Raw genomic sequence first — 244,879 nt, 5'->3', positions numbered from 1 at the left:
GAGCCCGTGCTCCGCAACAAGGGAAGCCACAGCAATGAGAAGCCCGCGCACCACAATGAAGAGCAGCCCCCGCTCGCCGCAACTAGAAAACGCCCGTGCGCAGCAACGAAGACCCAACGCAGACAAAAATAAATAAATAAATAAAATTTATTTTAAAAAAAGGGAAGAGAGTGTATACCAAATATTTAGTGATAGCGGAAAAGATCCTCACCCCAGACACGAAATAGTTTAAATATCAGAATGTGGTCCCTCTCTTATTGTCATTGGTAATGAAAGAAGTTCCTGAAATTGCATATTTATTTTGTAAAGTCTAGGGCTAAAACACAATGAATTTTTAAGTTGCATCCATAGCAATTGATCCTAAGATAGCATCTTGTCAATCAGAGTAAGGGCTAACACAGAGTATATGCTATTCAGAAATCTTATCTTTTTCTCCAAAAGAGACGTGGCATTGTGTTGTGTTTCCAAGTATTTTAGTTGGGTTTCTTCACACTAAGCAAGTAGGTGATTCTGGGAGTAAGATATTATTTTTATTTAAATGTTTTGTTTGTTTGTTTTTGGATGGATGGTTCAGTGTTTATTTAACCAATCAGCTGTTGTTACACATTTACATTTGCTTTTCCCTGAGGTTAATCCTTCCCCTGCCCCCCATAGCTTTATTGAGATATAATTGATATATAACATTGGGTAGGTTTAAGGTGTACAACGTGTTGATTTGATACACTTACATATTGCAAAATGATGACCACCATGGTGTTAGCTAACCCCGCCGTCCTGTCACACAGTTACCATTTCTTTTTTGTGGTGAGAACATTGAAGATTTACTCTCTGAGCAAATTCCAAATATATAATACCGTATTGTTAACTATAGTCCCCATGCTGTCCAATCGACCTCCAGAACGCGTTCATCTTCTAACTGGAAGTTTGTACCCTCTGACCAACGACACACAAATGATATTTAAAACCATGGGGTGGGTGAAATCAACTGTAATTTTCCCATTTTGTTTTTCTCCTTAGCACTCATCACCGGCTCATGTAAGACATATAATTTCCATATTTATCTTGTTTATTTCCCATCCCATCTTCGAGGGCAGAGATTTTTGCCTTTTTTTTTTTTATTGTTTGTGTTCCCAGCTTTCAAGACAGTGCCTGCACCCATTCTGTCCTCCCTGGCTGGGGGGTGATAGAGGAAGACCCGGGGAAGATAGATCTTCTCAGACTTTCACAGGCTGTGTAGACCTGGTCCCATGCTGGTATCTTGGGGTCCCTACGGAGCTGGAGCGGGGGTGTTGCATATGTTGAGGAAGCCCCTTCCTCTGGCCACTGAAGGAAGAAGACTCCAGGAGTTCCCAGGCAGCAAGTCCTAAATAGCCAAAGTAAACTCAGCCTCTCTTTTTTCTGCACTGCTTCATCTGTCCCTGGGGCAGGGGGCTGAGGGTGGGAGCTGGGAAAGGGTGTGTGGGTCACTCGGGGGCGGGGGGTGTCGATGGAAGAAATGTCCAAAAATGATCCCTGGGAGGGTGAGGCTGGTTTCCCCACGTCTTTGCTCTGTAATCAACTTGATGTAGCACTTGGGGGCTAGGGGCAGTGTGGGGAAGCTGAGGCAAGGTGGTGATTCTCTGCATCCAGCACAGAACCCAACAGTCCAGGCGAAGTGGGGTTAGGACCCTGCATTTCTTTTCTGACCATATGCTCCCCCATCATCATCTGTGACTGGCTCTAGCCCCAGCTCCCAACCACTACCTCATCTTTTTGGGTACAGCGATTGTCTCAGGAGTGGGCATGTAGCCCACTTAGAGCCAATGAGAGGCAGGGAGACTTGGTGGGGATTCTGGGGAGGCATATCTTCCTTCCATTGGGGCAACCGGAAGAGACCCCCAATCTGGCCCTAGGTGGTGTGGTTTGAGGATGGGAGAAACTGCGGTAGCAGTTTTGTGGACCACCGGGTTGGGACTGGGGCTTTAGCTGCTATGTGGAGCCATCATATAAAGCCCAGGCAGCCTGTGATGGTAGAAGGAAGACTTGGTGATACCATGTGAGCACCTGGATCAAACCTCACCTGAAGCTGTCAGGCTCTCAGTTATGTGAGCCCATATTTATTGTGACAAGGAATATAATGATATGTGACCTTATGTAGCCCTTACTACCTGCCAGACCCTTATTCTAACCACTTGTTTTGTATTAACCTATTTAATTCTCCTTCTGTGGTAGGTATTATTATTATCCCCTTTGCACAGTTGAGGAAACTGAGACACAGAGAGGTGAAGCAATTTGTCAATGGTCACACTGCTGGGGTGGGCAGACCCAGGAAGCCTAGACCCCTCATCCTGTGTAAGATCCTGCCTCCTGCTTCTGTTGTTTACACCCAAAAGAGCCCTAATTCCTCGTGGTGCCAGATGTTGCACAACAGAAGGGAGGAAATTAGAGTCACTCCTCCTTTGCCTAGAACGTTTAGTGGTCCCCTAAGGCCCTTCATGATGCAGCCCCTGCTGTCATCTCCCACTACAGTCCCCACCTCACTCGGCTCCAGTCCCACGGACCTCCTCTCTATTCCTCCAACTCATCAAACTTATTTCTGCCTCAGCGTCTTTGCCACTGTCATTCCCTTTTACTAAAATGCCCTTCCTCTACTCCTCCTGGTTAACCTTCCATGTTCCCAGGGAAGTGGTCCTTGACCACCCTCCTATTGACCCCAGTCCACTCTGGTACATCAAGAACACACATCCTACAGGGAGTCGGCCTGGGTTCAAATCCCGTTCCATTACTTCCTTGCTGTGTGACTTTGGGCCATGACCTTGATCCCTGTGCCTTAGTCTCCTCATCTGTAAAATGGGGTAATAATAGTGCCTGCTTCACAGGCTTGGGGAAGGATTAAAAGAGGTTATGATGTGTAAAGCGATTAGAACAGTGCTGGACACTTAGTAGTCACTCAGATAATAATAATAACTTTCTATGACTGTTTGATTTTGTTATGATTATTAAAACAGCAGAGTATTGCAAATCATGAGTTACAATATTTTTTTTGTTGGCAAGTGTAAATGTTAGCTCATCCATGAACTGTAGTGCTGAATTTGAATAATATCTTTTTAAAACTTTTTTCTACTTATTTAAATTTATTTTTTCAGCTTTATTGAGGTATAACTGACAAATAAAATTGTAAGATTTAAAGCGTATGAAACCTGGGAATTCCCTGGTGGTCCAGTGGTTAGGACTCCAAACTTCCTTCGCGGGGGGCACGGGTTCGATCCCTGGTGGGAGAGCTAAGATCCTACAAGCCATGCGGCGCGGCAAACAAACAAACAAAAAAAGTGTATAAAACCTTTTAATATTGTTCCTTGTGTTTTTTTTGTTTTTTGTGTTTGTGGTACGCGGGCCTCTCACTGTTGTGGCCTCTCCCGTTGCGGAGCACAGGCTCCGGACGCGCAGGCTCAGCAGCCATGGCTCACGGGCCCAGCCGCTCCGCGGCATGTGGGATCTTCCCGGACCGGGGCACGAACCCATGTCCCCTGCATCGACAGGCGGACTCTCAACCACTGCGCCACCAGGGAAACCCTGTTCGTTGTTTTAACACTAAAGAATGCATCAAGAAAATAAAATGGTACATCAATGGAACGATTTTGTGGCTTCCCAAATTGTAGTGTTTGCAGATATTCCAGTTTTATTAAAATTCATGTAGTTACCGGACAGTTATTTACATAAAATATTAATTAAATTTTCACTGCCTGCATTTCTTTTACGGCCATTATTATTTGGTTCATTACATGATTATTGCTTAAAGTGAATTTATTGTATAGGAAGGAGGAATTTAAAAATATTTTAAATTAAATAGATAAACAACAAGGACCTACTGTATAGCACAGGGAACTCTAGTCAATATTTTGTAATAACCTATATGGGAAAAGAATCTGAAAAAGAATATATATATGTATGTAAGTATAACTGGATTACTTTGCTGTACACCTGAAACAAACACAACTTTGTAAATCAACTATACTTCAATAAAAATAAATAAATAAATAAAAACCCAAATCATCAGGTATGTATATGGCTTATAAAATTATAACAATATTCATAACTTTGAAAAAAAATATTTTAATACACCGGGAAGGCCGCTGGGCTTGCAATAAATGTCTGTTGAAGGAACCCATGAAGGAGGGTGCAGTTCTACACGGCGACCACCAGGGGCCGCTGTTTCCAAATCAAGGCCCGCTCAATCCCACCTCGGAGTGATTCTTCGTCAAAGCAGGCCAGGTTTTGGGCACCGACAGAGGATGCGCAGCGTGCCTCAGGCTCTTCCCCACCTCCAGGTCCCCGTCCCGCCCCTGCAGTCTGTTCATCCGCCTCCCGGGGTTATGTGTGGGATTTTTCCTGCAAGGAGCTCTGCCCACGTCCCTCCTCCTTCCAGAGTTCCCTGAATGTATAAATGCTGATCCTTACCTTTGAGCCTTTGCATTGCTGTTTCCTCTGCCTGGAATGCCTTCCTTTCCCGTTTACCGATGTCCACTCAAAAAACCCGTACTGTAAAGATTTAGACCCACTTTCTCCTGATGTTCTGTGCCTCAGTTTCCTCTTATGGGAAGGCTGTGCAGAGAAGGTATGTTCAGAGTGAGGGGTCAGAAGACCTGCAAGGCAGTGGGGAACCACAGAAGGTGTTTGAGCGGGAGAGAAAAGGCCCTCTTCCTTTTGCCCCTGGATCTATCTAGAAGAGTCTTGAGGGGCTGGAATGAGACGCTGTAGCTTTGGCCAGCCCTGACCCTCTCCTCCTTGGGTCCCCAGTGGCTAGATCAGTGGGTCCCCCTCCCCGTGTGCCCTCCTGGTGGGGCTGTTTGCTCTCCCGTGACCCCCTGAGCCTGAGCCAGCCCACAGCACCTACTCCCTGGGTAGACACAAGGTGGGAGGTGGGAGATGCAGCCCTGCAGGGAAAGCCACGAACTACAGGCGGGGGCCAGGGTGTCACCTCTACAGAAGTGCTGGTGACTCCACCACGGAGGAGTTTGAGGCCTCACGTGGCTGATGTGAATCACGCAGGACTCGCTGGGGGTACAGCCACCCGGAGGTGAGCCTTGCAGGCAGGTAGAGGTCCAGCCAGGCTGGTCAACATCCAGGGGGCGGGGGGCCTCGGGAACCCCACACCCAGTCCACCTCCCCCAGCCCATCTCAGCCCCTCTCCTGACAATGTCCCTTCCCTCTCGCACTGTCTCTGAGTCTTTTCTGCCTCTTACAGTTCTCCCACCCTGGTGCTAGCACTTTCTGTGTCTCTCTCCCTGTCTTAGATCTCTGTCTCTGGGACTCTGGCTCTGAGGGTCCGCGGCTCTTGGGGTTTCTCTCTGTGTGACCCCGACCTGCGTGTCTCTCTGTTTGCCACCGTCCCTGCTGCCCCATCCGATCCCCACGCACTGGCCGGTGGGGGAGGGGAAGAACAGGCTTCTCCACCTTCCAAGGGTCCCCTTCCTCTCCCTTCTTAGTTTCTGCCTCCTTTGACAATGTTGCCCTGAGGGGGAGCAAAGGGGAGGGTATTGCCCTAGGGAAGGGGCCAGGAGGGCTGCCTGGTGGAGGTGGCATCCAGGGCCAGGCCCCATGCAGTCGGGTGTGGGAGCATCAGCCTTCAGATCCCGATACTGACATTCATTTCGGGGGCCCTCCTGCGGCTGCCTTCTCCCCGAGCCCACTCTTCTCCTCACTTCTTGCCCTTTCTGCCATCACGGGGCTCCCGACCTCCTGCCGTGTGTCTCTGCTCCTTCCGTGGGTGTTGCCCCATGTGGGGGACAGGGACCCGGCCCCTGTCCCCCACGTGGAGCAGCTGCTGGTGGCTGACGTCCGGCTAGTTGTCACCTGGTTGGCACTAATGGGATGAAAAAGCACAGGCTCCGTGCACATCCGGAAAGGATGCAAGAGCACCGGTCCTTAAGGGAGATGGCAGCCCCTGTGGATGTTGGGGGGACTGGGAACTGGATGGGAGGTTGAGGCCTCAGAAGAGGCTGTTTCAGGGACCAGGGAGGGCCTGCTGTTGGGTGGTCTTCTAGGGGTCTGGTGTAGGGGAGGGTCAGGTTTGTTCCTCAGGAGTCCAACTGTGTTCTGGAATCTGGTGGTGAAGCAGTTCCAGCGGCTGTGTAGACCTGTCTGTGTTTGTGCAGGGTCGGTATCTTGTGGGGTCTGACTAGATAATTACTGTGGGGAGCCAGTTATTGTAAGGGTTTGGGGGTCGCTGGGGTCTGGCATGTTGGTGGTGAAGTTCCAGCGGCCATGGAGGATGAGCAGGACTTGTAGATCTGGGATGCCGTTTGCTGGAGTCTGTTGAGTGCGGGGTTGTAGTTTGTGGGGTGGTGGCCATCAGCTCTCTCTCTCTCTCTCTCTCTCTGCCTGCCTCTATCCTTCCCTCTCTGCCCTTCATGCTTCCTCTGTCCATCTCTTTCTCTCCCTCTCCTCCTCTTTCTTTGTCCCACTAGAGTCCATGCCCATCCACACGTTTATTGAGCAATTACTTTGTGGCTGCCATCCGGCTGCAGCAGGTGCCTGGGGGCTTATGGTGGGTGCTGAGGGTGCCACCTCAGGTGAGCAAGCCTCAGTTTCCTCACCTGTAGAATGGGAGTCTGGGGGAGAGGCCAGGATGCAGTACACTCATTCATTCAACGAGTATTTATCAAGTACCTACTGTGTGCTAGGCCCCGGGATGGGGGAAACACTGGGGAGAAGAAACACAGGCCCTGGCCTCATGGGAGAAAGAGAGATATGAGTCAGTTAATTACACGAGTGAATGTAAAATGACTTCCATAATAAACGTTAAGAGGCAGAAACACCCTGTGCTCAGGAGAGATGCAGAGTAGGGGCACTTGATCTATCTTGGGAGGTCAGGAAGGGCTTCTCGGAGAAGCTGCAATCAAAGGATGAGAAAAAGGAATCTAGGGGAACGGAGGAAGAGCATTGCAGGCAGCAGGACTGCACCTGCAGAGGCCCTGTGGTGAGTCTGAGTGGTCGGAAGGCCAGAGTGGTTGGGGCTTGGAGGGGACCAGCTCCACCTGGACTGTGCTGGGTCCTATGGGTGGGGCAAGGGAGTGTGGTGTTGATCTGTTGAGGATTTTAAGCTGGAACGTGGCATAATCTGGTTTGTGTGGCGAGCAAGATCTCTCCAGCAGTTAATGGCTATAAAGTGCTTAGCACAGGCAGGGCTGGGCTCCCAGATAGGGCCCGGATGACGCCAGTGGGGGTTTTGGGGACCCAGAGAAGTCACAAGGTCCAGTCCCTACCCTTTGGAGGTCCCCAGAGACAGCTCTGGCCTGTCTCCAGGAACCATCGTGTCTCTGGGCTCTGGGAGTTGCAGGGGCTGGGAAAGTGGGATGTTCCTGCTTTAAGTGTAGCTGTAGAGACAGGGGAGGGATAGCACCCTTGGGGGTGGCGGGCAGGGCTCCCAAAGCCGGAAGCTGCTACTCCCAGTAAGCTCCTGGGCCCGGCTCAGAAGGGAGACTGAGGCCCTGGGGCTCCATAGACACTGAGCCCTGAGCCAGGAGCTGCGTCCTGGCCTCAGAGTGTCTTTGGGACCTGCCGCACCTCCGGCTGTATCTCAGGACTCCAGAGAGTGGGCTCTGGGGTCCAGCTGCCCAGGTTCCAAACTCACCCGTGACCGGCTGTGTGACTCTGGGCAAGACGCTGTACCTCTCTGAGCCTCTGTAGCAAAAATGGGACAACCTGACTTCTAGGGAAATTGTGAGAATTCAACAAGATTGTTCATGCTGGTTCATTCACTCAACAAATAGTTAGTTATATGAATAGTTATTAAGCAATGGGACTTCCCTGGTGGTGCAGTGGTTAAGAATCTGCCTGCCAGTGCAGGGGACACGGGTTTGAACCCTGGTCCGAGAAGATCCCACATGCCACGGAGCAACTAAGCCCGTGTGCCACAACTACTGAGCCCGCATGCTACAACTACTGAAACCCGTGTGCCTAGAGCCCGTGCTCCACAACAGGAGATGCCACTGCAACGAGAAGCCCGCGCACCGCAGCGAAGAGTAGCCCCTGCTCACCACAACTAGAGAAAGCCCATTGTGCAGCAACGAAGACCCAACACAGCCAAAAAAATAAATAAATAAGCACCTACTGTGTGCCAGGTGCTATTGTAGGCACTGGGGACACAGAGGGGTGATGTGCCTGCCCTCAGGGGCTGGTGTTCTAGTGGCAGAGACAGACACTAAGCAAATCAGTCAGTAATTAAAAAGTAAGGGAGTGTTAAGTTCACTGAATAAACACAAAACAGGATAAGGAGAGGAAATGAATGGGGTTGTGGGTGACAATTTAGCCTAGGGGTCAGGGCAGGTCTTGCTGAGGAAGTGAGACCTGAAGGAGGTGAGGGAGGGGCCATGTGAGTGTCTGGCAGGAACAGCATTCCAGGCAGTGGGAACAGCCTGTGCAAAGGGCCTGAGGCAGGACCGTACCTGGTGTGTTAGGGGAACAGTGAGGAGGCCCATGTGTCTGGAGCAGAGTGAGCCAGTGGAGTCATAGCTGTTAGGCTGTTTGTAGGGCCCAGGGGAACTGGATGGGGTCCAGCCACCTGCAGGGCATTTGGGGACTCAGGTGCCTGGAAGAGAGATCTTCCTGGCAGGGGCCTGAGTGGGAGCAGAGGCTGGCTGGGTCCTGGCGTTGGCTGGACATGGGTCACCTCTGAGCTTCCTTCTCTAGAGTCTGAGTGATGACTGGGGCCAGGTGCCCTCAAGCCCTTCCTGGTGACACCACCTCGGGGCTGGGTAGGGGGCCTGCGCTTCTGCCAGGCAACTGGACCCCAGCCTGCCAGGAGGATCAGAGCCTCCTCTCGTTTTCAGGGTTGTTCTGGTTTGGACTGGAGAGAAGGCAAGGTAGAGCCTGAGCGACTCGTCTTGCCAGGGGTGGAGAGCTTAAGGTCCTGGAGATGAATTTTTTCCATGGGAGTTGCAGGAGGTGAATTTCCATTGAGCTGACACTCATGGGCAGGCGACATGAGCCTGCCATTGTATCAGACCCCGTGAGCCCTGGAGGCCTCCCTGAAGTTCTTGGAGTTGATGAACAACACCCATAACCTTTTGTGACTAAGCATGTACCTGGGTTACTTACCAATCCAGGCACCAACCTTGTACCCATTTGACAGGTGAAAAGACTGAGGCTTGGAGAAGACCAGGCATTTGTCTAAGGTCACGTAATATGTCCTTGGCACAGCAGGGATTGAACCCCTGGCCTGGCTCCTGACACCCCTTGCCTGCCCACCCTGCCCCTTTCCTGCCCATCAAGCCTGTTCCTGGCTCTGGGAACTCCAACTGGGCTTGCGGGCTGGGCACAGAGGTACCAATGGCTTCCAGCCACTCTCTGTGCTCCGGGATGGGGGGAAGGGAAGGGCCGGCGGCAGACCCAGAGCGCCTTGCATTTTTCCCCTCGAAATCTGAGTTCCCGAACAGGGTTCTCAGTTTTAGAGGTCGGTTTCACTGGGGTTTTATGAAGTAGGGGTTCGCTCAGAGTGAGAATGCAGGGCCCTGAGGCTCACTTGGGCGCCTTGAACCGGATGAGAGTGTAGCCTCTTGTGCCTCTGAGGCTCTTCGGTGGAATGGGCTGGGCTGCGCTAGACAGCCTCTGTGGGTCCCCTGTTTTCCCTGGGCTTGGGTTGCCTTCTGAGTCAGAGGAGAACCACGTGGAACAGCTCGGGGAGGAAGGCACCACCTTCACCCCGGGCCCCCTGAGTCTGGGCAGGGAAGGATGGAGAAGTCAGAGAGAGAGACTGGAAGAAGTGGTTTTTGACCGCCCACCACCACTTGCATACCTCCTGTGATGGGTAGCTCATTAACTATCAAGGTAGCCTCTGCTGGGTTAGTGAACTGGAATTTTTATAAAATTCTTTCAGATGCTGGCCCCCAGCTGCACCTCCATCCCCCTCTCTGTGGTCCTTGCTCCGCCTTCTGGGACCACACAGAGCACACCCCTTCTCCAAATATTTCACTCCTCCTGTATTTATTGAGCACTTATTCTGGAGACCTGTGGACATGGGGAGGCAGACCCAGAGTGATCACTGTGGTGGTGATGGTGAAAACCCCTGGGCACAGGGAGCCCAGAAGAGGCCTCTGGCCTAGCTAAGAGGGGTCAGTCTGGTGGGCTTCCTGTAAGAGGTAACATTTATGCTAATTTCTGAAGGATGAATAAGATTTGGCTGGGTAATTGGTGTGGGAAGAGGAAGAATGTTTCAGGCAGAAGGAACAGTATATGGAGGTGAGAGAATATCTTTTCAGTAAATGAAAGAGGTTCTAAGTGGCTGGAATTGTGTGTCTGAGGAAGGATATCGGGGCTGCTGAGGACAGGTGCTTGAAGCAGTGATCTAGATGGGAAGGACGGGACACCTTTACTCCTCAAACAGGTATGAGTCCAACTTTGTTTCATATTGTCTAATTGTTTTGCCAGGAAGCAATTTACGCCTCCACCTTCTAGATCTAAAACTGCCCATCTCACCACATCCTTTTTAGTACTGGGTTTTATCATTTTTTAAATCTTTGCCAATTTCAGCTAGAAAAAACCAGTATCTCACTGTGTAAATGAAAACAAGTGAGTATTTCTCTTATAACGGATGGGGGCAAACAATTTTTCCACATGTCCATGGCCCATATGAATGCCACCTCTTGTCTGTGACTGTTAAGAAGTCTCACACCCACTGAAGAGTCTGTGTTCATTTTTAGCTCCCCACTCAGCACGGAGCAAAGGGAAAGCTTGTGGGCTCACACATGGGTGGGGAATTCGTGAGGCAGCCTACCCTCTCTTCTTTGGTTCATCTTTTTGTTTTCCTCACCTTTTTTTTTCCTTTCAAAGTTTTAAATTTCTTTCTCCTTTGTTGGTGGCTGAGACTCCATTGACTGTAGTTTGTCCTCATCTGGGGTATCTTTGGGCTCAAAGAAGGGGCTTGCTAAACCCCAGGAAGGTGTTCTGTGTGAGACCACCTGGACATGCCAGGTGTCTTGTACACACAACTTACTATTTAATTCTCAAAACATCTGCATTTGATGGGGACCCTTGAAACCATTTTATAGATGAGGAATCTGAGGCTCAGAGACCACCGTCAGCATCCCATGGCCAATATTGGCTAGTCCTCTTAGTTTCACTCAGTCATTTCCTCTCCTGACATTAAGATCCTGTTTAATTAAATTCTAATTTCGGAGGAGAGGGCTGTCCATTTCTCCATACCTCTTGTCCAAGACTGCCCAGTCAGGGGACAGTCTTCTCATTAGGGAGGAGCTTTGGAGTCCAGCTCAGCAGCAACCTTATTATACAGGGAAAGGAAAGAAAAACAGAAAAGAGAGAGGGGGAAGCCACAGAACACCCTTGGAGAGCCACAGATGGCTTCAAGGCTCAGGTCCTAAGCTAGATTTTACTTCTGGGCTTTTAAAAACTGAGCTTGGCATACTAGTTCCATCTCAGCCACTAAAATTCCATGTGAACTTGGTAAGTCTGTCCCCAGACCTGGATCTCAGTTTCTGCTTCTACTAGTCAACCCATCTCTTGAGCTTTCTCTTAGTAACTATCTTTTTCATATCTGAGCAATCAGTTCTTTTTTTAATATCTATGTGTTTTTGTTTCATAACCTCCTGTTCTTGTCTTATGGCTGCTATCCCTTCCTTTATCTTTTTGAATCACTTAATCTATTCATTGTAAACCTCTTTGAAGATTGTACTAATTATCTCTATTTCCACAGATGTAAATTCTTCCATTTGGGAAGTTTGTGGCAACTTCATGAAGTGATTGTAAATTCCTCATCTCTTTAGGTTATTTTCCCCTGTCTTCTGAGTCTTCTGAGAATGTGTCCTTGATGATATATATTAAGGGGCCCTACATTTCCATGGGTGGGGGCATCCTTGTCACTGGGCACCTCTGCTTTGGTCTCTGGTTCAAGTTGGCACTTCCCTGTCATTTCCAAGTGTTTGGGGGTGGAACGGGGGAGGTCTCAGCATGTCCTTCATTTGCCATCTTGAACGGAAGTCCAATCTCATCACCTGTAAACTGATACCATTGTGTTGGGTGGTCTCTGAGGGTTCTATGGGTATTTTAAACACAGTTAACCACTGGGTTCTGGCAGCAGAAACCTAGTGGGAGAGGGTTCTAGCACCACCACCAGATAAAAAGTAGCCATGTGGCTCATTTTATACTATTATTGTGTACTGGGTCTTTCTATTTATTTAGGTTGCGTTGGGTCTTTGTTGCTTGCGTTGGGTCTTTGTTGCTGAGCCCAGGTTTTCTCTAGTTGCAGCGAGTGGGGGCTACTCTTCGTTGTGGTGCGCGGGCTTCTTATTGCGGCGGCTTCTCTTGTTGTGGATCACGGGCTCTAGGCGCGAGGGCTTCAGTAGTTGCAGTACGTGGGCCCTAGAGTGCACAGGCTTCAGTAGTTGTGGCTCATGGGCTCTAGAGAGCAGGCTCAGTAGTCGTGGCGCAGGGACTTAGTTGCTCTGCGGCATGTGGGATCTTCCTGGACCAGTGATCCGACCCGTGTCCCCTGCATTGGCAGGCAGATTCTTAACCACTGCACCACCAGGGAAGTCCTGTACTGGCTCTTAACACATATGATCTCATTCTTTACAGAACCAGTGAAGTAGGTACTGCTATTACCCTCATTTTAGATGAGGGATTGGAGGCTCAGAGGAGTGATGGGACTCGTCCCCACACACTCATTTGGGAAGGAGAATCTGAGCCCAGTTAGAGGTGGCTTACCTCTTCACTCTGTCCATCCTGTACATCATCCTGACAGCCAAGGTGTTCATCTCAGCCCTGCCCCATTGTTAGCTATTCGGCTTCTGGACCCCCTTTCCCTCTGTGGACACTGACGTCTATTCTTCAGAGGTGCTAAATGAACTCAAAACTGTGTTCTCAGTGGAAGAAGTGGGGAAAAGCCAGGAAGGTTTAGCTGGTGTGTTAAAGTGTGGGCTCTAGGGTCTGTTGCACTTGGACTCTGGCTGTGTTGGCTTAGGCAGGTCACTTGACCTTTCATCTGTTTTTTTCATCTGTCAAATGAGGATAATGACTGAACATTTCTCTTTGAGTGGTGGTGAGTACAGAGTGAGACTTTGCATGTGCCTGGAACATAGCAGGTGCTCAGTAAACATTACCGCTGTCCTTAGAGACTGGAATAGGAATGGAGGGATATGATCATTGAGCTGTCAAATCCTCAAAGCGTCTTAGGGGCCAGAGAGAGGAGAAGTTTTTCATGGACTCACAGAGAGAATGCATTCTAACAGGGAAAAGTCTAGTGAAGGTGGATTTTGCTCCATTCCAGGAAGACCTTCTTCTCCTTCTCCTTCTCCTTCTCCTTCTCCTTCTCCTTCTCCTTCTCCTTCCTTCTCCTTCTTCTTCTTCTTCTCCTCCTCCTCCTCCTTCTTCTTCTCCTTTTCCTTCAACATTTTACTGAAGTATAGTTGATTTATAATGTTGTGTTTAATTTCTGCTGTACAGCAAAATGACTTACATATATATATACATATATATATTCTTTTTCATATTCTTTTCCATATGGTTTATCACAGGATATTGAACATAGTTCCCTGTGCTATACAGTAGGACCTTGTTGTTTATCCATCCTATATATATAATAGTTTGCATCTGTTCATCCCGAACTCCCAAATCTTCCCTCCCCCACCCCCCTTGGCAACTACAAGTCTGTTCTCTATGTCTGTGAGTATGTTTCTTTTTCATAGATAGGTTCATTTGTGTCATATCTTAGATTCCACATATAAGTGATAGCATATGGTATTTTTCAGGAAGACCTTCTTGACCATGAGAGGTCACCCAGCCTCATAGCTGCTGGCTTTAGTGAATGAGTTTCACATCACTCAGGGGAACCAAGATAGAGCTTTGATTAGCACCAGTCAGTGAGGCAGCAGAGGCTGATGGGGTGGAGTTGTGCTGGGCCATCTCTGAGGGAGACCCTTTTCCGGTTTCCTCATACCCCACCAGCCGCTTCACAAGGAGAGTCCCCTGTCTTGCCCACCCTCCACTGGTGCCACGACCACAGGAAGGCCCAGCCCAGCACTTGCTGCATCTTCTCTAAATAAACTCGGGCAGCTGAGCTATCTACCTCCCCATCTCCCTCTGGGTTTCTGTGGAGGTGTTGGGATGGTGGTTAGGGGTGGCTCAGGCTGAGCCACAGAGAGGAGGGACTTGGGCAGGGAGCTGCACAGTGAGGCTGAGCCCTTGTCTGCTTCATGGGCTTGGCATGAAAGCCTACTGTTCCTGCTCTAGCTGACCTCTAGCCCATGCACTGCCTTCCTCCCTGGACATCTGCTGGCTTTGACTCAGCCTTAGAGGACCCCTGGGCTGTGTCCTCCTCCCTTTCCAGTCCAGCTGGTCCTTGGGATGTGCCTTTGACACCCATCAACTCTTGGCTTTGTGAGGGCAGGGATGTTGTTTAATTTTCCTCTGCTGTCCCAGTAACCACCTTAGAACCTGACACAGTGTTGTGTGCGTGAATGAATAAATATGCATCCCAAGGTGTTTTGTGAAGTCGATATTTTGTGGCCAAATACATTTGAGAACTTCCAAGTCAAACACAAGTTAAACTTTTTTGGCAGGACTTCTCAGAGCCTTTAATGATTCTCATATCTTTGTGATTTTCATATAAGGAACAAGGAATGCAATATTTCTCAAATGTATTTGTATCTTTTTTGGGGCGGCGGGGCAGAACACTGTTGCTACCAGGGTTCTTGAGAATATACTTTGGGAAATGTGGACCTAGGATCACGGTCAGAATTCCTAGGAGTGTTGTTATTTGACCGTCTATGCCTCTACCCTTTTTCAAACATGACCTGCATTAGCTTATGCAGACACAGACACTAAAGCCAAGAGCTGTTAGCACAAAATAAGACTAAATTCAAACAATAGTATTGGAGAAGAAAAACTGCACTCCCAATTCAAGAAAGCTACCAGAGTTCATCTCAAAACAGAGTGCCGAGTTTCCTGGTGGCCAAAGCAAACAGGGTGATGAGGTGGGTTTCATAGTTTTAGGAGGAGAAGGGCCAAACATTCTCTATGTACGAACAAGGTTCGGTTTTCATTCGTCTATGTGTCTACTCACTCATTCAACAAATGTTTATTTACCAACTACTATCTATGAGCCCAATGCCAGGCACAGGGATACAATGGTAGACAAAAAAAGGCACATACGTGTCCTCATGGAGGTTAGTCAATGGTTTTTCAGAACAAAGATGCCAGCCCTCAATGTCCACTTTTCTCTGGATCCCATTCTGAGTTCTCAGGCAGAAGCCTCCCACCTTACTCTAGGTTTTCTTTTTTCTTTATTTAAAAAAATATTTATTTACTTATTTGGTTGCACTGGATCTTAGTTGCGGCAGGCGGGCTCTTTAGTTGTGGCATTCGAACTCTTAGTTGCGGTATGCATGTGGGATCTAGTTCCCTGACCAGGGATCGAACCCAGGCCCCCTGCATTGGGAGCGCAGAGTCTTATCCACTGTGCCACCAGGGAAGTCCTGCTCTGGTGTTTCTCTCCACCTGTTTTGCATCAGAATCACAGAAGGTGATGACATCCTAGGTGCAGGGAACCCAGGTGGTCAGTAGAATCAGACCATTGTGTGAGGATTTTCAGGAAAACCAATGTGGGAAAATGGGCCATGGCAAAGGAGGTGGTCCCCCATCCTTGGGGGATGGGTATCCCTGGGTCCCTGGGCATCTTTTCTGAGCTCCAGCCTAGGAGTTGAGAATCTAATGACTCTGCTTCTTTTATCTGCTCCTATTCTTAATATTCTGGTTCTTCAACACTTTGCATGTGGGAAGTTCTTGTCAATTGCTTTTTGTTGGTTGAATGGATGGATGGACTCATGGAGGGATATATAGTTGAATGAATGGATTTGTGGAAGGTTGATTGGCACATAGGAAGGAACTGTTGGTTGAATGGAAGAATAGAAGGTGGATGAGTGAAGGGACCAATGAATGAATATGTGGATGGAAAGATGCCTGGCACTTAGTAAAGGTACAGTATTATTATCATTAAAATATTCTTAGTGTGGTAAAATACACATAATGTAAAATTTACCATCTTAACCATTTTTAAGTATACAGTTCAGTGGTATTAAATACATTCACATGACATGTATTGTGCAACCATCACCACCATCCATCTTCAGAACTCTTCTCATCTTCTAAAACTGAAATTCTGTATCCATTAAATGCTAACTCCCCATTCCCCTCCCCAGTCCCTGGCAACCACCATTATACTTTCTGTCTTTATGGCTTTGACTACTCTAAGTACCTCCTATAAATGAAATCATACAGTATTTGTCCTTTTGTCACTGGCTTATTTCATTGCTCAATGAAATAATGTCCTTAAGTTTCATCCACATTGTAACATGTGTCAGAATTTCCTTCCTTTTTAAGGCTGAGTAATATTCTACTCTATGGATGGACCACATTTTGCCTATCCATTCATCTGTTGATGGACACTTGGGTTGCTTCCACCTTTTGGCTACTGTGAATGATGCTGCTACGAACATGGGTGTACAAATATATCTTTGAGACCATGCTTTCAATTCTGTTGGGTATATATCCAGAAGTGGAATTGCTGGATCATATGCTAATCCTATTTTTAATTTTTTTTGAGGAACCATCATACTGTTTTCCACAATGGCTACACCATTCTTTACATTCCCACAAACAGTTCATAAAGGTTCCAGTTTCTCCACATCTTGGCCAACCCTTGCTATTTTCTGTTGTTTTGATAGTAGCCATCCAAAGAGGTGTGAGGAGGTATCTCATTGTGGTTTTGATTTATATTTCCCTAATTATTAGTGACACTGAACATCTTTTCATGTGCTTTTTGGCCATTTATATAGCTTCTTTGGAGAAATGTCTACTCAGGTCTTTTGCTCATTCTTGAATTGGGTTGTTTGGTTTTTGTTGTTGTTGAGTTTTAAGAGATTTCTATGTATTCTGGATATTAATCCCTATGTAATCTGGGTATTATATCAGATATGTAATTTGCAAATATTTTCTCCCATTCTGTGGGTTGCCTTTTTACTCTGTAGATAGTTTCTTTTGGTGCACAAAATTAAAAAATTTTCATAAGGTTCAATTTGTCTATTTTTTCTTTCTTTTCTTCTTTTAGGCCACGCTGCGTGGCTTGCGGGATCTTAGTTCCCTGACCAGGGATTGAACCCAGGTCCACAGCAGTGAAAGCACCAAGTCCTAACCACTGGACCGCCAGGGAATAATTCCCTGTCTATTTTTTCTTTTACCTGTAGGCACAATATTATTTTTAAAATGAAGCTATCAGTTAATGAATGGACAGTTAGATGGATGAGTGAGTGGGTGGGAGATGGACAGAGGATTGTACAATCGGGTGGGGGATGGATGGGTGTTTGAAGGAGTGGATGGATGGATAAATAGATGGTGGATGGGTGGATCAATGGATAAATGGATGGAATGTGAGTTGGTTAGGTAGGTGGGTAGAGGGACGGAGAGATGAGTGAGTGGGTGGGCGAATAGAAGACCTTATGAATATATAGGTAGGGTGGCTGGGCAGGTGCAAAATTCTGGCCACAGATGGAGGACATCTTGGTGCACAACCTTGGCTCTTTTCAGATGAGTAGTAGCTTATCTTCTGACCCCACCTTGGCTCAGTTTAACTCCATGGGCACACATTCTCTTTTTCTAGGTTCAGCTTTCCTCCTATGTCTCTCTGGTTCTCCAAGAATCTTACCCTGGAGCTCAGATTGAACTGAGCCCTTGGCTTGTCTGCTGACCTTCTCAGTGGTAAGAACTCCTGGAAAAGAGCCTGCATCCTCCTGAGGATATGGTACACAAGCAGCTCTCCATGACGACTGTGGTCTGCTTTTAAGCCTTATCCCAGTCAACCAACCTCTCTCTGCAGCCTCACCCACTTCTCCATCAGGCACTAAAGCATCCCACCAGGTCCTCCCTCTCCCTGCTACACCTCTTTCTGCTTCCACCCTGGTCTCCAGCCCAATTCCCACTCCACCCGCGCCCCTCCCCCTGGGGATGGCGGAGACACAGGATAAATTAGAGGAAGGAGTCACCCAGGTCAGCCTCCTACCTCCAGTCCAAGAACTTTTTTCTCCTCCCCAGGGTCCCCAGGCAGCCATGGATGTGGGTCTCTTGGTCCCGCCAGATGTACCCCAGGGTTGCGGCAAAACCCTGAGGCGACCGTGGGGCCGGCGTACGGCCGTGCGTCGGCAGCGGGAGTTCATGCCAGAAGAGAAGAAGGATACGGTTTACTGGGAGAAGCGGAGGAAGAACAACGAAGCGGCCAAGAGATCCCGGGAGAAGCGACGTCTCAATGACGCGGCCCTAGAGGGCAGGCTGGACGCATTGCTTGAGGAGAACGCTCTGCTCAGGGCTGAGCTACGGGCTCTCAAACATCGCTTTGGTCTCCTGCCCCCCACTGGTGGTACCTGGACCCTGCCCACTCTGCTATGGGAGTCGCCCTGGGCTGGAGACCCCCACCCTAGGGCTGAACAGCTTCCCTCTCTTCCCGCTTCCCATGGCTGCCTCTTGAGACCGTGTTCCTTGGACGCTGGTGTTCCAGGATGCTGGGGCTGCCTGGTGGCTCCCAGCTGGACTGGCCTGGCCACTTCCCCCAGGTCCCTCCAGGACCCTGCACCCCCTACCCCCAAGAGAATGGACATGGCCTTGCAGAGTTCTCTTCCAGCCACCTTCTTCAGCTGTCACCCCCTGGATAGACATGAGGGGCCCAGACCAGAGCTCAGGCCCTGCTGGGGGCTGTGGTCACTCATACCCACTGGTTGCCGGGCCTCAGGGTGCTCAGATGTGTTGCTGACGCCCAGTGTTGATCCCGTGGGGTTGCCTCCTGGGGTGGCCTTCCCGGTCCCTGGGAATGATCCAGAGGATCTGGCTCAGCCCTCCCTGCCCCACAAATTGCGCATCAAGTCCCAAGCCTCAGGCAGAGTACCTTGCGACTGGGGGGGTGGCTGAGCCCCCATCTGAAAGCTTCTCCTGGGCAAGGCCAGGCCTGCCAGGGTGCAGTGGGGATTGATCGTGGGTTTGTCTGGGGGTATGAGTGGCTTGGCCTTGACCCAGCTCCCAAGACTGGGAAAGGCCTGTGGGAGGCGGTGGGTGCCCTGGCTGGGGGGAGGGTCCACTTCTTAGTGTCCAGACCAGACCTTTAAGAGGAGAGGCTGGGGTACCTTGGATCGTACCATGGCTCCTATCCTGCCTAAAATATTTGTTTTGGGTAGTCACTTTTTTTTCCTTCTTCCATTCATCCATTCATCTACCCACTCATCCATCCATCCACCCACCCATCTACTCATTTGTCCATCCATCCATCCATCCACCCATCCATCCTTCCATCAGTCCATCCATCCATCCATCCATCCATCATCCATCCTTCCTTCCATCCATCCATCCATCCATCCTCCATCCGTCCTTCCATCCATCCACCCATCCATCCTTCCATCAGTCCATTTATCCATCTACCCATCCACCCACCCATCCATCCTCCATCCGTCCTTCCATCCGTCCATCTATCCATCCATCCATCCTTCCTTCCATCTATCTATTCATCCATCTAACCACTCAGCCATCTAACCACATCAACTCACCCAACCATTCTCCCTTCCTTCCTCCCTCCCTTCCTTCGTTCCTTCATTCATTTGTTCGTTTGTTCATTCATTCGTTCCTTCCTTCCCTCAATCTATCGATCCATCCTCCCAACCACTTTGCTATGAATCTACACACCTATCCATTCATCCATTTATCTATCTACCCATATGTCTATCCATTTGTCGATTCTTTTATTCATTTAATCACTCATTCATGTGCTCATTTGGTTATTCATTCATTCATTCTCTCACTCATTTATTTACAATTCATAGTGCCCAACTTAGTAACAAGCATGAGGACACCTTCCTGGTTTTGGGGTTCCTGTTCTAGGGGGGATGATGGGGGGCTGGGAACAGACATACTGAGGGCCATACTTGAAGGAGGATGTACTGTCTCAAGATGTCTGACCCCTCATTTCTTAGGGTCCCCTTGGGGTGCTTGCTTACCACCCAGTTTGGGGATCAGACTTATCCAGTTCAGATGGCTTTCTCTGTGTGTTGGGTCAGGGCCTTGAGCCACTGGAACAGGCCAGCAATATCTGAAGGGGGGTCAGTTTTCTCTCTGTCCCCAGCTGCTTGTGCCCCTGAAGACCTCTCAGCCCCAGCATACACAGTCCCAGCTGGATGGGAGAAAAGACCACTCTCCAGGTACCCTGGAGCCCCCAGAGCTCACCAAAATCCCTTCCCTCATCAGTCCTCACTCAGAACCCTCCTTTTTTTTTTTTTTTTTTTTAAATAAAAATCATTTCAGAGCATTTGTTAGATTCTGGTTAAAAAAAGATCCCAGCTCCAATTGTGGGGAGAGCTGGGGTGGGGTGGGGTATGCCTCTGGGCTGGTGCAGCCGCTGAGCACTGGATGCCCCTGGTCAGCCAAGTCATTGGGCCACGGGTGCACCCTCCCCTCTCCGCCCTTACCAGGTTTGGAGGCTGGGCTAGTTCTCAACCAGCCCAGGTTTATCATGGTCACAGCACAGGGCACCCTGCATATCACAGCCTGGCCCTCCTCTGCCTGTTCACTCCTTGTTCTGGTCCCTCACCCATTCTCGGCCCTCCAGTGGGAGAAAACAAGTACCCAGCCAGGTCTCCCATCCTGCTTGTCACAGCTGCAGCAATCAGCCATGGGGGCCTTGGTGGGCACCTGCCCTTCTGAGGACCTGCACTGCCAGTTCAGCTGCACCCCTGAGCGAGGGTGGGGGGGCGCCCAATGTCCTGCCTTCTCCCCCACCTTTGGGCTGGGATTGGAGACTTACATCTCCCAAGAATGTCCTGGGGAGGCAGGAAGGAGGGCTGCCTGGAGGAGGCAACTCTGGCCTGTCCCTCCTCAGCCAGCACCCACAGCTGGGAGGGGGTAGACTGGGGGTGCAGAGGAGCCAGTTCTCAACACAAAGATGCCACACAGGGACTTCTCTGGTGGTCCAGTGGTAAAGAATGCACCTTCTAATGCAGGGGACGCAGGTTCGATCCTTGGTCGGGGAACTAAGATCCCACATGCTGCGGGGTAACCAAGCCCAGGCGCCACAACTACTGAGCCCGCCCGCCTCAACTAGAGATCCTGCGTGCCACAAAACTACAGAGCACACGTGCTCTGGAGCCTGCGTGCCACAACTACAGAGAGAAAAACCTGCACACCACAACTAGAGAGAAGAATGTGCGTCGCAATGAAAGATCCCGCGTGCCGCAACTAAGACCCCCCCCCCCGCAAAAAAAAAGATGCCACACAGTTGTGGCTGATCCTGCATAGAGGATTTTAATGCAGCCCTGGCCCTGGAAATATTAAAAAATGCTAACAAGGAGAGGGAAGGACAAAGTGGGGGCATAGCATCCTGCTGCTGGGAGATGTGGGTAGCTTAGTGCTTCCTCTTGGTGATTCCACCCACCAGGTGTGTCTAAAGTGTCTGGGCCCAGCTTACTCACACCCCGTGGACTCGGGGGTGGGGATTGGCTGCCTTGGGTGACTCAGGCCCCTTTTAACCTTCCTGCTCCAGTTGGAAAAGGCTGGAGAAGGATCTGCCTAAAACAGATCATAGAATTTTGACATCAGGAGGGGCTCCAAGAATCTAGTGATGAGTGGTCATCCAGTCTCTACTTGAATTCCTCTAAGGATGGAGAATTCACTTCCTCCAAAACCCCATCACCATTCCTTCTCTAGAGCCAGAACCCACTTCTTGCAAACTTCTACTTCTGATCCTATTCTTACCAAGGGGGAGCCACTCAGACCCCCTACTCTCTACCTGGAGGTGGCTGGTGGAGCCTCCTGCTCCTCTTCTCCAAAGTAGAGACCATCACACCTACCTCAGATGGTTTGAGAAGTTTAAAGCTCATTTACTGTGTGCATAGCATTTCATACACAAGTGCCCAACAAATATTAACTCCTCCCTCCTTTTCCTTTTTAGAAAGCACTCATGCTCCCAGCCCCAGAGTAGTGCTGTCTTCAGGGGAAATGAAACAATCAAAATTGTTTCCCTTCACTCTGGCCTGGCTCTTATTATTTTTTTGTCAATGCTGTTTATATATGATTGCTCTTGGAACTGAGTGTGAATCATTTCTGCATTCATCACATACATATATTTTTTCAACAAATATTTTTGGAGCTCCTACTGTGTGTAAAACAGGAACTGGATAAGGGAAAAAGTACTCCACACTGAGGAATTTGCAAGTGGAAACTTGCACAAATGTCTAGAATGTTCACCCAAGACATGTTGATTACTGTCCTCCTGTGCTGGGCTCTGGGACCACAGGTGTGTCTTCTGCCCTCTGAGAGCCAGTGGGCATCTGGCAAGCTTGTGTGTGGCTGCCTGGGAGCTGCTGCTATAAGAACTATCCGGTGCCACGTTCCACCCTGGGGCATCCATGGGTCCCTTGGGTCATGTCTGTCACACCAGGATTGACTCGGGGACTGGATTTTAGGACCCTGTGTAACTACATGTTATGTTTCCTCTTCCACCCATCCTTGAAGGCTGGGGAGACTTCTTTGGCTATCAATGCACGAAATTCCCTTCCTGCTCCAGGTGTGTCTGGCTCAGGTTGAGATTGTAACAGACGTTGAATGAATGAAAGTTTCTGCCCACCGAGTTGGTGATTGCTGGGGGCAGAGATAAAATGAGTTGAAGATGCTGATCAGGCCATGTTTATCTGTCTTGTCTGCAAAGATTCACAGGCACATCCTGGCTGAACCCTGTGCTACCTGGATCTTTGACACTCAAGTCATGATCCACGGACTAGCAGCATCAGCATCATCTGGGAGCTTGTTAAAACGCAGACTCTTAGGCCCCTCCCAGAATAGGTAAATCAGAACCTGCATTTTAATAAGATGCCCAGAAGATCCACATGCACATTGAAATTTGAAAAGCATGGATCCAGAGTAGGGGGTTGGCAAACTCTTCCTGTACAGAGGGGCCACAGAGTTAATATTTTTGACCTTGTGGGATGGCCACTGTTGCAGCTACTCCATCTTTTCATTGTAGCATGAAAGCAGCCGTAGACAATATGTAAATAAGTGGGCATAGCTGTGTTCCGATAAAACTTTATTTCTCAAAACAGGTATAGCCAGATTTGGCCCATGGGCCATAGTTGGCTGTTGGTGTACAACTAGGAGGGAAACTGCAGATCCTCAGAGTGTTTGTCTTCAACCTGGATATTGCCAAAGTGTTCCACCGAGTGGTATTACCAACCTACAATTTCTTGCATGTAAAGGAAGTTCATGTTCTGCCAAAACATGGTTTTTATGGACTGTTTGATTTTTGCCAATCTGGTGAGTGTAAAATGAACTTAACCTGCATTTCTCTGTTGAACATTTTTGCCAAAATCTGTTGGCCACTTGGGTTTCCTCTTCTATGAATTGCCTGTTCTGCTGGGATATTTACTTTTTTCTTGTTGATTTCTCAGAGCTCTTTATATATTCCAGATATGCATCCTTTGTCACATATGAACATCTCAGCATTCTCACCTAGCTTGTCTTTTCACTTTGTTTCTGCTGTGTTTTGTTGAACAACAGTTTTTAAATCAGATGTTGCCAAATGTATCCATCTTTTGTATTATGGTTTGTACATTTTTTTCTTAAGAATCCTTCCATGCCTCAAGGTCATAAAGATAATCTCCTAAATGTTCTCATAACTGTTTTAGGGTTTTGCTTAGTCCATGTCTTTGTGTGTATCTCTCTCTCTCACCTTGTAGCATGAAGTGCCATTACTCAAACTTCTTTGATCAAAAGAATCACCCACAGGTGCTTGTTTAATTACAGACCTTTTGAATTCAAACTTTCCAGGAGACAGGCCTTGGAATCTTTTTTACTAGCACCTAGGTGACTCTTATAATCAGACCAGTTTGGGAAAAGCTGGCTTAGTGGTTAACAGATGGGTTTGGGAGCTGGGCAGGACCAGCTGTAATCTGTAAATGGGTATTCTGAACAGCTCATCCTGCAGGGATGTCTTGTGAAGATTAATTGAGAAGTATATAAATGGCTGGGCACGCACCTTTCCCTGGGAACTGGATTGTTTCATCCTCATAGAGAATATAACTAATCCTGTTTCCATTTTTGTTTTGGCCACTGTGGGGCTTGGGGCTAAACTTATGGCTCAGTCGTAATAACTGTTCATTCACTCATTTAAAAAATTCCTTTACTCATTTAGAAAATGTTTATTGATCACATACCATGTTCCAGGCACTGGAGAAAGAGCAATGAACAGAACAGATATGGTTCCTGCCTCTGTGGTGCTGGCAGCCTAGTGAGGGAGGCAGATAAAAAAATAAACAAGAAAAACGTATAGTAGGATCACTGGTGATAAGTGTCATGGAGAACAAATACACATGTGTTTATTTTTTTATCTGCCTCCATGACACTTATCTCCATGATAAGTGTCATGGAGGCAGATAAAAAAATAAACAAGAAAAACGTATAGTAGGATCACTGGTGATAAGTGTCATGGAGAACAAAGAAGTAGGGGGCTTGGGAGAGGTAGTTTTGGGTGAGTTATAAAAATTGAAATCGAGAGGTCAGGTAGGTCCTTGTTGAGAAGGTAACACTTGAGCAGAGACTTGAGGGAGCTATACATGTGCTGGGGGAAGAGCCCTCCTTAGGCAAAAAGAACTCTCTGTGCCAAAGTCCTGAGAAAGGACCATGCCTGCTGAGTTGGAGAAACATAGAGGAAGCTCATGTGACTGAGGCCATGAGGGAGGGGGGAGAGTGGGAGGAGGTGGGGACAGGGAGGTGATGGGGGGCAGGTCACGCAGGGCCTGTGGGTCGAGGTGAGGACTCTGGCTTCCTCTCTGAGTGAGACGGGGGTGCCGGGGAGTTTCTGAGCATATTTCTGCAGTAACTGTCCTTCCTCCCCACCCCACTCCATCCTGTGGTGTGTGAGGCTGAGTGAAAATAAATAAAGCCACCACACAAGCACAAGAGAGCTGGCTCATTGTCTTGAGAAAGGGGGTGACTAACCACAGTGTTGCTGTGACTAATCTTCCCACAGGTGGCCACACGTCCCCTGCCCTTAGAGCCAGGGTGCTTATCCTATCCCTGTTTTTAACCCTTTCTGTGATATGAGGGGTGAAGCAGGTAAAGCTGCTCCATGAGGCAGATTCATGGAAGGTAAATGCACATGTTTTTCTTTTCTTCTTTATAAAACTGCCTTCCAGAAAAACCCATTTTGGACAAGTGTGGGATGGAGGGCTGTCAGGTATGTGTGTATTCGGCCTGAAAGTTGCAGGGCATGCCAAGGCTGGGGGGAGGTGAGCAAGTTTGTGAGCAGGAGAAGGTGAGGTTGAGTGGGCTCAGATAAACTGGAAGAGTTGGAGATAAGCTGGAGATAGTTGACTCCACCTGGCAACAGTGGGAGGACGGCTATGCAAGACCATGGGGTGAAAATGAGGTAGAGGTTTACATCTGCTCTACAATTACTGTGACCCCTGAGGGTCTGTCACCCAGGACAAGTGGGCTCATTTCCCAGCTGCCTGGTTTGAGCCAGTCCCTCTGCCTTGGATTTTGTTTCACCTTCTGCAAAGGCTTCGTTATTATTATCCTCATTAACAGACAGGGAAACTGAGGTTTGGAGCAGTTATACACGTTGCCTAACATCAAACAACCAACACCAAATGGGCCATTTCACCCCCTCATCGCTGCACTGGTGTCATGGCCAAATTTCTCTTCCTTGAAATCCTTTTCTGCCTCAGGTTTCTGTCCTTGCTGTTCCCTCTGCCTATAATGCTTTTCCCTCAGTCTTTAAATGCCTCTCCTGGGGACTTCCCTGGAAGTCCAGTGGTTAAGACTCCGTGCTTCCACTGCAGTGGGCATGGGTTCAATCCCTGGTCGGGGAACTAAGATCCCACATGCCATGCAGCATGGCCAAAAAAACAACAGCAATAACAACAAAAAAGAATCCCCCCAAAACCAAAAAGCTCTCCTTTTCCATTTTTAGGTCTTGGTTCAAGCACTACTTTCTTAGGGAAGGCTTTCCCTGAACACCCACTCTAAAATGCCTCTGCTTCTTTACGTCTATCCTACACACAGTAGGTATTCCATAAATATTTGTTGAATGAATAAACGAATTGGATAAGAACAGTTGATCCTCCTAGTAACAACTTCAACTGCAGTTAAATCCTGTGTCACCAGTTTTGTCTGCCTCCACCTCGAGGATGAAGGTGCCATGGGAATAGGGGGCCCATCTGTTGTGTTCCCTGAAGGAGCCCGAGTATCTGGGACAGGATCTGTCAAAGAGCATGTGCGTGATAAATACTGTCGAATTGAATCTGAGGATTGACAAGGAAATTGAGGCCACGTTATGGGGCAGAGAGAGACAAGGAAGGACAGTGTCACGTGGGTCATTCATTCAGTCACTGACAACTTTTCAGAGAGGATGAAACCAATCCTTGCCCTTTGGAGCCTGTGTCTTTGAGGAGAGGGACAGCCTTTGAGTGAACAAATAGATGGTCAAGATTATGTCAGATGCTGCTGAGGGCTGTGGGCTGAGGCACTTGGGGGGGGGGAGGTCAGGGAAGGTCCCTCGGAAGAGGTGACATTTGAACCGAGATCTGGAAAACATGAGTGAGAGAAGCCAGTCACCAAAGGCCACGTGTTGTATGATTCCATTTATACAAAATATTCAAAATAGACAAACCCACAGAGACAGAAAGCAGGTTGGTGGCTGGTTGCCGGGGGCTGGGGGGAGTCAGGAGTGACTACTTAATGGGCACAGGGATTCCTTTTGGGGAGATGAAAATATTTTGGAACTAGAGAGAGGTGGTGGTTGCATAACCTTGTGAATGCACTAAATACTCCTGAACTGTTCACTTTAAAATGTAAATTTTCACCACCTAGAGCGGTAGGATAGGGAGGGTGCGAGGGAGACGCAAGAGGGAGGAGATATGGGGATATATGTATACGTATAGCTGATTCACTTTGTTATAAAGCAGAAACGGACACACCATTGTAAAGCAACTATACTCCAATAAAGATGTTGAAAAAAAAGAATAAAATGGAATAATCCTGACACACACAAAAAATGTTAATTTTCACCTCAATTAAAAAAAAATGCCATTGAGTCTGCCATGCACAGAGGACAGATGGGCCCCTGAGAGATGGAAAAGAAGAGATTGACCAGGGAACTGGGCACAGAGTGCAGAGGGGATGTGGAAGGACACGGCCCCCTGTTGGGTCCCAGCCTGGGCACACCCCCTCAGGGAGATGGGGGAGGGGCTGATCTAGGGTGGCTTTGGCCTGCAGCAGCTTGAAGCATGATTTCGGTCCCCCGGCCAGAGATTGATGTCAGGCCGAGGCAGTGAGAGGGCTGAATCCTAACCACTAGACCACCAGGGACCAGTGGCCAGTGACAAGGCCCTGGCCTCTCAGCGCTGTAGAAGCAAATTTCCACAAAGGGACAGAAAGTGGTGAAACAAGTAAAGTGTTTATTAGGAGGAAAAAGGGTATGTGTGGATAGACACGTGGGCGGACTCAGAGAAAGAGCTGCGCCCTCATGGTAGTTTGAGTCACTCACATGGGGCATTTCTTCTGGGTCTCCTCTGGCCCGTCCTCTTGCTTTGCCTGGTTCGGAGTCCGAATTTGGTTTATCTCAGGGTCCTCCCATGTGTGAGAGCGCATCTCTTAGCCAAGATGGATTCTAGAGAAGAGGCCTATGGGTACGTTGACATCAGTCCCTTTTTGATCTCCAAGGAACCTTTCTGCACATGTACAGTCAGGAAGGTCCCCCTGACCTCAAGACTGAGACATATGTGGTCTCTGTCTGTTATCTGGGCAGGACCCAGCCTCCTCTCTGGCTCCTGCTATTTTGTCTGCTCCTGCTATTTTGGAGTATCTGTCCACAGGGGACAAACTCCAGCTGCTCAGTCTGGGGCCCATCTATCTCCTGCTTCCGGGGAACTCCACCAGCCCCCCACTTTGTGGTATGCCTGGGTGACTGGGGGTGAAACGCCTGGGTCTGCCTGAGTTGACTTGTGTGTGCGCGCGCACACGTGCGCACACACACACACACACACACACACACTGGCCTGGGTGTGCACGTGTGATGTGACAAATGCATGCACATGTGTGTGCTAGGGTCTGTGTAGGGACATGAAGCACACACTTGCACACATATGCTAGAGCCTGGTGTGCAGGGAGTCCCTCGAGTCTCCGCATACGTGGCCCCCTAAGCCCTCTTGCGGGGGCTGAGGCTCAAAGAGGTGGGGGGATGGAGGAGAGCGGAGCCCTCTCCCATAAGGCGCGAGCTGGGCCCCCTCGCCACCCACTCTCTCCCGCCGCCTCTCCGCCTGTGGCTCCGCAGGTTCTGGGGGCGTCCCCAACCTCCCCTCCCCCCATCATACTGTAAATTCTGAGAAATCCTGTCCGCGGTTTGGCCCGGCCCCTCCCCCGCCCTCTAACAGGGCTGTCCTGGCCACTGTCTTCCTGTCTTGGGGCCTGGGTGTGCGGCTCGAAGCGAAGGAGGGCTCTGCACTGCTTCTGGGGCCTTTGCATCACCTCCCTGGGCCTCAGTTTCCCCTTCTGTGGAGTGGAGATAATAATAGTTCTAACCTCAGAGGGAGAAGAGGAGGAGGTAACGCGCCCTGGGCGGTTAGCGCAGCAGCGTCTGGTAGGTAGGAAGGGCTGATACTTGCTAGTGGTTATTATTCTCCACTTCCTGCACCTTGCTTTCCCGTGGCTTCCACACCGCTACCTTTGCTGTTCCCCTACCCAGCATGCCCTCCCTCCTGTCCCCCTAGTCAAACCCAGGAATCATTCAAATTTCAGATCCTCAGGAAATAGGGGAGAGCAGTGAGGCCAGCTGGATTCGGGAAACAGGGAACCTGGGTGAATCCGGGCTCTGCCAGGGGCACGCTAGATGGCCTCAGGTTCCCTTGTCGGGTTCTGATGCTCTGTGGTTCTAAGCCTTCCTGATGAATGATCTTCGTGGGGACCCTCACCTTGTACCCTGCCCCGCCCCAAGCTTATCTGTCCTCTCCCGATGCTGAGCCATCTTCCCGGGCTCTTCTTGCCACAAACAATGAAATTTTTGGAATATATCATATTGGAATATCACGACCTGCCCTCACCCCCTCCCTCTTTCTCCCCACTCACTCCACTGTGTTCTCCAAACACACCAAGTGGGCCCTGCCTCCAGGCCTTTACCCTTGCAGTTCCCTCGGCCTGGAATGCTCTTCCCTCATCTTCTTGGGTCCTTCCTGTCTGATCACCCATCACATCACCCTGTTTAATTTTCTTCAGGGCATATTGTTTTTATTGGAGTATAGTTGATTTACAATGTTGTGTTAGTTTCAGGTGTACAGAAAAGTGAATCAGTTATACATATACATATATCCACCATTTTTCAGATTCTTTTCCCATGTAGGTGATTACAGAATATTGGGTAGAGTTCCCTGTGCTATACAGTAGGTTCTTATTAGTTATCTGTTTAATATATAGTATTGTGTATTTTTACCATCTAAAATTCTTATTTCTTTTCGTGTTTATTATGTGTTCCTTCTACTGGGCAGAAAGCAATCAAACTGTCAAGTAAGTGTTGGTTGAGGACCTACTATGTGCCATTTTCCAGACCTCCTGGAAGTCACAGTTCACTGGGGGAGGCTGACCTGGGCTGAGTCACATGCACAGACATAATGTACAATCCTGATAAATGTTAGGTTGGACTGATGCCTGGTGCTGGTGGACCTGACCCACCTGGGCAGTCATAAAGGGCTTCCCAGAGCGGAGATTTGAAGCAGGGATATAGGCATTAACTAGGGAAAGACGGGAGAAAAGAAAATGTTCCAGGTGGAGGGAACAGCTTGTGCAAAGTCTCTGAGGCGGGAGGGAAAGTGCTGAGTTCCAGGGAATGAAAGAAGCATTTGGGAATGGAGTGCAGAATGCAATGGGGAGCCATGGGGGGTTAGCAGGGCTTTGGTCCAGGCTTCATTGGGGTTCTGGGAAAATTATTTAGCCCCAGGGCCATGGGGAGCCATGGAGGGATATTGAGCAGGAGAGGAGATTTGCTTCTTGCAAAAGAGATTCATGGGTTTCTAAGGGGGGTGGCAGTCAGAATGGAGGAGAAGGAAGGGATGCTGGGTGCCCATCGTGAGGAAGGGGGTGGCAACCCGGGTTGGGGGAGGCGTGGACTGGTGAGAAGTGGGTGGAAGGTAGTGAGACCCTGGAGCTGACTTGCCCCCTGAGAGGTGATTGCCAACCAGATGGGCTGGGCTTTTCCACCCATTGCTTGGTGACTTGATCAACTGTGAGTGGGGTTCCTGGAAAATCTATTAGCCCCTGATCTGGAACCCTGTCCCCTGGCCCAGTACCCCCTCCTCCACCTTTCTTCCGCACATCTGACAGCCTTATCTGTCCATACAAAGTTTCAAGAGGCCCCAGGCGATAGCTGGGGTAAGGGTGTGTGTGTGTGTGTGTGTGTATGTGTGTGTGTGTGTGTGTGTGTGTGTGTGTGTGTGATTGTGTGAACAATCCTGCTAAAACCAGAATTCCCTGTCTGTCGGGAGTTAAACTTCCCTGTTGGGTTTAACTTCACTGTGCTGGGATGGGGTGGGGTGTTGGCTGAGTCCTTCATTGCTCCTGGGGCAGTGACCTGGCTGGGGGGTGCAACCAGCAGCTGCAGGTACCCAACTGGGGGTGGTAGGTGGCGGTGGCGGTGATTTCCTGGAAGGAAGCAGGCCCTGCGGCCAAGGTCTAGAGGAGTCTGATCTTCGTGTGTCTCTTCCTGGGCCAGTCTCACGAAAACCATCTGAGATCCTCACCACCTCCTAGTGTCCACGCAGCTGGGATTAGGGTGAGGTGAGTGAGGCATTCTCATGAGCAAATTTAAGGGGGCTCCCAACATCTCAGTAATCAAAGTGAATAAACTTTGAAATATATTTCACATATAACATTGTGTAAGTTTAAGGTGTGCAACACGCTAATCTGATACATGTACGTATTGTAACATGATTGCCACTGTAGCAATAGTTACGCCTCTGTCGCGGTCCATTATTATCATTTGTCTTTAGTGGTCGGAATAATTACGTTCCAGTCTCAGCAAACCTGATGATGACAATACAATATTGTTATCTATATTCACTATAACGTGCATGAGGTCTCTAGGGCTTATAAAATACAGAATATTTCAGTGCAATGCTTTTAATCGAGATTATCTCCCATACCATACAATTCACCCTTTGAAAGTGTACAATTCCGAGGTAGTTAGTACATTCACAGGGTTGTGTAACCATCACCCCTGTCTACTACAGAACAGTTTCATCACCCCAGAAAGAAACCCTATACCCATAGGCATCACGCTGCGCTCCCCCCTACCCCCAGCTCCTGGCATCAATGCAATATGTAAAAAAATAAAAATTAATGCAAAAAAATTCCATGATACACAAGCGGTCAAATTTTAAAAGGAAGCCAAGCTCTGATGCTGTACTTTTCGGCCGTGCAATATTCACTCCACCTTAATCTCCAATTGGTCTGTGATTTACCTGGTGGGATGACCCCACCTCCTCCAAAGACTTCCTCTGCTGGGTTCCCCAAAGGACAGGCAGTCTGGACTAAGGTCACTTGGTGGATTCTCTCTCTGGTCAAACTCTTGGAGGAGGGTCTCCAGACTCTTGGTGGCCAGTGGGCTGGCTGGCCGACATGGAATCTGTCTTTGGCACACTCTAGTTGAAACAGCAGCCTCATCACCACGTATTAAGCACTTGCTGTGTACTGAGTGTGTTAAGTCCATTTTATGCATTACTCAAAATGGTTTGAAGGAATTATCTCTATGGAGGCATTTGCATTTAAAACATTCAAACAATGCATTGATATACAGAGTAAATGCAAAAACTAAACGTTTATTGGGCATGACTGTGCGCTGGGTACATGATACACATGGGGCCTCTGCCCTCCCAAAACTCAAGGCTGAGGCGGGAGACACCATCCATTGACAAGGAATCAAACAAATCAGAGGATCACAGCTAGGGAGAGAGAAAGAAAACAGAGCTACCTGGGTGGACACCAGAGGAACCTAAAATAAATCTCCATATTAAAAAATATATATTCATAGGGACACACGGTTTTGAGAACATTAGCCCCCTGTGGCCCCCTTCACCTGGCAAAGCAATAAAGCTGTTCTTTTCTACTTCACCCCCCCAAAAACAGATTTACATGTTTCAAAATTTTAATACAGTAAGTCCCCTACGTACAAAGGAACTTTCAAAGATGCAAACGTGCGTTCTCATGTCCGATCACGTAAGTTAGTTCACGTGTCTGGCGTACATTGTCATGTGTGTTCATTCATGTGTGTTCATTCTCTACAAGTGCTTTGTGTGCTTTACTGTACAGTACTGTATCTTTATTTCAAGCCCAGGATGTCCGGAAGCAAGCGTAAATGTAGTGGTGATGTAGCTGGTACTATTGTACTTTTCAAGGGACTGTACTGTAAGATTAAAAATGTTTCCTTTATTTTGTGTGTGTGTGTTTGTTTTTTATGTATTATTTGTGTGAAAAGTATTATAAACCTTTTACAGTATGGTACTATACAGCCGATTGTGTTAGTTGGGTACTTAGGCTAACTTTGTTGGACTTACAAAAGAATTTGACTTACGAACGTGCTCTTGGAACGGAACTTGTCTGTATGTAGGGGACTTACTGTACTTCACAAGGGCAGGCAGTGAGCAGTCTCCTCCCCACTTTGCAAAGGCTCCCTGGTCACCTCCCCAAGAGCATCAATCCTCAGTGGAGATGATATTGTCCCCAAAGGAGTGAAAATTGGTTTAGGGGTGTGTGCAAAAGAACCTGTTTATGTATAAAGCACAGGTATACACAGACCAAATATGTATAGATATAGTATAGATACATAGTATCTCTGTTGTGTTAAACTTTTGTACGGGACAATTAAGAAAAAAAATGTCTAAAAATGATTGTTCCTTGAAGCGTAATAATGAAATAAAACTTGAAAAAATCTGGTCTAGCAGCAGCCATCACTCAGGTTTCTTGTGAGACCATCTAGAGATATTCTAGGCATTTCCAAGCAAATATCTACATATCCCTTTAATCCTTTTTTTTTTTTTTTTTTACATAAATGATAACATACCATTCTGGGCCTTCTTTTTTTTCACTTAAAATATATGTTGGCTTGCAGTCCATGTCAGTGAACAGAGCTTGCTGGTTCCTTTTTAAGAGCTGTGTAGTATTACTCTATGTTTGAATGACATTTATGTAACCAGTTGCCATGGATGGTCACATAACGTTGGCAACACATAACGTTTTTTCCTATGTTTTGCCACAATAAAGTGCTGCACCGTACAGTGGATAACGGCACTGATGTCATTTCACATACGAGTGAGTGTATCTGAAGGAGAAATTCCTGGAAGTGTGATAGCTGGCTTGGAAGGTGTGTGCATGTGTCATTTAGGTAGATATTACCATTTGTTCTGCGTAAGGGTTGGTACCAGTTTCCTTCTGCATCATCAGAATAAGAGAGCGCCAGTTTCCCCAGAGCCTCACCAACCTGGGGAGTTATCAAACCTTTTGATCTCTGCCAATCTGATGGATTAAACATGGTCTTGCAGTGTAGTTTTAATGTTCATTTCCCTTATGAGATTGAGAATCTTCTCTTGTGACTAAGAACCATTTGTGTTTCTTTCTCTGTGAGCTCAAAGTTAATATCCTTTTTTAACTTTTCCATGGACTGTTGTAATATTTTACTTATTGATTTTTTCCAAGAGCTCTTTATATATTATGGACACTGTCCCTTTGTGTTATGAACTGTAGTTTACTCCATTTGTCATTTAAAAATTATTTATAATTTATTTAATTTATTTTTTGAATGGTCATTTGTCTTAACATTGTTTAGGGCGAGGAGATCAAGTAATTGAGTTACGTCTACCCTTCTCTTTGATACCCTAATTTAAATACTATGATGTAAAGTGAACAATATTTAAATACTATGCTATAAAGTCAATACATCTTATGTTACATGATATGGAGATAAAAGAGGGAAGAAAGCAAAGACATTTGGTTTATATATATATATATATATACATATACATACATATGTGTGTATATATGTAATATACACACATATTCATAAAAAACAAGAGAGAAGTACTCATGAGTTATAGTCCTCATTTCTGTAATTGGCCACATGGTTGTAGCTGGCATTATAACTACCTTCCGAACCACACTTGGTAAAATCTCTCTTAGTCTACTGGGGTTGCCATAACAAAATAGATTACAGACTAGATGGCTTATACAACAGACATTTATTTTCTCACAATTATGGAGGCTAGAAATTCAAGATCAAGATGTTGGCAGGGCTGGTTTCTTCTGAGGCCTCTCTCCTCGGCTTGTAGATGGCTGTCTTCTTGTTGTGTCCTCACATGGCCTTTCCTTTGTGTGTGTTGTCATAATTTCCCCTTTTTATAAGGACACTTGTCATATTGGATTAGGGCCCAATCTCCAGCATAGGAATTCTGGGGGGGACACATGCAGCCCGTAACAGTATGTTTGAGGAAAAGAAAGGCAACTGGTGTGTTGGGGGTGAAGGTGGTGGGAGGGAAAGTCAAGGAGAAGTCTGGAGAGGTTGGCAGAGGATTCAGAGCTATCATAAGAACTTGGGTTTTGTTTTCCACCAGAGGGTTGTAAGTTATGCTTTGCAGAAATCCTCTGAAAGGGCCTTCCAGAGGGTGAGAGAGGTGACCAGGGCACCAGGGAGGAGGCTCCCACGATCCTCCAGGTGAGCAATGAAGAGGCCTGGGCTGGGGTGGGAAGGAAGTGGGTGCTTTTGAGACCATAAGAAGGAAAGGACTTGTGGGTCAGTGTGTGGAACAGATATCAGGCCGTTGGAAGTTGATGGAAGAAGTGACCTGGTCAGACCTTCCGAGGAGGGTCTGGGAGGCTGAGACCCCATTTCTTGTTCACTGTGGTTTCCTGAGACCCCATTTCTTGATCACTGTGGTTTCCTTAGATTTGAGCACGGTGCCGGGCATGTAGTGGGTGGCCAATGAATGTTTGTGGAATGGGTGCGTGAGTGACTTAAAGCCAGAAATGGAAAAACTTGAGGATGTTGGGTTTGGGAGAGAGTAGAGTCCAGGGGTGTGTGTGGGCTTGAGTGGGGGGCTCAGGGTCTCTGGTGCTCTCAGTGCTCTGGATGGGGGGTGGCAAGCAGACTGCAGAGGTTTACCTAAGACTCCTGGGATGACTTGAGATTTTTAAAAAATTAATTAATTAATTTATATTTGGCTGTGTTGGGTCTTCGTTGTTGTGCGCAGGCTTTCTCTAGTTGCAGTGAGGGGGGGGCTACTCTTTATTGCGGTGCACGGGCTTCTTATTGCAGTAGCTTCTTTTGTTGCGGAACATGGGCTCTAGGTGCGCGGGCTCAGTAGTGTGGCGCACGGGCTTAGTTGCTCCATGGCATGTGGGATCTTCCTGGACCAGGGCTCAAACCCGTGTCCCCTGCATTGGCAGGCAGATTCTTAACCACTGCGTCCCCAGGGAAGTCCATGAGTTGGGGTTTCTAACACAGACTTGAAGTAGTGAGCTCCCCATCCCTGGGAGTGTGCAAATGGGGGGGGCACATTTCCAGAGGGTTGCAGAGGAAATCTGTATCCCAGGGAAAGTTTGGAGCTGGGGGAAACTTAGTCTGGTCTAAGTGAGTGTCCTTTGGGTTTCCCAGCAGCCCAAGGGTGGCAGGGGTTTCTGCACCCTCCTCACTTCCTGTGACTTCTGAGACTCAACCTGTCCCACATCCCTTCTCTGTGTGTGTATGGCTGGCAGTGCCCTGACATCATGGTTTGGGGTGGGTCTGGGATGCCAAGTTTGCTGCAGCCATCGTGGTTCTAAATTCGGCTCTGCCCTTAAGGCCTTGTGCTTGGAGGTGCTGCCCCCTGGTGGGAAGAATGAGCAGTTCCCCTCACCACTTCATAACCTCCTGGGAGATCTTGCTGATTCTACAGGTTGAGGCTGCCTGCAGGAGGGAAGGCAAGGGAGGGGGTCCAACCTTGCATGCTTGTGATATGGGGATCTGAGCCTGTCTGTGAGGCTGTCCTCTCAGCTGAGGACCACCCACTGGCCTGTGAGGGGGCTGGAGCCACTGCCCAGGACACAGTGGTACAGGGTGGGTGGGGATGACCAGGGCCTTCACTCCCTCCCATTGCCTGATGGCAGATGAGGGAGTGGGGTGGGCTCACACGCTCCATGAATATAGGAGTTTCCACGCTGGAAAATTCCTGCATAAGAACTAGTGCTGGCAGGTGAGTCAGAGAGAAAAACACATCAAGTGAACAAATAAAAACCAAAACCAAAGAGACACACAGAAAGACTCAGGGAGAGACAAAGCCTGTGAGTGAAGCTCAGTAAGCATTGACTGTTTGAATGAATGAATGAATGAATGATCCCTTGGACCCAGCATGAACGTGGATAAGCTCTGGCAGCTCAGGCTTATTTTGTTGCTACATTGGGAGGATGTGTCCGGGCTGCTGGCCAGGGGTCCTGACATTAACTGGGCTGGGCTAGACGGCATAAAGGCAAAGGGTCCTGCCTCCAGCAGGGGCCTTGGTGGCTGAGGATAAGGGCAGAGCAGGGAGAGGGGACTGAGGATACCCTGCGGGGAGAATGTCCAGCCCCTCCACCCTGCAGGTGGGGTAGTAGAGGCTTCATAGGACATCCTCAGGGCAGGTCCCAGAGAAAGCCCCTGGGGTGGCATAGTAAGAATATGCCGAGAGAGGTCTGGGGAGATGGGGTGAACTTGGAATGAAACACTAGTGGAATGGAAGGTGGTGGGGATGGACAGCCCAGGACAACTAGCCCTGGAGACTTGTGTGGGGTTGGCAGGAGGGAGCCAGTGTCCAGGGGGACTCCCCCACCTGGGGTATCTGCCTCAGGGTCACATTGCGCTGGGCAGTCCTTGTAAATGTCACTGGCTGTTGGTGTCTCAACTAATGGGATGGGACCTTGTGGCTGGTCCTGGGGGTGAGCTCCGGGAGCCTGAGAACACCAGAATGGGGTGTCCTGGGGTTCACCAGAGGGCAACCCTGGGAAAATGTCTTTGGGGAGGGAGTTGGGGGATTCAGAACACAGGTGCATTACTGGGGTCATCACATGATGGTCCTGGGCGCCGTAGCCTTCCTGGGAGGATATTGCAGGAGCTGAGGAATGGGGTCAGGAGATGCACTGAGAAATCACGTGGGAGTATTTCTGGGGGAGTTACAGAGCGGGGGTGGGGTGGGGTGGGCTGAGAGCAGAGGGGGCCATCCTGGGGGCTTTGGGGGTCTCAGAACTTGGTGTTCTTTGGGGGTAAAGATGGGGGATGGGTTGTGGGAGCATCTGGATGGAAGGAGTTTGGGGAAACAAATCATGTGGGGAGGTCAGAGCTTTGGAGGAGGGTGGAACTTGGGGGATGGACTTTGAACACTGGGGGATCCTTTAGTGTGCTGTTGTAGGGGAGACCCTTGAGGGTCAGATTCTGGATCTTTGTGGTGGTGTGGGGATGCAGCACCTGTGGGGGGATGTTCAGAACATCAGGGTGTCAGAGAACTTTGGATAATCAGACCCGGGAAACCAAAGAGTGGGTGGATTTGGGGTGCTGAGAACCAGGGATAGTTTTGGAGTGGGCTTGGGAAGGAGATCCCAACCCGAGTGTGGTGGGAGACTAGGATTGTGGGAGATGGGTTTGACAGGGTTAGCACATGGTGGTGTGTGTGTGTGTGTGTGTGTAGGGGGGTTGATCGTGGGGGACGGACGGTCAGGGCGTCAGAACTGGGGTGTCTCAGGGGATGGCTCCTGGGAGGTGAGTCAAAGCAGGGCAGAACCAGGGATGTCTTGGGAGGTAGCCCACCAGGGCGGGTGTGTCTGTGGGGTCACAGCCAGGCGCATCTGGGTGGGTCCAGCAGTGGACTGGGCCCGGCCTTGGCGGAAGGCAGGACGGAGCCGTCTGGGTAGCAGAAACTTTACTGCCCATAACTCGCCCCAACCCCGCACCGCCCACACCCACCCCTGGCCGTGTCAGCAGCATTTGCGGTACACGACGTGGGGCCCCTGCTCTTCGTACTGCTCCCGCAAGACCCAGCAGAACTTGAAGGCGCTCAGCGAGGCGAGGATGGAGCCGCCGATCCACACGGAGAAATTCCTGGTGGGCTGGGCCGCCACTACCACGTGGGCCTCTGGGGGCAGACCGCGCAGCAGCTCAGCGCGGAAGCGATCCTCAAACCCGGTGAAGAGTGAAGAGCCCCCGCAGAGCAGCACGTTCTGGGCCACATCGGTCCGCAACTCCAGCGGCACCTTCTGAAGACTCTGTATCGCCATGGTGGGGACGCCCACGGGCGACAGCCCTGGGATCTCCGGGGGGCTGAACAGCAGTTCAGGGCACCGGAACAGCTCTTTGCCCAGCGTGACCATCCGCCCGTCAGGCAGCTTCAAGGTCTGGCGGCATTCCCCCTCGGGCCGGGCCTGTGCCTTCAGGAAGTCGGAGGCCACATAGCAGTAGCGGCGCTTGATGTTCTCCACCGTGTCCAGGTCCTGCTGCCCCAGGGGCAAGCCGGAGCCGAGCAGCATCTCCGCCAGGAAGGCGGTCAGGTGGGTGCCCGCCAGGTCCAGGCGCTCTGTGGCGTGAGGCAGGTTGTAGCCCTGGAAGACGGGCACCGTGTAAGTGACCCCGTGGCCTGTGTCCACCACCAGCCCGCTGACCCGCCCGTGCGCGTAGGCGGACAGCACTGACTGGGAAGCCACATACATGGCGGGGGAGCTCAGCGACTCGAAAGCCACCTCCACCAGCTTCTCGCGGTTGGTGGTGGGGCTGAAGGGCGGATCGGAGAACAGCAGCGGGTGGTCCCGGGGGTTCACGAGGAGGTCGTGTTCCAGCATGTGGCGCCAGATCAGCTCGGCTGCGTCCCAGTCCACCACGATGCCGTTCCGCACGGTCTGCACCAGCATCAGCTCAGGGCGAGTGCGGGCTGCTTCGCCGATGAACGCCTCCAGCACCGGCGGCCCGGTGGTGGTCGACTTCTTGGGTTGGCAGCCGACGACGGTGGCCACGGTGTAGGTGGGCCGGGCCTGCCCCGCGAAGCCCACCTTACAGGTGCCTGTGCCCATGTCGATGACCACCGCCCGGGTCTTTGGGGGCAACCCGTCGCCCACCATGCTGGGGGGTTCTTGCGGCATGGTATTGTTCGCCAGGATTGAGCAGGGGTTCAGGCTAGGCTTGGGGGCCTCTGGGGAGGTCTGGGGCCCCGGGGGGTTGCCCCGATTTGGATCCATGGCTGTAAGTGGTCGCGTGGGTTGCTTGGCAAGGCAGACCACTTTCCTCTGGGGTGAGGGGGGTGTGGAGAGAAAAGGCTGAGGCCAGGCCTGGGGCAAGCACAGGCGGAGAGAGGGAGAGGGGGCGGGGCCGCTGGTCTATGACGTCATTTTGCTGCTCACAATGCAGGAGTGGGGTGGTGGGGTGTAAGGGTGGGCCCTTCCTTGCTCCAGAAAGCTCCCAAAGTATTTAATCTGGGTTCCCCTCTCCCCTCTCTTTTTAAAAAAATTAATTAATTAATTTTTGGCTGCGTTGGGTCTTCGTTGCTGCATGCGGACTTTCTCTAGTTGCGGCTAGCGGGGGCTATTCTTTTGTTGTGGTGTGCAGGCTTCTCATTGCCGTGGCTTCTCTTGTTGTGGAGCATGGACTCTAGGCGCATGGGCTTCAGTACTTGTGGCACGTGGGCTCAGTAGTTGTGGCGCATGGGCTTAGTTGCTCTGTGGCATGTGGGATCTTCCTGGACCAGGGCTCGAACCCATGTCCCCTGCATTGGCAGGTGGATTCTTAACCACTGAGCCACCAGCGAATTCCCTGTTATCTCTTTTCGATGCTAGTCATTCTAACAGGTATGAGGTGATGTCTTGTGGCTTTGATCTGCATTTCTCTGATAATTAGTAATGTCGAGCACATTTTCATATACCTGTTGGCCACTTGTATATCTTTTTTGGAAAAATGTCTATTCAATTCCTCTGCTCCCATTTTTTTTTTTTTTTTTTTTTTTTGCGGTACGCTTGCCTCTCACTGTTGTGGCCTCTCCCGTTGCAGAGCACAGGCTCTGGATGTGCAGGCTCAGTGGCCATGGCTCACGGGCCTAGCTGCTCCGCGGCATGTGGGATCTTCCTGGACTGGGGCACGAACCCGTGTCCCCTGCATCGGCAGGCGGACTCTCAACCACTGCGCCACCAGGGAAGCCCCCCTCTGCTCCCATTTTTAAATTGGATTGTTTGTTTTTTGTTATTAAGTTGTATGAGTTCTTTATTTTGGATCCAGCCAGTTTTTGGACTGTTCACAACAACCAGAAATATACTAAAGGACAGCACCTTATTTATTGTTTTCAAACTTGGTTTTTAGTTTCACGTCTTAAATCTAAAAAGGCAGAAAAACACAGCCTGAGAAGGTGAAATCACCCCTAATTTCATCACTTAAAACTTATGTAAAGAAAAAAGTTAAGGATTCTGCCTCTGATCTTTCGATGCCTCTGCTCAGAGGTGCCCCAGGTAACATATCGGTGCAGAGCCTTTGTTTTCAAGTGTTTTTAAACTAAAGGATAAAAATAGGCATTTTGGCTGGAAGAGTTTTCCCCCCTCATGTTTATAAAAAGAGCCATAGTACTATGTAATCAATTTTTTTTCTTTATCCTTCAGAGGGTTTATTGAAATCACACTTTAAAAAATATTTTAAAGAAAAGTTTAACCCAGCAATCCCACTACTGGGCATATACCCTGAGAAAACCATAATTCAAAAAGAGTCATGTACCACAATGTTCATTGCAGCTCTATTCACAATAGCCAGGACATGGAAGCAGCCTAAGTATCCATCGACAGATGAATGGATAAAGCAGATGTGGCACATATATATACAATGGAATATTACTCATCTATATAAAGAAACGAAATTGAGTTATTTGTAGTATGGTGGATGGACCTAGAGTCTGTCATACAGAGTGAAGTAAGTCAGAAAGAGAAAAAAAAAATACCGTATGCTAACACAAATATATGGAATCTAAAAAAAAAAAAAAAAGGTTGTGAATAACCTAGCGGCAGGACAGGAATAAAGACGCAGACGTAGAGAATGGACTTGAGGACACAGGGAGGGGGAAGGGTAAGCTGGGACGAAGTGAGAGTAGCATTGACATGTATACACTACGAAATGTAAAATAGATAGCTAGTGGGAAGCAGCCGCATAGCACAGGGAGATCAGCTTGGTGCTTTGTGACCACCTAGAGAGGTGGGATAGGGAGGGTGGGAGGGAGACACAAGAGGGAGGGGATATGGGGCTATATGTAAACGTATAGCTGATTCACTTTGTTATACAGCAGAAACTAACACACTATTGTAAAGCAATTATGCTCCAATAAAGATGTTAAAAAAAGAAAAGTTTAATAGTGGTAAAATAAACGTAACATAAAATTTACCACCTTAGGGACTTCCCTGGTTGTGCAGTGGTTAAGAGTCTTCCTGCCAATGCAGGGGACAGGGTTTCAAACCCTGGTCTGGGAAGATCCCACATGCCGCGGAGCAGCTAAGCCCGTGGGCCACAACTACTGAGCCTGGGCTCTAGAGCCTGTGAGCCACAACTACTGAGCCCACGTGCCACAACTGAAGCCCACGTGCCTAGAGCCCATGCTCTGCAACGAGAAGCCACTGCAATGAGAAGCCCGCGCACCGCAACGAAGAGTAGCCCCCGCTCACTGCAACTAGAGAAAGCCCGTGCGCAGCAACGAAGACCCAATGCAGCCAAAAAATAAATAAAATAAATAAAATTTAAAAAATTTACCACTTTAGCCATTTTTTAGTGTACAATTCAGTAGTGTTAAGTACATTCACATCCTTATGCATCTGATCTCCTAAACTCTTTTCTATCTTGCAAAAGTGAAACTCTAAACCCATTAAACAACAACTTCCCCTTCCCCCTCCCTCTAGCCCCTGGCACCCACCCTTCTACTTTTTGTCTGTATGAATGTGACTCCTCTAGGGACCTTATATGAGTGGAATCATACAGTATTTGTCTTTTTGTGTCTCATTTATTTCATTTAGCATGTTTTCAAGGTTCATCCATGTTGTAGTGTGTGTCAGAATTTCCTTCCTTTTAAAGGTTGATTAATAGTTTGTTATATGTATATACTTCGTTTTGTCTTTCCATTCATCCATCCATGGACACTTGGGTTGCTTCCACCTCTTGGATAACGTGAATAATGCTGCTGTGAACGTGGGTTATGAGTCTGTGATGCCAAATCTCGGCTCCCTGTGCACCGATGCCGAATAAAAATACGGAGACAGAGATTTGGAAGATAAGAAATAGAGAGGCATTTTATTTTCTTTGCCAGGCAAAGGGAAGACACGGTAGGCTAGCGCCTCAAGAACTGTGTCCCCCTGTCCTGGGGAATTACAGGGGATCTTATCGGTGGAACTCACAGTCCAGGGTAAGTGATGAGGATAAAAGTGGTGAAGGTCTTGCATTCTTTTTATTTTTGCAATATTTTAAAACAGTCACTGCTGCTGTCAGGGGTCCTGGTAATGGGGTTCAGCAGCCTGGTAGTTGGGTCCGTTCATCTCTGGGTTATCGGTCTGTGACCTCCTTTCTGAAATGCAAACAGCTACAAGGGGTAATTTGCACCAGAGATTATAGGGAGAGTAAAGAGTAAATTCCAGGAAGAGTCACTGAGATGGACAGTCGGGTGTAGAAAGTTTATTAGGAATAATCCCAAGATGCACCTGTGTGGATGTGGGAAGGCTGGATTGGGCGGAAGGAGAGGATAAATTCAATATAGTTATAACTGAGTCTCAGCAGATCCTTCAGTGTGGTCCCAGATTGAGAGCACATATCCAGGCCTTTGTATCCCCATATCTGCCAATCATTGGTCTCTAGCTGTCCCCTGAGATAGGTGGCATCTGGAATGGGGCAGTTCCCCTGGCTGTGGATATGTCTTAAGAAGCACACAGCTGTCAGATGTCAGCAGTCAATATTCCCAGCAGCTGGGGAATGGAAACAATGGCCCTAGGCAGGAATCTGGATTGAGGCTCACAGCATCCCCTGCACTACCCCTTTCCCTCTTCCTCCTCCTGTCACAGTTCATCATCTCACAACCTGAGGATTTCCCTGGGATACATTTTAAACTTTCATGGGGTACGTAAACCTAGCTTCTACATTTCCTTTTGATCAGATTAAGGAAAATGGCACTGATGAAAATCCAGACTTTTCTCCTCAGAATTAAAAACCCACTCACCTGTGGGCTTCTGTAGAGCTCCAGAACTGTTCCAATCTCGGCTGAAAATGCCAACGTGGTTCCTGTAACAATGGCCACAGATTTTCTCTGTGTCTGGCAGTTGTAGTTAGGGAGAGTCTGATTTCCTCCAGAGAGCCCAAACAGGGCACTCTCCAAGGTCCTCTGGTCACTGGGAAAGGCATTGTAGAGGTTGAAACCCAAGGACAGATTGGGGAGCAGATGGGAGTCCTTATTGATTTCCTCAATGGCAAAGAGAAATGTCAGGACGTATTGGTAGTTCTTCCAAAGCCACCTAAACAGGGGGCACAGCATTAGGGAGAATGGCCCAGTCATGTCATTTAGGGGCAACTGTCTCTGATGTACTACTCAAATCCCCAAAATTATTGCCACAAAATGTTTTATTCCATATTTTGGCTAAATGATAGAGAAAGAGACAAAAGAGGGAAGGACACTTGAGATGCAACAGCTAGAAAGGATACATACTGGGCAGGCAGAAGTCCTCACACAAAGGAGAGAAAACAACGCTGAAATTCCATCACAAAGATCACCAGCCCTGCTATCACCTTTCTCCATGGCAAGGGTACCTGCTGACATGACCAGAGTTAACCACAAACGTAACTGCTAAGGATAGACACGCCCCATGGAAACAAATCGCATGTTGCCTAACCCTCTTCTGAGGATGTGGGCATGGTGGTCAATTTAATGCCTTGGAAGCATAGTCTCCCTTGCAAAGTACGCACAGAGCATTAATGCAGTTTCTGTATGTCACCTGGAGAAGTTAGGGATCAGGGTAAGAGAAAAGGGCATTAATTCCCTCTGAAAGATGATCTCCTTTTCTTTTTTGACTTTCCAGACCTTGGACCAGAATGCCTCATGGCCCATAGGATATAATTACTGGCGTTTACTGGGATATGTTCTGTTCAAGGTAGTAGATCTCAAAGACCCATGGTGTCTCCAGGAGGCTCATGTCACAAAGCCCCTGTGGGCACAGGACACCCAGACTGAGCCCCTGGCCCCTGATGCAGACTTCAGGCCAAGAAGGTCAACATTTCAGGATGCTTCTGTGCCCTAATCTATGGGACCTGGCAGGAGGAGGGCGTGGTGTCTCAACAGTCTCACTCATTCTAAGCCATCCAGGTACGGATCAGGGTGATCAGACTAATGGAATAGACAGTAAAAGTTGTTAAGTTCTCTATTCTCTCATGAAGGTACTGAGGGAAAAAGGAAGAAGAACAGACAGACCCTCATTAACCACTCGTCTGCATTTCTGCCATCTCTGTGCACACTTTACATAATTATCAAGGAGATTAAACACCCCCCACCCCCAACACACACTCAAACACAGACACACAGACACACAGACACAGACACACACACACACACACACACACACGAACTTACACATTAGGTGTTACTTGCTGTTTTGGTCTGAGTGCAAAAGACACCCGCATCTGTCTGGTTCCTGTTCCAAGGAATAAAGGGGGAAAAATACATCCATCACCAGGTCCCCATCTCTATAGACACTTGGTTTCATGTTTCTAAAACATGTCCAATTAGGCATCTCACATGGAATATGTAAAGCCTGCAGGAGCAGAAAGTGACTAATCAGAGAGAACAGGGGCTTCCCTGGTGGTGCAAGTGGCTGAGAATCCACCTGCCATGCAGAGGACACGGGTTCAAGCCCTGGTCTGGGAAGATCCCACATGCCACGGAGCAACTAAGCCTGTGTGCCACAACTACTGAGACTGCACGCTAGAGCCCACGAGCCATAACTACTGAGCCCGCGAGCCGTAACTACTGAGCCTTAGTGCCACAACTACTGAAGCCCACGCGCCTAGAGCTCGTGCTCTGCAACAAGAGAAGCCACCGCAACGAGAAGCCCGCACACCTCAGCGAAGAGTAGCCCGGCTCACCGCAACTAAAGAAAGCCCATGCCCAGCAGCAAAGACCCAGTGCAGCCAAAAATAAATAAATAAATATATATAAAGAGAGAGAACAACATGACAGGGTCTGTCCAACAGGGGTTAAAAATACCCTGTGTCTAAGTTGAACTGAGGAGAATTTGGAGCTGGAGCAAGCCTGCCCAGCTGCCCTCTGAAGGGAAAAGTGATCTCTGTGTAGGGCTCAGCAGACTCCCACCGCCAGTGTAAGCCTTCAGCCTGGAGCCTGTGCCAGGGCACAGCTAGAGCCGCAAAAGGCATGTATAAGGGAGTCGTGGTGTTGAGACCTCGCCCTTAGCATCCCTGTGATGAGAGCAGCCTGGCTTCCCCTTCTTTTCCCTGCTTCACTTCAGTCCCATCGTGGAGCTCTGGGGATGCCCTGCCTTGGGGCTCTGCACCTGTCCCTCTCCATCCTGCTGAAAAACAATGAGGAAAAACATGTTTAGAACTCTCCTCTCCTGGAATCTATGATTTCATTATAGTCCAGGTAGGCTTTGGGGACCACTGTATCCTGGGACAAGAGGGCTCTGCAATCCTGTGCCCAGAGGGGGTTGTGGGTAGTTATGACAGAAGACTGCTCTGAGGGCTCAGGCAGAGTTCAAAAGAGCTGGTGTTGAAATCAACAAAAAAGCCTAGAAACATATCCCATATGATGCTTTAGCAAAAGGAAAACACCAGCATCAGTTGTTGATGACCACCTGTACCATCAACAGAGGGCACTTCATCACCCTGACCTAACATTGCTTCCAATTCTGTAAAAGCATCCTGGAAGAAAAGGGGCTCATGATTTACAGACCAGTAGTCTACAATCCAGAGACCATTAGGTCATTTCCTCCCCACAATTAAACTACTTATCCCTCAGCCTGATGTTCTGTGCTCTGCCTATTTATAATTCTGGCACCAAACACTCAGCATTAAATGGTTTAATGTGTCATAACTGAAAAGAACTGTGTTCTTCACCCAACATGTTCCTCCTGCTGTCATAGCATTTTTCTACCATGTTTCACAGAAAATGTTCTCGAAAAATTTTTTTCTAAGAACACACTTTCCACCTTCCATTCTCTCATGAACGTCTTAAATCAGGCTTGTATTACCCCCTAACCACTGGAGTCCAAAATGCTCTTTTCAAGGTTATCAAGCTTCTCTTGTATTCAGTAGCCTTTGCTGTGTAAGAAACCACTACATGATTTGGTGATTAAAACAGTTATTAACACAAGTTTCTAGAGTTCAGTCATGTGATCTGGGCTCAGCTCTGTGGTTCTTCTGTAGGTCTTTTCTCGCGCACTCTTGAGTCTGCCACCAGTGGGTGGATGAACTGGGGCTGCCGGGTCTAGGATGGCATCACTCACAAGTCTGGTGACTCATAGGCTAGCAGCATGGGTGTCTTGGTTTTCTTCCCCGGGTCCTCTACAGCAGGATAACTCAGACTTGTTCATGTGGCAGTAGCATTCAAGAAGACAGGAGAGGAACATGCAAGTTCTCTTGAGAACTGGGCTCAGAAATTGTACAATGTGCCACATTTTGTTGGCCAAGCCAAGATCATCCCAGATTCAAGGGGTTTGGAAGAAGATTCCAGCTCTTAATGGAAAGTAGCTCTTTGTAAGGTACCTCAACTCTATGTGTCCAGATCCTCTTCTTACTTGATCAGTTAGCATGATTTGACCCCATCAGCCACTGAACACTCTTCCTCCTTTAATACAGCTTTATTGATGTATAACTGAAATATAATAAATTGCATCTCTTTAATGTGCACACTCTCATATGTTTCATCTGCAAACAGTGACAGATTTACTTCTCCTTTCCAGTTTTGGATGCCTGTAGTTTCTTTTACTTGTCTGCCTGCTGTGGCTAGGACTTGTAACACTATGTGAAGCAGAAGTGGGGAGAGTGGGCATCCTTGTCTTGTTCCTGATTTTAAGGAAGAGCTTTGAGCTTTTTGCCATTGACTATGATGTGAGCTGTGGGTTTGGCATAAATGGTTTTTATTACTTGGAGATATGTTCCCTCTATACAAACTTTGATATTTTATTATTTTTTATTTAAAAAACTTAAATTGAAGTATAGTTGATTTATAATATTATATTAGTTTTAGGCAAACGGCATAACGATTCAGTAGTTTTGCAGGTTATACTCAATTATAAGTTATTAAAAGATAATGGCCATAATTCTCTATGCTATACAATAAATCCTTGTTTCTTATCTATTTTATACATAGTAGTTTGGACCTCTTAATCCCAAACTCCTAATTTGCCCTTCCCTTTTCCCCCTCCCCTAGTTTGTTTTCTATATCTGTGAGTCTGTTTTTGTTTTGCATACATACTCATTTGTATTATTTTTTAGATTCCACCTCTAAGTGATATCATACAGTATTTGCCTTTCTCTACCTGATATTTAACTAAGCATAATATTCTATAGGTCCATCCACGTTGCTGCAAATGGCAAAATTTCATTCTTTTATATGGCTGAACAATATTCCATTGTATGTATATACCACATCTCCTTTATCCATTCTTCTGTAAATGAGCATTTGGGTTGCTTCCATATCTTGGCTGTCGTAAATAGTGTTGCTATGAACATTGGGGTGCATGTATCTTTTTGAATTAGTGTTTCATTTTTTTCTGTATATACCCAGGAGTAGAATTGCTGAACATGTGGTGGTCCTATTTTTAGTTTTTTTGGAACCTCCATACTGTTTTTCATTGTGGCTGCACCAATTTACATTCCTACCGACAGTGTTCAAAGGTTCTCTTTTCTCCACATCCTCTCCAACATTTGTTATTTGTAGATTTTTTGATGATAGACATTTTGACAGGTGTGAGATGATAGCTCATTATTTTGATTTGCATTTCTCTAATAATTAGCTATATTAAACATCTTTTCATGTGTCTGTTGGCCATCTGTATGTCTTCTTTGGGAAAACGTCTATTCAGGTCTTCTGCCCATTAAAAAATTTTATTTTTGATATTGAGTTGTAAGAGCTGTTTACATATGTTGGATATTAACCCCTTGTTGGTCATATCATTTGCAAATATTTTCTCCTATCTCGTGGGTTGTCTTTTCATTTTGTTAATGGTTTCCTTTCCTGTGCAAAAGCTTTTAAGTTTAATTAGGTCCCATTTGTTTATTTTTGCTTTTATTTATTTTGCCTTAGGATACTAATAAAAAAATATTGCCATGATTTAGGTCAAGTGTTCTGTCTTTGTTTTCTTCTGGGAATTTTATGGCTTCAGGTCTTATATTTAGGTCTTTAAACAATTTTGAGTTTATTTTTGTATATGGTGTGAAGGAGTGTTCTAATCTCATTGTTTTATGTGTAGCTGTCCAGTTTTCCACTAGTTGAAGAGACTGTCTTTTCTCCATTGTATATTCTTGCATCCTTTGTCATACATTAATTAACCATAGGTGTATGGGTTTATTTCTGGGCTCTATATTGTGTTCCATTGATCTCTGTGTCTGTTTTTGTGCCAGTGCCATGCTGTCTTGATTGCTGTAGCTTTGTAGTATAGTCTGGAGTTTGGGAAGGTGATACTTCCAGCTTTGTTCTTTTCTCCCAAGATTGCTTTGGCAGTTCAGAGTCTTCTGTGGTTCCATATAAATTTTAGGGTCATTCTAGTTCTCTGAAAAATGTCATGGGTATTTTGATTGGGATTGCATTAAATCTGTAGATTGCTTTGGGTAATATGGCCACTTTAACAATATTAATTCTTCCAATCCTAGTGTATGGTATATCTTTCCATTTCTTTGTATCATCTTGAATTACCTTCACCAATATTTTATCATTTCCACAGTATAGGTCTTTCACCTCCTATGTTAAGTTTATTCCTACGTATTTTATTCTTTTGATACAATTTAAATGGGATTAAAAATTTTTCTTTTTCTCATAGTTCATTATTAGTGTATAGAAATGCAACAGATATTTGTATATTATTCTTGTATCCTTCAACTTTGTTGAATTCATTTGTTAGTTCTAATAGTTTTTTTCTGTGTGGAGAGTTTACGGTTCTCTAAAGTATCGTGCCATCTGCAAATGGGCAGTTTTCCCTCTTCCTTTCCATTTGGATGCCTTTTGTTTCTTTTTGTTGTTGGATTGCTGTGGTTAGGACTTCCAATACTATGATAAATAGAATTGGTGAGAGTGGGCATCATTGTCTTTTCCTGAATTTAGAGGAAAGGCTCTCATTTTTTCACTGCTGAGTATGATGTTGGCTGTATGTTTTTCATAAAAGCCTTTATTATGTTGAGATATGTTCCTTCTATACCAACACTGATGAGAATTTTTAATCATGAATGGACATTGAATTTCATCACTTGCTTTTCCTGCATCTATTGGGATAGCATGTGATTTTTATCCTTTGTTTTGTTAATGTGGTGTATCATATTGATTGATTTGCAGATATAGAACCATCCTTGCATCCCTGGAGTAAATCCTTCTTTCTATTTTTTCTTTCTTAAGGACTTCTTTAATAGTTGTTTAAAATTTAAAAAATTTTATTTACTTATTTTTGGTCGCATTGGGTCTTTGTTGCTGCATGCAGGCTTTCTCTAGTTGCAGCGAGGGGGGTTACTCTTTGTTACGGTGCGTGGGCTTCTCATTGGGGTGGCTTCTCTTGTTGTGGAGCATGGGCTCTGGGTGCATGGGCTTCAGTAGTTGTGGCTCGCAGGCTCTAGAGCTCAGGCTCAGTAGTTGTGGCACACGGGCTTAGTTGCTCAGCAGCATGTGGGATCTTCCCGGACAAGGGCTCAAACCCGTGTCCCCTGCTTTGGCAGGTGGATTCTTAACAACTGTGTCAAGAGGGAAGTACAGTAAATCCTTCTTGATCATGGTGTATGATCCTTTTTATATAATGGTGAATTCGGTTTGCTAACATTTTGTTGAGGATTTTTGCGTCTATATTCATCAGAGTTATTAGTCTGTAATTTTCTTTTTTGTAGTGTCTTTCTGGTTTAGGTATCAGGCTAATGGTGGCCTCATAGAATGAATTTGTGAATGCTCCTCTCATCTTTAATTTTTTAGAATAGTTTAAGAATGATAGCCATTAGCTCTTCTTTATATATTTGGCAGAATTCCCCTGTGAAGCCATTCAGTCCTGGACTTTGTTTGTTTGGAGTATTTTGATTACTAATTCAATTTTAGTACTCGTAATTGGTCTGTTCACATTATCTATTTCTTACTGATTCAGTTTTGGATGATTATATATTTACAGAAATTTATTTTTTTCTTCTAGGTTGTTCATTTTGCTGGCATATAACTGTTTGTAGTATTCTCTTATAATTTTTTGTATCTCTATGGTATCAGTTGTTATTTCTCCTCTTTCATTACTTTCCCCCCCAGACATTTTCAGCTTTTTAATAGTGGTAGTCTTACTGTTACAAGAAGAATACAAAATATGGCCTTGGGAGTGCTTTAGGCTATAGCATCACCACCCGTTTCTGATTTTCTAGTCCTGTGGTTTTGCTGTGATACCCAAAGCATTTTCAGCTTTTCTATGTAATCACTCTTCGGATTTGTGAGGGATTTCTCCATGCACATTCTACAAAGTGATGATTTTATGGGGATGACAGGATACACGCGGTGGCTTTTAGTGTTGGACAGATTTTGTATTATACACTTTGCTCTAAATTAAGCCTCTATCCAACTGAAAAGAATGAGGTTACAAGCATTGGTGCAATTACCATGGGATGTGTGTGTGTGTGTGTGTGTGTGTGTGTGTGTGTATTGGAGAGAGGGGTGAAGAGATTGAGAGAGAAAGAAAGAGTAAGAGAGAGAAAGAGAGATGAGAGAGAGAGAGAGAGAGAGATGAGAGAGAGAGAGAGAGAGAGAGGAATATGAGCAACAGGCTGCCTCAGGCACATGTAATCAAAAAGACTATAGATAACAGACCCAAGAGGCTGGATTAGAGCTTTCTTTAGTGGACAAGAGGACAAGGCTTAATTGAAAATCTTAACTGGAGGATTAAGTCTCTCTGCTCATCAAGTTCAAAACTGCTAGGGTGAAGGAAAGGTCTATGTCAAGCCCTAGCCAAACTAAATCCAACGCAAGCTTTATGGAATGGAGGCATATGCCCAATTCTTTTTTCTCTTGCAAATACCCTTCACAGGGAGGAAAACCTAAGAGCCACCTGCCACAGGCACACACCAAAGGTAGGAGAGAGCATTGAGGGAGGGTGTTGGGTTTCAGTTGGAGAAGTTGGAAAGCAGGCAAAAGAGTGTAGGACAGGGACTTCCCTTGTGGTGCAGTGGTTAAGAATCTGCCTGCCAATGCAGGGGACATGGGTTCGAGCCCTGGTCTGGGAAGATCCCACATGCCACAGAGCAACTAAGTCCGTGCACCACAACTACTGAGCCTGCGCTCTAGATCCCCCGAGCCACAACTACTGAGCCCACATGCCTAGAGCCCATGCTCCGCAACAAGAGAAGCCACTGCAATGAGAAGCCTGAGCACCGCAGTGAAGAGTAACCCCTGCTCGCTGCAACTAGAGAAAGCCTGTGCATGGCAACGAAGACCCAACTTAGCCAAAAAAAAAAAAAAAAAAAAGACAGTAGGACCGTCTTTAACACTGAGAGCATAAGCTACAGCTCTACAAATGAACAGAGCCACACGCACTCCATGGTGTGCGACACAAGGCACCACATTCTCCACGGCTCCAACGTTTCCCAAGCCCTCCGCTTACCTCAGCCTTAGTACAAACCCAGAACCAGCTCTCCCCTCAGGACACACCTGACTTCTCTAGCAGCCCCTGATACTCATTCTCCCATACCTGACATACCAAGAGGCAAGGAGACCCACCAGTATTGCACAGTTCCCCACTTCCCCTTCCAGGGTGTCATACCCTCCAATTCCCTTCAGAAGCCCTTCCTGGCCAGGGCTCATCATCCTGCCCCACAGACCTGCTCTCATTTATCATATCTCCTCCCAGGGAGTGACACCTTCCAAGCTAGGGACATGAGAGACATGTTAGAGGCCACCCTGGTCTATTACAGCCCATATCCAGGTGGTCACATGGTCCTTTGAAGTCTACCCCTACAACTCTGGAATACTTAGCTCTCTTCCCAACTGTTACAGACCATGTCCTTCGGGTCTTAGGCTTAGGTCACAGTGGGAAGAGCCTTGGATCCTCTTCCAGGCCATGACTACCTTCTAACTTCCAAGGCTTCGTTTGATCAAGGCTCCAGCACATGAAACGTGGTGAAAAAGAGCTGTGGACATTGTCTTGTCAGCCAATAAGCCCTAAAGACCCACAATCAACTGGATCAGTGTTTTATATTGTCCTAATGTGTGCAACTAAATCAACCATGGTGGACAGATATGGCCAAGAGAACAAAGAAATATCAGGTTATTGAAAATGTTCAAAGTTCCATACCCAACAAGCAAACCATTTATAGAAAAAGCACAGACTTCATAAATATTCAAATACTCTGGCCTCACCTCATCCCAACGAAAACAAGACTTAGCCTTGCTAGGAGCTTCCCATGAACTAGTGCCAGTAATATATGATGAAACGATATTTTAAATGTGCCAATTTCTAGAAATATAATATCGACCAACTTCGAGCAAAACTGTAAAGCAAGCTTCCTGGACCAGGTCAAAGCTTCAAAATGAGAATGCTAATTTCCGAAAAGATGTTTTCCTGGGCCAGATCTAAGGAAGACAACATGCAACTTGACATGCCAGGAAATGACCTAACCATCCTCTGAAGGCAAACAGGGGCAAGTCGATTCAGCTCTGAGGTATAAAAGCCAGCCCCAAGAATGCGATTTTAATGGCACCAAAGATAGAACATCCGGGCCAGCACTGAGAAACACGCCAGGAAAAGAGAAGTGACCAAGAGAAGGATTCTGACCAGTCCCTGTTTCTATGTAGCATCTGCAGCTCAGAAAAGAACTAGTCTCGGGCTAAAATAGTCATCAATTAATCAAAAGCTCAGACTTAAAAAAAGTGATAAAAAAAACCCATAATTATTGAGCATTTTCTATGAAAAAGGCAGTAATACCAAAGGAATGCCATCAGACTGTCCTCTAAAGGTGAAATGGTTAGTCAACCAACCAGCTGTTTAATTAGCACAGTGCCAAGCAAAAAGGGCTGACAAATCATTTCTCTGAATCAGCTTTGTTAACATTCTGGCTCTGCTCATGTATGAACAAAGTTCAGGATGAATTTCACAGACACAGGTTTACACCAAAAACTCGACTTAATGAAACTTAAATGAAAAAGATATTATCTTCCCTTATTTAGAAAACAAAAATTTAAGAAACATCTCAAAGAAAAAAGTCAAATATAAGAACTCAGGTATTGGGCTTCCCTGGTGGCGCGGTGGTTGAGAGCCCGCCTGCTGATGCAGGGGACACGGGTTCGTGCCCTGGTCCGGGAAGATCCCACATGCCGCGGAGCGGCTGGGCCCGTGAGCCATGGCCGCTGAGCCTGCGCGTCCGGAGCCTGTGCTCCGCAACGGGAGGGGCCGCGACAGTGAGAGGCCCGCGTACCGAAAAAAAAAAAAAAAAGAAACTCAGGTATAAAGCAGTCAACTTAAAAGGAAGTCATCAAAGAACCCAGTCCTGGACTTCAAATAAAAGGAAAATCAAATCTAATGGATCAAAAGTCAGGACATCAAGAAAAAAGATCAATTATTAACCAAATCTCCAAATCCAAAGAGAAGAGAATTTTTTACCATTTGATTACCTAAACCACTAAAGTGGTTTCTAAAATCTGTTTCCTGACAAGATCATGTGAGCCCTGGATTGATCACATGTCAATCAACACCAAATAGTTACTGACCTGTTTCCACACATATGACAAAGTTTTTGTGGTACACCGAAAAAAACCCCTCTTACTTGAAATTTTACCATTTTTAAAGTAATTCATACTCTATTTGGTTTATCACAATATTTGCTCAGCAGCTACAAAGGCACTTAGGCTACTAATGGTACCTGGCTCTTCTGGAATGAAAAAGATGGGCAAATACACATGTTTTAATTATTTACTTCATTTTAACTCCCAGGTAGAAAGGAATAGAAGTCGTCACAAAGATTGTGTCTGGAAATGACCTAAGGGGTCTACCTTGCCAACTTGATACTTCTTGCACCTTTGAAGACCTGACCTTCTTTCTACAGTGAGTCAATCTGCATTAGTCCTAAGTCTGGAGCAAAACCCTCAGACAGAGACACTGAGCGCAAAGACAGCTGAACAGTTTGCCTGAATCATGATGTTGGCAAGCTGCCCCGGGGCCCCCCTTGGAAAGCAGCATTTGGTCAGCAACCCTGTGCATCGCAGAGAAATATTTTGTAGGGGAGGAAAGAAAAGGAACTGAAATCTTTTACAAATAACATCTACTCTAAATGCTGCCCTGACAGTAACCCATTTTCAGTTTTGAATTAGAGGAAGAGAAAAAAAAATAGAAGAGGGAAAGACTGAAGAGAAAAAGAGACAATAACAAAGAGCAGTACAATATAAAACATTGGTTAACCGATTCACGTTGCTGTACACCTGAAACCACAACACTGTAAATCAACTATACTCCAATAAAATTGAAAAAAAAAGTTCTGGAGTCAGAGAGACCCGGGATTGAGTCCTGGCTCTGACGTTTAACAAATTTATGTTACACCTTGGCCAATCTGCTTAATCATCATGAACCTTTGTTTTCTCATCTGTAAAATGGAGTTAATAATACCCTACTGGGTAGTTGTGAGGAATAAAAAACAAATTATGTAAAGCACTTAGCATGCTGCCCGCCACAGGGTAGGGGTTCAATATAAAGTAGCTGAAGAAAGAAGAGGGGAGTGGAGAGGAGGGGAGAGGAAGAAGTTCTACAGGGTTCAAAAGAATAGCCTAAACTCACTCCGGCCTTATACTCTTTATAATCAGTCTGAAAATACTTCCTAATGACTTACTACATAATGAGCACTGTGCTTCATTCAGAAATGAATGTGTCCTTCTCCTCTTCCTCTCAAGGTGCATACAATCCAGCTTCAGGAAACAGAAATCACACACATGTAATATGTAAAAAATAACCTAAATTGTGCTAAGTTGTTAAATATTCCACATGTAGTAAAGCAAGCACTGCAGCCATTTGGAGAAGGGGGCAGGTGAGCACTGGCTTCTTGGGGAAAGCATCCGGGAGTGGATGGTAGAGATGTGAATGGACTTATAGGAGAAGGAGGGGGAATGTCCAGCAAAGAAAAAGTCACATGTCCCAGCCTGAGTTTTGTCACTGGAACACTGAGAACCCCAGCAGTGAGTTGTGGAGTGAGGAGAGCCTGGGTTAGGGAGGGGACCGGCAAAAGGCAGCGAGCGTGGGAGCCATTCAAAGCAAAAATGGACAGGACTTCAGAATTAAATATGAAAAAAAAAAAAAAAGAGAGAGAGAGAGGTCTGCCTGCATCTCTTCTGGATTTCTCATTCTTATTCGAGGCTGAGTGTGCTTATTTCCACCTTCCCAGTATTTCTTTTTTTTTTTTAGTTGAAGTATAGTTGTACAATATAAGTTACAGATGTACAATATAGTGATGCACAATTTTTAGGTTATACTCCATTTATAGTTATTATAAAATATTGGCTATATTCCCCGTGTTGTACAACAGATCCTTATAGCTTAATTTTTTAAAGTTAATTTTTATTGGAACATAGTTGCTTTACAATGCTGCATTAGTGTCTGCTGTACAGCAAAGTGAATCAGCTATTTGTATACATATATCCTCTCTTTTTCAGATTTCCTTCCCATATAGGTCACCACAGAGCATCGAGTAGAGTTCCCTGTGCTATACAGTAGGTTCTCATTAGTTATCTATTTTATACATGGTAGTGTATATACGTCAATCCCAATCTCCCAATTCATCCCACCCCACCCTTCCCATCTTGGTATCCATACGTTTATTCTCTACATCTGTGTCTCTATTTCTGCTTTGCAAATAAGGTCGTCTATACCATTTTTCTAGATTCCACATACATGCATTAATATATATGTTTTTCTCTTTCTGACTTCACTCTGTATGACAGTCTCTAGGTCCATCCATGTCTCTACAAATGACCCAATTTCATTCCTTTTTATGGTTGAGTAATATTCCATACATGTACCACATCTTTGTTATCCATTCCTCTGTTGATGGACATTTAGGTTGCTTCCATGTCCTAGCTATTGTAAATAGTGTTGCAGTGAACATTAGGGTGCTTGTATCTTTTTGAATTATGGTTTTCTCAGGGCATATGCCCAGTAGTGGGATTGCTGGGTCACATGGTAGTTTTATTTTTAGTTTTTTAAGGAACCTCCATACTATTCTCCATAGTGTCTGTATCAATTTACATTCCCACCAACAGTGTAGGAGGTTCCTTTTTCTCCATACCCTCTCCTCATCAAATAGATTTTTTTGATGATGGTCATTCTTATCAGTGTGAGGTGATACCTCACTGTAGTTTTGAGTTGCATTTCTCTAATAATTAGTGATGTTGAGCATCTTTTCATGCTTGTTGGCCATCTGTATGTCTTCTTTGGAGAAATGTCTATTTAGTTCTTCTGCCCAATTTTTGATTGGATTGTTTGTTTTTTTCTGATATTGAGCTGCATGATCTGTTTGTACATTTTGGAGATTAATTCCTTGTGTGTTACTTTGTTTGTAAATATTTTCTCCCATTCTGAATGTTGTCTTTTCATCTTGTTTATGGTTTCCTTTGCTGTGCAAAAGTTTTTAAGTTTCATTAGGTCCCATTTGTTTATCTTCATTTTTATTTTCATTACTCTAGGAGGTGGGTCAGAAAAGGTCTTGCTGTGATTTGTGTCATAGAGTGTTCTACCTATGTTTTCCTCTAAGAGTTTTATGGTGTCTGGTCTTACATTTAGGTCTTTAATCCATTTTGAGTTTATTTTTGCATATGGTGTTAGGGAGTGTTCTAATTTCATTCTTTGACATGTAGCTGTCCAGTTTTCCCAACACTGCTTAGTGAAGAGACTGTCTTTTCTGCATTGTATGTTCTTGCCCCCTTTGTCATAGATTAGGTGGCCAAAGGTACATGGGTTTGTCTCTGGTTTCTCTCCTGTTCCATTGATCTATATTTTTGTTTTTGTGCCAGTACCATACTGTCTTGATTACTGTAGCTTTGTAATATAGTCTGAAATCATGGAGCCTGATTCGTCCATCTTCGTTTTTCTTTCTCAAGATTGCTTTGTCTATTCATGGTCTTTTGTGTTTCCGTAGGAACTGTAACATTTTTTGTTCTAGTTCTGTGAAAAATGCCACTGGTAATTTGATAGGGATTACATTGAATCTGTAGATTGCTTTAGGTATTATAGTCCTTTTTACAATATTGAGTCCTCCAATCCAAAAGATGGTACAGCTCTCCTTCTCTTTATGTCGTCCTTGATTTCTTTCATCAGTACCTTATAGTTTTCTCTTTTTTTCACTTTTAAACAAAAGGGATTTTATTTTATTTATTTATGTTTTTTTTAACATCTTTATTGGAGTATAATTGCTTTACAATGGTGTGTTAGTTTCTGCTTTGTAACAAAGTGAATCAGCTATATGTATACATATATCCCCATATCTCCTCCCTCTTGTATGTCCCTCCCACCCCCCCATCCCATCCCATCCCTCTAGGTGGTCATAAAGCACCAAGCTGATCTCCCTGTGCTATGCGGCTGCTTCCCACTAGCTATCTATTTTACATTTGGTAGTGTATATATGACCATGTCACTCTCTCACTTCGTCCCAGCTTACCCTTTCCCCTCCCCATATCCTCAAGTCCATTCTCTTGTAGGTCTGTGTCTTTATTCCTGTCTTATCCCTAGGTTCTTCATGACATTTTTTTCCTTAAATTCCATATATATGTGTTAGCATACAGTATTTGTCTTTCTCTTTCTGACTTACTTCACTCTGTATAACAGACTCTAGGTCCATCCACCTCATTACAAATAGCTCAGTTTCATTTCTTTTTATGGCTGAGTAATATTCCATTGTATGTATGTGCCACATCTTCTTTATCCATTCATCTGATGATGGACACTTAGGTTGTTTCCATCTCCTGGCTATTGTAAATAGAGCTGCAACTAGGTTGCAGACAGCAGTAGATTTCACCCCTAAACGTCTCAGCACACGTATTAATTAGACTTCAAAATTTGACTGGGGCTGGAAGATCTTCCAAGGCGGCTCATGAAATGGCCAGCAATTTGGTGCTGACAAGCTGGTTTCTCTCCACGTGGACCTCTCCACAGGGCTGCTCATGACATGGCAGTATCCTCATGGCATGGCAAATGGCTTCCCTTAGAGAGGGAGCAATCTAAGAGACCAAGGAGGAAGCTTCAGTGTGTTTTATGATGTAGCCTCAGATGTCACAGCCGTTTTTACAGCATTGTATTGATCCCGTGGGTCACATCTAAATGTGGGAGGAGACTGCACAGGGCATGAATAACAGGTGTTTAGGATCATTGGTGACCATTTTGGAGGCTAGCCAACACACCCTTTTCTCCAGGCTACATCTCCACATCAGCCCAGAATTTCTTTTATTCTGCTTAAGTTTGCCCCTGAGTGACTGGTTTGATTGTAGCTCTTCAGGGCCTCTGGAATTCATGGCTGGGGCTGGGACAACTTGGAAGGTCTCCTTTTCCCCTTTATTTTACTCCTCTCCCCTCTCCATCCTTCTCTGCCTTACTCCAGCTCCAGCCTTCCTTTTCCACGAGTCCTCTTTGAGCAGTAGAAGATGTTCTGAGGGCCAGCTGGGAATGCAGCAGATCAGAAGGGTCTGCTGGGGCAGGAAATGTTGGGGGAAGGTTTGCTTCCTGAGCTTCTGTCACCTCCTGTGTAATGGGAGCTTGGAGCATCAGTTGGCTTGTCAGAACTGCTGCTGTGTTCCTTATTCTGAGACTGGGGTCCTCAACATTTCTTAGGGCAGGGGACACTTGCGTTGATTCAGCTCTACCCACTACAGTTGGGGGCAGAAATATCTGCACTGCAAGAGGAGGCTGAAGAGTTGCCAGCTGGCGTTCAAAATATGCCTTGTGTTTGGGATAAAGGAGGGGTTACGGAAAGGGCAGGCATCTCTCCTGTTGGGAGGAACTTGAGAGACTTGCATCCTGGGGTCCCGTCCTCACTTGTCTTGAAAATGTTGCTTACTGATGCTTTCTTCATCAACTCTTATTTTGCGATAATGAGAAGAGAGGTACTTTTCTGGGGATCTATTTGACATTCCTTTTTTTTTTTTTGGCAGCACCACGCGGCATGCAGGATCTTAGTTCCCCAACCAGGGATCAAACCTGGGTCCCCTGCAGTGGAAGCACAGAATCTTAACCACTGGACCACCAGGGAAGTCCCGACACTCATGCTGGAGAACCTGGTGAGTTGCCTGTTGAGACTCTCTGGTCATTACTGTTCTTGGGGGACACAGGGGATACTCTTTGCTGGGAATACTTTTATATCCAGTGTTGGGGAACCAAGGGAGGCAAGCTGGGGTTTGTGTTGGGTGAGAATGGTGTGGAATTTTGGGGGTGTCCTTTCTTCTTTAATGTGTAGGGAGTTGTAAGTTGCTCTTTGGGGTTTCCATCATCTGTAACCTTGAAGACATACGGGGGGGATCTCTTGCTGAACGTTCCATCATGGAACCGTTATGACGTTGGAGTAACTGGGTGGTATGAGGCGAGGGTTCTTGTTTCTCTGGTGCTGGGAGATTCACTGCTGTCTGGTGCACTCATTTTTCAAGCGTCGGTGTGACAGGGAGGGGTTCACTGAATGGAGATCCCATTGTCTCTAACTTTGGAAGAGAATTGGAGTGACAATTGCATGGGATTCCATTTATCTCTAGTCAGGGGACTGGGGGGTCTTTTACCTAGAATGGAGGGGGTGACTAGAAGAGTCACTTCCTGGGCCTCCCCTTGTCTATATTGTTTGTATAGTTGGGGTCGGTCTTTGAGCTGGGGTTGAGAAGCGGCTGAGGGACTCACTTATGGGGCTGCTGTCATGTTTAGTATTGAAGTGAGTGGGGAGGGGTGCTTGCTGGAGTTCCCATCATGTCTAGTTTTGGGATGATGCAGGTCTTGTTTGCTTGGACTCCATCATTTGTGTTTGGATGACAGTTGTTGTCTGAGATCCTGATGTCCCGTGTCGGGGGTGAGGGGACCACCTCACTTCATAGGGCTTCTGTGGGCTCTACTGTTGGATGCAGGCTGTGAGCATCACCTGCTGGAGCTCCCATCTTGGGGGTGGACTGGGGTGTTGCTTGCAGTGGTTTCCATAATCTCTAGTGGGGTATCGGTTTAATGTGTTTTTAAAGCATCTTTCTTTGACAGTGAGAAATTAGTTCTCATTTTCTACTGTATATTTACTTAGTTGTTCAACACTAGTATACACACAAAGTAGTTTCAGAAGTGCTAAGGCGTGTCATCTGAAAAACAATTTTTTTTAAAACTAGAGTACAGAATTTCTGGACAGTTCTTTTTGTATTCAACCTTACAGTATCCAGTCAAAACAGTCTTCTAAAGTAAATCTGGTTTCCTTTTTGCCCCATTCGTTGTGGTTATGTTATTCATTTGTCATACAGTTAGGTTCACTTGTTATAGTTTGCATTCCCTCCCCTATCTGGGGGATTACTTTTTCTTTTTAAACCCACAGTAATATTCACTCTCTGTGGTGGTTGGCACAGTTCCGTAGGTTTTGGCAAATGCTAGCGTTATGGATCAATCAACACAGTCACGACTGAACATGATACACACGTGAACATCAACACATTTGTGACAGAACAATTTCATCACTCTCAAATCCCTTTGTTCTGCCCCTTTGTGGTCACCCCCCTCTCTTACTCCTTGCCCCTAGAAACCACTGATTTGTCCTTCCCTAAAGTTTTGCCTTTTCCAGAATGTCATACAATGGAATTTTACGATAAATGTCTTTTTGTCTCTGGCTCCTTTCACTTGGCACAAATCTGATTTAAGTTTAGGTATGTTACGTACAGTACAATGTAGAGACCTTAAGTGTACAGTTCAGTGTGTTTTGACAAATGCATATACCTATGCTGCTACTAAGATACAGAACACTCTCCTCACCCCATAAAGTCCCTTCATGTCTCCCCAGTCAATCCCTGCCCCTCTCTCACAACCTGAGCTTAAATGCAACCACTGTTCTGATTATTTTCCTATCACAGATTTTTTGCTTGTTCTTGAAATTCATACAAATATAACTGTACAATATTTACTCTTTTGAGTGTGGCTTATTTTGCTCAGTATAATCCCACAGTGGATTTTAATTAATTCATAATAAAAGATGAAATAAATATACAATGTTTCCTATATACCAGGAAGTCTCTTAAGTGTTTTACATGTATTGATTGAATCCTTAGTATATGTCTAAAAAAGTAGGCACTCTTATTGTTTCCATTTTACAGAAGAAAAAACTTTGGCATGAAAAGTTTGTCACTCGCCTAAGGTAACTATCTCTAAAGTAGAGAACCAAGATTGAGCAGAAGAGACTGAACTGTGATAACTTAAAAATGAAGACTACCCTTGATCCCATGGGGAGTTCCCGAGCTGGGGCTGACCCTTCAGGGGTGTGTCAAATTGAGGCAAAGTAATTGTACCTTTGTACCCCCCAAATGAACCAGTCATTGGAAGTGGACTGGCCCCTGGACAGTTGCCATAATCTTAGGTGTGGCACTTTTCTTTGGCCCAAGGGAATTCCCAGAGAGGCTGTCAGCATGAGCCATTAGCAGCCCACACTTCCAGCAGCTGGGGAAGTGACTTAGTCCTAAAAGAAGAATCTGGGAAATATACTGGTCTCCATTATGGCCCTCCAATTATGCCACTCAGATGTACTTGCTTCTTACAGTGAATGCACATAGGATTCTGGTTGCTCTTGTTGCCTGGAGAAATTTCCAAGAGAAAGATAAATGGGACGAACTACAGACAACTGTCCACAGCAGCTATTCTCAGCTGTTCTAAGCGTCAGCTGCAACTGACACTTATCATCACGTTCCTCTACTACCCTACCCTACCCTACGTTCCTTTCACCCTTGACCAGCATCTCCGCTGGTCTAGGTGGCTTACCTGGCGGGATGGTCCAGATCATCGAGGAGTCTGAACACCTGGTCACCGTACCTTTCTCAGGATAGAGCTGCTACACTTGTTCATCAGCAAAATTGGGAAAAGAATATCAAGAGACATCTCATTGGATTACCTGAATTCCGAATGTTTTCTTCTTTGCCCTCACTGTGTAATAGAAAACCCACATCTTCTGGGTGACAGGACTAATTACCCATGCCAAAAGCCATGGTGACGTCTTTCCTTGTGTGCTGGCCTCATAGCAGCCATAAAGTTCAATGGGGCTTACTTTGCCTCCCAGTGGGAGTGTTCGCCTTCTGGGAACCAGGACGTTTAGGTTATTTTTTGCACTTTCCTCCCAAGAACCCCATATCCATCTTGAAGAACACTTGTGGAGGAGACTAGTTTAGACCACAGATGTGAGTATATCAGCACTTTGACAGCACCCAGGACGCTAGAGTAGTTGATGGAATTCCTGGGTAGGGACATGAAGCTTCCACGCAGGTGACTATTAAGAGTAGATTCTAAGAAGCAAAAGGGGAGAGCAGTTCTGGTTTTCTTCCCCCGCAGAGAACCCACTTACTCTACCTTGCTGCACCTTAGAAGGTTAGTCAGTATGAACTGTATCAATGGGCTTTCTTGCCTTATGGCTTCTGGTTGGGTTTAGTCAATGGGGAGCCTGGGCATGAAACAGGAGGATGAAATAGACTGAAGTCTGGCACTGGCTATTTCTTGCAGAACCTGGGTCTGGACACCACCCCTGTCATCCTCTCAGCTCCTGGAATATGATTCTCTCCTCTCTTACCTCTGGATTTCAATAATCATTCCCTCCACTTGCCCCTTCAGGCTTACGGGTGTTAGAGCACTGCCTTTACCAGCTACTGGATACCAACCGCCTTTTGTGGTCTTTCTATTGATACATCCTTCCTACACTACTCTGTAAGTAGCCCTTTTATGAAAACTCTACTTGATCTGCCCTAGTCTGAACGTCTCAGCTGTTTCCTGTTGGGGCTCTAAGAGGCCAACTCATTGAAAGTATAAGGGAAAGTCCTAACAATAACCCATAAAACCCAACAAGAGCAGGATCCACCAAGTCTTTTCTGCCAGTCCATCTTCTCCCACCCCCTCACCATACCCAGCTTGTTCACACTGGCCTCCGTGGTGTGGGCCTCGGCATACGCCAAGACCGCTCTTGCCACACGAATTCATGTGACTCACTGTTCCAACTCATTAAGGTCTCTATGCGAGTGCACCTTAACTAAGAGACTTTTCCTTCTGATTCTACATAAAATAGCAGGATCCCAACCCCCTTTAACTATCTTACACTGCTTTAGTTTTCTACATCACACTTATAACAACATACTTTCTTGATTTTCCTGTAGGGAAAACCATTAGGATGTATTTTAATGGCAAAACTTGAGTTTCATTCATTGCTATAGACACCAGTGTCTCAAACAGTGCTTGGCATATAGAATACACTCAATAAATAGGCTAGTGGTTAAGAGCACAGACTGTCTGGATTCAAATATGGGCTCTACCATTTACTAGCCAGTGAACTTAGGCAAGTAATTTAAGTGTACCATGACAGTTTTCTCATCTGCAAAATGGGATATTAACAGTCCACCTTTCTTAAGCTTATACTGAGTACTAAGTTAACATCCATAAGGCATTTAGAAGAGTGCGTGGTCTTTGCGAAGAGCTATATAAATGTTCAACCATTTATTATTATATTTATTATTATTTTTTGCGGTATGCAGGCCTCTCACTGTTGCGGCCTCTCCCATTGTGGAGCACAGGCTCCGGACGTGCAGGCTCAGTGGTCATGGCTCATGGGCCCAGCCGCTCCACGGCATGTGGGATCCTCCCGGACCGGGGCACGAACCTGTGTCCCCTGCATTGGCAGGTGGACTCTTAACCGCTGCGCCACCAGGAAAGCCCCAAACCATTTATTATTGTGTTGAAGTACGTTGCTATGAAAAAATACGGCCCCTACATAAAAAAGAACAATTCACAAAACAATACCTAACCATTTATGTATGTATTTACATCAAAATACGTAAAGAAAAAATGACAATTACCAAGAAGAATTTGTCAATCCGTAACAACGGTGGAAGACTTTAATTCACATCTATCACTAAATAAGCTTGAAAGAAAAATAAAAACCAACCTGAATGTACATACTATATCTGAACATCATAAAGTCCACTTACTTGATAAAAATGTCATTAAATTAGAAAAAGGTATGTAGCAAATATAGTCTAATTTCTACTAGGATAAACTAAATCACTCAGGAGATAATCAGAAATACCTTTATGAATATGCAATGTGTTAATATTTTTAGAGTAAATGATGAAAAACATATTACATATAAAACTATGGAACATAATTTAAGGTTTATCTTAGGGTATAGCTATAGATATAAATGTTTATACTTAAGCAAAGACTGAAAATTAAAGAGCTAGTTGCCCCACCCTAAGGATGAGACACTGATAAAGGTAATCCCATGCTCATAGTATTTACACTTTTCATTCCCAGTTTAAAGTATTCTGTGGCCACTCAGAGAAGAGCTGAGGCAATCTCACGTCGAGTATCTTCTAGGGTTCCCCACCTGCGTGACTTCTCAGAAGTCAACAGACAGGACTCACCGAAAGATTTCCCAAAATTAATCCACAGGCTTTGCATCCAGGAATTTCATAGCTTTCCTAACATAAGAGGTATCATTAAAGGCATTCCCTCATTCTTTATACTCACAAATTTCTCTGCAACAACTTTTCAGTTTAAGGAATGTGGGAAAATGGAAGGCTTTCCAATACTGATGCCATTCAATGGGACCTTCTCTCCAGAATAAATCATCATATCTCTTTAAAAGTTGAGAGAACACTGAAGGCTTTCCCATAGTACTTGCACTCGGAATCTCTTCATCTTCTGTTCAGTAATGTAAACTCTTGTGCTATAGGGTTTTCCACATTCCTTATATGAGTGAGTGTTCCTCTGTAGTGATTCCTCATGTGTGTTCTAAGGGATGAGTGTCCCTGAAGACTCCTACATTCTGATGATATTCGTAGGACTTTCCCCTTAGTGTGAATTGTCACATGACTCCCTAGATATCACCACTGTATTCCTCAGATTTATCCACAATACTTAATCTTTTGTGCACATTAGGGGTGAATTTGAGCTGAAAGCTTATCACAAAGACTGGACTCATGAGGTTTCTTTCACGGGTGAATTAACATGAGAGTTATTAAATATTACTTCATACTGAACAGACTGAAAGAATGAGGGTCTCCTGAAGGCCTTACATCAGTGATTTCATGGAAAACTGCTCAGATGGTTCCCAACAATCTCTGTTTCCTGGTATTCATACTGAGTATGGTCTCTTCTCACACTGTATCAGGATTGGTCTGTGTGACCATTAAAATACGGAAGAAGTGATGATATGTCCTTCTGAGGCTAGGTCATAGAGGACACTGTGGTTTCTGCATTAGCTCTTCTTTAAATCAAATGCTTTGGGAGGAACCTGCTTTTACGTCATAAAGACACATAGCCCTGTGGAGAGTCCTACATGGTGAGAAAATGAAGGTTCCCTGCCAACAACCAGCACTAACTTGCCAGGCATGTGACTGAGCTATTCTCGAAGTGGACTCCTCAGCCAGCAGTAAAGTAGATGACAGTAGCTCCTGCTGACATCCTGACTACAACCTCATGAGACTTCCTGAGCTAGAGCTACACAGCTAAGCTGGTTCTGAATTCCTGACCTATAGATAATAAATGTTTGCTGTTTAAAGCTATTATGTTTTGAAGGGAAATTTGTTATGCAGCAACAGATAACTCATACATCTAAGCGTGAGTTATCACAAGTTGTCTGAGAGATAAGAAATCAGTGAATGCTTTCCCAGTTATTGTAGTCATATCCACCTATTATGGATTCTCTTGTGCACAGAAAGGTAAGAGTTAGTGGTGAAAGATTTCCCACAATGATTACATTCATAGGGCTTTTCTCCAGTGTGAGTTCTTACATGTTTCTTAACAGCTGAGAGATTATTAAAGGCTTTCCCACAGTTACTGCATTCATAGGGTTTCTCGCCGGTATGAATTCTCTTGTGCACAGTAAGAGAAAAGCTACTGCTAAAGGATTTTCCACACTGATCACACTCATAGGGTTTTTCTCCAGTATGAGTTCTCATATGCTGTGTGAGATATGAGCTCTTCCTAAAGGTTTTCCCACAATCACTGCACTCATAAGGTTTCTCTCCTGTATGAATACTGTTGTGCCCAGTAAGGGAGGACCTCGTGCTGAAGGCCTTGCCACACTGATTACATTCATGGTGATTCTCCCTCGTATGAATTCTCTTGTGGCTTTTGAGGTTACAACTAGTGCGGAAGACATGAAAACACTGGTTACATTCGTAGGGTTTTTCTCCAGTGTGGATTCTCACATGCAGTCTGAGGGAGGAAGGATCATTGAAGGCTTTCCCACAGTCACTGCATCCATAGGGCTTCTCCCCATTATGTATTCTCTTATGAATAGTGAGGTAGGATCTGCTGCTGAAGGATTTGCCACACTGATTACAGTCATAGGGTTTTTCTCCAGTATGAATTCTTTTGTGCTGAGTAAGGTTAGATTTTGTGCTGAAGACTTTAAAACACTGATTACATTCATTGAGTTTCACTCCCAGATGACTTCTCTCCTGTTAAGAGATGAATGAAAACTATAATTTATAATATTTTTTAATATTCAATGCTGTTATACAAATTCTCTCTCCCAGGAATTCTGTTACATTATTATAATTGATGTTTTGGTTACCTATTTTAAATGCCTGTCAAACTGGGCTTCTGCCCAGTTTGAGCTCCTAGAAGTTAAAAAAAGAGAGACAGACACATTGCCACAAGTCCTTATCATATTCACAGAGCATTTTCTGATAAACTTAAGACCACTTTATATTTCGACAGTCAATATTTTAATCACATTTAAGGAAATATTTACTTGTGGAAACTCTCAGTAAAGAAACAAGTCTGGAGTTAATTTATAGTTTTCTCCAAATTCACAACTGATTTACAGTATCTCTTCTGAGACACCATTATCTCATATGTAAATAACATTTCCCTTTAATGACTCTCCTGTTTATTCTGTGGCTTTTCTAACTTATGGAATTCTCCTACTGTGAAAAAACAGCAATCAACCATGTTAGTCTTACCACTTTTACACCATTAGAATGTTCTTTTCTAAAAACATGCTTCTTAGGAGTTAACCATTTTGCTTTAAGTACCGTCTCCAAATCTGAAACAAATTGAAAAGAAATTTAAGCTGACGGAGAAAAGAAACACAAAAGTACACACGAGTATAGACAGACTGAGGGATTAGGGTTTTTGAGCAAGTTTGCAATGAAAGGGATATGAGTATTCAAATTACAGGTATTAAAAAAGGATTCTAAAAGGATTAGGACTGATCAGAGATTTACAAAGGGAGGAATTATCAGGAAGGTAAAGTAGGAAGGAGTCGGACAAAGAGCTCATATGAGACTTAAATTTAAAAAGGGAAAGAGACGTCTTTATTTTTTCCCCCTCTGAGTCCAAAGTAAAGTATGAGATGTTGAACAGAAAGTTAAAGAGGAAAGAAAGAAGGTGCATGAGGAAGCTCATAACAAATGTTCATGGCCATCTCTGTCAGAAACAAAGGACATTTTACAAAGTTCCCTGATTGCCATTTTCAAATGTAATTCTCCCATGCCCTGAATCACTGGCTAGAGCTATTCCTCAAAAAGACTATTTCTCATATCTTCCTAGTGCTCACCTGGACAGGTGCCTGGAAGAATTCCTCTTTCCTCTGTCATCACCTTGTCTTCTTGCTCCAACTGGGAGATCAGACTGGGTTTATCGACATGATACCCTATTTGCGGAAAAAAGCCGTGTTATAGGGGGGCTGTGCAAGTGACAAGCAACTGCATGAAACTGAAGCCAAGAATTCTGAAGACGGGCAAGTGTGGCTTTGGGAGCAATGAAATAATTACATCTAAATTCTAATGAATATAGTAACTCTCAGGAAACAAAAATACAAGCAACTCATTCAATATCCAGGTGACAGGGCACACATAGGCCCAAAGTCCATGCCCAAGTTTTTTAAAAAATTTATTTATTTATTTACTTTGGAGCAGAGAAAGGTTTATTGCAAGGCCATGCAAGGAGACGAGGTGGCTCATGCCCTAAAAAGCCTCGAGCTCCCCGAAGGGTTTTGGCAAATCATTTTTAAAAGTCAGGTGGGGGGGGGGCAGGGGAGTTGCAAGGTACATGATCAGATCGTGCACAATTCTGATTGGCTGACGATGAGGGAACAGGGTGGTGTCACAAGGGTTAACTTTATCAGTCCTTAGGCTCCAGGAGGCCTGGGGCTATGTGCTCATGGTCATCAAGTAGTTAATATCTTCCATTTGGTGGTGGTGGTGTGTGTGTGGGAATCATGCCCAAGTTTAAATACACACTTCAAAAGCTATAAAGCTTTTACATATGGAGAATATAAAGTCAGGGTAAGGAAATATTCAGTTCATAGGGAAGGAATTAAACAGAAAGCTCTATGAGCATGGGGACCATGTCCGTCTCCATCACTGTACTCCTACACCCCAGTAACAGACCCAGAAACAGACACATGCTTGACGTCTTGTGAGAAATGATGACAATGAAAATCATGGAATATGGAACTTCAGAAGTCCCCCTCTCTATGAAAACAGTGAATAAACTGGCAAAAACTGTCAGAACAACTTTATCACAACTCTGAAAACTTATCAAAAGTCTACAGCAACCAGGAAAATGCTTAATCAAAGACAAAAAGCAGCTGACATTTTAACTGACCCTTGCCTCATCCTCTACTCCTTGCTTTGGCTGTGACATTGAAGACAACTCCTAGTACTAGAGGGAGTAGGATGGACCTTATTCTCAACAAGCTATGGTTGTTTGTTTTGACCTTTCTGGTGGCTCCCTGAAGGACTGGCTCAAAGGGCTTGCCTTTACTTATCTAACCCCAAACTCTCCGAAGGCTGAGCTGGTTACCCAGTGGGCATGTGCTGAAGACATTAAAAGGCAATATATTAGCCACTACTGCCTGAGGCAAGTGGAAACAGCAAAGGAAAGCAAAAGGCAAACCAAGAAGCCTGGAGGAAAAGTATAGAATAAAATGTTTTGGGGAATTTTTGAAAAGCTTTCTGAAAAGCTCCCTCATATTCCTTTGAATCTAGAAAGCCATGTGCATACCCAGGCTTGGGCACATGCTCAGAAAAGACATGAGAGGGCACTAAGTCCTCACCTTTGGCACAAGGTGAGGCTCTTCACAAACAGAGAGTGAAAACTAAGGCAGAGTTATAAACTGCTTGATTTTGAAGGTATGCCCCTGTATAGAGAGACTAGGAGTTTTTTATTTTTTGTTCCAAGTGTTCAAGGAAATCTGATAAATCACTAGCTAACCATTGAGATAACAGAACAGAGTCTTCAGTGGCCACATACAACAAATACTGACATTACAAAAATGAGTTCAGAAATATCACTAAACATACATACCACAGCAACAACAACAAACTCCAGGGATGGGGAAAAATGTGATTCCAGAATTACTATGTTGTAATATTCCAAATGTCTAGTTTTCAACAACAAAAAATTACAAGGCAGGCCAATACACAAAAGTATGGCCCATTACTTGAAAAAAACCGCCCAAATTTAGTAGAAACTATCCTTCAGGAAGTCCAAACATTGGACTTGCTAGACCAATAATTTAAATCAACTGTTTTAAATATGCTTAAGGATCTAAAGGAAACCATAAGAACAAATTCTGACCAAACAGAAAACATCTTAAAGAGAAAGAAATTATAAAAAGAAACCAAACAGAAATTATGGAATTGAAAATTACAATAACTATAATGAAAAATTCAGAAGAGTGGTTCAACAACAGATTTGAGCAAGAAGAAAGAATCAGTAGCCATGAAGATAGGACAACTTATATTACTCAGTTTGAAAAACAGAAAGAAAAAAAGAATAAACAAAATATGACCAGCACCTAAAAGACCCACGGGATACCATTAAACATACCAACATACACATAATAGGAGTCCCTTAAATGAAGAACGGGCAGAAAGAATATTTAAAGAAATAATGGCTAAAAACTTCCCCAAATTTGATGAAAGGCATAAATGTACACAATCAAGAAGCTTAACAAACCCAAAACAGGATAAATTCAAAGAGTCAGAATCCATCCTGAAACACATAATCAAACACTGGAAAGACAAAGACAGAGTATCCTGAAAGCAGCAAGAGAGAGGAGATTCATCATGTGCACAGGATCATCAGTGACAGTAACAGATAATTTTGAATCAGAAACCAGAGGCAACAGGCATTGGAATAATATACTCAAGCTGCTTAAAAAAAACAAAACAAAACAGTGAACCAAAAATTCTGTCCTTCGAAAATAAAGAAATGAAGACATTCCTATAAACAAAATCTGAGTGTTTGTCACTAACATATCTATCCTACAAGAAGTGCTAATAGGAGACTTCCAAGCTGAAATGAATGGGCAATGAGTACTGACTCAAATCCACACAAAGATATAAAGAACACCAATAAAGGAAAATAAATAGGTAAATATAAAAGTCAAAAACAATTGTTTATTTTTGGTTTGTAACTCATGTATGTTTGGCTATGACTCCTCTTTTTTTCTAATATGATTTAAAAGAGAAATGTCTGAACTAAAAATTATAAATCCATGTTAATGAAACAATGTATAAAGTTATAATTTGTAAAACACAAACAAACAAACAAAAAACAGCATAAGGAGGGGCACAGCTATACAGGAGCTAATTTTTTGTATACTGTTGAAATAAGTTGATATGAAATCAAAATAGATTGCTTAAAATTAAAATGATAATTGCAATCCCTCAGGCAGCCACTAAGAAAATAACTAAAAAATATAAACAGAAATGAGAAGGGAATCAAAATGGTCCACTAGAAAATACCTAACACAAAAGTAAATAATAATGGAGGAACTGAGGAATAAAAATGATATAAAGCATGTAGAAAACAAACAGCAAAATGACACAACTAAGTCCTTCTTTATAAGTAATTCCATTAAATGTAAACAGACTAATCTGTCCAATTAAAAGGCAGATTTTGGCAGAATGGATAGAAAATAATCAATTATACGCTATCTTTAAGAGACTCACTTTCTATCTAAAGACACTAACAGGTTGAAAGTCAACAAGTGGAAAAAGATATTCCATATAAACCACAGCTAAAAAAGAGAGAATGTGACTATACTAATATCAGGCAAAATAGACTTTAAGACAAAAATTCTTACAAGACACAACAAAATATATGATGATTAAAAGATCAATTAATCAAGAAGATATAATAATTACATATACGTACCTAACAACAAAGGCTTAAAATATACAAATTCAAAACTGACAGAATTGAAGGAAGAAATAGAGTTCTACGATAATAGTTGCAGACTTCAATGCCCACTTTTAATAATGGGTAGAACAACTAGTTAAAAGACCAACAAGGAAACAGAGGACTTAAACAATTCTATAAACTTACTAAACCTAACAGACATAAAACACTTCACCCAACAACAGAACACACATTCATCTCAAGTGCATGGAAAACATGCTCCAGAATAGAGCACATGTTAGTCCAAAAACAAGTCTAAATAAATTTAAAAACAATAAAATCATACAAAGTATCTACTCTGACCACAACAGAAGCAAATTAAAAATAAGCAACAGAGGATATGTATTGAAAAATTTAATATTGTTATGATAATAATAACCAAAATCATCTACAGATTCAATGAAATCGCTATCAAATTTCTAACAGCTTTTTTTACATAAATGGAAACGTGATCCTAAAATTCATATGGAATTGCAAGGCATCCTGAATAAACAAAGCAGTCCTGAGAAAGAACCAAATAGGAGGAATCACACTTACTGACATCAAAGCAATGGTAATGTGGTACTGGCACAATGCTAAACACAGATTAATGGAAAATAATTGAGAGTACATAAACTCGCATTTTATGGTCAAATAATTTTTGACAATTGTGCCAAAACAATTCAATGGGGGCAAGAATAGTCTTTGCTACAAAGATGCTGGGACAACTGGATTAATACATGCAATTTCACCTAAGCCATATAAAAATTAACTCAAAATAGATAAAAGATTTCATTGAAAAGGTAAAACTATAAAATTTTTGGAGGAAAACATAGAGCTAAATTTTCAGGACCTTGGTGGCAATAACTAGGTATGATACCAAATGCACAAGAAATAAAAGGAAAAAGTACATAAATTGGACTTCGTCAAAATTAAAACTTGTGTATCAAAGGATACTATCAAGAAAATGAAAAGATACCATACAATGGAAGAAATCATTTGCAAATAGGATCTAGTATTCAGAATATAATAAACCTCTAAAACCCAAAAACAAAAAAGATAACCCAATTAAAAAATTGGCAAAGAACTTGAATAGACATTTCTCCAAAAACGATATACAAACAGCCAACAATTACATGAAAAAAATGTTCAGTGTCATTAGTAATTAGGGAAATGCAAATCAAAACAACAGTGAGATACCACTTCATACCCAGGAGGATGGCTATATTCAAAAAAGCGAATGTTGGGGAAGATATGGAGAAACTGGAACGCTCATACATTGGTGCAGCTGCTGTAAAAAACAGGTTGGCAGTTCCTCAAGAAGCTAAACATAGTAATCTATAACCCAGAATTCCACTCCTAGATACGTAGTGGAGAGAATTGAAAATAGGTGTTTGAACAAAGACTTGTACACAAATATTCAAAGCAGCATTATTTACAATAGGCAGTAAGTGGAAACCACCCAAATGTTTATCAACCAAATGAACGGATAAACAAAATGTGGTATACCCATAAAAAGAGCGTGTTATTCAGTCATAAAAAGGAATAAAGAAACTATACATGCTACAACATAGCTAAACCTTTAAACATTAAGTTGCTTGAAAGAAATGAGACATAAGGATCACACATTTTATGATTCCATTGATATGAACTGCTCTGAATAGGCAAATCCACAGAGCTAGAAAGCAAATTAGTGGTTGCCAGTAGTGGGGAATGGGGAAGGTAACAGGTACTGGCCACTTAATGGGTACAGGTTTTAGGGGTGATGCACAACACTGTGAATTTATCAAAAGCCACTGTACAATTGATTCACTTTGTTATAAAGCAGAAACTAACACACCATTGTAAAGCAATTATACTCCAATAAAGATTAAAAAAAAAGCCACTGAACTGCATACTTTAAAATGATTAAAATGGTGAATTTTATGTTATGTGAATGATACCTCAATTTTAAAAAAGTCTTGTTACCTGAGTCATTAAATAAATGCAGGAATGATGTCAGGCTTACCAAGTGAAGCCAGGTTCCTGCAGTTCTCCAGCATCACATCTCTGTACAGTGTTCGCTGAGAAGGGTCCAGCAGTGCCCACTCTTCCTGGGTGAACTCCACAGTCACATCCTCAAAAGTCACCAAGTCCTAAACCACCACAAACATCATGGCTTAGCCAAGGACCAACCCCACCAATGTGGACAGGAAAAGAGCCAAGGATGAGAGAGGAGTAGGAACAGGGAATCCAAAGCAGAAGCTGTATGGGCAGGGTTCTGATCTCTGCTCTCAACTGCTCCTAGGGTCAGCCCTGAACTCTCTTCTCCTGTCTATTCATGCCCACGCCCAATGTTAAATGTACCTCTAACACACAGGTGATTTTCTTTCCCAGTGAGACTGTGACATCCTGCAATCGAATTCCCCTCAATCTCAAAGGATGAGCATAGGCCTAGGACATTGCAGAAATCAGAGAAGTACTTGGTAAATGGATGAATGATGCCCTAATGGCAATCACCAATTGCCTGAGTTTAGGACACAGTCATGTCTTTCCTTAGCTTCCCCTTAAAACTCTCAGCAAAGGGGGAGGAGAGTAGGGAGGGAAGGATTGGGAGTTTGGGATTAGCAGAGGTAAACTATTATATATAGGATGGATAAACAGCAAGGTCCTACTGTATAGTACAGGGAACTATATTCAATATCCTGTGATAAACCATAATGGAAAAGAATATGAAAAAGAATACACACACACACACACACACACATTCTGTCACTTTGCTACACAGAAGAAATTAACATGACATTGAAAATCAACTATACTTCAATAAAATTAAAAAAACAACAACAAAAAACAAAAAAAAACCTCTCAGCAGAACATGGTGTAGACAGTGACCCTGGAGGAGGCTCTACATTGCAGTAAATGCTGACATATGCTAACACTGTTTGGGTTGCCCCAAACCCTCCATCAGATGCCCAAAGACCTGATTTGGCTCTGATGCTGCAGGTCACTGAAGGATAACAAGTCCAACTTCTGGTCAAAGGAATAATGATTTGGAAACAGGAATATCTGACTCACCTGTAACCAGTCTGTCAGGAAGCCATTAGCCAACCCTTCCTCCTCTGTGCATCCTTTCTGGTGAGAGGCTGGGTATGGGGAAGACTGAGCTGGAGAAGAAGAAACGTCCCAAGAATCCAGGATTGCCCCCTGTTCTCACACTCACAAATCTGGAGGCTCCCCCACCTACTTGTGATTGACTGTATCCCCAACAGACACAAATGACTATTCCCACACACAGCACATACCGACACCCAAACACCCACACCCAGCTTCCACAGGAAAACGGAACAGAGCACTGTCTCACCCAGGGCCAGGAAATAGGGCCAAGCGCCCTCCCACGCTGGAGGAAAAGACTACTATTTCCATTTTGCAGATGAAGAAACTGAAGTCCCAAAGGACACCACTGTTATTTTTTTTTTTAAGTTTATAGGAAAAATTAGAAGTATAATTCAAAAGCTCCCACACATTCGCCACACAGGTGACATCTCCAGAGACACTCAAACCAGCTAAGTCCCAAATCCCAAGAACCACAGTCAGGCACCAATGACCTCCAGGTTCATGGGGTAACACACCCACCTCAACTTCTCAGTCCCTTCCCTCTACCTACTCTGTGGTGCAGGGGCCTTTAACACCTGGGCTCTGAGGGCTGACCCCCAAACTCACCACAAGTGGGGGACAGAACCATGGTTGCCATCCTGTGATTCAGACAGTAAGTTTTCCTGAACAACAGGGAGCAGAAGAACGAGGACGCTCCTCCTCTTATCCCCACAGGGCACTCAGGACAGGGCTCTGGAATAAACGGGAAAGCACAAAGTGTTCACAACCAACTTCCCTCTCCAGGGTACTGAGGACAAATCTTTAGCCTGTCCACCATTTCCTCCTTCAAAATGCATCTGCCTCTGCCCACAATGGTGGCTACTTCTCCATCCACCTTAAAACCTCAGCTTCACTGAGTCTCAGGGCACATTCTTCCCATCCACGTGGTTGTCACAAACACATTCCCAGCTACAATCCCTCATTCACTGGAGACTCTGGCCCCTGACTCCCAATATTCTTTCAACCTCCCATCCTACCGCACTCGAGTGACATCAGAGCCCAGGAGGGTGGCCCTCACAGTACTATGAGTCTGTCCTCATTCCACCTTGGCCACGCACTTCCCCAGGCACCACCCTAGACTTTGTTATCACCGGACATGATTCTACACCTACAACAATAGTTCAGAAATTTCTCTCTCTGCAGCCAATCTCCCAAACTTCGACCTTGCTCATTCATGTTTTTCTTTCACTACATGTGTTCTTCTCCCACGCAAAGGGCTCAGTCCACACACTCTCCCACGCTCCTGCTAGAGCCACCTCCTCTCCTCATTTTTTACTTTCCCAGCTTGGGTCTCACCGTCCTCCATTTCAACCAATTTCCTCACCCCTACATCCTACCTTCACTCTGGCCCAGCAGAACTCCAGCCAGGCGTGGTTCCAATCATCTGCCTGCCCATGGCAACATCTGGGCAGACCGACCTGCACAAGGGTGGTCCCGCTGCCACCTCTAGAAAAGCATGGTCAGCGACGTGAAAAGAGCCCTCAACACCGCAGGGCAATTCTATAAGTCAGCGTAACTTCCGACTCGTGAACCCTTCTCTTATCTCTTTAAATCTCACACAGCCTCACCTTTTCCCTCTATGGTTATCAGCTTCCCGAATAGCTTGAATGATCCAAGCTTCCTGGTATTCACAGCCACACTGAATCAGGGCTGACCTGTGTGACCAACAGAAAATTGTGGAGATGACTTCTGAGGGTAGATCCCTACAAGGCACTGTAGCTTCTGCTTAGTCTTCTGAACTGCTTGCTCTAAGGGAAGGCAACTGCCATATTTCAAAGACACTCAAGCAGCCCTGTGGAGAGACCTACTTGGAAAGGAACTGTCCCCTCCAACAGTCAGCACTGATGTGCCAGAATGTGAGGGAACCTCCTTGGAAGTGAACCCTTCGGCACCAGCCAAGCCTTCAGATGAATGCAGTTCCAGCTGATAACCTCCTGCAGCCTCATGAAAGTCCCAAGCCAGAACCTTCCAGCTAAGCTGCTCCTGAATTCCGAACGACAAAAACTGTGAGAGATGGCAAATGATTATTGTTTTAGTCACTAAGGTCAGGGATGCTCTGTCATGCAGCAATACGTAACAAATACACCCTCACTTTCAGCAGATGGTCCTGCACCTTACTTCTCAAAGTCATCTCCATGAGAAGGAATCTACCTTCGTATCTTGCCACCAAAACTATATTCTGCACCATGGTTTCCTCCCTCTCTCGTTATAAACCAGGACCTGCCTTCTCTATAACACTGGGCTCTGCAGTTCTGTTCTGTGTTCCACTCCATCTGCCTTTTTAGGAGCTGGACACCATCGATTCTCTCTCCTTTACCCTTCCCTTCAAGCTCTCCCACTCTACTGGACTCCCTCACACCATTTAAACTTAATGAAGTGTTTTTGGTAGTGAGACACATTTATCCTAAGGGCATAGTTTTCTTTCTAGTTACCACCCAGTCTGTCTCCCTCATCATTTTTTTTTTTTTTTTTTTACTCTCTGTCTCATTTCCTCATGTCCCACCCACTCTGAGACACAGTTTAATTTGGTTTCCACCACTACCAATTCAATCAGTAGAATCATCATTGATCTTATTCACAGGACGAAGGTGTAGACTGCAACTACACTGATACCATTTCTTATCTGTCAGATCAACAAAGACACAGGGGACCACATCTTTCATTGGCAAGGCTGTAGAAAGAAGCACTCTCATACACTGTTGGGGTAGAACTCCTGTGGAAGGAAATTTGTTATCCTCAAGCAAAATGCAAAAACATTTATCATTTCCCTGTCAATCACACTACAAGGAATCTATTTGAAAGATACACAAATACTAAAAGACAAGAGCAAGGTTACTCACTGTAGCATTATTTATAATATCAAAGGATTGGAAACAACACAAATTGCTATATATAGGAAATTGGTTCGGTAAACTACGGAATATCCTCATAATGAAGAAGCATGAAGCCAAAAAAAGAAAGACACGATCTCTAGGTATTGATGGAGAGTTTTATCTCCAATAAATTTAAATGAAAAACAAAAACAACAACAACAAAATCAAGGTACAAAGCAACAGAAATGGTATGTTTCCTTTCTATAAGGGAATGCCTCCTCTCCCTGGAGTTACAGAATACAACATAACTCCATAAAACCAGCTTCTCAAGGTCACTATCTGTGTCCTTCCTGCATCCAAAAGATAAAAGCAATAAAGTGTGTGCAGGGAGGGGAACACTGGACACTACGGTTGAGTGTCCAGGTGAAAAATTGTTGCAGAGAGTCTTTGACTCCTGGGCCTGTGGGGTAGACAGATTAATGCTTCTGCCCCAAAGATGTCCATGCTCTACTCCTCAGAATCTGTGAGTATGTGACCTTACATGGCAAAAGGGACTTTGCAGATGTTAGTAAGGTTAGGATCTGGAGATGGAAAAAATTATTCTGGAATATACATATTGACCCAATGAAATCACAAGGGTTCTTCTTTATAAGAGGGAGGCAGGAAGGTCAGGGTCAGAGGAGATGTGAGGATGGAAGCAGAGGTCAGAGAAAAAGAGAGATTTAAAGATGTTCTCACTGGCTTCAAAGATGGAGGAAGGAGCCACAAGCCAAGGAATACAGGTGGTCTCTACAAGATGGAAAAGGAATGCAGCCCTGCCGACCCATTTAGGATTTCTGACCTCCAGAGCAAGAAAATAAATGTGTGTTACTGTAAACCACTAAGTTTATGGCAGTTTGTTACAGCAGCCGTAGGAAACTCGAACAGCTTCTCACACCACATCTTCCCTGAGGGCTTAGTGTGAGTACAGCAGACCCAGATAATTGCTGAAGATCCTCCACTCTCTTCAGGTGGAAGAAGTCTACATTCTTCCCACCCGGAACCCAATTTGCCTTTAGGAATAGTTATAGTCTTGAGCTGAGGAGTGACAGGAGGGGTGGGATCCAGACACCCCCAAAGCCCCAAGAGGAAAGCAGGCTGGGAAGGTGCCCAGGACACTCTCAGGTCCTGAGTACCCTCTCCAGGTCTTTCGGCAGCTGAAGTCTCCTATTAGGGGAGGAGGGGTCTCTGTTCAGTTTACAGATTCAGTGACTCCTGCACCTGGAGTCAGTGTTGAGAGAGGGTCAGAGGATGGGCCACTCTATACCAGTGTTGCTCAACAGAACTTTCAGGTATGATGGAAATGTTCTATACTTCTGCTCTGTCCAACATGGCAGTTCATATTTTCTATTTCTCTGATGAAACAGAAAATCGAAACAGACTGATCACTAGCAAGGAGACTGAATCAGTATTCAAAAACCTCCCAACAAACGAAAGTCCAGGACCAAGCAGCTTCACAGATAAATTTTACCAAACATTCCAAGAAGAACTAATACCAATCCTTCTCAAACTCTTGCCAAAAACAGAAGAGGGGGTAGTTCTTCCAAACACAGTTTACAAGGGAAGTATTACCCTGATACTGGAAACCAGACAAGGATGCCACAAAAAAAGAAAATTACAGGTCAACATCCCTGATGAATACAGATGCAAAAACCCTCAACAAAATATTAACAAACCAAATTCAACAATAAATTAAATCATACACCATGACCAAGTGGGATTTATTCCAGGGATACAAGGATGGTTCAAATCAAATGTGATACACCACATAAACAAAAAATAAAGAAAAAATATGATCATCTCAATAGGTGCAGAAAAAGTATTTGACAAAATTCAACATCCATTTATGATAAAAATTCTCCACAAAGCAGGTATAGAGGAAACACACCTGAACATAATAAAAGCCATATATGATAAGCCCACAGTTAACAACATACACAATGCTGAAAAGCTGAAAGCTTTTCCTCTAAGATCAGGAACAAGACAAGGATGCCCACACTCTTGCCACTTTTATTCAACACAGTATTGGAAGTCTTCACCAGAGCAATTAGGCAAGAAAAAGAAATGAAAGGCGTCTAAATTGGAAAGAAAAAAGTAAAACTTTTTCACTATTTGCAGATGGCATGATTTTACATATGGAAAACCCTAAAGGTTTCATTAAAAAACTGTTAGAACTAATAAACGAATTCAGTAAAGTTGGAGGGTACAAAATCAATACACAAAAACCTGTTATTTCTTTGCACTAATAATGATCTATCAGAAAAATATATTAAGAAAACAATCCATTCACAATTGCATCAAAAAGAATAAAATACCTAGGAATTTAACCAACGGTGTGAAAGACCTATATATTGAAAACTACAAGACATGAATGAAAGAAACTGAAGAAGATACAAATAAATGGAAAGATATTCTGTGCTCATGGATTGAGAATGAATGTTGTTAAAAATGTCCATTCTACCGAAAGCAGTATGTAATCCCTATCAAAATTCCAATGGTATTTCTCACAAAAATAGAGAAATTTTGTATGGAACCACAAAAACAATCCTGAGGAAGAAAAAAGCTAGAGGCATCACATGCCCTGATTTATACTATACAACAAAGCTATAGTAATTAAAACAGTATGGTATTAGCACATAGCTCAATGGAACAGAATAGAGAACCCAGAAATAAACCCACTCATATATGGCCAATTAATTTATGACAAAAGAGCCAAGAATATACAATGAGAAAAGGGCAGTCTCTTCAAAGAATGCTGTTGGGAAAACTGGAGAGCCAAATGCAAATGAGTGAACCTGGACCACTATCTCACACCATAAACAAAAATTAACTCAAAATGGATTAAAGACTTGAACGTAAAAACTGAAACCATAAAACTCCTAGAGGAAAACATAAGTGGTAAGCTCCTTGACATAGGTCTTGGTGATGATTTTTTGAATCTGACACCAAAAGTAATAAAAGCAAAAATAAGCAAGTGAGAATACATAAAACTAAAAAACTTCTGCACAGCAAAGGAAACCATCAACAAAATGAGAAGATAACCTACTGAATGGGAGAAAACAATTGCAAATCACATATCTGATAAGAGGTTAATGACCAAAATATACAAAGAACTCATATAGCTCAATAGCAAAACAACAATCAGATTTAAAAAATGGGCAAAAGACATTTTTCCACAGATGACATACAGATGACCAACAGGTACATGAAAAGATGCTCAACATCACTAATCATCAGGGAAATGCAAATCAAAACTGCAATGAGATATCACCTCACTCCTGTTAGAATGACTACTATGAAAAAGACAAGAAATAAGTGTTGGTGAGGATGTGGTGAAAAGAGGACCATTGTGCACTATGAGAAATATAAACCAGTGCAAACACTCAGGAAAACAGTATGGAGGTTTCTCAAAATTTTTAAAAAGACCTACTATATGATCCAGCAATTCTACTTCCGGGTATTTATCAGAAGAAAACAAAAATACTATTCAAAAAGATCTCTCTCTCTCTCTCTCTCTCTCAGTCCTGAATAAAAGAGCATGGTTGGTCACCATAAATTGTGCACCTGAAGAATATCTATTGCATGACAAGCAAACATTCCCCTTAAGAATGTCACAGGAAAGACAGAATGAAAAAGGCGTACGCACACACACAATTGATAAAACCCAACAGTATAAAATTACTCAAAATGGTTCTCTGCAATATGAATCACCAGACTGTTATTTCATAAAAGTTTAGATAAACAAAGTTAATTCTTATAGAAGCCAAGTTGTAGAGTACAATCTTTGGAAACTATTGCCCTACCCTTCAATCTGCAAGTTGTTGCTTAGTACTCCTCCAAGTGATTTTAAATATCATGAAGAAAAAATAAAACAAACAAAAAACAAAACAAGAAACAAAACCAAACAGAAGACACTTGCAAACAGAAAATACATCTGGTTGCTGGTCAATTCAATTTTAAATTTCTGTTGCCAATATAAAGAAGTTCAAATTATTTTTCCCCCATGTACCCCTATATTTTGAATCTTTGTGGAAGATGTATAGGGTTTTAGAACTCAAACTGAACTGGGCCTGAGGAATGTTGTTGAGTAATCCTGATATACACATAAAAAGTTTATATATTTATACTTATATATAAAATCCTAAAATTTTTAGTATTATGGAATGCAAGTAAATCTATATTTCTGTTACTTATTTACAGTTATTTACATGCTTGCTTAATGTGTATTTATCTGCACATAACTGTATTTACTTATTTACACTCACATCACCACACACCTTACTATCTTTCCCTTGAATATAATCCGTCAAAAATAAATCTTTTTTTTTTAAGATGCCCTCACTCTTAGTGACTCCTTGTGTTTACACCTGAGCACAGGGAAGGCCTAGTAGCAGTTCTGCCAGCTGAGGCTGCTGGCACTATTGTTACAAGTTCCACACGGTACTCACCTGGTCACGCAGAAATCCACGGGTCAGTGAGGACAGGTGAAACTTGAGGCTGGTTTCAACTTAAACTTGAACTCCAGAGATAACTTGTCTGTAGGAAAAAAAAGAAGGGTACAAAGATTTCTTTTGAGGCCTTTTATAGGGCATAATACAGCTGCTGGATGCAAAGGCCACACCACTCACTTTTCCTTTTTGTATTTACTGTACTGATTGAACGTGTAATTGTTGGCTATGACTGGATTTTCCTGATTCCTATCCAGCCACCTGCTCTCCAAGTGGGAGAAGGCGGCTTCATGCGGTGTGCATTCATTCGCCTTGCTGAACTCTTCTGGCTGGATAGTGATTTTTTTGTGACTCCAGACGCTTTTAATACGGCTTGTCACTCAATGGCGCTAAAAGTGACTCAGCTAATCTTTAAGTTCATTCAGGGCTTTGAAGACTGTAAGACCCTAGAGCAGGGTTTCCAAACCTCGGCACTACTGATAATGCTTTGTCACGGGTGCTGTTCAGTGCGTTGTAGGATGTCCAGCAGCACCCGTGGCCTCCACACACTAGATGCCAGTAGCAGCCCCTCCCATTTGTAACAACCAAAACAATGCCTCCACACGTGACTAAAAGTCCCCTAGGGAGCAAAGTCACACCGAGGAAAGGTGATGGGGAGAGGGGGAACTCTGAGGAGGAGACGGCGGCGCCCAGAGCTAGGAGGAAACGGAGGCTTTGGGCCAACCAGCGGTATGAGCCTGACGCCCCAGGGGTCGAAACGCTGCTCGCGGGAAAGGGCGAGGAACGCCGGAGCCTGTGACGGGGGTGCCCCAGACCCATGCCCCTCCCTAGACTCCTACAGGAGCCCCGGGACTGCCCGCCGCTCACAGAGTCCTGACCCTCGCACTAAGGCCGAACGTACCACGTGAACCCAGTCCCCCACGGAGTAAAGTTTACACACAGCGCAGCGAGCCACCCCGCGTCTCCTGCCTCAGCACCACCCGGCGCTTCCGCTTCCGGTCTCGAGCCGTAGCCAGGGGCTTCAGTTTCCGGTGCCTAGCACCGCGGATAGCGGGGCATTGCGGGGCTCTGGGTTAAGGCGGCGGGCCGGGCGGCGGCCTCGCACCAAAGCCTCCGACGAGGTGTTTTCGTTTGCTTAGTGAGTGCAAGGCTGGGCCGTGGGCTGGGTCAGCGCCAGCGACTGAGACCCACTCTAGGGGCGGGGCTGTGGGATGGTACTAGCTTGTGGGCGGAACCAAACCCAGAGGGCAGGGTTGTGGGCGGACACCCGTTTCTTGACGGGACTGAGGGCGGGGCTGTGGCTGGGTACCGGATCTGGAGGGCGGTGCTAGAGTCTCAGCCTGAAGGTGGGCAGAGACTAGGCCCAGGGGCGGGGATAGGGCGGGGGTGGGGCTTGGGTAGGCGGGCAGGAGAGTGGGAGAAAATCAGCTCCAGGGACGTGGATGAAGACGGGGCTTCCCGTGGATTCCCCAGGCTGTACAGGTAGACGGATGCTAAACAAACAACTTTTCTTCAAGCCTTTCCCCATGTTCAGTGCGGAGCCTCACACAGCCCAATTAAACGATATGCTCATGTTCAGGATTTTTTTTCTTGTTTTTACTGATGTTCTTAAATTTTTTTAAAAAATTGGATCATATATTCACCTTTCTCTTTAACTTGCTGTCACAAGCCGGTAGATAGGGATCTAACGCTATTTTTTTAAAATGGTTTTTTGTGGGGGAGGGGGCTAGGTCATAGATACACATATAGGACATCTTCAAACAGTGGTAGTCAGTAAAATATTCTCACTCCCATACCGTCTCCCGGTCCTTTCTCCCAAAGATAAACATCATTTTCTCCTCTGTCCTTCCAGATACAGTGTGTATATGTATGTATGTGTGTGTGTACGTACAGGCCCAAGAGGGATGCCCCCCAGCAGGAAATGAAGCTGGTAAATTGTCTCATTCATTTGGATCTACTGAAAAGAGATTTAAATTTATGCTGGAGAGGATGAACCAGTGATGAATTGATAGAAATAAAACAAAGAAACAAGGAATTTTACCATTTAAAAAATCCAAAGAAAAAAGTGAGAAAGAGAATGTATTTATAAAATCTGGGTCAAAAATAAAATAAAATAAAATAAAATCTGGATCAGACTCATATGGCATGAAATGGTAAACCTCTATGTAATAAAACAATAGACACTGACTTTCGATTTATCCTAATTTATTATATAATTATATTGGGAGAGAGGAATTATGTTTTAAAATAGCAAGAGAACTACATGCTAATTTTTTCAGAGAAGAAGGTAATTAGAAAAAATCAAAAGCTGAAAAATGAAAAAGCTGTATAAGGAGCTAATTTAGAAATACAGAATTACAACCAGAAAAACAAATAAGTTGTTTGTGGGAGTCAGAATAAAGACTGGGGGATGTAGCTTTTCATAAGGCTTAAAATATTATTTGAGATATATGTGTATAGACACACATACACACACACACAGAGGAACCTGAAGTTTTATTCCAAAGGGATCATCAAACTCTAGGAAGAATTTATTTTAAAAAAAAAGGTTCACTTTGCAAAAATAGATTTTAAGAACCGCAGACTTCAAGCATTAAAAAAGAAAAAAAAAGCTATAATCACCCTGGTGGAAAAAGGAATAGGCATTACATTCCACAGTACATGACAAGCATTTTATGTACATTACTCCTATTTTCACGGAAACCCATAAGGAAATGCTATTATCTATCTCCATTTTACAGATGAAGAAATCAATGGAAGCGTATTGTTAAAATGTTCATATTTCATTGAAATTTTCAACAGATATCATTTTATTTCAAAATCATTTATTGAACTTTATTTTCATTAATAAAATATCTCATTCTAGCAAATAATCAAACAGTAAGTAGAAAACAGTTTAATAAAACTACAGTTTTCTTTTGATATAGTTAAATATATCAATGTACAGGACATGATGTATGAAAAAACACAGAGATTGATGTGTATGTAGTAAAATTAGTGATTACCTTTTCCCAATTCCTCCTACATTCTGTGAAGGAAACAGGAATCTTTTCACATTCACTTTTTGACATGTAATTGAGAAATTTCTATCCTCACTTTTTTATCCCTTTATTATTTGTAGAACTTTTCAAACCCCACCCTTTATTCTATGAATCTTAATCGTGCAGTGACTATTAGAGAAAGATTCCACTGAGGGTCCTGATAATAAACACAAGGAAACCATACTTTTTTTTCTCTTTCAGGCATTCCTGGAGGTGTCTATAGAAGGTGAGGGTTCCAGGGAAGAAGAGAGGTACTGGATGAATAAATGTTAAATTGTCTTCACTTTTTCTCATAATGTAGTGAATAATTTATTCAGTGTTACACAAACTAGAGCTGTGCCTAGTCTCCACCTACACTGTGCTACCTTCTACTATATAGAAAAATGATATTTATCAGTCCATGACCTCAACCTGGTCAAGGTCTCATTGCATAAAAATAAAAATGTAATGGTCAGTCAGGCATCCAGGATAAAGTACTAATGGTATTCAATTAATTTGAAATATACCAACCTCATAATAGATGGTAGAAAGGATATCAACCTTTATTAATATCTTACCATGTGCATATATTGTCTGCTTATTCCTAGAGTGCTTTAAGTTCTATGATTAAAAATGATTAAGAATTATACTGCATTGAGATTAAAAAAATACTGTCCCACAAGGTTAAAAATTTAGAAAGGTGATAGGGAAAATCAAATTTTCTGTCTGAAAAGTGCATTAGTTGAAACACTACACTGGCCTATTAATGTGGTGAATATGATAGTGTACACTTATTGATCCATTACTATGTCCTAAACACTATTCTAATAAGTACTTTGGTTACCTCCTCTCAACCACCCTCTCAGTTAAGAATTTTTTTAACTCTATTCTACAGACGAGGAAGTTAAACAGAAAGATGATTTGTATTATACCCAAGATCACAGTTTGTAATATCAGGTAACTTATGAATCCTGGAATGCTCACTTAAAATTAACTTCATTATCAGGAAGAGATCAAGATGGTGGAGTAGGAGGACCCTTAGTGCACCTCCCCCCATGAACACACCAAAAATACATCTGTATGTGGGGAGATTCTCACTGAAAACAAACTGGAAACTGTCAGAAACACTCTTCTGCAAACAACAACAACAAAACTGTAGAGAAGGACCCACACGGAGTTGGGTAGGAGGAAAGGAGAAGCGATCAGGTCAGGACCCGTGCCCCTAGGAGGGGACACAGAAAAGGAGGGGAATATAGTACAGGCTGGGATAATCTCCCTAGGGCGTGAGGGGTTTAAACCTCATATTAGACACCTCAGTGTGGGATCTGACACCGTGAAAACAATTCTCCCACCTTACACCTGTTAGACTGGCTATTACCCAAAAGCCAAAGAAAACAAATGCTGGCAACGATGTGTAGAAAAGGGGAATCCAGAGGCACTGTTGATGGGAATGTATAGCCACTGTGGACAACCATATGGAAATTCCTCAAAAATTTTAAATAGAACTGACATATGATACAGCAATTGCACTTCTGGGTATGTATGTCGAAAGGCGATGACAAAACTATCTTGAAGAGATAACTGCATTGCATGTTCATTACAGCATCTTCCATAACAGAAAAAAGATGGAAATAACCTAGTGGCCATTGATGAATGAAGGGATAAAGAAATGTGATATACTAATAGTACATACAATGCAATATTATTTAGCCAGGGGAAAGAAGGAAAACCTGCCATTTGCTACAATATGGATGAAACTTGAAGGCATTATACTAAGTGAAATAAGTCAGACAAACAACTGTGTTATCTCTCTTACATGAGGAATCTAAAAATATTGAACTCATCAAAGCAGAGTAGATGGTGGTTGCCTGGGGCTGAGGGGTGATGGGAATGGGGAGATGTTGGTTAGAGTTATAAGATGAAACAGATTCCAGCGATGTAATGTACATCATGGTGGCAATAGGTAACACTATGGTGTTTTGTACTTGAAACTTACTATGGGAGTGAAGTTAATGTTCAAACCCTAACAACAACAAAAACAAAATGCTAGTTACATGAGGTGAAGGATGGGTAACTAACCTTCTTTTGGTAAACATGTCACAATAGATACATGTATCAAAACAGCATATTGTACACCTTAAACTTACACAATGTTATATGTCAATTATGTCTCAATAACGCTGGGAAAAAACACAAAAAACGCTGCTCTATTTTTGTTGGGAAACAGGTGCATCTACCTCTAGAAGAACATCTGTAGTTATGTTCACCACTGTTCCAGAAGAATTAATGGAATGGGATAACAGCCAGAAAAGAGAACATGAAATGGTTTGTTCGGAAAAAGCTGTCCTGAATGACAAGGTGAAATGTAAGTCTAAATTATCCCATTTTCTAGTCATTAGGCAACATTTTAAAACTAAATCATTTTCACATTGTTTTTTAATCATTTAAATTCACCCAATCCTGTCTTGCAAGTGCATTTATTACCATTTTACCAATAGTGAACATTATGGAAAGGCATTTCATGAATTCGTAGAAAATCTAAGATTAATACTCAAGTGTGTATATTCTATTATAATATTTTCAGATTTAAAAATCCCTATGTTCATTTATCTTAGAAATTTTTATTTATTTATTTATTTTTAGCTTCTGCACAAATCTTTCTTTTTTTGGTAACATCTTTATTGAAGTATAATCGCTTTACATTGTTGTGTTAGTTTCTGCTGTATAACAAAGTGAATCAGCTATACATATACATATATCCCCATATCCCCTCTCTCTTGCATCTCCCTCCCACCCTCCCTATCTCACCCCTCTAGGTGGTCACAAAGCACCGAGCTGATCTCCCTGTGCTATGCGGCTGCTTCCCACTAGCTATCTATTTTACATTTGGTAGTGTATATATGTCCATGCCACTCTCTCACATCGTCCCAGCTTACCCTTCCCCCTCCCTGTGTCCTCAAAAATAGAACTACCATATGACCCAGCAATGCCACTACTGGGCATATACCCTGAGAAAGCCATAATTCAAAAAGAGTCATGTACCACAATGTTCATTGCAGCACTATTTACAATAGCCAGGACATGGAAGCAATCTCTGAAAATTTTAAGAAGGTGCTATGTGAAAATAAAAGCTAGTAAATTTAGCGGAACATACTGGGAATTAAACCATGCACACACAAAAAAGCAACATTCCTTTGGCCCTTTCCAAGGTTTCTTGGCTATCTTTTAAGCTGGCATAAATGGATATAAAATTTTAAGATATATATTTATATAATATTTTAGAAATATTAATAATTTTAATGAGCAATATCTTTTCCCACTAAATAATTGTAATTCTCTTCTGTCACGTGCATTCCCTTCTTTAATATCTAAGATTGCCATCGATACAGTAGTTGTTTATCCTCAGTTGGAAAATGCAAAGCAATAAAACTAGTTATGGAAAGCTTTCAGAAAGCCAAGATAACTACCACAAAAATGATGTGTGACATCTCTAAGGTTGGAAAACCATCTTGTAGAAAACAAAAGGAGCCCAAAGACTGAGTTACCCTGACTGAAGACAGTGAAGCATGGTGAAGTGCTAATAACCAGGCTGATACTAGTTAAAGGAAAGACCTCCCCATTCTGACAACATGATCCTTTGCAATCCTATAGTAATGTAAAAGAAGATAAATTTATTGTGATGACTTGGGTGATTTAATGGTCCTCAGGCATCATTAGAGCCACAGTGCAATAGGAAAAATAATACCAATGCCTATTTTCCAGTTGCATACCCATGCCTAAGAGGTATTATTGACAACCACCCATCTTACCCGTGCACATTTTGTAATCATGCAGTTGCAGGCACCTCACAACATACTTTTATAACTTGTGCTACAATATCAGTCAAGGTTCAGTCAAAAAAAAAAAAGAAGCCAATTAGTTATTTTAATGAAGAACATTTAATATAGAGAGTTAGTTAAAGCATTATTGAGAGACTGAAAGGCAAGAAAGAACAAAGTGGTAACATAGTAATCATAACTGAAGGAAGAAGCTACTCCACCAAGGGCTTGAGGGGTATAAAGGGATCAATTGAGCGTTTGGGGCACTAAGACTTTTACAGACCACTGTTGAAAATATGTACGATGAGCACAAGATGGAACATAGAGCAGTGATTTCAAGCACCCCACCCCAGAGCAAGGCCCATGCGTATGACGTAGAGAAGCTATATGAAGAAAATAATCAGAAATAATGGAGAAGGCCTTCCCTGGTGGCGCAGTGGTTGAGAGTCTGCCTGCTGATGCAGGGGACACGGGTTCGCGCCCCGGTCCGGGAAGATCCCACATGCCGCGGAGCGGCTGAGCCATGGCCGCTGAGCCTGCGCGTCCGGAGCCTGTTGCTCCGCAACGGGAGAGACCACAACAGTGAGAGGCCCGCGTACCGCAAAGAAAAAAAAAAAAAAAAAGAAAGAAATAATGGAGAAAACACATTGCCTGTTACTACAGTAGGCTCTTCATATCTTCCCCCTTTGACCTCTGATCTCTTTCAGATCTTGGGCATTTGTCCATGAGCAGTTAGGACACAAGGCGTACAGGTCACCTTTGAGTGAAAGATCTGACTGGGATCATTAGTTCTCAACCTTGGCCACACACTAGAACCACCTGAGTGGTTTTTTAAATCCTCATGCTCAGACCACACCCAAGTCCAGTTAAATCAGAATATCTGGTGGTGAGACCCAGTGGTCAGTATTTTTAAGCTTCCCAGATGATTTCGATGAAAGCCAAGGTTGAGAAGCAGTGACATGCATCCTCACACATAGCTGCATTCACAGATTGAAAAATAGAATTTACTATGGAGAATACAGAAGAGCTGTGGAAAACTTGTAAATTTTCAATATATTAAAGGGAAATTAGTCATTTCTGAGGATGTTGGGGCTACCAAAGATAAACTATAGAGTTTCCATAGATGTAACGAAATTCAGTCAAGGAGCAATTATGACACCCAGAGGATCCTAGAATTCTCCCCCAGTCACATTAAACCATAAAGAGAAGCAATATCCAGGTGTTAAGCTAGGAGAGGCATGAAGGTCATAAGAGCTACAAAAATGATGTGATGAGAGAGGTAGAATTTTCAGGTCTAGATGTTAATTTTGCTGCATTTGCCAACCCACACTCCAAGTGGATGACACAGGTACTAAGATTAGAACGTTTTGCTGAGGAACCTCCACATGGCCTTTTTGATGTCTCTGTTCCTCAGACTGTAGGTGTAGGGGTTCAGCATGGGGGTGACCACAGTGTACACTACCGAGGCCACTGTATCCTTCCTGGGAGATCGTGAGATGGCTGAGCTGAGGTACACACCAAGGCCTGTTCCATAAAATATGCATACAACTGCCAGGTGAGAACCACAGGTGGAGAAGGCTTTATACATTCGTCCTGATGAGGGGACTCTTAGAATGGAAAAAAGAATTTTATAGTAAGAGAAAAAGATCCCTGAGAAAAGGAGAAAAGCATAGGTGGCACCAAAAAAATACAGGACTATGTTATTGGTGAAAGTGTCAGAACAGGCAAGCTTGAGGAGCTGAGAAGGGTCACAAAAGAAATTAGAAATTTCCACATTCTTAAAGCAGGCAACTTGTAACACAATCAAATTGTGCACCTGGGAGTCCAAAAAGCTAACAAAAAGTGACACCAAAACTAAAATGCAACAGAGGCGTGGGTTCATGCTGATCTGGTAGCGCAGTGGGTGACAGATGGCCACAAACCTGTCATAAGCCATTGCAGTCAGAAGCATACCATCCATACACACAAAAAGGATAAAAAAAGACATCTGTGTCAGGCAGGCTTCATAGGAGATGACTCTGCTATGAGTTTGGATGTTCACGATCATCTTGGGGACAGTGGTGGAGATGAAACTGATGTCAACCAAGGACAGGTTGGAGAGGAAGAAGTACATGGGGATGTGGAGGTGGGGGTCAGAGGTAACAGCCAGGATGATGAGCAGGTTCCCCAATATGGTGACCAGGTACAAGGACAGGAACAGGATAAAGAGCAAAGGCTGCAGTTCTGAATCATCTGAGAGGCCTGTGAGAAAGAATTCTGAGACACTTGTTACATTTCCAGTTCTGTGTAGCTTAGACACCTTTGGAAAAAGAAAAGACGGCTGGAAAAAAAAAGAAACAAGTAAACGGGCATGCGGCACTGTGTCCATATTTTGGATTCAAGCAATTCATTTCTAAGATCAAACACCTCAGCACCTTCAGCAATATTTCTCCATGTGACAAATTCTATCTGCTTAGAACTGTTTCCTCATCAGTTTCTGTGTTTTTCACCTCTGTCTATTCACTCTTTCTTTATAAAACTTCACTGAAAAGTGAACGGAAACAAGAACATTAGAGGTAATACATTCATGATCTCAGTTAAATACAACCTACTTTAGAAATAATACAGAATGCGAAATTCCCTTCCCTCTTTATGAAAAAATATAATTTGAATTTAAGAAATTAAGCCATAAAAAAAGAAATTAAGCCATAGATATATAAATCTTATTTTATTTAAAATTCTAGATATTTCTTTTATTTAGAATATTTATAAATCTATGAAATGAGGGAGTGTGTCATCTGGATTCTAAATTAAAAATGAAGGTCCATAATCAGAAAACATTTTTATGTGATATTCAGAGTTTTATCATTGGTTTCTCTGTCTTCCCTCCTTCATGAAATAAGTAATTACTCAAATATCAGCGTTGTGTTTTAAAAGTTATTAAGTATATACTTCATATCTTTGACTTTGGTGGACTTCAAATTTTGATCAGTGTGGTTTACTTAAGTACACTTGATCAATCATACAGCATTGGTGACTTGGAATGTGGTGTTAGTGTATAGAGCATTGTCAATGATTAAACGGTAATAAAATTTAAGAAACCCTCTTGAAATTTTTTATTTTATACAAGGTTATTTGTTTCAACCCAATACCATGTTGGTAAAATGTGTGATGTGTGAGACCACTTTACTTTTTGTGGACTCTATTCTGTGCTGGGATAGTACTAGTAGGATAATACTACTTCATTGTTTTCCTTTTTTTTAATTTATTGAAGTATGATTGACAAAATTGTACATATTTGGGTTGTGCAACATGAAGGTTTTTAAAAGATGTTCAAAATGATGATTTAATACACATAGATATTGGGAATGATTACCAAAATCAAGTTAATTAACATATTTGTCACCTCACATAGTTTCTACTTGTGTGTGTGTGTAGTAACAGTTAAGCAGATCTCTCTTAGCAGATTTCAAGACTACAATACAGAATTATTAACAAGTCATCAGGCTGTATATTAGATCCCCAGAACTTATTCATTTTATAACTGAAAGTTTGTACCCTTTGACCAACATCTCCCCACTTTCTCTACCACCTCCTCCTCACAACTACAATTCTAATCTGTGGTTTTCAGAATTTGATTTTCTTAGCTTGCAAACATAAGTGAGATCATACAGTATCTGACTATGTCTGGTGTATGTGTTTCAACAAGCATAATATTCTCCAGGTCCATCCATGTTGTCACAAATGGCAGGATTTCCTTCTTTTTATGGCTGAATAATATTCCTTTGTTAATATATACACGCCACAGTTTCTTTCAAGAAAATGAAGAGTTCCCTTAAACTCCACAACCTCATCAACATTTGTTATGGTTTTTTTTTCAGTAATAGCCGTCCTAACAGATGTGAGGTGATATTTGATTTAGGTTTTGACTTGTGTTTCCCGATACTAACTGATGTTGAGCGCTTTTTCATATACCTGGTGGTCTTGTTCTCATCATAAACCCTCCTATTTATGGAGGGTTTAGGAGTTCAGCACCAGGGAAGGTCCCACAGCTGGGTCTGAACCCAGCCTTCTGATGTAGATGCAGCAGATTTTCATGTCAATTCTTCCTGATACAGGGATTGCAATTCCTTGTCTTCCTCTACCTGAAGGTAACTCAGTTTAATTATTTTGGCATGTCACACTATGATTTAATCTAGAATTATTCAAAATAAGTACTGTAAACACAGTTGGGCAGTTTCCTTATCTCTGAAATTATGATAATAATTGAACCTACCTAGTAAGAGTATTGGAAGAATTTTTTTTAATTATTAATATTGCTTAGACCAATGGTTTTCATCTCCAGTTGATTGGTAATTTACGTGTGCTTATTTTAAAGTTCATAGGTACCCTGGTCTCAGCCTAGGACCTATTTCAGAATCTCTGCATGTGCGTTTCTTGGTCACCCTAATGTCAAGCTGGACTTGATAAATACCACTTAGAATATTGCCTAACACTTATAAAAATTTCCATTAATATTACCTATTATTAGTCTCATCAATAACCAACACCTATTTTTAAATATAAACATTTAATAATATTTCCTTCAGATCTCAGCTTTTATAGAGATTTGAACATTTACTCATAAAAAGGGACTTTCTTGGTATCTAGCTCAATCCCATTCCTCTATATAACTGTCCCCCAAAAGCAACCATTGTCATGAAGTTGATGGGTATATTTCCCTGTCAGTGCTTCTGTAATGTCAATATTCATTTATGTATCTAAACTGCATTCTTAAAATCTTCCCTAAACAGAATACTACACATATTTCCTCTGAAATGTGCTTGTTTACCACAACTTTGTGGTTAAGTCTCTTTGTGAAGTACATACAGTTACTTCAAACATTTACCCAATGCACAGTATTACGTAAGGGAAAACATCATTTACTTTATAAATTTATATTTATACATATAAATATAACAAATTTATATTTCACATATATTTAAAATGTAACAATATAATATAATGTATTTTCACTATCTATTAAATAAATATTTAATTTACATTACATATTTTATAGTATACTATTATTTATATCATTTTCTTCTTACAACAATCCTATGAAAATTCTGTACCTCGCTCATATGGTATCATACAAATGAGAATTTGTATATAATATGAGAGTGGTGGCTAGTTGTGCAGTTTCTAAGAATTGATGCATGTTCAGTTTTACTAATGTTGTCTGTATTTGTTTCAATGCAAATATCATTTTCTATCAACCACATCATCACTTGTTAAGATATCATTTGAAAATATTCCTGAGGTCTACCTTGTGACAATGTCGTGATATCTGCACATGACATTTTCATCTTATACAGGAAATTGTTTCAACCTTAGATTTCAAAACTGGACTGCACAACATGACTATTTATAGAAAATCCTATAATCCATCATGTTAGTGCCATTCTGGCCCCTGTGAACTACTGGTGCATTCCTGTAATTCACAGATAGACTCGCTGAACCAAAGCGGATGAATCAATTCTTCTACCTTCATTTCACATTCTGAGCCAACAAACTAGTTAGAAAAGAAACGCTATTTAGCTACAGTGGAGATGACTGAGAACTGGTGCAGGAATAAGCAAATCAAGGATTGAGTCCTGGATTTTTCACCCCATGTATGTGGAGTGTGTATAAATTTCTCCTCCTCTCTATGCTTCTGTACCTTCCTGGAAAAGAAGTCTAATACCCAGCACTACACCATGTGTGGCACTTAAGGGATATTTGTAACTTATAAATATTGGGTCATTTTTATAAAGAATGTCAATCATTATTGGGATAGTATGTTTATTAATTAAATATAATCCCCCAAATTTAATAATGTTTTATGGATTATATGGCAGAAAAGATTGAAGCCTTTCCTGGCTCAGGACACTGGAGCATGGAATGATATGAAATCCTAAAATGTGTCTCAGCCCATGCATTAAGATGTGTTGTCCCCTCCATTTCTGACTCTTTTTTCCCCATACTTATGAAAATTTCTGCAATGGCTTTTCAATGATTGAATCCTGCATACGCTATTAAATGAAAAGAAAATATGTCCCTTAGAAAGTCCATGACATAGACAGAAACAAGCACTATTTTATCTTGTCTCTATTCCTATGTGACATTCTGAAAAAGATGAAAACACCAGCATGAATGGTCCACTGTGTGGAAGCTATATTGCCCACACGGTTTATTCAACACTTAACTGTTTTCTTTTCTTTTTTAATCCTTGGTGCCTCTTCTGTGCCAACAAGGTATGGGCTCTGGGGAATCAGAAATAAATGAGCCTCAGTCATTTCTTTGCATCTATGAAGAATGTACTTGTATAAAATAAAATAAAATGTCCTGTCAGGGTTCTAGGGAAACCATAACATCAGATCAACAGATATTTAAATCTAATGACACGAGCATTAGCTTTATCATTATTAGTAACAAAATATCAAAAATGTATTTTGCCCTTTCTTTATGCATCCATCACATAGCCATTGCATAGAGGGCGACCATTATTTTTTTAGTCCTGATTCAGTGGGTTTGAATCAATGAGGAATCAACTCAGTTGACGATACTAAGTCTCATGGATTCTAAGAAATTGTCCCATAACACACTAAGAATTAGTGGAGCATAGACGATTCAAAATTAAGTTTTGTTTTTTTAAACATCTTTATTGGACTATAATTGCTTTACAATGGTGTGTTTAGTTTCTGCCAGAGCCCCCGAATCAGCTGCTCCAAAATTAAGTTTTTATTCTCTAAGTTCCATGCCCTAAATGTCATTGTTTTCAGACTTTCTGAAAGTTTTAAGCAGAGGTACAGCAGTCTAACCACAGACGCATCTTGGGTAGATTTTTAAAACTGTTTTAATTTTCCTGCATAGGAATGAACCTTAAGACTCTGATTTTATGTCTCCTTTCATGATTGAGTCAGACGATTATAAGTACAGAGGAGAAGGTGGACAGGTGACATGAAATCCAGGAACAGGGTCAACAGAGAGATCTACCCTGAAATGTCAGGTGCCAATTATTTCTATGACCTCACCTGTGTTCTTAGACATCCTTTAGTTGATGCAGCAAGTGCTACCTACTACCCTCCCCTGTGTCCTCCAGAAAACTCCAAGTAGGAAGGGCAAAGTGAGCAGGGAATCTCTACCAGGACTGACAGGAAAGTAACATGACTGTTTGGGGTGGCAGGGGGAAAACTGCCCAGATGCCCTGTGTCTGGACTCAGTCTGCCCAGAATGACTGGCTTCAACACTTTCTAACTCATGACCTGGTACCTGTTACATAAAATGCTGTGCTTCTTTCCTCTTACTATAATAATACTTAGGTGTGCACTTATAATTTGGGAGAAATTATGCAGGTGTAATCAAACAAGAAACATAAAAGTCATACCTCAGAGCCTGACACTTAGGAAGCCTTCAATAACATAACATAACATAACAACATCACATCACATCACATCACATCATAACTGATGTTATGGTTCATGTCATCCTCCTCATCCTTATTGCCACTTTCATAACTATTTGAAGCGCTTAGGGGGAAGTTTCCAGAGACCCATTTGCTGCTACAGTGGGGGAGATGCCAGCCAGAGCCAGAACCAGTGAGGGTGGAAGCAGATCTCTGAATGAGAGTTCTCACACCCCAACCAGAACAAAGAACGTTAAGCTCCAAAAGGCTTTATTCCAAAACTGTTTGTATTCGTGCCCTCTCATCTTTCTATACCAAATATCACATTTGTCCTCTTGAGGAGGAAATCCCAACCAGAACCAAGAACATAAATGTCATAGGGCTCTAATCTGAGATTTGTATACTGGTGTCCCCCGAACTCTCTGTCCCTGCTGCCATGTTTGTCTTGTTGAGGAAAAAATCATGCTCCCAACACTCCCTTCATCCATCACTTCCTCCCTCAGCACTTACTGGGCTGGGCTGCATCTCTGCTGGAGCATGACCAAGGAGCGCAGATTCACTGCCCCTCTCCTGCCTGCTGTGTGATGAAGTCTCAGGGTGTGCCCTCAGGACTGGCAGGAAGACAGACTCGGGCTGGGACCTCCTGATGCAGCTTCCTACAAAGGATGGAGACACAGGTGGGGAGCCACAATGTTAGAACTGGCCAATTAATGAGCTGAAGACACTGACCAATTATTTACAATGGTATGACCTTAGGGCTCAATGTCCAAAGCTCATAATTAGCCAGTTGGTCCACATTGTCCCAAGCTCTGGAGACTTGCTAATATTCACGGAACAGAAAAAGGATAAAAGTGAATGTCCTGGGAAGGATCTAGGTCCCTCTTCTCCTCAAGAGGAAATTCACCTGTACTCTTGCTTCTTACTTCTAACTTGCAGAATTCTAACATAAAACTCAGACTTTTTTTCTCAATTTAACCACTCAATGTGTGTTTTGTTATCTACAGATCTATTGTATTGATCATGAAATCTATGCAGCACTAGGTCTATACCAAGGATGTGATACTTTCCATTTTCACAGTTAATATTTGTCTCTAAGGATAACTTCTTATTTTCATTTCTTTACCCTTGCTCAGCTGGCATTAGGTATGGTAGAGATTACTGGGCTGGACTTCTTTCTTTCCTTTTTTTTTGTGTGTGTGCTAATTTGAATGAATCTTCATTTCTAAGTTTTTTCTCTAAATGAATTACATTGGCATATTAGAAAACTATTGACTTTTATTCTTTAATACCTGATACTTTAATTAAATATTTCAGTGGGCCTCCCAGAAGGTTGCAGTCAAGATCAGCCAGGGCAGCAGGCATCTCAAAACTGGATCAGCAGATGTCCACTTTCAAGCACACTCACGAGGCTGTTGGTAGGATTCACCTGTTCACAGAATATTGTCCAGAGAATTCTTTCAGTTCCTTGACACATGGCCTCCTGGTTGGGCAGTTGTTTTTTTATCAATATGAGCCATCAAGAATGCAAGAGAGAGGCAGCAAGAAGAAAGCCAGATTTTTTTTTACTCTATTCTCAGCAGGGACTTCCCAACCTTTCTTCCACATTCTCATTGTTGGAAGTGGGTCTCTATGTACATCTCACCCTCAATGGCAGTAAGATACACAAAGCAATGAAAACCAGGAGTTGGGATCAGTGAGAGTATCTCAGATACTGCCCACCACACAGGGCCCATCCTCTATAAGGACTATGTGCTCCAAGCAATTCAAGACTCAGGCCCTGTCCATCTACTTTTCAGCATATCCCCAAATTAGTCACACCACCATGATCTCAACAAAAAATCCCTGGACACAAACTAGCATATGGGTAGAACTTTCTCTCCATTGGGTACTGCATTTGGTATGACAGACCCCACTCTACTGCTTCAGGTTATGCAGCCTGAAGTAGACCCCCTTGTTTCTGATGCACTAGGACAGCCCCTCCATCAACACCAGGCCAACCTACAGCTATTCTATGGCCAAACGTAACAAATGTTCCCAGTGAACATGATTTCTTCTAAGTAGAGATGAATCAACTCACTCCAGAATATATATTTTCATTAGATTTCATTGTGGTCTTAGATCTTGAAGACTTTAATAAGTAAAATGTGCTTGGGCTCACTTGTTTTTTTCTACTGTATAAAGTGGGATGTAGGTGGAAAGTGGAGTGATGTAACCTTCTAAATCCTGTCCATGCAGCCTTCCTGACTCAGAGACCTCTTTCTGAGGAAGGCAGAGATTGGTTTGTCATTGATATGAAGAAAACTTTATACCAAAATCAAATTGGATATGGAGAGAAGGATGTTATTTACCTTGTGGGGATAAGTGACAGGGGGTATTTTTAGGGTAGAGCACATGATGGATAGGTACAGGTGGATATGAGAGGGAGAGACTATGTGTTGACATATTTAAAATAATTCATCCACGGCAAAAATGTATTACTAAAATGCAGTTATTTCATAGAGAGTAAAATGAATAACTTACTAGAGTCAATGACAAAGTTGAATTTATAGGAATTGGGATATTAAAACCAAAGGTAGTTATGTCTGTGCCCTATAATGTGATGTATGCTTTGTTCTTTTCCCAATTCCCAGTGCCCTCCCCCCCCCACCTCCATGGTGAGTATCCTTGGCCAAATACCAAGTGAACAAAGGTGGATTGGAGAGACTGGAGGTAAATGCTGGGGTCCTTTAATGTATTTGGACCTTAGCAAAAATAATGTTAAAATGAAGTTATAGCATTGTGAGTAGAAAAGATCAGATATTAGGGTCACTGCCAAAGATAAGCGTACAAGAAGTGGTACATGAAAAACAGATATTGATGTTTATGCAGTACAATTAGTTATTTTTCTTTTTGTTTTTCTCAATTCCTCCACACATGGTGAGTATCTTTGAAAGAACACAAACCTACTCACGTTAATTTTTTGATGTGTAATTGGGAAATTTCTAAACTCACTTTTTTATCCCTTTATTATTTTTAGAACTTTTAAAACCCCATCCTTTAGTCTGTGAGTCTTAACCTCACAATAACAGGGGACGTTTCTGCTTATCATAACTCAGTGCTGGCATCTAGTGGGTAGAGGTAAGGGGTGCTTTTAAATATCATACAATATACAGGACAGTCCCCTATGGAAAAGAATACAGACCAAAAATATCAATATTGTTGAGGTTGAGAAACCCTGGTCTAGACTGTTGAGGAATGATATTAAAATGTTTATCTAAAACATTCCCATCAATCTCTATTATTTTATAATGACATTGAAAACATTATCTGAAATAAATCTCAATCTTTCTCCATTATTTTGCACTACTTAATGTTTTTTATTGTGGTTAAATTTATATAACATGAACGTAAAAGAATGAAATTAGAACATTCTCTAACACCATGTACAAAAATAAACTCAAAATGGATTAAAGACTTAAATGTAAGACCGGGTACTAAAAATCTTTTAGAGGAAAATATATGCAGAACCCTCTTTGACATAAATCACAGCAATATTTTTTGGATCCATCTCCATCTTAACCATTTTTAAGTGTATAATTGTGTACACTTGGCATTAAACACATTCACATTGTTGGGCAACCATCACCACCATCCATCTCCAGAACTTTTTCATCTTCCCAAACTGAATCTCTGTACCCATTAAATGCTAATGCTATTTCCTCCCTTCCTCCAGCCCCTGGCTGCCACCATTCTATTTTCTGTCTCTTGCTACCTCATGTGAGTAGAATCACATAATATATATCCATTTGAAATATCTCAATTTTGACATTTCAAACTTGAATCTCTAATGTCCCCTTTCCTTCCCAAATTTGCTCCACCCACAGCCCTCCCTGTCTCAATAGATGCAATTCCATTTTTTCAGTTGTTCAGGCCCCAACCCTGGAGACATTCTTGTCTCCTCTCTTTCTCTCACACATGTATCCTGCCTGGAAGCAAATCCTTTTGGCTCTGCCTTCAAAATATAGCTCAACAGACCGATTCTCAACCCTTACACTGCTATCCCCACCTTGGTCCTACCCACCTATATCTCACCTAGCTTGCCTACAGGTAAACTCCAAGCAGGCTTCCTCACATCCTACAATCCACACTCAACCCAGCATCCAGAATCTTTTAAAATTCCTAATCATGTCATGTGTCTGCTGTAAACCCTACAATTATTCCTCACATCACTCAGAGAAAATGAAAGCAAAAGTCCTTCAGTGGCAGAGAAAGCCTCACACGATCAGCCCATGGTACCTGTTCTCCTCTTCTTCTGTGCTCACTCGCTCTGCTCCAGCTACATTCCCCCCAGGCAACCTCCTACCTCAGGGTCTTTGTATTAACCTTACCCTCTGCCTGGGGCACTCTTTCCCCAGATACCACTCACCTAAGTCATTCACCATCTTCACCAATGTAACTTTCTCAATGAGTTTACTAGGACCACCCTTTTTTACTAGGACAACCTGTCCTCCCCATGCTCCTGATCCTCTTTATCCTGTGGTAGTTGAGCCTAAAATAATGATCGACTCATAGTAAATACTCATTAAAAATAGGTTTGATAAATTGAATAAGTGAATGTGGTTCTGAAGGGGCTGCCAGTCACACTGTCTCTTGACCACAGTTGATTTGTCCAGCGTGGAAAGAGGACATGATTGTACCAATCAGAATTCTTTTCTGATAGATATAGATATAGATATATGTTTTTAGTCCTGAGCAGCTAAGTTGAATCCAGTTCCTCTTTAGTAGTGAAGCTACCAGGTACGAGTGGTGAGAGCTGCTGAAGCTGAATCTGACCTCTGTACACCGAAAACCGAATTAAAACTTGGAGACAGAGTTTTGGGTGAAGTAGAAAAGAATAGCTTTATTGCTTTGCCAGACAAAGGGGGCCACAGCAGGCTAATGCCCTCAAAACTGTGTGTCCCAACCTGGAGTGGGTAGTGAGGAGTTTTACAATATGGTTCAAAGAGGGCATGATCAGCTCCTGGACATTCTTCTGATTGGTTGACGGTGAAGTGAGAGTCACTGTCATCAACCTTCTGGTTCCAATCGATCTGGGGTCTACGTGCTTGTGGGCAGCACACAGTTAAGTTCTTCCACCTGGTGGGGTTTTCAGTATCTGCAAAACAATTCAAAGATATTGTTATGTATATTCCTGCTCAAAGGCTGCACTATTGTTTCTTTTTTATTTTAAATCATCTATATTTAAAAAAATAATACTTGAGACACAAACATATCTGTTTTACCTATTAAGTATTTTTACAGGAAAATATGATGATAGATTATCTTTAATTTAAATCTCCTCTGTTTTAAAAACAGTTTTTTAACATCTTTGTTGGAGTATAATTGCTTTACAATGGTGTGATACTTTCTGCTCTATAACAAAGTGAATCAGCTATATGTACACATATATCCCCATATCTCCTCCCTCTTGCTTCTCCCTCCCTGGCTCCCTATCCACCCCTCTAGGTGGTCACAAAGCACCAAGCTAATCTTTCTGTGCTAGGCAGCTGCTTCCCACTAGCTATCTATTTTATATTTGGTAGTGTATATATGTCAGTGCCACTCTCTAACTTCGTCCCAGCTTACCCTTTCCCCTCCCCATGTCCTCAAGTCCATTCTCTACATCTGCGTCTTTATTCCTGTCCTGCCCCTAGGTTCTTCAGAACAATTTTTTTTTAGATTCCATATATATGTGTTAGCATACTGTATTTGTTTTTCTCTTTCTGATTTACTTCACTCTGTAGGACAGATTATAGATCCATCCACTTCAGGACAAATAACTCAATTTCATTTCTTTTTATGGCTGAGTAATATTCCATTGTATACATATGCCACATCTTCTTTATCCATTCATCTATAGATGGACACTTAGGTTGTTTCCATGTCCTGGCTATTGTAAATAGAGCTGCAATGAACTTTGTGGTACATGACTCTTTTTGAATTATGGTTTTCTCAGGGTATATACCCAGTAGTGAGATTACTGGGTCGTATGGTAGTTCTATTTGTAGTTTTTTAAGAAACCTCCATACTGTTCTCCATAGTGACTGTATCAGTTTACATACCCACCAACAGTGCAAGAGGGTTCCCTTTTCTCCACACCCTCTCCAGAACTTATTGTTTGTAGATTTTTTGATGATGGCCATTCTGACCGGTGTGAGGTGAACCTCATTGCAGTTTTGATTTGCATTTCTCTAATGATTAGTGATGTTGAGCATGCTTTTATGTGTTTGTTGGCAATCTGTATATCTTCTTTGGAGAAATGTCTATTGAGGTCTTCTGCCCATTTTTGGATTGGGTTGTTTGTTTTTTGATATGAGCTATATGAGCTGCTTGTATGTTTTGGAGATTAATCCTTTGTCAGTTGCTTCGTTTGCAAATATTTTCTCCCTTTCCGAACATTGTCTTTTCATCTTGATTATCATTTCCCATGCTGTGCAAAAGCTTTTAAGTTTCATTAGGTCCCATTTGTTTTTGGTTTTGTTTTTATTTCCATTTCTCTAGGAGGTGGGTCAAAAAGGATCTTGCTGTGATTTATGTCATAGTGTGTTCTGCCTGTTTTCCTCTAAGAGTTTTTAGTGTCTGGCCTTACATTTAGGTCTCTAATCTATTTTGAGTTTATTTTTGTGTATCGTGTTAGGCAGTTTTCTAATTTCATTCTTCTACAAGTAGCTGTCCAGCTTTCCCAGTACCACTTATTGAAGAGGCTGTCTTTTCTCCACTGTATATTCTTGCCTCCTTTATCAAAGATAAGGTGACCATATGTGCATGGGTTTATCTCTGGGTTTCTATCCTGTTCCATTGATCTACATTTCTGTTTTTGTGCCAGTACCATACTGTCTTGATGACTGTAGCTTTGTAGTATCGTCTTAAGTCAGGGAGCCTGATTCCTCCAGCTCCGTTTTTCTTTCTCAAGATTGCTTTGGCTATTCAGGGTCTTTTGTGTTTCCATACAAATTGTGAAATTTTTTGTTCTAGTTCTGTGAAAAATGCCAGTGGTAGTTTGATAGGGATTGCATTGAATCTGTAGATTGCTTTGGGTAGTAGAGTCATTTTCACAATGTTGATTCTTCCAATCCAAGAACATGGTATATCTCTCCATCTATTTGTGTCATCTTTAATTTCTTTCATGAGTGTCTTATAGTTTTCTGCATACAGGTCTTTTGTCTCCTTAGGTAGGTTTATTCCTAGGTATTTTATTCTTTTTGTTGCAGTGGTAGATAGGAGTGTTTCCTTAATTTCTCTTTCAGATTTTTCATCATTAGTGTATAGGAATGTAAGAGATTTCTGTGCATTAATTTTATATCCTGCTACCTTACAAAATTCATTGATTAGCTATAGTAGTTTTCTGGTAGCATCTTTAGGATTCTCTATGTGGAGTATCATGTCACCTGCAAACAGTGACAGCTTTACTTCTTCATTTTGGATTTGGTTTCCTTTTATTTCTTTTTCTAGTCTGCCTGCTGTGGCTAAAGCTTCCAATGCTATGTTGAATAACAGTTGTGAGAGTGGACAACCTTGTACTGTTCCTGATATAGAGGAAATGATTTTAGTTTTTCACCATTGCGAACGATGTTGGTTGTGGGTTTGTCATATATGGCCTTATAATTATGTTGAGGTAAGTTCCCTCTATGCCTACATTCTGGAAGGTTTTTAACATAATTGGGTGTTGAATTTGTCAAAAGCTTTTTCTGCATCTGTTGAGATGATCACATGGTTTTTCTCCTTCAATTTGTTAATATGGTGTATCACATTGATTGATTTGCATATATTGAAGAATCCTTGCATTTCTGGGATAAACCCCACTAGATCATGGTATATGATCCTTTTAATTTGCTGTTGGATTCTGTTTGCTTGCATTTTGTTGAGGATTTTTGCATCTATGTTCATCAGTGATATTGGCCTGTAGCTTTCTTTCTTTGTGACATCTTTGTCTGGTTTTGGTATCAGGGTGATGGTGGCTTCATAGAATGAGTTTAGGAATGTTCCTCCCTCTGCTATATTTTGGAAGAGTTTGAAAAGGATAGGTATTAGCTCTTCTCTAAATGTTTCATAGAATTTGCCTGTGAAGCCATCTGGTCCTGGGGTTTTGTTTGTTTGAAGATTTTTAATCACAGTCTCAATTTCAGTGCTGGTGATTGGTCTGTTTATATTTTCTACTTCTTCCGGGCTCAGTCTCAGAAGGTTGTGCTTTTCTAAGAATTTGTCCATTTCTTCCAGGCTGTCCATTTTATTGGCATATAATTGCTTGTAGTAATCTCTCATGGTTCTTTGTATTTCTGCAGTGTCAGTTGTTCCTTCTCCTTTTTCATTTCTAATTCTATTGATTTGAGTCTTCTCCCTTTTTTTCTTGATGAGTCTGGCTAATGGTTTATCAATTTTGTTTATCTTCTCAAAGAGCCAGCTTTAATTTTATTGATCTTTGCTATTGTTTCCTTCATTTCTTTTTCATTTATTTCTGATCTGATCTTTATGATTTCTTTCCTTCTGCTAACTTTGGGGGTTTTTTTTGTTCTTCTTTCTCTAATTGCTTTAGGTGCAAGGTTAGGTTGTTTATTTGAGATGTTTCTTGTTTCTTAAGGTAGTATTGTATTGCTATAAACTTCCCTCTTAGAACTGCTTTTGCTGCATCCCATAGGTTTTGTGTCATTGTGTTTTCACTGTCATTTGTTTTTAGGTATTTTTTGGTTTCCTCTTTGAGTTCTTCAGTGATCTCTTGGTTATTAAGTAGTGTATTGTTTAGCCTCCATGTGTTTGTAGTTTTTACAGATATTTTCCTGTAATTGATATCTAGTCTCATAGCGTTTTGGTCGGAAAAGATACTTGATACGATTTCAATTTTCTTAAATTTACCAAGGCTTGATTTGTGACCCAAGATATGATCTATCCTGGAGAATGTTCCATGAGCACATGAGAAGAATGTGTATTCTGTTGTTTTTGGATGGAATGTCCTATAAATATCAATTAAGTCTATTTTGTTTAATGTATCATTTAAAGCTTGTGTTTCCTTATTTATTTTCATTTTGGATGATCTGTCCATTGGTGAAAGTGGGGTGTTAAAGTCCCCTACCATGATTGTGTTGCTGTCGATTTCCCCTTTTATGGCTGTTAGTATTTGCCTTATGTATTGAGTTGCTCCTATGTTGGGTGCATAAATATTTACAATTGTTATATCTTCTTCTTGGATTGATCCCTTGAACATTATGTAGTGTCCTTCTTTGTCGCTTGCAATAGTCTTTGTTTTAAAGTCTATTTTGTCTGATATGAGAATTGCTACTCCACCTTTTTTTAAATTTCCATTTGCATGGCATATCTTTTTCTATCCCCTCACTTTCAGTCTGTATGTGTCCCTAGGTCTGAGGTGGGTTTCTTGTAGACAGCATGTATCCAGGTGTTGTTTTTGTATGTCTATGTCTTTTGGCTGGAAAGTTTAATCCATTTACATTTAAGGTAATTATTGATATGTATGTTCCTATTACCAGGTTCTTAATTGTTTTGGGTTTGTTATTGTAGGTCTTTTCCCTCTCTTGTGTTTCCTGCCTAGAGAAGTTCCTTTAGCATTTGTTGGAAAGCTGGTTTGGTGGTGCTGAATTCCCTTAATTTTTGCTTGTCTGTAAAGGTTTTAATTTCTCCATCAAATCTGAATGAGATCCTTGCTGGGTAGAGTAATCTTGGTTGTAGGTTTTTCTCCTTCATCACTTTAAATATGTTCTGCCACTCCCTCATGGCTTGCAGAGTTTTTGCTGAAAGATCAGCTGTTAACCTTATGGGGATTCCCTTGTGTGTTATTTGTTGTTTTTCCCTTGCTGCTTTTAATATATTTTCTTTGTATTTAATTTTTGATAGCTTTATTAATATGTGTCTCAGCACGTTTCTCCTTGGATTTATCAAGTATGGGACTCTCTGTGCTTCCTGGACTTGATTAACTATTTCCTTTTCTGTATTAGGGAAGCTTTAAACTATAATCTCTTCAAATATTTTTTCAGTCCCTTTCTTTTTCTCTTCTTCTTCTGGGACCCCTATAATTCGAATGTTGGTGCGTTTAATGTTGTCCCAGCGGTCTCTGAGACTGTCCTCAATTCTTTTCATTCTTTTTCCGTTATTCTGCTCTGCAGTAGTTATTTCCACTATTTTATCTTCCAGGTCACTTATCCATTCGTCTGCCTCAGTTATTCTGCTATTGATCCCTTCTAGATAATTTTAAATTTCATTTACTTTGTTATTCATCACTGTTTGTTTGCTCTTTCATTCTTCTAGTTCTTTGTTAAATGTTTCTTGTATTTTCTCCATTCTATTTCCAAGATTTTGGATCATCTTTACTATCATTATTCTGAATTCTTTTTCAGTTAGACTGCCTATTTCCTCTTCCTTTGTTAAGTCTGGTGGGTTTTTGCCTTGCTCCTTCATCTGCTGTGTGTTTCTCTGTCTTCTCATTTTGCTTAACTTACTGTGTTTGGGGCCTCCTTTTCGCAGGCTGCAGTTTCGTAGTTCCCGTTGTTTTTGGTGTCTGTTCCCAGTGGCTAAGGTTGGTTCAGTGGGTTGTGTAGGCTTCCTGGTGGAGGGGACTAGTGCCTGTCTTCTGGTGGATGAGGCTGGACCTTGTCTTTCTGGTGGGCAGGTCCACATATGGTGGTGTGTTTCAGGCTGTCTGTGGTCTTATTATGATTTTAGGCAGCCTCTCTGCTAATGGAAGGTGCTGTGTTCCTGTCTTGCTAGTTGTTTGTCATAGGGTGTCCAGCACTGTAGCTTGCTGGTCATTGAGTGGAGCTGGGTCTTGGCGTTGAGATGGAGATCTCTGGGAGATGTTCGCTGTTTGATATCACATGGAACTGGGAGGTCTCTTGTGGACCAGTGTCCTGAACTTGGCTCTCCCACTTCAGAGGCACAGCCCTGACACCTGGCTGGAGCACCTAGACCCTGTCATCCACACAGCTTAGAATAAAAGGGAGAGAAAAAAGAAAGAAAGAAGATAAAATAAAATAATGTAAAATAAAATAAAAGTTATTAAAATTAAAAATAATTATTAAAAATTTTGTTAAAGTAATAAGAAAATTTTTTTAAAAATAAAATATTTAAAAAAAGAAAGAAAGAAGAGAGCAACCAAACCAGAAAACAAATCCACCAATGATAACAAGTGCTAAAAACTATACTAAAAAAAAAACAAAAAACGGACAGACAGAACCCTAGGACAAATGGTAAAAGCAAAGCTATACAGACTGCAAGCATACACATACATACCCCCAAAAAGAGAAAAAGAGGGAAAAAAATATATATTGTTGCTCCCAAAGCCCACCTCCTCAGTTTGGGATGATTCGTTGTCTATTCAGGTATTCCACAGATGCAGGGGACATCAAGTTGATTGTGGAGATTTAATCCGCTGCTCCTGAGGCTGCTGGGAGAAATTTCCCTTTCTCTTTATTCGCACAGCTCCTGGGGTTCAGCTTTGGATTTGGACCCGCCTCTGCGTGTAGGTCACCTGAGGGCGTCTGTTCTTCGCTCAGACTGGACGGGGTTAAAGCAGCAGCTGATTCGGGGGCTGTGGCTCACTCAGGCCGGGGAGCGGGAGGGGCAAGGATGCGGGGCGAGCCTGCGGCGGCGGAGGCCGGAGTGACGTTGCACCAGCCTGAGGCGCCGTGTGTTCTCCTGGGGAAGTTGTCCCTGGATCCTGGGACTCTGGCAGTGGCGGGCTGCACAGGCTCCCAGGAGGGGAGGTGTGGATAGTGACCTGTGCTTGCACACAGGCTTCTTGGTGGCTGCAGCAGCAGCCTTAGCTTCTCATGCCCGTCTCTGGGGTCCGCCCTGTTAGCCGCAGCTCGCGCCCGTCTCTGGAGTTCCTTTAAGCATTGCTCTGAATGCCCTCTCCTCTCGCACCAGGAAACAAAGAGGCAAGAAAAAGTCCCTTGCCTCTTCGGCAGGTCCAGACTTTTCCCCGGAATCCCTCCCGACCAGCCGTGCCACACTAACCCCCTGCAGGCTGTGTTCACACAGCCAACCCCAGTCCTCTCCCTGCGCTCTGACCGAAGCCCGAGCCTCAGCTCCCAGCCCCCTGCCCGCCCCGGCGGGTGAGCAGACAAGCCTCTCGGGCTGGTGAGTGCCGGTCGGCACCGATCCTCTGTGCGGGAATCTGTCTGCTTTGCCCTCCGCACCCCTGTTGCTGTGTTCTCCTCCGCGGCTACGAAGCTTCCCCCCTCCGCCACCCGCAGTCTCCGCCTGCGAAGGGGCTTCTTAGTGTGTGGAAACCTTTCTTCCTTCACAGCTCCCTCCCACTGGTGCAGGTCCTGTCCCTATTCTATTGTCTCTGTTTTTTCTTTATTCTTTTGCCCTACCCAGGTACGTGGGGAGTTTCTTGCCTTTTGGAAGGTCTGAGGTCTTCTGCCAGCATTCAGTAGGTGTTCTGTAGGAGTTGTTCCACATGTAGATGTATTTCTGATGTATTTGTGGGGAGTAAGGTGATCTCCATGTCTTACTCTTCCGCCATCTTGAAGCTCCTCCTGATTCCATTTATTTAAAATTCTAGAAAATGTAAAAAAAATCTATAGTGACAGAAATCCAATCAGTGGTTGCCTGGTGGGAAAGGAAGAGGGATGGCAAGGAGGAATTGCGTTGGACAAAGAGGAAACTTCTGGGCTGATGAATACGTTTATTATCTTTAGTAAGGTGGTGTTTTTTTTGTTTTTTTTTTTGTTTTTTGTTTTGCAGTACGCAGGCCTCCCACTGTTGTGGCCTCTCCCGTTGCGGAGCACAGGCTCCGGACGCACAGGCCCAGCGGCCGTGGCTCACGGGCCCAGCCGCTCCACGGCATGTGAGATCCTCCCGGACTGGGGCACAAACCCACGTCCCCTGCATCGGCAGGCGGACTCCCAACCACTGCGCCACCAGGGAAGCCCAAGGTGGTGGTTTTATAAGTATATACACATGTGAAAACTTATTAAATCATGTGGCTTACTGTATATCAATTATACCTCAACAAAGCTCTTAGAAATGTACTTATGGTTGGGTGAGAACTCTGAGGATGTACTCTTTTAACAGCTTTCATATATAATGTATAGTAGTGTCAATTAGCTTTGTCATGTTGTGCACTACATCCTTAGTACTTATTTATTTTATAGCATAATGTCTGTGCCTTTAACAACCTTCATCCAATTCTCCCTCCCCCACTCCCCATTTCTGGTGGCCACAAATTAGATCTCTTTTTCAATGAGTTTGTTTGTTTTTTGAAGTATAATTGACCTACAACACTATGTTAGTTGCTGGTACACAATATAGTGATTTGATATTTCTATACATTTTGAAACGATCACCATGACAAGTTGTCATCTGTCACCATACAAAGATATTACATAGTTATTGACTATATTTTCCACAGTGTACATTTCATATCTATGACTTATTTATTTTGTAACTGAAAGTTTGTATCTCTTAATTTCCCTCTCCTATTTCTATCTCCCCCCACCCACCTCCCTGACAACCACCTGTTTGTCCTCTGTATCTATGCCTGTTTTGTTTAGTTATGTTTGTTTATTTGTTTTGATTTTTAGATTCCACATACAAGTGAAATCATACAGTATTTGTTTTTCTCTGTCTGACTTATTTTACTTAGCATAATACCCTCTAGGTCCATCCATGTTGTTACAAATGGCAAGATTTAATCCTTTTTTTATAATATTCCATTGTATATATATACAAACTTATGTATATGTATATGTATATGTATATATATATATACCAATCTTCTTTATCCATTCATCTGTTGATGGGCTCTTAGGTGGCTTCCATATCATGGCTATTGTAAATAATGTAATGAACATAAGGGTGCATATATCCTTTTGAATTAGTGTTTTCATTTTCTTTGAGTACATACCCAGAAGTGGAACTGCTGGTACTTCTATTTTTAATTTTTTGAGGAATCTCCATACTGTTCTCCATGGTGGCTGCACCAATTTACATTCTCAACAAAAGTACAGGAGGGTTCCCTTTTCTTCACATCCTCATCACCATTTATTTCTCTTGTCTTTCTGATAATAGCCATTCTGACAAGTGGTTTTGATTTGCTTCTCCCTGATGATTAGTGATGTTGAGCATCTTTCCATGTGTCTGTTGGCCATCTGCATATTGCCTTTTAAAAAAAGTCTATTCAGGTTTTCTGCCCATTTAAAAATTTTTTTGGATGTCGCCATTCTATCACCATTTTATTGTGTTACAAGGAGAGGTAGCCTATGCAAAAGGGAAAAACCACAATGATGAATAGTTTCAGATAACATACTTCTACTCAAGAAAAACAACTAGAGGCACTCTTAGAATAAAGAGTGCTAGACAATGCAAATATACAATTTAATTATTTTCTACTATGCCAAAATAAACCAATTAGGAATAAATAAAACCAAGGGGCTTCCCTAGTGGCGCAGTGGTTGGGAGTCCGCCTGCCGATGCAGGGGACACGGGTTCGTGCCCCGGTCCGGGAAGATCCCACATGCCGCGGAGCGGCTGGGCCCGTGAGCCATGGCCGCTGAGCCTGCGCATCCGGAGCCTGTGCTCCGCAACAGGACAGGCCACAACAGTGAGGGGCCCACGTACCACAAAAAAAAAAAACAAAAAAAGCCCAAGGATATAATTTAAATTAGCAACAAAAAATTAATACGGACTAAACTCTACACGGAATGAGAAGGACTTAAATTGAGAAAACTGTGAAGGTTTTCTTGCTCATATAAAAGTGTTCAAACATGGAAATATTTTCGGATTCTAGCATGGTAAATGTTAACAATAAAGACGCCAATATTCCTGATATTATTTCATCATGAATGCAATTTCAGTCATCAATATTGTAATTGAATTTTAAGGTGAGGAAATGATAAGCCTGATCTTTACAGGAAGGGCCCTTTGGATATGTGACGAGAGGAGGCCAAGTGAACTTTCCCCTGGGAAGACGTGGGGCTCAGAAGTAATTGAGATGAACCATGGACACTGACTTTTCTCTTCTTGTGGTTCTCCCAAAGTTGTGAAGTCTTCAGAAAATGGAGGGCATGGACTAATCTAGCTAATTAGGAGCTCTGTGCATCAAGCATTCAAGGCCCCGCAACTGTAAATAGTCAGCCTGTGTCTCCAGCCCTTCAGGTTGCCGGTCCATGTCTAGCAGGCTTCACACCTGTGCCTCCTCCTCCCAGACTAGTCATCCCCATCAGGAGGCTCTGGCTGGAGTCTGTCTTTCTGCCAATCCTGAGGATAGAGCTTCAGCCATCATTGCTCACCAGGCAGAGAGGAGCAGCAGACTGGTCCCCCTTGGGCATGCACCAGCAGGGTCTCAGCACAGCCCAGTGAGTGCTATGGGAGTCAGTGGATGGAGGAGGGGTCGCGGGAGTGGTGTTTCCTCATGGTCAGAACAAGCAAAACAGTTGGGATAGACAGATGGTAGGGCACTAGTGTGCAAAGTTTCAGCTCCGGGCACTGACGTTTTATGTCCTTGGTTCTGGTGGGGTCCAAGAGCTCTCATTCAGAGTTCTGCTTTCCTCCCACATTAGTTCTAGTTCCCATGGGCATTACCCCCACGTTAGCAGGAAGCAGTTCTCTCTAAACTGTCCCCTAAGTACTCCAAAATCATGAAGTGAGGACGTGGATGAGGATAAGACAGTAAACATGGTATCATGATTCTTCATTGAGGATTTCCTAGGTTCCAGGCTCTAAGTGTTCCATGTAGCTTGTTTCATTTCAACTGCGTAATCACCACCAAGAAAGAGGAATGAACAGTATTGTCACTTCACAGACGAATAAGGGAGCACAGCATTTAAATATAACTTGTATTAGGTCATGAGGTAAAATAGGAGTGAATTCACGTTTGAATCCAGGCATCCAGCCTCCAGACACAGGGCAATTAGCCAGAATTCTCTCCTGTCATTTTATTTGCCTGGTCACTTCAGGCAGAGACCCCATGTTCACTGCCCTCTGTCCTTTTAGGGGTTCCCGGTAGACCTCAGTGGAGGGTAAGGGGTACCCTTGCTGCATTGACTCTAGGAAGGAGAGCTGAGATCAAGGGAGGACTCATAGAGGATCAGCAGATTGTAATGTAGCACAGATGTCTCTCTTGCTCCTGCCCCTAGATTTTGCTTCAGCTGTCCATGTCCTCCTTTATTCTTGTGCTTTAGTCCTTCTCAATCTCTAAAGGAGACATAAAGGCAGAGTGTTGGTTTCCATTCTTAGTTAGGAAACGGAAATCAGTTAAAAGATATTTCTTAGCTGTGCTTTTAGTTAAGACCACCATACTTCTGAAGTACTTCTGTTGTACTGTATGAAGTGCATGGAAACAAAGTGAAGATATTTAGTGTATGGGCATCAGAGGCTGATAATTTGATTTTGTCTCCTCTATTTATTATCTTGAGTGACGTGGGGCAAGCTCTTTGTATCTCTGAACCTCAGTGTTGTCATCTGAGTCAATTCCTAGCTGATACAACTGCTTTGTTGTAAGAATTAAACAGTATAGTGGAAACTACATATTTAATTACATATGTAATGAATGTACACAGGGCACAATAAATTTCAGATACTATTAACAGGCTAGCTTCATACTATTTGATTAAAATAAATTGTCATCTAAAGTATGAATATCTCTGGATCTGAGGAGATATTTTATTTTGTCCTTATCCAAGTACATACTGAGTGTTTGGAGGGAAATAGACTGAGTCTCATTCATTTCTGATTCCTCAGAGTCTATACTTCTTTGGCACAGAGTAGGCAACAAAAACAAACAAAACTCCGTTAAAAAAATTAAATAGACCCTTAGTTCACATAAATACAGAGTAGACAATACTCTTTCCACCCCCTGGGTACTTTTATTTTATTTATTTATTTGTTTGTTTATGTGTTTATTTTTGGTTGCACTGGGTCTTCGTTGCTGAGCGCGGGCTTTCTCTAGTTGCAGCAAGCGGGGGTGGCTACTCTTTGTTGCGGTGCACAGCCTTCTCATTGTGGTGGCTTCTCTTGCTGTGTAGCACAGGCTCTAGGCACGCAGGCTTCAGCAGTTGTGGCACATGGGCTCAGAAGTTGTGGCTCGTGGGCTCTAGAGCACAGGCTCAGTAGTTGTGGCGCACGGGCTTAGTTGCTCCGCAGGATGTGGGATCTTCCCGGACCAGGGCTCGAACCCGTGTACCCTGAATTGGCAGGAGGATTCTTAGCCACTGTGCCACCAGGGAAGCCCCGACTGGGTACTTTTCTGCCTGTACTTTCATCCTTCCAGCAATATCCCATCAGACTAGAGACAAGATACAGTGGGGCTTGGGTGTTTTTATGGCATGGGCTTTCTATGAACCTATTATTTTCCTTTTATAAGACACACGTCATTCAATTATCAAAAGCTGTGGAGATTTGGATGAAGTCATGTCATTTGAAACAACAAGGATGGACCTTGAGGGTATTATGCTAAGGGAAATAAGCCAGAAACAGAAAAACAAATACTGTACGATCTCATATGTGGAATCTAAAAAAGAAATGAACAAACAAAACAGAAACAGACTTTTAGATACAGAGAGCAAACTGGTGGTTGCCAGAGGGGAGGGTGGTGGGCAAAAGAGAAAAAAAGGTGAAGAGGATTAAGAGGTACAAATTTCCAGGTACAAAATAAGTCAAAGGGATGTAATATACAGCATAAGGAATATAGTCAATAACAGTAATAATTTTTGTGGTGACAAATGATTACTAGACTTATCATGGTGATCATTTCATAATGGGTTTGATTGTCAAATCACTATGTTGCACACCTGAAGGTAACGTAATATCGTATGTCAACTAACTTCAATTTTTAAAAAATAAATAAATTAATTTATTTATTTATGGCTGTGTTCGGTCTTCATTGCTGGGCACGGGCTTTCTCTAGTTGCAGTGAGCGGGGGCTTCTTTTTGTTGCAGAGCACGGGCTCTAGGAGCACAGGCTTCAGTAGTTGTGGCATGCGGGCTCAGTAATTGTGGCTCGCGGACTCTAGAGCGCAGGCTCAGTAGTTGTGGTGCACAGGCTTAGTTGCTCTGCAGCTTGTGGGATCTTCCCGGACCAGGGCTCAAACCCGTGTCCCCTGCATTGATAGGATTCTTAACCACTGCGCCACCAGGAAAGTGCCCAATATATTTTTTTAATGTATTAAGTGAAAACAAGACAGAACAAAAATACAAGGATTACTGCAGGCAGACGTTCATCTTCAAATCAGAAGCATAATCAATACATAAAATTAAATCTTGCAACTCATTTCTTAAATAATAAAAAGATGATTCGTGAGTGTGTGGCACGTGGTAAATGTTTAACAAATGTTAAGTATATGAAGTTATTACTATTTGGAAGTGTACTTTGAATTAGAAAATGGACCTAAAGACTGTCAGTGTTTGTTGCTGTGCAACAGAAAAAATACTATTCCCACAAATTCCTCTTTTGAGTACAGTTGACCCTTGAACACGGGTTTGAACTGTGCAGGTCCACTTACACACAGACCATAGTACTATGTGATCGGTTGGTTGAATCTGCGAATACAGAATCACTTACATGAAGGGTCAACTGTAGTAATACATGGATTTTCTACTGCTCCATGTTGGTGCCCCTAACTGCAGCATTGTTCAAGGGTCAACTGTAGTAACACATGGTGGTTACACGTGTGAATTCTGAGGCCAGGCAGATTTTAGCTGCCAGTTGTGTGACCTTGGGCAAACTCCTTAGTTTCTCTGCCTCAATTTCCCCATCTGTGAAATGTGGATAATGACAGAATCTATCTCAAAGTGTTTTGTGTGTGTGTGTGAGTGAAGAGAAAATGCATTAGAGCTGTAAAGTCCTTCAAACAGTGCCTGACACAGAGCTCAATAAACCTTAACTAGTTCAGCTGAATCAAACTAATAATATTTATGTAGTGCTAACAATAAGCCATATGTTTTCACGCAAAGATAAAGCAATGTTGGTCTCATACTTTATTGACTGGATTCTTTCCTTCCCTTGTAATCACACTCCTTCCATAATATAAGGAGCCCATATGCTGTGGATGGTTGAAAAGATATCTGGTGCTTGCCCAGAAGATGCTAAGTGAAGGTTATATGAAAATGCTCTCAGCTACAGCTTACCCTAATAGTTCCCTGTCCAACCACACACAAGCCTGATTGTCCTAACTGGTTCTTCAGAATTCTTTGATCTCTGGAGGCAGTATAGTATAGTAATAAAAACCATGGTTTCTGGATTCAGGCATAGTTCCCCTACGTACTAAATATACAACGCTGGCCAATTATTTGAGCTCATTTCTGCTATTTCACTATGGTGTGTTAGGTGGATAATAAGTATCTGCCTCATAAGGCTTTTGTGATGATCAAATACGTTAATATATAGAAATATCTTAAATATTAAGATAGTGAATGACACAGAGTGAAACTCATGAAATGTTAAATATTATTTTCTCTTACTTTTATGATATCATAAAACCAAATAAGTCCCTTCTCTTCAAAGCCCTCTCTAAATCTGTCTTCTAAACTCCTCCATGGTCTAAAAACTTGGGACAGAAAAGGAAGTGTTTCTGATCCCACAGAAAGGATGTGGTCCCACCGCAGCCACTGCAGTAGCACTTCCTATGTGCACCTTTGATGCTACTGAATGGCTTTGATTAATTTATGGCTAGTGTTGATAATATATCTGTCCTAGACTAAACACAAAAACTGTTTCTTGTCCCTTGTCTATTTTTTAACACCTTCCAGATTTTTAAAAAATATATTAGCCTTAAAATATATTTTATGATTGAGAAAGGTAACAGAAAAGCAGGTAATTTAGAGCTTCTCTGGATAATCTGGCCTCACAGAGGGAGGTACTGGGTTTAGAATTCTTATCATATTTCATAAAACAATGTGTATGATGAATTGCAGGATAGATCTGATCAGAACACTGTGTCCTATATACCTTATTAGCAGAAAGCACAGGTAAATGTATTTATTCAACAAATGTTTGAGTCATTATGAAGTGTCAGTCACTTTAAAAGAAGAAATCCAGGACTAGTCATAAATTTTACTTTAACTACTGAGGAGATATGGATGTCATTTATAAGGGTAAAACAGGTTAGTGGTTCCATTAATCTACACAAGTGCTAAAACTGCAAACACACACACACACACACACACATATTTAAAATTGGTGAAATCTGAATAAGTTCTGTGGATTTCCACTGGAGGAAACTGGGTGATGAATACATGGGACTTCCATATACATTTTTTTTTACAAAAATATGAACTTGTAATTATTACATAATAAAGACTTTAACACACACACACACACACACACACACACAAACTAAGGACCAGAAAGCTTAAATGACTTTTTTCAAAGGTCACAGAGGTAAAGTTGAGAAGTGAAGACTAGAAATCAGGTGCCTTGATTCCAGTCCAGTTTTCTTTCCATTCCAACAAGGAAGCCATACGGCCTTATGATAACAGGCACATAAAGGTGATCCTCTGCATATATCTCAAATGCATTTCAACTGATAATGCTAATAGTAGAATATTCTGATTGGATGGTTATATAAGCAAATTGGACACAGTAGAAGGCAGGCACTGATACAAGTGACTATCACAAATAGCTAGGGAAATAAGAGAAAATTAAACCCAAATTCAGTAGAAGGAATAAGACCAAAAATTAAAGAATTAGAAGCATAATAAACTGAGAGTTGGTTCTTCAAAAATAATTAACATATCAAAATCCCCACCAAGATGAAGAAAAAGAAAGGGACCACATAAACTACCAAGATCAGGAATGAAAAAGGGGATATAATTACAGCTTTCAGACATTAAAAAGAAATTATAGGATATTATGAATAACTTTATGCCAACAAATTTGGAAAGTTATGGAATGGACAGATACAATTTAGCAAAACTAACACAAAAACAAATAAAAAAATTAAATAACCGTTTGTCTATTTATGTTTGGTGTAATTCATGAGTGAAACTATCTTACAAAAGCTTCCTATGAAGAAAACCCAAAACTAGATTCCCAGGTGAATTTTTCCAAACACATAAAAAATAGATAGTAGATAGTTTAAATTTCATGCAAAGTTTTTCAAAACAATTTCCAACTTCTTTTATGAAGCAGCGTAAACCTGATACAAAGCATACAAGTATATTAACATAAAAGAAATTACAAGACAAGCCTCATTAACACAGACACAGAAATAATTTTTTTTTAAATAGCATTTTGAATCTAGCAAAATGAAAAGGCTAATAAGCTAATATATACCATTTCCAAGTATAGTTTATTCCAGGAATACATCTTGTTTTACCATTTGAAAATCAAGGAATGTAGTAATTCACCACATTGAGACCAAAGGAGTTTTTAAAGACTCTGACATAGACAGAAAAGGCACTAGATAAAATTCAATATCATTGATGATTAAAAAAAAAACTCTTTTGATAATCGAGGAATAGAATTCCTTTCATTTAAAAAAGTTATCTATGAAAAACTTACAGCTATTATTATACTTAATGGTAAAATATAGAATACTTTCCCCTAACATCAGGAACAGGGCAAAGATGTTCATTTTTACCATTTCTATTTATCACTATAAAGCAATGAGGCAAGAAAAATAAAAGGTAAAGTTTAGAAATCAAGTAAGACTTTCTTTTATTGGCACTGACAGTATTGTATACACAGAAAATCCAAAATAATTCATAAACTATTGGAATAAATAATTGAATTTATAAATATCATGGATAAAAGATCAATGTACAAAAAGAAATTGCAATCCTATGTGCTAGCCCCCAAAATCGAAAAATAAATAAAAATATTTACAAAGGAAAACATATCACATACCTAGAAATAAACTAAACAAAGTTACTTCAAGACCTCTACAATTAAAACTACAAAACACTGTTAAGAGGAATTAAAGACGACCTAGATAAATGGATAATTATACTATGTTCATCAATTAGAAGACTCAGTATTGTAAAGATGTCAATTTTATTCAGGTTATTCTCTAAAGTCAATGCAATCCCAAGCAAAGTCCCAGAAGACTTGTGAAAATTGGTAAGATCTAAAATTAATATAGAATCAAATCAGGAATAGAGAAGGAAGACAATCCTGATGAATAAAAAAGTTGGAAGGCTCTTGCTACTGGATATCCAAAAATACTGCAAAACCAAGTAAAGATTGAGAAACCATCTTAGCAATCTAAAGAGATGGTAACAGACGGAATCGAACCTTTCTGAAAGGATTTCTAGAACTACTTAGCCTTGGCTGAGAGTTCCCAGACTTCATAGTTCCCTACCATTGCTAAGACCAGAATGAGCATATTGTGCTAGCTGATGTTATTATTGCATCTATTTCTACACCCTACCTGCCCCCGCTGCCTCCTTCCCTTCACCATATACATCACAATTGCCAGGACCCTATGATTCAGTTAGGACTGACTCCACTCTCTTTTTCTGGATGAGTATGGGAGCCAGTCCTAAACAAACCAGAGAATTATATTCCTCTGGCCACAGTGATTCGATAACAGTTGGCAAGTGAGCCAATCAGATTTAACTGTAATAATCATATTGGAATTGTTCAGAAAGACAATCACTCTCTTCTCCTTGAGACTTCAACCCAGAAAGAAAGCAGCCTGGATCTTCTGAGGGCCACTGTGAAGAAAAAGAGTCCACAAGGAAGAATAGCTAATGCAGAAAGATGCACAGACAAGACATGGAAACAGAACTCATCCAGATAACATCTTTTTAGCTCCAGGACCCAGCCACCTCTGAAGTTACTTATACCCAAGGATTTTTCAGTAATCAAACCAATAAATTCCCTTTATAGTTTACAAAAATGAAAAGCATGAAGACATGTCAGAGACTGGGAAAAGTTATCTGCAATACACACATACACACACACATATATAAAATACACATAATTTACGTGTATTATAACATGTTTTACGTATATGTATGTAACTAGATATAGACAGAGATACACATACATTAAAAAAGGACAAGTAGGGCTTCCCTGGTGGTGCAGTGGTTGAGAGTCCGCCTGCCGATGCAGGGGACACGGGTTCGTGCCCCGGTCCGGGAAGATCCCACATGTCGTGCAGCAGCTGGGCCCGTGAGCCATGGCTGCTGGGCCTGCGCATCCAGAGCCTGTGCTCTGCAACGGGAGAGGCCACAACAGTGAGAGGTCCGCGTACCACCAAAAAAAAAAGGGGGGGGTGGGGAAATATTGGGTAGGCAATTTCCAGTTTCTGCCATATTAGATCAAAATGAAATTACCATTTACAAAAGAAATTACAAATACCGAAGTGTTGATAACCACAATGACTGCATACTTAGAGAACAATGAGAGTAAATTAGAAACTAATAATAATAATAAAAAAAGACCACTCATGCCTGCATACAAAAAAATACACTTCAACTCCCCGATGGGTCCAAAAACCTCTGTAATGGAAATAACATTTACATCCAAACCAAAACAAAAGCACCTCATAAAACATATGCAGCTACAGCTGAAAGGTATTAGGAGAAATTTATCACATTAAACATTCATCAGAAAATTAAAACTGGAAATCAACAAGCCAGCAGTAGTCCACTTTAAGGATGAGGCACCAATCTTTGCTTCTAGTATGAATTTTCTTAGAACACAGTAAGTGACGTTCACGAAGGTGTTACCACATGATTTACATACACAGGGTTTCTCTTAGTTGTGAGTTCTCAAGTCTTCAAAACGATGAGCGACAATTTCTTACATTCACAGGGTGTCTCCACAGTGTGAGACCTTGTGTGCTAAGATCTGAAAAAGTCTTGCAGACATTTCCTTATTCCTTACTTTATATGTTTCCTCTAGTGTGAGTTTTCAAATGTCTTCGAAAGTAAGCGGGACAAACAAAGGCTTTCCCACACTCCTTACATTCATAGGGCTTCTCACCAGTGTGGCTTCTTACGTGTCTTCGAAAGGATGAAGGACAACTGAATGCTTTCCCACATTCCAGACATTCAAAGGGTTTCTCTCCAGTGTGCATCCTTGTGTGGACAGTAAGGTATGAAGAATGGCGAAAGGCTTTCCCACACTCCTTACATTCATAGGGTTTCTCCCCAGTGTGCGTTCTCATGTGGATCCTAAGGGCTGAGGGGTAAATGAAGGCTTTTCCACATTTCTTACATTCATAAGGTTTCTCTCCAGTGTGAGTTCTTGTATGTACCGTAAGGTGGGAGGAACTAATAAAGGCTTTCCCACATTCCTTACATTCATAAGGCTTCTCTCCACTGTGAGTTCTTAAGTGTTCGGTGAGGGATGAGGAACGACTAAAGGCCTTCCCACATTCCTTACATTCGTACTGCACCTTTCCAGTGTGATCTCTCACATGTGCTCTAAAGGACGAGGGACAACTGAAGGCTTTTCCACATTCCTTACATTCGTAGGGTTTCTCTCTACTTTGATTTTTCACATGTGTATTCAGGGAAGTGGGAAGATAGAAGGCTTTTCCACATTCCAGACATTCATAGGGTTTCTCCCCAGTGTGTTTTCTCATATGGATACTTAAGGAGGATGGACAATTGTAGGCTTTCCCGCATTCCTTACATTTATAGGGTTTCTCTCCCGTATGTGTTCTGACATGTACAGTGAGCTTTGAGGACTCACTGAAGGCTTTCCCACACTCTTTACATTCATAAGGCTTCTCTCCAGTATGGATTCTTATATGTATTATAAGGTGAGAAGAGGAACTGAAGGCCTTCCCACACTCCTTACACTCATATGGCTTATCTCCACTGTGAATTCTTTTGTGTTTGGAGAGTGAGGAGGAACAACTAAAGGCTTTCCCACACTCCTTACATTCATAAGGCTTATCTCCACTGTGAATTCTTTTGTGCTCTGTAAGGGATGAAGAACAGCTAAAGGTTTTCCCACATTCCTTGCATTCATAGTTTGTCTTTCCTGTGTGAATCTTCATATGCGCCCTAAAGAATGAAGAACAACTGAAGGCTTTGGTACATTCCTTACATTCATAGGGTTTCTCTTCAGTGGGAGTTTTCATATGCTTCTTAAAACAAGCAAAAAAATGGAAAGCTTTCCCACATTCCTTACACTGATAGGGTTTGCTTCCAGTGTGAGACCTTATGTGATTCTTAAGGGATAAATGATCTGTGAAGGCCTTTTTACACTCTTGGCATTCAAAGACTTTTACTTCAGTAGTTCTCTTGAGTATATTAAGATTTGAGATATGGCTGAAGGTTTGTCTACACTGATTTTCTTCGTTATGTTCATAGATGTTCTCCACCATGTGACTTCTTTTAAAAAATAAAAAGCACATTATTAGCAGCAAGTAAATTTTTACCATTTTCAGTGACTACATCTGTTTCCTTCCCTGTCCAATGATAAGCTGAAAGTTCTCACAGAGGGCTCTACGATAGCCAATATTATCACTGAGTTTTTGGCTTATGGGGTTTTTCTGATGGTTGCTTACAAATGAAATTATGTGTCAAACATGGAAGAGCTCAGTCTCATTTGTGGAAAAAATACCTTACGAAAATTCCATATGAAATCACAATTTTTGACCAAGTTTTATATACATGTTTTTTTAATTTCGTGACATTTTAAGATTCTCTCCTGAGACACTACTCTCTCTTATATGAATAGCACTCACCTCAAATGTCTCTCACGGTTTTTGTTCTGATAATCAAAACCATGGTATTCCCAGCTTTTGTGTAAAATGGACAACGAGGAAGCACTCCTTTTGAATCTTACTACATTCTGTTCACTGGATATTTTTTCTCCATAAATATCTTGTGCAGCGACTAATTCATTAGTTTTAAGTTGAGTCTCAAAACCTGAAACAAAAAAGTAAAGGCATCATGAAAGAAGGACTTTTGGCAGTGTGGCTGGTTCAGGACTTTCCCAATAAGCACAGGGTCAAAATGGCCAAGCAATTAAGAAATAATCCCACAAAGATTGAGACTGATGGTAACATAAATAGGGTATTCCTAGGGGAGCAAAACAAAAAGGAACTGGGTAAAATGCGCATGACCGAACACTACATTACAAAGAGGAAATATGGGCTTTCCCAAGAACAAGGACTGATGAAAAGTCAAAATAGTAATCGAAGTTATCTGTGGAAGATCAGCTTCCTCAGACATGGCAAAGTTTCACTTTGCTTTTATTTGATTTTTCCAAATGTAATATCCCCCAACCAAGTCAGTTTCTCCCAAGGATTCTTGCCTTCCTGATGCTCCCCCTGGGTGGGTCCTCTCTCTGCTATCTCCAGGTCCTCCTCTTGTTTCCACTGGGAGATCAGATAGGGTGTGTGTAGTGGATACCCTGTTCATGTGGAAAGGTATATCATGAGGGAAAACAATGAGGAACCATAAACATTTCCATGAGACAGGGCAAAAACTTTGCTCTTCTGTTACTCTAAAGCAAGTAGGAGCTTAATTGCAACAAAATGTTGAATTTATTTTTTTAAGGTGGGAGGGGGTGGTGTGATGTCTAGAACTGATCTGACATTCACACCTAAACCTCAGTATTATTAGAAACTGGTCCAATATTCACAGGCAGGACATACTGTTCTCCTGTTGAAGATAAATAATCTCAGAATACCAATCTCAGACAAGGTTACTCTGAGACCATGATAAGATGAAACAAAATAAGGCTACTTCATAATTTAGTCTAGGGACAGACAAAAAATATCACTGTGCCATCCACAAAATACTAATAGAATTTCCCCTGCATCCAGATTTCTGTCAGCATCCAATCTAAAGTGAACACCTAGGGACTGGGTTGAATGGTGCCCCTAAAAAATTCATGTCCATATATACACTACTATGTATAAAATAGACAACTAATGAGAACCTACTGTACAGCACAGGGAACTCTACTCAATGATCTGTGGTGACCTAAATACGAAGGAAATCTAAAAAAGAGTGGAAATATGTATACGTATAACTGACTCACTTTGCTGTACAGCAGAAACTAACACAACATTGTAAAGCAACTCTACTCCAATAAAAATAAATAAATAAATGACAGCATAATATAAAAAAAATTTCATGTCCAAACAGATCAATGGAACAGAATACAGTCCATAAATAAGTCAATATAAATATAGTCATAAATATAGTCAACTTATCTTTGACAAAGGTGCAAAGGCAATACAATGGAGAAAAATATAGTCTTTCCAACAAACAGTGCTAAAATAACTACTAGACATTAACATACATTTAAAAAAAAAAAGGTCTTGACACAGACCTTACACTCTTGCAAAAATTAACTCAAAATACAGGGGGAGGCATCCAAAGCTTCAGGAAAAGTTGGGGCCCCATCAATAGGGAGTAAAAAATTAGCTCAAAATAGATCACAGATCTAAATGTAAAACATAAAACTATAGAACTCCTAGAAGATAACATAGGAAAAAATGTAGGTGACCTAAGATTTGGCGATGACTTGTTAGATAGGTGAAAATTAATCAGACGAAACTTCACTAAAATGGAGTTGAGAGGCTGGAAGGGGAAGCTTTCATGCAGTTCCACAGGACATCAATTATAGGAAGAGGGCTTCCCTGGTGGCGCAGTGGTTAAGAATCCGCCTGCCAATGCAGGGGTCACCAGTTCGAGCCCTGGTCCGGGAAGATCCCACTTGCCATGGAGCAACTAAGTCCGTGTGCCACAACTACTGAGCCTGTGCTCTAGAGCCCATGAACCACACCTACTGAGCCCACGTGCCACAACTACTGAAGTCCACATGCCTAGAGCCCATGCTCCACAACAAGAAGCCACCAAAATGAGAAGCCTGTGCACCACAACGAAGAGTAGCCCCCACTCACTGCAACTAGAGGACGCCCGCGTGCAGCAAGAAAGACTCAATGCAGCCAAAAATAAATAAATTTATAAAAAAACAAATTACAGGAAGAATTGTCGATTACAGGCTCCAACAAAAGAATCATCAGGGCTTCCCTGGTGGCGCAGTGGTTGAGAGTCCACCTGCCAATGCAGGGGACATGAGTTCGTGCCCCGGTCTGGGAAGATCCCACATGCCATGGAGCGGCTATGCCCGTGAGCCATGGCTGCTGAGCCTGCGCGTCTGGAGCCTGTGCCCCGCAACAGGAGAGGCCACAACAGTGAAAGGCCTGTGTACCGCAAAAAAAAAAAAAAAAAAAAAAATCATCATCAAGAATCACCAGTTATAATCCTGACAGGAAAAGATGTACATTGCATCCCCTATAAGAAATCAACTACCCCAGCAACTAAGCCAATATGAAACCATCATCACCCTGAACTCTCATTTTTCTCCAATAGACTTTCATCCAAAACAACCTCTCCCAAATTCCTCCTTTTTCTCTATAAAATTATGTTCTTCTCCCTTGTTTTTTGGACTTGCCTATGGCTTTTGTTATAGCTTTCTTGTCCTAAATTGCAATTCCTCTGCTATGCCCAAATAAACCATTTTTGTTGGTAAAATAACTATCTTATTTTTAAGGTCAACAGATAATGACCTGAAAGACACAATTCATGAAAGAAAGAATTGACAAGTTGGACTTCATTAAAATTAAAATCTTTTGCTCTGAGAAAAAACTGCCAAGAGAATAAAAAGCCACAGACTGGAAGAAATTATCTGCAAAAGACATATCTGATAAAGAAGTGTTATCCAAAATATACACAGAATTCTTAAAACTCAAAAATAAAGAAAACAAACAACCCGATTTAAAAAATGGGCCAAAAACCTTAACAGATACCTCATCAAGGAAGATACACAGATGGCAAATAAGCATATGAAAAGATGTTCCACATCATATGTCATCAGGAAGATGCAAATCAAAACAATGAGATACCACTATACACCTATAAGAATGGCCAAAATCCGGAACACTGACAACAAAGAATTTTGAGAATGTGGAGCTGGTGGGAATGCAAAATGGTACAGTCACTTTGGAATACAGTTTGGCAGTTTCTTACAAAACCAAACATACTCTTAACCATACAGACAGGCAATTGCACTCCCTGGAATTTACCCAAAGGAGTTAACAACATGTCTACACAAAAACCTGCATGTGGATGTTTACAGCAGCTTTATTCATAATTGCCAAAACTTGGAAGCAATCAAAATGTTCTTCAGTGGGTGAATGGATAAACAGGCTGTGGTACATCCAGACAATAAAATATTAATCAGCACTAAAAAGAAATGAGCTATCCAGCCATGAAAAGAGGTGGGAAAACCTTAAATGCATATTACTAAGTGAAAGAAGCCAGTCTGAAGAGGTTATATATATATACTGTGTGATTCCAACTACATGACATTCTGGAAAAGGCAAAACTATGGAGACAGTAAAAAGATCAGTTGTTGCCAGGAGTTGTGGGGAAGGAGAGATAAATTGGGGTGAAGGGGATACAGAATTTTTAAGGGTAGTGAAGCTACTTTATGATACTATAATGGTGGATATGTCATTATATATTTGTCCAAACCTTAAAATATACAACACCAAAAGTGAACACTAATATAAACTCTGGACTTAAGGTGATAATGATGTGTCAGTGTAGGTTCATCAACTGTAACAAATATACCACTCTGGTAGGAAGGCTGTGAGTGTATGGGGACAGGGGGTATATGGGAAATATCTATCTGTACCTGTTACTCAATTTTGCTGTGAACCTATAAACTGCTCTAAGAAAAATAAAGTGTACTGAGAAAAAAATCCCTGTCCTCCCAGAATTTCAGAATGTTACTTTATTTGGAAATAGGGTCTTTGCAGATATAATCAAGTTAAGGTAAGTTATACTGGATTAGGGTAGGCCCTAAATGCAATGACTGGCGTCCTTACAAGGACAGAAAGACTTAGAGACAGAGGACGAAGGCCATGTGAAGATGGAGGCAGAGATTAGAGTGATGCAGCTGCAAGCCAAGGATTGCTGGCAACCACCAACAGCTAGGAAGGGGACAAGGAGAGATTTTTCCTGAGCCTTCGGAAGGGTCGTGACACCCTGATTTCAGACTTCCAACCTCCAGAAATTTAAAAGAATAAGGTTCTGTTGTTCTTGGCCACCCAGTTTGTGGTGCTTTGTTATGGAAGGCCTAGGAAACCAATACAGCCTGCTTCCACAGACCTACCCCCAAGTCATTCAACCTAAGTACACAAATCCTATAATATTTACTTTCTAACACCTTCTTTCTGAGACATGCCATGGCTCCCCATGGCATGTGTTCTCCCTCACTGCTCAAAGTAATAAACCCAACTTGCTTAACTGGTGGTCTCTGGGTACAGGGCACTAACAGCTGTAAAATTCTCAAAAGGTCCCAAACCACCAATTTTCTCCCTGTGCCCCAAAATGACCCCCGAAGTCTGTGCCCACAATTTCTACACTTAATAAGCCTTGAGGCTTCCAACCACAAGAAAAAGAGAAAGTCAGTTCAATACACGTTTATTTTCTTTCTTTTTTAATCTTAATTTCATATTTATCTTCTTGCCCATTACACCTAAGCATTTTGAATACAGTCACATCTTGTTTTTTATAGTATACATTCAAAAGGGTTTGATATAGAGTTCACCCTCAAAAAAATGCTTAATGAATGAAAGAATGACTGAATGAAGAAAAATAAGACCAACAGCATCTTTATAACACTGGATGAAATGAAAAGTCTGCATTCAGTGCCAGTGTCAGAATGGATAAGGAGATTTCCACTGATTCTTTTTCTGTTGCTGTTTTATACTGGTAGAATATTTTAACAATATGCATTGTTATTGTTTATTTTCATGGTGAAGCCACTAGACTATAAGTTCCTTGGGGTCAGTGACCATATCTGTCTTATTTACCAATTTATTCCAATTCCTCAACCCAAATCCTAGAACAAAGTCAATTAGTAAGATAAAACTGTTTTCTAAACGACTAAATGAAGGAATGTTGCCACACTTACCTAATGAGGCCAGGTTCCGGAAGTTTTCCAGCATCACATCTCTGTAGAGGTTTCTCTGAGCGAGATCTAGCAAAGCCCACTCCTCCTGGGTAAAGTCCACAGCCACATCCTCAAAGACCACTGGTTCCTAAAACATTCCACATATTTTGTTCAGAAAAGTGCCAACTCCCCCAATGTGTGCAGGAGGATGAATGAGGCTGGAAATACTGAGGAACTGAGAATCAATTCATAGGAAGTTCAGAAGATTCTATTCTCCCAACATCTACCCTAGGATTCAGTCATCAGATCTTCTTCGTTCTACATAAGCATCCTGACTGATCAAATTTTCTCACAGATTTAACAACACTTTTGAAACAATAAATTTATCTTTCCACAGTTTGATGGTGACCAATTCCAGTCTTACAATAATCCAGAACATCCAGAGGATCTAGCAGAAATGAAATGCTCTAGAAATGAAATAATAATTTCTACATTGAAACCAGCAAAAATTCCTTGTTACAGAAAAAATTTCACTGCTTCCTTATATCCCACCACAGCAATCAGCACAACACGAAACACTGGGTCAAATCTGGATGAGGTTTTAATGAATAAAAACACACTGAGGGACAGAGAGCTTTTCTTTTTCTTTTTTTCTTTCCCCACAAACCTGGGGCCCAGGAGTCTGCAAGAAGCACAACATTCAACCCAGGCCCACAGCCGGCCACATTTTCTTGCACTCAAGGCCAGGGGCTGTAAATTATACAACATGAGCTAAATTCAGCCTATCATCTATTTATGTAAGTAAAGTTTTATTGGAACACAATAAAACATTTGTTTATCCACTGTATATGGCTGCTTTCACACTAAAATGGCAGAACTGAGTAAAACAGAAACTCTATGGCCTTCAAAGCCTAAAATGCTTACTATGTGGCCCAATGCAGGAACAGGTTGCTGACCCCTGCTCTAAACAATTAGGAGATCAATGGCCCGGTGGAACTGAAATATTCTTTTGGAGAATTATTAGCTCTTACTCACCTGTGTCATATTTTTCTGTAACTCAGCAGCTGTTCTTTCTTCCTCCATGTTCCCTTCATGAAGAAAGACAGAGTATTGACAAGTTAGACCTGAGGCAGGAGAAAGAAGACACGAGAATCTGGGTCTCCCCACAATTTCCATAATCAAGACTGTGGATTTTGCAGCATATCTGTTAGGAGTGATCACTCCCCTCAAAACACACACACACACAGACATGCATAGCCCCAAGACACCCAAGCAAACACACATCAATCTTGTCAGAAAACAGAGGGAGGGGGGAAGAAGTTAGAGCAATCTTATCTCCTCTAGAGCTATAAAACAGTCCTCTGGTTCTTGTAGATCATAAAAAAAACAGGTTAAGAGTCCCATTTTGTAAGCAAGTTAACTGTAGTCTAAAAAAATTTAACTGTCAATTTGACCATAATAATGAAAACATAAAAAAAAAAATCAGAGAATGCCTTCAATAGTAAGAATATACACACCATCTCAAATCCAGGAAAGTGTGACCTGTATGCCAGACTTCCGGGGGTTCCACTTCCAATATTTATTTCTGTACTGCTTGTCAGGCTAACATGTATTACTCCTCAGCCCCTGACTACTAGACCCTCTCCCACAAGGGCTGCAGGGTCCCCAAAACCTGGTTTTTGAGAAAGAGCATCAACTGACTGAATTCCACACGCAGGTGGCAAGAGAAGACTTCTCCTACTCAATTCTGCAGGAATTGTACAGGAGGTACAGCAGCAGCAGAACAAGAACACTCGGAGTGAAGTTAGCAGTGTGTGTCATCTCTCACAGTGATATCTGTAGCACTACTGCACAAATTTCAAATAACGAAAATGCAACAGTTTCTTCCACTGCCGTGGATGAAGTATGTATTTCAAAGCCAATACAAACTGTAACATTCTTTACTAACATGCTCCATTTAAGCAACCAAGATATGAGAATGACTTGGCAAAGAGATGCCCATACCTCTGCAAAAAGATTATTCAGATTTATTATTATTATATAAAGATATATATATATATATAATATAAAGATTATTTCAGATAATTCAGATTATCTGATCTGCAAATCAGATCTGCAAATCTGATCTGCAAATCAGATATTATCTGATCTGCAAATCAGATATTTCAGATAATTCAGATTATCTGATCTGCAAATCAGATCCTATCAAAACGAGTTTATAGTTGAAGAATCTTGGAAAGAGTCACTTAACTATGTGCTCAATGCTACCCAATTAGAAAGCTGCTGAGGAGCTGTGTGTATGCAGCTGTATTTACCTTCAAAGCCTAAATGCCCAATGAGTGTATTTCTGAACATATACCCTACAATTTAGTTGTCAGTGAGGCCCTTATGCCCTAACATTACCAGGGTCTGGCCTAGAACCCTGTTGGGCACACTATGGAGAGTAGACAAATGAAGTATTCTATTCAAGTGTTTTATCTTTGAGCTCCTTCTCTTGACTAAGCCCTATGTCTTCAGCAGGGATGCTTCCCTTAAGGCCCTGACCTCCTGCTCCTTCATCTCATATTTATTTCGGTAATATTCACCCTGTCCTACTATGTGCAGTCACAGGAGACACAGCACTGAACAAAACAGAAAAATACTAAAGTGCCTGGGTCTTATAATCGTTTGAAGGAGGACCACTAAATTAACAATCTGATTTAGCTTTATCTGGTGGTATATGCTATATAAAAATGCATCACATTATAGGGATAAGGAGATACACACATATTTATCTTTAGCAAATCAGGACTACTTATGTGACAGGGTAGAAGCAGGAAATTAAAATAACTGTTTCAGATAACACTAGAAATCCATGGCTGGTGTGGTACATATATTTATATACAACTGACCCTTGAACAATTGCAGGGGTTGGGGCACCAACCCTCCGGCAGTAGCAAATTTGAGTATAACTCATAGCCCCCAGTATCCAAGGACTCAACCAACCACTGATCCTGTAGTATTGTAGTATTTAGTACTGAAAATAATCTGCATATAAGTGGACGCGTGCATTTCAAACCCATGTTGCTCAAGGGTTAATTGTATTTACAAATATCATCCATTCCTGTAGAAGAAAAATCAGTATCAATGGGTTAACCATTGACTTATAAGGGCAGAAAAAGAACAGCATAAAGGTTTAGGGAAAAAAATGAGTATGTGACAAAATTAACAATATTTTTAAAAACTTAAACAGAATCAGATAAAGCTAAATGGCAATACTACCCAAAGCAATCTACAGATTTAATGCCATCCCTATCAAATTACCCATGACATTACAGAACTAGAATAATCCTAAAATTTATATGGAACAATAAAAGACCCAGAATTGCCAAAGCAATCCTGAGGAAAAAGAACAAAGCGAAAGGCATAACCCTCCTAGGCTTCAGACAATACTACAAAGCTACAGTAATCAAAACAGTGTGGTACTGGCACAAAAACAGACATACAGATCAATGGAACAGAACAGAGAGCCCAGAAATAAACCCACACGCCTACGGTCAATTAATCTTCAACAAAGGATGCAAGAATACACAATGGGAAAAAGACAGTCTCTTCAGCAAGTGTAGCTGGGAAAGTTGGACAGCTGCATGTAAATCATGAAATTAGAACACAACCTCACTGGTGGAGAAAAGGGAAACCTACACTGTTGGTGGGAATGTAAATTGGTACAGCCACTATGGAGAACAGTATGGAGTTCCTTAAAAGACTAAATATAGAACTACCATATGATCCAGCAATCCCACTCCTGGGCATATATCTGGAGAAAACCATAATTCAAAAAGATACATGTACCCCAAAGTTCACTGCAGCACTATTTACAATAGCCAAGACATGGAAGCAACCTAAATGTCCATCAACAGAGGAGTGGATAAAGAAGATGTATGTATACAGTAGAATATATATATACAGTAGAATATTAGTATATCTATATTAGAATATCTATATACAGTAGAATATTAGTCAGCCATAAAAAAGAATGAAATAATGCCATTTGCAGCAACATGGATGGACCTAGAGACTGTCATATTGAGTGAAGTAAGTCAGACGAGAAAGACAAATATCATATGATATTGCTTATACGTGGAATCTAAAAAAAGGTACAAATGAACTTATTTACAAAATAGAAATAGAGTCATAGATGTATAAAACAAACTTATGGTTACCAAGGGGGCAAGGAGGGAGAGGGATAAAGTGGGAGACTGGGACTGACATATACACACTACTATATATAAAATAGATAACTAATACGGGCCTACTGTATAGCACAGGAACTCTACTCAGTACTCTGTAATGACCTATATGGGAAAAGACTCTAAAAAAGAGTATATATATATATATCTATCTATATATCTATATATGTATATGTATAACTGACTCACTTTGCTGTACACCTGAAACTAATACAAAATTGTAAATCAGCTATAATCCAATAAAAATTAAAAAAAAAGAACACACCCTCTCACCATACACAAAAACAAACTGAAAATGGCTTAAAGACTTAAACATAAGGTGTGACACCATAAAACTCCTAGAAGAGATCATAGGCAAAGCATTTTCCAACATAAATTGTACCAATGTTTTCTTAGGTCAGTCTCCCAAGGCAACAGAAATAAAAACAAAAGTAAATGGGACCTAATCAAACTTACAAGCTTTTGCACAGCAAAGGAAACCATAAACAAAATGAAAAGACAACCTATGGAATGGGAGAAAATATTTACAAATAATGCAACCAGCAAGGCTTAATTTCAAAAATACACAAACAGCTCATACAACTCAACAACAAAAAAACAAACAACCCGATCAAAAAATGGGCAGAAGGACTTCCCTGGCAGTCCAGTGGTTAAGACTCCACACTTCCAATGCAGGAGGCACGGATGTGATCCCTGGTCGGAGAACTAAGATACCACATGCCACACAGCCAAAAAAAAAACAAAACAAAACGGCAGAAGACCTGAATAGACATTTCTCCAAAGACATACAGATGGCAAATAGGCACATGGAAAGATGCTCAACAACGCTAATTGTTAGAGAAATGCAAATCAAAACTATAATGGGGTACCCCACCTCACACTGGTCAGAATGGCCATCATTAAAAAGTCTACAGATAACAAGCACTGGAGAGGGTGTGGAGAAAAGGGAACCCTCCTACACTGTTAGTGGGAATGTAAGTTGGTGCAGCCACTATGGAAAACAGTATAGAGGTTCCTCAAAAAACTAAAAATAGAATTAACATATGACCCAGCAATCCCACTCCTGGACATATACCCAGAGAAAACTATAACTCAAAAAGATACATGCACCCCTATGTTCAAAGCAGCACTATTCACAATAGCCAAGACATGGAAACAATCTAAATGTCCATGAACAGATGAATGGATAAAGAAGATGTGGTACATATACACAATGGAATACTACTCAGCCATAAAAAAGAGAAGGGAATAATGCTATCTGCAGCAACATGGATGCAACTAGAAATTATCATACTAAGTAAGTCAGAAAGAGAAAGACAAATACCATATGATATCACTTATATGTGGATCTAAAATATGGCACAAATGAAACTATCTACAAAACAGAAACAGACTCACAGATATGGAGAACAGATTTGTGTTTACCAAGGGGGAGAAAGGGTGGGACAGGGATAGACTAGGCGTTTGGGGTTAGCAGATGCAAACTATTACATATAGAATGGATAAACAACAAGATCCTACTGTATAGCACAGGGAACTATATTCAGTATCCTGGGATAAACCATAATGGAAAAGAATATTAAAAAAGAATGTATATATGTGTATAACTGAGTCACTTTGCTGTACAGCAGAAATTAACACAACATTGTAAATCAACTATACTTGAATTAAAAAAATAATAAAGTGAAAAAAAATGTTAAAAAAATTTAAAAATATAGGGACTTCCCTGGCAGTCCAGTGGTTAAGACTCTGCGCTTCCAACGCAGGGGGCACGGGTTCGATCCCTGGTCAGGGAGCTAAGATCCCGCATGCTGCAGGACCAAAAAATAAAATAAAATAAATAAATGAATATAAACACAAAACCTGTTTACATCCAGTCATTAAAGAAAAAAATTAGCAGTTTAGAACATACCTACAAAGGAAACAGAAGTTGCAGATTGTTTTACAGACAGGTTCACCAAGTAAGTAAAGGATTCATAATTCCATTTTTTGGGGGGGTGGGGGGTGCTGTTTTCCTGTGTATTTCCAAGACCAGAAAAGTACTCAAAACTCAAATATATGTGTATACACACACACACACACACATAAATATATGAAAGATCTCATTCATATACACAAGGGCAAAATATTAAAATATTAGTACAGTCCAGAAATGAATAATGAAGATAATAATCACAAAATAAGTTCATTTCCTCCTAGGAATGAAGTGTGGTTAAAATGATTAACATAATTAAACTGATTAATATGATTCACATTAATAGAAAAAGATCACATGACTCATCCCCTTCGATACAAAATAGTGACTGATCTCTATCAATATGCATTGATGATAATAATTTAACCCACTAGGACTAGAGGGAAATAGGCTTTAATTAGAAAAAATATATATTATTTACAAACACCTACAGCAAACATCCTATTTAATGGTGAAATGGCAGAATAATTCCCTCTGGGATCAGGAACAAGACAAGGATGCAACTTAAATGCTATTCTACATTGAACTGAAAGTCCTGGCAAACGCACTAAATAAATAAAAAGAATATAAGGTACACAAAATAAGAAAGAAAACGCAGAAACTGACATATGATCACACTTTCGGTGTGAAATTCAAAAAATATCTACAGATAAATGACTAACATTTAGAGCTGCAACTGGCAAGGGGGATTAAAAAAATACTAAGTAATCAGTTCACTTTTATGCAGCTGAATATAATGTAGCAAACTGATGCCCACAGGAAGAGAAAAAAAAAATCACAGGTTAAAAATAATATCTCTCGCATCAGGAAGGGAGAGGTGGGGACGGAGTTAGGCAAATGTCACCCCATTCTCACAGAACAAGCCGAAATCCACAGACCTGCGCAGAGACGAGGTTGAGACTCTCGTCCCCGTGACCCGAATGGCAGGGATGCTTTTCCTTTCTGGAAAGAGAGCAGAGGATGATTTTGGAGGCCGATTAAATACGAGGATGGCTCTCCAACTCTCGCCTGCAGCAGACTCACCCCGACTGCTGGACCCTCACAGAGTTCCTGATTCAGTGAGTTTGGTACCAGCCGCGGCTGCTGGAGGCCCCGGGCGCGGGTGTCCCAGCGTGGAGCGGTGGGCACAGCCCAAGCGGCCGCCTTTTGGCCTCTGACCCCAAGGCCAAGCTCTCCACCTCCCGCGCACCAGACTTGGGGCGGGCTGGGCTGAACCAGGTAGGACGCGGACCGAGGCTAAAATTTACATCAGATTTAGACGGGGTTGCAAGGGGACATGGCCGCCGGCTTGCGCACGCGCAGAAGTGCACGGCTGCTTCCGGTTTCTGCGCCACGCACAGCGTTAGGGACCGGGCCTCGGGAGCTGGGAAATTTGGGTTGGGAGGGGCGGTGGCAGCTTCCAGCCGCAAGTGGAGGAGAAGTACTAGTTTCCTTCCACGGAGAGACGCGGCTGGGTCTTGGGGCCGGGTCATCCTAGGACTTGGGGTTGGAGAGGGCCTGGAGCGGGACCAGGCTATGGGCGGGGCTTGGTTGACTAGGCCTGTGGGGCGGAGATGGGGCGCGACCAGGCCTAGGGGCGTGGCTTAGTTGAATATTCCAAAGAGCTGAGTTTAGGGTGGGATCAGGTCGAGGGGTGGGACTGTAGCAAGAGGAGGTCCCACAGTCAGGATGGTGATTTGGGGCACTTTGAGACAAGACGATGTCTTCATCCCTGAGGACCACTATAGCAGGTTAACTAGCCAATAAGGCAGAAATGGCAAGCCAAGGCCGGTCTCCGAAGCACAGTTAGGGGAGGCATCTTTGTCCACAGCCAGCACGCCTCTGCTGTGACCCAGTCAGATCTGCTGTGAAGGACAGCATCATTCTCGCTGCTCCGCAGAGGGATATTGAGACCCCATCCCCAACCCTTGGGCTGGCCCAACTAAAACACTGCTTAAAGTAACCAAAGTCAAGGAAGTTTATATCCCTGCCTCCCTAGGAGCCCAAAGGAGATGGCTTACCCTACTAAAAGAATGCTCCAAACCACGAGATGGGCGTTAGGCCCTGCTTAAGGGAGCTTCTCACCAGGAGGACACCTAGAGAGGAGGTAGGAGCCCAAACTCTTGGGGAGATGAGAAGTGATGGAGTGGAGGATCCTGGAAAAAAAGGTCTGGTGCCCTCTACTGGAGAAAAAAATGCAGCACGGTGTCCCACAATAGGAATACTGTGTAGAAACTGAGATAACTTTATCCTCTGCTTTGCCAGTGACCATCCAAAAAGTAACAAAAGACCAAAAGGGCAAAAGGAGAAGGCCAAAAAAAGAGGCGCTGATTCTCTCTTGAAGGAGGAAATACACATCATCTCTCTCCTTAAGGACTTCCCCCCAAGAAGCACTCCCCCTTCACCCCAGGAAGTGAATGAATTGGGAGGAGAATGAGTTAAAAGGGCAATTACCTGCTTAACTATTAAAATCGGCCCACTTTTGCTAAGAGATGCTTCTGTCCTGGTTGTTCCTCCCAGACTCTCCCTTTTCCCATTATTGGAATGGACCTCCTTGGTCAACCTCATGAAACAAGCCTAAAGCTTTTGCTATGGTGGGTGTCACCTGGTGGGAACCAGTTAACTTTCTCCTACCCATGTGCGTGACCAATATGCCACAGTACTGGCTAAGGACAGGCGCTGAAGGATTACAGTCTGTCATAGCTGACTTACTGAAAGAAGGTACTGATTCCTACCATGTCACCTTTCAGTTCCCTGGTGTGTCCTGAGCCAGTATGAATATATGGAGGCTGCCTACAGACTATAGAGGGTTAAACAAGACTACTCCCTTCATTATAACATCCCTACCAAATATCATCGCCTTAATGGATGACATTCAAAATAACATGGGTAAATGGTTTGAAGTTATAGATTTAGCTAAATGCATTCTATTCAGTAAAAGTTTCACAGGAGAGAGAGACACCCTCACCTACTGCCCATGTACTTTATCCTTTGCTCCACTGAAGGCAAAGTGGAACAACTCGAATCTGCTCTGGAGACCCAGGTAGTGGAACTAAAAACCTTGGACTTGGGAATTTCCTGGCGATCCAGTGGTTAGGACTCCACGCTCTCACTGCTGAGGGCCAGGATTCAGTCCCTGGTCCGGGAACTAAAATCTTACAGGCCGTGTGGCACAACCAAAACAAACAAACAAACAAAAAAACCAAAACCTTATATTTTTTTTTGCTGTTCAATATCTATATTTAGTTTTTTTATATAAACTGATCTTTTTTAAACTTTTATTTTATATTGGAGTATAGCCGATAACAATATTGTGGTAGTTTCAGGTGCACAGCAAAGCGACTCAACCATACATATACATGTATCCATTCTCCCCCAGACTCCCCTCCCATCCAGACTGCCACATAACATTGAGCAGGGTTCCCTGTGCTATACAGTAGGTCTTGTTGGTTATCCTTTTTAAATAACAATGTGTACATGTCAATCCCAAACTCCCTAATTATCCCTTACCTCCACCCTTCCCCACCCCCTGAAAAAACCTTGTATTAGACCACACCATTTGAGCGATACTCTGGGGAAAATCAGATCCTCTACTTCTGGCTCCAAATGACCACCAACTTTAACCCCTAATCTGTGACTGGGCCTCTTCCCTGTAGTCGAAGAGCCAAATCTAGACACAGCTAAGCAGTTTTATATTCTGAAGGTGGCAGAGAAGAAAGCCTCTTACAGCATCAGAACCCAGGAGGCAATGAGAAACTCTCATGACAGGCCTCCCATCCTCTCATGTTCTGGGAGGATCACAGGGCCAACTCCCAGACTCACCACAGGTCAAGTCTTTGCCTGCATAGTCTATGTGGATAGAGGCAAAGTCTCAAGGGCACCATTTCTCCACACCTCTAGCCCCCAATCTTTCATGTATCTAGCTAATAATTCTTTTTAGGTACTTTTTGTGGTAGGCAGAATAGTGCCCCTTGCCAAAATTACCCATGTCTTAATCTGCAGAACTTCTGAATGTTACTTTATATGGCAAAAGGGACTTTGCAGTTATGACTAAATTAAGGCTTTTGAGATGGGGAGATTACCATGGGTTACCTAGGTCGACCCAATGTAGTCACAGGGATCCTTGTAAGTGAAAGAGGGAGGCAGGAGTCAGAGAAGGAGATGTGAAGATGGAAGCAGAGGTCAGAGTGATGTGGAGCCATGACCCGAGGAATGGAGGCAATCTCTAGAAGCTGGAAAGACAAGGAAATGAATTCTTCCCTCCAGCCTCTGGAAGAAATACAGCCCTGTGGACCCCCTGATTTTAGCCCAGTGAGACCCAGTTCAGATGCCTGACCTCTACAGCTGTAAGATAAAATACTTGCGTTGTTTTAAGATACTAAGTTTCTGGTAACCTGTGATAAAAAGAGAGGTTCACATATTGAGGTATGGGGAAGTCATTCTGGCCTATACATGAGTTAACTTGCATTTTATGCTAAGAAAAATAGCCTGTTTGTGGCCTATCAAACATGCACTGCAGTCTGCTTTAATTATTAAAGAAAAGTGTCCATTGACCAGAAGTAAAGAATGTCCATGTTAAAAATAAAGATTAAATGCCTCCCTTCCTGGGACGCCAATGCTGGTACTCCTTCCATACTAAGACTCCCTTTCCAGGTGCCAAGACCACACTGACTAGCTGTGCACGTGCTGATCTGTTTTTTTTTAACCTTGAAGGAATGTATCCCTGACCTTCTTGATGTTCTTTGTTCTCACAAGACATAAAGCTGTACTGAAAACCAGGCTTCTCTAGAGCAGTTTCTCAAAGTAATCTGGGAAGCTGGCTTCCAAGCTATAGTCCTCAGTTTGGCTCAAATAAAACTCTTTTCTTTTCCTATTGTAGATTGCTTATTGATTACTTTTGTCGACACCTATCATAGCAGCAATAGGGGACTAACACAGATACCCTAACAAACTGTACTGATAGAGCTTGGACCAAAATGGTTCTGTTCCTTTTAGGGAACATCTGACAAGAGTGACTGGGACCATGACTCCCAGTAGGGTGATTCGAGGTAAATGGAGGATATACCACAGCCAAGCTCCCCATCCAGAGCCAAGCCAGTTAAATATTAAACTAGGTACAGCAAGAGATGCTGGCAGCCAAACACACCCTGCTTTGACCGGCCAGCAAGAAGTCCAGGGTAATATGATTGTTCATTACCACTCACAGGGCATGCGGGATCCTAGTTCCCCGACTAGGGATCGATCCCACACCCCCTGCAGTGAAAGCTCAGAGTCTTAACCACTGGACCACCAGGAAAGTCCCATATACCAGAGTGTTTAGAACAATGTCATCATCTGTGGAAAATATACAAAATAGGCACCAAAAATAATAGGATGAGGCTAAAGGGAATAATAGTGTCCAGAAAGTGAATTTTGTCCTGTCATTTCAAGTTCAATCTCAAGGGAGGCTGCTCCTTCCGGGAGGCTCTTTGAAGTGTCTACATGTGGGCATCCACTTCAGAGGTCACCGTGGGGCATAGAAAGTTTGTGGAATGAGACCTTGTTAGAGTTTTACTGTGTTGATTACAAATTCAACATCCTCATTTTACTGCAAGTAAACTGATACTTTCTCATCTCCAGAGACCCTGGAGACCAAAATATTGAACCAATCTCATAAAAGTGTTTGTTACCCTACAGAGCTTCTGTTTGGGGTGATGGAAAAGTTTTGGAGATGGATAGTGGGGGTAGCTGCACTATATTGCGAATGTACTTAATGCCACTGAGTCGTACACTTAAAAATGATTAAATTTTATGTTATGTATATTTTACCACAATTTAAAAAAATGCTTGTTGTCCTTTGCTGTCTTACCTCATTGTTTGCTTTTTTTCCCTGAGCAGCATGTCAGCTATACACACTCTTTCTGATCTCCCAGGAGGAGCAAGGGAAGAAGCTGGAGAAAAGTGGACAAAGGACTTACCCTGGGCCACTGTGCAGGGAAGCCCCAGATATTGGGAAACAGAGGCCCTATCCTTCCTGATGATTACATTTCAAAGGAAAGGCTCTCAAATCCTTAGAAACATTTCAGAGTTATAAGAGATACGTATTCACAGTGGTAAACGTTTCCAGGAAATGCTCTAGGAACAAGAGGTCAGCGGCCTACTTTCTCCAGTATTCCTTTACATCCTGACTCCTAATACCGTTTCAGTTTCGTGAGACAATACAATACACCTGGACCGTGATGCCACAAGTCTTCACTAAAAGCCCCTAATACTTCTTCCAGTTTCTCAGCCATAAATCTCCAAGACTTTCGACCTCCCTATCCTTCTACTTTGATTCTAGGTGTACTCACCTGATCTAACCTCCTCTCAAGAGGAATCTCTTCATCCCTGGAAAACGTTGCTATCTAAAGCCATAAAGTTTCTGGGAATTCCCTGGCAGTTCAATGGTTAGGGTTCCACGCTTTCACTGCCAGGGCCAGGGTCCTATCCCTGGTGGGGGAACTAAGACTCCCAAGCTGCAGTGGCCAAAAATAAATAAATAAATAATAAAGATGTAAACTTTCTGAGGATAAATTACAATTCAATCAGATTTAGTAGGTTCATTATATAGCTCATGACCATAACGCTGGGAAACAAGTTCCTCACACCAGAGTGAATAACAGCCATTAAAAATTCCCTTTTCTTTTACTGAAAGATGACTTATAAGATTCCTAAAACTTATTGTAGACTGTGCATAGCCACCTTAACTATTTGCCTCCTTCTATGACATGATTATTAACACCCGTGAATCTCTGCCGTGGGAGGTCACTGCACAGTTAGCCTTTGACTGACTCCAGGCTAATACTGAGAACTCCCCATTTCTTGGTCTCCCAAATTACAATAAGCTGTTTTCTTTATCTGTCGGTAGCTAAAATGGATCTTCAAGCTCAAAAACATAATGGAAACCAGAGTCCAACTGGGTATCACAGTCACTCTCGCAACTCAGTGGCTAAAGAATCTCCCCATTGCTTCAGGACAGCAGCCTCAGCCACATAGTTAGCAGAAGCCATCTTAAACTTAGGGTCACCTTTTCACCTCCAGTGTCAGAGGCCCCAGACTGAGATGCAGAAGCGTTTGCTCCCTCTCGCCCTAACTGCGGTTTGAAGCTCCCTTCCCAGGTAGGGGGAATCACAGAGAGGAAGCTAAACTATAATGAAAAAATGAATGGTGCACAGGGAATTTATGTTGCCATGTGGAAAGGTCAAGTACATCTAGGCGGTAACTGTATACGTATCCCCGTGGGGAAAGTGCAGCAAGAGTTGTGCAATGACAGGTATGATGCATTCAACTATGCATCAAAATTTGAAAGCAATTGTTTTTCATGTAAGACATGTAAGATGCATGGGCTATGGAGGAAAACAAACCACTACACAGGTCCTGGACCACAGCCCTGCCTTCCGGGGCCTGACCCAGCACCCCAGCACCAATCCGCGGGAGGAAAAATATATCTCTCTTCTGCTCCGAGATGAAAGAAAAGCAGCCTCCGGCGTCTGCCCAACCTCCGAGGCCCCGCCCCTTACGCTGTGCGAGGAGCCTGGAAGTGCGCGTGCGCAAGGCGGTGGCTGTCTTTGCTGTGTGGTCCGGCGCGGGTCTGAGGTAAGGTTTTCGCCTCTTGGTGTGTCCCGCCTCTGTGCGGTCAAGAAGGAGGGGAAGACGCAAAATAAGAGGCTTGAGGTCAGAGGACGCTGGCCTCGCGCGCTGACCTGGCCGCCCCGGCCTCCAGCTGGCGCTCCCGGGCGGCGGCCCTTCCCGCGAGAGCCCGGGCCCGCTCGGCCAGCGGAGGTCCGGGCGGCAGCTCTGGGAGGAGGCGGGTCGGCCAGGCTTTGTCTTCATCCGCGATGCTCCCGATTTCAAAAGGCTCCAGAGCAACCTTTGGGTCCTTTCTCCACAAGGGAAAGGAATAGCATCTCTGTCGTTCTCGTCCCGGCACTCCGGCCCCAATGGCCCCCTGTCCCCGGGTCCCGGTGAGCACTCGGTGGCTTTGTTCCGGCCGTGGGTGTCGGTTATTGAAGTTTGGTAAGTTATATTCCGTTGGAAAGAGAAACCTTTGCAGGTTATTAGGCAGCACGTGTGTGTGATCTAAATAAATGCAGTAGTGAAGGAATTCATATAAATACTAAATTTACCACGTCAGAGCCCTGTAAAGCCCCAAAGCTTCAAAAGTATAGGAGTCTCAGGGTAGGAAGACGACGTAGGCTGGTTTCTGTTAGTAGCAGAAGTTGGAATTGAATTTACCGTAAGTAAGATGAGTTTTGACGGGTGGATTTTTCTTCCAGGTATTCATCTTGAAATTATTATTATTATTATTTTTGTCCGCGCTGCGCAGCTTAGGGGATCTTAGTTCCCCAACCAGGAATTGAACCCCGGGCCCCTGCAGTGAGAGCGTGGAGTTCTAACCACTGGACCACCAGGGAAGTCCCTCATCTTGAAATTCTTATCTAGAGAAAATCTGTGACGTCAATAAAACGAACATCCATGAACCCTTCATCTAGATTCACTAATTAAGATTTTATCTCTCGTTATATGTATTATGATGAACCATTTAATGGGAAATTGCAGACATTCACTTCCCCCTTTAATCTTCAGCGTTCATTTCTTAAGAATGAGGACAATCTCCTACTAAGAACAAAACTGCATTGTCCACCAAGAAAATCAAAAATTTTCCACTTTTCCAAGAGTATCTTTTATAGTTGTCCGGTTTTTTGGAGAGCTAGGATCCAAATTAGATTTGCACGTTGCATTTTGGTTTTAGATTTCTTTTACCTAAAACATTTGCCTGTATTTTTGGTTCCTGCCTATTTCAGGATTTTTGTATTGTAAAATGTTGGCATTCTGATATGATGTTTTCCTGTGATTTCATTTAATTAACTTGTCTATCTCATACAGTGGACATTGTGTCTAGAGCAGTAGTGTCTAATACAAATATAATGTGAAGTACAGATGTAATTTAAAAAATTTTAGTAGCCAAGTTAGGAAAAAATGAAGTTATTTTTAATAATATATCTTATCTAACCCAATTTATCCAGTTATTAATATATAGTTATTGGTGAAATTAATGACTAATGTAGCTAATATAAAATTATTAATGAAAAATTTTACATTTCTTTTGTACTAACTGTTGGAATCTGGTATGTATTTTATACTTAAGCACATCTCAGTGTGGCTGCTAAATTTTTGTTGGAAATTCTTGATCTGTATTTAGCTTTCATAAAATTTACTGTTGAAAAAGTAGACTTGGAAACCCAGATTGCTCCAAACATGCTGAAAAGTTTTTTAGTAACTGGGCAATTTTATTTCTAAACTTAATTAAAAGTAAGTAAAATTAAGAATTCAGTTCCTCAGTCACACTAGCCACATTTCATGTTCACAGTAGCCACATAGAGCGAGCCAATGGCTACTAAGTTAGACTGCAGGTTTAGAGACGTGAAAATTTCCTAGGTGATGTTGTGTACTTCATATTGTATCCCCTCAATATGGGATCGGGAGGCACATAAATGCAAGTTGTCCCACTGTGTATTAGGAATGCAAAGCATTTAGTCAAGGTGCCCATCTCTCTCGTGTAGTCACATTTTTCTTTTTAGTAATCTGTGGGTGATACTTGGCAATAGGGGAATAATCTCTTCCCCAACCCTTTCGATCAGTGGTTTTAACATCACTTGTTGATCTTCGCTTCAACCTGTTTTTACGTTGGGGGCTTATGAAATGTTTTTTTTTTTTTTTTCTAATTCTGTCATTCCTTCTCTATTCTTTAGCTGTCAGTCTTCTATAAACAAGAGCTTTCCCTCCCCACTTCCCCTGCCCTCTATATTTTTTTCCCTTTCAGAGTGTCACAACATATCCCTGGATTTTTCTTTCATTCATCATATTATAAACAGTTGCTGTCATTTGATGCTCAAGCTGTCCCAAACTTGGCCAGGAGGAGTCCTTTTAATTTGACTCATGTGTCCCTTCAACACATACCTATTAGTCTTTGAGTGTAAATCCCCAGTTCACTTTGTACTTTCCAGTTACAGACCTGTAATAAATGATTTCTCCTCTTTCCTTATAGACACCAAGGTCTCTGTGATGGGCTCAGTGCTACTGGGGTATAACTGTATCTAGGCCTTTCAGTGGTTATCTAAAAAAATATATACATATTTTTTTTGAGACAAAATTGAAATCAAATTGTATTTATAATTTTATATCCTCCTTTTCATATAAATTATTATCATGAACATACTCTCATATTGTTATTCTTCAAAAACACAATTAAAAATATATTTTCTTACATTGTAAGTTCATACTCATATTCCTAGTAAAAATTTAATATGTGCTTTTTTCTTTATTTTATACTTGTATCTCTTTTCTCTTATTATAAAAACCTTGGTTTGTAATACCATTAATATATTGTTTTATCCAACAGTATGGGTACAGTAGTTTCAAAAATTATAATACCAATATTACTAATGGTAGACTTGCTCAATAAAGTATTAAGTTACTTTGCATTTTTTTGTCCTTAATGGTTTATATTAAGTATATGCAGCTCATAGTACTGTGCTCAAATATTTGTATGAACTCTAAGTCTTTTCTCTCATGGTTTTGTTATCAGTTTGATACACTATTATGTACATATCTGTTTACATTTAGTTTTAAGGTTTGCTTCCTTTCTGAATTAACTTATTTTTTTAATTTATAAAACTTTTTCACGGTTCAAAGGTAAAACTGTATAAAAAGGTATATTCAGAAGTCTCACATCACATTACCACCAGTAGCTAACCATTTCCATTTTATTAGTTTCTGATGTAAACTTTCTCAAAATTCATATATATATATATATATATATATATTCCTTCCTTCCTTCCTTTCTTCCTTTTTACCTTCACATGAATGTACTTCTTTCCCCAATTAAACTAAATACTGGAAATCAATCTATATCAGTTCATAGTGATTTTCCTTATCCTTTTTAGTGGCTGCTGAGCCCTTTATTAGTGCATGTATGGTAGTTTAGTCAACTAGCGTCCTATGGATAGAATTTGTGTTGCTTCCAATTATCCTAACCAAAGCAGCCTACTAACAGTAGGAGCAAACCTGTAGTGCAAAAAAACCCAGATTTTTTGACTCATTGCAGTGAGGGAGACTGCATAGCAGAGGAACTGTGGATGTCTCAACCAAACAAAGCAAAATGTATACTTATGGATTCTGAGAATTGTGACATTTAGGTGAAATTTAAAGGGAGCAGTAATTTTATAGTCTCAAAGCAAAGCAGGACTGTGTTAAGGGGTTAACATCAGGTCTGTACTACAAACAACCCAGGCTCTTGTTTCCTTGGAAACAATAAAATTAAGATAGTTGTGGAATATTGTGTCCAGAAACCCTTTATTTGAAGCTCAGTTCCAGGTTTTTAAATCAAGACTCCTTCTTGATGTCAAATATCAAAATAATGATGTATATCCTCCAGGCAAAATTAGGATGTTTCAGTCTTACTGATACAATTTCAAACAGTGAATCTCTGATAGTCTCTGATTTTACAGAACAAAGTTTCTCAGTGAATAAGAAAGCAATAGTAACTCTGTTACATATTCTTTCATGAGATGGTCAGTCAAGTTCTGCCACAAGGGGAGACTGGAGGCCCAGGAAAAAACAAAGTTTATTATACTGTTAAGTCCTAGAGGCGAGGCAACATGTAACCATGCAGGGTGATGTGGGAAAACACCAGGATGGTCAAGAGGCAGAAGGCACAGGAGAGAGGGGAAGGTTTAGGCCACTGCCTTTATTGGGGTTTCTATGGGAAAGGCAAGGCAGGGCAGAGGAAACAGCCAGGATTGACTACTTTGAATAATTTTGGCAGGCTTTGGGTATACGAGTGGTCTCTAGTTGCCTGCTACCTGGCCCTGGGATGTTTAAGGCAGAGAAATATTGCCTCCTACAGTGGATGGGTCTGCTGGAGGTAAGTATGGTTCTTGATTGGTTAGTTTGCATATCAAAATCATGCTCCAGGTTGAGTCCTTTGTTATTTCTCAGAGTTGGCTAGCCCCAAGAAGCAGTCTCTCCCCAGCCAGAAAGGATTTTTTCAGATGTCAAAAGTCATATAATATACAGAAAAAGTGTGTGTGTGTGCACGCGCGTGCGCACGTGAGTGTCCAATACAGTCGGTACTCATGTTTTGATGAGAGTAAGGAAACCAGGGCAATGATAGTAGAGACTTTTAGACAGTGTGGCATAAGTGCCCCTAACCAACACAGAAAACATTTTACTGTGATAATGGAAAGGAGAAACACAGGTAAAGTACGAGGAGTCCTTGTAGGCCAGCCCATAATATAAGTTTCCCATTTATATTGCATTAGTCAAGAAAATAAATCTGAAATTTTTTGCAGTCCCTAACAATATCTTAGTGGAGTTGTAGAGTAGGTTAGAAATACTCTCATATCAGGGTGACACATCTGGCGGTGGTGTTGGAGGGGATGAGCTGATAAGTTAGTAAAGTACATGTAAAGGTTGGTGGTTGTGTGTGGAACCAAGGGGAAGGAGTGCGGGTGGCTGCAACGCAGAAGGTCTTGGTGGAAAGCTGGAGGCGGTTAGTGGAAGAAAGCATCAGGGAGTGGGTGGCCCTCTTCCCAGAGGGTCCAGGCGTTGGCCAATATAAGGCACGTGCCTCCTGGGGAAAGCAGTAATCTCCACTAATTCCTTTCCTTTTTAAAATTAAAACTTTGTTTTTAGAGCAGTTTCAGGTTCACAGCAAAATGGAGGGGAAGGTACAGAGAGTTCCCATCTGTCCCCTGCTCTCCCCCCAGCCTCCCCCATTATCAGCATCCCCCACCAGAGAGGTACATTTGTTACAGTTGATGAACCAACATGGGCACCTCATAATCACCCGAAGTCCGCAGATCACATTACAGTTCACTCTTGGTTTTGTAGATTCTGTGGCCTTGGACAAACATATAATGACATGTTTCCCTCGTTACGGTATTATGCAGAGTATTTTCACTGCCCTAAAAACCCTGTGTCTTGCCTATTCTCCCTGACCCCCACAATCGTTGGCAACCTCTGGTCTTCTTACTACTACATACTTTTGCCTTTTCTAAAATGTCATATAGTTGGAATCACACAGTCCATTAATTTTTGGAATGATATCGATACTAGTGACCTCTACCAGATTTCCCTGTAGGCATGGAGTGTAGGGGTGTATGTTTTGGCAGAGAGCAAGGAGTATACCTGGATCGTGGGCTAAGCAGACAAGGAACTCAGAATCATAATAGAATTCCTAATATCAAAGGAAGAAAAGCACAAAGTGTCCTATGTCCAATCTGTGCGTTAGAAGAAACAGTCCCTGGGGTTTAGTGTCAGGGTCAAGTTAGCCCAGGGGGCAAAGTCATCTCCAATGGCGAGATCTCAGACTGGGGTGATGTCTCCTGGGGTGACGTCATCTCTGGTGGTGAGCTCCTGGGCCAGGGTGATGTTGCTGAGTGTGAGACTGGAGTATCCTTTTCAAGTGGGTACCTACTCCAGTTGATGTGGATCTCAGCATTTGCCGTGTTTGGTTGAAACACTGTCTTATTTGGAGGGTTTGGGCCTCTGGATTGTAAACCAATGAAAGCACCCAGACCAATAATAAGTCCACAGTTACCTAAACTGTGGTGTGTAGCTAAACTCGACAGGGTTTTTAGTTTTTGAATGAAGTTTAGGCTCCCATATCAGTAGTACAGCTGCCTGGTCTTTGGGACAATCTATGGTTAATAGATCCCAGTGGAGTACACCCCCTCAATCTGGCCTCCAGCCCTTATGGGATAGGGCAAGATTAAAAAAAAATTATAAATATAGGTTAAGGTTTGAGGCGAAATAGAGACCTTTTCAGGTTTATTTGTTGGACTGGAATTTAATGAATAGGAATTGTTCAGGAGACTATTAAGCATCTCAGTTAAACCAGTTATTGGGGTCATGAAAGTTCTATGAATACCTTTTCCGAGAGCCCAACATTGTGTATTCTAAGCAGTGAAATGCGTGTCTTTGTTACTAGCAGTAATGCCTATAACTCCAAAGGGAATAACGAGCATCCTGGCAAGGCCTTGTACTGTAGTCTTAGTTATATGTAAAGACATGTGATTTTGATTTATATTTTCGGTGCCTGTGAGGCAAGAGATTGCCAGAGTTCTGTACCATGAAATAGGACAATTTTTAGATAATAGCCCAACAGTTTATAATAAATGTGATGATGGGACCATTTGTTGGCTAGGGCATCCGGTGCTGAGATGACTGCCTGAAGTTTGACCAAGTGTGTTGTTTCTTGGGTCCCATCCTTTATTTAGGGACATCATGGCTAAGGGATGGGAAGCAGTAACATTCCATCAGGCTCCATTACATATGATGGTTAACAGTGTCATTTGTATAGTCCTCCAATTCTCATTGCTATTTACTCAAGTTAATCCCAGGGGGCTTCCTAGGTAGTCAAGGGTCTGGGGGAGGGGTGACATCCTCCAGCACCATGGCATCTGGCAAGAGACAGGGGAGGCCACCCCTCCTGAAAGTGGAATATATGAAAGGGCCCAGATTTGGTTCCCTCCTCTCATAAGGAGGCCTCAGCGGTTATGCTGTGTTTATGGGGGTATTGCTTCCATGACCCAAAGTATAATGGACAAGTGGTTATGGAGGGTCGCAGGCTCAAGGTCTGTGAGAATGTCTGTTTCCAAGAAAGTATGTTGACAGCAATTACTGTTTATAATGTACAGGCATACCTTGTTTTATTGTGCTTTCCTTTATTGTGCTTAACAGATAATTGCATTTTTTAAAAATTGAAGATAAATTCTCATATTGGAGAATAACGGTAACCTCAGGAGTTCAGGCTTTTGAGACGGAGTAACCTGCATTCAGACTCTGGCTCACCACTTCTTAACTGGTGATCTTGAGCCAATTACTACTCCTGTTTGAACATAAGTTGCCTCAACTACTGAATGACAGTAATAATACTGTTGATAATCATATGAGCTTCCACTGTGTGTGTGTTCTGGCACATAATGAGTACTCAGTGAACGGCAATTATTATTTATATTTATGTGGTCTACAGTTTCTAATGACTTTCACATAATATAACTTCCATCTTCTACAGAGAGATGGCTAATGAATGATGCTTGATGACAGATGAGAAATGCCTCCTGCATAAAGATTGATGGTATGAGGCAAGACTCCTACTTAATCAAGAGGAATTGAGATTAACTTACCCATTAAATTCAGAAACTGTCTTGAAGAGACTTTGGGAATAAGACATGTTAAGGCAGATTTCATTAACAGATTCACAGGATGCCAGCCATTGACCTTTTCCCTTGTGGTAAGTCCTTGTTGATGCTCCTTTCAGAGACCGTGCTTTAACTGGCCTGTGAGCAGCCTGTCTTGTGGTCTGGGTCTATGCAGTCCTGCTTCTGGGCTGTCTAGGAGGGGGCTTAAGTATATAACAATATCCTGTTGTCTAAATCCTGGGGCTTGGGAAAGAGGGGTAAGTACGCCTATTTTTGTGGGAGAGGTTCTGCTTAATCACATGAGTTATTATTGTTAGCCAAAAAATTCCCCAACAGTTTTACTTCTCTGGACTTTAATTTCTTTATCTGTAAAATGAGATTAGATTATTAAACTCTTCTTCTTGTTTATCAAAGCCCCAAATCCCATTTCTGACTTCAGATGAGGCGGGCTATAGGGCATTTTATGGCAGCAGTGTGTGTGTGTGTGTGTGTGTGTGTGTATGTATGTTCACTTAGAATTAGTGTGGAGTGGCTGCCAGGCTTGTGAGTACGGAAACTGTGGGCAGCCTGGATTCTCAGGTTTTGTTTCTTCTCTTCAACGTTGTCTTTCTCAAGACTTTTTCTCTTGTCATGAGGAGAAGTCAGAAGGGGAAAGGATTGTGACTGGGTGTCTGACAAACTATTTTCAGGTCAGTAGGAAATTTATTCTTTTATAAAAGCACATGCTTCTTCCTACGAGGTAGATATGTTTCTTACTAGTGAAACAGAGCTTCTGTTTCAAATAGGGCCTGCTTAGGGACTGAGTCCCGAGTTAAATTTCCTCAGGTCTTACTTAGGGCCTTTCATTTACACAGGAGAATGATACTATCACCCCAGTATTTACTAATTCAGTCCAGTATTTACTAATTCAGTCCAATTCGTCCATGCTGATTGTGTGCTCTCAATTTGCTATGATAGACAGGGAGCCGACATGTGCCTCTGAGAATTTGTACTGTCACTGGAGGAATAATTCATTTACCAGCATTTACTGTGTCTGTAATGTGCTCAGGACTATGGCTAACCTGTCAACAGAGAAAAATAAGACCAGAAGAGGTCACAATCTAGTTGTGGTGAGATACGTTCAGTTAGGTGAGAGAGGTGCTCTTAAAGCTACGTAATTGGATGAAGTCACCATGAATACGTCCAGGTAGAGAGGAGAAGGAGCTTGAGGACCATCAAGCCCTGGGGTTGATTATGGAAGAACATAAAACCTGTCTAGGCTTTGAGTCTCCCTTCCTCTTTCTCCAGGGAACATTGATGGAGATGGCAATTGCCTGATGCCAGGATGTTCCTCTTGAAAATGAAGATCTGTTCATTGTATTGGCTTTAATTTTTCTAGGATAAAAGGCTTAGGACTTCAAAATTATATATATAAGCTTGAGCTTGGGTTTTAGGCAAAAGACTGGCAACCCTTTTGGTGCACAGTGGGGGAGAGAGAGAGAGAGAGAGTGTGTGTGTTTGCATTTTAGTTTTATTTGCATTTTAGTTTTATTTGAAAATTTACTGGTTTGATGAAGTGGACATGAACAATTTTGTTGCTTCTCAAGTTACACCTGACAGTATTTGGTATCCCTGAAGAGCAGAGTCTTGGCCCCTTATTTATGGAAGTATTTGTCATCCCTTGCATGCTCTTCTTACATCCGGCATCTTTCTCTGAGAGCAGGGCACCAGCTATGCAGACCTGGTCTGATCTTTCAGGTGGAACAAAGAGGAAAGCTGAAGAAAATGGAAGAGTTTTCCAAGTGAGGGAAAAGGCACATGTGATTCTTTATGAGAAAGAGCTGTAATCCATGAGAGCTGCAGTCCATTTGGAAATGTTAAACAGGAGTCTTTTGAAGAATTTTTTTCCTAAGAATGCTGAGGTCATTTGGGTTCTGAGGTTCCTTGGGTACCTCAAACTTCCCTTTTTCTTCAACTTTTCATTCGCCTTCTTAAACTTCCTTTTGGCTTGACAGTAGGATCTGTCCCATTTTTTTTCTTTAAATTTTGCATTTGCATTAAGCTCTTTATCCATTTCCTTTCAACGTTGTTTTCCTGGTTATGCTGCTTTCTGTTCATTGTCAGTCTCAACATTTATAGAATCATTTCTTAGTAAATCACCTACCAATTTGACCACAGCACCTTATCATGCCAAACTCTTAGTCCAGCCAAACTTCTTAATCTTTTTTTTTTTTAATAAATTTATTTATTTATTTTTGGTTCCGTTGGGTCTTCGTTGCTGTGCACGGGCTTTCTCTAGTCGTGGCAAGTGGGGGCTACTATTCGTTGTGGTGCACGGGCTTCTCATTGTGATGGCTTCTCTTGTTGTGGAGCACAGGCTTTAAGTGTGCAGGCTTCAGTCAGTAGCTGTGGCTTGAAGGCTCTAGAGCACAGGCTCAATAGTTGTGGCGCACGGGCGTAGTTGTGGCGCACAGGCTTAGTTGCTTTGTGGCATGTGGGATCTTCCCAGACCAGGGCTCAAACCCGTGTCTCCTGCATTGGCAGGCAGATTCTTAACCACTGCGCCACCAGGAAAGCCCCTTTCTTTTTGTTTTAAAATGTATCTTAAGTCAATGTTTGAAAGTAAATACACATTGGCCTTCATTTTTAACATCTTCCTTCCATTTATTTCTCCAAGAACATAATTTTTTTTAATCTTATTTCAGATTGGGAGATTTGTCTTAATGCCAGATGGTCAGCACCTCAGTGGAATATTTTGGATGGGAAAAAATCCAGTGTGGTGGAAATGGTAAGATTCACAAGATATAATTCCTTGCCTTCCACACTAGTGGAAAATTAGCAGTTCCATAAGATAGGAAAGCTGCACGATAACCATGACAGATATTTGAGACTAGTGTCATTCACCTGTTTTTCATAGTCTCTGGGCATCATGAATTTGGCAAAAACTTTAAACACCCCTCACGATATATTTCTTCACACAGAGTTCACTCAGCTGAATATTCCCATATATGTCATTCAGATGAAGTTTTTTTCTTTCTTTTTTTTTTTTTTTTGTGGTACGTGGGCCTCTCACTGTTGTGGCCTCTCCTGTTGCAGAGCGCAGGCTCCGGACGCGCAGGCCCAGCAGCCGTGGCTCACAGGCCTAGCCGCTCTGTGGCATGTGGGATCTTCCCGGACCAGGGCACGAACCCATGTCCCCTGCATCGGCAGGTGGACTCTCAACCACTGCGCCACGAGGGAAGCCCCAGATGAAGTTTTTGATAAATAATTTCATCTTGATCAATTATCAGCTAAACTCTATAAAAATCCCTTTGAAAGTAAAGAATACAACAAAACTTTCTAGCAGAATGATCACTTCATTCTGCTTGAAAGCACTGAGGGTCTGGAACCATGCATTGCAGTGAAAATGGAAGAAAAACAAAAACAAATAAAAAACTTCAGCCATACTAATTTGTTTCTTGTATAGAAAAACAAGGCAGAGGGGAAAATCTCTGAATATAACAAGGTTGGAAAACTTTTTAAGTCATCATTAATCTCTTCATCAACAGGAGAGAAACTACACTGGAGAGAAATCAATTTTAACCATTGTGAAGAAGCCTTGAGTGAACACTCATGCCTTAAGGCTCAAAGGAAAACTTACATTAGAAAGAAAACTTGTGAGTGTTATCAGTGTGAAAATGCCTTCATAAAGAACTGTGCCCTTGATCTACACAAGAAAACCCATTCTGGAGAGAATGCTCCTGAGTATAATCGGTGTGAAACAGCCTTCAAACAAAATTTACACCTGGTTCACAAGAAAACTTACACTCAAGAGAACCCTATAAATGCGCTGACTGTAAGAAAGGCTTACCTTCTTCCTCGTACCTTAGGGAACTTTTTTTTTCATGGTGGAGAGAGGACGTATGCTTTTAAAGAACGTAGGAAAGCTCTTTCACATTCTACAAACCTTTTTGTACATATGCGAACTCACTAGAGAAATATCCTATGAGTGTAAAGGATATGGGAAGACTTTCACTCAATCTTCATGTTGTTCAGCATTTAAGAATTCACAGAGGACTGATGCCTGTGAAATGTAAGAAACTTGAAAAAGGCTTTTCTTATTCCCCAGATCTTGCTAAGCATATAAGATTTTATACTAGAAACGCTGTGTTTGTAAGGAGTGTAGCCCAGAGTTTACTTTTCTTAAAACAGTATTCACATGCAAATTTAAACTGGAGAATGTGGAAAAGCCTTTGTTAGTTCCTCATACCTTACTGTACATATGAAGAATTCACACTGGTGAGATGCCTTATCATTGTAAGGAATGTGGGAAAATGTTTAGTATTTCATCTTGCTTTAAGAGTCACCTGGAAACTCACCCTGGGGTAAAACCTTGTAATTATAAGCACTGTGGGAAAGCCTTTATTTGATTCTCATTTCTTATTTGACATTTAAGAATGCACGGTGTAGGGACTTCCCTGGTGGTCCAGTGGTTAAGACTACGCTTCCAATGCAGCGGGCACAGGTTCTATTCCAGGTTGGGGAACTAAGATCCCACATATGCTGGTGTAGCCAAAAATAATTAAATTTTTAAAAATTAAAAAAATAAAGAGTGCACAGAAAGACCTTTTGAATGTAAAGAATGTGGTAAAGCATTTAGATAATCCTGGTACTTTAGTCAACATAAAAGAAACACATACTGGAGAGAAGTGTATAAATGTAAAAAATGTGGGAAAGCCTTCACTATTTCATCAGGCCTTACAGTGCACATGAGAACTCACACTGGTGAACAACCTTTTGAATGTAAGGGATGTGGGAAATCCTTTACTCGATCCACATGTCTTATTAAACATTTAAGAACTCACAGTGGGGAGAAGCCATATATATGAGGAATATGGGAAAACCTTTAGTAATACTTCATGCCTTTCTGAATGTATACACATTCACATTTGAGAGAGAACTTAACGCTTGTAAAGAGTGTGGGAAAGCCTTTGATACTTTCACACTTACTGAACATGTACTAATTCATAGTGGAGGTAACCTTATTGTAAGGAATGTGGGAAGCCTTTTGCTCTGCCTTATACTTTAATATTCAGCTGTGAGTTCACGGGTGTGAAAATATTACGAATGTAAAAAGTATAGGATTTTTTTTAGTTTTTATTCTCTGCTTTGGGAAAGTATGAAAGCACACATAATGAGAAATCCCCTGAATGAAAGGGATATAGGAAAGCCTTTGATTGTTCTTTGTCATTAGGAAACATGATCCATACTGGAGAAGAACCATAGATTATAAATATAGGGAGTGTGGAAAAGGCTATGTTAATTTATTGTAAAAGTCACACTGGAGAGATTATGTATGAATGTAAAAACAATTAGAATGCTTTCAATGAATATCTTTTATATATTTTTTATAAATAAAAATCCTAAAAATTTTTTTTTTTTTAATGAAAAACCTTTGTTACAAAGAGGTTTTTAAATAAGACCTTGGGAAAGTTTTGGAGTACATGTTTTCACTTACTGCATACAAGAAAATTGATACTGGGAAAGAAAACCAAGTAAATTTTTATTTAAATGAGTTGCCTTTCTTTGTGTGTTTTTTTTTTCAAGGTAAAGCCATACTTTTAAAGACTAATGATGTTGAGCATAAATATGGTCAACTGATCTTTGATAGAGAAGCAAAGGAAATGGAATGTAGTAAATATAATTCTTTTCAACAGATGGTGCTGGAACAACCAGACACCCACATGCAAAAGAATAAATCTAGACACAGGCCTTGCACTCATCACAAAAATTAACTCAAAATGCATTGCAGCCCTAAGTGTTAAACACACAACTATAAACCTCCTTGAAGATAACCTAGAAGAAAACCTAGAAGACCTTGGATGTGGCAATACTTTAAAAAATATGACATGGAAGACATGATCCATAAAAGAAATAATTGATAAACTGGACTTTATTAAAATTAAAAACTTCTGCTCTAAAAAAGGCATTGTTGAGAGAATGAGAAGACAAGCACAAATTGAGAGAAAATATTTGCAAAAGACACAACTGATAAAGGACTCTTAAGACTCAGCAATAAGAAAATAAACAGCTGATTAAAAATGGACTAAGACCTTAATAGACACCTCACCAAGGAAGATATGCAGATAGCAAATAAGCATTTGAAAAGATGGCCCACATGAAAAAAAGAGACCACTACAAATCTATGAATCTGTGAGAATGGCCAAAATCTGGAACACTGATAATGATAAATGTTGGTGAAGATATAGAGCAACAGGAAGTTTCATTTCATTGCTGGTGGGAATACAAAATTGTACAGCCACTTTGGGATACAATTTGGTGGTTTCTTACAAAACTAAACATAGTCCTACCAAGTGATACAGTATTCACACTCCTTGACATTTACCCAAGTAAGTTGAAAACTTATGTCCACACAAAAACCAGTACATGCATGCTTTGGGTTTTTTTTGTTTCTTTGCACATGAATGTTTATAGTAGTTTTATTCATAATTGCCAAAACTTGGAAGCAGTCAAGATGTCCTTCAGAAGGTGAATGGATAAACTGGCACATCCAAACAACACAATATTATCCAGTGCTTAAAATGAATGAACTATCAGGCCATGAAAAGACATGGAAGAACCTTAATGCATATACTAAGTAATGCATATTATTAAGTGAAAGAAGCCAATCTGGAAAGATTACATACTGTATGATTCCAACTATATGACATTCTGGAAAAGGCAAAACTGTGGAGATCAGTGGTTGCCAGGGATTGGTGAGAGTGATGGGTGGAATGTATAAGCAAAGCACAGAGGATTTTTAGGGCAGTGAAAAATACCCTGTATGATACTCTAATGGATATGCGTCATTACAGTTGACCCTTGAACAACAAGATTTTGAACTGCATGGGTCCATTCATATGTAGATTTTTTTCAATGAATATGTACTACAGCATTACACCATTCATAGGTGGTTGTATTTGCAGGTACAGAACCCAGAGGGCCAACTGTTAAGTTGTACTGATGTTTTCAACTTTGAAGAGGGTTGGGGACGCTAACCCCCATGTGTTTACAGTGGAGCTGAGAAAGGCTAGTGGGCACTTCTGCCTCAAAACATCCTGCTTTTTTTCCTTGAGCAAAGCCTGGAGTCCACAGTTCACATGATACTGCCTTGTCAGGCTGTGCTCATTATGTGGTGAAAGAACCTAGCCTCCTTAAAATATTTTTGGAATGGAACGTAGATTAATATTTTTCCGGTTTAAACACATGCTTCTAGTCTTTAATATTAGTAATTAAGTGCCTAAGATTCCTGGGCCCTTCTTTACATGGGCAGATATTTTATAGAACCGATCTGCCTGAGAGGCATGGTCAGCTGGGAGGGGTTGAGCTTTTAAATACAGATCTCCAGATATGGGTGATTCCATTAAATAATAAGGATCCTCCTAATGATTAAGTTTTTTTGTCTAGGCAGATGTTTTATTCATGGGGGTTCTAGAAAAGGCACAGAGAGGAAGCTATTGAAATTTTTAAAATCCTTATTTCGGGCTGTCTAACTGTAGTAACAACAACCCCAAAGCACCTTAAAATCTGTCTTTTCTCTACTACCAGATTTCCGTTTTAAATCATGGTTCCGGTTATGCATATTTAAGAATCAGCCCTCTTTTGGCCCTGATAAAATCCATTTCTTGGCGGGTAGCTTAAAGTGCTGATCGAGACTGTTTTTGTTTTTAATACCAGGATAATCATTGTTTAAATTCGAGTCCAGACAAAAAAGTTCTCTGACTTCTGGGGGACTTGCTTTGGTTAGGAAGGGGAGGGGCAGTGACCCCGCAAGAGAATCCATAACGGCTGAGTAGTGAAGTTTGGACTCCTTTTCCCTTCTGACTGCTCAGTCTCCTTTTCAAAACCTTGGGGACCTCTACTTTTTTCCATCGAGGAGACCATATGGAGTAAAAGACCCGGGCTCAAGTGCCTGCGCACCATTTTACTTAAGTGTGCAATCAAGAGTAAGTTACTCTACTTGATAAGCCTCCTTCGCTTAAAATAAACTTGCCTGCACTTCGCCTCAATTCTGTGCCCAGGCTCCCTGACCAGGCCTCAGCCACTCTCTCCGGACCCGCCTCCCAGCCCCGCTCCCCGATCGGAGTTCCGGGGGGTACTGAACTACTGGAGGCGGGAGCCTCAGGCCCGGGACCCGAAGCGGAGGTGCGCGTCCGCTGGCGGCTTTGTCCTCAATAGCTACTTCGCGCATCTTACCCGTTTCCATATCCGTTGGCGTTTGATCCGGCTGGGCCCAAGTCCAGGTTCCGACCACGAGTCTGGAAGGGCCGGTCGATAGTGGGGAGGGGTCATGGGTAAGGTTTACGGCGCCAGCTGCTCCCGGGCCGCGGGGCCTCCTGCCGGGCTTCACGCGCGACTTCCCGCCCGGGGCCTCAGGACGCCCCGCTTGTCCTCCAAGCCCCGACCCGTTACAATCGCGCCTGCTGGGGCCGCGGCTTCTTCCCGTCTCCCGGACGACTGCTCGGGCGGTCTGTCCCCGGGAGGAGGCGGGTCTGGAAATAAGGGCAGGGCGCGTCCGCAGGGTCTTTTCTCCATCACCTGTCCTCCCCTCTTTAAAAGGCCTCCCCCAAGTCTGACTACTTTTCCTTAAGAAGATGCCCTTTCTTGTACCTCATTTTCTTCCGTTATGACATTTTTTGAAGTACTCATCAGTTCACGGAGATCTGCCCTTTTTTTTTTTCTTTGATCTGGCTTACAGTTCTCTAGTGTGTGGAAGCAGCCTAGTCCACTATTGGTGGACGATTGAGTTGTTCCCATCTGAATGGGCTTGTGCATGTTTCTTCATATTTCTGTACTTAGGACTTTAAGGTCGATTTTTAGAACTAAAGTTGTTGGGTCATGTGTAATATTCCTAGATATTGCCAACTGCCCCCGTTCTATTTTGAGCGCTCAGAACGTGTATTTTGCATCCAGCAAGTTGCACACCTCTCTTAGTTTTCAAATAATCTTAACCTATAGATGATTTTGGATGTTTACATATCATCCATGAATGACAGGTTTATTCTTCTTTTACAGTCCTCCAACCTATCATGTCTCCCCATCCTTTTCCGCTCTCCCCAACTTACTGCACTGTCTGTATCATGATTAGTAGAAGGAGCCACTTCTTTTTCTGTGTCTCAAAGGCCTTCAGCTTGTATCTAGTAAATTGAAATGCTTGCTCTATGTTTTCGATACATTTTCAGGTTTAAAGACATTTCCTTCTATTCCTCTTTTCCTCGTTTACTATAATTAACGTAACTAAAGTGTACAATTCAGTGAATTTTAGTATATTCCCAGAGTTGTGCAACCATCATCACAATATAATTTTAGAAAATTTTCATCATCCCAGAAAGAAATCCCATACTCATTAGCACTCACTCCCCATTCTTCCCTACCCCCCAGGCCACCACTCACTAATCTATTTCTTGTCTTTATAGACTTGTCCATTCTGGACATTTCATATAAATGGAATCATATAATATTTTGTCTTTCGAGAATGACTTTTTTCACTATAGTGTTTTCAAGGTTCATCCACATTGTAGCAAGTGTCAGTACTGATTCCTATTAATGGCCAAAAATATTCTTTTGTATAGATACATCACATTTTATTTATCCACTCATAATTTGATGGTCATTTGGGTTATTTCCACATTTGGGCTATTGTAAATAATGCTGTTATGAACATTCTTGTTAAAGTTTTTGCGTAGACTTACATTTTCATTTCTCTTGGGTTTATACCTAGGAGTGGAACGCTGATTCATATGATAATCGTATATTTAACATTTTGATGGACTACCAAACTGTTTTCTAAAGTGACTGCACCATTATTCTTTACCACCAGCAAATGAGTTCTGATTTCTCCACATACTCACCAATTGTTATTTGTCTTTCTGGTTATGACTATCAAAATGAGTGTCAAGTGGTATCTTGTGGTTTTCATTTGCATGTCCCTGGTGGCTAATAATAAGCATATTTTCATATGCTTAATGGCCATTGTATTTTCTTTAGAAAAATAGATATTTTGCCCATTTTAAAAATTGAGTTTTTTTTAATAGAGTTGGCTAAAATTATTTTTAAATCATGCAATGTTGGGTATTATCAAACACTTTTACTGTATTATTGAGATGATCATACTGTTTTCTACTTTGATCTATTCATGAAACAAATGACATTAATTGATTTTCTAGTAAGCCTCTCTTGCATTCCTGGGATAAACTCAACTTGATTCTGGTGTATTATCTTTCTCACTTTTTGATGTATTTGATTTGGACTTATTTTCTATAGACTCTTTGTATCTATGTTTATTAATGAGACCTCCGTATCATTTTGTTTTCTTATAATGGCTGTCATGTTTGATATCAGTATTATACCAATTTCAAGGAACATTCCTCTTCCTTTATCTACTTAATCAAGGTAATCCCTTTGATAAGGCAAACTGTTTTGTGACATCATCTTAAAAGTGGCCTGTCCATCCCCTCCCCTTCTTTCCCCCCATGGTAATTATGTAAGGTACTGTCATAGATTAATCAAAATGCACACATGACGTTTTGGATCGTGCACATTTCTGGAGTTTTGCATAAGTGTGTCTAATCCCTGAAAGATTTGAGTCAGATTAGAATTCTCTCTTCTTTGAATGGCAGAACTGATCTATAAAACCTCTGAGCCTGGTGTTTTCTTCATGGGAGAAGTTTATATGCCTAGTTCTTTATTTTGTTTTTGTTTTTTTGGTTATTGTTTTGTTTTTTAAAGAATCTATCTAGGCAGTGAATTATTTGGGCTGGAGAGACCTGGAGTCTCTCTGAGGGGGTCAGCAACAACCCAGGTTATTCCACTTTTATACATTTTTTTAAATTGTGGTAAAATATATACAATATAAAATTTGCCATTATAAACATTTTAAAGCATACAATTCAGTGGCATTAGTCACAATCACAGGGTTGTGCAACTATCACTGTCCAGGTCATTTTTGATAATTATTTTAGGACTATTCAGTTTGTTATTTCTAGTCTTATTTCTCTAGGAATTGAGCTATTTCCTGTGACTTCTGAGCTTGATTAGCATACAGTTATTCACAATATCTTACATGTTTAATCTTTGCAGTATCTATAATTGTGTTCTTTTTTTGCTTTTCAATTTTCTTTGCACCTTCTCCCTCTTTTTTTTCTTGAATAATCTTGCATGATTTTTCCTATTAATTTTCAAAGAATCAATTGTTTTTGTTTGATCTCTTCTGGATTTTTATTTTCTAGTTCATCATATTATTCTTTCTTTCCTTCAATTTTTTAAAATTTATTTTGAGATTTTTTTCCTCTAAATTTTTTTTGGCCACGCCACGTGGCATGCAGGATCTTAGTTCCCTGACCAGGGATCGAACCCAGGCCCTTCGTAGTGAGAGTGCTGAGTCCTAACCACTGGACTGCCAGGGAATTCCCTAAATTCTTAAATTGGAAACTTAGACTAATTTTTAACTTTTTTTCTAATATAAGTAAATAAAGCCTACTTTTTTTTTTCCTAAGGCCCACTTTAGCTGCAACCTACAAGTTTTGGTACTTAGCACTGATCAATACCATAGTATTAATGTATTTTTTAATTTCTAATTTAATTCATTAATTATATCTTTTACCCATGAGTTCTTCATAAGTGTAGTAATGTTCTCTAAACTCCAGATGTCAATGGCTTTTTTCTATTAGATTGAACTATGGTGAAACTGCTAACATTCAACCTTTTCTTTAACCTATAAAAATGGCAGTTTCATATGGTTCAACATAATTTTCTTTTGTAATTAATATATAACTTAATTTCATTTTGGTCAGAGAACATATCTGTATACATCTTCTTTGAAAGGATTAAGACTAACTTTATAGTATAGCAGTAGGGTCAGTTTTGTAAACATTCCACTTATGCTTGAGAAAGATATGTATTCTCTATTGAGAGTAGTGTCTGTGTTTTAGATGAAGGATGTTCATTTTACTATTCAGACCTTAAAATCCTCTTTTTTTCCTCTGATTATCCATTACTCAGAATAGTGTGTTAAAGTCTCTTACACTGATGGAGGTTTGTCAGTTTCTACTTTAATTCTGTTAGCTTCTGTGTATAAATTTTATGAGACTATGTTACTTGTGTATACAACTTCAGAATCTTTATACTTTCTCGTTAATTGAATCTTATATCCTAATGTAGTTACCTGTTGTAGTGCCTTTTGTCTTAAAAATGTGTGAAATTAAGTTAGCCAAACAAACTTTATTTTGGTTAATATTTGCCTGGTATATCATTTCCATTTTTGAGATTTAATCTTTCTGTGTTGTTTTGTTTTTAGTGCATCTCGTGAAACAGCATAGAGCTGAAATTTATCTTAATCTAACATGGCAGTCTTTGTTTTTAAACTATAGAGTTCAGTCTATTTATTTGTACATTTATTGTGATTATTGATAAAGACATTTTCTGCCATCTTACAACATGCTGTTTATTTTACTTGCTTTTGTTGTTTTTTCCCCTGCTTATTTTTGTTGCCTTTGTAATAATTGAAGTTTTTTCCTCATTCCATTGTTTCTTCTAGCCTGTGAGTTAAGCCCACTGTGTTCTTCAGTAGTTGCCCTAGCTATTTTATCATGCACACTTAAAGTCTAAAGCTAATCAATACCTTTATTCTCTAACGGAAGAATACCAGAAGCATAAGACTACAGTCACATCCCTCCCAATTTATATATTTTTATTATTCAGTAGCATTCCAGCTTGCTTTTCCATCTCACAAATTAGATATTGCTATTATTATTTTATATAATCAAAGTTCACTTAACATTTCAGACATACAAATTCCTATTTCCTGGAATACTGAGAATTTACTTTAGTGATGATCTTTAGATGGGTAAGCTCTCTTGGGTCTTTACTTTAAAATGTCTTTATTTTACTCCCCTTTTAAAACTTTAAGCTTTTCATATGGAATTTTCAAGCACACACAAAAGTAGAGAAAATAATATAGCGAATCATATCTTCAACACTCAGTTTTCACAATTATCGATATTTTACCATTCTTGGATCCCGTAGGCCTGATCTGTCTAATACACTAGCCATATGTGGCTATTCAAATTTAAGTTAAAATTTAAATTACTTAAATAACACTAGCCTCATTTCAGGTGCTCAATAGCCATATGTAAATGGTGTCTATTGTATTAGGTAGTGTACATAAGAGTTGGACAGTGCTGGTAGCCTAGTCACCTGCTTTTTCTTTTTTCTGGAGTGTTTTTACAGCAGATTCTGGACGTCATGTCCTTTCATCGGTACTTAAGCATGCGTCTCTGGCTGGTACATAACCATCACCGCGTTTTCCCACCTGGCAATCTCCAAAGTTCCCCAGTTGTCTCCAGAATATCTTTTTACAGTTTGTTCAAATCAGGATCTTAACAGAGTACCCACCTTGTTTTTTTGAATATGTATCTCTTAAGTTTGTTTTATCCCCTCCTCCTCCTTTTTCCTTTTTTTTTTTAATCCACTGACTTATTGGAGATATCAAGGCGTTTGTCCTGCATTATGGATTTAGCTGATTGCTGCTGCTTTGTGTTATTTAACTTGTTTATCTCTGTATTTCCTATTAAAACTAGTTAGTCCAGAAGCTTGATTAGATTCAGGGTTTGATTTCATAAATTCACCCTTGAACCTAAGGAAGATATTTTAACTGGATTTAGAATTCTAAGTTGTTAAGTTATTTTTCTCTCAGCACACTGAGGGTGTCATCCTTTCTTCTGACATACCTTGTTGCTCTTGAGACGTGAGACATCAGTTTGTCTGTCCTTTTTAGGTGACCTAGGTTTTTTCCCTGGCTACTTTTAAGATTGTGGGGGGGAAAAAATCAAACACAAAAGAAGAAAATAAATGTAGGTGTGGATTTCTTTTTATTCTTTCAGCCTGGGATTTATTGTGCTTCCTGGATCCAAAGGTTATTGTCTTTTACTAATTCTAGGAAATTCCTAGCTAGTTTCTCATCAAATGGTGTAACAAAATTATAATCTGGTAGTTAATCGTTGCATTGAATTTCTAACTTCAACGAATCTGTTTCATTTCTAAATGTTACGTTTGTTTCTTAAAACTGTTTCATCATTTCTAGCGTATCTTATTCTATATTCATCCATATTTCTCTTAATTTCTTTAAGCCTGTTAAATGTAGGGTTTTTTTTTACATAATGTCTAAAAAGTCTAATATCTGCCGTACTGTGCTTTCTTCTTCCTGCTGCCTGTGTTTTGACTGCTTCTCGCTCATGGTACATTATATATTTTATATATTTGTGTTTCATAATTTTTTTAACTGTGACTTCCTCAGTTTACTTAGAATTTTATCTGTGGGAATTCTTTGAGGCCTGGCTTGAAGTTGAGTTTTCCAGAGATAGGTCCATTTGCTCACACTAATTGCCTGGGGGACCCTCTTTAATGAAACCTAGAACCTTCTTTAAATAAAATTATTCTCTTAAGGGAATAATTTTGGATTACACAAGTAATGTGAATTTGGACTAAAACGTAAGATTTTCTTTTTCTACTATATCGGATGCCAAGGTCCAGACCAGTACATTTTCTCTCTGTCCCCTTCTGTATGGAAAGTTATCTTTCTTTTCTTTAGAACTTTTAATTATGGATTTTCAAACATAGGAGTGGAGAGTACTATGATGAAACCTCCCTGTAACCATTATCCAGCTTCAATGATTACCATGATTTTGCACTCTTAATTCTTCCCCTTACTTACTATAATAAGTGAGTTTTGTTTTCCTGGAGCATGTTAAAACAAATATCAAACATCATGTCATTTCACCTAGAATTTGAGTTGTATCTCTAAAAGAAAAGGATATCATAAGGATGCAACCAGCCTAACCCAGTCCGGGGGCAAAAGAGGAAGGAGAACTGTTACAGAGCAAGAGACTTACGAGACAATTCTTTTTTTTTTTTAAACATCTTTATTGGAGTATAATTGCTTTAAAATTGTGTGTTAGTTTCTGCTTTATAACAAAGTGAATCAGCTATACATATACATATATCCCCATATCCCCTCCCTTTTGTGTCTCCCTCCCACCCTCCATATCCCACCCCTCTAGGTGGTCACAAAGCACCGAGCTGATCTCCCTGTGCTATGTGGCTGCTTCCCACGAGCTATCTATTTTATGTTTGGTAGTATATATAAGCCCATGTCACTGTCTCACTTCTTCCCAGCTTACCCTTCGCCCTCCCCGTGTCTTCAAGTCCATTCTATACGTCTGTGTCTTTATTCCTGTCCTGCTCCTAGGTTCTTCAGAACATTTTTTTTTTTAAGATTTCATATATATGTGTTAGCATACGGTAATTGTTTTTCTCTTTCTGACTTACTTCACTCTGTATGACAGTCTCTAGGTCCATCCACCTCACTACAAATAACTCAATTTCGTTTCTTTTTATGGCTGAGTAATATTCCATTGTATATATGTGCATCATCTTCTTTATCGATTTATCTGTCGATGGACACTTAGGTTGCTTCTGTGTCCTGGCTATTGTAAATAGAGCTTCAGTGAACATTGTGGTACATGACTCTTTTTGAATTATGGTTTTCTCAGGGCATATGCCCAGTAGTGGGATTGCTTGGTCATATAGTAGTTCTATTTTTAGTTTTTTAAGGAACCTCCATACTGTTCTCCATAGTGGCTGTATCAATTTACATTTCCCACCAACAGTGCAAGAGGGTTCCCTTTTCTCCACACCCTCTCCAGCATTTATTGTTTGTAGATTTTTTGATGATGGCCATTTTGACTGGTGTGAGGTGATACCTCATTGTAGTTTTGATTTACATTTCTCTAATGATTAGTGATGTTGAGCATTCTTTCATGTTTGTTGGTAACCTGTATATCTTCTTTGGAGAAATGTCTATTTAGGTCTTCTGCCCATTTTTGGATTAGGTTGTTTGTTTTTTTGATATTGAACTGCATGAGCTGCTTGTAAATTTTGGAGATTAATCCTTTGTCAGTTGCTTCATTTGCAAATGTTTTCTCCCATTCTGAGGGTTGACAAGACAATTATTTAATAAAAATAAACTTTTAATTCCTAATTTAAATAAATTAGGAGTTTGAGATTAACCGATGCACAAAACTATATATAAAATAGATAAAAATTAAGGACCTACTGTATAGCACAGGGAACTATAGTCAATATCTTGTAATAACCTATTATGGAAAAGGATCTGAAAAAGAATATATATATGTGTGTGTGTGTGTATATATATATATATATATATATATACACACACATATATAGTTGAATGAATTTGCTGTACACCTGAAACTAACACAACATTGTAAATCAACTATACTTCAATTTAAAAATTTTTTTAAATAAACTTTTTTTTTTTTTTTGTGGTACGCAGGCCTCTCACTGTTGTGGCCTCTCCCGTTGCGGAGCACAGGCCCCGGACGCGCAGGCTTAGCGGCCGTGGCTCATGGGCCCAGCTGCTCCACGGCATGTGGGATCTTCCCGGACCGGGGCACAAACCCGTGTCCCCTGCATTGGCAGGCGGACTCTCAACCACTGCGCCACCAGGGAAGCCCTTAAATAAACTTTTAACAGAAGTTTTTAGCATTATCACAACACCATTATCACACACACCCAAATTAACAGTATTTCTTGATGTTATCAGTGGTCTTTAGCTAAAGACCACCAGAGGCACACAGAGTTAAACAACTTGGATTTATTACTTACTGCAGCAAGGCAGAATGCACACCATGGTGAACTGTGGGATATCTCAGTAAGAGAGTGTTAGAAAAGACTTATTAAGGACTTTGGTTTTGAACGCGTGAAACTTATATTTTATAAATCATTGTTATCTCAATTAAAATAAAAATTTAAATTACTTTTAAAAAAGAAAGGGGAGGGACTTCCCTGGTGGTCCAGTGGCTAAGACTCCCAATGCAGGGGGCCTGGGTTTGATCCCTAGTCAAGGAACTAGATCTCACATGCTGCAACGAAGATTGAAGATCCCACGTGCCACAACTAAGACCTGGTGCAGCCAAATAAATAAATAAATATTGAAAAAAAAGAAAAAGGGGGAACATTGCTCTTGATATACATACTAGCAAATTGGCTAGTAAGTTTAATAAAAAGTCATACATCATTTTAACATTCAAAAGGTTGCTTTAAAGGGCATCCAGGATAAAACTACTGACTCAGAAGCATACTGCGTATCGGAATTATAAGATGTCATTTCAAGGATCAAGAGTGTGAGTTGTAAGTGAATGTGATTTTTCAAGCTATAGTGGTATTTCCAGAGGGATGGTGATATTTAAAATAAAACTGTAGTTTAATCCAACAACAATACCTTTTGTCCACTTTGGTAGAAATAGCTATTTTTGAAGGCAGATTTTCTAGTTTTCAAACTAATTTCTTTGTCAATGTTGGGCATTTTTTAGACTTTGTCATTGTCTAGTTGACCTTTGTCAATTGAGAACCTAAAATCATAACTTAAAGGGATATATTTTTAAGATGCCAGCTGAAACCAGGAACTTAGTAAATGCAACTACAAAGCCTTAATATAAAAAAAAAAAACCACATTTTTCTAACCTATAAAAAAAAGAATTGGAGCTCGTATTAGGTGCTTTTGGGGTGAGTTCTGGATTGGATGTTGTAGGGTGCAAGGGTATTCTGTGTTGGGAATCTTAGTAAACGTTACCTACAAAGGGGGAAAACTATACAGAGGCTAAAATTATAATTGATAAACAAGCAGCAGTCACTCATATTAGCCAGAAAAGGGGGATGTTTGGTCATTTCTGAGGTGTAAATAATGTTTATATTTTGTCCATGTTCAAACACAGTTACAGAGTGTTCTTGCTTTTGTCTCAATATATCATGGTCACAGAGTGACCTTGTCTTGTTGCTGTTTTGGGTGTTAAACAGGAGAACACCCAGACGTTGCTGTGAGTTTCAGGCCAGCTCATCACAACAGCAAGGCCTAGCTGAGAGTACCAGGTCAGCTCCTGCATATCAGGGACTTCTCTCTCTCTCTCTCTCTCTCTTTTTTTTTTTTTTTGGTTCCGAAACCCAGGATGCTTTTCTCTTTACCAATATCGTCTAATACCCTGTCTGTGTTCTGTTAACCCCACGTGTCTCAAATATGTTTTTATAGTCGTTCAAATCAAGATCTAAGGGCCACACTTTACAATGGATTGTTACACCTCTTAAGTCTCTTAATCAGGAAGAGTTCTCCCTTCCTCTTTCTCCTCCAAACCGGATTTGTCTGGTTATGTCCTGTATATAATATCATTTAACATGTCCTCTGTCTCCTCTTACCCTTCTTCTATAAACTGCTAATTAAAGGATTTGTTAGGATTTTTTTTTGGCAAAAATATTTTATAATTGGTGTTGTTTTTTGTTACATCATATCAGAACTAATGATGTCCAGATGTCTCTTTTGAGATGTTAAGATTTATCAGTTGGTCCCAGTGTCAGCTTGATCTTACTTTATAAAGTTTCCCAGCACATGTACTTAGTCTTAAATTATCTCCTTCAGATTTCTTGTTAATTACAAAAGAAAAAAAGTGTAACTTAATGGGGAAACATGCTGCATACCACCTTAACCAAGTGATCAAAGTTAATATCGATAATGAGACAAGACTGGCATCATAAGCCTCCTGAAGTGATGCAGAGAAGGACAAGCATCAATCACATAATACATCATCCAAAAATGAACTTTGTGAATCTAATCATGAGAAAACAACAGACAAACCAAAACTGAGGCTGTCTGTAAAACATCTGGCCTGGACTTTTCAAACCTGGGAAGATGAGGAAAGGCTGAGGGACTGGTCCAGATTAAAGAAGATTAAAGAAACATACTTTGAGGGCGTGATCCTGGATGGGAAGTTTAAAAAGTGACTGCTATAAAGGACATTATTGGGCCAGTTGGTAAAATTCTGCATATGGATTGTATGATAGATAGTAATATTAAATCCTGCTTTCAATCATTGTGTTTGTGTTAGAGAATGTTCTAAGTTCCTATGATACTCTGAAGAATGTAGGAGAAAAGGGTCATGACATCCGCAATTTCCTCTCAAGTAGATTCCTCTCAATATCATTCTTGATGAAACACCCACACACACACACACACACCCCTACAGAGAGAGAAAGAAAGCAAATGTGATAGAACTTTAACAACTGATAAAGAGTATAGGGAAGTTCATCATATTTACACTATTCTCACAACTTTTGAGTTTGAAATTTTTTCAAAATAATTTAAAATTAAAAGTTGAAAATAAACATCCCCATTCACTTTTCATCTAATATTTTAATAGCCATTTCTTGTCATTGCCTAGGTCCATTAATTTACTAGTGGTTGCAGAATGGTGACTTTCTGATTCTAGCATTTTCTTCATAATAAATGAAGCTCCTAATAAAGTTTCTATAATTATTCTATAAAGAGCTTTCCCTTATCACAACTATTTGGTAATCATAAAATATTGTTCATAAAGGAGGGAACGGGGTGATACACTTGATTCTTTAATTACATTTCTTTAAATAAATTTATTTTATTTATTTTTGGCTGTGTTGGGTCTTCATTGCTGTGTGCAGGCTTTCTCTAGTTGTGGCAAGCAGGGGCTACTCTACTTTGTGGTGCATGGGCTTCTCATTGTGGTGGCTTCTCTTGTGGAGCATGGGCTTTAGGCACGCAGGCTTCAGCAGTTGTGGCACGTGGGCTCAGTAGTTGTGGCTCATGGGCTCTAGAGTGCAGGCTCAGTAGTTGTGGCACACGGGCTTAGTTGCTTCGTGGCATGTGGGATCTTCCCGGACCAGGACTCGAACCTGCGTCCCCTGCATTGGCAGGTGGATTCTTAACCACTGAACCACCAGGGAAGCCCTACACGCTTGATTCTTTTCACGAATTTTCAGAATAACAAAATTATATCCTAGCCACTTCTGATAGTGACCATTGAGGGTTTTTTTAGTAACACTATAGACTCATGGCTTTGTTTTACATTTGGTATATTTCAACTGATTGTAGTCATTATTCTTATTAAATTGTTCCATCTTAAGCCAGTGGGAACATTTTTAAGTTTTCTCCTGTGTGGTAGGCTCCTTGCTTTCTGGTATAAGCTGTTCCAGGCTCATCTTGCACATTTCTTGTTCCACGTTGGACTCAGCTATTTGCCAAAGGAGTCCTGGTTTCTTATACAGACAGATGGCATTTTGAGGAATTTTAACACTAGAGCGCTCATTGCTCCTGAGTTGTGAGTGACTCTAGGCATTTTTGGTGGTTCAGTCTAGGGAAAAGTTAAAAAAATAAGTACATACAGGGCTTCCCTGGTGGCTCAGTGGTTGAGAGTCTGCCTGCCGACGCAGGAGACACAGGTTCGTGCCCCGGTCCGGGAAGACCCCACATGCCACGGAGCGGCTGGGCCCATGAGCCACGGCCACTGAGCCTGCACATCCGGAGCCTGTGCTCCGCAACAGGTGAGGCCACGACAGTGAGAGGCCTGTGTACCGCAAAAAAAATAATAATAAGTACATACAGTATTCCCATTCCTAACTGTTCTTGGATAGGGAGATAAAATCTGTAATGTATTGTTTGTATGTATATGTGCATATATGTGCATTTGTGTGTGCGTTGTTAAAGCTAGTGTGAGGAAGCTTCCAGGCCTGTAAGTGTTGAATATCTGTCAGGCCAAGACTCTCATGGCTTCTTTCTTCTTCTCTAGGTCTGCATGCTCCAGTCCAGGAGCCTGGCCAGGAGGGAGACACAAGAGGAAGAATGGCTGCAGGATTGCTGGCAACCTGGTCACAGGTATGTGGGAAGTTACTGTTTCCAAAAATCATTGCTGTTGCTAAAGGATACATCTCTTGCCCATGACCCACAGCTTCACAGCCCAGGCAGGCTGGCCTTAGGCTTCCCCAGTTCTCTGGGCTTCTCAGAATAGGAGATAGAGGATGTCTTAGGAAAGGCCTCAACATTTGTTAATTTTTTTTCAGATAATCCTCCAGGGTGAGTATTAGTTCCATATTCTGCTCGGTGCCATGAAGGAAAATAAAGACTTTTTTCACTAAGTATTTTTCTCATTCTGCAGTATGCTCAGTCTTGATCTTCAATAAGACTGGCAGATTCCTCACAACCTAGTTGTGGAAATATAAGTTCCACTGTGTTAGAAAAGCTGCTAAGCTGCTGGATGTTATGGTCCAGGGAGTGAGGACAAAAGTGGAAAGTTCCAAGAATTGAGCCTTGGGTCAAATAATGAGAACTCTGAAGCACGTCTGAGCTTCCTACACATTGGGTCTCCTTCCCAAGTCCTGTCAGCCTCACTCGCCATCTTTCTGGTTCAGAGTTAGAGATGGTCCTTGGCTGAACCTGTGTACATGTGATGTTTTAGGACTCGGTGACCTTCGAGGAAGTGGCAGTGGACTTTTCACAGGAGGAGTGGGCACTGCTGGACCCTGCTCAGAAAATCCTGTACAGAGACGTGATGCTGGAGAACTTTAGGAACCTAGCCTCAGTGGGTAAAGTTGACCTCATTCCTTCGTATTCATTTGTTCATACACATAATAGTTCTTCATCACATATCTGTTCCAGCAACTGTGAAGAGAATGGTAGTACATGGTAAAGACAGAATGGATGGTTCCTGCCCTTGTGGGGCAGTCTTTTGGCTTCCCATGAAAATGCACTGATTGTATTTTCTCGATCCTTAAAAAATTTAGGTAGTTTGCAGATCTTGGGCTTGGAATTCAAGAGTCAGGTCATGTGGGACAAGGAGTATGCATGTCTGTTTTGGGGCCCTGTGAAATAGTTATATAATCTGATTGTTTTGCTTCTCCTAAAGCTGCACTTGCCTATCTTCAGAATCCTTTAAAACCAAAGTATTGGAATCAATTTTGTGGAAAGATTTCTTGTTTCCTTCACAGTCTCCCCACATCATGTGTCTTTCCCCATGAGCAGGGCATCATCTCTGCAAACACAGTCTGTTCACTGAGGTGGAGCAGGAAGAGCTGAGGCCAGAGCAGAGACGAATTCTCCAAGGTGCTTATAGAGGTGAGCCCCAGGCAGAAAGGGGTCATTGTATGGAATAGCCACAGCCTGCAAGGGGTGATACAGTTGGGAATGTCAGTCATTGTGGGAAAGAAGGCAGAGGCCATTACATGAGCTTTCCTTCTTTCACCATCTCTCCATTCATTCATACTTCCATTTGGTCTCAAAGGAAAAACTATTTTAATTACTCTTTCAATTTCACATTTCCTTGAATACTTTTTGTTCAGTTCTCCCCACTTGCTTTCCAGATAATACCTTCTCTTATTGTCTCAAGCCTCCAGAATCCTTAGTAAAATACCTCTCATTTCCATTGCTTGTCCCTATCATTGGCATCTTTTTCCAGAGCCAAGTTCCTAAATTAATTTCTCTGGTCACTGGTTGCATCTTCTCTTTCACATTTTCCTCCTATATTTAGTGTTATTATTTGAAAACAAATCCATAGGGCGCCTGCCTCCTTTTTTCTTTCATCCCTACTTTTTCTCCCAATAATTATAAAAAATTTCCCCATTCACTTTCAGACCAGGATACTCAACTTAAATCAAAAGATGCAATTCTTACACAGAATGTTCCTGGGGAAAAAACTTCCAATGGCATAAAAACGGTGAGATTCACTAGAAATGGTTCCTGGTTTTTTAGAATGGGAGAACTCTGTGAATTTCAAGGAATTAAAACAGCAGCAGCACCCAAACAAGGGGAGACACTTGAGGCAAGTGGAATTCACTCATCAGAAAGCTGCTTCAGGAAAGCCTTTATGAATCCCATAAAATTGGAGAAATCTCCAAACCTACCTCAACACTTGCTGCCTTGCAGAGAATATCAAAAAGTAAACATTTACTTAAATGTGATTCAATTATTAAGTATTTAATAAATCATTCATTCTTCACACATGACTAGAAAAACTATATTTAGGATGCCCTTTGATGGGAATGAATACCATGGGGTCTTGGGAAGAGTATTCAGCTATTTCAACTTGAAAGAATAGTGCAAAATGTATACACACACCCTGAAAATGGTAAAAATATTAGTCATAATAATATGCTTCATATATACGGCAGAATCCACATGGGAGTGAGTTCCTCTGTGATGAAAGTGAGAAAGCCTTTAGTCACCACTTATTCCTTATTCTGTAGGCAGCAACTCACCCTGGTGAGAAACCAATGGAATTTAATCATTGTGGAAAATTCTTTAGAAAGAACTGTCACCTTATTTGTCCAAGATATTGCAAGAGAGAGAAATGCAACAAATATAAAGAATATGGGCAAGACTCTGGCCATCCCTCAACTCTTAGGAGTCATGTGAGTACTCACACTGGAGAGAAAATTATTGAATTTAATGGTTGTGGAAAATTTTTCAATCAAGAGTCATCCCTTAGGAAACACTTAACTCTCCCAGGAGAGAAATCTTCTGAGTGTAATCAACATCTTATGTCCTTCAACTTACACTCTTCCTTTTCAGTACATGAACAAATACCTACTGGAGAGAAACTCTGTGAATGCAGTGACTATGGAAAAAGATCTTCCCTTAGTTTCCACAAAAAAATGTGTACTGTGGAGGAAAGCTCAAAATGTAATGAACATGAGAAAGTTTTCACTGGCCCCTTGTCCCTTCAGATATGTGTGAGACCTCACACTGGAGAGAAACGTTATGAATGTAGCAATTGTGGGAAAGCCTTTGTTTTTCAGTCTTCCCTTAAGAAACATGTGAGATCACACACTGGAGAGAAACCTTACAAGTGTAATCATTGCGGAAAATCCTTCAGCCAGAGCTCTCATCTTAATGTGCACAAAAGAACTCACACTGGAGAGAAACCCTATGACTGTAAGGAATGTGACAAGGCTTTCACTGTTCCTTCATCCCTTCAGAAACATATGAGAACCCACACTGGAGAGAAACCCTATGAATGCAGTGACTGTGGGAAATCCTTTATTGATCAGTCATCCCTTAAGAAACATACACGATCTCACACTGGAGAGAAACCTTATGAGTGTAATCAATGTGGAAAATCCTTCAGTACAGGCTCTTATCTTATTGTGCACAAGAGAACTCACACTGGAGAGAAAACCTATGAGTGTAAAGAATGTGGGAAGGCCTTTAGAAATTCCTCTTGCCTAAGGGTACATATGAGAACTCACACAGGAGAGAAGCCCTATAAATGTATTCAGTGTGGAAAAGCATTCAGCACCAGCACTAACCTTATAATGCACAAACGAATACATACAGGGCAGAAACTATATGAATGAAATGACTACAGGCTAGCCTTAGGTCCTTCACATCTCACTCATTTTAGAACTCACTCTGGAGAGAAACCCTATTGTGACCAATTTAGAAAGCCTTCAGGCACAACTTTTAAGTCACGTTATACTGGGACCAACCTTATAAATGTTATGGTTCTGTGATTGTATTTATCAGTGAGTGTTTAATCTTTAAAGTGTGACAACTCATTAATTGATGAGTATTAAAGATTATACAGCACTCTAAATTCCCCTTGATCTACATCACAAAAGTTTTGATACATAATGTTTTTATTGAAATTAAGTACTAAATATTGTCCATTTCTCATCAAGATGTCTTGGACCAAACTATAGGTTATTTAGAAATATATATTTTAATGTGCAGACTCTGTGCATATTTTAGTTATCTTTTAGTTATAGATTTCTAAATTAATTGCATTATGTACAGAATGCATAGTCTTCGTGACACAGATTCTATAAGACATAGATTCAAACAGAAAATTATTAGAGACTTGCTACATGGCCTAATGTGTGAGACAAAAGAAGTTGCTGTCCCAATATCCATTCCTCCCCTCCTTCTTTCAAGTAACAATACAACTGTGTTCAAATTAGCAGTGTGGACAGTTCTTAAGGATTCATCTCCCAGCTTTCCTTGCAGCTGTGAGTGCCCATGAGCCCACAGTCCTGGCCAATGAGAAAGGAGGCAGAGGTCACTGCTTGTCGGTTCTAAAGAATTCCATGGAAATGGGAGCATCGCATCTGGCGTTTTCACTTTACCATTTGCCCTTTGTCTTATCTCTTCTTTTTTCCTAGAGAATAGACCAATAGGATGACAGTCATACACTACTGATTATATAATAAGGACATATTATTTAGCTATGTATAAGCAACTATGGGTTGCTTATTTCTGGACTTCTTGTAACATGAAAAAAATAAACTAACTGGTTTAACACTCTTGTGGGAAGAGTCTGTTTCAGTGGATTTCAGTCTCAACTGATACATCTCATATGGTCAAGTTTTAAGAATCCTTCAAGTATAGTTGAAAACAATGTGTATTCTATAATTTGTTGGGTATAACAGATTTTCAGTATATCTGATGGATAAACCTTATTGTGTTTTTAAAATCTGTATCATTACAAACCTTATCTCATGATCTCCCCTTTACTGAGAGAGGTATGTTAAAATGCCCCAGTATGACTGTGGGTAGTCAGATTGCTTTTTAAATTCTATATTGTATTTTGAGGCAGTATAACTGGATGCATAAAAATGTAGTCATTTTATATGTTTCTGGTAAATTGTCCTTTCATTCTTATATAGTGTTTATCCTTTTCCCCCTAATAATGAGTGTTCATTAATTCACTTGATATAAATGTGAGCTATTGACCTAGTGGATAACATTTAATGCCTACCGATTTTTAAGGACAACCAGAAACTACTTACCTTTCTTCATCACCATGTTAGTTATGATGTTCCTTGCAACACCAAGAGAGATCTCCTCCATGACATCCCTTGTGGCAGACAAAGAGATCAGTAGTTCCCCAGTGGCTGTCCCCACCAAAGACACCAGCAGCCCTCACCTATCTCTCTGTTGCTCCTTGCTTTGCTTCTGTAGTGATTTATTCCCCAACCTAGTGGGATATGAGGGATCTCATCCATAGAGACTGGTGGCTCAATGTTTAATGAAAAAGGAAAAGGGGAAGGAACATTTTGTTCTTGCTCCCAAGAAACCTCAGAGGGTTTCTCAACTCAAATCAGTTTGTAAATCTCCTGGTCAGTGTGCTTGGGCTCTCATGAGTACCGCTGCCTATCAACATGTAAGAGCATCCTCCTGAAAACCAAATTGTTACAAAATAAGGATTCCCCCACCTTGGATATAGACTCTAGTCCCCCTGAGGTTGATAGGGACAGTCTAGAAAGGGAGGCCACTGCTCACAGCAGGGGTCACTCGGGACCACCAGGAGCTTAGCAGGTAAATATCTAAAGAAAAACTAAATAAAGAAATAAAGAAAACCAGGGAAACACGAGACCAAAAGAAAAAAATTAAGTATAAAGGCTGGGACTTTACGAAGCTACAAGCAATCCCCCCACCCCCTACTGAAAGAAAGGGGAAACTTTAAATCTTACGTGCCAAGTAGTTTTGAGGTCTAGCAAACGTGATGCTGTCTTCGATTGCTTACTGATTTAGCAACAATGAAAAAACCCCAGATGCAGGGGACAGCATTTGAGTTTAGCACTGTATCCTGCCTTGTGGAATTGACCGGAGGAGACAGACTACTTCATGGATCGGCAGGATTATCGATATGGGAAAATCACTGTTAGGGCTCTAGGAACGAGGCGAGAGGCACGTAGAAGACCTTTTGATGTGCTTGCTTGGGGTGGGTCCCTGCCCGCAGCCACGCCCTTCAGGCGCCAGTATTCAGCGATCTAAATACGCACAAAACGTATCCCACCTCCAACCCCGCCTCAGAAACAGACCGCGACCCCCACCAGCAGCCCCATCTAAGGACTGGTTCCAGCCTCAACCTTGCCTTTGGGGCTCATTCGGTCCCCAGCCCCCGCACCTAGCCCACCCGGAACCCATCTGTACCCACGCCAGAGAAAACTAGAATTTCTCCACCTGAACGGATCGAACATGGCCGACGGCGCCACCGCGGAAACCCCGCCTCTTCCGACCCCCTCCAGAGCCGGAAGCGGAAGTGGCGAGCTTCGTTCGCCGCAGTCTCTTCCGCTGCTGGCCGGGTGTTTCTTGAGCAGTTTCCGGTTGGTCGTGGTTCGGCCCAATCCGGCGTCCGGTAGGCCGGCGCGTAGGAGAGGGAAGCAAATGGAAGGTGGAATTAGAACGAGTTTGTCCCGGGCCGCCCTGGGGTCAGCTTAGAGAGGCCTACGCCGCTCACTTCCGCCGCGGCCTCGGGGCCTCCCGGAACGGCCAGGTCCAGAGGCGGCCCCAGCGAAATATCCTAAGGGCGCTTCCGCGGGGTCGTTTAGGTTTCATCCTGTGCTCCCCTCTTCAAAAGCCTCCAAAGCAGCCTTCGTGATTTTTCTTCGAGAGGTAAAGAATTTCCGCCTTTAGGGTTCGTTGACTCCAGCCCTGTGTCCTCGAGTCCTCACGCACCCGGCGATTCCGGCACATGCCGGTGAGCAGTGGGGGAAAGGGCCTCCGTTTCCTTTTCTATGCAAAAAAAGAAGTTTCGTCTGAGAATTTGGCGTTATCTTTGTGCGTTCTTTATTTTTGGCGCATTACATTCGGGTAGAAATGTACTTTCATGGATGTCTTTGGAGTGCGTTTTTTTGTATAGAAATATAAGTTTATATAGGCCACAACTCTTTCTACAAAAGAGAAGCAAGGATGCTCCCTTATCTCTTCATCTGAACTTCCTAAACCTGTACCTCCCTACAAAACTTCAAAACATGGGATTCCAAGAAAAACGGATGGAGGCTTTTTTGCCCTATATCTAGGATAATTGAACTTCTGATTAACAGGGTGTTTGGTCTAAGTATTGTTTCCCCACATTTTTCGTTTGAAAAGTCGTAAACGTAAATAAAATGTGAAGCTTCGGTACAATTAATGTCCGTTGAAGTAGAGTCACCCATTTTGGGCATTTTGCATGTTTGCTCTCTTTCTCTAGATAAATACATTTTTTGGTGAGTTATTCGAGGGAGTAAGCTGAAAATAAATTGCAGCCATGTATTAATACTTGACCTTTAAATACTTGGTAATGCACCTCCTAAAGATAAGGACATTGTGCTAATTAAACCACAGAACTATTATTTACCCCAAGAAAATTTAAAGTAATAATGTCACCTTCTATCTACTCTGTGAAAACTAAAATCCTCCACATTGTTCTGAAATACACTTCTGAGTGTCTTTGGATCTGAGATGCAATCAGGGTTTATATACGGCAATTTTTGTGTGTCTTAGTCTCCTTTAACCTAGAGCGTTGGCCGTTATTTCTCCATTATATTGATTTTTTGAAAAGTAATACGTTTTTAAAAGTCACACATTTTGAAGTTTTTTAAAGTTGAGATATAATTGACATATATTAGTTGCAAGTGTACAACATAATGATTCAATGTTTGTATATCTATTCCGAATTAAGTCTAGTTAACATCCATCGCCATCCATAGTTACAGATTTGTGTGTGTGTGTGATGAGAACTTTGAAGATGTACTCTCTGAGCAACTTTCAAATATACAATACAGTATCATTACCCATAGTCACCATATTGTATATTGCATGTACTCAGGGCTTATTTATTTTATAACTAGAAGTTAGTACCTTTTGACCACCTTTACCCATTTATCCCATCCCACTCTCCCCTCCTCTGGCAACCATAGATCTGTCTATCCATGCATTCTAGTTTGTTTTTTTAAGGTTCTACATATAAGTGAGGTCATATGACCATATGGTATTTGTCTTTCTCTGTCTGACTTCATTTAGCATAGCGACCTCAAGGTCCATCCATGTTGTTGCAAACAGCAAGATTTCCTTCTTTTTTTATCCCATTGTGTGTGTGTGTTGGGTATGTATATGTGTGTGTGTGCATGCAAACACTATGTTTTCTTTATTCGTAGATTGACACTTAGGTTGCTCCCATGTCTTGGCTATTGTAAATAACATTGCAGTGAACATGGAGGTACATATATCTTTTGAGTTAGTGTCTTTGTTTTCTTCACATAAGTACCCAGAAGTGAAATTGCTGTATCATATCATAGTTCTATTTTTAATTTTTTGAGGAACCTCCATACTGTTTTCCCTAGTGGCAGCCCCAATTTACATTCCCACCAGCAGTGCACAAGGGTTCCCTTTTCTCCACATCCTCACGAACACTTGTTATTTGTTGTCTTTTTGATAATAACCGTTCTGAGAGATGTGCTATTTCATTGCATTGATTTGCATTTCCCTTAATAGTAACGTTGAGCACCTTTTCACATACCTTTTGGCCATCTATATCTCTTCTTTGAAAAAACATCTATTCAGATCCTCTGCCCATTTTTAAATTGCATTATTTGTCTTTTCCTGTTGAATTGTATGAGTTCATATATTTTGGATATTAACCCCTTAGCAAATACATGATTTGCAAAAATATTCTCCCATTCTGTAGATTGTCTTTTCATTTTGTTGATGGTTTCCTTTGCCACACAGGAAGTTTTTTACTTTCACATAGTTCCACTTCTTTATTTTTGCTTTTGGTGCTTTTGTTTTTGCTTTTGTTGTCAAATACAAAAAATCATCTCCAAGACCAATGCCAAGGGGCTTACTGCTTATGTTCTGTTCTAGGAGTTTTATGGTTTTAGGTCTTACATTCAAGTTTTTAATCCATTTTGAGTTAATTTTTGTGTATGGTGTAAGAGAGTAGTCCAGTTTCATTCCTTTGCATGCGGCTGTCCAGTTTTCCCAACATTACATGTTGAAGAGACCGTCCCTTTTCCATCATATATTCTTGGCTTTTTCGTCATAAATTAATTGTATTTGTGTGGTTTTGAATTTCTGGACTCTGTATTCTGTTCCATTGATCTCTGTTTCTGTTCCAGTACCATACTGTTTTGATTACTATAGCATTATAATACAGTTTAAATTGGGCAGCAGGATGCTTTGTTCTTTTTTCTCAAGATCACTTTGGCCATTCAGAGCCTTTTGTAGTTCCATACACATTTTAGGATTGTGTGTTCTATTTCTGTGGAAAACGCCATTGGAATTTTGGTAAGAATTTCATTGAATTTTATATTGCTTTGGTACAGGGGACATTTTAATAATAATTCTTCCAATCCATGAGCCACGGAATATCTTTCCTTTTATTTTTGTCTTCTCCATTTCTTTCATCTACATCTCATAACTTTCAGTGTACAGGTTTTTCACGTCCTTGGTTAAATTTATTCCTAGGTATTTTACTCTTTCTGATGCAATTGTAAATGGGATTGTTTTCTTAATTTCTCTTTCTAGTAGTTTGTTATTAGTGTATAGAAACCCAATTGATATTTTTTATAAGTTCTTCCTTTATTAACATAATTTCTTGTTTTTTCAATTTAATTTAGTTTTTATTTTATGTTGGAGTCTAGTTGACTTACAATGTTGTGTTAGTTTTAGGTGTACAGCAAAGTGAATCAGTTATACATATACATATATTCCCTCTTCTTTTAGATTCTTTTCTCATATAGGTTATTACATATTGAGTAGAGTTCCCTGTGCTCTACAGTAGGTCCTTGTTGATTATCTATTTTATATGTAATACTGTGTATATGTTAATCCCAAACTCCTAATTTATCCCCCTGCCATGCAGTTGATTTCTGTATATTGTTTTTGCATACTACAACTTTACTGAATTCATTTATTAGTTCTAGCAGTGTTTTGGTGGAGCCTTTTGGGTTTTCTATATATAATATCATGTTGTCTGCAAAGAGTGACACTTTTACTTCTTCCTTTCTAATTTAGATGCCTTTTCTTTCTTTTTCTTGCCTAATTGCTCTGGCTGGACTTCCAATGCTATGTTGAATAAAAGTGGTAAGAATGGGTATCCCTGTCTTTTTCCTGACTTTAGAGAAGCTTTCACATTTTCACTGTTGAATATGATGTTAGCTGTGGACTTGTGATATATGTCCTTATTATGGAGCAGCATTCTCTCTGTACCTGCTTTGTTGAGTTTTTAATCATGAATGGATATTAAATTTTGTCAAATGCTTTTTTCTGCCTCTGTTGAGACTATGATATGATTTTTATCCCTTTTTTAACTTTATTTTTAACTTTTTAATTTTTTTTTTTTTGGTTGTACCAGGTCTTTGTTGCAGCAGGCAGGCTCCTTAGTTGCGGCACATGTGCTCCTTAGTTGCTGCACGTGTGCTTCTTAGTTGTGGTTCATTGGTTCCTTAGTTGTGGCATGTGTGCTCCTTAGTTGCGGCTGGCAGGCTCCTTAGTTGTGGCATGCAAACTCTTAGTTGCAGCACGCATGTGGGATCTAGTTCCCTAACCAGGGATCAAACCCATGTCCCCTGCATTGGAAGGCAGATTCTTAACCACTGCACCACCAGGGAAGTCCCCAATTTTTGTCCTTCATTCTGTTAATGTGTATCATATTGATTGATTTGCAGATATGGAACCATCCTGCATCTCTGGATATATCCCACTTCATCGTGGTGTATGATCCTCTTAATGTATTATTGATTTGGGTTTGCTAATATTTTGTTGAGGATTTTTGAATCTGTGCTCTTCAGGGATAGTGGCCTGTAATTTTCTTTTGTAGTGTTCTTGTCTGGTTATAGTATAAGGATACCACTGGTCTTATAAAATGAGTTTGGAAGTACTCCCTCCTTCCTGTTTTTTTGGAAGATTTTGAGAAGGATTGATATTCATTCCTCTTTAAATGTTTGGTGGAATTTACCAGTGAAGACTTATGATCCTGGACTTTGGTTTGCTGGGAGGTTTTTTACTACTGGTTAATCTCCTTACATGTAATCAGTCTGTTCAGATTTTCTGTCTCTTCATGATTCACTCTTAGTAGGTTGTATGTTTCTAGGAATTTATCCATTTCTTAGGTTGTCCAGTTTTTTGGTGTACAGTTGTTCATAGCAATCTCTTATGATCCTTTGTATTTCTGTGGTATCAGTTGTAGTATCTTTTGCATATTTAATTTTGAGCCCTCTTTCTTTTTCTTGGTGAGTTAGCTAAAGGTTTGTCTTATTTTGTTTATCTTTTCAAACCTCTCAGTTTTATTGGTGTTTTCTATTTTATTTTTATTCTCTATTTCTTTGAGTTCCATTCTGATCTTTATTATTTCGTTCCTTCTACTACCTTCGGGCTTTGTTTGTCCTTCCTTTTCTAGTTTCTTGATGTGTAAAGTTAGCTTGTTTATTTGAGCATATTGATATTTCTGATTTTATTTTCATGGTATGTTTAAATGTTTATTCTGTTTCTTGTATTTCTATCAACTGGTAATTGGATCCAGAACAACAGCTAGCACACACTGTCTGAAAAGGGACAGGGGACTTTCCCAGTGGTCCAGTGGTTAAGATTCTGCACTTCCAATGCAGGGGGCACAGGTTCGATCCCTGGTAGGGGAACTAAGATCCCACATGCTGCAGGGCGTGGCCAAAAAACAAAAAAAGAGAAGAAAAGGGACAGATAGGAAGTACTTTATGCTTTCCAGGCCACAAGGTCTTGAATTAGTCCATTCTACTTTTGTCATGGGGAAGTAGCCATAGATCTCAGTAAACAAGTGTATATGGCTGTTTTTCCCTAAAACTTTATTCACAAAAAAAGGCCTGTGAGTCATAGTTTGTCACTTACATTTTGGTCTGCAGGCTTCAAAAGATCATTTACAAAATATACCATAGATACTGTTGTATATCTTAATGTTGTATTTCATCAGGAAGACCCAGATTTATATCACTCTTCTGTTAGTGATGCTACATTTGATTACTTAAGGTGATGATCACCAGAGACCTGTATTTTAAAGGTAAACTACTTTTTTCTTGAATAAGAAAGTAATATGTGGGGTAATATTTTGACACTCAGAATATCTTGTTTTCTAACAACCTTTATTAATTATTCTGGCATCTGTGATTTAGCACTACTAAGTGATCCTCTGTGTATGTTGTTTCATGTTTGTAGAGGTGCATCTTCAGGACTAGATTTTAAAGTTGGGTTTCTAGGTCAAAGGGCCAAAACATGGTTAATTTTTCTGGGTATATAAATCCCTTCCATAAATCTTGTGCCATTTGGTAGTTTCCAAATCAACATTAAAATAGGATTAAAATTATGCTGGAGAAACATAAGGAACACATTTTAGTTTTGACTTCAAGGCACTTGTTTTCAAAAATGATATCCAGGGAATTCCCTGGTGGTCCAACGGTTAGGACTCTGTGCTTCCACTGCTGGGGGCCTGGTTTCAGTCCCTGGTCAAGGAAACCAAGATCCCACAAGCTGCGAGATGAGGGGGGAAAAAAGTTGATATCCAGTCCACTTTCTTCCTAAGAGTACTCAAATATGTTTTCAGAAGTACAGTGTTTTGATTTGTATTGTGCACAGACATTATATATGATTCCTATTTCATTTTGTGTTGTAGTTTTTTTGTTTGTTTTACTTCAATTTGTGCATATCTATGCTGTAACATTTGTGTGGGGATTGGCAATTCTGACAGTCCACCTAATGAGCTAGGCTGTCTTCGAGAAATAGGGAAACAATGGAGATCGAAATAAGGATAGTATTGCTTCTATGGGGTTTACAGTTTATTTAGGAAGACATTTTAAGTGATTGTTGGCAAGTTTGTTATCTGGACATAATAATGGCTTAATATGAGGGGAGAAGATATATTGGGAGGTGTTGATATTTGAGTTGAGAATGAAAGCATGGATATGACTTAGCTAATCAGGTTGTTGAGCTAAGGTGAGGAGGTGTAGAATGAGTGAGAACATTTCAGATGAAGGGAACTTCATGAGCAAAATTCCAGAGAAGTTGCGAATTCAGTGTATTTCCTAAGGTGAGGAAAGAGGGTTGTCTGAAGCAGAGCAGAACCAGAGAGTGTTGGGAGGTATATTGGAGAGTGGGGGATAGGGCCAAGGGAATTACTTACTCTGAATTGTATTCTAAGGCCATGGGAAACTTAGGAAATATTTTAATCAAAGGAGTAATTTGAATCTACTTACAACTCCTAGTTTGAGAATGGTCTTCAGAAAGTATGAGAGTCAACCTAGAAGCTTATGATAAATAAGCTTTAAAACACGATGGTGGTAAATTACAATTGGATTATTATTATGGAAAAGGAAATAAATGAAATGATTTGAGAGTTTTATAGAAGGTAAAATTGAGAGAATTTTAATTACTTGATGAAGTTATTCCTTCATCTGTTGATTTACTAGAGGATATATTATAGTCAGTGCTTGAATGATTAAGACATAGTGAAGAAAACTGAATTCCTCACATTTGTTCACAGACTTGCAGATATAGTTTCCTAAAGACTAAATGGTAATGTTAACCATTAACACCTTATGTATAAAATTAAAATGGAGAGGAGATAGAAATGAATCGTTCGTTTATATAAATAAACATATGCATTAAATAAATGCATACATATAATAAGCAAAGAGAAAGCATGCAGAAGTACTACAGTTCTTGTTTCTCTAATTGGTCTTGAGGTTGTGGTTGACATCCATGGGTTACTTCTTCAACAATCAGTTTCACATTTCCCTTGCCCTCAATGAGACCCTCACCTGGTCTGGGTTATGTACCTGGTGGAGTGACCCAAATGTTCATTCCCAGGCACACAACAGTAGTGTTAGCTGGGTCATCCATGGAGAAGGGAAGTCCATATTGTTGAACCCACAGATAGGCTTTATCCCTTTTAGCATGGCCATTTGGTTCATGGACCCATTGAGGAAACACTGTTTTGACTGGGAAAAGTAATTCACATCTATGGACTGCATCATTTTGTCCACCTGATTATTAATAGTCTTATTTATAGTGGATTGCTCTTGGTGGACATTCATATAGGACACAAATAACTTTACAGTTTATGTGCATTCAGAGACATCCTTTCATATACTTTTCCCAGACTACTTTTCTTGTCATCAACCTTCCAATCTTGTTCCATTCACGTCTTTGACTCTCCAGTCAAATGATTGACAACTGTTTGTGAAGCAATGTGTATCCATACATGTGGCTGTTTTTCACTCCAGACCTAGCGACAGCCAAATATACTGCTTGAATTTCTGCCACTGGGAAGATTTTTAATTACTACTGCCTTTCAGGGTCATCCCTTCAGTAAGGATATAGAGCTTCAGGTCTAAACTTCCAGGTGTAACTAGCTTACTATGCAAACCCATCTATAAACCAAGTTTTGTCTCAGCCAGCTGGGTGTAAGGAATACCACAGGAAGCCATAGACATAGACTGAGGAAGAGGAGGTGGGGCAACTGCACTTAGGTGTGGAAAGAGCCTTGGCAGCCTACCATACAATTTACTTGAATTCACTGGAATTGCCTGAGCTTAATCCCTTAGGAACTCCTAGGAGTTTACATGTTCACCAAACTCTTTTGATACATATTTGCAGAGTTGGGCTTATTTTGTATGTAAGCTGTTTTCTCCTACCTTATGTTGCATACTGTCCTGTCCCCTTGGATTTTGCACTAGTTGTGTGTCCAGAGGCAACGGCAGGTAATTGTGGTGGGTCTCGAGAATGAGGATTCCTTCCAAGGCATCTGCTCTAAGTGAGATTATCACACATTTGTCAAGCAGAGGAAGGCCAGTATCTTCAGAAACCTAAGAGCAAGCTACTTCCCTGATAAGGGAGGCTCAGAGTGTCTTGGGGGTTCAATATTGTAAGTGTCATCAGGGTCCCCGTAGATATCCCTATTTCAAGTTTCCTGTCTCATTCTTCCCTGATCAGTGCCTCATTTTCACATGAAAAAGTATGTGAGACTGACTTTAAGTATGGTTGAATACTTGAACTCTGCATTTGATTTTTGCAATATCTTCCCCATGTGACCACATGAAATGAGTTTTTAACCTGTCATGGAATCTCTCTGGTTTCAGACTTTGACTTGAGATTGTAGATCTGAGCTTGTCATTGTCTGGGCAACTACACTCAAAAGAATCCATCTCTCACCACAACCATTATAATCACCATTATTGTTGTACCGTTAAGTGTAGCATTCACCTGGTCTCCCAAGGCAAGAGCTGTACCGTAATCATCATAGGTGATTGCTTGACAGTTGTAATTCTATGAATGTCTTTCCCATTGGCAAGGCTTTTAGCTCTATGCTTGAGTCCAAAGGTTTGACCAAACATATCCCAAAATGTCATCTTTACTACTTTGTCTCCAGGGATCACCTGTCTTCACTATTGTGTATAAGTCTGCATGAAATGAAGAGACAGAAATTATACTTTGATTTAAACAGGAGAAGTAAAGTATAAAATTGTAAAGAGAATTCTGTCATATATCCTAGAGTTCATGGAGAATACCTAAGGAAGGCCAAACTTATAGTGGGGGCCTCTCCCCAAGATTGATTTCAGACCTTGTTAGAGAAGGTATCATGGCAACCCATTGAATGTGAGGAAATTTGCTAGGTTGCCAGGGCCAGAACTAGTTAACAGTCACTGGGCAAGGATGAAGCTCCCCTCTGGTATGCAGGCAAGCCATGACCAGTATGTAGATGTGGAGAGGGAATTGGGGTGCCACTGCCAGTGCAGGACCTAGAGCACTAAGTGTCCATATAAGGAGGCTTTGGGAAACAAGTGACAGGTGTGCAGATAAGCCGACGCTGGTGTGAGTGCTTGAAAGAAGATGGTGTTCCTCCCACCCTTACATTCTTAGAGTAATCAAATACATTTATGAAAACAGATATATGTTGTATTATGAACAGTTATTTAGGTATAACTTAGGTGTACTTGAAGAGTGATGTGAAGGAGCTCCACTCTGTCAGTCACAAGTTAGTGGGTGCCTTTGGTGTGCCAGACACCGTGCCACTCTTTGTACTGGCAGACACTGGCATCCAAAACAGATACAGTGCTACCAATGATATGCCAAAAAAAGAAACTCTCCCCCCAAAAGCTGATCCTTATGTCAGACAACGTTGTCAAGAAGCATTACTACAGATACAGAGGTCATGATAAACAAATCTGTTTCTCCAAAAATATAAAAAATCAAATGTTTATCCACTCAATAATATTGTTGCAAATATATAAAGCATTACTTGAAAGAAGTGGAAGAAGAAATAAACAATTTCAAAATTCTAGTGGGAGATTTTAATGTATTTTGCCCATAGTTTCACTAAACAGTACACGAAAAATCAGTTAGGACCCACATTTGAAAATGCTGTATTAATTGCCTAATATACATATATAGCATAATGTATCTAGTAACAGTGAAATCAGAAAGTGCTTGTCTGAGCGCAAGAAGTAAGGAATGGATGGAAAGGGACAACAAGGCTTTCCAGGGAAATAAATATATTCTGTTTCTTGTTTAGGCTGGTGATTATACAAGTATATGCAATTATCAAAATTCATCCACTAAATACTTAAGATCTGTGTATTTCATTAGACATTAATTATATCCAACTAAAAAATAAACAGAAAAATAAAACATTTTATCAAGTACCCCCTCACTAAACTTACTCAGCCTAAGGACTCCTGGTTTGAGACCCCTAGTAGTAAGTACAGTTATAAGGGAGTCTAGACACATGATTTTTTTTGACCTCATGTATGTATGGGTTTTAGTCTTCTCTACTGAAGAATAAGGACTGTGGGGACAGTGAGGATGAATATGGTTCATAGGTAATGAACTGTGGAACTTTCATTGTCATCATTTGTATACAGTTTTGTAGACCAGCATTTGGCCTGGTGGTCTGTGTTTGATATATTAAAGGTTATTGATATATAACAAAAAGAAGTTAACTTTTAAATACAGAATGTTAAAAGACAAGAAGCATGAAGAAAGTCTGTGGAAGAAGTAAGTAAACATAAAAGCAAAATTTTCAGTTCCATAAAAAAGGAACTGAAAAATAATATGAAAAGGTGATTGTCTGAAAAGATTCATAAAATAGACAAATGTTGGGCCAAGTATGACAGGGCCTTGCTCCATGTCCAAGGCAAGGAGAGAGTACAGACCTGTTTGATTTGAGTGTTTCCAAATGGAGACCCATGGAGGCTTCCCAGTACTTTCATGTATTCTGAATTCTTTTGTAAAAAGTTTGATAATTTTTTTTCTAATCTTTTTGGACCAAGTGTGGAAGACCTAATGATTTCCCCTTTCTTTCTTTATCTGGCCTGGGAACTAATAATATATGTGTGTGTGTGTGTGTGCATGTGTCGGATACCCTTTATTTTTTTTACCTGCTTGATTGTTTTCCCATGTTACTAATGAATTGATATATCAATTATTAGTTTATTGTCTATCTTCCGTAATAAGAATGGTGGATATTTAATGCCTAGAATATTTTCTGTATATGTTACTGCTCTCAACTGATTGCCTAGCACAAGGTCATTGAAAGAAAGGAATAATCCAGTGATAAGAACTAAAGGAGGCCTAGAGCTTCAAAATTCTCCAACATCCATCAAGAGAAGCTCAAGGATGTTGACCGAATAGAATGTTTTTTTTTTTCCCTTCATAAGCCCAGCAGCAGCCTACACCAGTGCTTTTCCAATATAAATATAATGTATAGATCACGTATATAATGAAACTATTTTCAGTATCCACAATAAACAAAAATGAAGATTATTTATATGAATATATTTTATTTTATCCCATATATATTAAAATATTACTTAAACAATTTAAAAATTTAGATATTTTACATTTTTTTCATTTGAAGTGTTTTAAATTTACTGGACACTAAATTTTTATCATATATAATTAATTTACTGGACACTAAATTTTTATCATATATACTTAATTTCTGCTTAGAGCATACATAATTTACAGTTGAAAGAGTTGATTCCAGTATTCAAGTTGTTCCAAACATATAGGTAAGCTGTAAGCTCCTAATGAGATATCTGGTACATAATGTACTCAATGAATAATAATTGATGTTACTGATATTCTTGTTGTAGAGCATACTCTTTTAGTAACTATGTTATCTACATAGAAAGAGCGAATTTATGATGTTGTGTGTGAGATAACTAATATTTGTTGATTAATGATTGATATGAAGCAGGACTCCAGATAACCCGATCTCCAGGGGCATGGAGATGTCCCTGTCCACTTGTATTCATAAGCTGCCTGACATGATCTTGACATCAAAGAAAGGAATTTTCAGGCAAATTTCACCGTCATTGCAACATGACAGCTATATGTCCCATGTGAAGTCCCTGTTAATGTCCTTTTTCAGAGACTCTACTTTAGGATCTGCCAGTCTTGGTCTGGGCCTGAGCAGTCATGCTTCTGGTTCATCTAGGAATTGCTGAAGGGAGCCAGATAATGCTGTTCTCTAACTCGGCTTTCTGGTATGCGCATTTAGGTAGAGTTGCTGCATGATCTTTTTTTGTTTGGTTTTTGGTTTTGTTTTTTTGTTGTTGTTGTTTTTGCAGTACACGGGCCCCTCACCGCTGCAGCCTCTCCCGCTGCGGAGCACAGGCTCCGGATGCGCAGGCCCAGCGGCCATGGCCCACGGGCCCAGCCGCCCCGTGGCATGCAGGATCCTCCCGGACCGGGGCACGAACCCGCATCCCCCGCATCGGCAGGCGGACTCTCAACCACTGCGCCACCAGGGAAGCCCTGCTGCATAATCTTATTCATGTATTTTATTGCCTTGACAAATGAAGAGTCACATTACTCAGGTCTTAAGGTTGCTTCCCTGTAAAATGAACCCATTACTCTTTTCCTGATGGGCAGCATGGCTCACCGTCCCCTTTTCTGGCTCCAGGTGCGACAGGACTACTCTGGCATTTCACAGCAGTGGTGTGTATATATGTGAGATTTCTTGAGTGTGCAAAGGATAATTGGGAATTTCAAGCTAGAGTTGAATGACTTCCAGGCAGTGACTGTGGGAATTATGATCATCTCTGGGTACTCATGCCTTCTTTCTTTTCTCCTAGGTGTTCTAAGGACCCTTTCGCCTTCCTGAGGAAAAGATAGAGGCAGAAAGGATAATGGCTGAGCGTTTGAGAAGTTGTTCTCGGGTAAGAAGCAAGTCTATCCTAAAAAATGGGCTACTATATCCACCAGATGGACACATTCTGTTTTGGTAGGCCTGTGTCCAGAGCTTCTTAAAGAAATAAAGCCACTGCAGGACTCAGTCCCTGATGAATTCCCTCCCTAAGTGGAAGCTCATACTGGTGACACATTACCCTGAATAATCTCAGTATTTCAGTAATGACCTCCTAATCTTGCCTCTCATGATGGTGACTGCATATATTTTGTTTTGCTTGGTGCTCTTACACAGTAAGGAAGATGACTGTGCATTTCTCAAAGAATGTATTCATTCATCAGCGTTTACAAGTGCTTCCAGTTGGCTTAGGACTATGCTACAGGAGAGAAACAAAACACTTTAAGGCTCATTCTATTGAGATAAGTTCATGTATTACATGTTCCATTAGAGCTGTAGCTGAAGGATATCAATCATGAGTGAGTGTAGATAGAAGAGAACCTAGGACCATTGTGTCCTGGGGGAGATGACGAGAGACATTGAATCATGGGTCACCCGTCTCCAGTCCCTTCCATTGGTGGAGGGCTTACTTTACTGAAGCTAGTATGTGTGTGATGGTTTAGGACTCAGTGACCTTCGCTGATGTAGCTGTGGACTTCACCCAGGAAGAATGGACTTTACTGGACCCCATTCAGAGAAAACTATACAGAGATGTGATGCTGGAGAACTACAAGAACCTGACCACAGCAGGTAAGGCTGCCATCATTCCTATAGCGTCTTAGAGAACAGATATATGTGATGCACTTACTGTGTTGCAGCATGGGTGATGTTACATATGAATATAATGGGAACTAACAGACACTGTTCTTCACATGAATGGGTTTTAGTTCGGTTGGCATCTGAAAATGTGCTTCTAGGACTAGCATTATCACCATCGCTCTTAGAAATGTGCATTCTCAGACTCCACCTTTCACCTACTGAATGAAACTGCGGCATTGGGACCCAGTCATCTGTGTTGTGACAGACACTGGACTTGGTTCTCATGGACACCAACGTTTGACACTCATTGGTGTATTGGTTTCTCCATGTGAATGAACATCTTTTTTTGCACTTACATTGTTTCCCGTATCAAAAAAAGTCTTAAGCTTTGTAATTGTTTATATCAATCTGAATGTGGGCTTCAGGGGCCAGAGAGAAACAGTCTTTGTGGAGAACAGAAGGAGGTGAATTTCCTGTTTTATCTCTTCTAAAATAGTTTTACCACAGTTTTAGACATATAGGAGCTGATTCATTGGACAGTTTCTTCTATTTTTCTGGAGCTTCTTTCATTAATTTATCTTTCCTCATAAACAGGGTATCAATCATTGAAACCCACTCTGATCTCTTGGTTGGAACAAGAAGATGATTTGAGGACAGTGGAAAGAAGAGGAGTCCTCCAAGGTGAGTGATTCCTGATCAGTGAAAATTTCAGTGTCTTTTGAATAATAATGAGGAAACTTGTAAAGATGTGCTTTCTCACAGAAGGCTGAGGTCACTGGTCTCTGATGTTTCAGGATATATTCAAGTTGTCATACGTACATACTTCACATTTACTCACAATTTCTTATGAGCTCACAAAATGGCTTGTTCTTTCTTTATTTTAATATAATTTTATTGAAGTACAGTTGATTTACAACGTTATGTTAGTTTCAGGTGTACAGCAAACTGATTCAGTTTTATATATATGTATATATATATATATGTTCATTCTTTTTCAGATTCTTTTCTCATATAGGTTATTACAGAATACTTAGTAGAGTTCCCTGTGCTATACGTTAGGTCGTTGTTATCTATCTTATATATAGTAGTGTGTGTATGTTAATCCCAAGCTCCTTATGTATCCCACCCTCCCACATTTCCCCTTTGGTAACCATAAGTTTGTTTTTCATATCTTTAAGTCTGTTTCTGTTTTGTAAATGAGTTCATTTGTATTATTTTTTTAAATCAGATTCCACATATGAGTGATATCATATGATATTTGTCTTTCTCTGACTTACTTCACTTAATATGATAATCTCTGGGTCCATCCATGTAACTGCAAATGACATTATTTCATTCTTTCTTACAGCTGAGTAATATGCTATTGTACATATGTACCACATCTTTATCCGAAATGGCTTGTTCTGTTTCTTTTTTTAACTTTATCATTTTGATGTAGGCTAGTTTTCCTAACATTCCTCTTTTCCTTCACTGATAATATTCAGGTTTTTTTCCCCATCATATTTAATTTTCATAGAATTCTTTTTAATCAGGTACTGAATTTTGACTCTGCATTCCTATCATTGTTAAATATTTGGCATAGCCAAACTCCTCAAATCTAGTATGTATGTATTGATATTTTTAGCATCTTTAATTTGGAAGCCAATACAAACGAGTATTATTATTTTTAACTCCTTCAGCCTCCTGTTTCTTTCTACAAACTCTTACATTTATTATTTTTTTATGGGAAATGCAACTTAAAACCAAAGGCTCAGCAATTCAGCAGGATAATCTTGGGGGAGAAACATCTGTTGGGATGGAAACAGTAACATTGGTAAGTTTAAAACATCATATTTCTCTTTTTCCACATTCAGAAAAGAAAGGGAATTTCATTTATAGCATGAGCACAAGTGATAGATGTTTGCAATAGGTGGCAGTCACCAGGGGAGAGCAATGTCTATGGTGAGATACTCTGAATAGGTTGAATTTGGGGATATCCTAAACCCAGCTTGATACTTATTGCTTCAGAGTTCCCATAAGTCCTCATTTCCACATATGTAACAGGACATTTGAGATTTTACAACAGTCCATGAAGCTGTACAGGATTATTTGAAGGTTGGAGTAGATGGAATATCATTCTGGCAGAAGGATTCCATCATTCAACTTGAAAGAAATCAACAGGGCAGAGGTGTATGAATGTAGTAGAAATGGTAAAAGTCATCTTCATCGTTGTAATGATGTTTCAAGTTTGAGATGAGTAGGATCAATTAATGAGTCTGAGCAATCTTTGCATCATCATTCATCTATCCATCCACAGGCAAGAATGCACAATGGATGGAAACTCTGTAACTGTGAGCAATATAGGAAGACTTCAATGAACACTTGAGCCTTAGGACAGGCAGGAGAACTCAAAATGGAGGCAACACTTATGAGCATAATGAGTATGGAAAAAGTTTCCTTACTCTGCAGAAGAAAACCTCTATGGTTGTGAAGCATTTTGTGTTTAATCACTGTGGAAAAGCCATCATCCTGACTCCAAATATTGTGGACAGGAAAACCTGCATGGGAGAGAAAGCCTTCGAATGCAGTGATGGTGAGGAAGCTTGTGTGAATCAGCCTTCTCTTCAGGCACAAGTAGTAACTGAGAATGGGGAAAAACACTGTGAACAGAAGGAACATGGGAGAGCTTCTGTTCACTCCACAAGGCATGGTATACCTGTACGAAATCACACCACAAAAAAAAGTTATGAATATAAGGAGTGTGGGAGAGTCTACAAATATCATATCCATTAAAATTCACATGGGAGCCCACAGTGGAGAGAGAAACCCTATAAATGTAAGGAATGTGGGAAAGCTTTCATTATAGCTTATGAACTTAAGAGGAATATAAAAAATCTCATACTGGAGAAAAGCCCTTTATATGTAAGGAATGTGGGAAAGCCTTCATTAGAGCTGATCACCTTAGGAGCCATATAAAATCTCATACTGGATAGAGGCCCTTTATATATAAGGAAAGTGGAAAATCCTATTTTTATCCCTTATTCCTTAATGATCACATGCAAAATCATAGTGAAATAAAAGTGCATAAATGTAGGGAGTGTGGGAAAGCCTTCCTTACTTCCTATAGACAACATATAAAATCTCATAGTGAAGAGAGGCCTTTTCCATGTGAAAAATGTGGAAAATTCTTTAAAAGTTCTTCATATCTTAAGATTCACAATCGAATTCACACTGGAACAAAACCATATAAATGTACGGAATGTGGTAAAGCCTTCATCAGGCCTTTTGTACTTACTGAACACATGAAAACTCATGCTAGAAAGTTTTTATGTGAAGATTGTGGAAAACTTTTTGTCAGATCTCAGTTTAGGGACCATAGAAAATCTCACATTGGAGAGAAGCCCTTTCTATGTGATCAGTGTGGAAAATCCTTTAAACATTCCTTATACCTTCATTGTCACAAGACAATTCACTCTGGAATAAAACCTTACAAATGTGAGAAATGTGGGAGAGCCTTCACTTGGAAATCAGACCTTTCTAAACATGTCCAAACTCATGGTGGAGAGAAAGAAACCTGAGGATGTAAACAATGTGAGAAATCCTTCAGTTATTCCAACTCCTCAGGAAAAACTCACCCTCTAGCAAAATCCTATAAATGAAAAATATGTGAGAAAGCCTTCAGTTCTCTTTGTTCATTTGTCTTGTAAGAAATCACTTTGTCTAACTGATGTCAGGTATGTGGGAAAGCCCTCAGTTGCCCTGATACACTTGACGTGAAAAGAGCACACTGGAGTGATGGTCTTCAAGCATAAGAAATGTGGGAAAGCCATCCATCTCACAACCCAGCCTGTTAGGGCTCACAGTGAAGCCATACTATTAAGAAACATGGAAAGCACTTTATTGTTTGCTCAGGGAAATATATATTCCCTAAATATGAGAGATGTTTCAATGCAGAGGAACTCTACTGATATAAGATTTCTGGAAAACTGTACATCTCTTGAGTACTTTGATGTTCACTTGTGATCTCACTGTGAAGAAGAACATTAGAAATGTGAGAAATATTGTAGAGTCATCATTTTTTTCCACTAGATTGTTGCTCATGCTTAATAAACATGGGGTGATTCACAGGCAAGAGAAATGGAGTGTAGTAAATATGGGAAATGCTACCCTGAGTCTGAAATCTTAGGGTTTCTGAGAAAGGATAGTGTTCCAGGTGGTCCCAAAGATCTATTTTGAACATTTTTCATTTGGCCATGACCTTTCCTGGGCAGTGATATGTCTTTCCCTCATCATCAGGCCAGGCCAGTCTAGTTGCTACATTTTCCAGGTCACAACCTGGCCAAAAGTGGGCCTACAGGATTCACACTTAGGGCCCCTGCTTTTTCCTGTTGGATGGACCTGGTCTTATATTGTGAAGACAGGAACTGCTTGACTATGTATGAGGCTCACCAAGTCCATCTACATCAAGTCCCAATGGCCAAAGTGGAGGATATAGTACATCTCTGTAAATCTTGTAAAGATGGCTTTGTCCTCTCTCACACCTGATCCTTTCAGGGTCAGGGTCAAGCATGGGATGAGTAGAGAGGAAGTGAGATTTCATCTACTAATGTGAGACACCCTGATTTCCTGACCTTTGCGGGAGAACAACACCCCGACACCTGTGGAGGACATTCAACCACAGGCCTTGCAGGAAGAGGGTGAGATTGTTCCTTTTCACCCCTATATTTAGCTCCACACCCATGCAAAACAATCATGTCATGTGTCTGGATCAAGCATTGTCTGCTGTAGGTGACATGTCCTCCTTCTGGGTTTGTACTCCAATCCAAGTGCTTGAAAAGTGAAAAACTCATGTGACTGGCTGCTCCTGATAATGTGCGCTGCTTGATGCCATGACTGGCAGTTCCTGAAGGTGGGGTTTGGGTTCAGACACAGACAAATGACTAGTACACCTATTATTCCTCTTAAAGATAGCTTTACGGAGGTTCATCTCTCCTCAGTTATTCCCCAGTCTTTGTCACCACTGGGAATTACAGAAATTGAACAGGATATGTCAGGAATTTTTTTTTTTTTTTTTTTTTTTGCGGTACGCGGGCCTCTCACTGTTGTGGCCTCTCCCGTTGTGGAGCACAGGCTCCGGACACGCAGGTTCAGAGGCCATGGCTCACGGGCCAAGCCGCTCCGCGGCATGTGGGATCTTCCCAGACCAGGGCACAAACCCGTGTCCCCTGCATCATCAGGCGGACTCTCAACCACTGCGCCACCAGGAAGCCCCCAGGATTTTTTATTGGCTCAATTCTACCAGCTGTCAAGTAATGTCCTCAGTACAGGTGTACCAGCTGCACCATTATTGCCACCAGAACTAGCCAGTCCCTCATTTATGTGCCACCAATGAAGCCAGCTACTGCATTACCAGGTCTGATGCATTTACCAGCAGGTATGCCTAACCTCTGCGCCCTCCCCGGTTTTAAGCTTTCTGCACCCCACATCATGCCAGGTGTCAGTTAGCCAGAACCCAGGTTCTGCCTTCCTAGGACTTTATCTAATAGTAAAAACCTCATTTCAGCATCTGATGAAAGGTTACACAGTTCTCATGCTCGAGCAGCCTTGGGTTACATCGTGTATAGCCAATCAGGGTACAGCTTTTTTTTTAATATTTATTTGGTTCTGCTGGGTCTCAGTTGCGGCAGGTGGGCTCCTTAGTTGTGGCAGGTGGGCTCCTTAGTTGTGGCATGCAAACTCTTAGTTGTGGCATGCATGTGGGATCTAGTTCCCTGAACAGGGATTGAACCTGGGCCCCCTGCATTGTGGGCATGGAGTCTTAACCACTGCACCACCAGGGAAGTCCCCAGGGTGCAGCTTCTTGATGACACTTTCTTGAGACTAATCAAACCATTGTAATGATAATCCAAATCAAGCTTAAAACAAAGCCTGGACTGGAATTAACCTCTGAACCTTCATTTATACATATTAATACATGGAGGAACGTGTCATGTTTGGTTCTTTTTTGTGTATGCATGTTGCTATTTGGCCTATCTGTTGACCTCTTTAATTATTGGCAGTGACACTGAATTATCAGATTAGTCTTAACTCCCTTGGATGCAGTGTAATGGATTATATACTAGCCCTGGATGACATTCTGATTTTCTGGAATAAGACCTATATTTCCAGCAGAATTTGTTGCAGTTGCCTGAGTCTGAGACCTCATGGGTCATGTTAGAGGTTTATATGCAGGTTGGCCTCATTCTGCTGCTTCGACTCCTAGTGATAGTGTCATCAACAAGTGCTCGCTGAGATCCACGAATCAGTTTCATCCCAGCTTTTGTTCTTCAGTGGCTGACCAGATGTCATTTGCATGTGAAAATTCTCCATAAGCCAAGTTGACGTGTCAACCAGGAGTAGCTTATTGAAGACCCTCCTCCGTGCATCGCTCTTGCCCCTGCTCATCATGTTGTACATGTGAATACAAGGCTCTGACCCCTTTTTTTCTCAGAATTGAGAAACGCAGTGAGGAGCTTAGAAAGACGACATCATCTCTCCCATTGAGACAACAAGCAGGCTTGGTTCCTGCTTCAAAGAAACTGAAATAAATTCCACAACCTCAGCATTGCTCTCCTTTAAGACAACCCAATGTAGTGCAGACTCGACATGGGCCCTCTGTGTCACCCCTGAGAGACTCAGGGACAAAGGACAAAGGGAACCAATACAAACAGGCTAACTTTCCTTGGAGGAAGGGAATAATCAAGTCACTGGTCCAACAGTTTTGGTGATGGAGACGTGGCTTCCTGGAAGAGGCAGAACAGTAGTGGCCAAGCTGGGTGGAAAGACAGTAAAGCATCTGGAATCCAGTAATGAAAGCTCTTCCCCAGACATTTGCCCATGTTTGGGGCAAGAAGAGGAAACAAGGATCCCTGCTGTCCTACTCCTTAATGAGGCTCAACAGTAAGTGTATCAGTAGTTATATCAGTTTGCATTTCCTTAATTTCTCAATCTTATAATACCTTTAATTTTTTTTAATTTTTAATTTATTTTTTGGCTGCATTGGGTCTTCGTTGCTGCGCTCAGGCTTTCTCTATTTGCAGCAAGTGGGGGCTACTCTTCGTTGCTGTGTGCGGGCTTTTCATTGCAGTGGCTTCTCTTGTTGCGGAGCATGGGCCTTAGGCCCATGGACTTCAGTAGTTGCAGCACACCACCTTGGTAGTTGCAGCACCCAGGCCCTAGACTCTACAGGCTTCAGTTGTTGTTGCACATGGGCTCAGTAGTTGTGGCTTGAGGGGTTAGTTGCTCCAGGGCATGTGGGATCTTCCCGGACCAGGGATCAAACCCATGTCCCCTGCATTGGCAGGCGGATTCTTAACCACTGCACCACCAGGGAAGTCCTATGCTTAATTTTTTTTTTTTTTAAAGAAGATGTTGGGGGTAGGAGTTTATTTATTAATTAATTTTTGTTGTGTTGGGTCTTTGTTTCTGTGCGAGGGCTTTCTCTAGTTGTGGCAAGCAGGGGCCACTCTTCATTGCGGTGCGCGGGCCTCTCACTATTGCGGCCTCTATTGTTGCGGAGCACAGGCTCCAGATGCGCAGGATCAGTAGTTGTGGCTCACGGGCCTAGTTGCTCCACGGCATGTGGGATCCTCCCAGACCAGGGCTCGAACCCGTGTCCCCTGCATTAGCAGGCAGATTCTCAACCACTGCACCACCAGGGAAGCCCTATGCTTAATTTTTTAATGTCACTTTATACACAGGCATTATGTGGACTTTAAAAATACCTACGTTTTTGCTATCCAATCTTAAAATCCTTTTCTTTTACTTGGAGCATTTACTGTATAATATAATAAATTACTAATAAACTTGGGTTTGTGTGTATCTTATTTTTTCCATATTTATCTCATTTTCCATCTTTCTCTGCATTGTTAGTGTATTTTCATGCAGATGATTTAACTGTCGACGATTGAAATTTATATGCCCCACTACTTTTCCTTTAGTTGCTACCCTGAAACCTTTTAAATTAACGTCTTTCGTTGAAGTCTTTTTTTTTTTTAATTCATTGAAGTCTTTTGTGTGTGTGTGTGGTTCATGGGCCTCTCACTGTTGTGGCCTCTCCCGTTGCGGAGCACAGGCTCCGGACGCGCAGGCTCTGGATGTGCAGGCTCAGCGGCCATGGCTCACAGGCCATGGCTCACGGGCCCAGCCACTCCGCGGCATGTGGGATCTTCCCGGAATGGGGCACAAACCCGTGTCCCCTGCATCAGCAGGTGGACTCTCAACCACTGCGCCACCAGGGAAGCCCTCACTGACGTCTTAATACCGTTTCCCTTGTACAAAGTGTACTGGGACTTGTGAATACTGCAAAGCCCATTGTCAACTCCTCAACAACACACTGACCCAGAGACCCAGAAATCAGTCTGTAGTCAGAAGAGCCACAAAACAGGCCCAGGTGACAAAAAGAACGAAGTCCCCCCAGAGAAGTGGCAGAGCCGCCCCTGTCTTATGAGTGGTTATGTTTGACAGGGAATGGATACCCCAGTGGGGAAGTGCTCAGTATCATCAGAAACAGTGAAATTAGTGCACTATCATGAGGTAAACTGACCACCACCATAAGGGGACACAGCTGTGGAGACTGACTGCATGATTGCCCTGCTGTGGCCAAACAGTAATGATGATGGGAATGGCTGTGACTGTTCCCCAGCTTTCCTGGGTACTTCATGTTGGCCTTTTCTATCCCAGACGACTTTGGAGCTGGCTGTCTCCCTCAGCCCCCAGTGGTGCATCCGTTGGGTTTCCCATTGGCTTTGTACCCTGGCCTTTCTGGGACCCTGCAGTCAGTGCAGCTCTGGCCCTTTCTTCACTCTTTACCCAGACCTGCCGCTCTCACAGGCAGCTGTCTTCCTGCCTCCTTCTCTCCCTCTGACTGCCCTGTCACTTGTCTCATAAAGGGTGGCCTGTGGGTCCCTGGTGATGGGGACATTATGTAAGATGTTATTGCCCCTGAGCAGTATGTCTTTCCACATAACAGCAGAAAGTCATCTCTTTAGTACAGGAGCTTTGAGGCGAGGAGTGGGGAAGATTATTCATTAGAGTGAAGGGTGGAGCAGGGTCAGCTTGTGTTTGTGCTCCATGAGGGGAGGAGAGATCTGCACCCTGAGCTTCTGAACCAGTTCACTTGTGACCCATTGGAACACAGCGCCTTTCACCATTACGAATCACTTTCGTCAGTGGAATCAATTTCATGATTCTTATCTCAATGTTCATGGAAAAGTTAAGGGACAGGTTAGGGATACCCTTCCGCCTGAATCTATCACGTCTTGTCTCTAGAGCAAAGCCCAGAGTTCTTGGTCACGGAACATGTTTAGACAGGTACACCGTTCAGCCCATGGTGACTCTGGGCACCAGGCCCCTGCGCTGGCCTGGAAGGCCATGTGATGCCTCAGCAGCCAGGCAGATTGGAGCCCAAATATCTACAAGGGCAGCTCCAGGAGCTACTGGGCTCCCCTCAGCTGGGAACACAGAACACTATATTGTGTGGGCTTCTTCCTTGAAGCACTTCCTGGTGGCTGATTTGTGTCAAAGCCCACCTTCCCTCCCCAACCACCGGCTCTCAGTGATGTGTGTCCGATGCTCTCCCTGCATGACCCACTGCATTTGGCCTACCCTCTGGTGCCTGCCTGGGAACAGGGTGTTTCTGTTTCTGAATGGCTGAGGCAGCTGTGCTTGTGAGGCTACAGACCTCCCTGTGCCGGCCACCTACAGGAGTGACCCTGCATGTGGGCATTTAAAAATACTGTTTTGGGGTTTCCCTGGTGGCGCAGTGGTTGAGAGTCTGCCTGCCAATGCAGGGGACACGGGTTCGTGCCCTGGTCCGGGAAGATCCCACATGCCGCAGAGCGGCTGGGCCCGTGAGCCATGGCCGCTGAGCCTGCGCGTCCGGAGCCTGTGCTCCACAACGGGAGAGGCCACAACAGTGAGAGGCCCGCGTACTGCAAAAAAAATAATAAATAATAATAATAATAAAAAATAAAAATACTGTTTTGTGTTAGGTGTTTTGTTCAGTGTTTTAGTCTTTGAAATGCCAGCTAAACAGTTTGTGTTTTTATATGCACTTTTTTTACACTCTACATTTCTCCATTTGGGGTCTGAGTTTAGTAGTTTAAAAAAAAAAAAACTAGGCTTTTTTAAAAATCTGACTTTGGGCGCTTCCCTGGTGGCGCAGTGGTTGAGAGTCCGCCTGCCAATGCAGGGGACACGGGTTCGTGCCCGGGTCTGGGAAGATTCCCACATGCCGCGGAGCGGCTAGGCCCGTGAGCCATGGCTGCTGAGCCTGCGTGTCTGGAGCCTGCGCGTCCGGAGCCTGTGCTCCACAACGGGAGAGGCCACAACAGTGAGAGGCCCGCGTACCGCAAAAAAAAAAAAAAGAACCAGTGAGTAGGAGATAAAAATATTTTTTCTGCTATATTTTAAAACAGCTAAATAAATATATTTAAAAGGGAAATGGTCTACCATTTGGCTGAGTGAATCACTGTCATTGGAAGGACTAATAGAGGGTGAAGGATATCGACCTAAAGGTGGAATCGTAAGTGATGACTAGCTGAGGTGCCATTTGGCTGTTCATTGAATGTTGCTTTTGCCTCCTTCCCCAGCAGACGCACCAGCGACATGGGAGCAGGAAACCATACAGGAGTATCACAGTTCCTCCTCCTGGGCCTCTCAGACGATCCTGACCTGCAGCCCCTCCTCTTTGGAGTGTTCCTGTCCATGTACCTGGTCGCTGTGCTGGGGAACCTGCTCATCATCCTGGCCGTCAACTCAGACCCCCACCTCCACAACCGCATGTACTTCTTCCTTGCCAACCTGTCCTTTGTTGACATCTGTTTCATTTCCACCACTGTCCCAAGGATGCTAGTGAACATCCAGACACAGAGCAAAGGCATCTCCTACATAGGGTGCCTCACTCAGGTGTATTTTTTTTTTGATTTTTACTGTAATGGATAGTTTTCTCCTGACTGTGATGGCCTATGACCAGTTTGTGGCCATCTGCCATCCTCTGCACTACATGGTCATCATGAACCCCCGCTTCTGTGGCCTCCTGGTTCTGATGTGTTGGCTCATCATTTTCTGGGTTCCCCTGATTCATATTCTACTGTTGAGGCGGCTGAACTTCTGTACTGCACTGAAATTCCACATTTCTTCTGTGAACTGGCTCAGATTCTCAAGGTGGCCTGCTCTGACATCCTCATCAATAACATCTTCTTGTTTGTGGCCACTGCCCTGCTGGGTGTGTTTGCCCTCATTGGAATCCTCTTCTCTTACTCTCGAATTGTCTCCTCTTTAATGAGAATCTCCTCTGCAGCGGGAAAATATAAAGCATTTTCCACCTGTGGGTCTCACCTCTCTGTGGTTTCCTTGTTCTATGGGACAGGCGTGGGGATCTGTCACTTCTGCTGTGACCCATCCTCCCCAGAGAAGCTCCATCGCCTCAGTGACGTACACCGTGCTCACCGTGTTCCTACAGCCTGAGGAACAAGGATGTGAAGGGGGCCCTGGGAAGGCTCCTTGGTTTAGGTACCACTTGTCTGTGAGGGGCCACTGGCCTCAGAACTAAGTGGACACTGTGGGCTGCAAAAACAAATTTTGTGAATTTATATCTCCTGATTTTCTTTTCCCTTAAAAGACAAGCTTCATTTCTTCCATTCTCAAAGCACCTATTACTTTGCTTTTATTTGTGTTTGTATTAGTTCCTGCTCAACACCCTCCTCAGTAATTTCTTTTGACTTTTGCTTCCTATTTGGAGCCCATACATTTCCATCTTGGGCTGGGTTTCTTACAGCCATTCTGGCGATTTCCAACATTAGGTTTGAAGCACTTATACCACGTATGGCATGGTTTCCCCCCGAATTTTCCTCTCAAATGTTCATGTTCTTCACGTTAATTTTTTTGTGTGTTTGCTTTTCTCTGGAAGAAATGGAATGAAACTCACACAACAGTCATAACCAAAGTGCTTCACATACCAAGGCTGTTCTTGTTCTGTGTACGTTTTATGTTATCTTGACAAAATTTCAAAAGGTGTTTTCTCTCATTTATCTCATTTTTCAAACAGATTGGGAATGGAATGAAGTCTACCCTGAAAACCTAACACTATACCCACATTCCTAACTTTGCTATCCAACATTTTCCTGAAAACAGATTTTCAGCTTCAAGAGTGTGAATCTAGTTTTGAGTTAGTTTTTTCACGATTCATAGAAGTATATAGCATAGAATAATTATGAGATATTGCTTCATTCTTTGCCTTCTTTCTTTCTCCCTCCCTCCCCCTCCCTCCCTTCCTTTCCTCTTTCTTTTGTTTTGCTGGACCTTTATTTGCTATCATTGCAGTTTTAAGATACACCCCAATATCCTAAAACATCTAATAATGAATGCAATAGAATAAAACTTGTTTTCTCTTGTGGCTTATTTGGGGGGAGGGCACTCTTTGGAGGTGCCAGCAGGAGTGGTAATCACACACCTGTGGAGTGTTTTCAGAACTTAGTCCACTTTTTGAGAAGAATATTGATAGAATTGAGTCTGCAGCAAAGGGTGGAGTGGTAGAAGCTGTCAGCATTTCTCCTACATTCCCTGGGATACCTTCACCATCCCCACTGCACAGCAGCCTGACTGCCACTGTCAGCACCAGGTAGAACCTACTTTTCCCAATGTGTGACGGCAGACCTGACAGAGAATTATGCCCCACGAGGGACAGTTCTTGATGGACAGGTGTGGGGTATACCGTCTTCTTCACCCCTTAGCTGGGATCATTCTGAAGTTTGGATTTTGTGCCATTTTCCAGAATTTCCCTACAGGATGAAAACTCTGCTCACTCGTGAGCAAGCTAACTTAAGATGAGGTTTATTGGATGTGTTTTCTGCCCTGTATCACTTCCCTTTTCTCTAACCTATGTTCCATGGTCCTTGCTCCTTCCAATAATGTGCTTCGACATAAATCCTTGATTCGGCACCTGCTTCCGAGGAACCAAAGCTGAGACACGTAATGAAGACTATTAAGAATATCCAAACAATACCATGAATGGAACTAAGGACTCTGGGGGCAAAAATGACAAAAACAAACACAAAACAAATACTGGGTATATAGTAAGATCTTCAAATTACTGGAAAATCGTAATTTATTAGTAAGGAAAAACATTCAGTGGGGCTTTAATTGAATTTGATTCCACTAAGTTTAATCCATAGTGGGTTTTTTAAATTTAATTTATTTTTTTCTGCAGCAGGTTCTCATTAGTTATCTATTTTATGCATATTAGTGTATATATGTCAATCCCAATCTCCCAATTCATCCCACAGCCACCCCCCGCTTTCCCCCCTTGGGAGAAAGATATACAGTGTGGCTTTAATTCAATTTGATTCCACTAAGTTTAATCCATAGTGTTTTTATTGCCTACTTCATATGAACAAAACTGGGGACCAAAGAGGTAAACATGTTGCAATTCAGAGTGGTAACCATAATAATATCGGTGTGTAATAACGCATGCTGAAAACCAAGGTAGAACTTTTCAATTCACCTTGCGTGAGTCCAGAATAAAACTTTAAAAAATTTATGTAATAGCTTTATTGAGGGATAATTTATGTATCATGAAATTCAGCCATTTAAAGCATAAGGGCAATAGTTTTGATAAATTTTTACTTATGCAATCATCACCACAATCCAGTTTTAGAACATTTCTATCACCCTAGAAAGTTCCCCTGTGCCCATTTGCAGGTAACATCAACTGCCACCTCAGTCCTAGGCAACCACTTATTTGCTTCTGTCTATAAACTGGCCTTTTCTAGCTCTTTTACATAAATGGAATCATACAATAGATGATCTTTTGTATCTGGCTTCTTTCACTTAGCAGAATGATTTTTCATAGTTATCCATGTGAAAAACACACATCAGTATTTTGTTCCGTATAATTGTAGAATAGTATTCAACTGTATGACTGTGCCACATTTTGCTTATCCACGGATATTTTGATATTTCCAGTTGGTCAGTAAACGTGTTCAGACACACACACCCTTCACTGATGTGCTGTATTCATCCTGTGGTGACTCTTGGCACTCTGGGTCAGAGGGAAGGTCTGGAGGCCATGTGATGACTACTCAGGACACCGGAGTCCGAGGCTAAATCCACACCCAGGGCTCCGGAGCACCTGGCCTCACACCTGTATGCAGACAATTATTGCAAATATTTTGGGTATTGGAAGCTATCCTTTCAACTGTAATTTTTTGAGATCTAAACACAAATCAGTTACATCTGATGAATATATAATATCCGGTGAATTTTGAATACTCCATATGAAGGATTTAAATAGCTCCACTACCACTTACTATGTTGAAAGGTTTTGGATATCTTGGGTTAAATAAAATTTATTAAAAATGATCTCAGGGGCTTCCCTGGCAGCGTAGTGGTTAAGAATCCACCTGCCAATGTAGGGGACACGAGTTCAAGCCCTGGTCCGGGAAGCTCCCACATGCCACAGAGCAACTAAGCCCGTGCGCCACAACTACTGAGCCTACACTCTAGAGCCCGCAAGCCATAACTACTGAGCCCACGTGCCACAACTACTGAAGCCCGTGCTCTGCAACAAGAGAAGCCACCACAATGAGAAGCCCGCGCACCACAACGAAGAGTAGCCCCCGCTCACCACAACTAGGGAAAGCCTGCGCACAGCAACAAAGACTCATCACAGCCAAAAAAAAAAGAAAAAGATCTCATTTCTTTTTGGTTTATTGTGGTTATAGAAAAAATTTAAAGTCTATATATGGCTTACACAGTATAAACTGCTGCTGGGCATTATGAAGAGAAAAAGAATGAAATATTTTATTCAGTTGACCCAGTTGATGTTCCCATGAAGGAGCTTGGAGAAGCCTGGAGGCCTGTATCTCCTTTTAAGTTCTTCCCTCTGGCATTCTCCTTTAATCTCTCAGCAAATAATTAAGTTATGTCCCTGTGCTAGGAACTGAGAAGACATGAGCAAGGTATACAAAAAATGTATGAGGCCTAGACGATCCCATATGATGTAGGAGGTAGATTAAAAAGTAATGATTAATATATCACTTCAAAAGTGATATGAGGGAAATGAAGGAGGCAAGAAAATAAGGTCCTACATACACACCCACAGTGGCATAAATATTCTGGGGCAGATAAAGGCAGAACAGGAAAGTAAATATGGACTATTACACCTTTAACCAAAAAAGATTAGAAATACAATGTCAAGATTTCCCTGCAAAAACAGCTCTGAATAAATCTTAACTACTGTGAAACCTGAAGAAAATCTTAGTTGGGAAAATTCAATTGAAACAGGTCTGCTCTCTCCCTCTCATCTTTGCGGAGGGCAAATGCCAAGTCAGATGTTCTCCAATGTCTGTGTATTTAATGGGTCTCCTCAATGTGAATCTGCTCAGAGAACTACCTTTGGGTATTATTTATTAGTTCTTTTGTTTTGCTTTTATTTTTTATTCATTTATCCCTCAGATTTCCTTATTTGATATCTTTTAACCTTCTGTGGTTTAAAGGTCAACTCTAAATGTTTAAAATAATCACAGAAACACAATGAAAAAATAGGCAGATCTAAGTAGACATTTCCCTAAAGAAGATATACAGATGGCCAAAAAGCAAATGTAAAGATGCTCAACATCACTAATTTTTAGAGAAATGCATATCAAAACTACAATGAGGTATCACCTCACACAGGTCAGAATGGCCATCATCAAAAAAATCTACAAACAAGATTGCAGATGACTTGATACTATAGAGAATCCTAAAGATGCCACCAGTAAACTACTAGAGCTAATCAATGAATTTGGTAAAGTTGCAGGATACAAAATTAATGCACAGAAATCTCTTGCATTCCTATACACTAACAACAAAAGATCAGAAAGAGAACTTAAGGAAACAATCCCATTCACCAGTGCAGCAAAAAGAATAAAATACCTAGGAATAAACCTACCTGAGGAGTTAAAAGACCTGTACTCAGAAAACTATAAGACACTGATGAAAGAAATCAAAGATGATACAAACAGATGGAGAGATACACCATGTTCTTGGATTGGAAGAATCAATATTGTGAAAATGACTATACTACCCAAAGTAATCTACAGATTCAATGCAATCCCTATCAAATTACCAGTGGCATTTTTTACAGAACTAGAACAAAAAGTCTTAAAATTTGTATGGAGACACAAAAGACCCCAAATAGCCAAAGCAGTCTTGAGGGAAAAAAATGGAGCAGAAGGAATCAGACTCGTGACTTCAGACTATACTACAAAGCTACAGTAATCAAGACAATAGGGTACTGGCGCAAAAACAGAAATACAGGTCAATGGAACAGGATAGAAAGCCCAGAGATAAACCCATGCACCTATGGTCACCTTATCTTTGCTAAAGGAGGCAAGAATATAAAATGGAGAAAAGACAGCCTCTTCAATAAGTGCTGCTGGGAAAACTGGACAGCTACATGTAAAAGAATGAAATTAGAACACTCCCTAACACACACAAAAATAAACTCAAAATGGATTAGAAACCTAAAGGTAAGATCAGACACTATAAAACTCTTAGATGAAAACATAGGAAGAACACTCTGATGTAAATCACAGCAAGAACATTTTTGATCCACCTCCTAGAGTAATGGAAATAAAAACAAAAATAAACAAATGGGACCTAATGAAACTTAAAACCTTTTGCAAAGCAAAGGAAACTACAAACAAGACAAAAAGACAACCCTCAGAATGGGAGAAAATATTTGCAAATGAATCAACCGACAAAGGATTAATCTCCAAAATATATAAACAGCTCATGCAGATCAATATTTTTTTAACTTCTTTATTGGAGTATAATTGCTTTACAATGGTGTGTTAGTTTCTGCTTTATAACAAAGTGGATCAGTTATACATATACATATTGCAGCTCAATATTTAAAAAAAACAACAACCCAATCAAAAAATGAGCAGAAGACCTAAATAGACATTTATCCAAAGTGGACATACAGATGGCCAAGAAGCACAGGAAAAGCTGTTCAACATCACTAATTATTAGAGAAATGCAAATCAAAACTACAATGAGGTATCACCTCACACAAGTTAAAATGGGCATCATCAGAAAATCTACAAACAACAAATGCTGGAGAGGGTGTGGAGAAAAGGGAACCCTCTTGCACTGTTGGTGGGAATGTAAATTGGTACAGCCACTATGGAGAACAGTATGGAGGTTCCTTAAAAAACTAAAAATAGAATTACCATATGACCCAGCAATCCCACTACTGGGCATATACCCAGAGAAAACCATAATTCAAAAAGACACATGCACCCCAATGTTCATTGCAGCACTATTTACAATAGCCAGGTCATGGAAGCAACCTAAATGCCCATCAACAGACGAATGGATAAAGAAGATGTGGTACATATATACAATAGAGTATTAGCCATAAAAAGGAACGAAATTGGGTCATTTGTAGAGATGTGGATGGATCTAGAGACTGTCATAAAGACTGAAGTAAGTCAGAAAGAGAAAAACAAATACCGTATATTAATGCATATATGTGGAACCTAGAAAAATGGTACAGATGAACCTGTTTGCAGGGCAGAAATAGAGACACAGATGTAGAGAACAAACGTATGGACACCAAGGGGGGAAAGTGGTGGGGGGTGGTGGTGGGATGAATTGGGAGATTGGGATTGACATGTATACACAAATATGTATAAAATAGATAACTAATAAGAATCTGCTGTATAAAAAATAAAATTAAAATTTAAATCTACAAACAATAAACGCTGGAGAAGGTGTGGAGAAAAGGGAAGCTTCCTACACTGTTGATGGGAATGTAAATTGGTACAGCCACTATGTAGAAAAGTATGGGGGTTCCTTAAAAAACTAAAAATAGAACTACCATATGATCCATCAATCCCATTCCTGGGCATATATCCAGAGAAAACCATAATTCGAAAAGATACATGCACCCCAATGTTCACTGCAGCACTATTTACAATAGCCAGGACATGAAAGCAACCTAAATGTTCACTGACAGATGAATGGATAAAGAAGATGTGGTACATATATACAGTGAAATATTACTCAGCCATAAAGAAAAATGAAATAATGCCATGTGCAGCAACATAGATGAACCTAGAGACTGTCATACTGAGTGAAGTAAGTCAGACAGAGAAAAACAAATATCATATGATATCGCTTATATGTGGAATCTAAAAAAATGGTACAAGTGAACTTACTTACAAAACAGAAATAGAGTCACAGATGTAGAAAACAAAGTATGGTTACCAAGGGGGAAGTGGGGAAGAGATAAATTGGGAGATTGGAATTGACATATACACACTACTATATATAAAATAGCTAACTAATAAGGACCTACTATATAGCACAGGAAAGTCTACTCAATACTCTGTAATGACCTATATGGGAAAAGAATCTAAAAAAGAGTGGATATATGTATAGGAATAACTGATTCACTTTGCTGTAGAGCAGAAAATAACAACATTGTAAATCAACTATACTCCAATAAAAATTAATTTAAAAAATAAAATAAACTCAATCACAGTCTTTAATAAATAAAATACAGAAGAGCAGCCTAAATGGTCATCTCCACAATAGTATTCGAATGACAAAGGCAGAAAGTTCCAATTTCTATCCACGAACCAAATTACCATCTCGATAACTGCAGAAATGAGAAGCCTGAAGCCTGAAACCATATACATCAAGTCTATGTTGTCTGGCATTAGGATCTGCTTTCTTGTGGAGAGATTTTACATGTCCTAGGCAGCATCATATGTCTTTTGTTTACCAATTTTTTTTGTTGTTAACCCTGAAGTAACATAGGGTCACGGGTAAAAATCACCTATTTCCTAGTAGAGATTCTACTTAATGCCACATTCCTCAAACTAGGAAACCTTGTACTGCACAGGCCCAGAGACCTATTTTCCTGGTGACTGCATAGGATGTTTACATTCTTTTCCCACTGAGATACAATTAGTGTACAATGAAATGTACACGTAAGCATTCTGGGAATGACTTCTGAAAACTGCATATACTTGCATAATCACCAGAGGAAGCAAGGTATAGAACGTAATTATCTTCTCCCAAAGCCCTCCTGCCTGTTCTAGTCTATCCCCTCACCTTCATCCCCAGACAAGCACTTTCCGATTTCTAACAGTTACTAGATACAGTATTCGGTACACAGATATTAGGCATTTACTCATTGTTCTCATATATATGTCCTGTTTTTCCTCTATTGTTTGGAGAAACATTCTGGGAGAAAGATTTTAAGTCCCCCTGTGGAACTCTGTACTGTCTCTTCATCCTTTTATTTCTCTCAAACATTCCTTTATATATTTTACAAAAATATTTAGTGGAGACACATCTCAACTTTTCCTATCTTGAAGAACTGGAATCTTTTATCTGACTAACTCTATCTGTAGAAATGCTTCAAAGTCTACATTGTCTTGGGAATTCCCTGGCCATCCAGTGGTTAGGACTGAGAGCTTTCACTGCTGAGGGCCCGGGTTCAATCCCTGGTTGGGGAACTAAGATGCCACAAGCCACACAGTGTGGTCAAAAATTCAAAAAACAGGAAAAATAAATCTACATCATCTGGCATTAGGATCTACTTTCTTTTGGAGAGTTTTTGCGCATTATGGCTTTTTTTGTGTCTTTTGGTTACCTTGCATAGAGCCTTGTTCACTGAGGGAACCCAGGGACTTGTGACTAACACACAACTGAGATTCTTCCCAAGATTGGTAAAGGAGACCTAGATATAGCAAAATCACTGGCTCTTAGGTTGCTTGATGTAATACACAGTCCACCATGGGATATAATAGATACCCATCTAGAGGCAAATGCAGAAAACAAAAACATACAGTGCTCTAGTGCTCTAGACGCTCTTACACTACATCTTTACACACAACTGACAGAATTTCTGTATGTCAAAAGCTCCCATTTTGTACTTTTTCCAAATATCCCTATGAATAACATACCTGTCAAGATAAGGTAGGATTTAAAAGTGAACGAGGATACATAGAGACCTAGCGTAGTATCCAGCAATTTCCTGAGTTTCACCCAGAATTGAAAGAACTTGGTAGTTCTATCCACATTCATGTTCACAGCAGCATTATTCACAGTAGCCAAAAGATGGAAGCCCCCGAAGTGTCCATTAATGGATGACTGGGTAAACAAAATGTGGTATACATATCCAATGGAGTATTATTTAACCTTAAAAAGAAATATTCTGTCACATGAAACACCATGGATGAAACTTGAAGGTATTCTACTATGTGAAATAAGCAAAATACAAAAAGCCAAATAAGCCATCCATCAGTATCCACAGGGGACTACTTCTAGGACCTGCTGCGGACAACAAAATCTAGGGATGTTCAAGTCCAAGAGTCAGCCATCTGAATCCGTGGTTCTGCAACCACAGATTCAACCAACTGTGGATCATGTAGTACCATACTATTTATTGAGGAAACATCCAAGTATAAGTGGACCTGCGCATTTCAAACCCATGCTGTTCAAGGAACAATTGTAGTACATGGTTCCACATACATAAGGTAACCAGAGGAGTCTATTTCATAGAGCCCAAGATAGAAAGCACAGTGGTGGTTACCAGGACTAGAGCAAGGGGCAACAGGAAGTTATTGATTAATAAGTACCAAGTATCAATTTGGGATGATGAAAAACATCTGGAGATGGATGGTGGCAATGGCTGCATAACAATAAGAGTGTGCTTAATGCCACTGAACTGCACACTTAAAATAGTTTAGTAAATTTTACATGATGTGTATTTTAGGACAGTAGAAGATTGTGAGTGCAGGATTAGCAGTAGAAGTATTTAATGGATCCTCCAAAAACCACAGATCTGCGGGAAAAGAAATTTAAAACCAGTTTGGTTGGCAGTGCCTCTCTTAGAGACCCAGCTGTGTAAGATACCAGCCCAAAGAGAAAATATTTGCAAATGAAACAACTGACAAAGGATTAATCTCCAAAATATACAAGCAACTCATACAGCTCAATATCAAAAAAATCAAACAATCCAATCCAAAAATGGACAAAAGAACTAAATAGACATTTCTCCAAAGAAGATATACAGATTGCCAACAAACACATGAAAGGATGCTCAACATCACTAATCATTAGAGAAATGCAAATCAAAACTACAATGAGGTATCGCCTCACAGCGGTCAGAATGGCCATCATCAAAGAATCTACAAACAATAAATGCTGGAGAGGGTGTGGAGAAAAGGGAAACCTCTTGCACTATTGGTGGGAATGTAAATTGATACAGCCACTATGGAGAACAGTATGGAGGCTCCTTAAGAAAACTAAAAATAGAACTACCATGTGACCCAGCAATCCCACTACTGGGCATATACCCCGAGAAAACCATAACTCAAAAAGAGTCATGTACCACAATGTTCATTGCAGCTCTATTTACAATAGCCAGGACATGGAAGCAACCTAAGTGTCCATCAACAGATGAATGGATAAAGAAGATGATGCACATATATACAATGGAATATTACTCAGTCATAAAAAGAAACGAAACTGAGTTACTTGTAGTGAGGTGGATGGACCTAGAATCTGTCATACAGAGTGAAGTGAGTCAGGAAGAGAAAAACAAATACCGTATGCTAACACATATATATGGAATCTAAAAAAAAAATCGTTCTGAAGAACCTAGGGGCAGGACAGGAATAAAGATGCAGATGTAGAGAATGGACTTAAGGACACGGGGAGGGGGAAGGGTAAATTGGGACGAAGTGAGATAGTAGCACTGACATATATACACTACCAAATGTAAGATAGCTAGCTAGTGGGAAGCATCCGCATAGCACAGGGAGATCAGCTCGGTGCTTTGTGACCACCTAGAGGGGTGGGATAGGCAGGGTGGGTGGGAGACACAAGAGGGAGGAGATATGGGGATATATGTATATGAATAGTTGATTCACTTTGTTATACAGCAGCAACTAACACAACAACGTAAAGCAATTATACTCCAATAAAGATATTTAAAAAAAAATAATAAACTAAAAGGTGTGAAGAGTGAAAAAAAAAGAAAAAGATACCTGCCCATAAAAGAAGGACCTTAAAGTACTGGAGGTTTCTTTAGTAATATTAAATTTATGTATCTGAGCTGTTTATTTAAAATGGACATTTTAAATCAATTTGCAAATCAAAAGTCAGACTTTTTTAAAGGCTAGGTTTGTTTTTAACTACTAAACTCAGACCCTAAATGGGGAGATGCAGAGTGTAAAAAAGTATTAAAAAAAAACTGTTTAGCTGGCATTTCAAAGACTAAAACACTGAACAAAACACCTACCACAAAACAGTATTTTTAAATCTCCACATGCAGGGTCACTCCTGTAGGTGGCCGGCACAGGGAGGTCTGTAGTCTCACAAGCACAGCTGCCTCAGCCATTCAGAAACAGAAACACCCTGTTCCCAGGCAGGCACCAGAGGGTAGGCCAAATGCAGTGGGTCATGCAGGGAGAGCATCGGACACACATCACTGAGAGCCGGTGGTTGGGGAGGGAAGGTGGGCTTTGACACAAATCAGCCACCAGGAAGCGCTTCAAGGAAGAAGCCCACACAATATAGTGTTCTGTGTTCCCAGCTGAGGGGAGCCCAGTAGCTCCTGGAGCTGCCCTTGTAGATATTTGGGCTCCAATCTGCCTGGCTGCTGAGGCATCACATGGCCTTCCAGCCTGGTGCCCCCAGAGTCACCATGGGCTGAACGGTGTACCTGTCTAAACATGTTCCGTGACCAAGAACTCTGGGCTTTGCTCTAGAGACAAGACGTGATAGATTCAGGCGGAAGGATATCCCCAACCTGTCCCTTAACTTTTCCATGAACATTGAGATAAGAATCATGAAATTGATTCCACTGACGAAAGTGATTCGTAATGGTGAAAGGCGCTGTGTTCCAATGGGTCACAAGTGAACTGGTTCAGAAGCTCAGGGTGCAGATCTCTCCTCCCCTCATGGAGCACAAACACAAGCTGACCCTGCTCCACCCTTCACTCTAATGAATAATCTTCCCCACTCCTCGCCTCAAAGCTCCTGTACTAAAGAGATGACTTTCTGCTGTTATGTGGAAAGACATACTGCTCAGGGGCAATAACATCTTACATAATGTCCCCATCACCAGGGACCCACAGGCCACCCTTTATGAGACAAGTGACAGGGCAGTCAGAGGGAGAGAAGGAGGCAGGAAGACAGCTGCCTGTGAGAGCGGCAGGTCTGGGTAAAGAGTGAAGAAAGGGCCAGAGCTGCACTGACTGCAGGGTCCCAGAAAGGCCAGGGTACAAAGCCAATGGGAAACCCAACGGATGCACCACTGGGGGCTGAGGGAGACAGCCAGCTCCAAAGTCGTCTGGGATAGAAAAGGCCAACATGAAGTCTTCATGACCCAGGAAAGCTGGGGACCAGTCACAGCCGTTTCCATCGTCATTACTGTTAGGTCCACAGCAGGGCAGTCATGCAGTCTCCACAGCTGTACCCCTATGGAGGAGGCCAATTTACCTCACAAAAGTGCATTCAGTTCACTGTTTCTGATGGTACTGAGCACTTCCCTACAGGGCTATCCAAGTCCCTGTCAGATGTAACCTCTCCCAAGAAGGTGGGGCTCTGCCACTTCTCAAGGGGGAGTTGGCTCTTTTTCCCACCTGTGTCTGTTTAGTGGCTCTTCTAACTGTGGACTGATTTCTGGGTCTCTGGGTCAGTGTGCTGCTGAGGAGTTGACGATGGGCATTGCTGTATTCCCAAGTCCCGGTACACTTTGTACGAGGGAAAAAGTATTAAGACTTCAATGAAAGACATTAATTTAAAAGGTTTCAGGGTAAAAACTAATATAAAATTAGTGGAGCATATAAATTTCAATTATCGACAGTAAAATCATTTACATGAAAATATACTAACAATGCAGAGAAAGATGAAAAATGAGATAAATATGGAAAAAATAAGATGCTGGACACAAACCCAAATTTATTAGTAATTACATTATATTATAAATACACCAAGGGGGAAAAAAGGATTTTAAGACTGCATTTCAAATACCTGGGCATCTTAAGACTCCATATAATGTCTATATCAAAAGAGACAATTAAAAAGTAATGTTACAGGGCTTCCCTGGTGGCGCAGTGGTTGGGAGTCCACCTGCCGATGCAGGGGACACGGGTTCGTGCCCCGGTCCAGGAAGATCCCACATGCCGCGGAGCGGCTGGGCCAATGAGCCATGGCCGCTGAGCCTGCGCGTCCGGAGCCTGTGCTCCACAACGGGAGAGGCCACAGCAGTGAGAGGTCCGCGTACCGCAAAAAAAATAAATAAATAAAAAGTAATGCTACAATAAGATTAAGAAATTAAGGAAAAGGAAACTGATATAACTACTGATACACTTACTGTTGAGCCTCATTAAGAAGTAGGACAGCAGGGATCCTTGTTCCCTCTTCTTGCCCCAAACATGGGCAAATGTCTGGGGAAGAGCTTTCATTACTGGATTCCAGATGCTTTACTGTCTTTCCACCCAGCCTGGCCACTACTGTTCTGCCTCTTCCAGGAAGCCACGTCTCCATCACCAAAACTGTTGGACCAGTGACTTGATTATTCCCTTCCTCCAAGGAAAGTTAGCCTGTTTGTATTGGTTCCCTTTGTCCCTGAGTCTCTCAGGAGTGACACAGATGGCCCACGTGGAGTCTACACATACACTGGGTTGTCTTACAGGAGAGCAATGCTGAGGTTGTGGAATTTATTTCAGTTTCTTTGAAGCAGGAACCAAGCCTGCTTGTTGTCTCAATGGGAGAGATGATGTCGTCTTTCTAAGCTCCTCACTGCGTTTCTCAATTCTGAGAAAAAACGGGGTCAGAGCCTTGTATTCACATGTACAACATGATGAGCAGGGGCAAGAGTGATGCACGGAGGAGGGTCTTCAATAAGCTACTCCTAGTTGACACGTCAACTTGGCTTATGGAGAATTTTCACATGCAAATGACATCTGGTCAGCCACTGAAGAACAAAAGCTGGGATGAAACTGATTCGTGGATCTCAGCGAGCACTTGTTGATGACACTATCACTAGGAGTCGAAGCAGCAGAATGAGGCCAACCTGCATATAAACCTCTAACATGACCCATGAGGTCTCAGACTCAGGCAGCTGCAACAAATTCTGCTGGAAATATAGGTCTTATTCCAGAAAATCAGAATGTCATCCAGGGCTAGTATATAATCCATTACACTGCATCCAAGGGAGTTAAGACTAATCTGATAATTCAGTGTCACTGCCAATAATTAAAGAGGTCAACAGATAGGCCAAATAGCAATATGCATACACAAAAAAGAACCAAACATGACACGTTCCTCCATATATTAATACGTATAAATGAAGGTTCAGAGGTTAATTCCAGTCCAGGCTTTGTTTTAAGCTTGATTTGGATTATCATTACAATGGTTTGATTAGCCTCAAGAAAGTGTCATCAAGAAAGTGTCATGGGGCTTCCCTGGTGGCGCAGTGGTTGAGAGTCCGCCTGTCGATGCAGGGGACACGGGTTTGTGCCCCGGTCCGGGAAGATCCCACATGCTGTGGAGCGGCTGGGCCCGTGAGCCATGGCCGCTGAGCCTGCGCGTCCGGAGCCTGTGCTCCGCAACGGGAGAGGCCACAACAGTGAGAGGCCCACGTACCGCAAAAAAAAAAAAAAAAAAGAAAGTGTCATGCACCCTGATGGCCACACATGATGTAACCCAAGGCTGCTCAAACATGAGAACTGTGTAACGTTTTATCTGAGGCTGAAATGAGGTTTTTATTAGACAGAGTCCTAGGAAGGCAAGATGGGCAACATACACAGGTTAACAAGTTCTGGCTAGCTGACACCTTGCATGATGTGGGGTGTGGGAAGCTTAAGACTGGGGAGGGTGCAGAGATTAGGCATATACTGCTGGTAAATGCATTAGACCTGGTAATGCAGTAGCTGGGTTCACTGGTGGCACATAAATGAGAGACTGGTTAGTTCTGGTGGCAATAATGGTGCGGTTGGTACACCTGTACCGAGGACGTTACTGACAGCTGGTAGAATTGAGCCAATAAAAAGTCCAGACAGGGCTTCCCTGGTGGCGCAGTGGTTGAGAGTCTGCCTGCCGATGCAGGGGACGCGGGTTCGTGCCCCGGTCCGGGAGGATCCCACATGCCGCGGAGCGGCTGGGCCCGTGGGCCATGGCCGCTGGGCCTGCGCGTCCAGAGCCTGTGCTCTGCGGCGGGAGAGGCCGCAGCGGTGAGAGGCCTGTGTACTGCAAAAAAAAAAAAAAAAAAAGTCCAGACAGATCCTGTTCAATTTCTGTAATTCCCAGTGGTAACAAAGATGGGGGAGTAACTGAGGACAGCTGAACCTCCATAAACCCATCTTTAAGAGGAGGAATAGGTGTACTGGTCATTTGTCTGTCTCTGCACCCAAACCCCACCTTCAGGAACTGCCAGTCATGGCGTCAAGCAGCGCACATTAACAAGAGCAGCCAGAGTCACATGAGTTTTTCACTTGTCAAGCACTTGGATGGGATGACAAAACCAGAGGGAGGCCATGTCACCAACAGCAGAGGTTGCTTGACCCAGACACATGATATGATTGTTACCCATGGGTTTGGAGCTGGATATAGGGGTGAAAGAGAACATTCATTGCTTTTACCCTCTCCCTGCAATGCCTGAGGTTGAATGCCTTCCACAGGTGTCAGGGTGTTGTTTTCCCACAAAGGTCAGGAAATTGGGGTGTCTCACATCAGTAGATGAAATCTCACTTTTTCTCTATTCATCCCATGCTTAATCCTGACCCTGAAAGGATCAGGAATGTGAGAGGCCAAGGCCATCTTTACAGAATTTACAGAGATGTACTATATTCTCTACTGCAGCCATTGGGACTTGATGAGCACGATACACAGTCAAGCAGTCCCTGTCTTCGCAATGTCTTAACCAGGTCCACCCAACAAAGAGAAACCAGGGGGTCCAAAGAGGATTAACTGTGAATCCTCTAGGCCCACTTTTGGCCAGGCTGTGGCCTGGAAGATGTAGCAACTAGACTGGCCTGGCCTGACGACGAGGAGAAAGAAAGACGTACCACTGCCCAGGAAAGGTCAGGGCCAGATGACAAATGTTCAAAATAGATCTTTGGGACCAACCGGAACACTATCCTTTTACAGAAACCCTAAGATTTCAGACTCAGGGTAGCATTTCCCATATTTCCTACATTTCATTTCTCTTAATTGTAAATCACCCCATGTCCAATGGATGAATAACATTCCTTTTTCTTTTTTCTCTTTTTCTTTTGGCCACACTGCATGGGTTGCAGGATGTTAGTTCCCTGACCAGGGATCACATCCAGGCCCCGGCAGTGAAAGCACTGAGCCCTAACCACTGAACTGCCAGGGAATTCCTGATGAGTAACATTCTAATGGAAAAAAAAATGATGACTCTACAATATTTTTACATCCATAATGTTCTTCTCCACAGTGTGATCTCAAGTCAACATCAAAGTATTCAGGAGAAGTACAGTTTTCCACAAATCTTACCTTAGTAGCGTTCCTCTGCATTGCAAGATCTCCCAGATTTAAGGAATATATATTTCCCTGAGGAAACAGTAAAGTGCTTACCATGTTTCGCAGTAGTATGGCTTCACTGTGAGCCCTAACAGGCTGGGTTGTGAGATGGATGACTTTCCCACATTCCTTATGCTTGAAGACCCTCTCTCCAGTGTGCTCTTTTCACGTCAAGTGAATCAGGACTACTGAGGGCTTTCCTACGTGCCTGACATCGATAGGACAAGGTAATTTCTTTCAAGACAAAAGGAATAAGAGAATTAAAGGCTTTCCTACATATTGTTCATTTATAGGATTTTTCTAGAGGGTAAGTTTTTCATGTATCTAAAAGGAATTGCAATAACTGAAGGCTTTCTCATGTTGTTTACATCCTTAGGTTTTCTCCCCTGTGAGTTTGTACATGTCTAGAAAGGCCTGCATTCCAAATGAAGGCTTTCCCACATTCCTCCTATTTGTAGGGTTTTATTCCAGTGTGAACGTGAATGTGAATTTTAAGGTCGGAGGAACTTCTAAAGGATTTTCCACATTCTTCACATGGGAAGGGCTTCTCTCCACTATGAGATCTTGCATGTTTCCTAAGCTGACTAGAACCAATGAAGGCCTTCTCACATTCCCTGCATTTATACAGTGTTGCTGCAGTGTGAAGAAGAATGTATTTTTTACAGTATGAGGAATACCTATAGGACTTTCCACATTCCTTACATATAAAGGGCTCCTCTCCAGTATGAGACTTTATATGCAAAGTAAGTTGAGGAGCTCTAATGAAGGCTTTCCCACATTCCTTACACATAAAGGGCCTTTCTCCAGTATGAGATTTTATATGCCATAAGCCAATAAGCACTAACAAAGTCCTCCCCATGTTCTTTACATTTATAGGTTTTCTCTCCAGTGTGGGTTCCCATGTGAATTTTAATGGATGTATGATATTTACAGACTATCCCACACTGCTTTCTCCCATAACCTTTTTTTTGTGGTGTGATCACGTACACGTGTACCACAGCTTGTGGAGTGAACAGAAGCTCTCCCATGTTACTTCTGTTCACAGGGTGTTTCCCCATTCTGAGTTACCACTTGTGCCTGAAGGGAAGGCTGATTCACACAGGCTTCCTCACCATCACTGCATTCCAAGGCTTTCTCTCCAATGCTGGTTTTCCCGTCCACAATATCTGGAGTCAGGATGATGGCTTTTCCACACTGATTAAACACAGAATACTTTTCAACAGTAGAGGTTTTCTTCTGTGGAGTAAGGAAGCTTTTTCCATACTCATTATGCTCGTTAAGTGTTGCCTCCATTTTGAGTTTTCCAGTGTTCACTGAAGTCTTTCCTATGTTGCTCACAGTCATAGAGTTCCCGTCCATTGTGGATTCTTACCTGTGGTTGGACAGATGAATGATGATGCAAAGATTGTTCAGACTCATTAATTGATCTTACTCATGTCAAACTTGAAACATCATTACAACGATGATGATGACTTTTACCATTTCTATTACGTTCATACACCTCTGCCCTGTTGATTTCTTTCAAGTTGAACGATGGAATCCTTCTGCCAGAATGATGTTCCATCTACTCCAACCTTCAAATAATCCTGTACAGCTTCATGGACTGTTGTAAAATCTCAATGCCTAGTTACATATGTGGAAAGTGGGACTTCCAGGAACTCTGAAGGACCAAGTTTCAAGGTAGGTTCAGGATGTCCCCAAATTCATCATATTCAGAATACAGTAAGTCCCCTACATATAAATGAGTTCTGCTCCAAGAGCGCATTCATAAGTCCAATAAAGTTAGCCTAGGTACCCAACTAACACAATCGGTTGTATAGTACTGTACTGTAATAGGCTTATAATACTTTTTACACAAATAATACATAAAAAACAAACACAAAAAATAAAACATTTTTAATCTTACAGTACAGTACCTTGAAAAGTACAGTAGTACAGTACAACAGCTGGCATACAGGGGCTGGCGTCAAGTGAACAGGCAAGAAGAATTAATGACTGAAGGAGGGAGGGGAGGTGGGAGATGGTAGAGTTGAAGAATCGTCAGCAATAGGAGACGGAAGGCAAGCTGCAATTTCACTCACGCCTGATGCTGATAGCACAGGTTCTGGTTCCTTGCTGGATTCAATTCTACCTATCCTCTTGAAAAAATGATCCAGTGATGTCTAGGTAATAGCTCTTTTTCCTTCATCATAGATGACATAGTAGCACTGGACTGCATTCTGAACAGCTGCAGCAGCCTTTGTGTACCATTCTACATTCGGGTCCTGTGCTTCAAAATCTAACAGTGCCTCCATAAATAAGAAAATCCCCTTGCCACTTCCTGCATGGTGAATCTCTTTGGTTCTTCAGTTACTTCTTCTTCCTCTTGTCTCTCTTCATCCTTTCTCTGGGCCTCCAATTCCATCATTAGTCTTCATTAGTAAACTCCTCATGTTTTATAGCAAAGAGTTCAATGAAGTTGTCCTCTTGCAGATCTAGCTCCAGATTCTCCCTGAGGATCACTAAGTTGCTGAAGACCTCTTTGGACTACTCATCCACCTTTTCAAATCCATGAAAATCATGAACAAACTTCAGGCAAAGGTTCTTCCAAACCCCATTCATGGTGATGGCCATAACCTCATGCCAAGCAAAGACAATGATTTTTATGGCCTTGTACATGTTACAGTCCTTCCAAAATTGTCACAAGATTGTTCCTGATTGTCACTTGCCTCTACTGCCTGACGAAAAGTGTGACATAAATAACATTTCTTGAAAGTCACTTTAACTCCCTGGTCCATAGGTTGGATGAGCGATGTAGTATTCAGTGGCAGATGCACTACTTTGACATTGGGATGTAAGTGGTCCATGAATCGGGGGTGGCACAGAGCACTGTCAAGCAGCAAAAGAATGTTAAAAGGGACATCCTTCTCCAAGCAGTATTTCTCTACCTCTGGTATAAAGTGGTGGAGAAACCAGTCCTGGAAAATGGCCTGTGTAACCCAAGCTTTGGGGTTACTCTTCCACACAACAGGAAGAAAGCCCTTGGCTATGTTTTTAAGGGCTCTTGGGTTCTCTGAATGATAAACTAAGAGAGGCTTCAGCTTCATATCCCTGGAAGCACTGCCACCAAACAACAGAGTTAGCCTACCTTTTGGGGTTTTTTAAAATAAATTTATTTATTTATTTATTTTTGGCTGTATTGGGTCTTCATTGCTGTGCAAGAACTTTCTCTAGTTGCGGCAAGCGGGGGCTACTCTTCATTGCGGTGTGCGGGTATCTCATTGCAGTGCCTTCTCTTGTTGTGGAGCACAGGCCCTAGGCATGTGGGCTCAGTAGTTGTGGCTCACGGGCTTAGTTGCTCTGTGGCGTGGGATCTTCCCGGACCAGGGATCGAACCCGTGTCCCCTGCATTGGCAGGTGGCTTCTTAACCACTGTGCCACCAGGGAAGTCTTAGCCTACCTTTTGCTGCTTTGTAGCCTGGCATCAACTTTTCCTCCTTACTGATGTAACTTCAGTCTGGCATCCTCTTCCAGTACAGTCCTGTCTCATCCACATTAAAGACCTGCTCAGGGTACTTCCCTGGTGTGAAGAATCATGGCCCTCTGATTCTTCGCCATGTTACTTCTTCAAGTCTTCATAAAGACTTTTAGCTTTCTCTTGAATCAGCATTAAGCTGAGCAGGACTCGACGCTGATGCTGATCCTGCATCCACACCCTGAGGGGTTTCTCCATCTCCTCCATCACTTTTCCACATTTCTTCGATATTATTGTTGACATCATTGGCACAGCAGACTTCACATGATCCATGATCTTGTCCTTGTTCTTTAGAATCATGCCAATGGTTGAATGATTCATGTTGTAAGAACGAGTGACGTCTACCATCTTTTAGCCTCACTCCATTCTCTCAATTATTTTCACTTGTATGTTTCCATTGTTAACACTTGGCACTTCTTAGAAGTACCAGCTATATCACCACTGCTTTTATGCTTCCTTCCAGACATCCTGGGCTTGAAATAAAGATACTGTACTACTGTACTGTATACAGTACTGTACAGTACACAAAAGCACAACCACTTATAGAGGATGAACGCATGTGACAACATACGCCAGACACGTGAACTAACTTACGTGATTGGACATGCGAACGCACATTTGCATCTTTGAAAGTTCACAACTTGAAGGTTCATACGTAGGGGACTTACTGTATTCAGAATACCTCGCCAGAGACATCGCTCTCCCCTGGGAGAATGCCACTTATCGCAAACATCTATCACTTGTGCTCATGCCATAACTAATAAAATTCCTATTCTTTTCTAAATTTGGAAAAATGATATGATGTTTCAAACTTACCAATGTTACTGTTTCCATCCCAACAGATGTTTTTCCCCCCAGAATATCCTGCTGAATTGTTGAGCCTTTGATTTTAAGTTGCATTTCCCATTAAAAAAAAGAATAATATAAGAGTTTCCAGAAACAAAGAGTACGTTGAAGAAGTTAAAAATAATATCATTTTATTTGCTTCCAAATTAAAGATACTAAAAAAAACCACATAACAGATTTGAGGAGTTTGGGTTTGCCAAATGTTTAAGAATGCTAGGAATGCAGAGTCAAAATACAGTAGCTAATTAAAAAGATATGATGGGGAAAAAAGACTAAATATTATCAGTAAAGGAAAGGAGGGAGGTTCGGAAAAATAGCATACATAAAAATGATAAACTTAAAAAAAGAAACAGAACAAGCCATTTTGTGAACTCAGAGGAAATTTTGAGTAAATGTGAAGTAAGTACGTATGACAATTTGAATATATCCTAAAACATCAGAGACCAATGACCTCAGCCTTTTAAGAGAAAGCACATCTTGACATGTTTCTATTTTTTTTAACATCTTTATTGCAGTATAATTGCTTTAAGATGGTGTGTTAGTTTCTGCTTTATAACAAAGTGAATCAGTTATACATATGTCCCCATATCTCTTCCCTCTTGCATCTCCCTCCCTCCCAATCTCACCCCTCTAGGTGGTCACAAAGCACCGAGCTGATCTCCCTGTGCTATGCGGCTACTTCCCACTAGCTATCTATTTTATGTTTGGTAGTGTATATATGTCCATGCCACTCTCTCACTTTGTCACAGCTTACCCTTGCCCTTCCCCATATGAAGTCCATTCTCTAGAAGGTATGCATCTTTATTCCCGTCTTGCCCCTAGGTTCTTCATGACCATTCTTTTTTTTTTTTTTTTAGATTCCATATATATGTGTTAGCATACGGTATTTGTTTTTCTCTTTCTGACTTACTTCACTGTGTATGACAGTCTCTAGGTACATCCACCTCACTACAAATAACTCAGTTTCGTTCCTTTTTATGCCTGAGTAATATTCCATTGTATATATGTGCCACATCTTCTTTACCCATTCATCTGTTGATGGACACTTAGGTTGCTTCCATGTGCTGGCTATTGTAAATAGAGCTGCAATGAACATTTTGGTACATGACTCTTTTTGAATTATGGTTTTCTCAGGGTATATGCCCAGTAGTGGGATTGCTGGGTCGTATGGTAGTTCTATTTTTAGTTTTTTAAGGAAACTCCATACTGTCTCCATAGTGGCTGTATCAATTTACATTCCCACCAACAGTGCAAGAGGGTTCCCTTTTCTCCACACCCTCTCCAGCATTTATTGTTTGTAGATTCTTTGATGATGGCCATTCTGACCGGTGTGAGATGATATCTCATTGTAGTTTTGATTTGCATTTCTCTAATGATTAATGATGTTGAGCATTCTTTCATGTGTCTGTTGGCAATCTGTATATCTTCTATGGAGGAATGTCTATTTAGGTCTTCTGCCCATTTTTGGATTGGGGTGTTTGTTTTTTTTAATATTGAGCTGCATGAGCTGCTTGTAAATTTTGGAGATTAATCCTTTGTCAGTTTCTTCATTTGCAAATATTTTCTCCCATTCTGAGGGTTATGTTTTCGTAACACTTCATGTTTCCTTATTATAATTCCAAAGACACTGAAATTTTCATTGACCAGGGAATCACTCACTTTGGAGGACTCCTATTCTCTCCACTGTCCTCAAATCTTCTTGTTCCAACCTAGAGATCAGAGAGAGTTTGAACAATTGATACCCTGCTCATGAGCAAAGATATATTAATGGAAAAAGCTCCTGCAAAATATGAGAAACTGTCCAATGACTCAGGTCCTGTATTTCCAAAAAAGTGGTAAAATTATTTCAGAAGAGATAAAAATGAAAATTCACCTCTTTCTGTTCTCCAAAAAGATCATTTCTCTCTGGCCCCTGAAGCCCATGTTCAGATTGCTATACACAATTACAAAGCTTAAGACTTTTTTGAAATGGGAAATGAAGTGCAAAAAGAGATGTTCGTTCACATGGGGAAATCAATACACCAGTGACTGTCAACATTTGGTGTCCAAGAGAATCAAGTCCAGTGTTTATTACGGCATAGATGACTGGGCCCCAAGGCCAAAGTTTGATTCAATAAGTGGAGAAAGAGAAGGCACATTTCTAAGACTGATAGTGATGCTCTAGTCCTAGAACCACATTTTTACACAAACCACCCAAATTGAAAACCATTCATGTAGAGACCAGTGTCTGTTACTTTCCACTGTGTTCAGATTTAACATCACCCACCATGCAACACAGAAGGTGCATCATATACATCTGTTCCCTAAGAGGCTACAAGAATGGTGGCAGCTGTACCTGCTGTGGTCAGGTTCTTGTAGTTCTCCAGCATCACATCTCTATAAGCTTTCTCTGAAAGGGGTCCAGTATAGTCCACTCTTCCTGGGTGAAGTCCACAGCTACATCAGCGAAGGTCACTGAATTCTAAACCATCACACACATACTAGCTTCAGTAAAGTAAGACCTCCACCAATGTTCAGTGGGGAATGGAGACCGGTGACCCATGTCAACAGAGGGATTCAAGGTCTCTCATCATCTCCCCCAGGACACACTGGTCCTAGGTTCTCTTCTATCTACGCTCACTCACTCATGATATCCTTCAGCTACAGCTCTAAGGGAACATGTAACACATGAACTTATCTCAATAGAATGAGCCTAAAAGCATTTTATTTCCTTCTTGCAGCACAGACCTAAGCCAATTGGAGACACTTCTAAATGCTGATGAATGAATACATTCTTTGAGAAATGCAGTCATCTTCCTTACTATGTAAGAACACCAAGCAAAATTAAAAATATGCAGTCACCATCATGAGAGGCAATATTAGGAGGTAATTACTGAAATACTGAGATTATTCAGGGTAATCTGTCACCAGTAGGAGCCTCCAGTTTCGGAGGGAATTCATCAGGGGTTCAGTCTTGCAATGACTTTATTTCTTTAAGAAGCTCTGGACACAGGTCTACCAAAACAAAATGTGTCCATCTGGTGGATGCAGTAGGTCATTTTGTAGAAGAATACATTTTATTCTTACCCACACTGTCTCCTTAACCAAGAACAATTTCTCAAACACTCAGCCATCATCCTTTCTGCCTTATCTTTTCCTCAGAAAGGCAGAAACTATCCTTAGAAACAACACCTAGAAGAAAAGAAAGAAGGCATAAGCACCCAGAGATAATCATAATTCTCCCAGCCACTGCCTGGAAGTCATTCCACTCTAGCTCGAAATTCCCAAATATCCCTGCACACTCAAGAAATCTCACATAAATACACACTACTACTGTGAAAAGCCAGAGTAGCCTTGTCTCACCTGCAGCCAGAAAAGAGGGTGGTGAGCCAAGCTTCCCATCAGGAAGAAAGTAATGGGTTCATTTCACATGAAGGAAGGGAAAGGGATGCCATTACAGCCTGTTTCTCCATGTGCCAGCTCCTGCTTATGCGGGATCCGGGAGGCATGCCCCAATCACCGCCTCAGGGGTTCCTGCTCCCCAGCCGCTAGTGGGTTGCCCACTTACAGAGGTGAGGCTGAAACCACAGCTGAGCCCCAGGGACTGTACGACTTGGGAAGCAGGGATGAAATCTCTCTCCTGGGCAGCATGAGCTGCAGATTTACACCTCCGCCACCAGCTTTGTAAATTCAGCATCTGCAGGACATCTGAGTGTATGAGTGCTCCTGCAGCTGGGACACGACTGGCCCTAGCAGTTGTGGGCTTCGTGGACACATGCACGCAGGGGCACACAACAGAGCATACTCACCAGTGAACACCTCTGGCAGAGGTATATTCAGTGGCTTCTCTCCCAATGGGAGGGCTCCAATCCCATCCACCTCAAACCGCAGATCAGAAATGCAACTAAGAAATGGATCTAGGGGTTTCTATTCAACAACTAGGGAATAGGCCCCTGACATGGCAGTGACAACCACAGAGCAAAGAGGAGGCACCACTCAATATCCAGTGCAGGCTCTGGTCACCACAACACCAGTTACTCCTCCTATCAAAGGGATAATGGCCAGCGTACACTGAGGAAAGAGGCAGCAGGCATCCACACTGAAAACAGCTCTCGCACCAAAAAAATATTAAACCTACACAGGCTATACAAGGATGCCGCCACATAAAAATAGCCCTCCAAGACCACAGTAAATAATTCTCCTAAGAGAAACACAGTAAATGTTTCTCCTAAGCTCATAGATCAAGAAAAATATAAGTGAAATGAAGCAGAGGAACCACTTCCAATTAAAAGATCAAGAGAATTCCCCTGAAAGAACAAACAGTACAACAGACCTCTTCAGTCTAATAGACACTGAGGTCAAAAAGGAGATAAAATATTGAAGGAATTGAGGACTACTGATAGAAATGCAGATTACTGTAAAAGGGAACTAGAAACTATAAGCAGGAGCCAAGAAAAATTAGAAAATTCATTCACCAAGATGAAAGCTGAGCTAAAGACAATGAATAAGCAGAATGAATAATGCAGAAAAATGAATAAGAGATCTGGAAGATACAATAATGGAAATATCCCAATCAGAACAGCCAGCAGAAAGCCAAAAGAAAACAATATAAGAGAACTATGACATAATATAAAGCATGCCAATCTATACACAATAGGGATCCCAGAAGGAGAAGAAAGAAGAAAAGGGGATTGAAAATGTATTTGAAGAAATTATGGCTGAAAAGTTCCCAAACCTAAAGGAAACAGATATCTATGCACAGGAAGAACAGAGGGTCCCAAACAAGATAAACCCAAATAGACCCATACCAAGACATATTATAATAAAAAATGGCAAAAGTTAAAGAGACGATTGTAAAGGCAGCAAGAGAAAAACAAAGAGTTAATTACAAGAAAACCCCCATAAGGATATCAGCTGATTTCTCTACAGAAATGTTGCAGGCCAAAAGGGAGTGGAAAGATATATTCAAAGTCCAGAAAGGGAAAAATCTGCAACCTAGGATACTCTACCCAGCATGATTATCACTTAGAATAGGAGGAGATATAAAGAATTTCTCAGACAAGCAAAAACTAAACAAATACAGCAATGCTAAATCTATCCTAAAGGAAATATTTAAAGATCTTCTCTAAATGGAAAAGAAGTAAGAATCTATAAGAGAAAATCAAAATTGGAAAGTAAATCACTTAAATAAGCCAGTACACAGATTTTTTTAAAAAATCAAAAAATTTATGTGAAAACGATGATGCCCACAATGAACAGCAAAAGGATAAACATGAAGATGTAAAAGAGGGCATCAAAATCATAAAATGTAGGGGAGGAGAATAAGAAAATGTAGATTTTTTTTTCTAGAATGTTGGAGCCTATATGATTACCTGTCTAAGGCAAGTAGATATAGGAAAGTGTTAACGTACTTGAAAAGCAGGGTAACCATGAATCAAAAATATACAATAGATTCACAAAAACAGAAAAGAACATAAGCATAATACAAAAGAAAATCATCAAACCACAAAAGGAAAAAAAAAGAAAAAGGAACAAAGAAGAAATATAAAATCAATAAGAAAACAATGTTTAAAATGGCAATAAATACATACCTATTAATAATTACATTTAATGTCAATGGACTAAAGGCTCCAATCAAAAGACACAGAGTGGCAGATTGGATTAAAAAAAAAAAAAACAAGAGCCTACAATATGCTGCCTACAAGAGACCCACTTTAGGGCAAAGGATACACATAGACTGAGAGTGAGGGGATGGAAAAAGATATTTCCTGCAAACAGAAATGACAAGAAAATGAGGGTCACAATACTCATATCAGACAAAATACACTTTAAAACAAAGGCTATAAAGAAAGATAAAGAACACTATCCAATGATAAAAGGATTGACACAAGGAGAGGATATTACACTCATCAACGAATATAGGAGCACTCAAATACATAAACAAATACTAACAGACATAAAGGAAGAAACTGATGGGAGTATAATAATAATAGGAGAGTTTAACACCCCATTCACATCAATGGACAGATCTTCAAGATGGAAAATCAGTAAGACAACAGAGATCCTAAATGATACAAAAGAACAGTTAGACTTAAATGATATTTTCAGAACATTACATCCAAAAAAGACAGAATACACATTCTTTTCAAGTGTACATGGAACATTCTCTAGGAATAACCACATACTAGGGCAGAAAACAAGCCTCAACAAATTTAAGAGTATAGAAATTATTTCAAGAATCTTTTCTGACCACAGTGACATGAACCTAGAAATCAACCACAGAAAAAGAATCAAGAAGAAATCAATTACATGGAGACTAAACAACATGCTACTAAAAAACCAATGGGTCAATGATGAAATCAAAGAAGAAATTTAAAAACACCTTGAGGCAAATGACAATGAAAACACCATACAATATCTATGGGATGCAGCAAAAGCAGTTCTTAGAGGTAAGTTAGAGCTGGGTCTTCTTTAAGAAACAAGAAAAATCTCAAATAAACAACCGAAGTCACCACCTAAAAGAATTAGAAAAAGAAGAAAAAACAAAACCTAGAGTTAGCAGAAGGAAGGACATAATAAAGATCAGAGAAGAAATAAATAAAACACAGATTAAAAAACAATAGAAAAAAATTAATAAAACTAAGAGCTGGTTCTTTGAAAAGGTAAACAAAATTGACAAACCTCTGGCCAGGCTCACCATGAAGAAAAGAGAGAAGACACAAATAAACAAAATAAAAATGAAAGAGAAATCACAACTGATATCACAGAAATAAAAAAAAAGAAAAAGAAAAGAATACTACAAACAATTATATGCCCAAAAATTTGACAACCTAGAAGAAACGGACAACTTTCTAGAAACATACAGCTCACCATAACTGAATCAAGAAGAAATACATAACTTGAAGAGATCAATCACTAGAAGTGAAGTAAAATCTGTAATTTAAAAACAAACAAAACTCTCTACAAACAAAAGTCCAGGGCCAGATGGCTTCACAAGAGAATTCTACTAAACATAGAAGAATTTATACTGATCCTTCTCAAACTCTTCCAAAAGACTGAAGACAAAGGAACACTCCCAAAGACATTCTATGAAGCCACCATCGCCCTGATACCAAAACCAGATAAAGACAATACCAAAAAAGAAAATTACAGGCCAATATCTTTTATACTGATGCAAAAATTCTCAACAAAATATTAGCAAACCGAATCCAACAACACATAAAAAAAGATCATATACCTTGACCAAGTTAGATTCATCCCAGGGTCACAAGGATGGTTCAACATACACAAATCAATCAACGTGATACACCACATCAACAAAAGACAGAAACCACATGATCATCTCAATAGATGAAGAAAAAACATTCGATAAAATTCAACATCGATTCATGACAAAAACTCTTACCAAAGTGGGTATAGAGGGAACATATCTCAACATAATAAAAGCTTTTTATGACAAACCCACAGCCAATATAATAAAAGCTGAAAGCCTTCCCAGTAAAATGTGAAGCAAGACAAGGATACCCACTCTCACCACTTCTCTTCAACATAGTATTGGAAGTCCTAGCCACAGCAATCAGACATGAAAAAGAGATAAAATGTATTCAAATTGGTAGGGAAGAGGTAAAATTGTCATTTATATGCAGATGACACAATACTATATATAGGAAACCCTAAAGACTCCACACAAAAACTACTAGAACTGATAAATGAATTCAGCAAGGTAGCAGGATACAAGATTAACGTACAGAAATCAGTAGCATTTCTTTATGTTAACAATGAAATATCAGAAAGGGAATGTAAGCAAACAATCCCTTTTAAAATCACATCCAAAAAAATACTTAGGAATAAACCTCACCAAGGAGGTGAAAGACTTACGTGCTGAGAACTAAAACCATTAATAAATCATATAGAAGATGCTTCAAAGAAATGGAAAGATATCCCATGCTCTTGGATTGGAAGAATTAATATTGTTTAAATGGCCATACTACCCAAAGCAATCTACAGATTTAATGCAATCCCTATCAAATTACCCATGACATTTTTCACAGAACTAGAACAAATAATCCTAAAATTTATATGGAACCATAAAAGACCCAGAATTGCCAAAGCAAACCTGAGAAAAAAGAACAAAGCAGAAAGCATAACCCTCCCAGACTTCAGACAATACTAAAAGGTACAGTAATCAAAACAGCATGGTACTGGCACCAAAACAGACATACGGATCAATGGAACAGAATAAAGAGCCAAGAAATAAACCTACACACCTTCGACAAAGGAGGTGAGAATATACAATGAGAAAAAGATAGTCTACTCAGCAAGTGGTGTTGGAAAGGTTGGACAGAAGCATGTAAAATCAATGAATTTAGAACACACCCACACACCATACACAAAAATAACCTCAAAATGGCTTAAAGACTTAAATATAAGACATGACACCATAAAACTCCTAGAAGAGAACACAGGCAAAACATTTTCTGACATAAATATTACCAATGTTTCCTTAGGTCAGTTTCCCAAAGCAATAGAAATAAAAGGAAAAATAAACAAATAGGACCTAATCAAACTTATAAGCTTTTGCACAGCAAAAGAAACCATAAACAAAATGAAAAGACAACCTATGGACTGGGAGAAATTATTTGCCAATGATGCAACCAACAAGTGCTTAATTTCCAAAATATGCAAACAGCTCATACAACTCAATAACAAAAAACAAACAACCCAATCGAAAAATGGGCAGAAGACCTAAATAGACATTTCTCCAAAGCAGACATACAGATGGCCAATAGGCACATGAAAAGATGCTCATCATCACTAATTATTAGAGAAATGCAAATCAAAACAACATGAGGTACCACTTCACACCAGTCAGAATGGCCATCATTATAAAGTCTACAAATAATAAATGTTGGAGAGGGTGTGGAGAAAAGTGAACCCTCTTACACTGTTGGTGGGAATGTAATTTGGTACAGGCATTATGGAAAATAGTATGGAGGTTCCTCAAAAACTAAAAGTAGAGTTGCCATATGATCCAGCAATCCCACTCCTGGGTATATATCCAGGCAAAACTATAATTCAAAAAGATACATGCAGGGCTTCCCTGGTGGCGCAGTGGTTGAGAGTCCACCTGCCAATGCAGGGGACGCGGGTTCATGCCCCAGTCCGGGAGGATCCCGCGTGCCGTGGAGCGACTGGGCCCGTGAGCCACGGCCGCTGGGCCTGCGCGTCCGGAGCCTGTGCTCCGCAGCGGTGAGAGGCCCGTGTACCGCAAAAAAAAAAAAAAAAAAAGATACATGCACCGCTATGTTTGTAGCAGCACTATTTACAATAGCAAAGACATGGAAACAACCTAAATGTCCATTGACAGATGAATGAATAAAGAAGATATGGTATATACATACAATGGGATATTACTCAGCCATAAAAATAATGTCATTTGCAGCAAAGTCAGAAAGAGAAAGACACATACTATATGATATCACTTATCTGTGGAGTCTAAAATACAACACAAAGGAACATATCTACAAAAAAAAAAAAAAAAACAGAGAGAACAGATTTGTGGTTGCCAAGGGGGGAAGGGGTTGGGGGAGGGAAGGATTGAGAGTTTGGGATTACCAGATGCAAACTAGTAGGATGGATGAACAACAAGGTCCTATGCACAGGGAATTATATTCAATATCCTGTGATAAACCATAATGGAAAAGTATATGAAAAAGTGTATATATATATATATATATATATATATATATACATACACACACACACACACACACACACACACATACATATGCAACTGAGTCACTTTGCTGTACAGGAGAAATTAACATTGTAGATCAACTATACTTCAATAAATTTTTTTAAAAAACTGAAAGTGGATAGGATATTATTTTTGAAAACAAGTGTCTTGAAGTTAAAACTAAAATTTCTTACACTTAAAAGGAAATCTTAACCAGAGCCAAGCAACTGTCATCACTATTATTAAATATTTGTTGATTCCACTGTTCCTCTTCCCTTTTATTAGATACTGAGTACTACATAATTTTCATGTTTTAGGTGTGATGGATTCTCCACCAAGAAACTTAGAGGTATCCATTATTTCTGATAATGAACCATAACAAAATGGATAAATTTTTTTAAAAAACTAAAATTTGTTCCTTATGTTTCTCCATAATAAATTTTAGATATTTTTTTAAAGTTGATCAGAAACTACAAAATGGCACAAGATCTATGGAAGGGAATTTGTAATCGCCAACAAAAGTAAATGTATACTTGCCTTTGACCTAGAAAAACACCCTAGAAACTTATTTACTGCAGGTTATTAACAGATACTAAAACAACTGCTAGGGGAAAAAGATTCTGAGTATCAAAAGATCACCCCACATATGATGCTTTTATTCTTATGGAAAAGTCTATCTTTAAAATAGAGAGCTCTGGTGATTACTATCTTAAGCAAGTAATCAAACTTAGCACACTAACCAAGGGATGTCATAAGTTTACATCTTTCCAATGGAATGCAATTTGATGTACACAACATCACCTTCAAAATATTTTGAAATGACCTTTTGAAGCTTCTACACCAGGAGGTGGCACACTTTGGTCACAGGCATGTTTTTGTAAATAGTTTCTTGGGATCACAGCTATGCCCATTTGTTTTCTTAGGTCTTTGGCTGTTCTCCCACTACAAAGGCAGAGCTGAGTAATTCCGTACCTTACAGCCCACAAAGCATCAAGAACTTACTATCTGGACCTGTTCATACCAAAAGCTTGCCAACCTCTCCTCTGAATCCATTTACTAACTGACAGGAAATAAAGACATGAAGGAAAACTTAAACATACTGTGAAAATAGAAGCAGGAATATCAAAATGTGTGACTTTCTAAAAGAAGGCATATGACTCATCAAAGAGTCAATATAATGAATATAATAGACAAACAACAGCAAGTGATCTAGGTTAAAACAGACTAAAAGGCATAAACAATTGTCATATATAAACCCTGATTGGGTTATAGATCCCAAAACTACCCAAAACATATTTTGGAACAACGTAGAGAAGTTAATCTTTTAGAGTAGATATTAGAAGACATTGTTATTTTTACTTTCCTTGTGTGAAATAATGATATTATGATTTTACTAGGATAATGCCCATATCTTTAGGAGAAGCCTTACCAAGTTCTTAAAAGTCAAGTAGCATGTATGCAATTTATTTTCAACTCACACTCAAACACCTCACTATACAATGTATTCGTAAATCTACGAGAGAACAAATCTGCACAGTGCTAAAAATAAGTGAACCTACTACAACAAACATTCATTGTACTGGATGTTAACATTTTCTTGAGGTTTAAGATGTTACCAAAAAAAAAAAAAGTGAGTAAAAAACACACTTAGTCCAAACTACACTCCTACCAGGACGAGAAGACGACAACATCAGAAGTAGACAGCTAGCCCAAGATACTGGGCCTGACTCGTATGATCATTTATAATGTTTTCTTGACTTCTTGAACCACTGCATATGAATCAAATGTTTTTCTATCATGGGCATGATCCTATGCTAGTTTTAAAAATCAATCCAATTGTTGGGTTTGTGACCAATTATCTTTGTCTAGTACTTCTGGATTACCTTGGTGGATTTCTCCACTCCAAGGCTCTAATTGGTTGGCCCTTAGGAAATGTATTCTAAAAGAAAGAAATTATAGTCCTGTTCAAGCCACTATCGGTATACTAGGTGGGATCCTCTCACCTAGCCAATTAATAATACCTGCTCTGACCCTGGCCATAAAAATGAATTTTCCTCTAAAGTTACTCAAGCTCAGTTAGAGCAACAAGCAAAATTTCAGCCAAGGAATAAAACCTCTCACAATTATGGTATGGATTTATGTGGTTAACACCAGGCTATGGTCATTTAAGTTTTAAGACCCTCCTTTATCTTGGGAACAATTAAATGATACTAAGGATAACCAGCCTAGTAACACCAGGAAGTTGGGCTGGGAGCCTTATGGACAGTGCCAACACATAATTTCCCTGAAAAATAAGGATTAGTACAGAACAGACTAAGTCAGATGACCTGGGAATATACTGGGCCGCACCTAATGGAAGTTCTTGGCTTAATTCTTACTTATGACTTTAATAATACTGCTAGCTATGTTATTTGTAGTTTGCCTGTTTAACAGGATTATTGTTACTTGTATTTCCAAATGTGTGACTGAGCCTCCAACAAAAATAATGATGCCTAGGCAACTTGAAGCAGTTGATCAAGTATATAATTCTGTATGGGATCAATGATTGTAATAGTGTAACTCTAGATATGGGAAGATGCAATAAGAGGGAATTTTTTTTTCTTGGAACAGACTAGTAAGGTGATCCAGAGACCTTTGGCTATTGTTAATAAGACCTAGTCCAGTAATAGCACATTGAGTGGCCTATCAGCAAAATCTTTGCCAAACTTAGGAATGAGCCTTCCTAGCACCGTGGGACAAAATGGTCATGAAACGCCTCCCAAAGCATGGTCGAATTTATGACCATGAGGGGGCCCTGTCAACTACAAATTGGCACTTGCCACCTACCTCTACAAGGATTAAATCATGAACTGCTGCAGCTGCTGACTTTTAACACCCCCTGAAAGGCATTCAGGATGGAGAGCAGAAATGAGGCAGTCTATGCTCTGGGAAAAACTGGCAGAACAGGTCTTCAGATAGTTAGATATTTTCAGGAACCGATTTTATGAGCCCAGTTCTTATATCTCCTCATATCTAGAAAAGCACTAAAATCTTTCATGGTGACTCTGCTCCTCGTGACTAGCAGTAACCTTCATAAGATTAGCAGAAACCTTCTGCAAAAAAATATGTGCTTGATTGCATGTACTCCCCCTATACCAAAATCACATATATACTAACCTTCCCCCCCTACCTCTTTGGAGCAGTTACTCAGAGCTATCTGAGATGCTGTCTCTCGGGCCCCAAATAAAACTTAACTCACAGCTCTCACGTTGTGCATTTTTTTTAAGTTGGCACATGTACAATGCTAAAAATAAGTGAATCTACTACAAAGAACATTCATTGTACTGGATGTTCACATTTTCTTGAGGTTTAAGATTTTACCCAAAAAAATATATATATATGGGGAAAAAACACGCTTAGTCCGAACACCCTGTTTATGGTTCCTCATTCTGGAACTAGTATCATAAAGCCTACGCCACATCTCCTGGAGGCTCGTTTTCACTTTGTGAGCATGTACAGCCCCAGGAAGCTCAGATGACGAGAAGACTAAGTACTCTTGCTTTTTATTAGAAGAAAGATCTGTGATCTACATACGTTTACATTTATATACAGAAATACGCATACCCTTGACACCTGAGAAAGTATTTTATCTACCTCTATGTAATATTCAAAAATAAAGAACACGGGAAGACAAACCCAAATTCTCAGATGAAACATTCTTTTTCATACAAAAAGAACCGGCCTTTTAAACCAACTCTCCCTAATACTCAGAGCAACACGTTAGGATCGCCAGGTTCGTGACACCCGGAGGAGGTGGGAGCTGGAGCAACTGTTGACCAGAACAGCGGAAATTCTTTTCCTCGTGGAGGAAAGTCACAAAAAACAGAGTGGAGGCTTTAGAATAGGGAAACACAGTGAACGACAACACGCCGCAGAAGCGCCCTTACCGCACGTCCCACCGGCTAAACGCAGTGGCTCAGGTCCCGGAGGACGCGAGCGGAGGGAGCAGGTCTTTCTAAGGCAGCGCCGTGGTGGCCTAGTCCAAACCTGTCCTTTATCGCCCTCCTCGCATCCCAGAGCCCTCCCTTGACGCGAGCCTCCCAAAGGACACGCTGAACCACACGACGACTGCAGCAACTTGCTCCACCAAGAACTGGGCCACGAGGCAGAAGACTGCCACCGACCAGCGACGCTACTTCCGCTTCCTGCCTCGGCCGTGGGGGGCGGGGCCCCGGGACTCTGGCTGCCAATCAAGATCAACCATTGCTGGCAGGGAATTGTAGTTGGTGCTGGAGGTCTTGAAGTTGGTTCAGCCTGGGTTCTGGAAGCAGAAACAGGCCCAACGAGCCAAACTTAGGCTAGAACTAGGCCTGTGGGCGGGGCTGTGAGGAGAGGGCAGTCCCATACCCAGAAGTGGTGCTGGTGCAGGAGGAGGCCCAGTGCTGGCTTAGGGATCAGAAAGGAGAGGTTGGGGGTGGATACTCACCCACCAGGTCGCTCCTCAAAAGCTTATCTACCTGCCTGTCCTCAACATCCTGGAGCCTTTAGAATGAGTCTCCCATATTGATAAGCCTGCCAATCCATGAGATAGGCTATCTATGAAACTGAGTGGGAGGGCCTGGGGCATGGAGGTCTCTTTTTTGTCCCCCATTTCTTGTAGGCAAGACTCCAGACTCTATGACCTTCCCAAGAGCAGATTCAAACAGTTGCCAATCAAGGGAGGAGCAGCCAAGAAACAACCTGAGGCAAGATTAAAGGGACCAGAGAAGCTCACCAAGATTGGGAGACTACCTGAGCCCCTGCACACACCCTAATCTTGTCAGCAACCCCACCCTTGGGAAGTATTGTTATAAAACTCCTTATCAAATCCTCCTGGGAGGGGACACATAGTTTTTCAAGGCAGGAGCCCATTGTGTCCCCCTTTGCCTGGCAAAGCAATAAAACTATTCTTTTCTATTGATACTTCACCCAAAACCCCTGCCTCTGAGGTTTGATTCGGTACCTTTGTACAGAGAAGCTGAGCTTTCAGCATCATCTCCTCCATTCAATCAATCCTTTATTTAACCTTTATTTCCCCTTATTTTTTTAAAATTTATATTGGTCACCGTGCTAAACTCTAATCATTGATTTCTTTGGGTATTCAAAGTAGTGACATTTTTCTGTTACCTATGTGTTTTTCTTCCTTGAGTATTTATTCTGTTTTTTATTTTTCCCATGGCAGATACTCCAAGATGAAGAAAATAGCAGAAGTATAGGAGAGGCTGAACCCTGTGCAAATAAAAGATAAAGACCGTGCTTGTGGGCAGCATACAGTTAACTTCTCCCATATTTCTCATTCTCAAGGTCAAGGAGATCTTCCCGACTGTACATGTGCAGAAAGTCTCCTTGGAGGTCAAAAAGGGAGTGATGTCAACCTATCCATAGGCCTCTTCACTGGAATCCATCTCAGCTAAGAGATGCCCTCGCACACATGGGATGGCCCTAAGACAAACCAAATACGGACTCAGAACCAGGCAAAGCAAGATGATTGGCCAAAGGAAACTCAGAAGACATGCCCCGTATACGTGATTCAAACTACCATGAGGGCACGACTCTCCGAGTCCGCCCGTGTTTCTATCCACACGTACTCTTTTTCCTCCTAATAAACACTTTACTTCTTTCACTACTCTTTGTCTCTTTGTGGAAATTTATTTCTACAAAGCTGATGGGCCAGGGCCTTATCACTGGCCATTGGTCTAGTGGCTAGGATTCAGTGCTCTCACTGCCACAGCCTGACTTCAATCTCTGGCCAGGGAACCAAAAATCCTGCTTCAAGCTGCTGCAGGCAGAGGCCATCTGAGATCAGGTAGTGAGGAGCTTTATAGTAATGGTTCAAAGAGGAGGGCGTGATCAGCTCGTGGACATTCTTCTGATTGGCTGGTGGTGAGGCAATTAATGCCGAAAGCTCTGCTTCTCTGTACACTGGTGCCAAATCGAACCTCAGAGACAGAGTTTTGGGTGAAGTAGAAAAGGATAGCTTTACTGCTTTGCCAGGCAAAGGGGGACACAGTGGGATCCTGCCTTGAAAAACTATGTGTCCCGACCCAGGAGGATTTGATGAGGAGTTTTTTTTTTGTTTTGTTTTGTTTTGATGAGGAGTTTTACAGCAATAGTTCAACGGTGGGGTTGCTGACAAGATTAGGGTGTGTGCAGGTAGTTTGCCATCATCCATGCCCATGTCGTTTTGAAAGTTCTCATTTAAAGAAGCATTTTCTCATCCCACCATACCTTTGGGTTATAACATCTGCCTTGTGCTTGTGGACGGGAGGGTGGACAACAGTTTGAAAGATGAGAAAATAGAGGCCCAACGTCACCTGAACGTAATTCCACTTCAGCTCTTCCCCCACCCCAGTGGGTCGGGAAAAAAGCACTACTGGGGCAGGACTGAACCTACCCAGTGACCCTGACCCACCCCCCAAGCCAGCAGTCCATACCTCTGCTGAGTGACCTTGTCGCCCGCTGAGGCTGCAGGCCCGCTGATTCCCACTTCGCTTCCGGTTTTGTGAGCCGGAAGGGGGCGGGGCCCTAGGGAGGAGCCTAAAGAAGCCAGAGGGGCGGCCATGTTCCTGAAATCGCTCCAGCCTGGCGCCACTTACCAAGGTAAGTGGACGGAGCTAGAGAGGAGAAAGATTCTTGGAGGGCGTGGCCTGGGCAGAGATAAGGCCTGGGGGCGTGACCGGGGCTGAAGACCAATCCTAGAAGGCGAGGCTGAGCGTAGGTACAGGATCTGGTGGGCGGGGCTAAGCCGGGCTCCAGGCTCAGGGTCTGAGCTGGGGGAGGGGTTCAGGTGTGAGGGCGGGGCTTGGGCGGGGCCTCGCTTCTAGTTGGCCAGTCCTCAGGATATCCAATACAGGCTTTTCTTGCTCCTTTTCTCTACCATTCCGAGACCCTTATACAACAGAACACCAGGTTTAGGAAGGTATCTGTCCACAAAGGGATCATCCTCTGTTTACCCTGTTTCTTCTTTAGGGTGTTAAAGTTTAAATTTTTCTTCTTCAGTGGGTTGTATCTTTCTATTAGGTTAACTCCTAGACACTGTACATACATACATCTAAATTTTCGTTTCATTTCCCATTTGACTATTTTTGGGGAGTTCTGAGAGATGAGGGATGTGCTCTGATTTAAATCATAGGTGTAAATCAGAGTATCCTGCTGATAAAGTGGATATTCAACAAACACGAATTCCTTTCATTTTTCCCCTTATGAAGGGTGAAGAGGAATACAAATGTTAGCAGCTTCTCTTAATTCCTGTATTACGAAGTTATAATATTTTTCAAATAAATTTATTTATTTTTGGCTGCGTTGGGTCTTCATTGCTGCTCACAGGCTTTCTCTAGTTGCGGAGAGCAGGGGCTACTCTTCTTTGCAGTGTGCAGTCTTCTCATTGTGGTGGCTTCTCTTGTTGCGGAGCATGGGCTCCAGGCACACGGGCTTCAATAGTTGTGGCACACAGGCTCAGTAGTTGTGGCTCACAGGCTCTAGAGCACAGGCTCAGTAGTTGTGGTGCGTGGGCTTAGTTGCTCCGCGGCATGTGGGATCTTTCCGGACCAGGACTGGAATCTGTGTCCCCTGCACTGGCAGGCGGATTCTTAACCAGTGTGCCACCAGGGAAGTCCCAAGAAGTTATAGTGAATAATTTACATGGCAAATCTGGTGATGTGCTGCCATCTGCTGGGAATCAAGGGTATTAGATTCTATCTCAACTGGCTACTTTTGAAATCAACCATAAAACTTTCCTTAACGTATTGGAAAGTTCTCATTTTAAGAAAGCATTTTTCAAGACTGTACTTTCAGGGATCATTTCTATAGGTCGTTTCTAGAGAAGTTTCTCTGAATGTGTAGAGCACCTGAAACCACGAGGAGGAGGTGTGGTGTTCTGTCCTGAGCATGAAGCTTGTTATTGGTGTTGCTTCTGCAGCTGCCATTAGCCATTGATGATCGCTCTTCTCTTCCTTTGGGAGAGTGAGAGGGAGAGAATGCCATCTGAGTAAAAAAATAAATAAGAATAATAAAAATAATAAAAATTTTAAAATTAAAAAAAGAAAAAAGAAAAGAAAAGAATAAACAAAAAGAGGGAAAAAAACAAAAAAAAAGAGGAAAAAGATTTTTTTTAAAAAAGCATTTTTCCTTACCACTATATCTTTGGGTTCTAACAGTGTTTAGTGCTTGGGCTTGCAGCAGAGAAGAGCGACAGTTTGGCAAATGGGAAAACTAAGGCCCAGAGTTATCTAGACACAGTATTTCCACATTACCCCCAGCAATCAGGCTGAAGGAATTTGGGGACTGTGAGAATTTCTGGAGGAAGAATGAACAGCAAGTGCAAACGTCCTGAGGCAGGAAAAGTTTGGCCTCTTTGACCAACAGCAGAAGCTCAATACCTAAAATGGTTGAAGTGAATTGTGAAGGTTGGAGACCAGCAGGAGATAAAATCAGAGAAGTAACAGAGTCAGATCATATGAGGCCATCTGGGCAACTGTAAGAATTTTGGGTTTTACTCTGAGTACGGTGGGGAGCCCCTGAAGGGTTTTGAGCTACATTATCTGATGTATATTTTTAAAAGATCTCTGTCTTGTGTGTGACTCCATGGAAGCAAATATAGAATTGGGGAGGACAATTAGAAAGTTAAGGCAATAATCCTGATGACAGATGAAGATGTCTGGACAAAGGTGGCAGGGGAGGATGGAAGGAGTGGGACAGTGCTCTGATGCTAGAAGTAAGGCAGAGCCGATGACTGTCTGCTGATGGATTTGTTGTGTAGTTTGGGGGCAAGGAGTCAAGAATGACTCTGAGGGACTTCCCTGGTGGTGCAGTGGTTAAGACTCTGCGATCCCAATGCAGGGGGCCCAGGTTCAATCCCTGGTCAGGGAATTAGGTCCCACATGCATGCTGCAACTAAGAGTTCACATGCCACAACTAAGGAGCCCGCCTGCCACAACTAAGACCTAGCGCAACCAAATAATAAAAGAAATATATAGATATTTTTAAAAATGAGGATTTTTGTTTGTTTGTTCTGTATTGTCAAATAAAAATAATTCTGGACATTGGCAAGAGGAGACTTCATTCAAAATGGTTATTGCAAGAGGGAGAACACTCCAACAAGATCTGCAAGCATCTTAACGAGTTAGGCAGAAAAAGGCTCTTCTTTTGTTGGGGGAGTTTCTCCCCAAGAAGCTCAGGGGATATCTTTGCATTTAAGGAGGTGCAGTGTACATGGCTGACATTAGCTTTTGATTGCTGAGGCATCTATTTCAAAGATATCCGTTTCAGATAAATCTATTACCAGTTGCATAACACAGTTACTAGCTAAACAACCAGATAGAAACAAGGTTGCCCCATCCACGAAGGTCCTCTTTTAGCGATCCCTGGGCAACCTAGTTAACTGATTGTTTAAGTGATCGCATTTTTCTCTTCCTGCCCCCTAGTTCCTGCTCTTATGTTTTAAATTCACCAATACAGAGTGAAACCTTAAAATACTTGTCACCCCACCCTCCACCCCAAGAAAGACAGAACCCAGGTCTGTGCTTCCTATCTCCTTCTATCTGAGACCTTAGGCATGCCCTCGTACCTCTTAGGACCTGTGACTAATAAACCTTGTTTTTTCAAGTTCCCTGTTGATTGTTGCTGAGGTGCTTCTTGAAATCCTCAGTGAAAAAAAATTAGTAGCCAATCTAATAAAGAAATAGAGAATTTTATTCTAGCCAACCTGAGGATTATAACCTGGGAGACAGTCTTTCAGAAAGCTCTGAGGACTTTTCCACCAGCTACAGGTCAAAGCACAGTTATATACATTTTTTTGAGAAAAAGGTTATACATCAAAGTGACATGCTGAGAGTTCACACCGTACAGATCTGCATGTACAAGGCAAATAATTAATCATTGTGACCTTTTACAAGATTAAGAAAGGAATGTTATCTCCCAAGGAGTTACCTTGCTGGTGCCAGGAGAAAATTGCTCTTTACAATCGGGCAGGTATTCCTGTGTCTTCTAAGGAGGTCTGGTTAATGTATAATGCAGAAGCACATTGTACACAAAGGAGAGGAGGTAGTGGCCCAAATGGGCAGAGAGAGAATCTATGTTTAATTTTTTCTTGTCCAGCCTTAAAATAAATTTATTTCATCACAATCATAATAAGAAACCATAAGGGCCAGTCCAGCCACATAGCAGTGGCTCAGGTTGGGGAAATGTCTGTGGAGGCTCGCTGCATTTAGTCTGGGCCCAGGTGAGTGCTCCAGGCATCCCTAGCTGATAGCATCCTTGTCGATAGGCTGAGATAGACACAAAACAGGTATGGGGACTTCCCTGGTGGTGCAGTGGTTAAGAATCCGCCTGCCAATGCAGGGGTCACGGGTTCGATCCCTGGTCCGGGAAGATTCCCCATGCCGTGGAGCAACTAAGCCCTCAAGCCACAACTACTGAGCCCATGTGCCACAACTACTAAAGCCCGCGCGGCTAGAGCCCGTGCTCCGCAACGACAGAAGCCACCGCAACGAGAAGCCTGCGCACCGCAACAAAGACTAGCCCCCGCTCGCCTCAACTAGAGAAAGCCAGCGTGCAAGCAACGAAGACCCAACACAGCCAAAAATATGTAAATAAATACATTTATTTTTAAAAAATCAAAAAAAAATTTTAAACAGGTATGCATCACTTTAGTCTGAGTTAGGGCAGAAACTCCATTCCTCTGGCTCCCTGGGTCCGAGTGGGGGGAATTTCAGCTGAATTTCAGCTGAAGCAACAGTTCTGATCCCTCTCTGCACATACACGTGCACACACTTTATCTGAATAGTGGGTTTGGAAGAAGGAGCTGAGTTTGAACGGTTCACACCCTTTCTCTCTGCCTTTTGGAGTCTTCTGGGCCCCAGACAGAGGGTATTTTGATCAGGCTGGGGCCATGCAGTAAGCATCTACAGGAGCCTTGTGGTTGACCAGCTCTGCCATGCCCGAGTGGGTCTGGCAAATTTAGGGGTGAAATATCAGAAAACCCACCAGGCTGCATAGTGGAGCCACGTGTTTCAGTCCTGCTTTTATGGGCCATGAAGCTGATGTTTTCATTGCTGATTCCTGTGACTGGTCTCAAACTCAGGAGGGAAATGAAGAGATGCCCATGATTGTTTTTTGTCCAAAGTCACAATAATAGACTGCCAACTAAAAATTGTCACTTGCCGTCTGGTTCTACAAGAACGAAGTCACTAGCCACTGCAGTGGCTGACCTTCAACTCCTGCAAGGAGTTCAGGGTGGAGATCAGGAATGAGGCACTCTGTGCTCTGGGAAAAACTGGCAGAACAGGTCTTCTGATAGTTAGATTTTTCAGAAGATTTTATCAGTCTAGTTTCTTCCATCTTCTCATATTTAGAAAAGCACTAAAATTATTAACGGAGACATCTGCCCCTTGCGACTAGCAGCAACCTTCTACCAAATGTGTGCTTGATTGCACGTATCCCCCTTCATTAAAGTCATATGTATACTGACCTCCTCCCCTACCTCTTGGGAGCAGTTCCTCAGAGCTATCTGAGAGGCTGTCTCCTGGGCTATAGTCCTCATTTTGTCCCTAATAAAACTTAACTCACAACTCTCAAATTGTGCATTTTTTTTTCAGTCAACAAGACAAAGTTTTAGAAGACGATAAGCCAAACTTACAATGATTCCCTGCGGGCCAGAGATTAGAAATAGATTCAATTTCTGTAATGTTAAAATTATTTACAAGCAGGTATTATTTTCAACATCAGGAAAATTTCTTGTTAACCAGAAATTATATGTTTTTTAAGGCTCTTTTTTAAAAAATTATTTATTTATTTGGCTGCACTGGGTCTTAGTTGCAGCATGCGGGATCTTTAGTTGTAGCATGTGAGATCTTTAGTTCCCTGACCAGGGATCGAACGCGGGCCCCCTGCATTGGGACTGCGGAGTCTTAACCACTGGACCACCAGAGAAGTCCCAAGGCTTATTTTATACTTTACTTTTTTAACTGAAGTATAGTTGATTTACAATGTTGTGTTAATTTCTTCTCAAGAATTATATGTTTAAACGCAAATAACCATCCATCAGTGAATGGATAACAACTTGTCTCTAGCCATATGATGGAATACTACTCAGGAACAAATTTTTTTCTTAAGTTTTTTGGTCACGCTGCAGGGCATGCGGGATCTTAGTTCCCCCGACCACCAGGGATCAAACAGGGGCCCCCTACAGTGGAAGCATGGAGTCCTAACCACTGGACTGCCCGGGAATTCCTGGGAACAAATTTTTGATCCCTGCAACAGTCTGGATAAATCTCAAAATTATTACGCTGGGTGAAAGAAACAAGACCCCTCCCATACACACAGAGAAAATAACACACTATATGATTCCATTTATATAATATTCTAGGAAAAGCAAAATAATCTATAGTGACGGAAAGATCAGTGGTCCTGGGGACAGGAATGGAGGGAGGGTTATGAGGGGCCACAAGGAAACTTTTGGGGGTGATGGAAATGTTTGTTATTTTGATTGTAGTGGTGGTTTTATGAGTGTACACATGTCAAAAGTCATCAAATTACTTAAACATGTGGTTTGTTATACATTAATTATGCCTCAGTAAACTAAAAAAATTTTTTTGTCTAATGGAGCACAGTTACTGGGCCATCCTTTCACATAATGTTCCATGTCAACAAAGCAAATTCACATAATGGTTAGGATCATGGAATAAGATTGCTCAAGTTTTGCTACGTCATTAGCTGTATGGCTTTGGGCAGCTTAACTTCTCTGTGCCTCAGTTTCCTCCTCTGTGCCTTTCTCACTGGGCTGCTGATAGGAGTCTGTACATGAAGGACTGAGCACAGTACCTGACATGCAATAAGCAAGCACTTGATAACTGATACCTTACCTTCATGGGATGGTGTATTTTTTGTTTGTTTTGTTTTGGGGGGTTATTTTTTGGCCACACTGCGTGGCTTGTGGGATTTTAGTTCCCCAACCAGGGATTGAACCCCGGACCCTTGGCAGTGAGAGCTCAGATCCTAACCACTGGACAGCCAGGGAATTCCCATGGGAGGGTGTATTAATCATGTTTTTTATTTTCTACATTTTATGATGCTTTGACATCTTAGGTCTTGCAAACCTGGGGAAAAACCGCCCCTCCCAGGGTTAGCTAGTTCCTAGAGATAGCAAACCACATGCCTGGGAGCACGCTTCTCATATGCAAACCAGCCAATCCGATCACCTCCTTTATCTAACCCTGGGACCCTAAACCAACATTCCCTCTGCCCTAAATCATCCCAGGACCATGTAGCATGCAACTAGGGACCACCCCTAGAGCCTAGAACCCACTGAAATTATTTATTTATTTATTTAAATGCCTTTAAAAACATATTTATTTATTTATATATATATTGATTTAATTGTTGGCTGCATTGGATCTTAGTTGCAGCACGCAGGATCTTTCTTGCAGCATGCGGGATCTTTTGTTGTGGAACATGGTCTTCTCTCCCTAGTTTCAGCCTGCCGGCTCAGTTGTGATCCCACACCGACCAGGGATCAAACCCACGTCCCCTGCATTGGAAGGCGGATTCTTAACCACTGGACCACCAGGGAAGTCCCCCACTGAAATTATTTAAACCATCCAATTCTTAGCTTGCTCTGCTGGCCTCCCCTGCCTCTCCCATTCCTTCCAGCAAAAACTATAACAGAGGCTCTGGCCCATGCTTTTCCCTCACTCCTGCTGACCAGTCCTGGTGCGCCCCCGTGTGGCCGTGCTTGGCATGGCATGCCCCTGCTCTTGGGAATTGTAGTAATAAGCCCTTCTTTAAAGGACAGTTGTTGGAGGATGGAGAGAATGAAGAGACCACCGAAATAAGAAAGCATCTTGAGACCGAAGAACAAGGCAGGCAGCTCCATATAATCCATGGATCAGTTTATTAGAGGGTAACTTGCTCACAGGGTGGGATCAATTGGACAGCGATCCGGAAGCATTCACAGCCTCACTCCACACCCCCGAGGGGCCATTTGGACAATTTAGAGTTAACCTAGGGGATGGGGAAATGTGCTTGGAAACAGGATGTGCGTTCCTAAGTCAAGATTTATAAATGGGTAACTAGTCTCATGGGTGCCGGGAATACATCAGC

General features: G+C 41.8%; 8 protein-coding genes, 1 long non-coding RNA gene and 1 other non-coding gene across 16 annotated transcripts; 5 read left to right on the top strand and 5 right to left on the bottom strand.

The window, feature by feature from the left end:
* Positions 1–12,169: 12,169 nt before the first annotated feature.
* Positions 12,170–20,581, top strand: NFILZ (NFIL3 like basic leucine zipper). The gene is given in 1 exon segment (XM_089905514.1): positions 12,170–20,581. A coding segment is annotated over 1 exon segment (966 nt). The 5' UTR covers positions 12,170–17,991; the 3' UTR covers positions 18,958–20,581.
* A 17,126-nt stretch (positions 20,582–37,707) lies between these two features.
* Positions 37,708–40,035, bottom strand: ACTL9 (actin like 9). Its single transcript, XM_022557431.2, has one exon. It carries the CDS (start codon positions 39,277–39,279, stop codon positions 38,029–38,031), a length of 1,251 nt encoding a protein of 416 aa, XP_022413139.2. The 5' UTR covers positions 39,280–40,035; the 3' UTR covers positions 37,708–38,028.
* A 24,260-nt stretch (positions 40,036–64,295) lies between these two features.
* ZNF699 (zinc finger protein 699) lies at positions 64,296–129,185 on the bottom strand. Its single transcript, XM_089905895.1, has 14 exons — positions 128,180–129,185; positions 127,166–127,292; positions 122,483–122,581; positions 121,911–122,094; positions 120,099–121,554; positions 85,057–85,079; positions 76,320–76,406; positions 76,089–76,197; positions 75,319–75,466; positions 74,674–74,762; positions 73,625–73,751; positions 68,003–68,098; positions 67,407–67,489; positions 64,296–66,899 (listed from the first exon to the last, which is right to left on the bottom strand). Exons 1-14 carry the CDS (start codon positions 128,426–128,428, stop codon positions 66,117–66,119), a joined length of 3,660 nt encoding a protein of 1,219 aa, XP_089762021.1. The 5' UTR covers positions 128,429–129,185; the 3' UTR covers positions 64,296–66,116.
* On the bottom strand, positions 76,413–83,219 carry LOC149744082 (uncharacterized). The gene is made up of 3 exons (XR_016391510.1): positions 82,953–83,219; positions 82,052–82,139; positions 76,413–76,755 (listed from the first exon to the last, which is right to left on the bottom strand). It is a non-coding gene; the product is annotated as an uncharacterized LOC149744082 (long non-coding RNA).
* LOC111166141 (olfactory receptor 7E178-like) lies at positions 90,247–91,540 on the bottom strand. Its single transcript, XM_022557492.3, is given in 2 exon segments — positions 90,247–91,169; positions 91,172–91,540. Coding segments are annotated over 2 exon segments (993 nt in total). The 5' UTR covers positions 91,242–91,540.
* Positions 129,186–133,821: 4,636 nt separating the features above from the next.
* LOC111166140 (zinc finger protein 177-like) lies at positions 133,822–174,916 on the top strand. 5 transcript variants are annotated; one of them, XM_030764456.2, is made up of 8 exons: positions 133,822–140,941; positions 148,425–148,643; positions 151,236–151,318; positions 169,236–169,321; positions 169,902–170,028; positions 170,465–170,557; positions 171,073–171,155; positions 171,685–174,916. In XM_030764456.2, the coding sequence occupies exons 3-8, from the start codon at positions 151,261–151,263 to the stop codon at positions 172,792–172,794; spliced, it is 1,557 nt and encodes a 518-aa protein (XP_030620316.1). In that variant the 5' UTR covers positions 133,822–140,941; positions 148,425–148,643; positions 151,236–151,260; the 3' UTR covers positions 172,795–174,916. The 5 variants fall into 5 exon arrangements, with proteins under 5 accessions (XP_030620316.1, XP_089761624.1, XP_089761625.1 ...); XM_089905498.1 differs by having other exon boundaries at positions 152,079–169,321; XM_089905499.1 differs by having other exon boundaries at positions 151,627–169,321.
* A 635-nt stretch (positions 174,917–175,551) lies between these two features.
* On the top strand, positions 175,552–195,824 carry LOC111166143 (zinc finger protein 426-like). 3 transcript variants are annotated; one of them, XM_089905502.1, is made up of 6 exons: positions 175,552–175,834; positions 188,305–188,388; positions 188,978–189,104; positions 189,708–189,794; positions 190,793–190,926; positions 191,410–195,824. In XM_089905502.1, the coding sequence occupies exons 2-6, from the start codon at positions 188,359–188,361 to the stop codon at positions 191,476–191,478; spliced, it is 447 nt and encodes a 148-aa protein (XP_089761628.1). In that variant the 5' UTR covers positions 175,552–175,834; positions 188,305–188,358; the 3' UTR covers positions 191,479–195,824. The 3 variants fall into 3 exon arrangements, with proteins under 3 accessions (XP_089761628.1, XP_022413202.1, XP_022413203.1); XM_022557494.3 differs by having other exon boundaries at positions 175,552–175,919; positions 190,793–191,433; XM_022557495.3 differs by having other exon boundaries at positions 190,793–191,427.
* A 27-nt stretch (positions 195,825–195,851) lies between these two features.
* On the top strand, positions 195,852–214,815 carry LOC149744081 (olfactory receptor 7D4-like). The gene is given in 6 exon segments (XM_089905501.1): positions 195,852–196,031; positions 199,724–200,045; positions 200,047–200,248; positions 200,251–200,512; positions 200,514–200,576; positions 200,578–214,815. Coding segments are annotated over 6 exon segments (1,107 nt in total). The 5' UTR covers positions 195,852–195,858; the 3' UTR covers positions 200,663–214,815.
* On the bottom strand, positions 211,531–218,622 carry LOC111166144 (zinc finger protein 426-like). Its single transcript, XM_089905503.1, has 2 exons — positions 217,802–218,622; positions 211,531–216,923 (listed from the first exon to the last, which is right to left on the bottom strand). Exons 1-2 carry the CDS (start codon positions 218,046–218,048, stop codon positions 216,820–216,822), a joined length of 351 nt encoding a protein of 116 aa, XP_089761629.1. The 5' UTR covers positions 218,049–218,622; the 3' UTR covers positions 211,531–216,819.
* Positions 218,623–238,560: 19,938 nt separating this feature from the next.
* LOC115804193 (small nucleolar RNA U3) lies at positions 238,561–238,771 on the top strand. Its single transcript, XR_004025054.1, has one exon. It is a non-coding gene; the product is annotated as a small nucleolar RNA U3 (small nucleolar RNA).
* The last annotated feature ends 6,108 nt before the right edge of the window (positions 238,772–244,879 follow it).

This window comes from Delphinapterus leucas, unplaced genomic scaffold, assembly GCF_059928025.1.
Source record: "Delphinapterus leucas isolate spDelLeu-1000000601 "Yukka" unplaced genomic scaffold, BTC_Dleu_Yukka2 spDelLeu_asBTCV2_sq25, whole genome shotgun sequence".
NCBI classification, from domain to species: domain Eukaryota; kingdom Metazoa; phylum Chordata; class Mammalia; order Artiodactyla; family Monodontidae; genus Delphinapterus; species Delphinapterus leucas.
Note: the sequence above shows the minus strand (reverse complement) of the source record. Positions and strands in the feature narration are given on the sequence as shown.

Coding starts and splice junctions, on each gene's coding strand:
- LOC111166144 (XM_089905503.1), bottom strand. CDS start 218,048: ATGGACGGGAACTCTATGACTGTGAGCAACATAGGAAAGACTTCAGTG. Junction 216,924..217,801: donor AGCCTTGGAATGCAGTGATG/GTGAGGAAGCCT, acceptor TTGTCTTGAAAG/AAATTACCTTGTCCTATCGA.
- LOC111166143 (XM_022557494.3), top strand. CDS start 188,359: ATGGCTGAGCGTTTGAGAAGTTGTTCTCGG. Junction 189,105..189,707: donor CAAGAACCTGACCACAGCAG/GTAAGGCTGCCA, acceptor CCTCATAAACAG/GGTATCAATCATTGAAACCC. Junction 189,795..190,792: donor AAGAAGAGGAGTCCTCCAAG/GTGAGTGATTCC, acceptor TAACTCCTTCAG/CCTCCTGTTTCTTTCTACAA.
- LOC111166140 (XM_030764456.2), top strand. CDS start 151,261: ATGGTCAGCACCTCAGTGGAATATTTTGGATGGGAAAAAATCCAGTGT. Junction 170,558..171,072: donor TCTCCAAGGTGCTTATAGAG/GTGAGCCCCAGG, acceptor ATTCACTTTCAG/ACCAGGATACTCAACTTAAA. Junction 171,156..171,684: donor CTTCCAATGGCATAAAAACG/GTGAGATTCACT, acceptor CTTATTCTGTAG/GCAGCAACTCACCCTGGTGA.
- ACTL9 (XM_022557431.2), bottom strand. CDS start 39,279: ATGGATCCAAATCGGGGCAACCCCCCGGGGCCCCAGACCTCCCCAGAG.
- ZNF699 (XM_089905895.1), bottom strand. CDS start 128,428: ATGTGTGTTTGCTTGGGTGTCTTGGGGCTATGCATGTCTGTGTGTGTG. Junction 122,095..122,482: donor CCAGGGGGAGCATCAGGAAG/GCAAGAATCCTT, acceptor TTTTTGTTTCAG/GTTTTGAGACTCAACTTAAA. Junction 76,198..76,319: donor GATAACCATAGAGGGAAAAG/GTGAGGCTGTGT, acceptor ATGCTTTTCTAG/AGGTGGCAGCGGGACCACCC.